This window comes from Amblyomma mixtum, chromosome 6, assembly GCF_055824585.1.
Source record: "Amblyomma mixtum isolate Tamu chromosome 6, ASM5582458v1, whole genome shotgun sequence".
NCBI lineage: Eukaryota > Metazoa > Arthropoda > Arachnida > Ixodida > Ixodidae > Amblyomma > Amblyomma mixtum.
The window spans coordinates 85,414,676-85,703,033 of NC_143017.1; the positions used below are offsets into that span (position 1 = coordinate 85,414,676).

At 45.3% G+C, this 288,358-nt stretch overlaps 1 protein-coding gene and 1 non-coding gene across 2 annotated transcripts; both read right to left on the reverse strand.

Annotated features, from left to right (window-relative positions):
- Positions 1-58,862: 58,862 nt before the first annotated feature.
- On the reverse strand, positions 58,863-215,493 carry LOC149339585 (neural cell adhesion molecule 2-like). Its single transcript, XM_089550952.1, has 17 exons — positions 215,346-215,493; positions 190,070-190,235; positions 189,630-189,681; positions 188,910-189,056; positions 145,963-146,101; positions 143,445-143,780; positions 109,882-109,992; positions 106,773-106,979; positions 97,911-98,207; positions 91,466-91,756; positions 87,040-87,333; positions 78,491-78,796; positions 68,111-68,239; positions 64,334-64,361; positions 61,927-62,017; positions 60,383-60,489; positions 58,863-58,953 (listed from the first exon to the last, which is right to left on the reverse strand). Exons 1-17 carry the CDS (start codon positions 215,491-215,493, stop codon positions 58,863-58,865), a joined length of 2,940 nt encoding a protein of 979 aa, XP_089407078.1.
- TRNAS-AGA (transfer RNA serine (anticodon AGA)) lies at positions 111,765-111,837 on the reverse strand. The gene has a single exon. It is a non-coding gene; the product is annotated as a tRNA-Ser (tRNA).
- Positions 215,494-288,358: the final 72,865 nt, after the last annotated feature.

The following is a 288,358-nucleotide window of genomic DNA, read 5'->3' on the forward strand; positions in this document are numbered from 1 at the left end:
TTGTGCCACGTGGTACCTACCTAGCTGCTTTGTAAATAGTTTTTTGTGTACTTGTCTGTACACGCACGCACGCACGCACGCACGCACGCACGCACGAACACACGCACGCACACACGCACGCACACACGCACGCACGCACGCACACACGCACGCACACACGCACGCACGCACGCACGCACACACACACGCACACACACACACACACACACACACACGCACACACGCACACGCACGCACACGTACGCACACGCACGCACACCGCCGCGGTGGCTCAGTGATTATGGTGCTCGGCTGCTGACCCGAAAGACGCGGGTTCGATCCCGGCCGCGGCGGTTGCATTTCTTTGGAGGAGAAATTCTAGAGGCCCGTGTACTGTGCGATGTCAGTGCACGTTAAAGAACCCCAGGTGGTCGAAATTTCCGGAGCCCTCCACTACGGCGTCTCTCATAGCCTTATTCGCTTTGGGACGTTAAACCCCTAACCAAACCACACACACACACACAGACACACACACGCACACACACGCACACACACGCACACACACGCACACACACGCACACACACGCACACACACGCACACACACGCGCACACACGCGCACACACGCGCACACACGCGCACACACGCACGCATGCGCACGCATGCGCACGCACACGCACACACACGCACGCACACACGCACACGCACGCGCACGCGCACGCGCACGCACACACGCACACGCACACGCACGCACACACACGCACGCACGCACACGCACGCACTTAGCCATGTAGAATAAATAGAATAACCATGTAGAATAAATACCATGAAAGAAAAAAAAACAAAGTGGAAGCGTTAATAAAACTTAAGACATGGAAAGTCACTTGAGGTTCTAGAGTGGATTTAGCGCAACGATTTAGAGTAAAGAAGCGTCGAATTAATGAACGAGCTTATTAATTAACGCACTTTTGATTAAAAAACACGCAGTAAATGAAAAAAATGAATTTCGACCGTTCGAGTATCTGATTCCCATCAAAGGTTCAGATAACATGCGTCCACCCGGACGCGTGGCAGAAGCCTTATGAAAGAATCCTGTACAATAGCTAAACTGAATCGGGCAAAGTTCACGATCAATGTTTCGCGAGGCGCCGATTCAATAAGCAGCATTCCTCGGACCCGAAGGAGGCAACCCGAGCGGCATTTCCTCGCTCGGCGACGCAGTGGAGAGAGGAGCGCTACCTCCTCTCTCACACTAAGGCTTCGCTGCAAAACGATCCAGACCTGGGGTTCTGTTCCTCTCGACGCCACTACTAGTTATACGCCCTGAGTTCTTCCTTTCCTCCTCATCCAGAAGGTAAAGTTCAAGCAGGCGTTCGGGGTTGGAACGAGGCGGAAATAGTGCGTAAGGCGGAAGGTAGGTGTGTAAGAGAGCGAGAGGAAGCAGGAAGCAATCGGACGCGAAATCGCTCCAGAATGGAGAGCCGCGGAATACAAGGCCCCTGTGGAGCTTGAATACAAATCGAATGATAAGGGAGCGGCCGCCTGGGACCAGGCGTGAGCAGCGAACGCAATGTGCCTGGCGCTGCAAATTAAATTTTGAGGAGACTCGGGACCCACCTGGAGAGAGAGGGAGGAGGTGTTTTGCGCGAGTGTTCCGCCCGTCCGCCGTTCGCATCCCCCTTCGTCCCGACGCATTGGAAGGGAGAAGATTAGAAGATAACTGAGAACAGCACGTGTCGTCGGGGTTGGAATCTGGAGGCCACGGAACCGAGAAGAGAAAAAAAATGAATAAAGAACAACGATTTCGGAAGCTCGGAGTAAAGACAGCTCCCCTCTGCAAGAGCTCAGGGCACGAACTTGTACATTCCATATTTTCTTGTCGCGCCCATTTGTTCTAGTTTTCTTTATTTACAACCAGCACCAAAGGTGTCAGCGGTAAGCGAGTTTGGCGCGAGATAGGAATAACATTTCCATTCACTGCGTTGGGTGCAGGGAAATGTAGGTTACAAATGTAAGCGGAAGGAAAAAGAAATACATTTAAGACCCGTACCACGAGAACGTCATGTATATACGATGAAAACAGAACGAAGGCTGGCTTCTGTAAGCTCACGCTGCGTGTGTTTCGTTTTGCTTCCCTTTTTTTTTCCGAGAGAAAATTGAGTCAGCCGCATTGAAAACCGACGAGGACGTGCTGAGTCAATTGAGCTGCAAGCTCCGAGACAAACACGAATATTCTAATGTAGAAACTGCCAGTAAGTTTTTCCAGTGCTCTTTGAAAAAAAAAATGCAGGGTATGCGGAGGCTGGTTTTTTCGGTAACTGTAACCGGAGCAATCAATTTTATTTATTTATTTATTTATTTATTTATTTTACCCTCAGGGCCTTGCAGGCATTACAGAGAGGAGTGGGCAGAAAATATAGAACAAAACAATGGAGAAAAGGGAAACGGGTACATCAAAGATTAGTCCTGTGTATACAATGTTAGCTAGACAAAATACATTAGTGCAGAACAAAATCGTCAGAGTTTACACAACACCAGCCAAAGCTTTGCGAAAGTTATTTACGTCAGTAATAGATACAATTTCACCAGGAAGATCGTTCCATTCCTTAGAAGTACGCGGGAGAAATGAGTGTAAGAAAGAAACTGTTTTACATAATGGGATGGCAACTTTGTGGGGATGATCAATGCGGCTAGATAAGTAGTAAGGTCTATGAAATAAATTATTGTGTAGGCTGGGGTGATAATATAACTTGTGAAAAAGGGTTAGCCGACAAATTTTTCGTCGCGAAGCCAATGACTGGAGACTAAGGTTAGCTTTCATTTCCGTTATGCTAGCTCCTCGGTTATAGTTAGACAGAATGAAGCGAGCGGAGTTATTTTGAACACGTTCAAGCGAAGTAATTAACTAGTCAAGGCCAGGATCCCAGACTGCTGGTGAGTATTCTAGCTTCGGACGTATTAATGCTTTATAAAGAACTGATTTCAAAGATGAAGGCGCGCGAGAAAAATTACGTCGCAGATAACCTAAAGTATTGTTAGCGTTATTGATTATGTAATCTATGTGAAGCCTCCAAGATAGGTTAGAAGTAATGTGAATGCCTAGGTATTTATAAGAATTGACGCTTTCAAGTGGAATGTCATTCAAGTAGAACACGGGAGACGGATTAGCAGAACGGGATACACGCAAGACCTTGCATTTGTTAAACTTTAGTTCCATTAGCCACTGATTGCACCAATTAACTATAGCCGCAAGGTCGCGCTGTAGGATGTTGATATCGTTATCGCTTTTAATCTCACGAAAAATCACACAGTCGTCAGCGAATAAATGTAAGTTAGAGGACACATGAGAAGGAAGATCATTGATATAAATTAAGAACAGTAATGGTCTAAGAACGGAACCCTGTGGAACACCAGAAAGTACATTAACAAAGGGTAAGTTGTAACCATTAGCAGCGACAAATTGGGAACCGTTAGTCAGAAAGCATTCAATCCATTTGAACAAGTTATTGTCAATATTTAGGTGACGTAATTTATGAAGAAGCAAGTAATGGCAGACCTTATCAAATGCTTTTGAAAAGTCTAAAAAAATGCAATCAGCGACTGATGACCTGTCAAGTATATGTTGCAAGCTGTTTGTGAAAGAAATTAGTTGAGTGTCACATGAATATGATTTTCGGAAACCATGTTGTACAGAGGAGAAAAATGAATTGCTTTCGAGAAAGTTCACAAGTGTAGTGAATATGATATGCTCGAGCAGTTTGCAACATGTGCTAGTGATAGATATGGGGCGATAATTAGCAGCAGATGTCTTGCTCCCCGATTTGTGAAGTGGAATGATCTTCCCGATTTTCCATTGTTCAGGTAGTGTGCCTGTGTCCACTGACTGTTGAAATATATGTGTTAAAATAACTGAACTATAGACACAAGTATTTTTTAGGAATTTAGCATTAACGAGGTCATATCCTGGACTGCAATGATCTTTCAGAGTATTAATTAGCCGAGCAACACCGGCTGGGTCAACAGTCAGCGGAGGGATGAACATTGGGATGAAAAATTATTCACAAAAGTATCGTTTAATACAGTAGCACAGATAGTATTGTCAATTGGATCACCACGCGAGTCTATCAAAGCAATAGGATTGCTGGCTGTGGGATTTATAACTCGCCAAAATTTTCTAGGATTTCTTTGTAGCATGTCCGGTAAGGTGTTAGATAAGAAATGGTCTTGGGCATTTTTTAGGGCGGTTATGTATGTTTTGGAGGCAGCTTTGTAAGCAGCCCAGCGCGAAGTAGCTGGTGAAAGTTTTGCGGTGCGATACAGCCGTTTTTTCTTGTTTGATAATCTTTTGATATGGGCGTTGTACCATGGCGCGAGCGAGTTCGAGACGATGTTTCGTACTGGAATATATTTGTTTGTTAGACGGTCAACCTCAGCTGCAAAGATATCCCAGTTTGATTGAATGCAACGATCATAGAAGTTTGAAAGAAAAGATTGCATGAAAACGCACAGTTCGTTATTTATTGCTGTGAAATCTGCTCTCTTATAGTCGCGTATTTTCTTTTTTGCCTGGGAAGGTTGGGGGGGTGCCGCGTTGAGATGAAAAGTAATTAATGAATGATCACTAATACCTGGTAACTGAGTGATGTCGGATACATAATCAGGCCTAGTAGACAGGATAAGATCAAGAATGTTTGAGGTATTCAATGAAACTCTAGTTGGTTCAGTAATTAGCTGTGTCAGTGAAAATAGAGAGCATAAGTTGATGAACTCATCGCCTTGCACCGAGAATGGAGACAATGTGGGCACGGAATTGGTGTTCCAAAAGATGTTTGGAAAATTAAAGTCACCGAGTAGAATTATAGGAGCCGAAGGGAATGTCGTGCTGATTTTGTTAAGACAGTCATGCATTTCGTTTATAAAGGAAGGTGGGGTAGATGGGGATCGATAGCATACACCAAGTATTAATTTACGATGGTCAAGAGTTAACGACACCCAGACTATTTCAAGGCTAGTAATAATATTGACGCTTGAGGATGGAATGTTATTAGATATAGCGACTAGAACGAGGTTTTGAGCGAGGTTGTCCAGATTTGCTTGACTCACTCGGAACCGGAGACAGCTGGTTTCGAATTCCACGTGTTCTCTGCAAATTCACTGGTGGTCAGCCAGACTTTCTATATACGCGACGTCGACAACTGGATATTGTGTGAAACAAACGAGTTCGAAATTGAGTTCCACGATGTTCGTTAATAAAACAAAGATAGAAATAGAAGTATTTTACAGTGAACATGCTGTGCATCTGTTTTGGCATATCATGACTTCGCATCACATTCCCTTAACTGAACAAAACGATGTCATGCACAAGCCGTTTACACATAACCACTCGCATTTAGAAAGAACCCACAAGCTGTAGACTAGGTTGCTGCCTACAGAAAAACATTCCTGAGTAGCTTTAAGTTAAAATATAATTTATCACTTCATGGAAGATGTAATAGAGATGACGAAATGTAGTGTAGCAACATGCTGAGTCTCAAGTGCCAGCCTTGCCGTAATTTGTCGTCTGTAGGTTAACGCTCTGACGGAATGCAGAATATCAGATCATTTTACCCCAGGGACTCTAGGACTTGGGTAAAAACCGTTAGCTTTCTCAACGGCACAGCACGAATAGACGAGAAATCTTGTGCCCTGCTTTGAAAGCGTATCCTCTCCACCTAAACTGAGTCGAGGCAGATAGAACTCGTGAATAATAAAATCAGTATGTCGCAGCTATTTACGAATTGTTTTGCAGTCACACGGGTCGCACTAATGGCCTAACACGCTTAATGTCAGTTTTGATGCTTCAACAAGAACTTTAGATGTAAACTGCTTGAATGTGGTTAGAAAAAATGAAAATAATTCCTTACACTTCCGTGCTGAAATAAGAGACGCGTATAAGAAAGCTCAACAGTTGAAAATCACATGATTGGTTATTTATTTCAAGCCCTTAATCTGTGATTCCCTCGAGACATCAATCACGGCTCTTCCTCGTGTTCCTTCGGCGGATCTCAACCACTCGATTCTGAGCCGTACAGGGTGCTGCGCTCGAGTTCTCGCTGATTGGATAAACCAACACAAAAGGCGTCGTGATTGAGTTAGCGTCGATTCGATTTCGAGCTGCACGTAGCCGGGTGAAGCGAGCGCAAGGCATAGCAAATCCTTGGCCCAGATATGAGGCTAGATTTGATCTTCACTTTCAGTGCAACGACATCAGAAGCCCCATGGGTCCAAAAATACTTCTTCGGTCATAATACACATCCACTGCCTAGAGAGAAGTCACGCTACTAAACTGGAAGTGAGCTCTCTTCCGCTAAAGGCATCAACAGCCACTCATGTTATCACATTGTCAACGCGCAATGGAATTAGGTTTCCCTGTTATTCTTTGATTTTACACTGTTCAGTACATTTATTGCTCATTAAGAGCAGCGTTCTGTTTGTTTGTTTTGTTTCCCTGACGGAATAAGTATAAAAGGAAAAAAAAAGACAAAGGTTTCATATTTTTGGGGCCCTGATTTCGAAACAGAAGACGAAGAAGAGGGTTGAGACTCTGAACGCAGCCCTTTTACATTAATTTCTCAAGCTTGGGGGGCATCAATTAATTATCCACCTTCGATAGATGAAAGATCCAAGCCTGCTTGGCGCGCTCCTCCAAGCACGACAACCCCTCCCCCTTTTCTACATTATCTTGCTCTCGGAGCTAGAAGACATCTCTTCGCGAAGTTGTCATGATTTTTCATGCTTCCGGCGGCATACGTGTTTCAGGGCTTGTTTATTTTGGTTATTTTCGCCTCCTTATTTTATGGACTGCTTGATGTGAAGCGAATTATGCGAGCAGAAAGAAAAACGTGGCTTTCAGCTTTTTGGGAGGAAAAAGAAAAGAAGCGACAGCCTTCGAAATTTTTGAACGGAGATCGGATTTGGCACAAAAGTTGTGCAGTGCTGTGTGGTAACTGCGAACATGATCATAAGAGGCAACGTCTTCAGGAAGCTGAAAGTACAGAATGCATGGTGCGTTTATATTCGTTTTGCTTCGAGAGAAAAACGTTTGTAATTTTAGGCCGCTTAAGCGTTCCCGCGATGCAAGCACTAAACTATGTAACGAGACTTGTCGAGACTTGTCGTTATGCTCGGTTCTGTCGTGATAAACTAATAATGCGCCGGTTAAACAAGCGCTCAGTGAGGGGAGAATGGGAACGAAAAACTAATAGACACCATAAAGCGCTCAGTCTGCAAAAGTTATTTGTCTCAGACCAAAATGTTTTCGTATTTCTTTCTCCTGTCCTCGGCGTAAAGAACACCTTTTTCGCGGTAAACAATAAAAAAAAAATGTCTTGAGGACACGCAGGGCAGCGAGGGTAAAGAAGGGCGGGTCAATATACCTAAACGAGTTGGGTTCCGTGTAAGGATATAGAACAATATTCCCAATGCGCTTAGACGCTGATCACATCGTCGATGGCTGGAACGACGGAATATAATCCTTTCGCCGGGACTTCAGGATCACCGGCGAAATCTCGTACTTCCTCTGCAGTCGCGTGTTTAGAACCGATAAGCCTCTCAAATTGTGATTTTTTGATGCCTTCAGGTGCCATCGTGATAAGCTGGTACTCAAACACGTCACGCATTACGTTTAAGGCTGTTGCATCCGTTGCTCACTAAAATCCTTCGTTATGATTTAGGTGCGAGATGGTGGTGCTGGTTGATTCCAGGAAAAATATAGATATAGGAAGAGGTGTCGGTTTCGCTAAGGGCTACCTAGCACCGGAATTACGACAGGCGGCACGAAAGGTGGACGGTAGTATAGACAAATGAGGATAACAAAGGGAGATAAAGAAGGAGGCGTTGAAATAGAACATATATTTCATTCGTTTGATCAGTTCTCGAGTGTGGCATTCTTTTTCGATATTGTTACAGAAAAGGTGGTAAAGTAGATGAAAATCAAAGAAAATAGAAAGATTCATACCGAGATACAAAGTCAAAGAAAACAGAAAGATCCATATGTAAGCAGTATCAACAAGGCTATTCACCCACAGAATTCTTGGTGGCTAAAATAAGCGGTGCGTGAAAATTTTGCGTCTGAGATTTGTTTATTCTCTTCTAGACGATTACATAAAAACCAACACTAATAAATTTAAATGATTCTATAGCTCGAGAAAGAGGCCGTTTTTTTTAATTTCTTCCAAAATATTTTTCTTTCATTCATTTCTTTTCATTGTTTATTTCCCTATCTCCTGGATGGAGGAAGCGGAGGTAAAAGCTGCATGCATGCAAACAGCTTGAGGAACCTTCGACTCGCCTACTAGCAACAGAAGCGGAAAGCAAACACACGCTTAATGTAACACTTTCACATGGTCATAGATCATAACTGGTATAGTACAATGAAAAAAAAAATGCATATAACGCAAGGATCAAAAGACGTGGTTGCTTTTAAGAAAGAGAAATAATAATGCAGCGTAAAATGTATAGCAAGAGGTGATATATTAATTAGACGCAACGTTTCGTGAGCAATTTGAATTCTGATGAAGTTTGGTTGTGAATTTCTATGCCTGTACTGTGAGAACCATTTAGAAGTTTGGGTAGGCGACACTGAAGCATTTGATCACCATAATTAGTAGAAGATCTGGGAACATTCCACACATCTGGACGACGAGTTAGTCGTGCTGGTCCAGACTGCTAGAATTTTGCTATTTTAGTGAATCGCATGCAAAATTTTCGAGTGCTGAAATAAAATTGTTTTAATACAGCTTGGTTCTATACTTGCTGAATTTCATGAAGATTATATTCTAATATTGTATTGCACAATGCCTGCGTTTCTGTTGCCGACAGACTACAATACGTTTGCAGTGCTTGCATTGCTCGCAAACATAAAAAGCCAGTATTGCCCTTCTGCCTGCACTCTTCTTTACGAATCCTGCTCTGCGCCTCTGTTGTGGTAATGACTCACGAGTGAGACTGTCAGCGCTATAAAACACAATAATTTGCAGTCTGCCGATATTAAAATTTTTGAATACGAATCGAAAATGATTAGTGGGTTTAAAACATCATATAAATAAGCAAACATACATTTGTTAAGTATGATTATTTTTTTCACGAGTGCGAAACGTTCGCTTTTGTGAAGAATGAATCTGTGACCCTCAAGGCCAACTGCATGTTTCGGATCACTGAGGCCGGAAGTTGGAGCATACAGTTCTTGTGTACGAGACCTCCATGACTATGCATTCTTTATTGCAAAAGGCCCAGATGCAGAGGAGAAAAATATTCTATCTAGGAGCGCAATATTTGTTCTTAAAAGGATACGCGTATGTAAACGTAAAATATTTTAGGGACAGCTGATTACTAGAATCGCTCGTAGTTATGTAAAAATGTCCTGTCGTGTGAGAAATATCGAACCACGAAACGTTTTTCTGCCTAGATCATAGTGCGTCGAGTAACCGCCTAAGTCATTGCCTGCAAAGATGGCATTCTCTTGCACTTGAACAATACAACTAATGTTTCTTTATGCACTCACAAATTTTCGAATTGACTAGAATACTCATCTCCTTTCGTATGACCTAAAAGCATAAATGTTAGAGCTTTTGAACCATATACAAATATCTTGTGTACAGTATTCGATTCGCATTCACAATTTTCGTTAAATCGCCCATCCGCAACAAAATATAAATATCACTGAAAAACGGAAAAGCTCGCATACGGCAACGAAGAGACGCGTCGCCAGCGCTGTTTGTTACCGCGTTGCTTGGTTATTTCGCAAGCATGGATTAAACATGCGAGAGTTTCTCTCTCTCTCATTTTACCAGTCATTCTGATCAAACGAGGAGAGAACCGCTTGCACTTTGGATAGACATTACAAGTTCAATATCTCTTGATGTTTTTGCGTGAAGCAGCGATCTCGCTAGGACGTAAATATTTCTGTCTTGGTCCTCTTTCTTTTCTTTCCATGTAGAAATACAACAAGTAAAAACAAACTAGGAGGACTACATCCTTTTTAAGAAATGCAATGCGTCCTTCTTGTCTCTCCAAGATTACCCTTAGCGAAAAAGAGGATGTGCTAAAAATGCATTTCAAACGTATTTTATTAGCTTCATATCTATTTCGCATTTTTTGTCCCTATGCTTAAACTGCAATATGCATGCTTTCTAAGTATACTAGGAATAATATTTTGAACGTTCTTAAAAATGCGTGAAACTTACATTTTTGCCGGCTTAATATTTTACAATGCTTTAAAGATATACTAAAATATACAGTAAATACAATAGATTACATTAGAAATAGATTAAAATTATACATTTAATACATTAAAAACTAAAAATATTCACTTCGGCTTAAAAAAGGTCTACTGGTCGGCTTCACAGAATGAGACGGGCTAATGCTTCGACTGCAGAACAAATTGACCCGGCTATAAGGATCAGCTTAAAGGATAAGTTTAAAAGGAGCTAATACATGAGTACATGCGTAGTTACCATCAATCAAGAGGTATATGGGAGGTCACGTGATCGAATGAGAACGGCAAAGATACCTACGCACAGCAAATCATGAAGAAAGTGACGCAGCAAACAAGAAGGGCTGCGACAAATGCCATACTTGGCTTGCCTTATATATACCCACCGAGAGACGACGCACTATCTTGCCCGGTGAGGCGCTTTTTGCGCTAAGACTGTGGGTCCCCAAAATATTGCAGAAGTCAGTACTGGTCGCGTTCGAATCTGAGGGCAATCTATAACCGAATTGCTTGTTGAAACTTTCGTCAGGCATAGTTTAGGAGTCGAGCTGTCAACCAACAGATACATGGGCGTCTAAGGGAGCCGATCCGCCCTGCCAGTCAGGGTCCTTTTCGCTGGCATATTCGGGCTCGGAAGTACCGAAGGCGCCTTTGCCGATATCATGCTATCACGTTCTCCGCACGTAGTGTAAATAAGTGGGGATTACCTTCCTGCTGGAAGTTACCATAAACGAAAGCTCGACAGGAAAGGGAGTGTTTTCACTGTTCCCTGAAACGTCATTTCGAGCCCTAGATTGTTCCACGGTAGCTTGAAGTATATTGCAAATATCTTTACGCGGACTGCCCATTTGTTAGAATTTAAGTACACTTTGGACGGATTAATTGTGTATTTACGAAAGCACACTTTGAATACACTGCCAACCCCAAATGCAATTTCATGAAACTCGATTTCGAATATTCGATTGTTCAACGACAGCTTGAAGTGTGCTGCAAATATGCTAATGCGGCCTGCCCATTTGCTAGAATTTAAGCCTTCTTTGGACGAATTAATTGCCTAAGTACACTTTAAATACATTGACAGCACGTAAATGCCACTGTTCAACGGCAGCTAGAAAAGTGTGCAAAGAAGTTTAAAAGTACTGCATGTTTGTTAGAATTGAAATATACTTCGGATGAATGAATTTCATATTTACCAAAGAACACTTGTAATACATTGACAAGATGCTAAAACTGCATAAATATATTTTCTTGTATTTGAAATGTGCTCTAAGAATGCTTTAAGGAGGTATTTTGGGCATATTTTAAGAATACATTTCGAATACCAAGCTTGAAATTTCAGGAACGTATTTCCTACATATTTTCAGTGTATTCATGATTACAAAATGTGCGGGCAGTGACCGACGTAACCTATGAGATCACACCGCTCCACCCAGCGTCCCCGTCCGCTCCAATGACATCCGAAGTCGTTCATGTGGCTCGCCTCAAGCCCTATCACCCACCCTCGACATCGCAAGCCTAACACGCTCCGGGACGTTGCCTTCAGCCGAGGGGAATAGTGTTACCGGTGAACTGGTTACTGAATAAGTGAACCCGACTCGTGCATGATTCGTGAACGACGAAGTGGCGGTGCGCTGGACGACGACGACGCTGGCGGTGTGAAGCTGGGCCCTTAGAGACTGAGCTGAGTTCTGGCCATCGCAGCGCAGCCGTCACTACAGACAACATCCCCGTAACGATATGTTTAAAATACAAATTAAATAGCCCACCGCATATTACAAACGTATTGGAACAGAAATTGCACGAGTCTGATGAGCTGCCCACCCAGAGAGTACTTATCAGAAGCTACGCAGTGTTTCAGCACTTATGATCACTGTCTAACGGTGCTGGCCAGTAGGCGAGATTAGTTTTGACCTCGCTTGGTGGCAGAGAAGCCAAGGCGTTCTTCATATGGATTTACGAAAAAGCTCAAGCTCGACTTACCTTTTTCCACGGTTGGCAAGTGGCAAAATGGAAAGATCGTACCCCCTCTCTACTTGTAGGAGAGAAGAGGGACAGGACGGAAGGAGGCTGTCACGGGAACTATCCCCCGCCCCCCCCCCCCCCCCCGCTCGTTTTGAGCAAAAAAATGTCATAAAAATGACTTCAATGAGCTACATTCGGAACTGTAGAAATAATAGCTGCAGTCAGAACTAAGTCTCCTCCTAGCCTCATGCTACTTTTTTGCAGGCTCACAATGTACTCCCCTGCAGCGCAACGGCCGAAAAAAATGGGGTAGAATTCCGACCAATAGGCAAAGTCCGCCGAGAAACTTCCAGCTACAAAAATTGCTTCATATTGTGCAAAGGCTGATAATGCTAACGCGTAATGCAACTAAGCTTTCCTTAAAATTTTTTTGGACAAGAAACCCCCGCACTTCCAACAACGCACCGCCCCTGCGGACTCAAAAGCTCAGATACCTGGTTTTCTTTCATAGTGCTGTGCACAATGCGGTAAATATGCAAGTTCAAGCATTACTTACGAAACACGCCCGTCCTGTCCACTTCTTCGTTTGTCCCTGGCTTTTCGCGCAGCATTCCTTAACTATGACCCAGGTTGGGACCCCAGTGGCGGTGGCCGCCACCCTGGCGCGCCAGACTAAGGCTTGTTTGGCCTGTAAGTCGTGGCAGCCGAGCAGGGGAGTAGGCGGGTTGGAGGGGCAGGCCCACACCTTGTGATAGGTGCCAGAAGACGCCGCACTACAGTGAATGCTTCAGTTCTTGTCTCAACGTTTTCTTCCTTTATTTGAGAAATACAGTGCTTTAAAGCGGAGAAATTCAAGGAAACTAATTGTCCACTGTAAGAAAAAGAAAGGTTTGTATGTATGACTCGAAAAAATGAACGAAATAAAATTGATGCACGTACGGACACAATAAAAACTGACGAAAAAAAGAGACACAAGGCAAAAACGAATAAAGAGGAGCCCCAGCGAAACGAAGAAACCTTCTCTCCGCTCAGTTCCTCGCCGTTCCGACGCTTCTTCTTAAAAGGAGAGCTGGGTGACGTGCTCCTTAGCGGCGTAGAGCCCTTTATGAAGCTTTCCCAACTATCTACAAAGAGCGCTGGCTCTTGAAAGATCACTCGGATTCCTTCGCTGTAGTCATTAATTTTCAGAACTCCCCACCCTTTTTATCACTCCTATTCGCCTTGATACCGGCAAGGAGTTTTCGTGGCCAAAGCAGGAGGTCCTGGTACAGCAGAGGAAGGGGTACAAGTCTGTATGCTTACAAATAAAAATGCTGAGAAGCAAACGGAAGGATAAGGACCCCGAAAATCATTAGCGATTGCCGCCACCGATAAGACCGCGGCACCCTTTTAGAAATGGCGATCGAACGAAAACGAAGAAAGGAATTCTTGTCACCCAGTCACGAAACTTTGACTCCGCATGACAGATCAGGTAAACTTTCAGCGTTAGCACTCTTTTCGTTCCGGGTACTAATGGTAGCTAACTAAGAGGCAAGCAGCGGATGTATCGCGCAGGTTGTCCTCATGTATAAAAATTGTGTGACGGAAGTGTCCGCGTAAAATGCTTTTCACCTGTCCACAGGTTCCTTGAGCTTGAACGCCAGATGTAGCTTACGGCTTAGGCTTAATGAAATTGATTATGACCGGCATTCGGAATCCCAAAGCAACAGAGTCTAAGGATACGAAATTTGGAAGGATGATTAGCTGTTGCAGTTTTCAAAAAACAGGACAAAATAAACCACTTGATGGAAAATTTTATTATGCAAGCGAGTATGGACCGTGCAAGATCTCAGGGCAACTCCACAGCCCTCCCATTACGTGCATATGCCCAGGCCACCTAGGCCCATGGCACTGGCACTCCGGTTCACACAGCGAAGTTGAGAGGGAGCTGCGTGCGATCAGGATGTTTAACGGATGACGGACATAAAGTGAAGCGTTCGACGCGTTTTGAAACAACCGTTTGAGGAATTCGTCTTTAGACCAGTGTCCTCCCCTCAGGCAACCCTGCTATGGTATAAGCAGGCGAGCAGGAAAGCTGTAGCACAAAAGCAATGCAGGAATTCATTTTTTGCTTGCGTTGGCTTGACCAGCGCTTTTGCCACTTCCAGTAGATCGCGAATGCGCCGCAACTGGCCCGAAGCCGGTGAACAAGGTTTCCTGTATCGCTACGACTCGTGGAATTCGTCATTCTGCAATGATGCGCGGATACACCTGACACGGCAGCCGCCCAGCAAGGGCTTTCAAGATTTTCAGTGCCTTCGAAGATGAAGAGGCTATAAGACTGGAAGTACATAATGCATTGCATTCATTTTCTTCTCTAAATGCCACTACTAACGTCTGTTTCGCGGTTTAGAACTTTTCATCGACCATCTGATTGATAACACTTATAAATGACTGTCTGACGGATTACTCGTTACATAAGATAGCACATGAATCTGTGCCTATGCTGTCGGCCATGGGTGGCAGAAACCAATGTCTCACGTCTGAAATCCCGGGGTCATCTTTTTTCCACAACTCGCAAGAAACGAAGTACACCACTGGATACAGTGAAGTCGCGAACCGGCGCCTGAAAATGAAGCTGCGCAAGACATTTATAAAGTGTGGGCGAGGAGCCATAGATGGTGCTAGCAATACCACTTTCACTCACGATACGTCGCGTGCCTCTCGCCGCAGCGAAGAGCTTTAACTAGTTTAATAGCCAGACTCCAATAGCTTGTCTTGAGCAGTTAGTTCCAGAGTAAGTTAGGAGATAGACTTAAATAGTAGAAGAAATATGCTCCGCATTGATGTGTTCAGTTGCTTCGGCGGGTTACGGGTGTGCACATTTTTGCAGGTGGCAAAGCAGCGTAGGGTATAGGATCTCCATCGCCCCCTTTGGAAATCATTAATGATGGTGATTTATCGTAGCGGCTGTTGTCTAGCGCAGATACAACAGACATTCATCGCCTTAGATAGTCGATGTGGGGAGCTGGAGCTTGAAACGAAGTCTGGTCATCAGGTGCAAAGTCTGGACTCGAGAGGCACCGTTTACGCCCATATCTGACACTCTTGTGCAGTGATCATGGAAGACAGTCGGGCTAGTTGGTGTGTATGAACCGTAGTGTTGAACCGTAGTGTATGAACCGTAGTGTATGAACCGTAGTGTATGAACCGATGTGTTGGTGTGTAGGAACCGACGGACTAGCGTGCTGTCCCGTCGGTTCCTTTTGTCGCTGTCCTTGTGCTTTCCACGCTAGTTGCAATGTCGCAGTCACTAACGAATCTTATGCAGTGATGCCACATAAGTTAGACACCGTGGTATATCAGATCTGCGTGCAGAAACACGTCTAGGTTGTGCATGCAGCCACGATGAACCTGCTTGCACAGTCGAGGCGCCAAAGCACGCGAGCCGCGGTGGAACACTTGAGGCAACCTACACGGAGAGACCAAAGTGTAATGTAAAAACTAAAATAAAAAGAAAACAACTGTGAGGGATCATTTCCTGCATAGATCGTCTGCTACAATTGCCCGTCGTCGTAGAAGATGTTGACGCAAACGGCGTAACGCCGTAATTTTGGTGGAGGCTAAATTCTAGAGGCCCGTGTACTGTGCGATGTGAGTGCATGTTAAAGAACCCCAGGTGGTCGAATTTCCGGAGCCCTTTTCAAAGGCATCCCTCATAGCCTGAGTCGCTTTGGGACGTTAAACCCTCATAAAGCATAAACCATTTCTTTGATCGCACTGTTCATCCCTTCCTCTATGGCATGGTGCGAGTGTACACAGATATATGTGAGACAGTTACTGCTTATTCGCTTTCTTTAAAAACCAGTTTTCAATTTTACGAAGAAACGCCATCGCCCGTTTGGCGCGACGCCTTGCCGGTGGTGCCACGGCTCAGCGCACAGGAGAGGGCTGAGTCGGGCTGGTTGGTTCATGTTGAATGGTACGGCAAAACAGCGCTGACGGATGGGACGGAATAAGATGAGACTCAGCGCACGCGTTTGTCTCATCTTCTTCCGTCCCGTCCGTCAGCGCTGTTTTGCCGTACCATTCAGCGCACAGCCACGCTGACCTCGCGAAGCGGCTGGCGTAGTTTAGATCTCGCTACAAAAGGCTAAGCGGACGGCCGAGATGCCCGAAGAACGAGAGAAACGTCTCGCGAAGAGACGCCGCCAAGCTGCTGAACGACAACGACGGCGTGTCGCTAACGAAATGTCAGTAGACGGAACTGATTTCGTTACTCATATCCTGGCCTAGCTTAGCTAAGCCACTGCGAATTTTTACTTTAGCTCGCCTATTTTTCCGTGCATTGCTTGTTTTGCTATGTCCTTGACTGGCTGAGCATGCCCCTGATATCTACTGTGACCCCCCCGTAACTGGGCGATTGGAGCATCAAGGGAGCATTTTCACTCGCTCTGGCTTGAAGCATATCACAGTACTGGGCATAAGAAACGTAACAGGAATGTCTGTAATACGGCAAACGCAAAGTGACAGAAAAAGGGGAGTAAGTAATAATACATACGGAAAGACAGGGCGAAATCGCGCATTAAAGCTTCGTAACTTTTAAACATTTCTTAGATATTAGTACAGAAAGTAGATTCTGTTGCAATGAAGAGACCGCTCATGTCACGTTTGCAATCTTGGCGCCGCTTGAAAACTTCTAGGAGTCTCGTCAATCAATCGAATAAGGCGCTATTTAAGCAGTCAGTGCTATTGAAAGAGTAGGAATAACACGGTTTAGCAAAGAATAGACTCAAAATTATCCTTTGAACAGTTTTTTTACAGGGAAGAACACATGCGAGGATCAGCAATTTTTTGCAGTCCCGCGACTTTATTTATTGACCTCCACTTACTATCAGTTCAAAATCCAAAATCCTAAGTAATGCTTTTAGCATTCCTTAGAATTTTTTATTGTAAGGATTAGGCTTAGGATTTTGAACATTATAAGCGTAATGTTGTGCCACCTCTTTCAGCAGTCCAAATCAAAAGGTGTACTTCAAAAAGATAGGAAAGTTCGTAAGGTAATTCCAGTCCCCAGAAAAGATTAACTTTTTTCATGCAACAATTACCGACCCATTTTCTTCACAAACGTCTGTTCGAAGCAAATGGAACATATTATTTATTCCCGCATAGGCAAATTCATTGTCTCCGTAAAACTTTTCCATATTAACCAACATGGCTTTTCCAATCGTCGATCATGTGAATCCCGAATAGAACTCTATATAATGACCTAATTAATTTACAATCTTGACCTAAACATTTCTACTGGCACTCTCTTGGTAACTTCCAAAACGTTTTCGATGAAGTACCACATAAAAGACTGCATCTAAAGCTATCATGCCTAAATCTCAATTCGCTAGTAATGGAAGGCTTTGATACTGTTTGACTAACAGAGATCAATTTGTCTATGCTAGCAATTATTCTTCCCAAAGGTCAGGTGCTCCCACAAAACCCTTGCTTTTCCTGAGCAACATTAACGATCTTCCTCCTGATATTTCCTCTACCACCCTTTTATTTTCTGACGATTGTGTAATTTACTGCCTCATCTCTAAGAGCATTGACGTTGACATTCTTCACCAAGATCTTAACCGAATCGAAACTTGGTGTGAACATCGATTGATGTGTTTTAATATTGCTCAAAAAATGTTTGATTTCGTTCCATCGTCGGCCGTTGCAGAGACATTTTAAATACAATCTTTTTGTTTCGGAAGTGTCGTCCGTTTCTTCCTCTAAGTACTTGAGTACTACAGTAACGCAAATCCTAACACGGTCATCTCATATATTAAGCATTGCTGACGAGGCTAATCGCACTACTTTATACGTCGCGATTCATGATTTTCCACCAATTCCATCAATTCAATAGCATACCTAAACATTCTTCTAACAAAATCAAGCTCTCCGCTTTATTTATTCTGATTATTCATACTACACTAGTGTGTAAGCTTTAATATCTAGAGCAAACTTACCCAACTTTGAAATGGGGCGAAAAATTTGTCGGTACTGCCTCTTTCATATGCTTTATCGTTCATGTCTAGTAGAATCAGTCAAATCACCTGATCATCACCTCTCCAGTTATATTAGTCACCATAGCGCCGTCAACGCCACCCCGCAAGAACTACTGCTCGATTCCGATCTTTTCTCGACATATCACCCCGGGACTGGAATGATCAACCACAAGACGCCGTTCATCATATTAGCAGCATCCATGTTAAGAAATTTATCAAGACATCAAGACCATTGCTGTTTAACTACCACGCCCATGCCTCATCTAATGCCCCATACCAAATGCTTTTGAGGTATCGAATAAAAAAAAATATACACGTGGTTCAAAAGCAGCCAGTTGCGCTTCTCGTTTCACAGCTTTCTTTCGTCCTTTAGCAATAGCCGTTTGCTAAACACTTGGCGAGACAAATATTATACCAGCCTCACCGTCGTTCATAATAATAAGGGTATAAAACAACGTCTAATTTCCGGTGACGTCTACATGTGTCCACCGCCACTCACAGAATGTCACAAAGCGCTCAGCACTTTCCCAGCAAGTCGCTGTATCTCTTCTATTTTTTTACACAAAGAAAAGCAATGCGCTCGCGATGAGAATGGGCTATCACCGGGGCACTCAATGGATTTACAATTTTAGTCATACCTCTGATTATCAATAATCTTATCTGAAGTGTTGTGTCTACTAAGTTACAAAATCTCTGCTGGTTGAAGACCTTGTGCACTTCGGAGGCACCTAACGGTGAAGCTAATTATGATATCCGAAAAACAAGGAACTCATTCGAGTGCGCAGTTTCACTCTACCCCCGCTGTATGCAGCCCACCCAGAGCGCTCCACGTTCAGGTTCAGCGCAGTGACCTAAACCACGCTCGGTCACAGTCGGAGCGTTGTCGCAAACAAAGGGTTAGTATGCGGGGGAGTTCAGTCAGCGGCCGCGCTCTGAAGGCGGGCCAGCCTCTCCACAACGCACGCCTAATAATCTAGGCTGCCAGCAAGGACCCGGGTGCACTACGCGTGTCATTTCAAAGCCGCCTCCACGGCGCGTAGCCGAGAGACCGCAGTAGCCGACGATGTACACTGGGCGGTTCCACGACATGCCTCACCTCACAAGCCCTCCTCCTAGCCTATTATTACGGAAGATGAGAAAACAACACCGGCAACTAGGGAGATGAATGGTCCTGCCTTTCTGTTACGACGACCGCCGGGCACCACGTTGTCTTGACGCCTCCGCGCTGAGCAAGCGCGCGAGGCTTTTGTATAGGGTGCTCTCTGCCCGGCCTCACTCATGCGATACGCAGGTCAGAGCTAGAAGACCAGCTTCACTCCGTCCTCGCTCGCGCGTGCCGATGACGCGTTATCATAGTACTGGAAGCCAAGCGGCGAACCGTTAACGCGCTATGTGTTCTTTATAGAGCCGTATCAAGCTGAGGATGGTGCATAGCATGCGCTTTAGCCACCCCTGTAGCCCTGTCTGTTCCGTGCGTTGTTCGGCGAAGTTTGCGACAGTGTATCGAGTGGCATTGCCTCCCCAGCTCTCTCTCTCTTGGCTTTTAATTTGGGTTCTATCAAGGCAAAGGCACACACATACGTACATACTGTTGTTCTACGTCTTCGTTTTCGCTGTTTTTTTTTTTCATAGAACATGAATAGCCATATCACCCTGAAACTCGCGCTTATCAATTTGAGGCCAACATGCCTCGCGCCTTCCAGTGATAAGCCGCACGGTTTTCGTCATCGCCTTTTCTGCTGTCATTAGCCACATTTTTCGTGGGGCTTCACACTGCGTGGATGCAGGAGAAGTGGTAGGTTCTACGTTCGCAGCCTTTGATGAGACGTTCGTAGCGACGCCAGGGAGGGTGTGTTAAAATGATAGTCAATTAACGAGCGGGATACCCTTATTAGGGCGCTTACTTTAGTAAGAGGTTCGCATTGCAGCACACAGATACCTTGCTGCTATTCCAATGTAATACGTATGCATCTTTACCTCATAGTTTTGTCATGAAGATGCTAAATAAGCAACCATTGCCTAAGTTTTTTTAAGAGCAGCCAATATTTTTCCACCTGCAGGCATAATGCTCAATGGGATAACAATTTCCATGCTGATGCTCATCCTTGAGTCGTTACCCTGAGCTTCATTTTAGTGTGAAAGCTGTTTCTAGGACATTTCAACACCGTAGCACACTTCGTCTTGTCCTGTTTAGTCTGTTTAGCAGGTGAAGGTGATAAAAATTCTTAACCTTGCCCTTCAATAGCAACTTGCACTAGAGTCCTGTACAGCGTCACTAAGACAGCACATGTATCCTTTTCCATTACCATGATTACTTTCAATGCATGACACATTAGAGCCCCATATATGAGAAGTCTCATCGTCCGTCTGTCTAAAGGCTAGCCTGGCAGGAGACAACGTAAGGGGAACGAAATCCAAGAAACACAAGTGTTGTCACTTGTTTGTCCTGAAAGATGCTTTCTGATGACCTGCTTTGCTGTTTTCACACATTAAAGATATGGGTGCCTCTTAATCTTTGACCAGAACAGCATCTTTGAGCAAGGCATCTAGTGTGTATTGTACACGATACCATCCATGAAACTGCTTGGCTGTAGTGAAGAAGTTGCGCCGAACCGGCCGCCACCTCAACTGACGTTGCCTCCTTTCTTCTTCGCCACTTCATTTTGAGGCATGGCGCCCCTCGTGAGCTTCTCAGCGATAGAGGCAAACCTTTCCTATCTCAAATTGTTGCAGCGCTCCTGCATGAATGTCACACAGTCCACCGGAGCACAAGCGCTTACCACCCGCAAACCAATGGCCTTACCGAACGCTTCAATCGCACACTCGGCGATATGCTGTCCATGTCCTATCAGCGTCAAATGAAATGCGAACAAAAGACCTGAAACGCGAGCACAAAAAATCAAGCATATCGGAAGCTGGAGATGAAATACAGGCGTGGCCTATTAACATTTCAGAAGAGCGGTCTTTTCCGCTTAGATGGGAAAATCAGCTGCTCATGTATTTTGCCTCCCTAGTATAACATCTGCCAGTTGTGCTGTTCACGTTTCAATTGGCTTTTCGCGTTTCAATTGACGCTCATAGTACATCGCCTCCGATCACTCCAATTGGGACCAGATTCTACCATTTGTTACATATGCGTATAACATCGCTTTCCAAGCAACCATTGGGTTCTCGCCATTATTTCTCATGTATGGTCGCAAGCCTTCGTCTCCGCTAGACACCATCCTGCCCTACCGACCGGATATTTCGGAGTACACGTCGGTTTCCGAAGCTGCCAGGCACGCTGAAGAGTGCCGCCAGCTGGCCCGCTCCCTGACATCAGAAGATCAGTGCCACAAGAAAGCCTGCGTCGACAATAATTCCTCCGCCCATACCTTCCTTCCTGGTGATCGCGTCTGGCTGTGGGTACCTTCATCACCAGCGGGCCTGTCCAGCAAGCTGGTTGCGAAATATCAAGGGCCCTATCGTGTCATCCAACAGACTTCCCCCGTCAACTATTTCGTTGAACCTTTAGCTCACTCCAGCGACCTTCGCCGCCGTGGCCGTGAGATCGTTCACGTCGACCGCTTGAAGCCATACTATGACCCCGCCATCATTTCGTCGCCCCGAGTGGCCAGGATGGCTTCCCCTTTCCTGGAGGGGCCGTGATTGCAGTGAAGAAGTTGCGTCGAACCCGTAGACGTAAAAGAAGACGAGGAGTGTAGCCGCCCGGCAGACTACGAGGCAATACCAACCTTTACCTCCCGATTCTTGGCCGATCCCCCAGAGTGGGTATGTGCCATTCTGTCATAGGCTACAACAACAACAAAAACAACTTCGAGCTTCGAAACCAGGACATCGGTTCTGCGTTTGTGACGGCTACCAGTGCTTTAAATCGCGCCGTACAGGGCACACTTATCTGTCTGCCTATGGTTGACGCATATTCTGTACATCCACGGAAAGGTGCGTTCCATATGAATATCCGTATTTACGTTCTGGCATCTCCTTCAGACTAAACATAATCAAAGCAGAAGAAATATATATACTCTGCGCTATTTCTTAACACACATAAAAACCAAATTTCCTTAGACTGAGGGCTCTTTTCGCTTATTTCAAATCAATTCTAAATTGTGGGTTTCAACACCCCGAACCGAAGCATGGGCTATGAGCGACAAGTAGTGATGAATTTCAATCATGAGATGTCCTTTACCTCTTAAGTGCTCGGTAAGAAAATAAAAATGGCGCAAAAATAGCCTTTATTGACAAGTATACAAAATGCACAATGCATCCATTATTCAATCAAAACTACTGGAGGCCAGCAAGTGTGTAGTAGCACTAAAAAACGGCACTCCGCGCAGGGTCTTCTAGCACCCCCTACACCATATCCTGGCTGCCATAGAGATGTTCCTGCCGCTGCAATCTGGTCACATCTATTTCACTTGAAAAAGGAAACTCGACGTTAACATTCTCAACGCTTGCGCTATAATCATCCAAAAGATAACACTCTTCTGCACTATATTGCTCCATGGATGATGCCGCGTTTGCTTGAAACCAGGGCCAAATCTGCCGCTAGCAGGGTGAGGCTCAACACACACACAGGCAACGTCTTCTCCACCTAGTGCAAAAAATCTAAATCAGTAATAGCCCGGATGAAAGTACGAGTACTTTCATCAATGTTTTAAATGTAAATCACATTTTGACGAGCACAGCTCCTTGAAAGCCGTCAGAAAAAAGTGAAACACCCAGGACGAGGAGAGGCCGTTATGAGCGAAAAAGGGGCCCATCGCTCGTGACGAGCTGAGATCGCACAGCACACGGGCGCCTTTTGCGTTAAGCTTCCATCTAAACGCGCCCTCCTGCGCCGGGATTCAACTCGGGTCCTCCAGCTCAGTACCCGAGTGTTCGAACCACTGAGCCACTGCTGCGAGCATTTCCAGTTATTTCAATTGACACATGCATTGCAGTCTTCAATTAAGCTATACACGCGCAGTCTTCGAGAACAGAATAGGATGAGGCGGGTTATTAGCTTGTTCTCTCAAAAGTGCAAGCTGATGTGGTACGTAGATCCATCCTCATTGCACGTTCGCGGTGCTAATGAAATCAAATACTTCCGATGCTCCCATCAGCGAATGAAAACGAGTGTCCAGTTAAGACGCTTAGCTCTGTTGCCTAATTAATGAGGAGTGTTAGTGCCGAATAACTACGCTCACGACTCCCGAGCTCAGCAAAGTGACGCGCGTCACTGGGCATCGCTGAACCAGCTACGAATACAGGGGAAAGTTGCTAAAATGGATTTGCAGCTTTTACTGCGCTCTGAAAAAAAAAATTGTCATCATAAACTAGGAACGCACGTGCTTTCAAGCTGAAACTGGTAAAAACTTCCAAGCAGTGAAGGAAGGTTAAGCAGCTTGCTCTCGAATACAAAGCCTTTCATGCGTGTTCTGCTCTCTGCACCGGTTTGTTTTTACTAGTTTTGCTTAAGAGGTTTTTTACGGCAGATCTATCAAAGTAGTATTTCATTTTAGTTCAGAAATAAGCGATATATCCTCGTACCCTAAATGCCTAAACCATAAAAGTAAGACATTAGGACTACCGGAGAATAGAGCATGGAGCATCAAATTTTTGTTAATTTTGTATGTTCTTTCAGAACTCAAGTGCAGAAAATTACAGCCTGTGAGATACTGCCATAGGTAGACATTTAGAGCGGCTCATCTGCAACAGAAATAGAGAGGAAAGATTTACATAGTCTAGTGCATGGAGAAGGGTACAAAATAAGTATCATATTCTTAGAAACTCTCTTGCTTCAGGAAAGCGAAACTTTGAAGGCAATGCGGACTTCAAAGAGGCGCTGAAGGCAGCCTAATCCATTTTTTTGTTGTTAAGGATTCAAGACTTACGGCTTTTAGACGCATTGTTGACGCAGTTTCGGCAGGAAAAGACGTATTTTTGGGGGGGTGCTTTTTGGGAAGACATTTTCTTCAGTGTGCTGTTTCTTACAAGGCTTCAGCTTCGTTTCTTTCTCTTCTTTGTTTGCCATCGGCCACAACACAACACCGCAGACATGCGTACGATGCTACGGTTTCGACGAAGCGGTTGTTATGCATCAGAAATATGTGTTCCGCTTTTAATATTTATAGCAAGAAACGGTCAAAACACGAGTAGTTTTGAGGTTTCAAGCTTAAAGGTTTAGATTCATGGCGACAACAGAACGTGAAGTGAATTAATTCTCTTTTTTTTTCACATCATGGACACCTTTTCATCCGGAGTGTGCGAGTTACTATGCCTATTTTCCTAAATAAAGTCTTCTCCACGCTCCCACAAAAATAACAGCCATTTAAGCAGACTGCTAACGGAGAAAATCCCGCAATTTCAATGGAGTGAGTTTGTGATGCTGTTTACAAGTGTCTGAAAAAGTTTCATTGCTTGGCACAGCTGTTGTTCATTAAGACAATTGTTAAGACCTAATACACTTCAACATAATGGCCGAAAAGAAGCCCATTGATGAATGTGTTTAATTCACGAGTAAATATAATATGAACTTGATGATGACAACTTCAATCACTCTGCATGTAATACGTGGTCATTAGGGTCGCCAGTACAGTACCGGTCGAAGCAAGAAATATCCTTTTGAACGCACGTAGCACATGCGTCGCCAGTGTTTTCGCGAGTAAAAGCTCTGTGCATTTGCGCTTTTCGCATAGCCGAATAAAAGAAACCCAACATGCACTATTTCACTATCCTCTTTTTGGTTGTGAGAACAACGACCAGTCCCTCATTCAGCCAGCGTACGGATGGGCATTACAGATGAATATATCCCGGAAAAAGAAAATCCCTGGCGGCTACATCATTTCCAAGGCGGATATGACTGTCAACTGGCGTCCCTCGTCACCCTATTTATCGCCCAACACTTCCCACCTCGGCTTTCCTTCCTGAGTGCCGCTACTCCTTTCACCCGATGAAGGGCGATCATAGCGAGAAGGAATGCGATGCGAACTCTACCGCTGCTCCAAGGGGCAGAACCCCTGTTTGAAGTAGCTCCCAAGTGTTGGTATACTCGTTGTTACTTGCATTTAAAGTGCACGTCTTATCCGTCTACGAATTGTGATCTCTAGGTAGGTCACGGCAGCCTTATTTTACCCGCTGCGTCAAAGACAGCTTCCTTTACCTCCCGCTGCGTCTTCATTAGGGGAGTCAAGCTTGGGTGCTCATCCGTTAGCCAATTAACGTCATTCCCGACTAGCCTTGCCGTATGTCACCGCTGGCAGCGTAACGCGGCTCGGGAAAACTTGTCATGTATGCCCTTAGGTAGAGACGAATTTATGCGCGATATGCTTTCAACGTGCTGCTTACTTTCAAAACAAAACTGTGGTTGCAGAAACTGCTAGAGTTTGTAAAGCTCTTCAACTACGTACGCTGGCTTTTCGGGCTGGCATCTAGAACCATATAGTAATGCAACGTCACCACATGGCTTTCATTCATAAGAACATTTTCTTGTTACAACTAGAGGATGTTATTCTTGCCATTATTTTGTCTTTACGCAGATATTTTAGAAAGTGGACATGACCATTCATAATTCTGTGCTGACCACACACTTTGGTTACCATATTTCTGCTAGTCCATCCACTGTTGTAAGATGTCCTCGTTGCATTTATTTTACAGTGAAAGCCTTCGCACGGAACACTCTTCGTTGGATTCACAGCGAAGATCGTCGGTACCCGGTCATATGACCTGTCTCGTCAGGTGCCTCCATGATGCTATTGCTAAAGGCAGGAAGGCAGCCCCACCACAGCATTCCCTGAGTGTACACAACCTGATGCAGTAGAGCGTAAACCGTAGTGATTTCGGCTTACTTTCTACTACAACGGAATACTTGAAAACAAGAACAAAGAACAAGTACGCAGGACCATGTTCTATAACCCGTTAAGTTGGCAGCCATGACATATCGTGAGGAGAGAGAGGTTATTAAATGGCTCACGGAAGAGTAGCCACTTACAGCTCGTAACAATGACAACGCGAAAGGTGAGTACACTGCCAGTAACTCAGGATTGTTATCGCTAAGATGATATTTCACCAACTAGCGAAAACTACCCTGATACTACACGCCCGCGTTGTTTAAGGCGAGTTTGTGAAAATAGTGCTGCCGCATCTCCTTACATGTGAAAATCTATCGGGGGTACTTAAGTCTCCGTACGTGCTATGAATGCGAAAGCTGGATCACTGCCGGTATTCGCAGAATTGATCGTTCTGTAACATTCATAGATGGTTGCAAGTCTTTCTACCACTTGCCAGCGCCGTGGCACAGTGGTTAAGCGATGCGCCTCTATCACGGACAACAGTAGAGATTTCGCGGCCTATGTTGCTGTTCCCGAGAAACTTCTTGCGCAACTTACCCGAGATTCCTCACATTGGCTGCTCGCGCTCGCGCGACGCTCCTCCGAACTTACCCGAGTTACTACCGAGCAACCGTGTTACTGGAGTGGGCAGGTACTCTGGACATTTCCAGTGGACATCAGTGGCTCACACGCATGCGCAAAGTAAAACTTTCGCATTAGTATATAGACTTTGCAATACGATCAATCCTGAAGCTGCAGTTCACAGCAGTGCTATTGTGCTTTAGTGTCGCTAACTATACATCTTTAGCGCAGTCATTATTCGAGGAAACTTTACTCCATCAGCAAAATGTTCAGGATTAGTGACACCGATAAAAAATGAAATCTCTATGCGTAGGCAATTGGAAGTGGAATGTAACATGGCATTTCTGAGGCACTATTATGGCTCGCTGCAGTAAATAAATTCTCAGTTCCGAGCCTATCTAACCCGCAACCAACAGTATACCTCGATGCAAGTATTCTCGCTTCCTATGTACCTGTTCTGGGTCATATAACTGCATTTTCTTATAAGTAGTTGTCGTGAAGAAAATTCAGATTCGCGTATTTCTCACATTTTTCGTCCTTTTACTAGACCGATTCCCAAGCCAGAGAAGGGGAATTCCAGAAACATTTCGTCGGAGAGTCGAAGCTTTTTCATAGGGTGAGCCGCCTGGAGTCATGTTTATCAGAAAAAGTAAGCTACAGTAGAGGGCGCATTACTTCCCGCTGAGAGACCGATGTGCTACTGGGGTGCCACCATTCCTATGGCCGCGTAAATTAAGCTTTTATTCAGGTCCCTCCCTCATTTTAAAGATCTTCCCGCTATGCTCGGTTCGTTAACCGCGTCGCTTGTGCGGCGGCGGCGTCTGGAGGGTGGTAATGGGTGGATGAATGGGTGGGTGATTGTGTGGGTGGGTAAGTGAGTGGGTGTACAGGTGGGCGGGCGGGCGGGCGGGCGGGCGGGCGGGAGGGAGGGTATGATTTTCTGGAGGTTGGAAGTTGGTGGAGGGCGGCAAGTTAAGCATCCAGAGGGTGAGGTCTGATTTTTTGGTGGCGAATAAAAATTTTGATGGGGGTGGAGATTAGGGGAATTGAAAGAAAGGCGAACAGTGAGCGGGGACCTCTTGTAGTTTGGCGGCGCCATCAAACAACAGGTGAATAGATTCTGCTTGAGTAACAGTAGGTATGTTGACGCATTAAAAGATTAAATGCCCACAACTTTTATTGGAGACACATATCATCACCGAATTTTCCAGCAGTCATATCACCTTGGCGCTGTGTAAAGCCAGGAAAGTAGCAAAGTTGTCCGATTTGTAGGCTTCCATTACCTCAACCAGCGGGCAATACGTGAATCAGAAATAGTGTGGACAAGGCAGCGTTGTCTTGCCCACTTCGTTTCTAGTTTGGTTTAGGTTTGGCTTATGGGGCTTAACGTCCCAAAGCGACTCAGGCTATGAGAAACGCCGTAGTGGAGGGCTCCAGAAATTTCGACCACCTGGGGTTCATTAACGTGCACTGACATCGCACAGTACACGGACCTCCAGAATTTCTCCTCCAAAGAAATTCTAGCCGCCACGGCCGGGATCGAACCCGCGTCTTTTGGGTTAGCAGTCGAGCACCATAACCACTCAGCCACCGCGGCGGCCACTTTGTTTCTGTTGCTTCGATTGCTTGCTGGTTGAAATTTGGAGGTACAGCCGCCATTGTTGTTTCAGCTTGTGCGCGCAGCCGTCACACCGATGACTACCGGTAGAACTTCAAGCCTTCCTGTCTACTTGCATTCCATGACTTCTACCTCGGGCATGTCATGAAAGAACGATCAGGTAGTTCCTTTCGAAAGCGACAATCAATTTCGTATCCACAAAACTACGAAAGGCCATCTTGTGTCTTTTTTTTTTCAAAAGCATCTCAACGACATTCATATAATTGAGAACGAAACAAATGTTGCTACCTGTCTTGATGAGTAAGAAAAAAATACACCCTGAAGAAATGGAACCTCTTCACAAGTATGGTAAACTGGGCGAGTTGGAAAATTTTCATTTTTCGAAGCGCAGCGCCAAAAAAACGAGGACACTGGAGAAGGCAGAAACGCGACACGAGGGTGTTGTGTCTCTGCCTTCTTCTGCGTCCTCATTTTTTCCCGCTATGTTTCAAAAAATGCATACAGCCTCTTATCTGCGGCTAATTTCTCATAGTGCCGAGAATAAAGAATTTAGAGAATTTAGAGAACAAGAAACAAAAACATAATAATTCTTCGCGCAGCGCACTATTAAGCTCAGCATATTCTATGGTACGGCACGTGTAGGACAGAGGCACAGAAACGCCGAACTCCTGGAAACTATATCCGCCTGTTTTCCAGACCTGGGGGCCTGCCGCTTTATTTATATGCAAATTTGAGCTTCGTGCCTAAAAAGTATCAGAAAAAGAATGAAGCAAAGCACACAGACTGAGGAGAGAAAACCCAGCTGGGGCGCTGCATATGGCTGTCGTCTTGGCTGCTCGGCAAATGGCGGACTAACTCGAACTTGACTAGCCTCAAACGAATACCAAGCACTAAAAAAGAGAACTCAAGAAGTGTAGGACCGCGGAGATTGTTGTGGAATAGTGGCAGACACGAGAAAGGAGAAATGCATAATAATTTAGGAGAAGACAAAGTGGACTTGATAAAAACAAAGAGAAGGCCGCTGTCACAAATGAAAGCGGCAGATGCGGATGTGAACTAGACGGGATTAGTGGTACGTAATGAAACAAAAATAAGAAAGAAAGAAAGAAAGAAAGCGCGGAGAATCGCTAGTGAGCAAAATAACTGCTTCTCGATGTACACCGGCAATAATGCACGAACAGATGGAACCACCAGAACTAGAAATTAGCATTGAATTACTACAAGACCGCTGCATTTCGTTTTTTGTTTTACACGGGCACTATTTTTTTTACGTTTTACCTGTTGGCAGCAGATCAGACATTTCGTGTATTACTTGTTTTCGACGTGCAATAAAATACCCTAACCAAAAAAATAAAAATGATTGAGCTCTTTCCGTCTAGCACACATCGGGATCAGCCAGTTCCATTTCTGACAGGGGCTTTCTATGTAATGTAAAGGCAAGGTAGCCGCTCGCCCTGAATGCTAACGGAGTGGATTCTAAGAGAAAGGAAGCTTAGCAGGGGGCGACAGAAAGTTAAGTGGCCTGATGAGGCGAAGAAATGCGCGGGGATACGGTGGCCGCAGGTGTCAAAGGAGAGGCTTAATTGGAGAGATATGGGAGAGGACTTTGCCCTGAAGTGGGCGTATTCAGGCTGACGATGATGAATGAAACGGAATTTGTATATGATATGTGGGAATAATGTTATGTTATGAGATTTTTGCCGATAATTATTTCAAGGAATTATTAATCAATCTACGCCAAAAATTCTCCCACGCCCAATCCAAACCTTGCAATTAAGCTTCCGAGGTATTCTTTTAGCATTTATGCCTCCTCTAGATGTAGTTAAAACAGTGCGAAGCTCTCGGTTGATATCAGCAGTCTCTTTCCCATGCGATGATGTTGTTGAAAAGGAGAACTGCTCTCTCTCTCTCGCATGCATGCTCTCTTTCTCCCTCTCTCTCTCTCACGCGCACACACACAGACACACGCGCGCGCACACGCACACGCATTCACAAGCGCTTTTTACCATTGCTATGGGACAGTTGAATGCCAGTAAAAGGGGTACAGGAAATAGTGCTCCTCTCGAACAGGATATTCACATTCCGAGTTCTTACGGAAAATGGAATGGATATCTTCGAACGCTCGGTAGAATAATTACAGGAATTCCTACAAGCTTTATCGGTAGCCCTTCCACGCTAGCATCCGGGGTGGGATGGCCGTGACTAGAGGTGTTTACGCCGGCTGAGGAGTTTACTGCCAGTTATTACGGAGCACTCAGCCCTGAATCACTCCACGATCTCGGCCAGGGAGCACCTGAAAAGAAAGGCTGAAAGACGCTTCTCCGGTGCCCGTAATGCTCCGAAAGAGCGTAAATCGTTCCAACGGGCAGCATCACCCCCACCTCCGTGGGAAGGAAAAGCGTTCGCGCCCTCCGGAGCCGCGTCAGGGATCGTTAGTCTCCGGACAAGGAGCCGGCACTCATGACAAGAAAGGGGCCTAACATGAGGAACTGACGCAAGCGTAACACCTTCTATGACCAGCCTTATATTTCTTGCCGACCTCTAGGACCACTCAGGACAACGGACATGCTGTCGAGCCACAGAAACATGAATTTCACGCAGTGCATTGAAGAAGTCAAACTTTGAGTAGATCGCTGCAATATACGTTATAGTTTTCCGATCCCTGCTTTTGAATTTTTTGCCGTCGCTGCTCCCAATGGATGAGGCGAAAGCTCCTTTTTGGACCGTATGACAGATTAGAGCCACCCTCGCCCTAGTTCAGTGAAGAAAACGCTGACAGAAAAAAAAAGCCATACTTTCCGGGAAAACTCGTCCTATAACCTAGCATCTTCGCATGTAAAAACGAGCTCCAATAAACCCATCAACGCTCTCATGGCATAAAAACACCGGGCTTGAGCATTTCTTCAAAGGCGTTTTGCTATCTTTACGATGAATGGATGAGCTCGACGAATGAGCCTAAAAAGTTCTACGAAGAGCTTCGCAAATATCGTGAATCGCACTGCGCAGTCGTCAGTCTCCTGCACGGTAACGTCCTCGCTATGAAATAGAAAGCCACAATTCAGCACATAAAATATTCTGGCGCGTTGTGCTTATCAGTAGCAGCAATAGTAAAAACAGCCGAGAAGTTTAAAAACCACACGCAAAAGATACTGGAGAACTCAAAAGAGACGAACCGAGAGAATTACTGGTATTTTGCTTTATATTAGGCGCGGCAGAGCCGAAGGCAGGCTTTTTGCTTTACTGCCTCCTCGTCGGATACTGAAAGTACTTTTATGCTTTCGGTATCCCACGGAGAGGCAAGCTCGTGCACAGAACTAATAAATCGAGAAAGGGGTGAAGCCTTGCAGGTTAGTGGCCGCACACTGTGACGCCGCTCTGTCGGTGAAACACGGCGATCCGTGACATGCTTCTACCGTCTCGCGGATTCGTTACTATCCGCGGCGTCTTCCGAGCGTCAGTTACGACACGGGTGGCAGCGGCCAGAGTTCCCATCCTTCACAGCGGTCTGCTGCTGTCGAGATAAATCTCCGGATTAGGGAGGTCGGCCCGCGACACGAATGATGCACTTCACTGATCGGAAGAGTAAACAGTACTGAAGGTCTGCCGAATTGCCTACGAGCCACCGAATAGGCAAAGATAGCAGTCTATGGACTCCCCAGGAGTTGCTCAACTTGCTGTGCTTGGCTCTGCGAGTGCGCGAGCGTTAGACCACCGAATCCTGTTACTCAACTCGAAACAGAGTTGCTCTAAAGCAATGCCAGTTTTCACTATACTCTTTAGGAGCGTGATTGATGACGTCACCTTCACGTTCTGAGTTCTTTCCTCGGGCACGACGCAAGCATGTGTTTAATGTTCCTTTTAATTCAGTTATTTTCGAATGATTTTCGAACGCGATAACTAATGGCATCTCAGCCCTGGGGTAGACATACTTTCGAACTCCCGGCGCCTGATCCCAATAGTAAACACTGTTCTGTTTCACAGCGATACCTGCTAAAGGCCCGTATAGTGGGTTTAGCGTCTTGGCAGTAGTAGTAGTCGGCTTAATCGGGGAGCTGAACCAGGGAAAAGAAGAAGGAAGGCGGTTAACATGAAAAGAGGAGGGTATGGAAAAGCTGGAGGAATACGCAGTCGGACGGTCATTTCCATGGGAACTATCCGGAGGATGTTTATGGTGGAAGCAGCATATGGCGATACCATAGAAGGACCAGGATACGGCGAGAGTGCTAGAATGAACAACCGGAGGGCGGTTGCCACGAGAAGAACGCTGAAGGTGATTTCCTTCAAAGGAGGCGAGAGAATGGTGACAGTCGAGGAACGTGGCACGCTCCATATACGGCTGCTCCCTAACACGCACTTGAAGAGAAGCTCAAATAGTGGTGGTGCTGCTCGCCAAGAGCGGCACACTGTAGAGGAGTGCTAGACGAAGAACCAGGATGTTAGAGAAACCGGACAGTGCTCAAACTAAACGTCCGTCACCACTGGTTTTATTATGCCGTAAAAAGCTTCTCTTTATCTAAAAATACCTATTTTTAATTGGTGACGGGTTTCCCTGAAACGCCTTTTTTGCCCGCGTGTTTCATGGAAGCCCGCCACTGATCTTTAAAAATAATGTTTTGCAGGTAAAGAGAAGATTTTGCGTCATGGTAATACTAATGTTGGCGAATGTCACCAAATAGGCGAATCATTTTAACTGGTAAAATGGGTGACTAAATTCCAATAGTTAACTTTTTCGGCATTACCCATAGGCGGCAGATGGCCATTATACCTATATGTATGACCTGCCGTAAGAACTAGGGAATATAAGATTCAATAATTTCGCAGACGTGATTACCGTCGCCGCTGCGGCGGACCAAATTCGCTTCATTTCTCGCTGCGTTGAAAAGGCGTACGCCGGTGGCCATCGCGCATATATATATATATATATATATATATATATATATATATATATATATATATATATATATATATATATATATATATATATATTGTACCTCCCAGCACCTCCACCAAAATATGTAACGGAAAACAGGGCGACAGGTCGCTAACCAGCAGAATGCAGCAGCCAGCCAGCCAGCGCGAGACACTTCAACGTCTTTGAAGACACTTCAGCGCCACCTGAGAACACCAGGTGGCATTATATATATATATATATAGCAGGCAAGGAAAGGGGAACAAGGGGCTCGTTATCTATATGAGAGAAGCCAACAGCCACAGAAACCAAGGAAACCCAGGGAATTTTTTTGTTCAATATTTATTTACTTTGTGGTGTTGATCAATGGAGAATATTACTGAATGTGTTATCGCTTCAAGATAATTGGTGAGAAAATCTAATTAATTATCGTTAAGCGATAACACATTCAGCACAAAGTAAATAAATACTGAACAAAAAAAGTCCCCTGTGTTCTCTTGGTTTCTGGGGCTGTTGGCTTCTCATATATATATATACATATATGAAGTGATTTCTTGACAGCTGATTGATCAATATAAGATAGTAAATAGAAATTGAAAGACATATCAGGATTTATTACACAACGTTACAGCTGGAGGACCAGCCTTTATCGAGTGTAGTGCAGTATTCGAAACACGCAGCTTTTATGGCACGCGTGAAGTGCAGGAAAAGCTTGAAGCACCAATTCCAAGGATAGCAAGGGGTTGGGGATGAAAAGATGAGAAAGGAAAAGGAGAATCGGTGACAACTTGCGATCCACTAACATGCAAGCAGGTGCTCGGAAGGAGTGAAGTACAGAATATAAAAAAGAAAAAATAAGGAAGGAGTGGAAGGAACATTTCTTTCCCCAGTTTTCTGGCGTTTTTTTTTCTATATGTGGTCGTCTTTTTTCGAAGTGCAGTTATGCCCAAGCTAGGCAACCAACTTGCCTAAATGCTAGTTTGACTAAAAGGTATTCTCTGTGCGATACATTGTATTAGGCCGCAGTGCGCGGGGTATATTCATAGTCTGTACTTGTTTATACAACTTGTAGTGTATATATTTCAGTGTAGATTGTATTTTGTTCTGTGCGTATCTTGCAAGCTGTATGCTGAACTTTGTACTGTTTTTTGTGCGGTACCATTTAATGTGTAGTAAAGTCTACAATAATAGACTACAGTGGACTTCTCAGCAGGTTACCATGTATCCTCACCACCGTTTAGATATTCTACTTGCAAGGGTAGAAGATTTAGCTAGCAGTACCTTCGAATTAAAGCACAGCTATGAGGCAAGAATTCGGAACACTTTCAAAGAAGGCTTTTCTCTGCTTAAGGTTTTGGTTGCAATCGCAAATGCGCGTGTTCTATATTGTTTCTCAGTGGGAGTCTCCTTGAGAGGGAGAACGTGCCTGAATATTGGGAATGCAAAGCAGCTACCTGAAAAAAAGTGATGTCAGAGTGCTTGTGTCGTGAAACAATTTTAAAACTTTGTTGTAGAACTGATGAACCAAAGACAAAAATGATTGCGTTGGCTCGTAAACCACAATTGCAAACTCCTGCATGTTAACCGCCTTTGTACGTGAGGTGAGTAGCCGCTGCAAAGAAAGGGATCCGATTTCGACATGCGTCACGTCCTTGCTTATTTAATAAAGCTACAAAAATACCTTTGCCCTAAACAAACAGCTGGTACAGGTGCAATGTGTACTCATGTAATAATGTCTGATATTTTTCAGAAGAAATCTTTTGAAGATGAAAACGCCCAAAGATTGTAAGATGCCATTCGGGCAGTTGCAGCAAATTACGAAGTAATAGCGGCTTAGAACGGTGAGATTTTACACGTGAAAAAACTTATGCATGGAAATCAGTGCAAGCAAACGTGAAACTGTTCCATAAAAGAAGAATCAGAAAGGCAATAGAGAGCATGTTCGTTTGGGAAGCATTACCAGCTGCTGCAAAGAAAGGTCGAAACGAAAAAGCCGATGACAACAGTGCCAAGCGGGAGCAACTTCGAGGCAACCACACTCCTTCTCGTTCTGCGAGCACAATCGGCCAACGAAGTCCCCAGGGCAAACGATGGTCGGGCGCCAAAAGCCGAGAGAGAGGCCCAGCGTAATCGACGAGTGAAAGAAGGAGAGGAGAAAAGAGGGAGACAAGAAACATACGCTGCGACCTTGCTTACCAATTAACGCCTGTTATTGATCAGAGCAAGCTTCTGAGCCGGAGACTCGCGCCTCCTTTTTGTTGATTTTTTCCGCTCTAACAATGTTTCTGCAAAGTTCGCTCTGATTGCATTTGTTCGTTCACTCGCCTCTTTTCGTCCCGACAACACCCCGTGTTCGTGAGCTCAGCGCTGTATCCATTTGTGACTAGCGTGCAACACTTCAGCTTCGGTGTTGCTTTGAGTACAGCTTCCCTTCTTCTGAATATATTAACCTTACCTAGGACCGATATTTATCTCTTGTTTTTCTTCGAGGGCGGGACGCAGGCGAGGCTACCTTTCCTTTCACCACCTTCCCCGCAGCCACTCACTCTGTCGCCCGTCCCTGTACAGAGCCATCTTCTACGAAGCGGACAAAGAGCAAGCAGCATACCGTCACTTCGGCTATTCTTTCTTTTGCTTAGTTTGTTAAGCTCGCTCCTCTTACTCTCGTTCAGGCGCGTTGTTTTTCGCCATTGTTTCTCCAACTCTTCCTGTTTGTGCCGTTCTTGTAGCAAGATTTGCGGCGGCTTTCAACGGCGTGGAACGGGAACCATCCCCCTGACCTGAGGGAAAAACACAGAAAAGTACAGAAGGGATAAAAGAGCTTCCCTTTAGACCATCGGCTCCTAGCCACCAGGAGAGACAGCTGCAGATCCTGTTGGATGGGAAGGGTTGGAAAGATTTAGTGTGATTACTTTAGCTTCCTCCCCAACGCCACCTTTGCCCTACGTCCGTTGCACCCTCAATTTTCCTGTCGTCACTACATGTGAGCTGTTCAGGGCCTTGGTTGACTTCTCGTTTGTCTTTGTAGCCCTTGTTGGCCTTATTGATCGCCGTGCACAGTTCTGCTTGTTTATCTATACGCGCTAGAGACGCCGCTCAGCGACAGACGAAATAAAAGGCACTGCTAAGCCTCGTCATCATTGCTACTCTTGTGGAGCATCGTTTACTTTCCTGGCTAAGTATTTCATTTATCACAACGCTTCACACGCTTTACTTTGTGCTAATAGATGGCAGGAAATAAAGGAGTTGAATTTCTCTGGAGAATCATTTTTCTCTAAAACTTTAGGAAATTTTAAATTATATCTTATAAGTTTTCAATGATGCTACAATCATAGAGTACACCGCGCCACAATCATAGAGTACACCGTGCTACACATGTGGTGCTATGGAGGGAATGAAACGCACTACAAAACTTCATTTTAAAACAATAGCAGCTTTCCAAACAAAATACAAAATCCCTGCGTAAACTTTTCAGTGTCATGGGCCTTTCAGGTGTTTTATCTATCTTCATTTTTGGTTCCTCAGTGACAGCCGCTTTAGTGAAGTTGTCTGGTGTTGGTGGCGCATTTTTCATTCTTCGTCGATGTTCTGGGTCATAATCAAGCCTATTTATGTTATTATGATCTAAATAATGAGGCAAGTAGCGTTCACTTGAGAACATGGGATTTCGCACCGATCTCCCCATACTACCTTATAGCGCCAGATTGGGGTCGGAAGTGCGTAAATCACTTCCCCCCAAATGACCTCACTGAAGTCGTTCCTGACAAATACTTGTTATCAAGGTCGACAGTTTCTCTAAACAGAACGCAGGACAATCAAAAGTGTGCTATCTGTGCTAATACTATCCAGCTTGTCCTCGACCTGTAGAACAGAAGAACGGACACTTGGAAGGCTGGCGCGGTGGTCAGTATACATTCACCTCCGTAGTCATGTGGCGGGCTGCGGCTGTCTGGATCCCGACACACGAAGACGGCGACAAGCACCAGCAGTTCCGCCAGAGCCGCCTGCTTGAAATCCTGTCTCAGAAGCTATGCTACGCTCCTGCGCTTGGGTACAGTAACAGGCATCTGCATTCCGCATGCAAGACTTTCTTTTGGAAAAGAAACAACTCCCATCATGAGATCTTTCTGAATTCCTACTTCTTTCTGCTCATGCACAAAAATTCATTCGTAATCTACCCACCCAATATTCTGCAGATACGCCACCGTGGTGGCTCAGTGGTTACGGTGCTCGGCTGCTGACCTGAACGACGCGGTCTAGATTTCGGCCGCAGAGGTCGAATTTCGATGAAGGCGATATTCCAGAGGCCCCTGTACTGTGCGATGTCAGTGCGCGTTAGAGAACCACAGGTGGTCGAATTTTCCGGAGCCCTTCACTACGGCGTCCGTCATAGCTTGAGTCGTTTGAGACGTTAAATACAATAAACTAAACTGATATGCAATTAAAACTCTCATCTAATATTGTAATCTCACAGAATCTGACTTTCAATTTGTGAACAACGCTTCTGGGCATCTCTCAGACGCCGCCCATGTCTTGGTCGATCCCCGCAGTGGGAATGCGCCATTTATCTCCCAAGCACAACAGCAGCATCTGCTCGGCGTGAGCAAATCAGATTCAGAACAAGCCGCCGCACAACAAACAGCTGCTGGCAGTTTAGGCTGGTCGACGGCTCCACGCTCTCTCCCGGCTGAGCGAGTCCTCCAAATATACATGACGGACACCAGGCACTGACCTCTCTCTGGGTCTTCCTTCTCCACAAATTGGAGACACCGGACTTGCGGGGACCCCAGACTTGCGCTTTATGCTTAACGCTAACCATTGGTCTTGCTTTGTCAACGCACTTCCCACACATCAGCTGTTGCGCAGCGCATCACGCAAGACAGCTCGCCACGCAGCGACTGAGACATCTCGTCTACCTCACGGCTTTTTTTTGTTAGAGGACTGGGGTCATGTATACCGTGCGGTGGCAAACTGGAGCACGACAGACGAAGGTGACGGCACGTGCCAGCACGCCCACTTAGTGCAAGTAGGTCCCAATACAGCGGCTACGTTGTCAGATGAGAGGTGGGCGCTTTCTAGGCTGGCCAAAGGCTCCTGTTCTCCAGGCTCAGCTAGAATACTTCTCGAAATATTCATTGTGAACAACAGACACCGACATCTTTCTGGGACTTTCTCCTCTATAGTCAAATCTTAGCTCCTTCAGAGAGCTAAGGACTTTGAAGTTTCTTATCCCAGTTTTTTATTTTGCTGCGTTATCAGTATAGTCTTTTTTCGCCAAAAATCCGCGGTTAGCGCGTGTGCTTGCACGTGCGTCGAGCTTGCATGAAGCCTCCACCGTCTGGAAGTCCCTCCGGACGAAGCACCTTCCTGTCGGTGCATGTTTAGGTACCCGATGTCAGAAATGCATCGCCGACCTGTCAGCCTCTACCAGCAGCCAGCAACCTCTAAAAGGGCAACCCACCAACTACCTCCACCCTTCAGAAAACTGTATCTACCGTCCCACCCATGTTTACCCTCCAAGACCTTCACTTACCACCCACCTCAGCGATCTTCGTTTATATCTAGCCTCAGAAGTTCCACCCCTGTTACTCACCCCCCTTCTCCCTCTAAACAGCATACCCCTCCCTCCCAGAAGCCTTCACCCATAAAAAGTCTGCGCAGCACCGCAACGAGATAGTGTTCTTTTTTCTGCTGAAAAATATCAGTAAAAGACGCTCCAACACACACATTCCGTTTAAGAAAACAAAAACCACGTGAGGTCATCGTCTCCTCAACCTGCCTTCCGTGTGAGATGCCTACCGAAACCAAAAACGCATGATCCATGAAGCCATCATTCGATATTCAGACTTTTTTCTCATAACTGGGAAAACCAGGTCCATATTTGATTTCCCCGGTATACTAAAGCAGCCATGTGGCGTCTCCAGAAGAATCACCGTAGCCTGTCTGCCCTCTAGCGCTTCCATAAACGAATAGTTCACTCTAGTCCAATGTTTCATAAAAAAACTAAGAGGACTAACTTTCCAATTGCAAAACTCGAATATCTTCCGGGTCTCGGGTAACACCGTCGGCAGCGTTTCTCTCCGCCCACTCAGAGTGTGTCGACGTCGGTGGCTGACAGAACGCCGCACAACAGCGCCGGCAGAGAGAGCGCTCTTCATTACGAATTTAGACCAAGACTGCATTAGAGAGGCACTAGTTATTGTTTACAAGCACACGGAAGTGAAAGGACTTACGTTTTGTCGCTCCATTTTTTCATTTTTATCTAGATGGGAGCCGCTCGAAGAAGTCTAAAAAGAAATATGTAGAAAGCAGTGTACGATATTGAAAGACAAAGGACGTTTTGACATTTTTGCTCCCTCTGACACACACAATCCCCAGGCGCGCAGTGTCTTTTCAGCTCTGAGTGATGTCGAACGGCATGTTTAGAAGGCAGGCAGGGCAGTGGGCGTGCACTGCGTGTAAGTAGTAAAACTCAGCTGCACGTCGTCTACGTAGTTCGGCAGCCGTTTCCTGGAACTAACTTTCAGTGTCTCTCCTTTTATACTCCCTTGCGACAAACAAGCTCCTGCTTTCTGTTTCGCCCACTTCTTGCATCCCTCAAAGCGGAAGCTCAGCTAAGCTGCATACTGTAGACACGCAGAGCTCACGAAACGCACTCGGTTTGCGTCGACGGAAGCACGCAGACAGAAACTTCCCTCGTTTTTTTTTTTTGTTCTCTAATCCTTTTTCAACTTCTTTTTTGGATGCACAAGTTCAGTTACGAGTGCAGGAGAACGGCTGGTGCGTGCGCGCTAGCTATAGCTCTGTTCTCGTTCTCTCGGGACCATATTACTGCGATTGTACACGCGGGGACTTTTTCCAGACAAGTGCTGAGATATTGGAGTCCTGCTCGTTCTAGCGTGCGAGATGAAGGTGCCTCTCCCGGATCGAAAATTCTGAGTAACGTGGAAATTAAAGCCGTAGACGCTTTAGTTAACAATACTTCCACTCGGTAAATTGTTAAGTTGATGTTAGTGTTAGTTGCGCTTAGATATACTCGTTCCAGAGCAAAAACGTCAACTGAAGTTAATTCTGAATTCTCTTCGTTTGCTGACAAGCGAGAAGCGAAACGAAACCGCAGGCTCTGTCCGATGTTCAAAGCAATGCAGAATCATTGACGCATTGAACGCTTCAGGAATCTGGCTCGATTACAACCCTGGAGGCTTCCTGTAAAAATAGTTTCAAAATTTTTGGCACAAAAAATCTATCTAAATACATATAATGCATCTGTGTTTTCAGTTATATAAACACTGTCTAAGAAAAGAAAATAATCGAAGTTTTTAGCATCAGCGCACCCTTGAACCTGTTGTAAATTTGTCGTATAATGAATATCAGTATAATTATTGCAATGCTTGCTGCCACTCCTTTCTGCCGTGTTGCTTGATGACAACCTCTGGTCCATACGTTTTAAAGTTTAGCATAGTGTACCTAAGTTTCCAAAATATGACGCTGAATATCAGGCTGAATTTTAGCAAGGCACAAAAGAAATGTAGTTTTTATGCTTGATGTGCAACTTCTCTGCATGCGCATTGTCCATTACCTTTCTTCTTTACTCAAAGTCAATTGCCATGCCAACAGCATTCAGATTGCAATAACTGTTCAACGGTAAAAACGGTCAGTGATAACCCTCTCAACCAGAACGCCCACCAGGCGCAGTGAATTTTTTTGGTGAATAAACTCTTCGCCACAGACTAGGTGCTGCCTGCGAACGGTAAACCGTCTCTGGAAGTTCTGAGAAGCTCACTGAGAATGCATATACTGCCTTTGTCAAAAGTAAAAATCCCCAATGGTTCCCTTGCTAGCCGTGTAGTGGGGTTCTTGCCGCATCCATTGAAGTCCTAAATTTAAGAGAAAAGTTCCACTCTCCTTCAAGGCATTAACAATTCTAGTGATACGTAACAAGTCACACTGCCCAACCCCAAGAAGCAAATCTCTCAGGATCGATACTTTTGACAAAGGGCACTGGTCGAATCTTGAAACTTTAACCCGTCAGCTTGCGCACATGAATTGAAAGCTTTCTACCCAGAAGCTATCAGATTCTAGTCTCTTTTCACGAGAAAGCCATACTTGCCTCATTTAGCGAAAATCCGCCTGTTTGTGTGATAATACTCGATGGTACCCATAAAAGATGGCGACTTGAAGCAGACGGTCTGCGCATCCGAATGCAACCTGATCCAGCATCTAGTAGGGGAGGGGGTGCGTGCCGAGTTAGGGCGGCGACTACGCGCATGAAGTTAGCAGGGCGTCGCGGCGACGACTTAGAGGTAGAATTGAAAGCTGCTTGGCATCTGGTTGCATCATGCCGCAGCGCGCGGAGCAGAAGGGGTGGAGCGGCGCCGCAGCAGCCGCTTCGAACAGCCATGTAGTTAGAGATAGGACGCTGCCGGCGGCATTGCAACTCGGTTCCCTCAGCCACATCAGTAGAAGACAAGTAGTCATAGCGGCTGGTTGTGTGTGATCGTGTGCTATAGACAGTACACGACTGCGGTACCGTAGTGAGCGGGCGGGCTTTCACTTTCTCACGCGGAAGCAGTCTTATGTCCCTGACGAATCTTTTACCGTCATGGCAGGTATTGCGAGCAGCTACAGCATTCCTCAGTCAGCTTCGATGCTGACATTGCGTAACTGTCCGACTAATCTCCGACTTTTAAATATATGCGAAGACATGGTTTATAGCTTCATATGCAAAGCGGCGTTAACTGACCTACACCTAAGGCGAGGCATTAGTGCGCACATAGTTCCGAACAATGTCAAAAAGTCACAGCGACGAGCATTAGCTTTGTACACCACACTTGATAAGGCAAGCAGCAATGTAAAAACAAGGCCAAAGTAAAAGTCTCCAACTTCTCCAAACGCTGGCACGCTTTGGTTTCCTCAATTTCCTTCTTCAGCATCACGAAAACCAAACGAATTGAAAACAAAATTGCCCTATTTTAGAGTTTGGTATATAGACTTTAAAAAGCGTTAGGCAAGCTTTCCGCGAAATAAATTCCGCCGTCTTGGGAAAGTTCGTCCGTATTATTTCCCGCGCGGACCATCAATAAAGGCTTCACAGACGCTGCCGGCAGAACACCCAGGCCATTTTAATCGATCATTCGATCACTCACCGTCAACAGGTTCCATTTTGAAGCACGAAAACTGCGATCCATCACGGAACTGGCCGCCGCTAACCCAAGCATGCCTCCGAAACAGCCGATAAAGCGGCCTTTAATAGAACCCTGACGGACGTATATCAGGAAGACGTGAAAATGTATATTTTAAATTAAGAAGTCAACAAGGCGCGAAGCATTCACGTCAATGAACAGTGCAAGTAACATGAACCTTTTCTTTACGCTTTCGTGCTCATCAAAATGTTTTATACATGGTTGACAATAAAGAAACATTTCATAGAACAGGGATAAAGCAGCGCCTATTAATCAATGTTATTAATTAAAGAATGCGTCAAGGAAGCAAAATACGGGGATATTTCTGCTGAAAAATTTCGTTTCATAGTGCAGCTCCAAAAGCGAAGGTTCCCAGCCCCCGCCAATCAGTAGTTGGGATTGGCTCATCCTGAATCGAGTGCCCCCATCAAGTGACAACCATCTGCACATAGCCAGTGCCTCGGCTATTGTCGTTGGCAAGGTTGTTGTGAAGTGGGGCAGTGGGGCGCGCAGCCTGTACAAGAAGGCTCAAAGTGCCTTGAAACACCACTCAGTATAGCTTCCTGAAATGACTGCATTGTGCTCTGAGCCCAGCAGGCAAGAGGCACTGATGTCAGGGGGTTTAAACAGAGATCGAATGATCACGGACTCTTCCCGTAAACGTGCTACCCGACAAGTTGCCGATGTATGTACAAACACAGTTCACACTTCTTAACGGACTGGTTTGGCCCTCCCAAAAAAGAAACACAACCAACAGAGTCATTCCTTTGACTAGGTCTAAGAAAAAGATACAAAAATAATAAGCCTCTGGTTGCACAAGATAAGCATATTAAGCTCGCCATATTCTTTCGAATATTTTCGTACATTTTTCCGGCGTGTATCCTTCCGGACAATTAAGCTTTCGCATACTCGAGTATTTAAACGTAAAGTTCTAAAATGGAAACTACTAAAGAATATAGCCTAAGGAGTGGGCCCAGGGCTACTCCCTTTATCTCCTCTGAAACTAGCGGATAAGGAGAGGATGTAGAGAAAAGAAATTGGAATGTAGAGAATGTTTAGTGGGAGTTTGAATAAGAATGGAGACAGCGAGGAATCAAGAAATCGTTCTTGATAGTGTTTCTCTTTTTTAGACCTACGTTAGATGGCGAGCACTCGTTGTTTACTGCACAAGCATGTCGCTGATGACGAATGGCCTTTTCGCAACTACCTTTTAGAACGCCCTCTGCAGCATCTCAATTCTCAGTCGCGGTTTTGCGTTGTGCCGGAACGGAAGGTCTCGTCATCCCTTCGGTCGCAGGCGCCAGTTTTCACAAGGACCGCCGAACATCCTGGTGAAAGTGCTTTGAGAGAAGGGCAAGAAGGCGAAGTAGCCGATCCTTTTTCCTCCTCAAGAGCATAGCTTTCCTTCTCATTTCGCCGCCTACTTCTGGTTGTTGTCCTGCAGTGGCAGGCACAGTAGCAGTGTATAAGTACGCGTCTCTGAGCTCCCTGACACTGCCGCATCGCTGCACCAAATCGAAGGGCCGCATCACAACGGCGCCGGCCTCAGGGAAGAGGAGGATAAGAGAGGAGGAGGAGAAAACCACTCCGCCACCGGCGCCCACGGTCCGTTATCAGGCAGCCCAGACGAGAGGCTTCTGGGGCCGTAAATAACTACCAGCGCCTGATCTCTCACTCAAGGTCAACGTTTGTCAAGGTGCACAATCCAGACGCTCGCCGCCATTGCTTTCTTCTACTCGAGTTGCTTCCGCTATGCATCCGTGCCATCCCTCTCCCTTCGCCGCCACGTCCGATTCTGGAGCTGCCTTTCCCTATCCAGGCAACCCATCCTATGTGTATTGCGGTCGCTACCACTGCCGCTGCTGTCTCCGCCCTGGCCCTGGCCCTCGCGAGCTCGCGGATGGGGCTACTTTGTTTAGTGTGCTCTGCAGTCAGCGCCGCGTCAGAGGAGCTGATATGGGCAGCTTTCGCTCCTACTCATAGCTCTTTTTATTTACATTTCTTTGTCTTCGTCGTGCTCGTACATCTGTTTTTCTTTATTCCCAATTCACGTTTCATATAGTCTCTATATTGTTCGCATCCACCCGTTGGCTTACAAAATCTTTCTGTACTTTCGTAAGAACAGGCGAGAGAGCGAAAAGGAGAGGGAAGAAAGGAAAAAAGCTAGAAAGGATAAAACTTTCTAAGCACTGGGGGAGGCTGCTATTCGCTAGGAGCCGGAAACAGCATCTAGCTTGCGTGATGCAGAGCGTTCCGTGCCGAGATAAACGGCCTCAACGTGGTCCCACGTAGCCAGACCGATGATCCCAGCGCTGCCAATACTTCGTTTATTCGCGCTTAGGAGCTTTCTAGTGTTCCTCTCCTAGTTGCGGCCTGGGGGAACCATTTCCTCCCAGAACTGAGGCGCCGCGGCTGCGCAGTTATTTCTCCGCTGTTAGTTAACCGTGAAGACAGAGTATTTCCACTTTCGCATGACTTGTAGAGCCGGCTCATCTGATTTTTCGGTCACGGAGTGATCGCGATATGGTAAAACACGAAATATCAAAGAAAAAAATGCTTGTAAAGGTACCCGAAAGAAAGGCATTTTTTGTTGCCATTATCTGAAGTCGCAAATTTTCTACATAATGATGTAGAAATGCATTTTCGCGCTGGCCCACCAAATCCTAGCTGGCCTAATTTAGCGTCATCGGGCTGAGTTTTGCTCGTTGCACTTTGGAGGCTGACTTCTGCATCATCAACACAGAGCTCGCCCGATTAATAACCGCCCATGCCGAAGCTCCCCGCGATGAAAATAATGACCTCCCTTCTGTTCATAGGTGTACACGGTATTAATGGCCTTGCGGCATTAATACCGTACTCTCCTTTTAACGTGAGGGCAACACCAGAACATAATTCCGATTTCTCAGACGGTTTCAACGAAGAGTACTACTCTCTGCTCCTAGTATATTCTCCTCTGGAGGCCCATAAGGTTTTTAATCTTTCGCCTTATTTGCAGGAGGCGGCTGAAAATGGAGCGTTGAACATTGTACGCAATAAATTGAAGGAATAGTCCTCCCTCCGCAAAACTAAAAGCATATTAGTTGCCGTAAAGATAATCTTGTCACACAGTTAATCTTCAGCTGAACGAAAATACTATCCATCTAGTTCATATAGAAGGAAAAAAACCCCTCTAACATCAATCAAAACGGGTTTCTGGGGAGCAAGAGAGAGCACCACGACGCTATCCTTCAGAAGGGCCTTCACGCCTGATCTGATTACGTTCATCAATAACGCCGCGAATGTCACCCTTGCGCTTTCGCGGGCTGTCGGCGATGCAGTGACGCGTGACAAGGAACGTCAAGGTTTCGAACACATCGCAAAGAGGGCGGAAAAGAATCCTCTGGGAGAATGACTGGGAGATAAGGCGGGCTTGTTTCGTGACGGCGGTTACAGGGTTGATTCGTCGGTCGAGGCTGAGGCAGTAGGTGGGGACAGTTTTTCACTGATCGTCGCAATAAGACAGGAGTGAATGCACAATAGCGATACAGTTCTGTTGCCAAAACAGAACAGATCGTCATTACTTCCGTCTGTTTAGTTTGTTAAGCAGCGTTATTGCCTCAGTGACAGAAGTCCGGTCGTCCTTTGAGCACTTCTATGATGAGCAGAACGTCCTCTTTGTTGCAAAATTCTGCGCATGCAGTATTCTCCAGCACCGCAGGAAATAAACAGAACATAAACATATCTCATTCAGGAGGGCGTAAAGCGACATCTCGTGTCCACAAAGCTTCGAGCTCAGACTCTTTACTGCCAATGTTGTCAACATTTCACTTCTGCTTCCGTCCAGCTTTGTGTATGGGTGCGTATTAATCCGGACTGAAAAATAGGGCGAAGAAGGCAAGTGTTTGCAATAAGCTTGCTTGTATTCAAGTAGCTTATTCTACTAATGGCGATTTTTTTTTACCGTCGTCAGCTCTCTGGTATTAAACTTTGAAGCATTATGAACGCGAAAGATTAAGTCTTGAATGATGAGTCCAATAGCTCGTAGTTGATCTGTAATAAAATACCTATACCCCCTCTCCACACACATACACATGCCCACAAGCATGAACACAGACGCACGCACACATACAGACTGCAGTGCGCGGAGGCGTATCCTGGTAATTATTAATCTTTCACTTAAAAAAGCGTTGCTTACTTTACATAATCTCATGTTTAACTGCATGGCGCCATAGTGCGCAGATCACAACGAGCAAGCGACCGACTGAACTCGTAAATGTGAAAAAGCGGCCCCCTCATGGCAAGATTGCTGCCGTCGCTTACGAAACTCCTTGTGTACAACAGTGTAATTCTATGTTCGCAGGATTGGTCATCAATGCATGTAGGGGAAACTCAAGATTTTGGAAACGCTTAACCAACGTCAGAACGGCGTGCGAAACGAGAACCTGACTACAAACTCAGCCACCGCACATGCGATTAGCGATTAGTGGTTTATTGGAAAGGAAACCACGCAGTAACTGTCTCACTTCTGCATGGACACCTTAATTGCGCCGTAAGGGAAGGGAGGAAGGTTGAAGTGAAACAAGACAGAAAAAATGAGGTGCCGTCGTGGAGGTCTCCGGAATAATTTCGACCACCTGGGAATCTTTAAAGTGCACTGATATCGCACAGCACACGGACACCTTTTGCGTTTCGCTTACATCGAAACGCAGCTTCCGAGGGCGGGTTCGAACTTGAGTACTTCGGCTCAGTAGCCGAACCGCCTGAACCACTGAGCCACCGCGGCGGGTAACTGAACATGCAAAGGTAAAGGAGCAATAGATGAACTAGGATGACAGAAAGTGTATATAACGAGACAGTATTCACCCTATCTCCCACGTTAAACAAGACCACCACGTTAAACACGTTAAACCACGTTAAACAAGACTGATGACAGCTTCCATCCTTTTCATTCCAAGTAACTGAAAACATTACCAAGTGGTAAAAATTCGGGTGCATTCAGACAGTTGCTCCATTGTGAACAAGTGAACCGTTATGCCCCAGAAATGTCATTATTTTTTTTCTTTTTATCTTTTAGCGCGTCAGTAACCTATGGATGCTTCCATTTTAAACACGTGTGGAGCTCCAGAGATTGAATGGTGAAAAAGGGAGCTCTGCTTTTTACTTTGGTGGCATTTCTAGCGTTCATTTTGATTCGCTGTTTAAAGGCAGCCCGAAACTTGCTCTCCGCTCTTGTACGAGATCCACTTCATTCCGACGAGCGTGCGGTTTAGTGTATATTGAGCAGCGAGTTTCAACTGAGAAGCGCTAGTTTCAGGCACGAAAACACTGTGTTTTGTCACTTAAGGTTACCCTGATCGGCTGGCGCTCTTTCTTCTGGGAGGGGAGAGAGAGAGAGATAACTTTTATTTTTCAGAAATCAATCACTGCTTTTTTTTCGAACCTAATTCGTTCTGTCTCTCTTCTTCATCTCCCTGCGTTCGAAAAATCTTCTTTCATGTATGTTTGTTCGAGATGAGACTTACCTAGTTTCTTTCATTAGAACCTCCTTTGGCACCCCTCTGCTTAAAAAAAAATTCCTCCTTCTGGGCGAGAGAAATCAATAGTCAGCGTTGGAAGCGCTTATGAGAAAACCCACGTACCGACATTGTACCTAATGTATAGACATTGTGCCTCCTCTTGTAGAGTAGATAAGTATGAATTACCGGATGCGATTTTTATTTTTGGCTTCAATCCTCAGCAGGTCTTCCCTTCTCCTCTCTCTCTCTCTTTCTCTCGTTCTTTTCATCTTTCTTTTAACAGGACAGTGTTAATGGTCTCGCCCGGCTGCAACTGCGTTGTTGTCGGCGTGTCGAAAAACCTGGTGGCCCACCTCCACTTAGGACACTGGACCTTGTGACCTGATCTCCACCTGCCAACCGTATTTGTGCATGTAGGCAGAACCAATGTGCTTGGCGTGGAAGGGATTTCTAACGCTACCGCATTGTGCTCCTAAGACTTGATTAAGCGTTAGGATATTGTGAAAGAAGGAACTGTGTCCGTGTCTGCAAGTGATACGCAAAAAGAATAGCGCAATTCCTGCCCTTAAACCGGGGCTTAAGCGTCAACTCCTTTGTTTTTTTGTTCAAGCTAATACACTTGTAGATTTTATTGCGCAGGAAGCAGCACATAGTAAGCTTACTCAGGCTTCCGCGCACTGTTTTCTTGAACCAATTTGGAATAGGAGGCGGGGCTGAAGTGAGGAAAACTTGTGAGGTTACGTATTTTTCCACCCCCGTGATTACCGAAACGTTTCTTGCACGCGTGGAAGAGAATGAACATTCCACAAACATTAGCAAGCTAGCAGCTATCTTTATAAAGTACTCAAAAACAAAACTCTCTGTCTGCACGCGCCAACAGAAAACCGAGTAGCAATGAGGAGCGGGCGTTTTTGAAGCGACATCCGCTTGAGTATTACGAAGATGTGCACCCAGCTCAGTACGTAATTCCAACAGTGCATGAAAGATAACATATTGAAAGCTTTGTGGGTGTACGTGCTTCTGGCATCTATTTCTTCTCTTATTTATGTACTCCCCTAACTGCGAATTTTGTACAACTATGTTTTATTCTTCTCTTTTATGGAGTCATTCCTTCCCTATACTCGTTTTACCCATCTCATGTTTGGCGCGGTTGGCACAAAACACCTTACAGCGCGCAAAGAATAACAGACTAAGACACGGTACCAAGCATATCCAGCCTTCTAAATACTCTCGGAGGGGCAGCATTTTGTTTCCAGAAGAATAACCTTGCGCAACAAAGACGGAAGCCATATATTGAGCGGCTAGCATTAACCTTGAATCATTATTTGGATGAAGAGAAATAATCGGGATGCGTTAAGAAGGGTGAAGAAAAGGGGCAAAGAAGTTTTCCGTAGAAAGAACGTGAATATGAGAAAGAAAAAGTGAAGATGAATTGCAGTAAAGGGTGTGTAGTCAGCCGCCTCGATGACGAAGTGCTTTTTTTTTTTTACACAGTGCCCCATGCGATGTTTCCGCAGCGACGTACGACCGCCGCCAGCGTCGGAAGGAAGAGGTAGCAACAGCCCACTGCGGAGCAGTTTTCACTTTTTCCTTCCTTTCCATGCTCTCCACCATAGATCATGTATTCTACCAGAAGACACTATGACGAAAACAAACAAAAACAATGAAATGTCGCGTCTTCTTGTGCAGCCACGGGCGTTCTCCCTCGCCACTTTCTTTGCGCCAGCGCCCTCATATCCTTTGTGCCCCGCATTTTCAGCCATATACATATAAACATTTCTCCATAACCTTCCTCTCAATATTCGCACAACGCAGAATATCTCCCGCTGACATGCCCTAGCATTTACCAGCTTCCTACAAGGCGTATTATTTATCTAATCTAAGCATCTCTACTTACGTGAAACGGAAGGCGCTATGAACGTGGCTGGCTGCGGTGGCAGCCGCCCTGTTGCGCCCGCGAGATTGTTCCTTGGCTACCCTCTTCTTCGCTCTTGTTCCTCCTCATGCGCCAGCTGTCTTGCTTTTCCGGGCTGGCGAAGAAGTCTGAGCTCCCAGCTCGCGTATGTGCTCTTCTTGGCGCTTCTTTTCTTGCTCCATTCCCTATTCTCCTCTCTGCTCTTCCGGCATTGCTCTTCGCCGCTGTGGCCCCACGGAACAACGTTTTAACCTCTTCCTTTCATCTTCCCCGCACCGGTTCCTCTTTCTTGTTTGCATCTCTTCGTCGCCGATCCCATTAGCAGAGGGGAGAAACAAAAACACAGCGTTCATGGCTACCGCGTGGAGCGTGCACGCGAAAGGAGACAGTTTTGTTTTCCGTCCATACATCACAAAGCTATCGCTAAGCAGCCGTCGGAAGCAGTAGTAGGAAAAGAAAGGAGCAAAGTGAATGCTTTTTTGCGAACGAACCAAGAGCAGGTGAGACCAGAGCGGCTTGCGGAGTCCCCGTTACGCACCGAGTCGCATATTTTTTTGCTCTTCTTACTTTCCATCGCTGCATAAGAACACTTAACCATAGGGACTGCTTGCGAACTCTACGCACTAATTCTTTGTCTTTCTGCAGCCACAGTTTTGTTTTCTGGGTTTTTTGCGCAAAAGACCCAGAATGCTTAGGCACCAACTAGCCTACTAAAACATACTCGACAGTTTTGTTGCCTTTATGTCTTTCACCCACTGATGAAACAGGATGCGCGCCGGGCGGCATTAATCAAGTCAGTAATAATTAAGTGCCACTTCGGCCTGCATTATCTTTTTCTTTTTTCATTGAGTAAATCAAGCGAATGTGTAACGATGACGGAACGCACGCGGAGCCATGAAAGAAACTCATTTTGATGTATGGTCATATTGTGAACAAATTTAGGGCCAGTATTTTTTTATTTTAGAGGGAGCCCATCGTTCATTTTAGGAAAGAATTTCATTTGCAGTATAATGCAGCCTGCAACACTGCTCATATCGATTCGTACTGACGAGAGATGAAAGGGAATTGAAGTGGTAGGCAGTAATAGGGTTGGCGAGGATTATTCAGGCACTTTTCTTTTCATATCTTGCTGTTAGGCGCAATAAAAAGAAGAGCGTGCTCGACTTCAAGAGGATGAATGTAACATTAAGCGAAATAATTATTAAGTACATTCTCCGTATTTCGTCTTGAAACGAAGGAAATGTAGCTAAATAGATCTGAAAGTGTCAGTATGTAATTTTCTTTGTTCCTTGATAACATATTTTTGCCCCACATCTCATTGAAAAGGGGCACCTACCTTTTATTTATTTGTATGCTCTGTATAGATATTAGTCCCGTGAATCAAAAGAAGCTGATTTACTCAAATTCGAATGATAAAGGATGTTGCTTCTTTGTTTATTAGTGTCTTCGGTAGTGTGGCGGTAATATGGTTATTATCGTCGGACTAAACAGAACCGAAACGCATAAATGAAAACATATGCAGTCGCAATTCGTTACACCGAAGTCGAAGGGACTCCGCGATTTCTTCGTCATAGCCGCTGCGTCGTTATAGCGGAACGCGACAGAGGTTGTCGAATGCCGAATTCCTACGGGCTTACCTGTCATTGTGTATACGGACGACAATTAATACTTTGCGCCGCATGAAATTTATTGCTCCGCTGATTTGCGTTGCGGCAGCCTTCAAAACGCGAACCGGAGGCCTACAAATTATCAAAGGCACGCTGCACTCCAGCACTAGGGCACTACACTGCTTCACCATTACTCGGTGCTGGTATCGGAAGTGTATCACGGCTAGCTGGGAACTGTACCAATAAGAGCACACCCCAAAGGGAGTGCACAAAAAGGAAGGCCTTGTGCTTGAGTGAGTGAGTGATTGCGTCAGTGGGTCAGTCAGTGATTGAGAGAATGAATGAATGAATGAATGAATGAATGAATGAATGAATGAATGAATGAATGAATGAATGAATGAATGAATGAATGAATGAATGAATGAATGAATGAATGAATGAATGAATGAATGAATGAATGAATGAATGAATGAATGAATGAATAAGCGAGTGAGCGAGAAAGCCAATGCGTCAGTGAGTAAGTCAGCGAGCGAGCTCTTCAGTGGGTGAAGTGGTCGGAATTGGTAAGCATCGCGACCGAGCTAGCGTTCCTCTGAAATGAAGCGAACAGGGAGGGCAACCCCTCTCCGCGTCGCCGGGACACCTTTCAACCATGTGCCTTCACGCATTTAAAACTACAGTGTGACACAAAGATAGGCGACAGTTAAGCTCACGTACGACTCCCAAGCGCACCACACGGCTTCTCCTTATGGGCCGGCCGCTGCTGTATCCGGTACCGCACTACCGCCTGACCCATCCAGACGCGCAAAACATTGGTGAAGAACATTATCCGTAGCGAAAGTCCGCTGCCCGGCTCATTCAGGCGCTTCCGTCACTGTCAATGACGTAGCACACCACACCAGCGAGTGACCTACACTCAGCCGCTGCAACCGCGAATGCGTCACAGTGAAGTACTTTGGTACGACACAAATACGCTCAGAAAACAAGATCGACGACGCACACACAAAACACTCCGGGGAACAACAACTACCCCGAGTAACGGACTTCGTAGAGACATTCCTAGGCTACTGACCTCCGTAGAGGATATTATTCGAGAGAGCCGGAGAGAACCATGCAGCTGTTGTCCCTGTGGTAGAACGAGCAGAAACATAGGGCTTAGAAGGATGGTGAATCGGCTTGAAGAGGTATCCTTTGTCCCGAAGAGGCGACGCTCAAAACAGTCCCGCGCGGCTAGCTTCCAAAACAGCGGAGACGTTGCGCCGGCAGTGGACGAAGGAAAAGTACGGGTGACAACAACGTGTGCCTCTTTTCGAACGAAATGCATCAAAAGCGCCGAAACCAACCAACCGTATGCCGGCGTTTCGGCGGCGAGAGCGGGTGGTGGTGGTGGTGGTGGAACTTTATTTCCAGCGGATATAGAGGAGCGACCCGAAGTCGCCCCCCGCTTAAACGGCGGCCGCTATCCCTTGGGCAGCGGCGGCGTCTTCAGCCAGCTGGAGGAGCTTGATCTGTGTCCCCGGGTCGGGGCTGACCAACAGAGCCTCCCAATGATCAGAGTCGGAGATGAAGCGACTCGCGGGTAGAGACTGCGGGCAGTTCCAGATCATATGATTTAGATCGGCTTTGGCATCACAATTTTGGAATTGGTCTGAGTACAGTCCATCCGAATAGAAGCTACACAATTGGGGATTTGGATAGGTTTTAGTTTGAAGTTTACGCCAGGCTTTCGCCTGTTGCTTGGAAAGCGTTTTATCTGCTGGGGGAAATCTGAGGGCGCCTTGCGGGGGCGCCAGCGGAATAGCGCGCGCTTGCACCCGCTATTCAGCACCGCTCGGCATCGATTCTCGCCAGAGCAGTAAGAACCGGCTCGAGGGATAGAGGCACCTCATCGCCGCTCCTCACCCGCTCTCGCCTGTAGTGCTGCAGGGTTGTTTTCTTACAGAGAAATCCTGCAGCACTACAGGCGAGAGCGGGTGAGGAGCGGCGATGAGGTGCCTCTATCCCTCGAGCCGGCTCTTGCTGCTCTGGCGAGAATCGATGCCACGCGGTGCTGAATATCGGGTGAGAGCGCGCGCTTTTCCGCTGGCGCCCCCGCAAGGCGATCCCTGGACAAGCATTTTGGGTGCCATAGGGGAAGGTATGCGCGCTTTCGTCTGAAGGAACTGTGCCTGGGAAGGCTTTTGAGGTTTTTTTTTTTTAATGCTCCAGCATTAGAACGCTTCATCAACAGCTTGAATACGCCGACTGCGTGATAAAGGCCTCTTTTAAGTGTGTAATAATGCCTGTCCTTCGCCAACTGCGACCCCCTTATCTCTGAAAACTTTTAATATCATACAGAAGCCTAACTTTCTGCTGCCCCGCTAAGATTGCCTTTCCCTGGCATCTTGGTTATGGCTGGAATACTTATGAGAACAAGAACCCGGCGGCTTTGCTGTGTGAAAGCGGAAAAAACTTGACATACTTAGAGTCTCGAGAAAACAAAGGAAAGATAGAATCATTACAACCACGACAGGCCGTTCCCTGGTCGTCATGCCGTACCAATTTAAATTTGTATAAGAAAAACATTTATTTATCAGTAGAAACATGTCCTTGAATACGATAGGGCAGAAGCGCGTCATATGAGTAAAGTAAAGCATTGTGATATTAAGCGAAACTTAAACGCTTTGAGGATTTTCATGCGTTTTAGTAATACACGTTTCAATACCTAATAACCGTCTCCTGTGGTAGTGCGACAGCATAAAAACTTTGTTGTCGGCATGCTATGCACACGTACCGTAGAAGAGGAAAGGGGGATTTCCTCTCTACACTGCCTCCTGCCAATTGTGGTAGGCGGCAGCTGGCTCTTCCGCTTACTAACTTTGGCAAGTGGCAGAGTTCTTCCCTTGAGAGGCATCGTCTGATCTCTCTCTCTCTCCTCTTACCTAAATAGGAGAGGGAGGTTTCCGTGTCTCCACTTTGCTTCCTGCCAACCATGCCAGGTGTCAGCTGGCTCTCCTGTATCCTCATGTGCCATTTGCCACCTTACCAGTGGATAAGTGTGGCGTGGGCTGTGGGTGCGGGTACATGTGATGCTATCGCAATAATACATTAATCAATTTTTTTGCCCGCAGGTTGCCAGGCACTGTTTCTACAGCAGTTCTAACTGAAGTAATTGTAACGAGACGTTGCTCTATGTTCTTTTGTCTTGTTTCAGCCATAACGTACTGCTATTCCCAGGCCACCATCTAATTGTTCATCATAGGTAGAAGCAATTATCTGCGTTCTCGCACCGTTAGTGGTTTGTGGAAGGCTCCACAGGCTTAGTTCGCTGCGTGTGACCCTCTGATTACGAAGACCCTGCCAGCATGCCTCCACAGCAAATACTCATAGTTATTTAGAAAATACTTCATGAAATGATTCTGGATTCAAGAAACGGCAATTCGCACGTATAGACACCCCATTCTTGAGGGTCAGGTCATAAGGGCATTCTTTTCTAAAGCTCTCAGTTTATAATTGGCTCATCGATTTTTTTCTGAAGCTGATATTTTTAATACAGCGACCTTCATTTTCGCAAGCTAGTTTGCTTGTTCGAGTTGTTTTGAAAGAAAACATTTGCGCAGCGCAATCTCCGAAACTTTATTCTTATTTTCCAAAGCGTAAACTGAGTTCATACCCGTTGACGCCAAAAAAAAAAAAAAAAATGGAAGTCCTGCCGCAAGAAGTGCTTGTGAATATTGATGATGACATACGCGGTTATCGCCCACAGACAGCGATATTTGGGCGTTTATTTTTCTTAATTATAAACTTGGTATTTTTTTGTCCACAAGTAGAAGGAGAACGAGAAGGAAAATCACGAAGAGCAGAAGAAACTAGTTAGCTACCGTGCACGGGGGGGGGGGGGGGGGAGGGAATGAGCCGATATTGAAGAAGAAAAGAGATTAACAACAACATGAAGTAAGTAAGAAAAAAGTTGGCGGTGAAGTTAGAGCCTATCGTGCAAGCATGAAGCTCTAAACAAACGGACTATTGCCTGGCTGGCACGCCTTCTGCGCTTTCCATCGCAGCGGCCATTGTCTTTCTTCTACGTTAGCGGGAGAGACTCAAGACGCTCCAGCGCACGAATACAGACTGCCTTTCGGCACTGTACGCTGGACATAGACAAATAATGTGTGCTATTGCCTTGTCACACCTGCAGATAGCACAGGCAGCATTATCAGGCCTACGATTACAATGAAGTAGTGGCTCGTCAATGCAACACTAAACTACTGGCGGTACAGCAAAGTTACCTCACGTCGTGGTAGGCCGGGTAGAAGCCCAAGCTTCAGATCAGTGTGCATAGACTGTATACGTGAGTTAAAATAATCAAGAAAACCACATTATAGAAGTCCTTGTGCAAGGAAGAACAAAGCGCATAACTGAAAAAGGCATACAACGCCAGATAAAATTTATTCTCGGTTCTCATTTTTTTTTATTTTCCAGCAGGCAAGAACTTTCCTGTACGAGGCAGCCTTTCGCCTGAAACACTGTTTGAATGAATGACCACTATGTCTTTCTTTATTACAATGCAAAGGAAAGCCCCTATTTTTCAAGTCTAGTAACTGATTTCTGTTTTCAAGAACGTCATAAAGGAGAGCTAAAGGGCTTGCAGTTTTTTTCGAGACAACAAAGCGAACTAAAACTGCCGGTAATAGAATCTCTAGTTCCGGCGTCTGCAACGACCGCTCGCGCTTTGGACCATTTTTTATTTCTTACGCTTCCCAAACAAAAAGGTTCTGCAACAACAGGCAATTATAGCTGAAACAATTCTTTCCTTTCAGGAGTAACATGGGGCTGTTATTTCTGCTGAACGAACTTTTCTACTAGTTAGCTTGTAGCAAGAGGGCTAGTTAGGTTGTAGCAAGACGGCTTTAGAATAACATGGCGCTTTTATCTCTGCCGAACTAACTCTTCTGCTAATTGGCTTGTAGCAAGAGGGCTAGTTAGGTTGTAGCAAGACGGCTTTAGAAAACGTGAAAGATATTTCCAGTTTTATATTTCTCGTATTTAAATGAATTCAGCCTCCTCCGCACTTGTAGGTGGGAACAGGGAGAGACCTGAAAATGGTTGCCCCTCAAAGAAACCTCCATGCCAGGACCCCCCCTCCCAGAAAAAAAAATGAAGGAATAAATGGCTATGCAAACCGAATAATGGCTGAGATTGACTCAGCAAAAATTGAAATCACCAGAATCAGTCTGCAAAAATCAATATGGCCGAGAGTGACTAAGAAAAATGAGTAAACAAAACCAAAGAATCACTACGAAGAAGAATGAAGAATGATTTCCGTAAAGTGATTCAACAACACGCTCCAAGTTATGCGAGGTTGTTGCATGTGAAAGCGGAGAACAAAATAATATGTACTCACTGGAGCTGCACATAAAGATGGTTTCGAAGCACAGGTGTATATATTTATTGCACAAAAAGGAAGGCAAATTCATCCTACTCACTGCCTGTACATAACTTCACTTCCTCCCTAAGTTCATCTGAAACCTAACCAATTTCAGAGGCTACATGCGCCTATCCTGAGCCTATTCTCTGACAACAAGTCGGCATTTGGAGAACCACCGTTAAAATAGTACGCCTTTGGGCGCAGGTTGCCGCAAGCACTCATAAAAAAACTAGTGATAATCTAATGCGTGGCTTACCTTGCATTTTATATAGTGAGAGCATGACTATTGCTAATTTGTCAACAGCAGGTTGAGATGCAGTTGTAAGAGGTCTGGTTGCAAAAGGTTGTTCTCGCTTCAGGTTACGCTGTGTTACGCTGTGGTTACGCACATGTTCATATTTCATTTTGAATTGGTAGTCTGATCCCGCAGGCGGTCAGCCTCACGTTCAGCCCCTTCCAAATTAGGGCACTCTTTGCGGTGTGCATTGATTATCGAAACCACGAGCTCCAACGCCTGCGCTTTTCTTTTAGTGATGTTGGCGGGGGGTAGTGGAGGTGTGAGTGTTATCACGCAACCAAATTGGTCTATCTGATTGGTTCGGGATATTATGACGTCGTTGGTCACGTGACCACACAGAGGCATCTAATTGGTCCTCGGGATTGAACGTCATCCCTCAGTCAACTCACCGACCTCTCAAATCGGTTTTTGGTGGAAGACAAGGGTTAAAAAAAACTAGGGTCGGGGGGCACTTAAGAGCTACACAGCAGCGTTCCTTGGCGGCTTAGAGTAGCGTGCTCGGCTCGCCACCTAAGGGAGAGAGACTAAGTACCAGCCGTTGATGAATCATTTTTTTTAAGCGCAGCTGCAGGGCTTTCACATGATGAACTCTCGAGCAATTAGGGTTTCCTGTCACAACGCTTATAAACGATGGATTTGCGCCGAACACGAAGCTTAACGCTGTAGCGATATAACTGCCTGCTCACGGCAGATGCGGTCGATGCTGTAGTAGTTACGGTCTGGGCTGAAGGTTCTAGCGCGAATCCCCTTCTATAGCAACGTATAAACAGCTATCACTGTAAAAAAAAAAATGTAGAAAACGAAGCGCACAGTACGGAGTCCAAAATTCCAGTCATTTTGATCATGTCGCATCTTTAATACGTAAAAAATTGCTGCATACAGAAAGACCCTTATTAGTCGACGCTAATGGCGACTGTTGGCTTATTTCACAGCCCTGGAAACGCCTGGGAGACACCCAACCGGACCGTTGCTTGTGAAACGACAAACCGGGCCCGCCACTCCAGACCACTTAGGCGCTAATTCCAATGAGTTTTCGCTGATTAATACGCTTAGCCAGCAAGCTAAACTCTACGAATTTTTCTCTCGCATTCTAGATCGGTCCTAACTGCAACCGGCAGCTAGAAATATTTCCCTCGAGTGCATAGCGCGAGTGCCACGCAGAACGCGTACGTCATCTCTTTTCGCCGTCTCCTCTCATCTGGTACACCGTGGCGCCGAAAGATTTTTGGACAGTGGAACTCTGCATTGCCACTGCCACCACACCTGAACTTCCGCGGCGGCAGAATTCGGAGACAAGCACCAAATGAATGCGCCATACGCCCAACTTTCGGCGAAGTTTTTATTTCGAAAATGTTCAGAAAAATATCATGTGGCGAATATACATTCACGGCGATGTGGATGATGAGCAATAGCAGGTTGTCAGTTGTGCTTCTGCCAAACTCTTGCAGTCTTCGAGAGTGATACGGAGCTCTTGATCCGACAGACTGGGGTTCGCACGCGCCCGGCACATTGCTCCCGCTGTGAACACTTATCTCTTGCTCTGCCTGCGCGTCCTTTCACATACGAACTCTGCACTCGCCTGCGTGCCGTGTCCTTTGCCCGAGTTCGTGCACGACATTGCTCCTCCAATTAACTGACGCCACCGCCACCCGCACATGTTAACTCCGGGAAGGGAAGTGAAATGTGGCGAATCCCCGGCAACCTGCAATGAAGTATCCAATAGTCGAGAACGGTGTTACGACGCCACAAAGCGTAGCATTGCTCGAGACACCAGAGTCATTGGTCTGCGGAGGCTGCGTTTGGTCGTCTAAAGCAACGAGGCACACTCAAGCCACGGAGTCCAACGTATGTGCCTGCTTTGCCAGGAATCCGGGACAAGAACTTCTAGTTTCCTTGATTGTCACCAGGTGGCGCATGCTGTAACAAAAAAGAAAAAAAAAACAGCGCGCTGATATCATGCGAAAAAAAAACCAATAAATTGCAGCAGCAGTTGAGATTACATCGCATGTCCTTGCGGTTGCGAATTAGAATCTCTAGACTACTTGGCTACAGAGCAACGACTACGCAACTGCGGACAGGTTGGCTTTTAACCCTACTGCGCGCGATAAGACAAGGACTGTGTTCACAAAATCTAAATTTTGAAACTTTTTTCTTCATCTGCAGACAATAAGGCTTGAGGAGCAGAAAGCGGAAATCATCCTCTGTTTCCTTTGGCAATAAGCAATCGAAGCAGTAGCATTTTAATAAATCAAGTTTTTGTCCCCCAAAACTCTTTAAAACTTCGGCTATATTCATAGACTCCCATTGCTAGAAATTTGAAAGGCGTGGGAACAAAATCTAGATTGGACGCCGGGGTCTCGCTGCCTTCAGATGCTCACAAGATCATGAAAAAGATCTCATCATTTCAGAAAATCCAGGTCAGTGTGAGTGCGATTAGTTATTGCAAAATATTTGTCGCCTCCCATTGAACTATCACTGCTCGGCCCTGTCCCGAAGTCCTGTTAAGGGGTTATTAGTAGTTATATGGAAAGAAAAAATTTTCTGTGGCTTAGCTTGGTTAAGCCCGGTAATTGCGAAAGCAATATCCGTACCTACGCCATGGTTCAGCTGGTACTGTAGCTGGTGGTGGTGCTTGTGGTTAGACTTGTGGTGATGCATCGGTTATACAATCCAATACAATCCAATGTAATGTAATCTAATCTAATGTAATCTAATCTCATCTAATCTAATCAAATATAGTCTAATCTAATGTAACGTAATGCAATCTAATCTAATGTAATCTAATCTAATCCAATCCAATCAAATCAAATCAAATCAAATCAAATCAAATCAAATCAAATCAAATCCAATTAAAACCAATCAACTCCAATTTAATCCAATTTAATCAAATGCAATCTAATGCAATGTAATCTAATCTAACCCAATCTAATCCAATGTAATCTAAGGCCGCCGGTGCTGGCAGACAGCACGAGATGGTCGCCCAGCTCTTCGGCGTGACGTCACACAGAGGTCATGCGAAAGGTCATTTCATGTGCACCGCCGTCGCGCGGCAAAGGCTTGAAAGTGCAAGTAGTAAAGCTTTCGCTTAAAAAATTGGTAGTCTAATTCGTACTGCGGCTAGATTACCACGCTGCAGGAATACACTCGTGCTGTTCAACGTTTTCATCTCATTCTTACACTAGCGAGAACACAGCGAACGTTGTCACTAAAGAAACCTTTATGAACTTGTTTCGCTATGCGACTTGTGACTCTGTTAGACTTGTTTAAGCATACAGCGATGACATAGTAAGTGCGATATTCCAGGGAACTAGCCGCAGTACCCACCTTATGTGTGCAGTGGCTTTGCCATGAAAGCTCAATGTGCCCAGCTTTTTCTTCAACGCAGGCGGAGTGTGGTAGTCTGTTCAGGTCCCCTTTGTGTAGGCAGTTTTTCACCACGATCTCAGCCATACGCTGCACAAAAAGAAGGCCCAAAAAGATTTGTGAACTGAGCCAAGTTTCACTCTTACTCAAGTGGGACCATAGCAGAAAACACAGACACTGAGAGGAGGGGAGGAGGAGGAGGTAGAAGAGGAAAGGCAGGGAGGTTAACCGGAAGAATAAAATAAAAAAAAAATGAGAGAATACAAACACAGCCCTATGCTAGTTGCTGTCTTCGGTACCGTGTTTTTCGCGCTGCTTTAACTTGAAAATGAACCCTTAGCAACTAGCCCATTTCATCATCCTAAGTACCTTTTACTGAGTTAGGGCTTACATATTTGCGGCTTACATAAGTTACTGAGTTGGGGCTTACATAAGAAAGGGGGGGAGGGAGAACAATAGTAATATTGAGTTTCCGAACATTGGATGACTCTTTAGTGGTACCCTAGCGCGTTGGACGCGTAAACCAATGAAAAAACTAATCTTCCTTGGCATTATGTTGTCAAGAGAGTCTATTTTTTTGTTTTTGTGCTATGAATAAACAGCATGCATTTCTCTTTATGGAAGTGCATCATTACCGCTAAGCTTACCTAGCTTCCATTCCGGATTGCGACCTTAGGAGTTGTAAAAAATGGTACAAGAGAGATAGCCAAAGAAGCCAAATGCTTTAATACTTTACCCAGATAGGTCATGTAATATGGTTTTTATCTTTCAAGTTTCGAGATGGCAGCTCTTACCTGGAGAAAAAAACTTCCGCTTCCGCCATAGCTAACTAGTGCTTGTTAGGAAACATCAGACGCTTACATTGCCCTGCGTCTGCCCTACGTATCTCTGAAAGGCGCATTTGATTACCTTTATGTTTCAAAACACATAACTGTGTTACGTAGCATACACTCAAGGTGCAATCAGGACGGTACTAAGTGCCGATCTTTTCTCGGCTTTACTATGACTTTTGTCCAGAAGCACTATTTACTGTCGGAGCTGCGAGTGCTGCTCGCGTTAGTAGAAAGTGCCGTAAAATGATTAACATGGCAGCACTACGCGAAGAAACTGTCGTTATATTAGAATATTTCTCATGCTGTGCGCCTTCATGTTTTCTTAAACTGCAGTATCTATCTAAGATTATAACAATATAAAACGACTCTTTTGTACCCGCACAGCATAAACAAGAATAACATATAAAATAATATATATAAAAACATCAAAACCATACTACATACTAAGAAGCTTAATAGCTGTCGAACATAAAGATCTGTAGATAGGGCAATATGCAACGATCCCTGGAAAAATTCAAATAACCAGGATCTATATGAAATGTATAATACCTTTTAGTTTATTTATTAGCAGTCATTAAATACAGACTGCAGAACACTCCTTATATTAAGTTTGTAGAATGGTGCAGCTTTATGTTTAGCCCAGATAAAACTTTTTCTCAAATAATAAGGAAAAGTACCTACATTTGTAAGTTACTAGGCACAAAGGCGTCGCCGGTAGTATGTCTGGTTCCGTCTCCTCAACGTCAGTAAAGTCGTCAGTGTCTTTCTGGAGAACGGTGTTACATCTGCAAAAGAGTGCAATTCAAATGGGAGAAAAAAAAGTTCGTCAATAATTCGGTAGTAGCAATTATGTAGTGTATAGCCAGTTTCTAACTACGCTTTCCGAATCATCTCCCTGGACGCTTTTATCGCCTTCTGCAATGTGTCAGTTACTGACAAGAACTAGAACCAGAAATTTTAAGCAAGCAACTTACAATATGGTGTAAGTGCCCTTTTTCCTGTATAGCAGAGGCTTCGACAAGAATACGCTTTGCATTTCAGCCGCTATGAAACTGAAAATTTTGCGCTGATTAAAACATGAGGCTTGGGAATTACCCTTAGATGTTAAGTACGGCAATATCGCTGAAGAGAGAGATAACTGTCGAGCGATAAAGAGGATTGCTTAATGTCTACCTCGTTCACAATGTCGCCTATCGTCTATATACTTCCTGAGAGAATCAGCAAATATCCTAGAGTTACTTTTTCAAATATGCATGCCGAGAAGAATACGTAACCTGCAGAGATGACAAAACATCGTTTATTGGTAACCGCGGGTTTTCATAGCAGTGCTGTCTCCATAAAGATATGTATGCATATAATTGTACCAGCTAAAAGGCTTCAAGATTTTAAGGCTAAAAAAACTATTGCTTTGTGGTCCTGACTGAAAACCATGAGTGGAGGCGTAATAACATAGCTGTCAGAAATTTGTATTCATTGCACTCAACAAACTATTTATCGATTGAAATGAATGAAGAATTGTGATTTGACGCCAGTCATCAAGAAAAACCCTGAGTGCCAAGGTACCCTATGGCCTCGTTTTGGAAGCACTCACTTGAAATATTTTCGATTATATAGCTTTCAGATCATTTTCTTTCTTTCATTCCACTCTCGTTATAACTGCTAAGCTCGAAACATTTTACAGGCTTATGTAGCTATGTGAGTAGCCTTAAAATGAATAACAAAAGCTTCTGTTATTTCTTCGCGTTCTCACGTGTTTTATAATAAGGGAGTAATTACTCATTGACATCCACACGAGCGCAGCCATACGGCTACAAAGGAAATTTATACAGCTTTTTCAGAAACTTTGTACTTAAAGAAAAATTTGACTTGGTCCGGGGCTCGAACCCGGGACCACCGCTTCCCCGGAGCAGTCGCTCTACCAGTTGAGCTAACCGGGATGGCAAGCTTATGGTAGGGCGAGAGCGACTTGATCAATAACTCGAATTGGGAACAGTGTTGGTCAAATGTTTAGGGGAATCCCCCAAGGTGGAGTAGATTTGTAGATTTGTTAGAAATCTACTCCACCTTAGGGATTCCAATAAACATTTGACCATCAGGTGTTTTATGTTTGCATCGGCTGCTACACGAACTCAGGATCTATGGTGTGGCAGCAACCTATATAGTGTACAGTCCATATAAACGAGCTGCCCCTGTGAACTCCTCCTCCGTTTGTTTTTATAAAAGGAAGGCTTCCACCTTGCCACCAAGACACTGAGACCAAGACTTGCGACTGTCAGAGCTCGGAGTTTGTAAGGGATGGCAGCTTCCACGTTAGCGCCGCGTGTTAAGCGAAGACATAAAAGCGACATAAAACGTAGAAGCTGTATTTTCGCAACTGAAATGTTTTTTCTTTCCCTAGAACCAGCCGTTCCTGCTGCACTAAGGTCTGCTTTCCGAAATACAGTGCAGATAGTGAAACAAACAAACGGCATCGGTCGCTAGGGCATTGATAACAGGACTGAGTGAAGACAACCCATGTTTCCCATTTCCTTTGCCCCTATATATTCGAGCAACAACAGGATTTGGGGCGGGACTCGGCGTTTGGTCGGTGCATTAAAATACGGTTATTTGGTTGCCAACAAAAACACGAACTTCCATGCGAGAAAATTCGTCAGAGATTAAAGTGACGGCGTTGTGCCGTTGACTGTTCTAAACTCTAGTGTTCACAACACATGCGCCGTAGTAAAAAAACCCGAAGGGGCGTAATATCGCCAAAACAGAGCACAGGACTAAAAAAAAAGTTCTCGTTTATGTTTTACATTCAAATTATCCCTTGTTGGACCTATGAGCTGTGGTAGTAATTCGTAGCTCAATTCAATAAAAGAGGAACTTTCAGTAGCAGCTGCAGTGAAATGTGGAAATACTGAGCGCGGCTTCACTGACACTGACAGATCTCTGCCTCGGCACAAGCGGAGCTTTAACTTGAAATTGCGATTGCAGTACACTGGCGAATCTGCAAACATTCGTGGCTTGAAGTCGATTCAAACACACATATCAAATACACCTGAGTATGTATACGGAAATGTCAAAGAAGAAAGAAAGCCGCTCAGCCATCAACTTACTTTTCACCGCCAGGTTTACTGTACGTGTCTGTTAAGGCAAAGCAAAGCGCATCAGTTAGTAAACTCGGTCCACTAGTACACAAACGTTTATCGCCAAAACACAGCTAATTTTTAAATTCAAAATGTACGCAGTCAATCACAAGCTTTCCAAACAGAGACTAATTTCTTTTTGATAAGTTCGTACCGGCGACACAGGGACACTGGAAGATGAGGATTAGGAAGAGAAAAAAACGGAAAGGAATATAGAGGAAGAAGATTGATAGTGTGAGAATAATTTTCATAAGCACAGGAAGAAGTTATAAGGCCCCGGAGAACAGCCAGAAAAACACAGAAGAAGCTCGTGCCTAAATCTTTTGCAGTTTCCGGCTGTTTCCGAGTAAAATGCACACTATTTATATGTAAACAGAAATAAAAAACATAATATCCGATGTCAAAAAAGAGGCGATAATATAACATAGTAAATTGATTTAATAATAACACTTAAATTGAACTTTGATGATAATTTGACGATAGGCACCTGCTTGCAGTTAGCGACTTATGGCGGGCAGTTATAGCCATATCAATTCTTAGAATTGATATGGCTATATCCTCGCCTCTTGCAATTCGAAAACCGCGCGCCTGCCAACAGCGCAAAACGAAGTCCATCAAAACGCATCAGTCCGTGATGCACGTACCACGGAGTGACGCAATTTGATTGACGCGGCTGTGCGCTCTCCTCAGGAGCGCGGTTTAAGAATGGCGCGAGAAAAGGCCCAAATTTGTTAAGCCACAGCGGTGTGCGTTATCGGGGTTGCGAAATTTGATAAACTGATATGACTATTACTAACAGCCGGTTGGAAATCTTTAATGGCAATCAGGCGCCTATCTATAATATAGCGTTAACAAATACAATCACGCTAATCACTTTACTAATTACTAAGATTTACCTGATGTGTGACGTCTGGCAGCACTGGCATATATATGTATATATATATATATATATATATATATATATATATATATATATATATATATATATATGCCAGTGCTGCCAGAAGTATATATATTTATTTATTTATTTATTTACCCTAAAGACCCACAAGAGGGCATTACATAGGGGGGGGGGGGAATGATTAAAAGAAAGCACACATAACAAATCAACTCATAACAAATGATGGTAAATATACAGAAGGCAGAGTTTGGGTAACATTTGGTTAAGTGCAGTATAACACATTGAAACCGCAAAATTCAACACGTTCAAACAAGTGAGTAATAATTAGGGCCAAATAAGTAACTAAAAATACAATGACACACAAAGGAGGCTCCGGAGCTGTTCAGCACACAAGAAATGGCAAAGCAGTATATATATATATATATATATATATATATATATATATATATTCCAGCAAGAAAAAAGTAATTTCGGAATGGTGTGTAGTAGCAAGAACGTAGACCAACGTTTGAAACGCTTGAAACAATTTATTGACGTTTCGACCGTGGACCGGCCTCGAGAATTAAGTTTCTCGAAATAAGCTAAACAACAATAAAGCCTGCATGATAATCCATGCGACGTCTGATTACTGTGGTGCCCGAAACTAAGTAGGAAGTTCTTTAGTACCTTAATGTCGTTTCTCGTTACGCTTCCCTTAATGAAGCGCTCATGGAGGCCAACGAACTCGTCGAGGCTGTCATCTACACTTGCAAATACACAGGTGAGCTTATACCTGTATTTCAGAGGTGCGCTCCACTGGAGCCCGTGCGATAAAGTGCTATCATTATTAGGGAGCGTTGGCCCGTTTCACGAAATCAGGATTGCGCACAAGTGCACAAGTGGAAAGCTGCACCAGAGGTAGATTGAGTGCTATGCAAGCGCACCTGAGCGACCGGACTGAGAGGAGTACAAAGCTTAGGGGACACCGACAGGGTGCGCAGCGGTACACGATACGGGCAACTGAAAATGTGTCCGTATAATCTATACTCCGTTTCATACATAGCTGTCAACGTTGCGAAAGGTACGAAAGTAGTCCGCTGCAAAAAACAAGCAAAATGTATCCGTCCGCCTCGCGTCGTGGCTGAGTGGTACGAAGCGCGCGCCTTTGTGTTTATTTTACAAAGGGCCTAGGTTTGACTCCCGGCTTGGCTGTTTTTTTTTTCATTTCTTTTTTATTTTTCGTATAGTTATCATTAGGTAGAAAGTCGAAACTGTCAAACTCTAATGCGTACTTTGAAAAACACTGCGCTATTTACTTGCGCTGCTTACTTGTTTCGAAGGGTAAAACCAGTGTAGTGTATTGGCGACGGACGTGATTGCGAGGTGCTGTTCTCGGGCGTTCAGTGACTCTTTTGCATGCGCCACACAATGAATAATTAATTGTGTGGTGATAGAATTCAGTGCGGCGTCGATTATTCCGAGCAGCCTCGGCTAGCGGCAACCCGGATCGGCGTACTCAGCGGCTTTAAAGTGAGCGGCGTCTGATTCGGGAAGTGTCCACTTTTGAGCTGTTGTCACAAAGAAAATTCTTTGAAGTGCTTCTGTTCGTAGTGATGCTTTGTATTAAATGTCGGATTCGGTGTGTTATGGGTGTGAGCTAGTGCGGTGAGATGGGGATTATTGAAAGCTGTGTATTTGGGCCGTGAGCAGAGATTCCGCTGCGCAGGTCATCGAGCGCAACAAGTGGTGTCGTATATTAGCGCACTTGCCGCTGCAGTTGACATTGTTATCGTGAGAAGCCGACGACGAAGTTCCGTGGTTCCTGAATAGGGCGCACAAAGTGGTTGACGAAGCTCGCTGTTCGTTCTCCACACAGTAGCTCGTCATCGTCCATCGTCCTATCGCGGTAACAATATAAACGAGTAAAAATTTGGGCTTCTTACACACCAATGATATGTAAGCGCAGCGTGAGTGAACGTTGTGGCTGGCATTTAGTTGTTTACATCCGCTCTCATATTTTTAATCTTTGTAAATATCATTTTTGTAACTAAAGTTGTCCATTTGCTCGATCGTAATCTACTATCGTTGTTTTTCACTGCTGCCACAACTCACAAGAGTGTAGAAACTGGTGCTGTAGGTTATGGAATGGTATATATAACATTTGCTACGCGTATCATTGAGTGGCCTACAGCGGTTGTACGGTCGGTGATTTTTACAGAAAAGAGAACTGCGCACCAGGTCTCGGAGGAAGGAAATGCTTCAGGTGAACCACTCAAGCAGACGACCTGACCGGCCGGCCTGCGCGGCCGGCCTAGCTGCGAAGACCTGATACAGGAGGGGCCGGAAAAAAAAACAAAGAAGAAACTAAGGCACTCTGTTTTGTAGAACATAAAAGAAAAAGCAATCTTTTTGCAAAATAAAACACCGTTATCATTATACTGCAATATCAACCAACATTTACTTTAATTTTGAGTTCATTACGATTTTTACTTTTGACGCACTACATTACGATGCGGACGAGGAGCGCGAACAGGCGCCGGAGCCTTGGCTGCGTTGACAGCTATGTATGAAACGGAGTATATTATAAAGTTGTCTTGTCCTATTGGAACAGACAAAAATGTGATGCAAGAATGAAGGGAGACGCAGCAGCTTCCGCAATACTTTCACGACGACAAATGCGCCGGAAAAAAAAAATTAAATTATTTTACTTGCAAAGCATTATTCACAGTTACGGTCCGACGTGCTGCGGACGAATACTCTCGAATGCTTCAGTAAAGGGATTTTATGTAATCTGGACGGCCATAGTGCAGCTGTTTGCATCGGTAGTGCTCGGAATCAACACAAAGGTTGCAAGTACACAAGCGCACCTCTTTTCCCCTTGAGGTACTTGAACTTCACGTAGACGACAACCATCACCGCAGCAACCAGCAGTGTCGCGATGAGTCCCAGCAGCCCTCCGATTAATGGCCAGTTGGCAATCATGCCACGACTTCCAGCTGTTGCAAGAAAACGACTATTAGAGTACATGCGACGCAGTAAAAAGACCATCTTTGAAATCCATTAGAACTATATCCTTACAGACCAACTGATGTATATTTACTGCCAAAATTTTATGCTCACATACCAAGAGAGTCAACAATTAAAAAAAACTAAGTTAATTTGTCCAAACTAGTTTTCAAAAAATACTGCATACCACTGGGCGACCATGCAGGTAAAATTGCGGTATAGGAAACTTAAAAACTGCCCACATTTTCACCAAGGAAGTCAATCAACATCGAAAGCTGTCTGTGTCACCTCAGGATAGAAAAATCTTGCCAAGAATTATTATAGCAGCGGATAAAAAAAATAGCATTCATTCTGGAGTTCATAGAAGAGGATCTAGCACTCCTCGTGTCGCCCCATTGTGGCCGGCCTCAGTGCGCTTCACGTAGGGCGTCCGTGAGTTAAGAAAAGATTGGCATGAGGCTTGGCACCGTGTGCAGCGCAATAAAAGAACAGAGACCAGACATTGTCAGAGCTTTGTTATCCCTGGTCTAACTCCTACAAGCTTTCATCGCTAAGCACAGCTTATACCCGAAAGCGGCAAGAACCTCATATTGTGGCGCCGTTTTTTGTTTCAGAAAAAAAAAAAAACGTTACCAATGATATATAAATTTTTGAGCACTGATTCGCTTAATGTACTGCCCGTGTCACGAGTGGTGATTGATAGCTAGCGTCCAATTTGAGCTCCGTACGAGAAAGAAAGTAAAAACAGAGAAACAAGCGAATGGGTTGTGTGCAGCTAAAAAATGTCAATATCGCATGCATGCGCAGGCATAGTAGCAAAAGTAAAAGAATAAGGATGAAGAAGACGTGCAGCCGTGTTGACAGTACACAGACATCAAAAACTGAGCAACTGACCATTTATTCTTTAATGTAAAAAGAGAGTCCTTGTCGCTTATTTTTTTTTTCTAGCTAGTTTTGCCTCCCCTTCTATCTTTCCTTTAAGAACATACAGAACGTCAGATGGTGCGGGAAGTTTAAAAATGCTGAGTGGAGGAATTCAAAACGAGCAATTCTGATGTAGTCGGGATACCCAAACACGGGAACTTGAGAAACATGTAATTTTGATCTCGTCAGAAAGGGCCTGCACGTCTGGCACGTTTGATCGGTGATGTAATGGAAAAAAGCTCTGAAGCTTTGTTCGTTATGGAATTTGTGTATTTTTTTACCTCCGATGGCTTTGTGCACTGATGCATATTTGACACGGTGCCTTAAAGGAAAATGAGTGTGGTAAGAGCGCGATGTTGTCCCACATTTCCACTTAATTTACATGAAAGGTTACAAGAGCTGCAAAAGGCCGAATTACGGGACAATCATCGAAGTCCACGTTTCTTGCACGTCACTGTTAATTGTGATGAAGTGGTGGAATACAGTCAGACACTTTCTATAAAAACATAGATGGGAATGGTCTAGTCTGCCAAAGCATAGCAAAATCTTGCTTTCAAAGTCTGTGAGGCGTCCGCACCGAGGAGATAGTATTGTGATAGAAAATCACTTGGATGCATTTTTCACAATATCAGAAAACAACAAGCCTCCCAAGGAGAGATCTGCTGGCGCCTTCTTACGATATAAGAAAAAAAAATGCGTTCACACACATCTTTTCGTTGAAAAAAGTTAGCCGACGAATACCCTTCTCGATAATGAGATTTTTGAGCTCAACTACTGCGCTAGTCGAACAATAGGCGATTGCAAGCGAAACGCTCAGTGCCGAACGAAGGCGGCTCATGGATTCAAATTGGACACTGATCACAGCGTTTATTTATTTTTATTTATTCAATACTGCCAGCCTTAGTAGGCCCAGCCAGGAGGGGCAATACAATGAGGTACAAGGCAAAGTAACATCTAGCACGCAAACTAAAAGATAAACAAAACAAAGACAACCCATGCATGATTCGAACAAAAAAAATAGGCAAATTGAACAGAATGCCTCCGCAGAATTCGAAGTATAACATACAAAAGTCGTTATAAAAAACTGGCAATGCTCTCAGTGCTTAACAGTGCAGTCAAAGAAAGCTGGTTCCACTCAGTTATTGTTCGGTGAAAAAAATATTTAAACGAGCTGGTTCTGGCACGATAAGGTGTTAAGGACTGGGCGCGAGGATGTCTCGTTAAACGCGTGTCTAGTGGTTTTATGTAAGGGTCCGGGCTCATTGATAACTTGTTATTTTTCAACAAAAGTCGTTCTGTCTCCGATGAGCCCCGCCTCGGGCGAACGACCAGCAAGCTACTATGCTCTACTCTTCACTCTTTAGACAATTCTTCACTCGGACATCCAGAAAAGTCTAGGTTGCGAATGTATAAATGTTCACTTTTACCAGCCGTGGTGGCTTAGTGGCTATGACGTTCAGTTGCAGAGCCGAAGCTCGCGGGATGGAATCACGTTAGCAGCTGCGGCATTAGAGTGGAGGGGAGACGCAAAAACTGCTATGTGCTGCGCGATATCATTATACTTTGAATCACGCCATTGGTCAAAATCAATTCTTAGAGCTCCATTACTGGTGCCTCACACAGCCCACGTGTCGCTTCAGGCCGTTAGACCATTCACACCACACATGCACTACTCATAAGCCTCGCAGAAAACCGGAGGCAAAGCGAAGAGCAGAAAAAAAGCTAAAAAATGTTTAAATGCATTTCATTCAAGTGATGAAGGAAATTACTCGTGGTGACAAACATGTAAAACTGCTCCCAAAACTGCAGCTCATGAAGGAAAGAGTGAGTAGGTTTGTTAGAGACAAAAGAAGCGAAATACACAAACATGATCAAAGTGATGCACACGTATCTCTAAACCGTGGTCCTTAGGCGCAAACAGCGACCTATTTAGCAAGCGTCCGAGCTTGTTGCTTGCACGCTTGGTCGTAAGCGGTGCAGCATGCGTTAGACATCTTGGCTGCATTACAGATTAGTCATTAGGCGGGAATGGTCGCGCGTTCACGGCGGTGGAGCGTGGCCAAGAAGAGGAGGGAAGAGATGTCGACGCCACTGGCGCGAATGACGACGACGTAGGGAGCGGTGAAAGGAGTCAAGAGGGAAATGGAGAGAATAGTAGAGGTAAGCGGGGTGTTGAAGCTCTCTCTGTGAGATGGGCTTCAACGCTCTGGCGGGAGCGCGCACGCGGTACGGGTGTTCGAGGAGAGGCGGCTGTAAGAAACATCTGCCACAGCTGTTCGCGTTTCAGCCGCCCGCACAAGGTGGTGCCGCACCGCCCAAGTAACAAAATTATACTGCTGCTGCAAAACACAGAAATGACTTCCGCGAGCCTTCCTCTCTCTCTTTTCCTTCAAAGGTGGTGTTTTCTAATCCTCCTCTTCACCTTACTCTACCCTTCGCGCCACAGCTTCCTCACTGCTCTCTTCTTTCGACGCCTTGGAAGGATGGAAGCCCGCTTGCGGAGGGAAAGCGAAGAAAGAGAGAGGAGATGAAAGGAGGGGAGTAAAAAGAAGAAAGAGAGAGGAGGTGAAAGGAGGGGAGTAATAAGAAGAGACGAAACTGAATGTATTTTCCGCCGTGAGCGCTCCTAAAAGTCGCTGCGGTTGCAATGGCGGCGGCCTGGGCAAGCGGCTTCAACACCAGCGGCAGCAGCAGCTCGCTCTAGCCGCCTGTTCCCTGGAGAGAACCGGCTTGTCTCGTGGGGCCATCATTGTCGCGTGCAGGCATCAGAGCGGTTTCTATGCCTGCGCATATTGTTTCCCCGCTTTATGCGGGCCCGCAAAGCGCCCCTTTGTCTCTCACTTTCTTTTCCTCGAAATCTTCGATCGTCGTGCTTCTTAGGAAGCCGTCGAGACAGTGAGGGGCGCTCGCTATGAACTTGGTTCCCTGCGTTCTCGCTCCTCTCCCGAGATCGCAAATGGGTAAAAAGGTGTATAAGGAAACAAGCTGCCCTATATATTTTTTTTCTTTCTTTTAGTCTTCACATTTGCCTCCCAGCTTCTTACCTGTTTGAATGACATGAAAATGATACCAAATGCGAAATGCGCTCGAAATTTCCTTCTAACTCATGATTTCCTCAAAGGAATAAGATAAAATGAAAAGGGATGAAAAAAGCTCCGGTGATCCTGAAAGGATAAAGAAGTTTCACCCGAAGCGGAAGATAACGCGAGGTTTTTGTTCTATATTTATGTCGTTTTCTAAATGTTGATGTATCTGTGAACCGTGTTTATACTTTAAAATACCTTTTCCGCCGACTCCTTTGTTGCTGGAGCTTCAAGCTTCAGCAACACCGGGCAAGAATTTTGCACACGGTGCGAATAATGTCAAGAAAGCTTCCAAAAGCAAAGGGACAAACGTCAACTGTTTTTCTGAAAGCTCGCTTCGCTCTTCGCCCAAGCCTTTTTATGTTTCTAAACGAGATAAAAGAAATAAACAGGACGCGAAGAGCCAGTTCAAGGTCCATTGTCAACAATTTTATTCCGCCATTGTGTACTCAAATAAATTTTATCCTTTCTCTCTTTCCTCTGGTACCTGGTTTAATGACCGAAATGCAGCTATCATCCTTATGAAACTTACTGCGTCTTTAAGAAAGTCTATTAAGTATCCGTATGCTCTGTCTCACTGTCATTCGCATCACGACGAATTGGGATGCAGTTCTGTGACCGAATAGAAGCTGCAAAGAACACAGATATAAGTTTTTAAGATCATTTTACTTTCTCTGCACAACAGAAGTGACTGAACTAGCGTGACTTACTTGCCACTTATCTGGCATTATGACATGAACTGTGAACCTTAATACATGAAATATTTTTGTTTGTGTCGTAATACATTAATATAGCATATACACTGTCAAACCACTTTTTTTTTGCTTATGATGTAGGCGAAGTGAACCTCACCTTAGATTTGTTCCATGCGCTTTTGTGTTTAGGCCTGGGGCGTTAATTATGGCTGGTTTAAAAATGTTAAGAGTGAAATATTCAGTTACAACAACTAGACATAAATTTGGTACACAGCTGCATTTTAATACACAATGACTCTCATAGCCATTTCTAAAAGAAAGGGCACCAACGGTCTAGAGAGTTTTTTTAATTATGCCGGGTGTTTCACCAAACACTTTAAAACACTCCAAGCGAGGAGCGTTTGAAACAGCAAGAAGTTTTTTTGAGGAAGTAACTGTGAGAAACGGCAGACGTTAGTTTATATATCAGGAATAATTAGGCTTGACATATAAGGATGTAACGAAGACGATAATACGTACTCTATACTTTGAATAGGTTTTTTATTGCACGTGCAGGTCTCTATACACTGCGAAAGCATGTAGAAAACACAACTAAAGAAGTGTATCACTCGGCTAGTCACTATACACTGCAGCTTTAAACTTTCAGTTTTTCTTTTCCAAGTCTAACTTTCATGATCCCAAGAGTTGTTTTCTACTTCTTACGAATTCGAATTCAATGAATATCGGACTCTCATCACCAGGCTTGTATTCTTCACAGTGTTCGGAAAGGTTTCCTTTAGCGTTTTCTAGTTTTGGGCTGGGCTCGCGCAGCCTGTCAATTAAGCACCTTGCGGTTTGGCTTACGTAGAATTTACCACATGTCAAAGGAAAAGAGTGCGCAACGCCTTCCTCAGAGTTAATAAATTTTACTTCTTCCTCTTCGTGCCTGTGCACTTCTTTAAAAGGAAATAAATTTGTCATCCTACAATGTTTCACTGTTTTATCAGGTACAGAAAAACACAACGCAATTATCTGCTCGCTGGCCAATTTTTAAAAGAATATGTGAAATACTGTGGATATATGGAACCGCAGCTACTTATTTATACTTCGCAGGTGTGCTTTCACCTATATAAAAATGATTTTTACAGATTATATGTTCATAGCATTACAATAGCCAGTCTCTTGTTACAGTTTGACTTGTTAATTGTAACTACTGTTAATAAAGTGCTCAAACGACTTTTCCAGCGACGCTTTCAAGCACGTTTTTACAATACTTCTTTTTGTCAGCTTAGAGCGTTAGTACTATATGCAAGTAAGTCTGTGTTAGTTTGAGACGCATAGCTCCAGAAAATGTGGTCTTGAGACTTGACGCAGAAGTAACAGCTCCAGCGGCGATCTGTCTCCACGATGAACCTCATACTGAGCGTCAGGACTTTCGCTACGTTATCAGTCAAGATAACTTGTTTTGGGGGCGTAGACTGATCATTTTTGTGCTGTAGGCCTGGTAGGATGATGCGATCGAAGGTGACTCAGCTAGTGGTGACACATGAACTCGGTGGTATGGTCAGCAAGGCGAAAGCAGTACTGAAGTTGGCGCCTGGCTGTATCGGGAGGTATACGTCTTCTTCTAGTGGTACTTCCACCTGCTTCAGGCAAAAGTGCGCTGGTCGATGAAATTCAACTCTTTCGATCTTGCATACCCTTTTGCCATGACCCGCAGAAGTTATGAAGGCCCCAAAGATGCGACCGGCGTCCTGAGGAAGAAAGTTCGAGCGTACGCAGAAGAAAATGGATCTTACTCTGCAAACTGCTCTGGCGATGAGCGACACGATGACAGTGTGTTGTCCTCGTTTAGTCCGTGTGTTTCTAGCACTGCAAGAGAAACGTAGTAGGGGGGCGGCAGAAAGTTAGATAGGCGGATGAGGCTAAGAAGTTTGCCAGGATAAGATGGCCACAACTGGCACAGGTCAGGGTTAATTGAAGAGATATAAGAGAGGCCTTTGTCCTACAGTGGGCGTATATTCAGGCTGATGATGATGATGAAGTTTCTCCTCGTGTTAGTTTTCTTTTTTTTCCTATACTTAACGAAAATACTCAGCTAAATTCTGCATCACAAGGATTTTTCTCAAGCTGCTCTTTGTGAGATTTCGTTTATGCCCTCAAAATATGTCTTTGATTTCGAAATCACCTATCGAAAATTCGTTTTCTTTGAAACTCATTTCTGAATGGTTTCACAGGAAACCTTGCCTAGCTAGAATAGCCGCTCTTAGGTATGTCGCCCTTTGTTCCACTTCTTTTACGTCGCTTTAAAAGGATGTACTGTCATTGACCGCTTCGCACGAAATCTATAAAGTGGTTTCAATAGTGCACTCGGGCCGTCTTGACAATGGCGAAGAATGTAAAAAAATTACTTCTGCAAACGCACTGCGCTAGAAAATTGATTTACTTTCACGGAAACCTTACGTGAACAACCTCTTATATTATCTGGAAGACTTCGCAATGTTCCGTGCGGACTTCTCCAGCAATAACCAGTAAACACCTCTGAAACCTTCCAGTTCAAACACCTGGGTTAGGAAATATAAAAAAAAAAGACGTGAAAGGAGGCGCTCGTCCGTGGCTTAGGCTTCATAGACTGCTCTTATGTCTTGCGACATTGCCGTCATAGACAGCATTGCAATAAGGCCTCCACGCTAAATATGCTGAGTTTTCCTCGATGGCAGGCAGTCTCGCATAACTAAAAAAATGTGAACTGTGCAGGTCTTCCAAGAGTGTGCACGCCTACGTATAGGAATTTAAGCTTAGTCCTTTGGTGCCCAGTGTCGCAAATTCATGACATGCCACATGCGCAAAGTACTGATTAGATCATGGAGTTTAGAGGCAAAGTTTGGTGTCAAAAAGTTTCCAGCAGGTAGCACTTTCCTGTATGAATGTTTGGTATCACTATCAGCAAGCTGTGTGAAAAAAAAATTTTATAGCTAAGCTTAAAGGCTTAGCGAGTCAGCTACCCAAAGCTCTTATTGCTTTGGTTTAGTCATATGTGCCTAGATTTTGCCGTGGAACCAGCATGAAGTTGCGCTTTACATCAACCTCACCGTCATCACCTCCTCCAACGGTAGCCACCTTCTGGGTTCTTTCCGTGACAGCCGCCTTCAGGTTGCGCATTCCTCCACTCTAGCCATGACTTCCCAACCCACTAGGCCAGCCAACTCTCTCCCTTTCTTCTCGCATTTACTGTTTTCTTCCTTTTCCTTGAAAAAGAAAACGGGGATTCTTCTTTCTTCGTTTTGCCATCTGCTGTTAGGTTGTTCGTAAGGGTAAATGAATTTGTTTAAATTAAGTTGTTTCAATTAAATAAAATGAATTCTTTTAATAATGTTAAATTAAGTAATCCAACTAGTAATTAATGTTTCCTGCTGTCGGTGTACATTCCACTGTAGAATACAGGACTCTGTGGTGAAACCAAAGCTATAACTGATTTCGCTGTAAAAGGGGGCGCGAATGCTCGATTTTCAGGCCGCGTCCAACAATTCCTCCCCTGTTATTTGCTGACAAGGTTTACGGGTGAAAAAGGGAGGCATTATGTTGGATAACAAATTGTCCTTTCTCTGGCCCTTCAATTTTATCTCTCACATAACTCGGACTTGCTGCACAAAATAAATCAGATACTGATTTACTAATTTACAATGTGCCGAAGTCTCGAATTTGGTCGGCGCTAAAAAAAATTTATGCTGGCTTTTTATTTAGGTATACATTAATTATAGCATATTGTGGAGGAGGTTATTTTAACAAAAATAAATGAGTAATAAAACAAATTAATACAGCGGGCAGAATGAGAGATTAACTGCAAACAAACCCAACGTCACTTGCTGGGGTGCGAGGATCAGAGAAGCGGAAAGAAAAATGACTATTTCCGAGATCCAATCCTTCACGGGATATCTGGGTGAGTCTTATATTATGTGTTTTCTTGTGCTTTGTGTGCCGTTATTATGTTTAGATTTTGTATGAGCACGTGTCGATGGAAGAAGTCGGGGCTGTACTTAGCTTTAAGAGTGCGCGTTTTTGGGCGAGTTGGCCTTACCGCCTTAAGCAAGGGAAATGCGCACAGAAAGATACGGACGTGAAGTGCCCATGCGCAGATGGGCCCATCCTTGTGCACTTCTCTTCCGCGTCTTTTTTTTGTGCATTTCCCTTGCATATGTTTGTGCTTACACGCCGCGTCTGCTCCGAGTCAACAAGCCCAGGTAAAAAACAACTAGCTTTCCTGTAAACTTGTAGTGCGCGTCGAGTCTTCTCGACCAACGCGTTGAGGGCCACAAAGACCGCGCCATTCAATTCGGAGTGATCTTACAGATGGAAGGAAATGCACTCTCTAGTGGCACTACTTCCAGCACTCTAAACGAGATCTTCACACTTATTTATGTGACCAAAGTCGCAAGGTGGTCAGACAGTTATCTATATAATGTTTTCCCTTTAGTTCGTGGAGTCAGGACCCCGGACTTTTCGATTAGGCGCGAAAACACTGGCCTTTTGTCTGCATTAATGTACCTCACACAGGTATTGATGGAAAAGTCACGATGGTTGTAGGTTCAGCAACACCTCATTTTCTATTTATCGGTGAAAGAAATAGAGAAGGTGTTTATTAACAAGGAGGTGTTAACACAAACTCCTTGTCACGCTATCCATATGTAGCGAAGGATGCTTTAGTCCTTTACGGGTAGTCATTTATGTTTGATGGGTGCGTTCTTTCCGTGAATGAAGCACCGTCGTGCACTGGTCGGAACCCCAAAGTGTTCCGTAATGTAGAATCTCTATATAAACAAACCACAAAACATTATATCAGCGCAGCGCCACAAGTACCGTTGTCGTTGACACTGCGGTAAGCACAATTGCTAGAAGTGTTTTTATGTGTGTGTAGAAAATTCACGAGACATTTATTATTGTGCAATGCGAATTTGAGCTATAGCTGGGGTGGTTAGAAATACTAATGCCACTCAGAATGTCTAGTAATTGAGGGGAGGGTGCGGGATGTCTGTTACGTTTACGCCACCAAATACTCAATTAAGATTACGGGGAAGCTGTAGTCCTTCTGCTGACGGTGCTGGAGTAACTAGGCTTTGTAAGCGGTCATGGGGTGTGGATGTGCTCACACGGGACGTGGGATTGTTGATTGGTTTATTGGTTTATTGGGGTTTAACGTCCCAAAGCGACTCAGGCTATGAGAGACACCGTAGTGAAGGGCTCCGGAAACTTCGTCTAGATGAGGTTCTTTAATGTGCACTGACATCGCACCGTACAAGGCCTTCTAGAATTTCGCCTTCATCGAAATTCAGCCGCAGCGCCCGGGATCGAACCCGCGTCTTTCAGGTCTGCAGCCGAGCACCGTAACCACTGAGCCACCGCGGTGGGGCCGTGGGATTGTTGAGGCGCAGCCTGTGCAGACGACGTCGCTGACAGCAACGATGCCGTTCGGCGAACTCCCCGAACGTGCATTTAAGAGATATCGCTTAAAACAATCACGACACTATCGACGCAACGGCGAACATTGTTTCGAGGTACGCACCGGTGAGCTTCTCGGCCGGTCGTAGCGTGCTGACGATGAAGTGCACAGGCGACCTGTGTCCCTTGGGGTTGGCCGAGTACAGGAACACGCGGAAGGTGGCACCACCTTCTAGGCCGCTGAAACTGAAAACCGGCCCCGAAGAGGACGAGGCGTTGGCCACCAGCCGGTCCGTGTCCGCCTCACGAAGCTCCGCGACGAACGTCACTGGCGCCACGCCGCCGTCCCAGAAGCCCTCGGAACACTCGAACGCCACCGAGTCCTCAGTACCGTTCACCTGGCTGCAGTTGTTCACGGGCTCTGGAGGACCTGCAGGTCGAGTGTTACTGCTCCTAAAGTAATTCCTGAAAATTTCCTTGTCCAGTCAAATCAAAGCATACAGAACTATTGTGCACGTGCAGAACAATGTCATCGGGAAGACAGGAAGAAGGCAGAAGCCTCTCAAAGAAAACTCATTAATGGCGAACTTTAGCTTGAAAACAGAAAGCACCTCGGTGGCGGCGATAGCAAAACTTGAACGCCTTGGGTGTTGTAGCAAAATGGCCATTACTCTTGGCTGCACTCAATTTAAAGGCGGCAGGGAACCTCGGTGATCAGGCGCCCAAAATACCGACAACTTTCCGGAATGTAGTAGAGCACGCTCAGGACGCTAATGTTGAGCTGAGCGTGTTTATGGTCGCGTCTCTCATGTCGGTTTCAAAACCTGTTGTCGTGCCTCGATAGGAGCGGGTTCCGGCGTTGATAATCAAAGCGGATAAAAACGAAAATATAGCTGAGAGGCAATTTTACATAGAATCTGGTCCCCTAACTAAAGAGCTCTACAAAGACCTCTGATTACTACTTAGCTACTTAGGACTGATTGCCAAATATTGGGGTTGAGAGCCCTGGTGGTCAAAGATCCAAACCCGCCAGATATGAATATTCGACGCTATAGCTTAGACCACTGTTTAAGGTCCCTGAACAGGAAAAGATAATTTGGCGCTTGCAGTGCAAACGCTGCTCCGAGCATTGTTTTTTTTTTTTTTGAAGCCCATTATGAATTGAGCACATAGAATTAGCCTAGTTGACCTCGCGTACTAGGTCGATGCTCACTTAGTTATCGCCTCGGCGTTTAATAAGGATTCATCGCGGGCTGCTTCTCAAATGACTTCTGTAATCAGTTCGCAATTCCTTGTTAGCAACAGTTGCACCCACGCAGCTGTAACTGTGAGTTTGAAGGTGATGTTTCCCCTGTGAAACATTTAATCATCCAGAACTAATCTTCTGCAGTAAAATCGGCGCGATATTTTTTTTTAAACGACTACACTGTCGACATCCAAGCAGGACCCGTAATTACAGCCGTGCTCACTCCGTTTTGGCATGGATGAATGCGACGCAATTATCAGAATTTATAAGCGGCTGCGTGAGACACGTGCACTGCTTGTGCACGACCGTACGGCGTAACTCAATATTTTATGCGAACTGTATCCTCTGTTTGGTGTCAGTTACCCACAGGTCAGAAGGGCCTGTATGCGTGGCGCGAAGTTCTCACTTTAGCACTTTTTTTTTTCTAATTAATACTGCACCCTGCGGTAGTATGCCTTCAATCAGCTGCTGTAATTAACGCCTTGCACAAAGTCGACATTCTTTGACATTTTGCTGATATGTACGACTAGTTTATTACTGTGCAATTACGTGCTCTTGCTAGTTTTGGCTGCGCTCTATAGCTCGGTGGTAGAAGCCGCACCGTGCTGGCGGATTGCAATGCCTACGCCTTGGAAAGACCTAGCTAAAATTTCTCCAATATTAATACTCACGCCAATATCTCTTTTATTTGTGTTCTCTTTTTGTGTTTCTGGCGCGAAAAAGACAAAGAAAGCAAAAGCAAATTTTCTTTCTTCAGGTCGCCCATGTCGATTTACGGTGGGAGGATGTACAGATTTTTCTCGTGCCACAATCTCGCACCCCACACATTTGACGATGTTACGTACCCTATGATGCGAAAACGGATGTTCAGGGGACGTCGAAACAATCCTCCACGAAGGCACAAACAGCATAGTGCACCACTTACAGAAAGCCGGACTTGAGCCGAAAAATCCGAAATCCTGCTGATGAATCGAACACAATACCGAAAGAAAATCAATGCCGTTTTACAACTTAGCCTATTAGGAAAACTGATACCAATAGTGACATGGTGCAGAATATTCGGATTCATCGCACAAGAAAATAACAATCCAAACTCTAACGTTGTACAATATTAGAAACACTGCCGAAATCTAACGCATCTAATCTAACCAATCCTTCGCAAAAAACACGGGCTTGGAGAAAAACAAGCCACGCAGCTAGTCACTTCACTCGTATGTACCATATTCCTCTCCATCACCCCGTACCTAACACTAATACAAACGCTAACTAGAAAGCACGAATATTCTCTAAACATCCTTCAGAAGATCGCTCAGGGTCTACCCATACACATATCAAACCAGCGACTGCAGCAAACTGGCTTCTTTCGCACTGTCGCCGAACAAACACAGCAACATAGGGACAGGCAAGCAGCGCTCTTATTTTGTACGGAGCAGGAATGCAACATCCTGAAACGAGCAGGCATCACCCCCGCCAGCCTGATACTAGTTAACCACCCTCAGCTACCGCCTAACACCGCATTTCCAAACTTGCCAAATGCTCGACGCCACACCTCCATGACGGCGGACGTCACACAAGCCGAACCATCACCCCAGAGATACGACATGTATAACGATATACACGGACGCCACAGGGTTTAATATGCAGTATATGTACCCTAACACAGAGCAGCGATCACCCACACTACTGGGCCATTTACAGTCACCCTGCGTTCGACACCTGGTCATGCTTGGATTGAGAGCGAAATGACTTGGTTCATCAACGGGCCCACAAAATTAACAACCGGCCCCCTCGATCCTCTGGCCAAATGCAACGTCAGCGGAAGACGCCTCAGCATACAAAGAGCGGATAGGTTAACATTACCGGAGCACCAGAAACACCACACAATATGACCGCGCCCTCACCCAGCACAGAACAAGCACACGTCCTTCGCAAAGTTAAAAGTAACACAGTCCTTACCCCAGTAATGCTCTGCCGCTTCGGATGGTGTGACAAAACTCAATGTTCGAACTGTACAGTCCAGGGCAGACAAGCAACACATTCTGTACTCACGTAGCACTGCAATTACCTCTCCTTATTTTTATCACCCTCCCCTTCCTTCCTGGATTGCTTGGCTTCACTCAGGCTCTACAGATGATCAGCGGGCCTTAACGAAGCGTCTGCTCTTTTCACTGGGCCTTACTGCTGACACTGAATACGTTTTTATGCGAAGCATAATAACGTAGGTTTCGGGCCTTCGCGCGACGCCCGGCGGTGGCCACCATTGACCTTCAAGTGACCTTCAAGTAGGTCACGTGACATGACGTCACGCGATGACGTCACACCGGCTGCAGATGGAGCCTCATATCGCGCCGCTGGTCGCCTCCCGGCGGTGACCACCATTGACCTTGAAGTGAGATCACATGATGTGACGTCAGGCGATGACGTCACACCGGCTGCAGGTGGGGCCTCATATCGCGCCGTCGGACGTCGCCCGGCGGAGGCCTCCACTATAGAGTTTCTTACTATTACCTAGAGGGAAAGCTGGCAGCCCGTCTATGGGAGTTTGCATGGCGACCCCTCGAGACCACTTCAGCCACCATGGGCGCTCAAAGCATCATGGGGCGGTGAGCTACTTGTTGCGGAACTGCAACTTTTGGCCAAAAAATAATAGCCAAATAAAGCTGTTTGATAACTACAAACGTCCTAATATTCAATACCTTGTCTAATGATTGCAACAAACGAGCAGAAAAGCATTTAAGTGCGAAGTTTGCCCAAAATAAGAGACGACTCGCTCTCCTATTGGCCAAGTAGTGAACACTATAAAAACTAATATTTCGTAATTAACAGGCGCACTTTTAAAAGCAAATATGTTTTCAAAAAAGATGTTGCTGCTTAAATACTATAGGAGGTTTTTTAATGGCATTTCGGAAAAGTTAAACCTTTTATTGGCGTCGTGTGTCGTAGCATTTTCACTACTATGGGTTTTGCCCACTGCGTTCGCGCGAAAGTCGTCTGCGCACACACGAACAGCGTTTTCGGAATGAAACGTCTTAGTAGTGCCACTCTGTGTTCCCAAAAAACTAAGACTGTCTCGCAACAAGTAGCTCACCACCCCATGATGCTTTGGGCGTCCATGGTGGCTGAAGTGCAGCGCCGCCAGCTTTCCCTCTAGGTAGTAGTAAGAAACTCTATGGCCTCCACGCTTCGGTTCGCGCCGTCGCGCGCGACGCGGCGGCGGCGCCACCATCGCTGCATCAGGTGATATGTGACGTCATGCCAGGGATGAGGCGGCGCGCGCCCGCCGTCGCGTCAGTCTCTGTGCCCGCAACCGCGCCAGCGTCTTTGCGCCGGGCATGTATGCGGTCAAGATGCCTCCAAACGCTAAGGACATGCTTCGCATCCACTGGGCTTAACCTTGATAAGCCTCCAATTTTTTTTCCTCCTTCAACTCCTTCTCTCCGCATTTCAGTGGCACCTTAATATACAACAGTAAATTAGCCACCGTTGCATTATTTGGTAGAGGGGTAAGCGGTGCATCGCTCGTTATTCTTCAACTTCAGTTCGCTTCATCATAGGCGTCCGTGACATCCTTTGTGCTAAGGGAGTGACTCTGTAGAATTCCTAATTTTGAAATGCTTGTCGTTGCTTGCAGGATAAGAGTTGTTATGTGTCTGAGTTTTTTATTTCAGACTGCAAAGTTGCGTAATTAGCCCTAGTGCCTTGCAAATTAACATCAATGTCCTGGAACACAGAAATTGAAAGAAAATACGCAACTAAGAAGAGCTTTCGTAGGTGCGACCTCTGGCAACAGTAAGTCATTGTTAAAGGACAGGAAAGCATACCTGGCGACTCCTATAAATTTTTCCAGCCAAAGACAGTCTCCAGAAAACAGAAAAAAGGGGGCACCAAGTCACTAAATTACGGCTTTTCTGTATTTTTCCACCATGGCATGGTGATAAAAAAGAAAAAAAACACGGTGCTCTATAACAACTTAGACAAAGCTTTGCTTGGATGCGTCCCAATACAGGCATGGTTAGAAAACTACCAAGCCAAGAAAGAACATCCACTGCATCTGTGAAAGGATGATGAGAACAGACAAAGGACGCAAACCCTTGCGCCAGCAAAAAAAAAAAAAACAATCACCGCAGCCTCGAAAACAGTCGAAAGAGACTGAGAAACGAAGTTGTATATTCGATGTATAGCCCCTCTATAACCGTCTAGTTTGTGCACTTCTGTGTCGCTCGGCAGTGTATAATTCGGCATATACTACCCATCCCTCAAGTACTTTTTCTTGTTTAGCCATCTTCGCTCTTCTGAGCGCATTCCTTGTATATAAATAATGCATTTCACGAAGACCAGCCCAGTGGCGCTTTTTTTCCCATCTGCATACTGTATCCAGGACGAACATTCCTCACTGGTTCCGTAATTACCTAGCATTTTACCTTCCTCATATTGCTGCATTGACATTGAAACCAGGGCGTATATGCGAACAACTTTTTAATGACCCATTAATTATTGCGCTCTTATCCGCAATGGCCCAAGGGCGTTAATTACAATGCTATTTGCATAGTTTACGGTCGCACGAGCAAGGCACCAGACCGCGCAGCGAAGCGACGGTTAGCATATTATCTGTTTACAAAGGCTTTCGAAAGCATGTAGTGGTAGAGAGGGTGCATGCTTCTCGCAAAAAGCAAACAATTCTGCTAATGAATTTAAGCACGAGCAGCTGGCAAGACCCTGGCCCCATTTCATTGCGTCTGTTCGTGAAAGTGCGCAGATACGGGTGCGGTTTCCAACTGATGAGAATAAACGGGAGCACAAGTAACGCCAGGCCTGCCATAATAAGTAATTAGTGCAGCCGAGGCCAAAAACATGGCACCGAATTCGATTAAAGTTAGGATTTCTTAAGCACGCGGCTTTTGGTACAGAACTTCCGGAATCTATATTGGAGATATAGGAAAAACGTAGGGTGAATTACGCGCAATACATATGCACGTTAAGGGTTCCAGACTAAGTTGCTTGTTTCCATACTAGCTACAAAATTTCCGTGTATAGCCTTTGTGAAAAACATAGAGTTAAGGCTGTTTGCTTATAAGCTGCATAGTATTGCTGTCTAGAATCTCTAACGGTCATGAGTTCCAGAGTGGTGACGACGAGAACCCTTATCTTCTAGAGTTTTTAGACGCTTACTACTAAAATGAAGACACACAGCAAGGTCCACGATAAATAGCTATGTAAGAAAGCTTCTTCGGGATAAGCGTTGTTACTTCAGAGGAGCTGCCCCATTTTTCGCAAGGGCGGAAGAAAAAATTGGCCGAGGAGCCTACATTGCCTCGGCTGAAAAGACAGACCAGATTCAGATTCACTTTGTTTGCTCCATTTTTGATGCGCGTACTACATCTTGGTGTTTTATGGTAGCGACTTTGGTGGCGCTCATCTTATGTTAAGAACGAAAGAACACTCAATAAAGAATCATTCTGCGCTCTCATTTTTCTATCAAAGCAGCTGCGAAGCAGAAAAGAAAAAGTAAAAATTCCGCCACAAAAACAAAAAGAAAGTTCTGAAAGTGCAAGCAGTAACATACAGCACATGGCGACTAAAACTGTTATCTGAGATGCCTGATAGCACGTTTTGCAAAGCGCCCCTTCGCTCCCCACCAAGAAATAAAAAGGAAATATAAAGGAAAATATAAACAGAAGACAAGATGAGGTGCAGTTCTGCTGAGATGGAAGCTGCTTGGAAACTCATGCTCTGCGTCATCCGAAGCCGTACGCCTTCTAAAATACCTCTTTGCAGGTAGCTGAATAGGAGGCTCGCAAATGCGCTTCCCTGGCGGATTATCCTTTTCACAGTGTCCATTCCTGGAGGCTGCGGCGCATCATGCAGGGTTGCGACACAAGACGAACAATGTGGTGCTTTGGCGTGAAAGCTTTTCTATTCTCTTGTAGTTGCCTGGTGACTGCTTTTAAAAGTGCCCTTAGGAAAGAAACAACAATACCTCACGCACGCCTTAAAAGCCGTGTGGGTGATGCCTCAAAGCTAGAGTGATGCGATCGAGCTGCTCTGAAACCCACGGCCTCGCATGGACTTGCATGTGCGCCCACGAAATATTGTTGAAACCTTATCGAGCCGAGCAGGCGTGTGCGATGTTACGCTGCAGTATCGCAACATAAATGGTGAGCTTAGAAGTACGTAGAAAACGAAACAAATGGTCTCTTCGCAAAGTGTAGCTGCATATGTGGTCATGTAGGGACCTTAACTCACCCGCTTCTATTCCTCTCCGCTACTTTTTCACATTTTTCTTCTTCTGTTTTTATGCCTAGTGAAGAATAAAAAGGTGCTTTCCTAAGGTCTGCTCATTGGACGAAAACAAAAATTGCCCACTCGCAACTGTGGATTAGATTTGAACTTTTGAAAGAAAGGTTAGGCTTAAGAAAGCGCACTTTTTCGATGTCTTTAATTTGTATGGAAAAGTAGAAAGAAAGGCTTTTAAGTGTAAAAGAGACATTTTCAGGGCATCTGAAGCACTCATGCCTGAGCATATTTCTTGTCACTGCCACTCGTATTTTGCTGTCAGTGAAAGAACACACGTGACGCAGTTTAGCACTCTCGAATACGGACGCGGAATAGCTCATACTACTATAATCGAACGTGCAGCCCCCCAAATATTCTTTGGGTACCTTTACTACATAGGTGTCAAACCTATGGAATCTGTCATATCTTCAGACATTACAAACAACAATTAACATTTTTTGCCGGAAGGAAGACAGTGCAACATTAATCTCAACAGGAATAAGCAATATAGATGTCTAAAAAATTTGTTATGGCTGGTCGTGTTGCTCTGCTACTCTGCCCCTCTGCAAGCCTGAAGATGGTGAACTCTGCTAAAGCAACTAGAGAACGCTATAAATAAAAAGAGAAAAACACAAACTGTAAAGGAAAACAAGAAGAAAGGAATAGCAGTGGTCAAGAAAATCTCAACATTCATTACTCTCCAACGTTTGACAGGATGTTGCTCTAAAACATTGAACAGCAAACTTCGCTCGTCCATTTCATGTATTTTCAAAGTGTATTTTCACACAGAGCTCTTTTCATCTGGTAATTGTGACCTGAGCTGTCACAATGTTACACTAACGTTAGACCTTTCGAATGGGCGGGAGAAAGCAGTGCGGGATGCACACGCTAAGCACGCAATCTAAGCGCTTCCTGCGTCCAAATCTGGTGGGCGCCGAAGTGGCCCTCACGGCTTGGTTTAAAGAACTCTCCCATTATAAAGAAAGAAAACAGCAAAGTATAAGCATTCGCCAAATCTCTTACAACCGCTGGGGGAAGTGGACGTCAGTTAGAGAAGGTGAAATGGGCGCAGCACAAAAGGGAGAGAGTGGTGAATGAGAGGACAGGGGGAGAACTCATTAGCATGTTGCGCGAGTCCGCGGGCGCGCACTCACCGGCGGGGACGATGGTGAAATTGCACGGCGTCTGCTGCTTGCCGATCTCGTTAGCGCCCCAGCAGAGCAGGAAGCCGAAGTCGTCTTCGTTGAGTGGCGAGTAGACGGCCATGCTTCGCGTCAGCGCGTGGCTGTAGCTGGCCAAGTCAATCCGCTTGCCGCTCGACGAGCTGTTGAAGCGCCAGTAGAAGGTGACGTCAGCCGGGTCCGCCTCCAGCTCACAGCGCACTGACACGGACTCGTGGCGAGAAACGCCGTAGATGTGCTTCTGGTCTGCCTTGCACACGGGGGCATCTGCGAGGGCGGGAAAGCGGCGGGGACGTTATGGGAGTAGCGCGTTTTGCTGTGTTCGGTGGCAGTTATAATGTTTCGTTGCAGAGTGAACGTTGCGGCTTTGCCAAAACTACGCGTTCCACCGAGAACGATCATGCGCTAAATTAAGAGAAGGCCTAGAAGGCGCATACTCGTCAGAACGCATCAAAACAAGTCAGCATGGGCAAGAATATTTCGGAGGTTGCATACTTGTGATATCATACCACTATACTCAAGTAGGAGCTTGGAGGAAATAAACAAAGACACTGAATGCGCCTTCAAAACACCCCTCCCCAGGATTTGTTTTGGACGGTTAGTTTTCGCTGCTACTCGAGCTGCTACACGCTGCTCCACGGGTAAGCTAAATGGGCAACGATTTGAATTGTTAGCCTTCACTGGGAGGTGTGGAGCGTCTTTATTTGTCCCTTTTTTTCTTTAAAGTTGCGTTATTTGAGCATTCTCTCCTTCCAGACATGCATAAAGAAAAGAAACTGGCGGGCCAAGGGAGGCACTAGTACAGTGCACAAGACATCGCTGTGATTGCGCGGCAGACACTACGCACTGGATCTCTTTTCCCCGCCACTGGAGAACGAAGCCGAGGCATTAGTGTCGTCCGCTCTTTAAAACGTGTTCGGATTAGTCTGCTTGGTCTGCAAACAAAAAAAAACAAGCAACTGCCGCAGCTCACGACACCACCGGGGCCACGCCGACAACCGCGCCCGTCGAAGTGGACATTCTAGTCCCCTGTAGCAGCGTTTTCAGTGATGCAGCAGGACCAATTGTAACTCAAGGTCCCTAAAATGAGCCAGAAGTTGAAAAAAAACATGCTTTCAGCTAGAAAAATGCGAGGAGCCTTTAGGTACCATTCGACTTTGAGCCATAAAGTATCTAGTTTTTTCGATCCCATTCATCCTATCATACACTTAGAAACACTGGTAATTTTCAACGGTACTGTTCGCTACCCGCCGCGGTGGCTCAGTGGTTAAGGCGCTCGGCTGCTGGCCGGAAAGACGCGGGTTCGATCCCGGCCGCGGCGGCTGAATTTCGATGGAGGCAAAATTCTAGAGGCCCGTGTACTGTGCGTTGTCAGTGTACGTTAAAGAACCCCAGGTGGTAGAAAGTTCCGGAGCCCTTCAATACAGCCTCCCTCATAGCCTGAGTTGTTTTGGGACGTTAAACTCCAACAAATCAAATCAACTGTTCGCCGGGATGCGAATAAAAATTGTTGGAACCAGTACGTCGTTCGCAGCTTTAGCGAGGGAGAGCATACTGCCAAAAGAGAAAATGGACACCAACATAGACTACGCGAAATCTCTGTCACCGCAGCGCAAATGGGAACTCAGATCAGACTACTCCCAGTAAAGTATTCGGTGCGCGATGTAATGAAAGTTTCAGGGCACAACCCATAACTGCTCCACCACGTGCTAAAACAGATGCTCATGTAGCCATGCCCGGAAATTCTGCACAAGCATACCTTACGACGGGAAGTTAATTATAAACGCCATTAATTTATATATCATAAGGTTCCACTGCTACAATAAATATATCCGCAGATCTCCCCTTGGAAGGCTTCCATTTTTTTTCCTGTTAAAATTTTTGTTCCCGTCAAAAATGTTCTCCTTGCTTTTCAGTGGCACTCTTAAGTACTCGTGATTGATGGACAAAATTTAAAAAAAAAAAAGGTTTTACTACGCACCGAAAGAATGGGCCATTACATTTTATGTGTTTCTAAAAAACAATATCCGAGAACCGTTTTTCATTTCATTACCTTTCATTATTTTTTTTTTTTACAGAATGCGTGCCCTGAAGACATCGCACATCGTCTGCGGTATACTTCCGTTTTATCCTGTTATAAAAGCACGAATAAACGAGTCCGAAAAATGCCGAACGGTTTGCGTCGTTAGACCAGGTGCTACCGAGGTGCTCTAGCATTTCGGTTTTCATTCTCTCGTTGGTCATTCTCTAAAGTACATTGATAGATCTCTGGTGGATGTCATACCACTCCTGACAGAGTGGTGGAGCTGCTAAGCGATGGGCCACTGCTCAGTGATGTCAGGTGCTGCCGCAGAAGGGGGTAGTGGTAATAAGGTTGCTCTTTACGAACTACCTCTCCCGATTAATCATTAACTGAACTGCCAACCTACCACAGTGAGCAGTTTGTTTGCAATCAAGGGGGCAGGTTGTTATGACTTCACAAGGTCAGGTGACCTAGGTGGCGCATTTGCCAATTAGACGGGTGCACCCAGCCACAAGCTCTTCAAGGTAACTCAGGGACCGACCAAAAATCGACCGAACCAGCGAGTGCATTCAGAACACGAATAAGTCTATATGGTAGTAAACAGGAAGCGAGCTGTCATCTAATGAACACCCTTTTATAAAAGGGAATGCCCTACTAGGCAGCTTACTCTCTTTATTGCTTCTTTCCGTTTAAAGTGCGGGAGTTCTATTGCTAGCGCACGAAAATTCCGAGAGAAGTAAACTAGATGGCAGGTGGGCCAGCTAGATAACGTGACTCTGTGACGTCAGCACAACCTGCCCACCCACAGTAACTACCGCAGACAACGACTAAGCGGCTGAGTTGAGCGCACTAAAAAGAATTGGTTTTCAGTGAGCAATAAACTAGAAAAATATTAGGCAAAAGAAAGTTTCAGTTTAGTCGTACACACGGAATGCCTCGCTAATAGCTTCGTGTGTTTTGAGTAGTAGCAATTGACCCAAATACGTCCAGCTTTAATTCGTGATTACACGCATGCAATCAGCGAAATAATCACTTTTTAATCATTCTAGCACAGCCCAAGAATACGGCGACATTATAACTCTGCAATGCGGGTTATGTAAAAGAAATAAGTGACCGTTTTAGCGATATACATCTGATTATTATTATGAAACTTTGTAGCTTGCAAAAAGAGTGCGCAAACACCAATTAAAGGAACAGTGACAAAGAAAGAAAACAAATGGAAAGAAAGGAGGAAACGCGAAGATCCAGCAAAGGGGGCGGAAAACGATAAAAAAAAATTATGATAAGCGCATTTGCTGTGAGCGCGTGACGCCTAGAGTGCTGTGCTGCTTTACTATGCTGTCGTTGGAGTCTGGGGGCACTCTACGCCCAAAGTGGCCCAAGAAAGCAGTTAGCTATGGCGACGACTCCGAAGGCGCTTTTACCGTGCCGTTTTACAAGGCAGAGGACGACGTTTATGTCCCTCCCAAAGACGCGCCACTCGGCTTCTTGCTTAGTTTTGGCTTTTATTTTATGGATCCTAAAAAATGCTGGTCGCTTGGCCACAGGCGTCTTAGTTTGATCCTTCGTATACAGGCTGACGAGTACCGGACTTGCGCTACACCCATTCCCTAGCGGCCTCTACCGCACGCGCTCGAGCACACTCTGCAATGGCAGTTGGAAAGGAGGCCGTCAGCCGTAATTATGGCCTGTTTTATATCTAACGCGGTTTAGGACAGCAGGTAATGGTCGCCGTTAGCGACTGAAAAAAAAGAAGTAATAGCATATACCAAATTTAGTACCAGAAGACTCAAATATAGATGAAGTGCAGCTCTTATGAACATCTAAGTCTCAACTGAATGCATTTAATATTAAGGTCCTGTTCTGTACAGTTCCTAAGCCATTTGTGTAAGTATCAAAGTGTGCTAACGGGCGAGGGGTCCGCCAGAAAAGGAAAGGCAGGAACGCAGTCAGTTCTGCAAGTCATCTACTCATTAAAGGGCTCGCAGTGTACGGTTCTACTGCACATTTGAGGCTTTTCGTTTTAATGAGCGGAAATAACTCCGAGCATAATCTGAGAATCGTGGTCGTTCACGCTAAAATTGCTTTTCGCCCTTTTCGGTGAACGTTTCTTGGGACAGCGAAGAACGTTCTTCAGATGCATACGTTCAAGAAAGTGATGTTGGTGCTTAGAGACAAAGTGCCATGCTCATTAACATCCGAGCCAAGCGCAAGTTTCACCCTCTGGCCAAGATTGAGCTGCGCCTTTGGCGTTAGGTACTATTCGCTCAAGTGTATTTATCTGAAGCTGAGCTATGCTATAACATAAATTCGAAGAACCCTCACACAGAAGTTTTGTTCACCATGCCCCAACACCAGCCTTCGAAAGTGACTCACACTTGATGCGCAGCATGAACACGTTGCTGGTGCCTTGGCCCTCCCTGTTCATGGCGATGCATTTGTACCGGCCGCGGCGCAGGCGGTGCACCTTCTGCAGCACCAGTGACTGGCTGCTCACGATGACGCCGGCACTGGTGTTTGTGGTGACCTCGTTACCCTCGAAGTACCATGTCACCTCGCTGGCCGGTGGGTTGGAGTCCACTTCGCAGTCAAGGTACACGTCGCGGCCCTCTCGAATGTCGTCCTCCCGCAGGTTCTGGCCTAGTCGCAGCGACACCAGTGGTTTGTCTGCGGACCGTAAATGCATACGAGGAGGCAGGTTTAATCTGAAGAGGTTTTAGAATTCGATGAGTTATGAGGGATCGAATGCGTGAAGCTCGAATATAAACTTGCGAAGTATTTTTGTGCTGGCATTTTCAATGCGCAACTTATTGCGGAATAAAGAGTCATTAGGGTTCAGTTATATCTGCAGCGCACCGCGAGGGCATGGGTTGCAATTATGACGTCACGAACTGCGGCGCTACGTTTCCAGCGAAGAAACGGTTGCTTGAAGGCAGAAAACCGGCATCGCCAAAGATGAAGTTCACGATGCATTGTTTGGTGACATCGAATGACGCAAGGCAGCATGTTGACAATAGCAACGTAAATCTGAAATTTCGGCAACAATGATGCCATCACTAGTTTCCCCGTACTTTTGCAGTGCAGTGAGGAGACGCCTGAACACTGTCGCGGTTTTCATCCCCGATTATGTGACCATTTTAAATGCTAGCACAAAAATACTTGGCATCCTTTTCTTAGAAGCTTCGTTCATTCGAATTCTTGAAGAAGTTTTATTTCTCAAAAAACAATTTCAGGTTCATTTTAACAACCATAGGGACACCGCGCTTTCTGTTACCTTTGGCTTTCTTGTTTCAAGTTTCAAGTTTCATGTTTGTTTTATTTACACCATAGATATGGGTAGGTTCGGGTAAAAAAGTAATCGCAGATCATTTGAGGGACCCCCGGACCCCCCTTTACATCGCATACAGCAGCAAACATCGGAAGATCGGTCCAACGCTATAGACAAAACTTTTTACACAGACACAGTTATACATACAAAATATTTTATACATCATCAAAAATATACTTAACAACGTTTTTCTGCTGATTTAAGGGCAGCTTTAATTTCGCGCCCGCTGCTTTTGGAAATATCGACATTCATGGACTGTCATTAGTTTAATAAGTCTGACATATTGTAACATAACATCTGATTCCCGTAGTTGGTGCGGCAAACAGGAATAAACCATTTTTCTGCATTGCGTACGGTATAAGCGGGTACAGTTTGAGTGAGGCAGGTCAAGTCTAGAAACGTTAGGTTATTATATTCTTGAGATTTCTTGTGTCTTAAGTAAGTAATATCGGTACAAGCTATAAACTTCTATAATCTAGTAGTGCGAAAATAAGTGATCGGTAGGGGCATGGTAGTCAACATTGGCAATATAACGGACAGCTTTCTTTTGCAGCATGTAAATTTTATGCATATTTGTTTCTGTTGTAGTGCCCCACACCACAAAACAGTAGTTTAGCAGTTAGCGATGGTATGAAGGGGTCAGTGCAGGAATTCCTTGAGAGCTTTCCCGTTTGTCACTCACTCACTCACTCACTCACTCACTCACTCACTCACTCACTCACTCACTCACTCACTCACTCACTCACTCACTCACTCACTCACTCACTCACTCACTCACTCACTCACTCACTCACTCACTCACTCACTCACTCACTCACTCACTCACTCACTCACTCACTCACTCACTCACTCACTCACTCACTCAAGGAATCAAACATTCAATCAGTCAATTATTGAGGCAATCAAAGAACATCATCGAGTCTATGCAAACTAAATTGCAAGGTTCTAAACTTTAATAATCCTTGCGTTGCGGCTGTATCGAAGACTTCTTTTTCTGTGTACGCGTCTTTGTTTCCGCTATTTAGCATTTCTAAAATTTTCTATTGAGGAGTGAGACAGACAGTTGCGCCCTTACATTTTTAGAAAAGTAATTTTTCCCTTAGCAGGCCCTCAATATATTTGCGAGGGGGAACGAAGCATTGAAATATGATGAAGGCGACGATATGCAAAGCACGTCGAGGGACGCTACCAATTAAACATGCGGCACGAAATGGTGTGAAAGGCAGGTGAGCAGGAAGCAAAACTGGTCACTGTGTCCTACCGATGGTTCGGATCCCACTCGCGCCTATAAGTACAGCAAGTTTTTTTACCTCCCTCTAACTCGTAAAAAATGTTCGGGGTACAAAGGAAAAGTTTGAGCATGTTCTGCGTGTAAGGGTGGTCAAACGGGCTGGTTGGACTGGGCTAGTCAACGGGCTATGTAGGACGACACAGCGCTGTGTCGTCCTATCTTGCTTAGTCCGTGTCTTATGGGTGCGCTCTTTTTTCCAAATTAACATTCTCCTTCAAGTTCTGCTTCCTCTTCTTGAGGTTCATCTTCAGTTTTGGATGATGTTCGCCTGAGTTTTATGACACAAGGAGCTAAAAGCCTGCCTTGTTTTAAAAAGCCGGCACATTGCAATTGCGTATCCCGTCTGTATAGTTTTTTCTTGTCTAGATTGTTTCGTGAGGGACTGTGAGCCGGCGGCAACTGCCTCCTAAACACGGTACCACCATGTAGAAATGTACAATGCAGCAGTGCCTTAGGGCTGCTGAACTAGTCTTATGTGCTAGGCGTTCTCAATATAAACGTTAAAAAGTTATCACAGCCTTCTCCTCAAGAAAAAAAAAAAGCATGACATGCACCCACGCTAGAGGTATGCTTCTCTGTTGCAATCGCGGAAGGAGATGGAGATCCCTGAAGAGAAGCATAAGATGTGCACAGGCTTTAAAAGGATATGTAGATGTCTACTGTTTGGCCTCAAAGCCCCTAAATATCACCGAATACAAAGCTCCCTCCGGCTCTGGGTTTACTCTAGGCCAGCAGAGAATAGCGTTAACGCGAATCGTAATCTAAGCACATCTGAGTTTTTGCATTTCCGGCCCTTAAAGATGCAGATTCCTTCGTAGTGAGCACACGAGCTTCAGGCCTTACTTTGCTTTTCTTCTTCGAGCTTTTACACCTGTTTCGCACCTAGCTGAGTGTCTCCGCCAGCACCGAGGACCAGGAAAACCTAATTTGCTCCCTGAATAGGATTGCGACGTTAGTAAATTAGAGAACCGGGACACGGAGCGGGAATTACCGGCACATCGGGCTTTGCTGAAATCCCAGCGGGGGCACGCAGGCTCTGTTCACTTACTGGGTTTACGCAAGTGAAGGGGATAGCCTTCAGGACCGTACCGGTGCCGTCCTCATTCATGCTCCAAAATGTTGCAAACACAAAGCAAATGCACGTAGCGCAATCACTGTGCCTTCTCTCGATCTATTGTGTAATTCAGCTGATGAAGGAAGGTGCAGGCGCAACATACAGCTGTGAAGATTGGCACAAAACTTCTACATATCATGAACGAAAACGACGTTCGCAAGATTGCGCGCAATGCAAATGTGATCAGATGTTCCCGCTTATATCAACGAGAAAGGAACCCTGGGAGAGAACTCATTTAGGGCCACTTTCTTCCGTTTCTGAAAAGGACAGTAAATTTCAGAGTAACTAAAGTTTTACCTAACTTCTCATTAGGCTGTGTGAATGCGCTCTCGAGGAGTGCAACTTTTTCAGTACATAGCAGCTGGTTATTGGCTTGCTGGGTACTACAGGCTTTACAGCTAAGGGTTCAAATACTCTACACTGTAATTAAGTTTTCAACCTTCAGGGTGCGTTTCCGTAGCTATAATTCGCACTCTTGCTCATCCTAAAATGGTGCAAAGTACGATAACAGCAGCGTCCTCAGATTGCGGTGTGAGAGCTTCACTTAAACCCTTTTCGCAGCTTTGCAGTTTCACCAGCTTTGATTGCTTCACAGGTTCCCGAGTACAGGCTGCTAAAAGGCGCCGATCACTTTTGGGCAGCCTGAGCTTCTAAACGGAAGCTAAACAGTCCCTATGAAAAGCTGCCGACGAGCTGTCGCAATATGCACTATAACTATGGAACCCCCGATAATACTGACGGTACCTAGATACATCTTTCACGGTGTGTCTGCACCTGTTAGCAATCGGGTTACATTCTTGGTGTGTGAACAATGTTCACGACATAACTTTTCGGAATGCATTCTAAAAAAGAAAAAAAAACTTCAAATGGGTGAATCGTCAGTACAACACGATAACACAGAAAGAAGACGCTATCGTGCGCTACGTAATTATGCCGGCGGAATAAATCCACCGTCAAAGTCCATTGGAATGAGTCAAACAAAGCTCCTCAGGAGATATAGATCAACAAACACTCCACGGGTCAAGCGAGTTAAATATACCCCTCGTAAAATGTGCGTGCGTGCACTAAAAGTGCTGCCCTGCCCAGTGCATCTTTTTTGAAAAAGAAAAATTAATGGTGTGGAAAGGCCCTTAAACACCCTTATGGCTGCAAACTTTGCACTGTGTACGTTGACAAAGATGCTTGCTGACGCGTATCGGACGCTTTTACTCCGGTGGGCTTTTCCGGCATGCTCCTGAAGCGGCCCTGAAACGATGCCTGATATTTTTACCGCATCGCCGACAGCCATTATGAATAAACCGGTGACGACAACATCAACGTCATTACTCCGATGACGTCCACTGCAGAATAAAGGTCTCTTCGTTTGATCTCCCCGTCCTGCGTGAGACGCGGCCGTCAAGTCCCAGAAAAATATCATAATCTAGTTCGCTGCCCAGCCTCGCTGTCCCTTTCAGCTACCATTACCGTACTTTGACATCGTTTCGTTACCCAAAGGGACTATCGGCCAACTTTCCTACTCATTACATGCCCCAGCCACCGCCATCTCCTCATGTTGTTATTCGACACTACATGATTAATGAAGGTATGATTTTTTATCACTGCTTCCTTGTTTTCTGTCTGTTAATATTACCCCAGATATTTTGCTTTCTGTGGATCACTTTCTATGTCCCCAATTTAGTCGCCAGCCTTCTCGTCAACTAACAAGTTTCTACCCATGTGGGGAGTAACTAAAAGATGAAACTTTCTCTAGTATGATTTTCTTTTGAATATGATTTTCATTGCGGCTGACAACATTCGGGTATTTGCTAAATGCGCTCTAACCATTCTCATCCTGATTAATTCTTCGCATGCTCAGTACCTTTGGTCACATTTGGAGTTAGATTTACCGCCGCGAACAATATGTCTTGTAACGCTTTGGAAGAAAATCAAATGACGTTTCTTGTTTACAGTGTTTATAGTAAATTATTGCTTTTCCGCACAAAGCACTCAACTTTCCCAAACATTCAGTGTAACTTCTTCGGTTTTTTTCACAGCTAGCAGCATGAGTTATCAGCTTCACTGTGCTCGCACTGGTTCGAGCCCTGAGCTCCTAGCACTACTTGGCGTTCAAGCTTCAATTGAACGAGATAGTTCCTTTTTGTATTTTCTAGTGTGTTACTAAATATCACAGATGACTGTCCCCTTCCCAGTCTAGGCGAAGTAGTGTATTCAGCCAGCCTTTAAAAGATCAAAAAATTGCAATTTGAATTCCGTATATGCCATCCATGTCTCTTAGAGAATCTTTATTTTCTAGTTTTAAGTCTGCTATAGTACTTTGTGAGTTCAGTTAAGGTACGGGCAATCACAGAAGGAATTAACGTTCTACCCGGCTGCGTTGCTTAAAATCTGACTTCAGAAGAGCAGTTACGAGGGCAGCCGCTTCCTCGTTGACGTAAACCAGACCACGCAGGTCTCAAAGAACGCATGACTAAAGACAGCAAAATCTCGATCATAATGAACTTGTGTCCCACCACCAAGGTAAGCGAGAGCACGTAGCAAGCGTCACCACGCGGCATCTCACCACCTTACCATGAGGAATCATACGTCAATAGAAAGCCCCGCTTGTCTTGCATAAAACTAAAATAAAGGATTGAAGAGGATGTGAGAGAATTACTCGTACCTCCTTTTACTATCTATGCTCATTTCCAGACAGCTTGCGCTTGCTGCCAGGCAGTGCAGTATTTCAGGTGAAAATATTTTTTTTTAGTGCTTAGATCCCACAAATGCGCTGCGCACATACGACCACCCCACAACCGCGCCCTTCAAGTGACATCCATATATCCGCCCCTGCTGTCAGTAGAGCCGCCATCAATTCTCCCTAGGCTCACCCATCTCATAACAATAGTGCTACACATGTGTATTTCTAAAGCGGATGGCGTTGCAAGCTATGCGCCAAAGTATAAATGTGCGGCCTGAGGTCATTGCATTCGTGAAATGCTGCAGAGCGAACATTTAACAAGGACGAGAAAAATGAAAAAAAAAAATGGACGCCACACGACAAGGACGTGCGCTGACTAAGACCATCGGTTCGACCTGAGTAAGCACTCACAGAAGACGTCAAGCTTCCAGCCTTCTTCGATGGCACTGCCCTGAATGAACTGGTTCTCGGCCCGGCACGAGAGCACGGCGCCGTTGTCCTCCCGCCGAGGGGTGAAGAGGAGCACGCTGGAACTGGTTCCCTCGTGGCCGCCCTGGTGTTCCTTGGCCGAGAGCAGCTGCTCATCCCCCTTCCACCAGGTGAGCAGCGCCGGGGGACGCGAGCCGCTCGAGGAGCACACCAGCTCCACTGGGCGACCGGCCGACAGCGGGTGCCGAGGAGGCTGGATGGCCACGTCCAGAGGAATCACTGCAAGTCAGAGAGGGAAAGGTTTAAAAAGGCATCCGCTTAATATCATTCCAGTTCCAGCATTACCCTTTAAAGAGATCATTTTGTGAAAGGGTAACTGGGACGATGTACATATAAAAGGTCCTGGGCCAATAACCTGGACGTGTCCACTTCATGCATAAGTGGAATTTATGCTGGCTTTAAACACAGTCTGTATCCTCTTGGACTAAAAATGCACAACAGCGCGGACGCCGTCTCGGATCGAGTGAATTGCATAGCAGCCCCCATCGCCTTATGCAGAAGATAATCACCTGTGCACCTTAATAAAAATCGCAATCTTTGCAGCGCCCAAGGTGCGATATTATTTTTCCCCCTAAAATTATTTTGCAATGGAAAGGATAGGTTCGGTTGAGATGACATTACAGTGCAGACGGATCCGCTGTCGTCGCACAGCCATCACCAGCGCATTTAGAGCTCCAACTTTTAATTGTCATCAATCAATGACAATCAATGAGTCAATCACAAATCAATCACTAGACCAAATATAATTGGTCATGCGACTGTCCTATGCAACGATGACAATTCTTGCAAATGACGACCACTAAACCGCGATGCGTAGTGATCTCCAGATACTCCACATTCTCCGCATGCAGAATTACAAAGACGGGAAGTCACTCTCATCAGAATAGTCGGAAAAAGAATTTTACACCTGTTTGCCTGCTGTATTTGGCAACTAAAAGCCGATACTATCTGACGTCACTTCTTACTGTGCGGTTTAAGGCATGAATCACATCACTGTAATCATCGAAGGAATTGATCTTCTTCTACAGGCAATACTGCTACAGGCAATACTGCAGGCAATACTGCTAACTCGGATTCGTCACATCACATTGAACGATCGCCTGTGCATTTTTCTATTTTTCGTTGACATTAATCTGAAAACAGAAAGAGCAAACATTCGAGCGAATATTGATTCCCATTCCAGCTTTTCTTGCCCGACGGCACCGTTTTCAGTTTCGAAAGCCGAGTCTAATGCCGAATAGAGGGGTCATGGACTTCTCTGTCGGGGCTCCTAGTCTCTGCACTCACTACTGTCTTAATTACTAACGAGACGAGCAAGCTCTAAAGCTGTACCATCGCGCGCAATTAAAAGCTGTCTCACTTAGAACACGTAGTTTAGAGTAAGCAAAAATAAATTTTCTTTCTGATTTTGTTGAAAGAAGCTGGAAAGACGGAGCTGTTCTCGTTTCCACGTACTTGCAATTTCCGCCGCTGAAGAGAAGAATATTTGCTTTCTTCCCTTTTTTACGAGGCTTAAGACTTTATGAAGCAAGAATAAATTGAGAGCGGGCGCATGTAGGAGCAGACAGTTGTGCCTTTTGGCGTCACTGATGATGATGAACGGAAATAAAATTTTAAATCCGCTGTTACCGGTGTTTCTGGCATTTTTAGGTCACGTCTCTGAAGAGTAAAGCCATCGCCATCCTCTAGGCATTACGAAAAGGCAAGAAATAATGACCTTTAGGCTTGTTTACGTCGCACGTGTCTCATTAAGCCCGCGGCTCTAGGCTTGGCAAAGACAACCCGTCTGAATCTAGTCTTAGGACGAGGCAGTTAGTTTTTTCCGTTCTTTTTTTTCCCTTCAGTGAACTTCAGTACTTGGTGCACAGTTAGGTTTCGACATAATTCTCGACGTACAGCGGCTGATGCGCATGTCGCTTCGTTCGGGGCATTTAACAGCAACACGATCAAAGCAGGCACCGTGCTTTTGAAGAGCGCAGTGATCGAGCAAATGTCACTCGTTAGCCGCATTTATTGACAATATTTTGTATCGACCGTCAGAGACAGACTGTTTGCTCGTATACACACAGACACCAACGGGTTGTCTTAGTAGTACAAGTATCAACAGTGCCTCCTTTTAATACAAAGAATCAAAATGGCTGCCAAAAACAACGCACCTCTCTCCAACCTATACGTGCCTGAAAGCAGTAGTCTTGGTCCCACGGAGATTTATTTGGCAGAAGGCAACCGGAAAGAGTTAATGAGGATAACTCATTCCATTTTGTGTGTCCCAATTCTTATCGATGTTTTCTGGTGAGAACTACTTCAGTGTTTTAACTACCTGACGCCTTTACTGCCTTACTTTGTTGATAGAGCTAGTGCAAACCGACTCTCTGAGCAAGTTAATTTTACTAAATCTGTATACAAAAACGCACAAAGGCATTCGAGTCACCTCTGAGTCTAACTTGCCTGCCACATCGTTTATCCCGCTCTCTCCTTTATGATGCGAAGAAATAGACCTATGCGGCAAAAAGCAGCTCAAGCTAACCTGTGTGAGTTTCAAGATGCTAACTTCGGCTGCTTCTTGCATTAGACTTGCAAAAGCGCTTGTTAGCGCTGAATACAAAATCTTAAAACTCCTCTTAAATTTTGTACTCTCCTATCTATTTTTTTTCCAGGAGCTGTCCCACATTCAAGTGGGAATTGCCATAGCATGGGGCGAGAACTACGCTGTAAATTTATTCAATTTTCTCGCTTAAGCTTCACCTAAATGTTCACATCAAAAACAATGACTAATGGCTGGGAAAATAAAAATGTCACCCACACATGCAGGGGGCACTCGACCTCAACTCGAGACTCTAATAAAACTCCTGAGCTCAAAATGTGAATCGACGCAGAATTCGGTAGCAAGTAGCACAGAACAGAGCCACCCAGCACAAGCAAAACGAAGCGGTGCAGGATAGATGGACGGGTGAGGAGGTGATGACTCGACAAGCTGGGTCGTTAAAGAAGCAATTAAATTAATGAGCGCAGCGTCCGAACGAAGTCGTCATTCCGTTCAGCAGGGGCCGGCTGCAGCTGCAAGCTCATTCCTGCCTAAAAGCACTCGTTGAAAGTGCAGTTCATTAAGTAAAATTCCCGTCGTTCGGTGGGTATCATTCCTCTGCGCACTGTGTTATCCTTGGGGCATTGTGAGGCGAAGGGGGTAAGAGAAAAAATGGACGGAGCAGTGTGCCTCGAAAAATGCGCAACCCGTGCATCTCCCTTCCTCTCGCTATATGTGCACAGGCGCTGGCTACAGCCCGAAAACACAGCACCAGTGGTGTTTATGCAATTCCACCAAAGTTTAGCGAAAGCGGATAAACGGCGGATGCCGAGGGTTTTGGGGTTGGCTGGTGCAAAAGGCGCGTCTTCGGTCGGCAGTATTCGCGGAAACAATGCCAGCTTGCGTGAACACGCTCAGTTGCTTTGCCGCTAATTGAAACCTGGCGGTTGCACGCGGACCAGTTTGCATTATGGGGTGGTTCGCGGCGTTCACCACAGCGGAGCTATCGAGAGGTTCGTATGCTCGTGTATAGTGATCTTTACGGTGAAGCGGCTTCCCACTTTCTGGAGTATCAGAAGAAGCAGCAACCGCTCTATTTTTGGAATGTTAGAAAACCGTTGTGGTCGACTGCTAAGAGCGAGGAGCTTTTGTGTTGGGATAAATTTATATTAGCTCTCGTTGCTTTGGAAATAATGATACCGATCGAGAGACCTCAAAACTTGGTTGCGTTCCGCAAACACGCCGGTTATTCCTCTGCCGTGCGCTGATTAACCCTTTGTGAATAGAGTGCCGTGAAGCGAAGTAAAACGACTAATTAGACAAGTTCGATAACACTGGTGTTCATCATAGACTCCCATGGAAAGACTAAGAGATGAGGGAGAGTTCAAGTATAAGTGAGATAGTAGTTAATTAATGTGATGCTTCGTTACGCTATCGTGCAGCCGAATGCGCCGCCTGCGTTTTCGTTCACGGCATTGCTCAGGCAACGCCTGTAGAAGTTGTACAGGTTCTCCCAATCGCCCGAGCATTCAGATTGCGTAATCGACACAGCTTGCGCGGCAGACTGCAAGAAATAAATGTACAGTGAGGAGGAATTCCGCTTTCCTGCTTGTGGACCTTTATACCCGCAGAGCACGTATGCGCAGAGTCTTCTTTCGCGAAGGAGCCGTGGTCGGGAGAGGCGGGAACAGGGTACGGATTTAAGTTTGAAACCTCCAGCCCTCTGCTTTTATCGCCTGCATAGCAAGGTCCCTTGTTTTTGTAAGCGGGCGTGAAAAAGGAATGGTTCGTACGGCGCTCGAGCTGGCTATTATCTTTTTTCCTTCGGCGAGTAGGTTCACTCCTAATAAAAGTTCGTATTTGTGAGAAGAAGGCACGCACGAAAGAGGAACACATGCGCTCTGTAGATGTTATATGAGTTCCTCGTTCGCACGTGTGCTCTCAGGCAAGTATGCCTTTTCTTTTTAAATTATGCCCCACTGCCTAACCCCCTCTAATGAAAAGCAGTGTCGTGGCTGCAACACTGCTAGAATGCCTTATCATGCACCCTCTTTACAACCTCTCCGCCGCATCATAGCTAAACCCTTTCTCATATTTCTCGGAGAAGACGGCGCAGGTTTGGCTTTGGGTCGAGCTTCGAAGAGTGCAAGTGCAAATATTTTCTGACATCACGTATTTTCTGACGCCGGTATCAACCATAACAGAAATCAAGAAGGGGTATAGTATTTTCATCTATGTAGATTGCCGTTCAATTCAGCGCACCCGGCGATGACATGCGAGCCACCGGTGCTACGGTGCAGCCGGGAACGTATCTTTGACGGTCTCACTACTTTTGCGCCTAGCCCAACTCAGCGGCGCTTTGTGTTAGTCGAACATTCGTTGGCATGAGCCGCCTGCAGTGGGTCACCAAACACTGGCGGGAACGATGGTAACGATCTCACTCCAGGAATATGGGAAACTGCAGCGTGTATTTTTATTCGCAGCCATCAGCAGTGTTGTTAGTGCCGGCCAAAATTACTAATCGAACACCCGGTGAAGAAACGCCGCATGCACAACCGGTCATCAGTTCTACAAAAGCTTGATCTGTTTAATGCATGGTCTAGTGTCGACTGTGGGCGTAAAGTAAAGAAAGATACATTCAGTCGCGACATGTGGCTTTGCAGTCCATTCGTTTCAACGATCCGCGTCGGCTCCGATCGATGCCGGCGGCGTTACCTGTGCTCTTACACTAGTTCCTGTATGGTAACAGGACCAGGTTACTATGACAGCCGCCAAGAGCGTGCCACAGTGTATAAAATTTCAGAGCGCCGCCCAGGTTTATTGACGCTAGCTGTTGCTGACGACGCACTCAAGATAAGTCTTTCTTCCTCGTATCAGCATTTAAAAAAGTGTAGTTGCATCGACAGAACATCCGGAACGATTTAAGAAACATTCCCTGCGTAGTAAATGCAGTGAGTGTGCCGTGGAAGAAGGCTGGCACCGCACTTCCTGTGTGAGTGAGTGAGTGAGTGAGTGAGTGAGTGAGTGAGTGAGTGAGTGAGTGAGTGAGTGAGTGAGTGAGTGAGTGAGTGAGTGAGTGAGTGAGTGAGTGAGTGAGTGAGTGAGTGAGTGAGTGAGTGAGTGAGTGAGTGAGTGAGTGAGTGAGTGAGTGAGTGAGTGAGTGAGTGAGTGAGTGAGTGAGTGAGTGAGTGAGTGAGTGAGTGAGTGAGTGAGTGAGTGAGTGAGTGAGTGAAAGGACGACGGTGGCTAGAGCGCATGTGGGTGAGCCGTCAGTCCATGGCTTCGGAGGCTTCTGCAGACCTGGCGATGAGAAGGAGCGCTGCCTGATCATGTTCCTCAGGCGTACGCTGTTCAGCTTCACGCTGCTTTAGATGGTGAGGTTTTGGCGACATGTTCAGTTATATGTTTTTGTTCGGGTCAGGGTGTCGCCGCACCATGGACATTTGTCTTCGTTAAGTGTTGTATGAAAGTGACGTAAATAGTGTAGGTCGAGATAGGTGTTTTGTTTCAAGACACCATGGGAGGCAGGAGTCTTCAGAGGAGAGGGAGAGGGTAGAGGCGTCTATGAAGGCGTTGGGTTTCAAGCGGGATGGCGAAGTAGTATGATAGGGAGTATAATGCAGGAGGGGATACCCCCGCTCAGTGAGTATATTGTCGAGCTAAGGAGTCGTCCCTGATGTCGCCATCAAGACCCTTTTGGTCGGAGACTTCGGTGATAACACTGACTTGATGGAGAGTGTGTCCTAGGATGCGTACCGCCTGTCGTCGGACACGCCGGCTGGTATACGCTCGACAGGCGGCTTGAAAGTGCTTGAATATCTGAGCGGTGTTAGACTGGATGTCACGCATTTTTATGGCGAGAGCGATGGCCTTCTTTTGAACCGTTCACATTTGAAACCGCTGCTGCTTTAATGTTCCAGGGTTTTCGCGCGACACTTATATTTAGCTTTAAGCTGGCTATCATCGCCACAGGCTTATTGAAATCTGCTTTCATGGGCCCTCAGTTGATGCGAAAAGTTTTCAAATATTCCCTCCTCTGGTTCTGTATGTGCAGGCTTACCTTATATTTCAAAATTTTCTAGATCAGCTCTTCCGCCTTCAAAAATGGCTCATGCTAATAATCGTCTTCTTAAATGGCAAATCCAAAGAGCTGGTGACACCAGTTATAGCGGGCAAAATTTTAGAGAATGCTAAAGGTTACATGAACAGCAAAACTTGCAGAAAACTTTACAAAGAGGAGTGATGACGGTCGTCTTCTTGGCAGAAGTGCTCACGAACTCTCGTTCACATTTTACATCGCCTAGTTTGCTACGTTGGAGGCCAGAAGCGCACGAAATCATGCCTACAAAGATTTCCTGAGCACTTCAAGATCGGGCACACTACCGACAACTTGCAGGTCATTTACGTTATGTACGATGGAATATGGCAAGTGTACCGATGGCCGATTTGAAACAACAGCAGTCATAGGAACAATCGTTCACATAAAGCATTACCGAAGATTCCTCGCAAACTAAGCGTTGTGTTCATGCGTTTCTGTTGTTTCTTTGGCTGTCTTTTGAGGTTACTGCCATTCGTTGATCACGGGTAACGCTTATTCCACTTGATTGCTATTCTTTTGAAGCATATCGACAATACTGTAATATATTTTACTACTGTTTAAAAAACATCCCCAGCAGGCTTTTCATTTGTTTTTTTTGGCGGCATAGCTGGTGATGCTTATTCCAGTTGGTTGCTTTTTTTCTGCAAGCTAGCTTTTATGAATGTAAAAGTGTGCACATTTTGCGCTTGTTTGTTGCTATATTGACCCTAGGTACGTTATTTTGTGCATTCATTGCATAGGCCCAAACCACCAACTTGCTAAGGGCCCCGATGCTTTTCTCACCGTCTTTTGTATGTGCATATCGCAAACTAAATAAGCTGAAATCGAAGAAAGCATGTTGGAAAAATTGTATTCAATCTTTTTAGCACGAGCTGCGCCGCTACAGCACAGTTCGAGTACCCTCATATATGCTTTGCCCTGCAGGAGCCGAACAATAACTGATGAATTTTACCTAGCAAGTCAGGTTAGGTCATATTTACGTCTCAGAAAGAATAATTACAGAGTATTTTATGTGGATTGTATCTAAGCGGTTCAGACACATATTTACTACTTGCAGCTCCTCTATCGCATGAAATACTGAAACCATGAGCTGTTGAAATTTCCTTCAACACAAAAAGATGACATGGAAGTAGCAAATGTACGCTTAGATTTAGTCTGTCTAGTGAACTATATATTAAAATGTCTGCCGAAAGTGCCGTACGTTTTTATATACAGTCCGCAGTAGTTAATTTTTAAATCAAAATGCTGCATAATTAGCCCTAATATTAAACATAATTCCATTGTGACTAAAAAGAAAAATGTGTCCAAGCCCGAGCTGTAATATACATAGATGACATCCGGACTAAAGAAAAGAAAGAAAAAATGTGTCCTAGCCCAACCTCTAATATAGAGATAGTAGATGAGTCTATTCGAGGAGGACTCGGTCCGCAATGGTAGAAATTTTACCTTTTATGGACGTTAAGCCAGCGGAGTGTCCGCTGAAATTTGCGGTGGTCTAAAAAAAACAAGATTAGCCTACAGTTAAGCTTCTCATAAATACTATTTTTGAGCGCAACTGCTGCGGTACTCCAACCATAGGCGACCCCGTATGGAACACTCAGTGCTGAACGGAACGGCGGCTCTGGGATCCGACACGGGCAGTGCGCACAAGGTTCCCCTGTCGATGAGACTCGCTTCGGCGGAACAACCAGCTTTTTGCTCTTTTGTTTACGCGGCCTCCATTACCTCCTACGTTTTCCTCATCGCGTTCTCTTCGCTACCGCCGTAATCGGAGAGAGCCGGCGGCACTCGGCAATGCTCCATAGTTGCCAGCTGTCTGACAGTGGCGCCATCTCTGGCGAGCGATGTAGATTGGACAAAACTGGTTCTTTGTTCGGAAAGGCGTCCGAGGTGAATCCTGCTCAAATCCGCGCCCTAAAATATCTTTATACACTTATGCGACAAAACTGTCATGTATTGGCAAGCAGAAATAATACGAATGCAACGTATGCATCTTCACAAATACGCCTCGTCTGCAAAAAAGCTGCTACCGATCAATGACCACCAACACTGTCGGCGGCTCACAAGTAGTGGCTCATATATGATAAGAGCATTTGCATTACATTGCACCAGACGTGCAAAGAACACGGCAAGGTTCTGTGCGGAGATTAATCACGCTTACGGTTCATGTCCAAGGTGATGGAGCGAGACACTGCCACGGTGCCGTTGTTGTTCGCCGCCTGGCATGTGAGTACGCTGAGGAAGTCCGAGCGCTTCAGCTCGCCGATCTCAAGCCAGTTTCGGGCCACGGTGCCGTCGCCCATGAAGCTGAAGTTGGAGTCCACGAGCCGCTTGTCGTGCCACCAGGTGACCACGGGCCGAGGCTTGCCTGGAACGGCCGCACAAAAATTACGAACAGATTGCATGAGTATACTGAGCTTGCATGGAATGCTACAAGGGATATTAAAAATCAGTTACATATATGTCAATCCTTGAAGGAAATCGAGAAATTACACGCTTAACTTCAAGGCACAAGAAGAGCGCGGCATGGTGTAAAAACAAACGTGGTTTGATGACGCCCTGTCAACAGTCAAAGGGAAGTGGGCTTGGGAGGCACGCATAATCTGCTGAACAAATAACCTCACATATTGCTAAGGTAATGGAGTGGATTTTAAGGGCATTCGGACCTCGATGTGAAGAAGGGCATGAAGGGAGTGGTGGGAGGGGGAAAACACGAGGACGCTGAAGTGGAAATCTAGGATTTACTTCCTTCCATCTGTGGTTATATGCCATTTTGAAAAAAATCAGCGCGAAAGTTATTTGTCGTCCACTGCCATTGCACAGCACACGGGTGTCTATCGATGGTAAAACGACTTTGTCCTACTCAACTGGGCTGGTGATGACGACTCCTTTCACCGTTCGATGCTTGCCGTCAGGTTTTTCGCTATTCTTAAAAAAAAAAGAAATAACAGCGCTGTCATTTCTTTTTGTGCCCTGCTATTATCCTGTTAAACTTGTACCATGACTGGCACTGCCATGATGCCAGGCCGGTCAGAGAGGAAGTCTCAGCATGCATCAATGAACGCACCGCTGTATGCAACGCATAACTTTAAGGTACACTCCTCACAATGAACTAGCAGATACCCGCGAAAAAAGTACCAAGATAATTTTGACTTAATGAGCACGGCCAATAGTGTGACATGGCTAACTGTGGAAATATTTGAAGAGATTATTTTAAGATGGCACAAAGAGAGGTTGATGATCAGATTGGAAATAGAGTAGTATTCATCCGACGGCTTCAATAAGACGAGCTTACTGCACCGGGTTTCTCTCAAAATCAAAGGCAAGGTAAGGAGGGCACTAAGTATGAAAGCCTTGGCTACGTGTAACAGCACATACTTCAGGAAGCTACAGCTCTAAATAATGAATTTGTTTTCTAGTATTTGGGACCGTAATCAAATCATGTTACTACGCAATTATAAATTTTTTTTCTTCGTTTCAGTGCGAAACCCAGTTTGCGAAATGAATTCTGTTGTACATCAAGTTCTAGGGCTGAAAAGGAACCTGATAAATAGCCAAGTATGAAAAACAATTTGCCCCAAAAAATCAAATATCTCAGTTAAAAAAAAGAGCCACAGTATTCCACTCATTTATGTCAGGCTTTTTAATACGACTTGAAGCATTTTCATCTAATATTTAATATTTTTTCTTCTGGATTTAGTTTCCTTAGTATGAAAACAAAGTACACGATTCACACCTACTTTCTCTTTCAGCGGTGAATAAAAAATAAATGGCGTGGAGTTTCAGCAACATATACACTTAGGCCGACATTTCAAACAGAGGTAACACTGTTACCCACACTAGGGATGGCTTGATCTCGAGAAGCTTCAGTGCATCAAGGACAGTAGTGAGCATTACTAACGCGAACAAAAGTTAGTGTAGAAGAAAGAGGAAGGTATATTTGCACGCAAGTTTTTATAAAAATGAAAACCAGAAATGCGGCTGCCACTGTGCATTGAAAAGGAAGATTTCTTGCAGATAGTGCAGAAGTTGTAGAAGTGAAGATAGTAATAGGTATTTTAGTCCAACATGCACTGTTTCAAGAGGCTAAGCAGCTCAGATGGGTCAGCCTAAACTCCGTGCATTCTGCGCATTAAAAGCGCTTGAAAAAGGTGATAAAGATGCTAGGGATTATTATCTGATCGTCATTTGCTGAAGGCGCTGCACAAAAAGAGCGACGGAGATTGCTGAGGATTCGTGCCGACTATTTTTTTTACTTGGAGCATTTCCTTCAAGACCCTGAAACACGCTGCTCGTAAAGAGCCTGTCTTCGTCATTACGTTACGATGAACAGCCAGTTTATATACATGATCGTTCTCAAGGTACAAAAATGCAAAATATGCGTTTGGGACCCTGTACGTTAGTATACTTTAGTGTTGCCTCATTATTGTTTCCCATTTTTCCTAGGGCTATATTGCATCACAAGAAAAAAATTGCCTCTTGTGAAGGTGCATTGAATGGGGTGAACGTGGAGTCACAGACAGGTTTAAAATAAATTTTTTTCGGTCGGATACTTGCGTCTGCGTCTATTCTCACATCTTTGCCTACTTTCTGGCTTGTAAAATTATTTCCTTTACCACTTGTAGCGTGTCACCGATCTCAGGAATTACGCGCCTAACAAATGACAATCGAATTTCATCCTCAGCTCTGTGCCAGTGCATCGATCACTGAGAATTCTGCCCGTTTCCTTTTCAGCGAAATAGCCAGCCGTGACTGCGACAAGAGCAATAAACAGTGAAGGCAAGAAACGTATCAACTATAAATTCTGCTTGAAAAGAAGGGCGGACAATTACTGACGGCCTGACTCCGGAACAATCTGCAAGAAAAAACAGACCCAGTCAGTCATACTGAGTGCTCGCTTCCCATCCTGAACGGGGAAGTATTTTTTATCCAACATATATCGCATCTCCAAGAGAAGCTGAAGACGAAAAAAAAATAAGCAGCGGAAACTATCAAGAAAGCAAGCGAAACCCACGCATGAGAGACTAATAATGCCTTTCCCCCAAGCAGGAGGTGCTTCTTTCCGCGAATGGCCGGTTACCTCGAGGGAACTGAGACAGAAATCGCCGCGTGATCATACAAAGAAACGAGTAAAATTGACGTGGACGAGTCGAAGACGAAGAGTGGGGAGGTGAACAGGAAACACGTGACAAAAGCAACAGAAATAGAGAGAGAAAAAGAGGGAGATAAAGAGAAAAAAGAGATGGTTCTTACGTGGCTCTTTCACCTACCTCCTTCAACCTCGCAGAGGAGCCTGAGTTTTCCTCCTTCACTGAAGCGACCCACGAGACCTTCCAGCCTGCGGCCGTCTTCATCCATAATAGCCGGATCGCCCGGAGGTACTGCACACAGAAGCGAGAGAAGACGCGGTTTAGACTTTCCGCACGTGCACACCTCGCTAGGAGAGATGTTCGGGGGAGTGCAGCATCACATGTTTGTGGGTGTACACGTGCACACTGAATAGAATTCTGCGAACCACCTGCCAAGCTTCCCAAAAAACGGCGCGGTTTTAATGCACGCCGAAACTGGGTTCCACTCCTGTTAATGTAAAGACCGGCAGCGTTTACGTAATAAAGACGCCGGGGATCGTCAGGCGAGTCCCGACTAAGTGTAGTATGGGTGTGTCTATACATCTTTCTGTCCGCCACCCCCCCCCCCCCCCCCCCCCCCCCCCCCTCCCTTTCTTTTATTGTAATGAGAGGATGTCCCATGCAGCTTGCTATATTTATGTACATACATGAATCTCAATGTAATACGATTATTTCAGGTAGTTACTGAAAGCGATGTGTGGTTGAGAAACAGGCAAAGAATGAGCCAGGAGAGTGCATTACAGTTCGTACAGAGTCCAAAAGGCCCATGAAAGTTACTTTATATGGTGATTACGATTGCCGCTAATAATGTTACAGTCGTTTACGACAGCTTCGTTTATGTGCGAGTTAACGTTAAAATAACAGTACTTTCTTTTTCGGAGAACACAGACATAAGAAGAATCCTAACATTTCTGACAGCGATAGTAGGTCGCTCTTATTTTTTAATTTCGAGGGAAAAAATATTTAGCGATGACGCCACAGAAAACTTTGTTTTCTATCGGCATACTATAACGGTATTTTTCTCTTTTGGAAAATTTCAAAATTCAAAATTTCTTTTCTTTAGTATAACCAGATGCCTAGGTGTCCCTTGTCACGCAGTAAAAAATCACAATGATTAGTCTTTTTTCTTCATTCTTGGATTGTGGAAGCCCAGTAGTCAGAGAATAAAAAGAATGTCTACATAAAGTAAGCCCTACAAAGCCGCGTTTAACGTAGCCGGCGTAGCATATTCCGTTTCTAGTGCTAAGCTCCGTGGTGACATGCCGCTGGAGGACAGTAGCGCCCAATCATGTATTTAGACATTCAGTGCGCAATCACTAAGCTCAGTGTCAGGAAGCAGGAAAAAACGGAAGCAGGCCTTCTCGCACCTTTTGACTCCTCCCTCTTATCTAACCTTGGGCACCACCGGAGCCCATACCATACACTGAACTCGCGTGGGATGCATTTACTTAACAACGCGTATGACGTCAATCTAAATACGCTAGCCCGCAATGTAATTGCGGAGGTTATTGTGACCAACAGCCATAGAGGGAGTTGCACCACTGCCTGTTCACTGTTTTTTCTTCCCCTCATACTATGATTGTGTTCTAATTCAGAGGTGTGTTCAGTTCGCCTTTGATTTTATGCGATGCCTGATCGCTTCTGAAAGATGCGCCATCTGTCGGGCTTTTTCCTACGTAGCCCTGTGTCCCTGCCTCCTGCCTTGAAGCGGTAAATAAATGAACAAATAAAGTAGAGATTGTTATTTAGACTTTAATGCGATTTGCTCTCCGGTAGTACACGCACCTTGTGTGATCTGGCGACTGTCTCTTCGCAAGGCTATGCCCAAACAAGAATTTATAAGCTTTGAGCGGACAAGGGGAGGGTGAAGAACGACACGTTATGAATACATGACGGAAACCAAGTCTCCGAAACCAAAGAACATAGCGGGTGTTTTTTTTTATGTGGTGTTCATCAATAGGAAACTAATAGCGCAATTATTTTATAGATAATTCATTAAAAAAGCGAGAGAAATAACAACCACATGCCACCGGTGGGATCCGAACCCACGACCTCCGAATTTCTCGTCTGGGGCTCTACCAACTGAGCTACGGCGACGGCTGTCCAATCTTCTTCTTTCGTAGGTATTTATGTATAGTGTGACCGAACCTTTAGTGCGTTGAAGGGGGTGGGACATTTGTGTGGAGACGACTTATTGCAGCATGCGGTTTCCAGCTCGAAAATAGGAGGCACAACATGGGCTCCAGATTCCGTTACAGCGAGGTGGTGTCTCCTCTTTCCTTTCCCCTTGTCGTAAGTTGCACTGTGGTGTGTTGCTATTGTTCCTCTATACATCGTCTCTTTAAGCGAACGAAGCTGAAGCTTCTTGAAAGCTTCCGCATGCGGTCCTTCACTTTTGAATGGCACTTCTACTTTTGTAAGCTGGGTAAGGAGTTAGCGGATGCTTGGAAAGCTTGCGTCTGTAATGCTAACATAATCCCTGCAGAAATCGGCCAATAACGGCTGCCGTAAAAAAATGTTTAGTATTTGTGTATATGCGTGAAAGCAAACCAGTATCACGCAATGGGCTTCAATGTCCATGCTATAATACATGCGACACCAATAAAATTAAGTTCATGCAGTTGCATAATCGGTTCCCACTATGATGTGCCGACTCTTCTGCGTACCAAACCGGGTCACTGCTTCGTCAACTGCAGTGACTAAATCCCAGTTCATGATCCACGGCGCCGAAATGAGCGGTAGCTACCAAGAAATGAGCTCAGGTAATGGTTCCCGTCGTATTCGTGCGGGCCTCGCTGCACTATTCGCAATTTCGAAGATAACGAGCACAAAACACAACACCACCGTTGCTGTTGCAGCACCTACATCCCTAACAAATGAAGAAACACGACTCCAAAGCGTCTGTAACTGGCGCCGCAAAGCTGGCGACAGTGGAACAGATAACGCGACGGACGGAGTTAGCTAAACACGCAAAGGATCAGCGGCGGGACGGGGGTTGCAACGGCCACGTGGGTCTGATATTCAGAAGGGACAGAGTGTGAGGAAGAAAACGAGTACCTTTTCTGCTCTCAGAACCTTTTGCTGTTAGACCTTGTTCTTTATAAAGATGCCAGTGCGAATTCCTCCTTCAGTTATGTTCACAACAGATGGTGTACGGAGTTAGGCCTCAGCGGAGGTTTCTCCAATTAGCCGGCACGGAAGTATATCGCGCTTTCCTACTCCTTGGTACTGCGTTCAGCCTCTGCTGGTGTTCGTCGAAGTTGGTCACAAAGACTATGACATCGTTTAGATACACGAGACAGGTTTGCCACTTTAGGCCTACCAACACCGTTTCGATATGTTACTCGTTGAAACGTTGCAGGTGCAGAAAAAAAACTCGAATCGCACTACTTTGCGCTGCGTATAACCCGTCCATCACGATAACACTCATGTCCAAAAATTTCAGTCAAAAATTTTGATAATTCAAAAAGTATAATTTACTTTTACGGAAATATTCTTCTGATATGTAGCAAAATGCTTCTTTTAAAGTGTTTCCATCGATCGCATTGAAGAGTTAAGAATACCTTAGAAAACCAATGAGGAACGCTTTTGTCGATTGCAAAAACGTTAATACCAAAAAAAATTCGACTCCGCCGATATATCGATTATCTTACATCACATGACAAAACTGTTATCATAAAAGGGTTCCCGCTGAAAATGCTGTTGTCCAGAATTATTGGATATGTTTTCAATCAGAAGTGGCTGCTCCTTTTATCCATGGACAAGAAGTACTTGGGGAGGCAGAGTTGTCTAGCGTACCGTCGACTATGGGTGAGGGGTAGACGTTTTTCTTTGTTATGCTTTTCAGTTACCGATAATGATAAAGAACCACGGTGCGCTGTCTTCCTTTCTCAGCAGAACAACCTGCGCTGACCAGAAGCTCTTAGACGGCTGGATGACGTCGTTGCGAAGTATTTCTTACACTTCATCGCAGCTCGGTTGACGTTCTCGTGGTGACACATGGTAGAGGCTTTGGTGAAAGGTCGGGAGTGCTCGTCGGTCATAATTCGATGTTTGGATATTGCTGTCATCGAACCAATGAGGACAATGAGAAGCACTCGCTGTAACTTCGGAGAAGATCGAGTGTGGATGTGATCTTGCCTTTGCCGAGGCGGGGCTGGGTTTATGTTGTAGGCGGACATATAGTATTCCTAAGGCGAATCTTGTGGAGATCGACTGGAAAGTGCGAACACGTCTCAAACGTCGGATTGTTCGTCCAAAAAAGCAGTGATCGTGCTTGTGCGATGTGTCGGTATTCTTCACTGAAGTTTGTCAGCAGCACATCAGCCTGTCCATTCCGAAAGCGGCCGATTCCTCTGGCGATGCCAGTACAGCGGTTTACGACTAACTGCGTGTTCCCCTCTATGTACTTAGATGTTCGTGGCATCCCTGACTCCTGCTGAGACTATGACGCTTGACCTGAGTAGGACCCTCCTGAAGTACAGTGAGGGTTGTTTTACCTTCAGAAGACATAGTCGGAGGTAGGGTCTCATCCCTCGAAGCATTAAGGGCTTAGGCTCAGGGTGGATGATCGCTCGTGGTTCAGTCCAAGAAAAGTCTATGCCTAATATTTTGTGTCGGAAACACAGCTGGAGCACTGCGAAGAGTAAAGAATAGGCAAGTCCGTTGACAGTTACTCGTGCGGCGCATCGTCCTCATGGCATAATAAGGTTCCCTCCAGCGCTGCGGATCTGCGGGCCGTACCATGTGGTCGTCCACTACCTTAGCTGCGCAGCGAACGTTCAGGTCATCGAAAAAGCAGTCCGCTTCCTTCTCAACTAGGGCAGTAACATTAATGCTGTCGATAGACACTTCAAAAGTGGTCGCTGGTGTTTTCGCATTGCAGGCTGGCCATGGAGTTTGATTTCTAATTTCCCGGGTACTCATTATTCTGGGTGGCTGCGTCATGAGTCGTAGCCATTGGAGAGTACTCGTTGTTTCGTCGGCAAGCACCCTCAAACCCAAATTCTGCATTCTTTTTTTCACCCTCCGCAGGCTGGGGGTCTTTTTTAGCACTGCCGCTGCGTTGCAACAGCTTGCCGATGCGAAGCGCTAGGCTTACGATGATGGGGTGCGATAATGGGGATTCAGCCCATTAACCATCTCGATGCAGGTCATTCTCATTATCGGCCTGACTATGTCCACTGCAGGACAGACGCCTCCCCCATATCTCTCCAAGTAATTCTGTCCTGCGCCATCTGCGGCGACCCTACCCCGACGAACTTCTTGATTACATCTCCCTAACTCTCTGCCGCCCCCTGCTATGCTTGACTTTTGGAATCCAGTACGTTACTTTTAAGGCACAGCGGTTACCTCGCCTCCTCATTTCATGCCCTGACCAGTCCATTTCTGCAGCTTAATTTTGACTAGGATATCATTAGTCAGTGTTTGATCGCTGTCCCACTCTGCCCTTTTACTGTTTCTTAACGTTGCATCTACCATTTTTCTTTCCATAGTTTGCTGCGTTGTCCATAACATATGTTGAACCCTTTTTGTTAGCCTCCACATTTTTGCCGCATAGGTAAACACCGGTAAGATATCTTCAAATATTTGCACATAACACTCTTCTACACCCTGATTCCGCAATGCCTGCATTGCGAATCGTGCTTAGAGTGTACAATACACAGCTACCTGCTCAAGAAAGCATTATTTCTTTTTTCAGAGCAATTTTCATGTCGTTTTATTTCAGTTTTTACCTTCATTTCATACCCTTTAAAGAGAGTTGAAACCATCTAAATTCCATTCAATCTAATTTATATTTACGTACGTTAGTGCCTATTTTGTAGGCTAAGGTTTATTTCAACCAGTATTCTATGCCGGGCACTTGAGAAGGCTTTTTAAATACCAGAATTATTTTGCTGCTGTCCTGTATTTGTTTACATTAGCTGGAAGCCTTAAATAATTCTCCCTACTGCTGAATTTTCTGGTTTTCGTACTCTGCGACAAATAAGATCTTTGAAATTGTGAAACGAGGGTGAAGTCGAGTTCCCAACTCAATTACCATGTTCGACTGCTATAATCTCTCTTCTGCGTATATCCAAATTTCGCTTTGTAAAACTAGTGCACAGAAATTTTGAGTCACATGTCAAAGACCTGAAGATTAAAAGATGGGAGAAACTTTGAATTAATTGCAAGTTTGTAATTAGAAGTCACAAGTGGGATACGAACGTAGCTCACTTCGGAATAGGGTATTTGCACAACGCATTGAAAACCCATAGCGGAATTTTTGTGGGAATAAAACGATTGGATAGAAAACATTTCACTGTTGCTCATAACAGAATTATCTCCGGGATGAGGCGGCATTTCGGCATTATTAGTCATTTTTCCTTCAAGTAAATTGCTTTTAGAGCACACGCGGGAATATTTAGTATTTTAGATAAGTCGCCCCGAGTACCTTGCTAGCCTTGTTTCAAAAAATGTTGCCCATTAATAGACGAGAAATAGGAATAACAGACAAATATGAAATAGAAAACCTTACTCTTTCGTCGCTAAAACCAGACGTGTTTTTGATATTGCTCAGTACGTTCATAAAAAAATATTATAAAAACTTTGGGGATATTCAAATATCGCCAGATTGGTTAAAGGTTCGTTACTTAATAAAACTCGCATAAGTCATTCGTCCTGCTCGTACGGGATCCCACTTCTGAAAAGATAATACTCGGCCATATTAAAAAGTGCATGGCAGCTTTTCCTTCGAACACCATCGCGCAGAGAAAATGGAAAACGCTGTAAAAGACAAGAAATAAGACGATGAGAATTCTCGCTCAACGTACGTGCATTAAGGCAGGTAATTTCATTTTCCGTAACGAGCTGACTTTGGTATTAACAAAATAACCGAAACGCGCAACTCGAGAGAATAATGAATGCAATCCTCCTCCGCGGCGTAGTTATTAATGAACGCGCTTCCCAGATCGTTTTCTTGACCTGTTTCCTCAGCTTGTACTCACGGTGAAGGCGTGCATTTGCCTGCCTAATAAAGAACCGACAATGAAAAATGAAAAAAAAACGCTCATATTTTAGTAAAGGTACAGGAGATAGGAAGCCTTGTCACCATGCTTCTATTTCAGAACATACTCGGAAGATGAAATACCTCTGCTCCACTTAATCAAACCAATGGCCGCTATTTCTACCTGTGGCGCCGGCGTTCAGCTAGTAAGGTAAAATTAATGGCAGAAGGGGGGATAGAGAGACAGCTTTGCTGAAATATAAATAACTGAAATTTGCGCAAACTCGAGGGATGCGCCATCAATTTTTAAATGCATGGAAGTGAAGGTTCGTGGATGGGACTAGAAGTCAAAAACATTTTAATGTCTTTCTTTTTCCCCGACTTAAAAAATAAAATTGCAATAATTGCAAGCATGTGATTATCGAAGAAAAAAAAAAGTCTATGTTTATGCTTACTGCGTTAGACCAGCACAGTAGATGCATGTGGTCCCTCATTGCACCCGTTGCACCACACGACACTCTTTCCATTCGTATTCACTGCTTCTTCTTTCATCAGTTGTGTCAACTTGAGCACAAATAGCCGACTCAGTCACATCCCTCTAATAGTCATGTTCTTTTACAAGACGAGAATGCGCTCGTACACAGCAGTTGCGCCCCAGGAAACTATTCTCGCCTCTTCTCACTTTCTCTCTACCCTTGTTCGAAGCGCTTTCATTATCTCGAGGCCTATCTCCTCTGAATTTCCTCCTCATCATCTTACAGATGATGCCGATGCCGTTGACGAGGGCTACAAAGCTGCGCTGGAATAGGGAAACATAACAAGAAGACTTTGGGCTTCCTGCTAGGGCAAATAGCTGATAACTGCATCTCCACGTTCTCCTTTCCCATAGAACGCTCACCTGTGAGCTCACATAAACTAAGACATCTGGAATGGCGTGAGAAAATAAGGTGCAGTTTTTAGCACGAACACCTCCCTACCCGGTTCGCTCACCTTCATGTCATCCAGCACGTGACGACTGGATTTTATTGTGACGTCACACGAGACACCAAAGCAATTTACTTCAATGAAAGACTTCTCCATAGACAGTGCTGTAGATTCAAGCATGAAGATAAGATGAAAACATTTCTTATCTTCACTGGTAGAGCAGTAATTGTGTTCCCTGAAAACCTTCAGCACAAAATTGTTTCCGATGGAAGTCACAACCCTTACACCTCTTCCGTTTGCAAAAGGAAGCTCTACAAGGATAGTAGCATCTAGAATATGGAGCGAAGCCTGCACAAAATAAAACGTTTTGCGCCAACTTAAACTCTTTTGTAATGATTTACGGCCTTACCTGCACTTAGCAGCACGGAAAAGCATGCCGTCTTAGGCCACGGCAATTTGACGTTAGCAGATTTTTCTTCCCTTACGAAGCCCAGCCTGTGTTGAAATATACCTATATGGCATCATCTAAAGGTATCCTTTCCTTGTGTTTGCATTCTATGTTCCTTACAGGCAAATACGCTCCTAGCTTCCGTGTTTTTAGCATACACTAGAGCAATAAATATTTTTCTTGTCCACAAGAACATCATTGGAATATTGCCTATGCCAACATTTATGTATGCCACCGTAGGCATCGAATATATTGATTAACCATATTTACGTCTTTGTTTTTTCGTTGGTCTGTACATTTTTCTTACTCCTCGCCTTCAGACAGGACGTGGCTTTGATGATTGCTGAGCATCGTAATGTCATCGACGACATTGCATTTGTACTTCGTCTCCGTCATGATAGTCACCCAACGTACATAAAACATCATTGAAACCCAAAATAGTTCATCAAAGCACATCTTCAATGCTTTGATGACACCTGGGTATTCACCGCTTTTGCCCCAGCAGCATTTATTGATTGCCACTTGTTAAAGGTACGAAAACGTTTGCCAAAAGGTGCATGTATTTCCGCCGCTACATGAACCCGGGAGATTGTAGCGAATCCTGTGCAACAATAAGCTTTTTTCCTACCTATTCTTGAACCGAAGAAACCAGCAACTATAATTTATTACACTTGGCATGTATGCAGTCCTGGTGCACAACGCTCGGAGTAACCAGCTTTCCCTCCTCGATGAAGTCCTTTTAGGACCGCACTGAATGTGCTCTTACTCGCGCCTCAGTATGCAGGATGGTATTGCACCTGAGGGAAGCACTGACCCTCGCGTATCCTGGCGGAACGAATGCCTTCTGGTTTTCGTCCGGGACACTGGGCTGAACATTATCCTGGAGATAACACTGAGTGCGCAACCGTGTCCGCGTGAGCTGTGCACGTCCGGTTTGCGGGCGTCGGCCAATTCATCTTTCTCCTTTATTGTAGGGAGTGGACTGCAAGCTGGGTGACCAGGAAAAGGTTTCTAGACTTAGTTAAACAACGCGCTTTTTCTGCTTTTGTTCCTTACGCGATACATCGGCATCAGAGTATGTCAAGCGAGGAACGTCTGAAAATCCCTAGGCTGCAGGTTAGGTTGTTGCCAAAAGCGAGTTACTAGCATGCATCTCTGGCTTTTACGAGCTTGGTTAGCGAAAAGAAGGAGCGTTCTAGAAGAGTATGTATATATGTGGAATAGTAACCAATGTGCACATTGGTAGGCACTTTACGGATATTTGCTGCCGTTGCGTAGGTTACGAGATCTAAAATAATTTCTTGCTTAACGAACTGAACCGGAAAAAAAATGCGGAATCGTCTGCATGCGAGGTACCGAAAAATAAAACAGGGTCCGAAGAAAGGAAAAAAATAACACACTAGCGTAAATACGAAATAAAGACATTTAGCAGACTACCATTAACAAAAAACATAGACATTTGGTAAATGTTTTTCATGGCGGCACTATCACTCCGGAACTGTTCTCTGGCTTTCTTCTTTTCCTTCTTTTTCTTCAGTGGACAGCTGAGTGTATAAGGAAGGGTTTACGGTGCTGCGCTACGGTACTAACTCCCGTCAATAATTGTCCTTTGGTTTAACCTTGTTGGCGAACGTAATTGACACCACCGGTATTTACTTTCAGCCGAGAAAGTAAATAAACCACGTAATTCGATTTAACATTTAATTGCAATAACTTGACGTTGCATTCAAAAGTTTTCAAACAATTTTAAAATCGCTTCCATGGTCTATTTACATTTTCCTTCCGGTAGTTCAATAATAATTCTGGTCAATTAGGAGACGTCATTCTTGGTAAGGATTCAGGCTCTTTGTTAAGCTGAAGAGCCAGGGAATTACATCGGTACAGAAAAGGCCGCTGCATCTTCAGTAGAAAAAGAAAAGAACGCGAAAAAGTTTTAAAGCTTTCTTATTTTTAATTTCTGATCATTTACAAGGCCAGCAATCATCGTCTTGCTATCTAGTGTTCCTTGTCCGACATCCGCTGTAGCCAGAATACAGTGCAAAGGATGTCGACCTTGACGAGGTAGGAGGAAGGAAGAATCGTGAAGTAATACTAACAGAGAAGAGGACGAGTCTTCGGGAAGAGAACAGCAGGCAAGAGGATGAAGACTGTGAATCAGGCTGAATGATGATGACATTGAACAAGGAATAAAAACGAGCGGTTAGCTTGTGAGTGAAAGAATACACGAGTTCTTTTCGTAAGTTGAACCTCTGGATTTACGCTCTCTTGTTCAGTGCAAGTTCTGCCGCATGGCGCAGCATCTGGGTTTATACGTTCCTTGGGCTCGTCAATGCCGAGCTTGCAGTTTTACCACAGGTGCAGGTGCAGACCAGGTGGGCCTACAAAAATTATACATTGATGATGCCTTTCAGGTATATCAATAGACGAACCTTTTCCTTCCTAATTTTACTTGAATGAAGCTCACTATAAGGTAAGCTGGTATACCCGAATTTTCATCGGCTGGCGGCATATTTTCGATGTCCTTTAGGTAACTTTCTTTGTTCGGACCCCATACCACAGGAAATGTGCTGGAATGTCATTGCTAGTCATTGACTTTGATGATCGTTTCTTTTTTTCTTGGCGCATAAAAGTGAGTGTCCGGTCAGGTGAATACGTAGAGTGTCGCAACTTACTAAGCCAGAATAGTGAGATGGAGATGGCTGGGCTTTTATCATAGATGAGTGGATATTCGTGTTACATACACTTCTATCTCTGTTACTGCCTGGTTAGTTTGCCCAACCGCTCATTATTAATGGCGTTACCCGACCGCCGATTGGTGCCGCGTACGTGACGTTGTTTGTCGTGGGACCAGGTAGTAGCCAACCCGTAATTACGACGTGCTGTGGGCACACAGTGTATTTACCTGCTGATTTCAAATTCTGTGACGGCGCTCGTAGACGCCACAACGTCATTAAACACCACTGACGTCACCCAGGGTCACGTAGACAATAAAAATTACTAAGAAACGGCTTTCGGCCGTTGGTTACTGGGCCTCATAGGCCGCTACATCACCATGGCCGAACACTCTTAAATAATAAAAGAAAAGTTGTGTACGCGCTGTGCACATGCTACGAGGTGAAATCAGTTTGTGGTGTAAAGTTTTTAAATGAGGGAGGCACAGTGGTCTATCCATGAACTTAGAAGTAAAGGGTAACTGAGCTTATATTGGAATTTAAATAACATTTACACACACCACCGCTAAAGACCTATAATATATATTTTCTTCAGGGCTCAAATGCAACATGGACACTCTCAAACTTGGTCATGATAGTCCGTCCAGTACTGAAACGTCGCGGAGGGGCAGCTTTCGGCCACTTAACAAAATTTGGTAGCCTTGTACGTTGACAGAAGTTGTCAATAGACTGCTCTTGTCTCTTTTTTTTTCCTCGAGTTTTCTCGTTTGTCACGCTATAGTTTTTTTTTTTTCACGAAGTTTCAGCTCTCTACATTTCTTAGGTGTGGCTGCAAAAGATTTGTTTTTTCTACGATTTTCCTGAGTTGCTTTAGACCGGACGTGATCCAAAGCAAATGTGTGGATTGCCAGCTAATGATATGAGGTGCCTTTGTTCACTGACGTCGAGCTAGTCGCTGTTGGAAACAGCCAGACACTAGGGCTTCTTAGAATAGCAGGTAGGCCATGTGTGCAATGCTCTCGCGGGAGACGTCGAAACTACGCTGCTTTGTAACGCATGAGTCGCTCGCATTCGGAAAGACACGTTTTGCGCCGAGGAACGCTTTATAGTTGACTGGCAAGTTTTTCCAGAAAGATGACTATGTTCCATACAGGAAAAGTAGTATCAAATATCAATGTCGCAGATCTACGTGAATCGCTACACCGCCGTCTGAAAACCTTCGCTATCAGCTGCATTGGCTCAGTGGATACGGCGTTTCGCCACTCAGCATGAGGGCGGGGGATAATCGCCACCGTGGCTAGCGCATTTCGACGGAGGCGTCATGCAATTTCAAGAGGGAGCGATGAGGGGCTAGTCGGTATGACATGATTACAAAACATAAAACTGAGCTGAGGACAGGGCACAGGAGAGGAGCAAACAGGACGAGCTTAGACTAACAACTCGTAATGAAAAATAGACTCGTGTTCTGTGCGATTTTGGTTGTGGGTTAACGAACCCCAGGTTGTTTAAAATTATATTGAGCCCTCCACTACGACGTACATTAAGCACACGTACATCTTCAGGACGTTAAATGTCAGGCAAATTTTACCCTAGTAAACTTTGCTTTTGGGCATCTGAGCATAGAATGGCTCAAACGACAACTTTAAATACTCTTGAGCCATTGGTCAAAAGGCAAAGCCTATCTCAACAAATCTGTCATGCGTAGGCCCTAGCAAAGCCACGGTCTCAAGAGAGCCTGCTAGAAGTACCTCAGAACTGATCACCATCTTGCCTTTGCCACAAATATAAGACAATTTGTTCCTCATCAAATTAGGATCCCAGTGTATGAGCTCCGTTAAAAATGGATAGGGAACGAATATTGTGTGGGCGGCGCACTACGTGATACTCGGACCGACCCAGGTAATGTCTAAAAGACACCTAGCTCCCTCCCTTACCCATGCCCTATCGTCGGCCTGTTTTCCCATAGCGTGGGCGGACTGGAAAAGCGTAATCCCACACCTCGCTTCTCGGGCCGCCTCTTAAGTTTCAGACAGGAACTCCGAATTTTAGGCGCTGTCTTCAACCGCCACCTCACTTTTTTACCGCATGCTAACTTCCTCCGCGACAAGTCAGAGATCCTCACTTGGCGTGTTGTCTCATTTCTATCGTTTCACCGTTCTCTCCCTCCCTCTTTTCTACGTAGGCTTTATTTCCAGGTGATACAACCTGCTCTTACTTCCGCCGTGCTCGCTTGGCTGTCTCCCAACGTTAATTCCCGCATTCGGGAGAAGGTTGCTTCTCTGCAGCGCATCCCTCTTCTTGCTATCACAGGGGCATTCCGCACAACGCGTAGGGCTGCGCATCAGGTATTCATCTGGGTACCCCCTCTTCCCTTAAAACTGCACCACCTCTGTGTGGAGTACAATCTTTTAAACGGTGTAGATCCCGTCACTTGTCTACCTTTTGATATCTTGCCCCGCTTTGATCAACGGTGTGACCATTCCTCACTGGCCTCCTTGTTCTCATTCACCCGTCTGCTCTTGTCTCACTTTCCCTCTCAGCCTTCCCTTCCCGGCCTTCATATATTCACAAATGGTTCCTGTTTATCCCACTCTGCGGGTGCTGCTTATGTCGCATTCTCCTCTGGCGCGCTGCGGAACGTAGGCCGGTTTCGTCTCTTGACAGCCTCTTGTACCTTCTGCGCAGAGGCTGTTGCGTTCCACGAAGCTTGTTGTTATGCTCGGCACGCACCCTCTCCTTTACCCTTGCGTGTCTACTCTGATTGCCTTTGTCTCCTTCAGGCTCTTTACTCTCTTTGCACGGACTACCTGCGCGTACCGAGACACGAAATGCACCCTTGCCGTCATTTCTCTTCACCGTCCTGTCTTCCTGTATCACAATTCCGGTTTCACATTGCGTCTTTAAATTTGATTTTCTTGGGTGATGCCATCAGTTTGTAAAAAGTATCGAGCCCGTCAATTTACCTTCACGTTCTGAAGGAAATACGCCTCCTCAGTTATGACAGATTTAATTATTCCTCGAAATATTGCTGCCCAGGAGCCACGAAGAATAAGAATGAATTTCATCACGAAATTTTTCAAAACTGCATAATGTCCTCAAGCATAAGCAGAAGAGCTTTCAATACCGCCGAAAACACTAACATTTATTTTTAATATAATTTTACCCATCCTCGTAATCATACAGTGTAAGCCAAGATAAAGACAAATGCATACAGTAGAGACGAATCAGGAATCGAAACGAAGGCGCCATACTGGTACTCAACGGCCCTCAAAGGAGAGGGAATGCCTCGCATGGTACCGAAAACAATTCCATGTTGCCGCATAGTCGCAACTTACTCTGAAGATACGGCAAAACGGTTATACAGACAGAATTTACTATGAAGAAATGAAACAGTAAATTACACGGCACTTTTGACGGCGTTCTCACACGAAGCACAAATCATCTGCCTCTCAGGGTGAACAGGTGACCAAGCTGGATAACTGTGGGACGACCTGATGCTCAAACTCTTCTCAAGTCACGGCTTTCTGCTGGTCACGCATAGCCAAAATAAAAATATTGAAAAAATTTTCTTCCCCTCCACAGCAGCCCGAACAAGAGCCGGTCCAGCAGGAGTCGCACGTCATGTTTGAAAAATTCCTCGCCCTATCTTATGGCCCCGAAGACAGGACGAGCGGAGGGGGATATACCACCCGAGCATCGTCATCGTTTGACGAGGAAACCCATATCTCTACACACGACCTACCCGCGGCGACGCTTGACGACAAGTTATGTCACCCGAGATCCCCAGCGCGAGGTGCGGGCGGGAGCTTGCGCTGCACATGATGTCCTGCGGGCTCTCTCGGAGAAGTCGACTCAGTGTGATGAAAAATTCGTGCGCTGTGGTTGCTCGTACTGCTTTGCTCAAGGACTGAGCTTCCCCGTTCAAAAAATAGAAGAGCCGGACGGAAAACCTATAGCGACTGGCGACGTGTACGCACAGAAATGCCATTCGTGCTGATTACCTCGAGTCACGCTGCCTGCTGTAAAGTGGTGGTAGCTCCTATTTTCAAACATCGCCACGCACTTTGCGCGATACCGAACGCTGGAAATGGAATTTATTGTAAATTTGCTGCGCGAAGTAGCGCCCGAAAGTGCCTCAAACTTTCTCAGCCGGCCGTGTTTTTCGACATCCTGCGTTGTGCAACAAGCCATGCATTGAATAGAGTACAGCCTTTTGAGAAGTTTAGAGCACAGGGCATTTCCATCTAAGCCTTACAGTGAGGCTACTTTAGCATTCATGGTATTCTTACCAATTCCAGAGGGCAGAACCAGAAATCCTTTTGCCTTCAGGATATTTGGAACGCTGGGAACGCATAAGGAGCCACATGGTGTGCCCCAGAAGGAATCCCCCTGGCTTTTAAACTTTCGACAAAGGGCGTACATTTGCAGTGCTGTGTGTAGAGACTTGTGGACGCATGCTCTGCAGAGAAGCAGAAAGACAGGCATCTTTTGAACTCTGTGCTGGACACGAATTGCGAAACATGGTAGCCGAGACAAAAGTCCGTCAGAGTAATGTCGATCGCAAGCCAGGTGATCACGCCGTCTTTGTTAAGAATCTGCAGACACATACCTACATAAACCTACAATTTTTTTTTGGCGAATTTATGATAATAATTATTTTAGTTTCGCGAAACCTACTCAAATAAATACTCTCTAGTTTGCACAGTTTATTCCTTCCAGGTCGAAATCAAGCGCTAACACAGCTTATGAAGGGAGCATGATGTTCGAACCTATCGCGCTCAGCTATTTCAAGCAGTTACCGTGATTCGCGCGGGACTTTCTCGGGCATACCAGCTGTGTGCTCGCCAACGGCTTACAAATTGATGTTACGATACCCTGACGAGGAATAATGCATTTAAGTGCTTGCTCTTTTATAGTGCTTTGTAGTACATACGAACGTTAGGCGCAATAGTGCAAATAAAATTAGGACAAAAGGCTCTCTAAGCGTCGATGGCGTATGGTTTGCCAGCGAACCACCTACCCGAAGAATAAAACACCTCTCTGCGGATCAATTCATTTCAAAGGGGCAGGCGAAGACAATTCATCATCTGGGTCAATGGACCGAATTGTGTTTCCAGGCAGGAAATTGTATACGGAAGTGGACAGGCGTACTTGTGGTCGGGTGAAGGTCTGCAGGGGCACGAGTGTGGAAATCAGCATCGATGGTACTTTTCATAAGAACTTTCCTGGACATCAGTCCTGGACATGGAACTTTCCTGGACATCAGTTCTTGCGCCACTAGTTGGCCGCGGGGACCTAAATTTGCGCAAATTTTTGTCGTTTCTTCGTTAACAAGGTTGATTATCATGGCCGGCTCTTCCTCCTCGGTGCAAGTTCTGACCCACAAAATACTTCTTGTGTACACACGATTTGAGAGAGCCGTAAAAAATCAATGGAGTGTATAGAAGATTCGATGTTTCCGCAGCCACATTTAGAACTACTATAAAGGCTCCCCATGGGAATCAAACTTTAGCGTTTATTTTCTCTGCGCCGCTCACACCTATACTGTTCAAACTCAATCACATAGTTTCAAAACATCTATGCACCGAGGAGAAGCCAACTCCTTCGCCTTATTTAGCACTAGAGTGCTGGTGAAAGTACGTTAGTTAACCTACTCTCATCATGCTTCGCGCAATTCCGTTTCTTCCCGGTGTGGACATGCTCATTGAAAATATGTTTTCGTCAGAAGAAAACAGAGGTTTAAGTCAAGTTCTCTTTGTTAAATGGAAAGCGCGTGTCACGTATGACATTGACACAGATGGCGTCACCCATCCACGTTCCAAGAATTTTGATCGTAACTGTTGGAAATAGTTCTTGGTTAGCCGACGGATAACTAGCAAGCTAGTTATCCGTCTGTTGAAAAAAAAATATTATATAAAGGTTGTAAGAAAAATATATTTATAGCCGGTATACATCGCGACATGTCAGAATCCGCATATTAAAAAAGATTTTCGGAGTATAAGGGAGTTAAGCCTACGCAGTATGCGGTGACTCCCTGCGTCCCTTTTTAGTCATATTGAGCTTAAAGCACTAACTGTCTGATTGCACGTAGGAGACCCTTCAGCAGAAATTAATAAGCGCGAGCTTCATGAAATCTTAGAAAATGCACGCATGCGACGAGAGCCTAGAAGTATTAAGACAGCCTCCATCCCCTTGGTTAAACTTTTCACATGATTACAAGAGCAGTCCAACTCCCTTGACCCTGAATCATGCTGATGCTGTCAAGGCCTGTACAGTTAAAAATGACATCTTCGCAAAACTCTCGCCTTGCCTACTGCTTATTGGAATCCGCCGATAACTGTATAGTTAAAATCATTAGTTTTTTTTTTCCTGCATACGAAAAGCTTAGCTAAGGAAGCAACTGAAGATTCACTTTCCTTCTCTGCAGCAACTTCTGTCGGCTATGTCGCAGAGAGAGAGAGATTCCTTTTATTAATAAACCCAGATCAAGCACCCGGTATATGTAGCGCCTGGTTGGCCACAGAGGGCTGATATCGCAGACGCGCCGAAGGCAGCTAGGCATGCGAAAAAAAATATCTTCATGCACAGCTCCAGATTAAGTAAGGACAAATCTGGATGTTTTCAAAGAGCGGGCAAGCGCCCGGCATGCCGTTGGCCGAAAGAGCAAACTTTGGGAGGAAGAAAACATGGAGTCTGAGTCCATCAATGGGAAAATACAGCGCTCAGTGCGTCTGGTCGACAGAGTTCTGCTCTTAGCATTTCTTTTCATCAGCAACGACAGAAGGCAGCGACGAAAGGAAACCTTAAGGACGAGGTGAAGCCGCGTGCAAATTGGAAAACACGGATTCCCTTCCATGTTCGAGGACATGCTCCTGAATGCGCTCCCCCCCCCCCCCCCCCCAAAAAAAAAAAAGAAATCTGAATTGCCCCCAACATTTTTTCTTCATTTTCTCCTTTCGCATTGGAACGCTATTTGTCAACTTCGAACGTGTGTCCCCCTGCTCTATAAAAGGGCACCGGGGCAGGGAGGCACACTTTCCCCTCTAAAAGTAGCAGGAAACTGAAAACTGCACCTACATACCAAAATTTTGCGTGCTGAATACTACCGACTTATCAAACAAGCGATATTGCGTGTGTTTTTATCTTTCGTTAACAAGCTTTCTTGGTGCCCTCTGTGTTCATACAATCCCGGGTGAAGAGTTCGATAAGACACATCCTGGCAGGAAAGTAAATTTTTTTAACTTGTTCAGGTTTGTGTCTTTCCCATCAGTCATCAGCATCGTAATACTTCTTCAAGGAATTTCCAGTTTAGTGCAAGTGGCCTTATTTAAGCAAAAGACTGCCTTACGGAAACGTGCCATTTGGAGGTCTCTTCGCGAACTCATTGCCTCACCTATGTAATCCTTATTTCTAGACACCCAGTGGGGGAAACGATTTCAAAAAGATATCATTCAATACCTGGGGACATTCCGAGTGCTATTTTGCGATTGTATGCCTGTGAGACGTACCCACAGCTTGCGCCTTACAAAAGGTAAAAAAGTTAAGGAACGCTTCGCGTAGCTGTGAGTTGATCGATCTGAGTTTTACGCTGCATCGGATGGGGACCGGCATTAAATATCTCACAAAGCAATGCTTTGCAGACGAAGGTGAAGAGTCTGCTAAACAAGTAAACTGTAAGGCTGGATGAAGACCTTGCAAGTTTATCGGACGGGGTCTGTAGAGGCAGGACATCGACGCGCAATCGAACGTAAGTAATGGTTTTGTTTATTTGTATTAAACAGCGAGATGACATTGAATGCGGTGGCGGAGATGGAAGGCATCGCCTGCAGTACAGCTCAGCGGTCTATAAGTCTTTTAGCACAAGCAACGCTACGGCTGTGCCTGAGCCACCGGCGACTAAATTTTGTGGCAGAACCAAATTGATCCAAGAAGCGCTTTCGAACGCAAAACAGTCACTGCTTGCTATTTCATAACCTGCTATTTTGCTGTAAAATAAAGTACACAAAACAGAGACAGTTGTTAGTTTGTTTTTAAATGGGTAGTCTTGTACCTGACGCACATTGAAACGCCAGCTGTAGGTATTGGGTATGCAGACCCGAAAGTTGTGTGAGCTGGTGTACGTTCATGATAAAAAATAGCACGAAGCAAACACGAAGGACGCAGAGGACCGAATGCTTTTTTACGTTACCTCGTACATTGACAGGCAGTATACAAAAAGTAGTACTACAGGGCCTAAACTCGACGCTCGACAAAATAAAATAGAGAAAAAGGCCGAGAAATTTTTGCCAAACGGTATTGCTCATAGTTTCCAGCCGCTCTAGAAAATCAGGGCAATTGAAATAAGCGCCGATTACTCTGATATTGGAAAAAAAAGATGTTCTCCTGATGCCAATAGTGGTGCTCCTACGGTTCAGTCAGTACACAAAGGCTGCCCTAAAGCCTTTATTGACATTAGAGGTTAATTTTTATACTGTCACTGTACGCAAGTATTGCTTAAATTGCAATTCTTGTGCTTCGATTTACACGATCTTCCGGATCATATGCACAGCTTAAGGATAAGAGACTTTCTCTTTAAATTCAAGAAATAGCATACGACTCCAACTGCCTCATTAACCAGTACTAGTATCATACCCGGAAATGATCAAGAACCTGTATGTAAACTCTAACCTTTGCTACTGCTTCCTATAAGAATAGTTTCACGAAAACGAATTTTACCAAGGAAAAAAAAAATGCTCACGACGTTCGCGGAAGAATCTAAAACTTTGAATTTCCCTTTTGCCGCATAATCCTTAATTTCTCACTTGTTCCATTCTTCAGAAAGGAGCGGGAAAAATACGAGAATATAGATTAAAGAACAGTTCACATGAGTAATGAGCAAGTACTTTCCAAATTTTTTGGAGTGCATGTAACCTCAACGATTGATCCTTTGTTACTGTTATGCGCGTGTTGTTCATTTATCACAGGGAGGCATTGAGTGACACTCTGCACATGAAACCTCAAAGACCTTGCTGCTGAGTTAGTTTGTACTGCTGCATAATTTGCCAAGTTCCACATTACCAAAGGTAGCGAACACATGCGCGCCAGCTTTGAGAACAACCTTCTGCTTCGGGAGGCGCAAAAAAATACCAGACGTGAATTAACACAATGGGTACAGCGCACTAAAAAAAAAAAAATCACATGGGTATGTGATTTTTACCTTCTCTCGTGCGATGCTTCGCAAGTTATGGTAATTTTTACCCGTTCTTTGAGATATGCGAGTAATGTATACGCCCAAGTGCACAAGAATCTAAACGGAGAACAAGGATTTATTCTAACGAAATTGTAATCAAATACTTACATAAACCCTGCAAAATTCAGCTATATGTTTCCAAATTCGTACGATTCCCATTGCGCCTTTTGCGGTGAAGTGGCTAACCATACCGCACGGTATGGGTATCACGGAAGAATCAGGCATTCCAAGAATCGTTATTCCAGTAACTAAGAACTTGCAGGCGGCGCTGCCCAGCTCACATTCGGAAGACCAGCTTTAGCTGGTGAACCAGGCAAGAGCGGCGGCAAATGCCAATGGGCTCTTGAAATCAGTGCTCACCCAACTTACCGCGATTTCTTGTAATAGTTAAACGTGTTTCTCTTTTTTTTTGCACAGCACTGCTGCTGATTCCACGAAATATTTTTGGCCTATGTGCTCCCAGGCTGTTTGCTAAGCGATGCCACTTTTTCAGGGCTCTGGAAGCTAATGCTAACGCAGCATAGCAATTTATATACTCGTACGTTCGCTTTTGTGCCTCGTGCTACAAGTATTCTCAAAGGCAGGGACCATGACTTCAGCTTACGTAATAGCTTGCAGGCTTCGCTAATGTAGCTTAACGCATTGCACCGGAATTTTCTTGGGCTGCCGCCCGGGCGTTTTTATTTCAGTCTACACCACCCTTATTAACGTGTGAGGCGCAGGAATAAAGGCGCTGTTCTCGCCTTTCCGGTGTTCAACATTGCTCCAATAACCGGACTGAAACTGAAAAGAACAACAATAAATACAACACGAATCACAGATAGTGGAATCCAGCACGGCAGTGAAGCAGCAAACAACGATAAGGGAGACGTAGCCTGAAAGCTTCATTCCTTGCATTCACATCAGTTTTTTCCCTCTTAACCTCTTCGTACTCCCAACCTTTAATTCGTGTTCTCACCAAGGACAAACAACGCAAGACGCGATGGGATAAGAATAAGAGCACAAAGACGCAAAGGAAATGAAAACAGCGAGAATCGGTTACCCGGGCGGAGGGAAAATGAAACACGATGTCAGGGCAAACATAAGACGAGCCTAAATCATGGCATCCGAGCAGCGGCAAGCAAAGACCCGAGCTACGGTGTGTTTGTGTGTATACGTGTCTGGAGGGGGAGGGCGGGAGAATCGAATTTACAGGAGCCGCCGCTGTCACCGAGGGCGAGCTCGAGACATACATCGTCTTCGTGGTGACCTCCACGAGCCGTTCATCCGCTCACAGCGCCCCTTGCGGACGGGGGAAGAAGATTGAAGCCGAGAGCTCCCTCGGCCAACCAAACCGCTGCTGCCGCCGCGAAGCTTCGGACGGGAGATGGTGCTTCTTGCTTCTAGCAACACAGAGCCGACGGTCTCAGCGTGCGTAGTGGGACAGCCAATGCTCGAAAAAGAAATACCTTAATGTCTGCCGCCTTTGTTACCCTCTTCCTTTCTTCATTGACTCCTTGTTTTGTGCGAATCACACAGAGTGAAGGAGGAGTGAGCCCTGAGAACTGCAGACTTGTTGAACGCTGCATGGCGCAAGAATGAGAGCGCAGAAGCATTGTATTCGAGCGCGGAAAGACAACCTTCTAGGGACTTCCCGGCGAGTCTCCCTCTGCTAGGATATTTGATTGCGCACTCGAATGTGTTTGCGTGCCCTGCGAAAATAGGGTGAAGGCGGCATGCCTGTATTCTTAAGTGCTTCGAAGACTCCCAAATGACTTACAGCTCATCTCAATTGATTTCTAAGCGGTATTCCCGGTCTTCCATATGTGCGCTGCAAGGAGGTAAGGTTCAAGATGGAGCGACATTTTTAGTAACATAAGTACTGCTTTTTCTCAACGGCATTGCATGAACCATCTAGCGCTCGTAATGTCTGCGGAGGGCATGAGTAAGCGTAAAGGTCTGCATACTGGCTAATAGAAAGAAATTTAGGCTGATCAATAATCAATACAGCAGGAATATGGCTGTGATCGGAAGTTGATTCTAGGCCTTACTATCTGATCTCTCGTAATCCTGGACACCACAGTTTGGGCCGCCTTGCTTTAAGGCTGGACTTTCATTTGCATGACAAGCCTTACAGGCTTCTTGCTGCAGCCCAAGAGAATACTGGAAAAACAGGAGTGAATCACTTTTATCGTTTCTGGCCAGAGACTGTGAATGTCAGTTTTTCTTCAGGCTTGGTTTTTAATTCCCAAATGAACCCTCCTGGTAAAAGGAACACTTCATTTTCTTTCATATATTATGAGGGCCTTTAAGTGCCTATCACCGAATTTTTATGCAAGGGACAGTGGTGTCCACAGCACGAGGACGATTCAGAGCATTGTGATGCGTGATTCGCCCTAGGTATTTTTTGAAGTTGCAGTTACTATGCGCATGCGTTGCTCCTCTGGCAAGTTCCCAGGACAAAAACACTAGAGCGAGCCGCCGTTCAGCTTATACTCAATTAATTTTCTCACTCCCTGACTAATCGCACGGTGAAGTAGTTTGCGTCTAACTAGAGGCACTAATTCAGAGCTTGTTATTCTTTACGAAGAGACACTTGCTGTGCGCATGCCCCTCAGAGCGGGTAAGTTTTCTGATACGCAGAGCATCAGTCGCTCTACTTGGTTGTCAGGAATCAACAGCGCAGGTGGGCCTCACTTAGATGAAAGTATAGAGAACGAAGCGATGACTAACAGCTCAGAGTTTTATTGTCTGTACAGCTGCTTCTGTATGCGCCTATATATCGCCGTTATGGACGAAGAGAGAGAGTAAATGCTACAATCAACATTCCTACGACACAACACCACTCATTTCCCTCCCTGCTATTTCAGCAGTCCTCTTTTGTTATTATCTCTTAGTTCGAGTTCACGCTTCCTTAAATGGAGTTCTGATGACGACCTCGAGGTAGCAAATTTTATTTTTGACTACAAGACGCAACTCCTGATGTCCGCCTGCGGTGGGTACATTCTCTGTTCCTAGGCATAAATGACGCAGCATTAACAGCTAGCGCAAATGTTAGGAAGCTATGTTTTTCAATCCGGAGGGATTCTACGACAGAACACGGATCCTTTGTTGCGCTGCTCCCCCTTTTCCCCCCGTGTAGGGTAGCAAACCGATTATTCTTTCGGTTAACCTCCCTGCCTTTCCTCTTCTACATCCTCCTCCTCGAAATGAACTTCAACTTCACGAGTCTGGGCACTGCATGCCTGATTTTTTATTCTGTAGACAATAAACTCGATACTGACCGAAATCTTTCGTTCAGCAGTCATGTGTGATAACCTAGATATGACCAGCTATATTTTGTAAATAACTCCTTACGGTTCTATGTTGAACTTTCTTGGACAAAAATTTGTATTATTGGAAAACTGCTAGATTCTCTTAATGAAACACTGATGGTAACAATCAATTCTGTAGGTCTGTAGTACGATCTTTCTTTTATATTGTCTCCATAGCTCGCATTGAGCAATGAAGGCTTAAAAAACAAAAGAGGAACGTTTTTGACAACATCCAAAACGCTAATAGCAAACAAAAAATGCAAGCTTGCCGACGGTAGATACATTTATTGTTATTGTGAAATCTTACAATATATTAAAAACGTTTGTTCATAAACTGATTCCTGTTAAAAAATGATGTCGTCCAGAATTGATGTGTCTGCGTCATTACAAATAGCAAACCATAAGTTTCCTCTAGCTTTATGCCCCTTTGATCACTGCTCCGGTGTCAGTTCCATCAATAAAAGATCAACTCGCACACTTGTCTGGGTTCATTTTCGGAGTTAAGCGCCCCAGATGGTCGTTGTTATTCGATCCCCTTCACTCATAGTCCCTCATAGCCCGAATCACTTTGGGTCGTTAACCCCCAAAAACAGGGCCAAACCAATACTTCCGTACACTCCCTTTGCCCACAGAGATAAACTGTAACCTCCGTTACTAACAGCGAAAAAAGAGAAACAATTGCGCAGTTACGACAAATAACTAAAGGAACCGTCTCAGGGGGAAGAAATAAAGAAGGAAAAATTAGGGTTAATATATGGGAAATTTTTGTTAGTCATGAAAAGAAAGGTGATAAGAAGTGACGCTCTCAAAAACAAAAAAGTTCAGCACTTTCTCGTGAAAAAACAGGTTGAAAATACAGCGAGGCTAATGTTCGCGCTCCTCAAAGAGCTTCGAGATGGGCACAAAATAATCGGCCACTTACTGCGCCACGCCAATTCATCACCGCCAGTTCATAACCAATTCATCACGCATAACAAGAACGTGCGGTGCGCCCCTAAACATGCCCCTCCATTCACACAGGGGACGGACAGACGGAGGAACGGACACGCATTAATGGAGAACCAATGTGCCTTTTCCTGCACCGTGTGCTTGGCTCGATTGCCAAAAGCAGCCATCCACTCACTAGGCGAAGTCGCCCGCAGAATGGAACGAGAAACTTGGATATATATAGAGAGGGGGGGGGGGGGGGGGGGGGGCGATTGTGCTGGCCTAAACTTTTGATTCATCGCAAGATGGCGTCGTATTGGCTGCGACTGTTAACAAGAAGGACCATCTCCGTCCCTATTACATGAAGAAGGAGGCACCTTCTCGCAAAACAAAAACAATGCTTCGAAAACAATGTGCTCAATCATGCTGCTGAGAAAGTGAGTGATTCCAAGAGGCGAAAATAAAAAAAAAACAGCAGCTTAAAGTTTTACGAAACAAAAGTTGAATTGCCGTCTGCTGAGCTCGAAGAAAGCAATGAAAAAGCTAGAAGCGTAGAACCGCGTAGCAGGGGGGGGTTGTCAACAGACACTTCAATGCACATTTTTTTTCTTTTTTTTTCACTAATGAGAAGAGTGGGTGTTTCGAGAGGGGCCCGCACGTACTCCGTCCTGTTCGGCGATGACAGCGCTCTCCACTTATTAATCACTTCGCGAACAAAAGGGCCTTTCATTTTATATTCTTGCAGTCACTAACAAGGCTTTCGAGGCTAGAGCGTCACGCTGTGTGCTTAACGAACTCCGAGAAAGACGATATATTTAGCCTAGCATCTGTTGACGGCGTAACACGACCTAAGGATTATTTCGAGAGAGGAAATCAGGCGAGAAAATATAGCAGCAACTGGATCAAGGACTGTAGTGTCGTGAACGCTGTAATATAAACGACAGCCCTGCTTAGAGGAGCTTTAAAACTCAATAAAGATCACGAAACGGGCTATATATGTGTTGCTAGGAATTTTGCGCAGAATTTTTTGAAGCCTGAAAAAAGAATCTGTGAAGTGTGCGCACTTGAATAAGACATTTCAAATAGAATAATAGCAAAGTTACTCTAAAGATATGCGTGCACATTTGGGCAGATCCCATGAAAATGAAGCTTTGTGCAATACCAATTCTCGCGAAATCATATACGCGCTGTCATAAAGCCGGACCGTTTATAAACCTGTCGACAGTCCCGGCCCAACGCGTCATCCGTCTGGAAACTCGAGGGGTGGAACAGCTCATCCGGACATCTAGTGTCTTTTTCTCGGCTAGTTTCATTTGACAGCACCGATCACGGAACGATAGAAATTCTATTTCGTCGCATCAAAACACAATGCTGTATGCTGTATTATGCAGCGCAGAAGGGTGCTAGACTGGGCCAGAAATTTCCTCGTTTACTTCAAGTATGGTTTGGTTTGGTTTATCGGGTTTAACGTCCCAAAGCAACTCAGGCCATGAGGGACGCCGTAGTGGAGGGCTCCGGAAATTTTGACCACCTTCGAAATTTCGACCAAGAGAGATTGAGAGAGAGAGAAAAATTTTTTTCCCTGCAATCAAATGTATCCGGCGTTCTTAACGGTCGTGTGCCTTGTCAAGCGCTCCACGGCCCAGGGTGGTCTTATATGCTTTCTTGGGAATGGCCTCGGCCTGCACACCTTCCTGTTGGTTTGGGTGTTTATAGAAAATACTACAGGTTGTTCTATAGGTCAGAAAGGCATTGACGAACTTGATCGCGTCCTCCTGCCCTATCTCCTACCTCCAGCTGGCAGCTTTTTCACACAATGAGATCCACTAGCGAGTATTGGTACTTGTGGGTTTTTTCTCGATGTTTTGCACTGCACAAGAATAGCAACAACTAAAACAATACGAAGTGCAAGCCAGTACCTCCTAGATGCTATGCGCAGCAATAGCTTCAAGGGGGACATAGTTTTGCGCTACTGCTTTTCTATACAACTAATTAGCTGCTCTAGAGTTAGGCACATTTAGGCACAATATGGCACATTTTGGGACACTAGTGTTATAATTTCATTCAGGTTACGTGCTGCAGGCTCACCAAATGAGAGAAGAACTTCGAGGGGAGATTTAAGTTTTGCCTTAAGTGTATGGTGCGCTATAACTTTAATGAATTAACGCCCATATTGATATCTTCCTTTTGCAGCAGCCTTTCCCTCTGGGGGAAAAAGCTTCTTGTCCGAACGACAAAATTTGCCGCCAGTGGCCCAGCAACGCAGCGTTCGCCTGGCCAAGGCTTTTTGTCAAAGAACCCTTTTTCCCACGGACAAAGGAAGAGTCTTCCTTTGTTGACGCAGCCGGCGTGGCGAGGCTGAGGATGATGGCTCCACGTTGGCACCTCTTTCAAGTGCGTCTGCTGAGAGCTTACTTGAAATTACTCACAGGCTGGAAGCCTTCGTTCTTAATAGGTTCCTTCGGCTTCCGCGATCGACCACTTGCAACGGATAGGGATTTCATCAACGCTTACTCCATCGTCAACCCATTGTACCCAGAGGTTCCTCCGACGTCGAGGTCTACGCCGACGGCAGTACCTTGCGACATCCAGTGGTTCCTGCCACGCCGACGCCTTCAATCCTGGTGACGCACTGCGCATCTGTCAACGCGCACCGCGAGCATTTTCAAGCTTTTCAACGCACACCCACAACTTCGAACGCCGTAAGCAAAGAGCTCTAGTTTTTTTCGCACTAACTGTATTGCATTTTGTTTCACTAGATGTTTCCTTAATTGTTTGTGCTAGCATTTCGTGCATTACTACATTAATTAAGTTTTTGCTACGATTTCGCTCATAGGTTTTCTGTCGTAATGTTTTTTGTTGTCTAGCGTGTATTAAATGTGTGTTTTTGTAGTTACTGCGCTTGACATATCCCTTTAATCTGACCGAGCATTCCTCTTTGATATCTGGGACAGTATTAGGCTAGGAGCTGCCTACGAAATGTTCAAGTGGCACATATCAAAACACGAGCTGTCAGACCTAAGAGCAAAAGCTTTTCCTTTAAGGCTTCAGGCGGCGTACCCTAGGTCCGACGGGAAAAAACCAAGCATTAGTGATGGTGCAAGCCCCTTACGACGGCACGGTCCCTCTACGACTTAACTCATTACCTTCGACCTTTAAACGTTGATTAAATAACCTAATAAAAGTCTGGCACTTAGAACCGGGAAGAAGAAATAAAAAAAGATAGGATGACAGATAATCATCAACTAAATGTTTACTTCGACAAATGCACATAAATAAAACTGAGTGGAGCACGCGCACACGGCCCTGGAACTAAAAAGAACACGTCACTGTTCCACATGTGCCAGAATGTCCCAAACTTGGAATAAAAAAGCACGCATCAAGAACGGCCTTAGGGCCTGTCGTCGTCCTCCCCTCCTACTCCCCCCCCCCCTCCCCCCCTCTCTTCCATACGTGGGAGGCTGTTTGTAATTTCTAACGCACATCAGTATTTTCTGTAACAAGGCACGAGAAGGGGTCCTGACGCTATTATCACCTTTCCTGCTAATGTACCTTAGAAAGGTGCCTGCAAACAATAGACATAGTTATTCATACTTCGCTTCCTTACTGCACACTAGCTTTATTGTAATGCACCTACTAACAATTACAAAGCGAAAACAACGGCGTCACTCAGAAACTCCAGTAAGACAGCTAAGTGCGTCGGGGTGTACTAAAAGGTGATCAGGTGGGTGCTACGAAACTGTTGCATGCCCATTTTAGTCACTGTACAGATGTGTTTTCAAAGCCACGGGACAGGCACATGTCTGTTTCGGCATAAAGCAGCGTAAAACATAGTATAAGAGGCACAGTTCACCGTATTTGGTCCGGCCTTGAATTCTAGCCCAGTAATAGCCTTCACATCGTTCGCTCAGGGCTCGGCCGGTCTTGCATTTTTAGAGAGCAGATCTTAAGGCGCACGTGGATGGGTTGAGCGGCATGCCTCGCGGATGATGGCATAACCGACCGCGGAGCTCAGCGGAGCATTAAAGACGGCGATAGCGAAGAGAACGCGAGAGTTGGAGGAGATATGACGCGATTATTATATGATGATGGATGTGATATGACGCGGTTAATATATATGCGGAATTGGCAATTAATTGGTAATTCTATACGTTTCTTCATAGATACCGAGAAGTAGTTCTCATACAACTCCTGGCGCAGTGGTGCAGCGGTTAAGCGACGCGCCACTGCCCTGCGATGGCAGATGCTGCCACTGGTGTGGCTTGTGCGACCCAGGTCGCTCTTCCGGAGCAACCTCTCGCGCTCGCGACCAATCGTTACCAAGCCATGGTGGTCAGCTTGTACCGAATCCCATGGGCTGGTTGTGACGGCATCAGGTCACGTGACCTAGGTGGCCAACTTAGGTTGCCCCTCCGGAGATTTTTCGCTCGCAACGCCGACGACGACACCGACGACGCCGGATTTTCTGCTGAACGGCGGCCTAAACGTTATCGCGTTAAAAAGCAGAGCAGGAGGTAACAGCGGCAGCGTGAAGGCAGGTCGTTGGGCGGTAACCCGTGTCACCAGCGTAGCGTGCGTCGTAGTTTCCTCGCCGATGACACCATTGGTAAGTTATGGGTCGGTCGCCAGAGACGGCGCCAGGAAGAAAGACGATGAAAGCATGCTGGTCATTCATCCTAGGCGAGGCTCTTCTATGGCGGAACGCTCTGCGCGCTGCTCAAGTTGAAATTCAGAGAAGTATCCGTTCGGTACTGCCTGTTCCGTATGCGGTCGAGTACGGTCCGAGAACAGGAGCAGCTGCGCTCAAAAACTGCCGTACCGAGAAGCGTTGTCGTCAGCTACTTATTTTGTTTGTTTTCACCGCAAAGTTTCTTTCAAGATTGCGAAGTGGGACATGTGGCTGTGGTGAGACCCAGTCCTCGTTTTACCTACGCCCTGCCAAATTTGTCTTTGCCCCTCCTTCTGCGTGGGTTTCACAAGGCACACAACACGAGGTGCGCTGTACTCAATTATATCGTCCTCCAATTTCAAGAGGACAGACCTGTTTGACAGCGACTTGTGTACAGAGCGATATCGACCAAGTACGTCCTTAAAAATAGTCATAAGAAGGAAAACTTGCGGCCTGTATACGCTCTGGCATTAGAGACTGCGACAGAAGGTTGGAAAAACCGAGCAGTTATTTGCTCATCGGGGCGGCAGAGAGAGAAGGGAAAACATAAGGGTGGAGAGCTGAAGAAAGGAAGGCACTGTCAGGGATTGTTGAGATAAGTAGGATAAACATCAGAGAAGTATTCTAGGTAGGCAAACAATTTTTCATATCACGACGTATCTCGAGAAAGCAGTACACACAACGCTCTCTCTCCTGCCGCAAACATCTCTCCACGGCCTACTTTCTTGCATGCGCTGCTCTTTTTCCTGTGAGATTAAAATATTTTTCCTATTTAATTCAAGGAGCATTTCAAGCATGGAACAGAAGTGGGGTTGAGAAGGGACCTCTTCTTGAGAGTACCGTACTCAAGCCGCAGTCGCCACGTCCTTGCGCAGACGGACGACAAGAAGACCTTGAGTATTTCTTCTTTCCTAAAATCCACAAATCCAATATACAGCCTTCAGGTGATATTTTCACCACTCCAGTTGTTCACCTCCACTTCAGCGCTTAAATTTACACCAATTCCTGCCTAACTTTTCCTGGTAGACGGTAAACACCACTCAAAGCTTTTAAGTGTATACATTGTATGTGAATTCTGTTAGAGCTTGCAATGCCTGCATGGCTGCTCTGGTGATATGAAGAGTTATCCTTGTTTCGTAGAGGCTTAGAAGAAGAGGAGTACGGGAAATACTCAGAAAGCTTTGCTAAAACACTTGAACTTTTCTGGTACCTACAGTGATAATAAGAGCAAAAAAAAAAAGTTGGTATGTGCAAAGTGGGTTAGTACAAGCAATTGCTAAATTGGCTTGACTGCTGACTCAAGTCTGCTGAACGTCCAAACCAACGAGCACAAATTTACCAAGCAACCAAATGAGTCAGTGCGTTTCAGGCACAGTTTTCTAAAGAGGGTGATGGAATTCTTCTTTTGTCTTTCTTTTTTTATATTCACCGCCTGCCGTCTGACCAAAAATAGATATCAAAAGAAGGCCCCTGTCTAAGTGCTATAGCAAACAAATTAAAATCTTCCCATCCTTGGGTTAACAGCGATCGAGCAAAGAAAAAGAACGACACAAGAGAAGAAAAACCGCGCCAGGCAGCGGACAGGCAGTTGCCGTGCCAATTACGGCAACGCCAGTCTCGGGAGAAACGGTGTACGCAGAGGAGGGGGATCGGGTAAGTACAGCCTCTAACAACGCCGCCACACAAAGCAGGGCAAGCCACAAAACAGCCGTCCATGTCCACGCCTCGCCGCAGCGTTCGAGACAGCAGGATTTGGCACACGTGCTCTGATGCATTTCCTGTGCCACATGGGCTTTCATTCCCCGAATCACCGCCGTCTTTCTCTTCCATATTCTTATTTTTCTTGGTATTTCGTCCTCTGCATTTTATTCTGGCTTGCGTGCGCTCGGCCTCACCGGCTTAATTCACTTGTCCCGCATAAAGCTATCCGTGCACTCACACAGGGAGACCACCACGGATGAGACAGCCACCCGACAACGCCCAGATATGTCTCTCGAAGCATGCACGTCGTAAGTTGTACGCTCTTCCTGGTGTTAATAAAAGATGGCGTCCGCCACGTACGGGTTCCCATTCGATCCCTTGCCTAGCTGTCGTGGTTCCCATTCCGTTTTGCACTCCGCACGCCACCCTTAGCGGATTCTGCGATAAATGATCACCGAGGTGGTCGTTTAGACACACAAATCCGACAGGTCGGTTCTCTGAGCGCCGCAGAGTGAACTCGTATATGTTGTCTCATCCTGAGAACGGGCTTTCAACATGTATGTCCGGGTCGATGCCCGTTTTCATCAGTAACATAGAGCATCCGCAAATACGGGCTCCGCGATTGAAAATTAGCTCAGGCGTGCATCAAATATGTCTACGCCGTCAAATGATCTCACGAGTGCGTGCCATTTGGAAGCATGAGGAGAACTGGGCTTAATCCTTCAAACGAACGTTGCTCCTACTGATGGGTATTTATATTTGGCTCAAAGGGTAACTTAAAGAGTCACAGAAAAAAAAATCGAATAGAGTGTCGAGGTGCTCGCTGTTGCAGCTGTATAATACTATCGGTCAATGTGAGCCCGCGGTTTCTATCTGAACAGTACTGAGTTATTCGCTTGACGTGAAAAAAATTGCCGCGTAGGGAAAGGAAATGAGTAAGCGAAAAGAGTGTAATAGCCTCCCCAACTAAGCGGTATGGGCCACGCCAGGAAGTGAGCTACTATGATGACAAACCAAAAAGGCGGCCTTTCTATGTTGCGGAACATTAGCAGGTTGTATAGGCATGGACGCAGGGTTTTGTGCAGTGGTGCAGCAGTAGTACACTCGCTCCTCTGGAAGTATGTATCGTGACGAACCTTTCGTGCGTCAGACAGCGAAATTAAAAGTTGCGGGAAAGAGCAGATAATACCATACCTATTTTGTCTTCGCATATTAGAAACTGCATGAATGCCGCATTATGGGCAAACATAAAACAGCTTCTCTTGCGCTATCCTCCTCGCTGATAGTATCAAACCGTCCTTTGTGGCCACTAAAGCCATGCACAAAGGTGGACAAGGGGGGCAGTGGCAACTCCCTTCCCAAGTCAGTCTTCTTAAACGTTAATCGCGGTCACGTACAAAGATCAAGAAGACGTACACTTTTTACGCATTTTTATCTTTAAACGCTTTCAAAACCGATCTAGTGCACCTTGGTGAAGAGAGGCCCTTCTATAGCCTGCTACTTTCTGCACTTCAAGTTTTCCCCATAGTGCATTTAGTATTTTGCTCTAGCTTACTTCGTTGCCCTCTTACCACTACAGTGTAGGGCACGACCACGCAGCCACACAAGAAGGGTAGAATGTACACGTGACGGGCGGCGACAGCTATATTAGGACGTTTGGTGAGTCTTCAGCGTCAGGAGCGGAAAAAAATAGAAGCTGTTCAGGTAATTGATCTGTACAGTATGGCCAGTTAGCCACCGCCTCAAGGACTCCGGCACGTGCTCAGGTTTTGAACAGGTTGTTATGCCTTTCTTCGTCGAAATTTTAATTCTGCATGAAGAAGAGGGTGACTAAAGTTTAAAAAACTGAAGACCCAAGCTTCTTCCTTCATCTAGAGCCCTCATACAACACTGACAGCCATCCTTAACGCTAATATAAGTTTCAGCCATGTTTATGTTTTTGAACTCCGGAAGAGGCACAGCAATAACCTAGGTGAGATCTTGTGGCAAAATAAATCAGGCGCGAAGCGGGCTTTGCGTCAGAACTAGCGTTATGGCTTTGATCAACATTTCGCGCAATGACCCAAAATGAGTTCAGTTTGCAACGTTGGTTGAATGACAGATTGCTTTGCTGCAATGACGAACTTCTGGTCACTTGTGAATCATGTGAACCTTTGGTCATCTTAGTGGTACATGAGACTTTCTGTCATGTCACACGTTCGTTCACGTTAGGTAATGTGACACTGACCATTACGATCCTGATCTTAACCACGACCATGTGACCCTGACTATGAACAGGTCAGCCCCCCCTTGCTTATATACGACAATATTCGCCGCTGATGTTCAGATCCTTGTAACGTAATATGAACACTTCTGATGTTTTCAGTTTTATGTTGTTTCGTGAAGAACAGTTTGCCACCGACAAACGCAGCACAAAGAAATAACCGCTTACTCGGACCTGCCTCGAAGAACAGTAGCGCACGACCGAGAGGAAGACGATGCTAGCCCACGCGCTAGGCGAAACATTTCGGCTATACATGGTGGTGCCGGTAGGGTGTTAGCAGTCTGGCAATATATAGGTTTGGTTTGGTTTATTGGGATATAACGTCCCAAAGAAACTCAGGCGATGAGGGAGGCCGTAGTGGAGGCCTCCGAAATAATTTCGACCACCTGGGGTTTTTTAACGTGCACTGACATCGCACAGCACACGGGCCTCTAGAATTTCGCCTACATCGAAATTCAACCGCCGCGGCCGGGATCGAACCCGCGTCTTTTGGGTCAGCACCCGAGCGCCATAACCACTCAGCCACCACGGCGGGGCAACCTGGCAATATATACCCTAAACGGCACGCCACACCAGTTCGAGGCGTAACTTACCTATCACTTTAAGTTTGATGACGGTGTTGATGGAGCGCGCCTTGCGGAAGTCCACTCGGCAACGGTACTCGCCAGCGTCGCCGTCCCGCACTGGGTCGATCTGTAGGTGCGCCGGCGAGTGGCCCATTTCGAAGAGTAGACGCCGTTCGAGCCCCGGCGCCGACGACTGGAGCGCCTGGTCCACGTGGGCCCGCCGCGAGTCCAGCGTGAAGATGGGCGCCAGGCTCTCGTCCTTATACCACAGCACCAGCGTCACCGAGTCGTCCGGAGACGGAGGGCTGATGTCGCACGGCAGCGCCACCTTGCCACCGGCAACGGCCGTGTACACTATCGAGGCTGCAGACAGAATGGAGACGAAAATATTTGCTCAGACATACGTAATTACGTGAAAAATTAATAACACCGCGTTGCAAGCTAGTACCCCCAATATTTTGATGGCTACCTGGGCGAGTGCTTTTACTTTCGGGAACTGTGTATTCGCGCGCAATCTTGTGCGCTTGTACTTTCGTGTACTCTGCACGGTGCGCTCGCTTTGGGTAGAGCTGTGCTTTTGTATACTCAGCCTTCTTTCTGGACACTTGTACTCCTGTGTACGGCTGTGTACTGTGGGCTCGCGTTGAATACACTTGTCTTCTTGTACGAGGTTTTCTAGACACCATCCTTGCTGCAGATACCATTTCTAGCATTCGCGGCGTGCTTGCGCTACTGTGCACTGCTGCGCACCGAGGTCTTTGATCGCGTTTACCTATATATCGTTTACAGATAGCAGTTCGCTTGGTCCATGACAGATGGCGCTACTAGGATAATCGCCATTCCTGGCCTTCATAGCATTCGTTCACATCATCGGTGTGCAGTGCGAACCGCTGCTGCGTAGTTTGTGTACGAATGTCAAGTGACTCTTAAAATAACCCGCCTGTGGTAGGGATGTCTTGGGCATGTTTGAATTAAATTTTAAAGCTAATATCCCTAATAAAACTATCCCAATAAAGCTAATAAAACTAAAAATTATCAACTGCTCATATTTCAATCCCGAATTCAATAAAACCAAATGGTAGGAACATACCGCGAGCTCACAGCAGGAATGCCTCGTCGTTTTGTTATACGCTTAATACACTTTGAAACCTAAGCGAAAAATGTAGAAGGCAAAGTTATGAACACCCCTAAAGAAGATGTTAGGCAAACACGAATTTAAGAAGAAATTTTTTCATACAAGTTTTCATTATTCTCTCGAGCCCATACAGTTGTTTCCGTTGTACCCCTTTACTCTTCTTTTGATCGTGATTTCAAACTGACAGTGGTCAATGCTGCCGCTTTGAAAGGAAGCATCTCAAGAAAAACATCGCTTTGAAATCAGCCCTTTAAGACCACTTTTAGTAAATTTATTAGCTCGTTTGTCTCATATATTCGCAAAAGAGATACAAATAATGAATCGCATCTCGTACACGCGCAGATACTTGACAGTTTCATCTCACTATCTAATAGCTCAGCTTGTTTTATTGCCTTCCTTTCTACAGTGAATAAAAAAGAAAGGAAGAATATAATGAAAATAAGGTAAAGATGAAACAAACTAGCGCGAAAAACCTCTTCCGGTTTGAACCATATCCTTTGCTCGTCGGGGAGGATCAGCTCCTTGCGTCGCGATTAAAAGGCCATAACCTCTGGTCGCAGAAAGCAAGACGAGTGTTCGCCACTTAATAATAAGCGAGTGTTCGCCACTTAATAACAACAAATGAAGAAGAGTGCTTTCTGCCCAGTTTCGTTCGCAAATTGACCTTAATATGAGACAAGCAAACTGCGCACAATGCACAATTTTGGAGGGATTTTGGCCTTGGCAGAAAATTTTATACATGCTTGAAGTGTAGCCTCAGGTGCAATTGTGCAAACCAGCTTTTTATCGCGGCGTGTATCTTTAGCCCGTATCGTCTCTCTAAACTAATTAAAATTTGATGCATTTTTGTTAGTTAGATCTTTGCCCGTTTCATGTATGCATATTAAATTTAAGCAAGAGGTGGTGCACCGGATGAGAACTGCACTTTACCTACGGCAACAAAGTGAAGCAATATATTGTTATGTGTGCAGCCAGCCGTAGAATGAAAGGAGACGACTGATTGCTAGGAGAAGATTTAATGGCCGATTGCTTAGCGCGAACGTTCGGTCTCGCGCCCCTCAGCTTCGTCTTCTTCATCACACTACCCGGGGCCACCGAGTGATCGTCCCGAACGTTGACAAAGACACGTGCGAAATAGTGTTGGGCTTGAGAGGAGAGTTGAACAGTAAGGATAAAATGGTGAAGTGCTGGCCACCATGATGAGAGAGGTGAGAGAATGAGTCCCGGTCCACGAAGCTTCCGGGCCGCAGGTTGCCAGGAGCCCACGGCCGAGACCCCAGGACGCGCCGAACGGCCTGGGCAGGCGAACGATGTCGTAACATGTGGGCAGCGTCTCGGGTCGGCCGGTTCACAGCTTCTGGAAGCGGCGATGTTATCATTACTTCGCATCTTAAGGTCGGGATGAGGGACGGGGCTTGCGCGAGCGGCGAAGCTCCTTCAGGTCTGAAAGGCTCGGGCACAGCCGAGTGGCGCAGCCCAAGAGCTCACGGTCGACGACGATGGCTGACGCAGGACGCCGATGCTGCAGGACCAGGATGCCGATGATTCCCTAGCATCACCATCATCAGCCTCACTGAAACCACTGCAGGGCAAAGGCCTCTCCCCTGTCTCTCCAAATAACCTTCTCCTATGCCGGTTACGGCCACGGTATCCCCGCAATCTTCTTAATCTCATCCGCCTACCTAACTTTCTGCCGCCCCCTGCTACGCTTGCCTAATCTAGGCATCCACTCCGTTACACTTAAGGACCAGCGGTTATCTTGCCTTCGTATTATATGCCCTGCCCAAGCCCATATCTTCCTTTGTACTTCGACCAGGATGTCATTAACCCGTATTTGTTCCCTCACTCACTCTGCCCGCTTTCGATCTCTTAAAGTTACAGCTATAATTTTCTTTCCATAACTCGCTGCGTTGTCCTTAAACTAAACTCTCCTTGTTAGCCTCCACGTTTCTGCTCTATAGGTGGTACCGGTAAGCTACAGCTGTTGTAGACTTTGCTCTTGAGGGACATTGGCAAACTGCTATTCATGATCTGAGAGAACCTGCCATATGCGCTCCACCCCATTCTTATTCTTCTATTTATTTCCCTCTCATGATCGGGATCAGCGGTCACTACCTGCCCTAAGTAGACCTATTCTCTTCCTACTTCCAGCAGCTCGCTACCAACTGCGAACTGTCTTTCCTTGCTAGACAGTTGAACATTACTTTGGTTATCTGCATGTTAATTTTAACCTCACCGTTCTGCTCTGCCTGTCTAACTCATTGATCATGCTTTACAGTTCATGTCCTGAGTGACCCAAGAAGGCAATGTCATCAGCGAATCACAGATTACTTATGTAGTCTCTATTAACTCTTATCCCCAAATGTTCCCATTTCAGTCCCCAGAATACCTCCTGTGAACAGTCGGTGAATAGCATTGGCGAGATTGTGTCTCCCTGCCTGACATCTTTCCTTACCGGAATTTTATTGCTGTCTTTATGGAAGGCTTTGGTATCCCTTCACATTAAATGTTACGTGACGGCTACCCGAACACTAACACGTGATGATTAATGACTATGAGATGATTCAAGGGGCGCTGGCCTCAAGCGAGTGCTCCGTCCCGCGCCACTGCCAGCCTCGTCTTCTTTATCACAGTATATTATTCGTGACGCTTATGTAGCAGAAACGCCTTCTGGCCCCTAAAATTCGTTTGTCTGCAAGGTGCGCTCAAAGAAAGAATAGAAGCTCTGAAGAAACACTCAGATTAGTCTGCTGGTTGAGAAGCATCCGAAGAGTGTTTGAAAAGATCTTTTTATGTAGTTCGATAGATATGGCTTGTAAAATGTATCTCCCTGAACATTTTTTGCATTGGTTTATATGAGAAGGTTTTTATTTTTTAGGGGGGTAAGATGCACGCGGAATTTTAGGAATACCTTCTCACTTTATTTTTTTTTTTCACCGTGGTCTCTTTTCGGTGAACTGCCCTCATTCAGTGCGCCTTTAAAAAAAAAAAAAGGAAGCGAGAGAAAGCGTTTGATTTTGTCTTATAAAGTTTTAAGGACCTTTTCTTACAGCACATTGCAGTAGAAGTATCAACGCTTGGGTAGTTGTAAAAAACAAAATTACTTTTTAGTTATTGCTTGTCATAAGAGGTTAAACCACTGTCACAGATAATATGAGGAAAACAACAACAAAACAATACTTTAGAGCTGTACTGGCAGGAATTATTGGTACACTCGTAAATTGTAAATTCTGGACTTTAGCGTCCCGAACCGAAACAATGGTCACGGTTTACCACCTGCGTTACCCTGTGCAAAGCGCTGGAGAGGAGTGCCTACAGTAATAAAAACTGAAATTTTAAAGTTGTCCATGGCTTCTGGGCGAAGTGCTCCTGTCCACATTGTTTTGAGGTCTATTAGCCTCAACGTCCGCGTAAGCGTTGCTTCTGAAAGCTACAAACTGTCACGTGGCGCCTATTTTTATGCAGAGAAGTGCGCCGCTCGAGCGCGTCACACATGGGTGACACGGACTACACTGTAGTGGAGGGCTCCAGAGATCCCTCCGCATCCTTTCACTACAGTGTACTACAGCATAGGCTACCAGGGGTTCTGGAGGCTCAGGGTTCCGCTTCATGAGCAGAAAACACAATGGCTACTCGGCAAGATTTCGACATTACTCCTGTTTCTACGATAATTGGCTTATCCCGGAAAATATTTTAGCAGGAGTCAGCGTGTCTACTGCAGAAGCTATAAATTAAAGAAAATTTAGTCAGTAGCTCCTTTGCCTGTGTTCTGTTGACTGTCAAAAGAACGACATTACTTGCGACTAATAAATTCGAGCGGTAAGAAAACCTTGCTTCCATATCGTCCTCTTCTCTTTTGGTCTTTTTGTAGATAGAGCTTTACATGGGGGCAGAAAAAGTCGAAAGTCACCAGTATTAAACAACAATCGTGATTTTTCCGCCTTTGTATTACACATTAAAGTATAAGAGGGGGTCCCTTTAGCCAGAGATGGAAAATTGCTTGCTCAACTGGACAATAAAACACAAGCATGGTAGAGGAGGTACAGAAGACAAGCTAAGAAGAGCAGAGTTCCTTTATCATAATCGCGTCCCTCTTCATGCAGCAGCTTTGATGCTAAATTCGACACATGTCCAGAGTCCACCATAAGCATTCCAAATTTTTTACATATATTGAGATGCTCTGTGTTCGAGATGTACGATATACTGAATCATATGCTAATTTTGATAGCTAAATATAACAAAATCAATCACTTTTAACAAAGTAAGCCTTAGTTTAGGCCGATGTTTGCTTTCTTTTGACAGACATACTTGCTGAAAATGAACACTTACAGTATGCCCCCCTTGTGCAAGTGAATTCCCACAATTTTTTTTTTTACTGGAATTCCGATTGTCCTATGCTCGTCACGTATGGGACCGAAAAATTTATTCAAAATCACTAGTTCAGCACGTCTGAATGGTTAAGGGACCTGAGGAACTGCTTTGTACTCTTTAAACAATATTGTTTTGGCAAAGGGGCAATCTTTCAGCATGTGTTGTGTTCAAACTTTCGAAAACTTCAAGTCCCCTGATAAAACCAGCAAAAAACTCACTGGAACATTAGGATCGGCCAAAAGAAGAAAGTATAGAATACCCTCGAAAACGATCCTGGCGGCCGCGCTGTTCCCGTGGAAAAAAGGGTAGCCTAGCGTGACCTGCCCCGGCTCTATCTGCACGAAAGCATCTGGAACAAGTGTCTCGCTTGTTTGCCGGGCTGTTTCTTTGAAAACCGCTTTTGACTGCCTGCATTTCTCTGCCGCTGCCCCGCTTTCCCGGGAAGAATGTTCTGAAAATTTAAAAGCCTCTGAAGAAACAACAAAACACATGGTACGAAGTTCGCACAAAGTTTGCTCTGACCCTTAAGAGAAGCTTTACAGCAAGTTTGCAAAAAATGAAACGAAGTTGAAGTGAACGCGAGAATAACAAGAGAAATTTCGACAAAGGTACATACATATGCGGTTGGTGGCTGAGGCGATTTGCCCAAAGTAGCCCCAAATGCGTGATGGGGGCTCGGGCCTTTCTACCGACATAACAGCCGAGAATAAATATTAGGGAAACTTGTAGATACAACTCCAATGACCGGGCTTGTTCTTCACCGGGGAGCAAGATGAAAGAGGAAAGAAATAAGGTATTGTAGAGTTCCTTTGTTCTTCAGTGTCTTTATTTCACTTCGCGTCAGGCCCACACTGTGCACAGTCCACGGTACGAGTCGCTGTGTTCAGCTCATGCGCATGGCTGCGCATTTTGTTTTGCTAGCGTCGTGTTCGAATCCGCTGTAGCGGGGAGCGAAATAAAGATTCAGACTAGGCGGGATGCAGCAGAACCCAACGAGCCGTATTGAAGTGAACAAAAGGAAAGAATCATTGCAGACGTCAAAGATCAAAGGTTGGAAAAAAGTAATCAGCAGCAAACTGTCGAACCAAAATGTCGCGGGGACGTGAGCCTAGAAAACTTTCATTTCGTGTAATTTTTTTGTTCTTTTATCGCGCCTGCTACCCTCGTTTCACGCCAGAAAGATAAAAGCACTTCTTAAGGTCCGTTTAATCAGGAATAAAGTGCAACGAAAAAATCTGGAGGGGATCTTTACGTTTGGGTCACAAATGAAAACCTAAAGGGAAGACATGGGACGCAGACGCCTTTCGAGATGCAGACTCGGTGTTTTATTCCTTGAAGGGTTCGTGGCAGAATTTATTCGCGAGGGCGACTGACAAAACCGCAGCGGGCGTCCTTTTTTATCGTCCCACGCCGTGCTCGATGTCAAAGATTCAGTCAGTTGCACGTAATCTCAGACCGGTGTTTATAACGTTATTTGATATCTGAACGGCTGCTCGTATGCTAAGAACGTCAGGACTTATAGCAAAACAGAGAAAGAAATAAATAACCGATAAAGGGCATATCCATAAGTTTGAACCTTCGCGACACTGACACCAACGCCTGATATCGACTTTGCATATTTTTTCTTTGTTACACTTATGCAGGTCGTACAACATATATATGTTCGAATTCAAAATGTGTTTACTTTTTTTTTGTTATTGTCTCCGACACCAAACATAAGAACCTTGCGATTTAACGCTGTTGCGAAATTCCATAGACCCCAACGCACGCAAAGCCAGGAGCCGTAAACCACTAGCTGGGTTTTTAAAAATCATAACTACCAGTATAAATTAGGCAAATGTCCTTTTAACCGCTTCTCGCTCCTTTTAAATTATATCTGCCCAGAGGTTTAGTGTTTTCAAGCTCACAGTGTTTAAAAAATCTTTCCTTCCAGCGCGAAACCTAAAATCAACTACTAAAAGTTTTCAGGAGAATTTTCGTATCGGTTCTGTTCTTTACGAGAGAAGATTTGGGATTCAGCTTAAGTGTAGCCTAATAGCTTGATGTGCACTTAAAGGCAAGCACAAAGAATTTGTTTTTTTTTTTCTGTTGTTTCCGGAACATGAACTCACGACGGCAGACGAAAAGCAAAGCCACCGAACTTTTTGCATCTGAGAAAGTAAGGCAAAGCTCCGGCTTAAGGCTTGCACGATGGTTATATAATCCCCAAAAGCACACGTGAAATAGCGACGACTTACATAAGAACAATGGCAAGGTACATGGCTCAAATGAAATGCTGGCTCAAATGCAAAGTATGGCACATAATGACTTTTTGCTAAGAATTAACCAAGAGAAAACTTTTTTTGTAATCAGAGCTATAATATAAAGATACACTAAAAAGACCACGGTGAACCGAATTAAGAAACGAATAAAGATAAACGGCTTGTCTTAGTGTAGAGCCGCAATGACACCAACGCATGGCCCTTTGTGACGTATGAAATTATGGCATTTTCTCTAACGATTTAGAGATATCTACTGCAAGGACATGGTGATGTGCGAAGAAACAATTATGGCTACCGGTTTATATCTTGCTTCTACTCAAATGTTCCTTCAAGCTGCGCGGTAATTCAATACTTCCCTTTGCTACACTGCCTACTTGTGTACGCAATTTAATCGAGCACTGAAGAAAATGATTACTCTAGAGGGGAGTAGGAACTTTTAGAAAGGCTTTGCTTATTTCCCACGAAATTCTTTCGCTTAATTTTTGTGTCCTTTCAGCGCAACAGTGCAGAGTTTCTAGGTGGCTGCTATGTATACACCAATTTAAACATCGGTTTTGTAATTATAGCTTAGGAATCGCATCTGCTTTGGTGCAAGAGGGGGAGCTGCTAAGGCAAGTGCCTAAAGAATGTTTATTCAGATTCCACCCATGATTTCAATTTGCTGCTTATGTTCCTTTTTCAGTGAGCTAATCAGAAATGTTTGTAAATTAGCTACCAACAGCATTCGGATATAACGCTCATCTGCTTACGCATAATGTGATGCTATAACAATCCCCACAGGTTTAGTACTGTATGCAAAGGAGACGTATACTACGCCGAAGCTAATGTCCTGTGCTTTTGAACGAGATGGCGCGCAGAAATGCAGTGGTGCTGCGCCGGAAGAAGTCTCAGACATTGATAAACGCTTCGTGCGATATTATTGCCTACAAACCTGCGCTCTTTGCGGTAAGAATATGTCCAAAACCTGCTCTTTGTTGTGGAGAGCCTCTGGCCCACCGCGTGGTGCTTGATATTGAGTGTCCATGCTCAAATGCTCGCCTAGTACACTGATGTGTGCTTTACTTGAAACGATGACCGCGGCCTTGAGGAAACAAGGGGCTTGAGGAAGGGTGATGTTGATCTGGAGTTGTCATTTCCTGCTGCGAAGCGCAGAAGAATCATTTTTTGACTGTACTGTCGTTCTTGAAGGAGGTCAAGTCTTGGTAGACGATGATTGCGTTGTCTTTCCTATAACGCGGTCTGATGAGTTTAGAGGTAGAACACCGCATACCTCATCATGATCATGACCACGCCCATTGCACGACAGATGAATCTCCCATTCAATATTTTTTTCTCTTTAGCTTTTGAAGTTTGTTTTGTGTGTTCATTGTGCGCGCGTTTTTTATGCTTCTCTTATATCAAATGTAGCCCCTCCTCATGTAATGCCCTCGGGCCTTTAAGGATCAAATAAATGAAATGAAATTAAGATTTAATACTGTCCTTCGCCAGCTGCGAAATACTTATTCCTTCAAGCGTTCATATCTCATCCACTCACACGACTATTTCCACATCCCTTCTGCTTTGCTTTTGCCTTCTCTTGGAACCCACTCGGTTTCTTCAAAGGGTTATCGGTTATTTTCCTTTTCGCAGCAGGCGTTAGCCGCCATTGTACACTCGCACAGGAATGGCTAATGTGTTAGTAGGCATAGGTCTTTTAGTCCCACATTCGGGGCACCTGGGTACTTGACCTTTTTAGAGGGCGACACCAGGATGTAACTCCCACAAGAAGGCAACTGCTTTCCGGTAGCCTGGCCGAGAAATCAAATTCGCTAAGCAGGTTTCTTTGAAATAAGCACGACATTTATTGTGCGTGCTCAAAAATAGCTGCCCAATGTGCGACATTAATAAATTTCATTTGTAGCGTTATTCAGAATATTGTTGATGTCTACATTACCCTCATACAGGGTCTGGCTTCTATAGCAACCTATATACTTACAATTTAGCCTCTGCACCACCTTTGTATGTAGACTCTGTACTGACAATCTGTGTTTGCTTACTGCTAAACGCCGGCTGTCTATACCTGCACCCCTTTCTGTGATGCTTAAGACATTTAACTATCGACACATCTTCCTAGGCAGAAAATATTCGCATTTCAAGTTCCGCCCTCAAAAACACCTCTTACATGGCACATGGCAGGGAATCAGGTTGACAATTATACCACCACGCTTACACGAGACATGAGGTCAAAACATACAAGTTTGCAATATGATGTAGCAAACTAAACCTTTTGCACCATATTCATGGGCTCGGGGTTGTTTTGACGGCGGTGCATTCTTAAAATATTTGTACGATCAATAACGCGTGAGATAAGGCGCTAACAGGTGAGTCTTGGGTGTTTTTAGTCCCCAGCGAAGGTCCAAAGCAAAACACACAGAGCGGTCTTTGCGCGGACTTGATTGCTCGGGCTCTCTCAGGAACGGCAGCCGGCGACGTGAAGTGGTCGGTCACGTGACGACCTCCTCTCTCTCGTCAGAGGCAGATTTCCCTCTTGGCCCGGGGAACTTCCAATCGGTCTCCTCTGAGAAATCGGTGAGTTCAAGGCAAACAGGAGGAACCCTATCCTCCGCTTCCTTCCGCAAACAAGTTCTTATCTAGGGTGCAGCACAAAAGGACACCCCCCACACCCCCTACCTGCCACTACGAGCAGGGGTAGGTGTAGATGTTTTTCTGCATATATCTCGATGGCCCTGCGTACACTGCGTGACTGTGAGCCTGCCTCTCTCTGCATCGTAGGGATCGTATTCTCGAGGAGTCCCAGCGCTTCATGTGGAAACGGAGTGACTTCAGCCTTCTTGAACAAAAGTCTTGGCAACGCATTTATAAATATTTAGGAGCGCACGTAGCAAATTCGGCCCTGTGATTGCTTCTGAATACACACTGTCAGACTGGATACTCTTCTGTTCTTTATTTCAGCGGGACGTGGCTAGGTAATTACTCTTGCATGGTAAGCTATAAAGGTGTGCGCGATGGCATGGAAGCAGCAGACTGAAAGCGGCAAAGCAGTCCATTATCTCTTCGCGGCACCCAAAGATAAGTCGCACAATGAAACACCAAAAAACCCAAAAAATCACACCAATTATTCGGAAGTGCTCGTGAGGAAAAAGAAAAAAATTAGAAGGTCTGGTTCAAGCCGATAAAAGCAGACTGTTTTGCAGTGTTTGTTTCCAGGGGCACTTAGTATAAAACCTGGCCGCAGGAAGAAAAACATTGTTTCACCGTTTTCCGCTTCTTGCTTAACCGGCACAGTAACTGCTCTTTGTCAAGGTGGGCAGAATTTTTTTCTATTTGCGATATTTTGTAGAAACAATTCGTCTTTTGTACCATTAAGTCATGTTTAATCACTCCGGAGTACTCTGTGCATCCTCTTCAGGCTTACTAGAGAGGACCTTGAAATTATAACAACTTTATGCTTGCTGGTTGTTACTGGGTAGCTGCCGTGGTTATCAGACACCGAATAGCGCCAGATAAAACTCTGTGAAGCACGTGACTGTAAAAAAAAACTGGCGTCAATAACGAAGCTTTAAAATCGAATATTCAAAATGGGCGCGAAGGAAGAGGACAAAGACAAACAAGAATCAAGCAAATGAAGGATCACGCGATTGAATAAGCCAGCATGATGATGCTCGCCAGCAGTGATGTAGCAGCTGTGATGTTGTTGCTGTTGCGTCTCTAGGAAGGATGAAAGGGAAAGTGCACGGGCCTACCCACTGGTTGGGGCAAGCCACACTCCCTGCCACGTGCAGACAGAAGAGAGTTGAAAGATGTAAGAAGAAGTATTGGAAGAAAAGACGCGCGTCGCCACAAGCGCGCCCAGTGATGCTCGCCACAGCCCTTTTATATCTCATATCACAATAAATTTGATTAAGAAAAACTCAGTGCGAGTTTAACTCAGAGAGACGGAAATCAGGAAACCTTCAATAAGCAGTGAACTCCTGCTTGTTGATTACTTTTTTTTGTTTGGTAACCACTCCCCTCTGTACTGCCGTAATGGCCCTGAGGGTATAATAAATAAATAAATAAATAAATAAATAAATAAATAAATAAATAAATAAATAAATAAATAAATAAATAAATAAATAAATAAATAAATAAATAAATAAATAAATAAATAAATAAATAAATAAATAAATAAATAAATAAATAAATAAATAAATAAATAAATAAATAAATAAATAAATAAACTGATCAGCCGTATAAAAGTTTGTAAACTGACTTTTGAGGAAAGTAAATGCCGCAGTATCTGTCTTGCATATCTCGGTGGACACCTGAACGGCGTCGTAAAGGAAGGGAGGAAGGTGGGAGATAAAGAAGGAAGAGAGAACGAGGCGCCATAGTGGAATAATTTCGACTCCCTGGGGCCTCTTTAACGTGCACTGACATCGCACAGCACACGGGCGCCTCTTGCGTTTCGCTTCCATCGAAACGTGGCCGCCGCGGTCGGGTTCGAACCAGGGTACTCCGGCTCTGTAGACGAGTGCCTTAACCACTGAGCTACCGCGGCGGATTTAGCCGTATAGCATATGCAGTGGATGCGTGCGTGAGTTATTAATGCGGGCGCACATAAGTAGTGGGATCATGTAAAGACTAACAAAAATGACCGATGATGACGTTTGCCAAAAAAGCAGTGCACAAATTCAGGCAACGATGAAGCTCTCCATGAATTATCATATTGATCAGCACGCACATTATCTCATATACGCAGCGAGTACACCACCACTGATTACCATTGCCGCACTTAGAGGCAACACTGGCGTACGTCATAGGATAACTTTATTTGGCTCTAGCACAAGTGCTTTTTTTTTATGTGGTCAGATGAGTCCATCTGCAACGGTCGGTTGCCCCTATTCCAGGGCTCCGCTGGATGCTGCCGTCAGCTGAGCTCGCCGTATCAAACCGATCTGGTCATCGCGGCAGTCGCTGGAGAGCAGACCCTTCCATTGCTCCACTCTTGGGTTTTGTATAACTGGGACGATGTCGACTTTTTGACATGCCCATGTGATGTGATACAGTGTAGGTTTTTCATGGCACCACGGACAATTGTGTGCGTAAAGTGTGGGGTGAATTTTACTTAGTGTGTTTAGATTTGGATATGACCCCGTTTGAAGTTGTCTCCATGTGACAGCCTCTTTGTTTAAAGATTTGTGCGGTGGTGGGTACCGCATCCTGCTGCCTTTGTAGTTGTTGAGTAAGGCCGAGTATTCCTGAGGTACTGGCAGGGATTCCTCAAGGTCGTTGACGTTGGATGCTCGGTAGTTAGTATATCCTCGAGCTATCCTGCCTGCCTCTTGGTTTCCTGCCACCCCCATGTGCCCCGGTACCCAGATGATCTTATGTTTGATCGGCTTGTGGGGTTTTGCATGTGTTTGTTGCGTCTTGCAGTCTACAGAGCGGAGTATGCGGAGCGCTATGTGACCGACTCTGCCGCAAAGATAGTTGCGGCAGGCCGCTTGTGAATCAGTAAGAATTGTCAGTGACCGCCCAGTCCGATAGCCCTCCGCTGCCGCTAGAGCGACGGCCGCTTCTTCAGCCTCAGCTATAGTGCAGTCTTGCAGGGAGGCGCTGGTAATCTCGTGTAATTCCGAGTTGACTACAGTTGCCACTGCGTTGTTGGTGCCTTGTCCCCTAGTCATGGCATATGTGGCAGCGTCGACATACACTGTTGTATCCTGGGATGCGTGTGTTTTCTGTAAGCGGTCGGTCCTTGCCTCTCTTCGGTCTTTGTGGAGGTTCGGGTCCATGTTTCTTGGTATTGGTGCCACCCTGAGCGTGCTGCGGTACTCATCGGGGATCGTTTTAGTTCTCAATATTTCTCGAATTTGTTCGGTGTAGCCCAGTTTCTTTAAAAGAACTCTGCCTGTGGGGGTCTGCTGTAGTCTGCGCATTTGGGCAACATGCTGCGCTTCCCGTAATTCCTCGAACGTGTTGTGCAGTCCCAAGGCTAAGAGCTTTTCAGTTGAGGTGTTGTGGGGTAGTCGAAGCGCGGTTTTATACGCTTTGCGTAAAATCGCGTCCGCCTGTTGTATTTCACTTTTGATATGATTGTAGTACGGGAGACTGTATGTCGCCCGGCCGACCACTAGGCTCCTGACCAGCTTGAGTGTGTCTTCTTCTCGCATGCCATGACGTCGGTGTGAGATGCGCGTAATCATGCGGGCCACTTGGAGTGTAGATGCCTTTAATAGCGCAAGGGTGTGAGTACAGCGTTGATTTGACTGTATCCACATCCCTAGTACCCGTATGAGTGTCTTCTCTGGTATTGGTTCTCCTTCGAGGTAAACTTGTAGTCGAAGTTCTTTACTGGTAGGGACTGTTCGGTTCCGTTTTCCTCTCCAAACCCGTAAGAGCTCAGATTTTTCGGTCAAGCATGCTAGCCCTCTTGCTTTGACATAGTTTTCAACGCAGGTGGCCGCTTCTTGTAGCCTCTCCTCTTTCTCGCCGAGTGAGCCAGTGTTAGTCCATATTGTGATGTCGTCGGCATAAATGGCATGGTGGATGTCGTCAATTCTTTTAGTTGCTTCGCCAGTCCGATCATGGCCACGTTGAATAGCGTGGGTGAAATGACCGACCCTTGAGGTGTTCCCTTGTTAGGCGTTCGAAACTTCTCGGACCGAAGTTCTCCTATACCGATGGTTGCAGTTCTGTTGGATAGAAATGCTTAGAAATTTCTTCGGGGGCTGCTCTCCTCTCATAATTATATAAGTTCCGAAAGAGAGCGCCAACGAAAAAGGAAGAATGAGGGGCTAATGGACAAAGTAAAAGTGATTTGTTTCTATTCTAACTTTCCTTTTCCCCTTTAGAAGAACTAATTTCGTGCACGTGACTGAGATGTTATCTCATTCTGGAGCTGGAGGCTGAAGCTAATTCAAGCTGAGATCACCCGCGCTCAGGGCGAGTTACGGAGAGCTGTAGAAAAGGACACAAAATAATTATAAAGCCTGTGGGGCGTCTATGCTGATGAGATGCATAGTCCGAATAGTGCGTCCCTCCCAACACACTTGCACACGCCCCCGTCCTACCGCCGCCTGCCGTTCCGGAGAGAATACATGCGCGTAAAAAACTCTGCGCGTACGTGATCAATGGCTTCGCTCGCGTTTCTCCCATGGGCCAAGGCCCGTTCCTGCGCTGGCGGTCACGAAAGTGTCGCCGCCGTAAAGCCACTCCCTCCTTCCGACCCCGGCCATTAGCCGTCGGAGGAAGCAAGTTTCATGGCTCGGGACTACGACGACGGTGCTGGGCTTCGCAGTGGCCTTTCCCCGTGTATGCCTCCTTCGTCCGGGGTGCCCGAGAATGTCGCACCACTGTGACAACCTGCACCACACGGTGTTTATTCATGTACCCCGCAAGGGACGACTAAGACCCCAATGAAAGTTATTGCAGTGAGAGCAGACGGAAGAGCTTAAGGGTAAACACCGCGAAATATGAAGACGGAAGGCAGAGGAAACAGAGCACAAGCGCTGACTCACAACTGCAGGTTTAATCACAGAAACCAAGACAACATAACGGAAACACGGCGAAACAAGAAAATAATATCCAAACGCATGTGTTGATACGTGGTGTCAAGGTATAGAACCTCCCTCCCAGTCACACAGGGATACAGACATCTCGATGACACACAACCTTTTTTTTTTCATATAAAATTCTATCATAATCTCTCGTTTAAATGGGTCGGGTTTCTCAACAATACATCAGTATAATGCAACGATGGCCAGCAAGAATTGCACTGTCTGCGGTGATCAACTTGATTAGTAAAATTATTTACATCCAAAGCGTTTGCTAGTTCTTTTAGACGCGTGTTAAAGCAACGCCCCTTCTGTCCAATGTGATAGACACAGAACACTGCCCGGCTCAGCCGCAACGATGGATCTTGCCTATCTGAATTATGTGTCTCCATCTATTTACAGAGGACGTTGTGCGTGGATCCGCCTGGTAGTGTAAGAACAACTCTTTGCCGTTTGCGAAAGTGGTCATCGAGAGTTGTTTCGGTAGGTTGGCAACAGGAACTGCAGTTTCAGGGAAATTCTATCCCTGTTTGTTTTCAAACAAATCGGATGTGGTATTAAAAGAGAGAGGCCTCTTTTTCGAAAACAGAGCTGTGCAGGCCTGAACGCGTCAAAGGCACGAGAACTGACAACGCAGCTCTCCTCAGAAAATTCTGGTTTTGAGGGAACAGCAGTTATAACTACGATGGAAATTGCGATAACGAGGCACCTGATACTGGGCAACCCAGCAATGAGGTTCACTAACCCAGGAACGAAGCGGCCTTTTTGAATGGCCTTGTGCCGCCAGTGTTAAGTAATTTCGCTCCCAAATGGGAGCAGAGAACAGCTAACTACTGTGCAGGGGAAGAACCCAACCATTCAGGAGATTAGAGAGCGCCACAGCATGAGTAAGGCTGTGAAGGAGACCATTTCTTTTCACAAGCGAAGCTGTGTGCTCAATCGCTTATGCGAAGGGAAGCGGGACATTTACAGCCTTTTTTTACAGGAGAAAGGAAAAGAAGAAAGGAAAAAAATTGTGTATGTTTCATGAAGCGTAATACATTAACATGTTTCCCGTGGGAGCACCAAGCCAACCAGAGAATGAATAGCAGGCAAGTTAGGCACCGCATCCGCCATCTGGTCACAACCAGTCATGCCATTCATTGATGAAAGTGCAACATGGGGAAGAAAAAATACCTCTTTATGAGAAGCATCTAGCATAAGTCAAAGTGTACCTAGGCATTTTTATGGAGACTTGGACACAACACACGCTGTTGTCCCTCTGAGAATTTCCAAGTCAGCAAGCATTGACCGACGCATGCAAGTTCCTTGTTCCTACTCCTCTCTCATAACTAAGCCTTCGTGCAAGCGCCATATAAAAAATGCTACTGAGTGAATTTAAACCTTTAGCTTTCAGGCTCTTTAATGAGTGGACAGCGGGTCGTTCTGCGCGAATAGCCCTTTTTTTGATGCGCTATTAATACAACCCAAATATTGAAAATAATCTCTCCATTTCTTCCTCTGACTAGATCTAAAGCATCGGTCGGCACGTGGCAAAGTGGAAAAAGCGAAGTCTCTTTCTCTGCAGGATGAGGGAGGGAGAGGCAAAGTGGGATAAGAAAGATATACAGGGGGTGGTAGGCGAGGTGTGAGAGAATGGAGAATTGCGCCACCTCCCATGATGATTGCTCTATCAGGTGGGTAGAGTGGAGTGACTGTACAGCGTGTCATGCGGCGGTTGACGGATTGGATCACGCCAACCGCTCGCATGGTCTGCGCCTGTCAGCAGCAGCGGCTGCGTCATCCGGTAGGAACCGTGCATCTTCACAGTCTGTGCTTATAATGACATTGACCGCCTATATCACTCTCCAGTCGAGCTTCAATCGGCAGCAGATGAAGAACACCCTAATCTGCAGAATTTTTGAAAAGAAAGAATACGGATATTCTTTTTTTTTCTTTCAAACTAGAGCATTCGACAAAATGCTGCCAGCGCTCTTTGGCAGACATTCTGCTGAAGGGTGGCGTGCTCGTCTGTTTCATATCGACGTTTTCAGCGCCACAGGCGCTCCAGGAGGGAAGGACCTTCAGGGACTATTTAAAAGAAAGTTTTATTGAAGAACTTCAAAGCTCACTATGATGTCACTTTCCCTCAAAGCAAACGACTTACGACGACTAAAGAAAAAGAAAATAATAAAAGATGAAAGAGCACACTGCTAGGCTCTAAATCTTTCTCGACACCGGTTCGTGACAGTGACAATAGGTATCACTAGCAATCATATTATAGTATAAGAAAGACTGGAGGACAGCAACTAAACTGGTCTTGGCCAACAAAGGTCACCAATCAAGAAAACGCAAAGCGAACACGAAGATATATGCTCTCCCTATGGCTTCTGTCTGCCGCAAATGGCGGTTTACTCTATTTTTCTCTTCGTAACGTCGACTTGACGGACACTCATTTTTTTTTTCCATGCCCCCTCCCCTTGTCTCTAAAACAACCCGAATGCTGAATTACTTTTACGTATGTATTTTTCGTCGCAGACAGCGCCCAAAGCACATCGGCGTGTCCCTCGTCTCTAAGCTACGCACTACTCCCAAATGCGTGCACGATTCGACTGCACGACCAGTTTTGAAAGGGGAGGAGGGTGAAACGAGCAGACAAGGAAAGTTATCGCGAACCGTGCCATATAGTGCGTACTCACTGAATTGCAGCTGGAAAGTCGGGACAGTTTGGGTCGGCGTGTGGGCGATACCACGGAGGACACGCTGGCCAAAAACAGAAAATACATCAAGAAACTTGGACGGCTACCGGCTGAACTTCCCTGCCGACTTTTCTCTTAGGCGTCCTCTATTCATCACTCACCCTGGGACCGGAACCACGCCCAAAAAACTTCGTGTTCGAGAGAATCTAAGGGGGAAGGCACGCCTGTCACAGGCGTGGGGAGGAAGAAGAAAAAAGGGTGAAAAGGGAGGATGGGTAGAGAGAGAGAAAATCGAGAGCAAAGGGGAAGATGAAAGCGCTAAACCGCGCTATCGAATACGCAAGCAACAGTCCGACCGAACCAGATGGCTTCGCGGGGCGCTATATAACGCGGAAACAGAGGAAGTGCAATTCACGCCCTGTTGGCGCCTGCCGAGTCGTAGGTTTTTATTGCTTTCTGTCCCGCCCTTTTTCACTTTTATCTCTTTTGCTGTTTCTCATTCCATTTTCCTCGTAGGTCGTCGGGTATTGATCCGTGAATCCTAGAAAACTGCCGGGTCGGATTTTTTAAACGAGGCCCAAGTTGGGTCGTCCGTGCTTCAGTTTTCTTCAAACACTGGTCGCCCTTGTCGCTGCTTTTGACGTTACCCTATTTTCTATGAACGGGTCTCCCCAGCTGTGGTCAGCGAGATATGTTGGAAGGAAAAATGGACTGAAAAAACGAAAGGAGGAGTGTTTACGACCTCCTTTCTTGGTAAGAGTCCAAGGGAAAAGAAGGAAAAGAAAAATAACAAGACAAACATCATGGATATTTGCAGTCTGGTAACCGGGATTAGAATAAATTTGTCTTGTTATGCTGGCAACAACCTCGAACTTTCGACATCAAGCAGCTTTACTGATGATTTCGAGAGCGGCGGAGCGGGAAGCACAGGCTAACAAGACCACTCAAAGACTAGAACGCCTGAAAGGGCTAAAATCAAACGGTGAAAAAACCGCGGGCTTGTCTTGTTAAGTGTTTCTGCGTTTGTGCCCTGTTATTAATTACTTTGGATGTCTGGTTTTCGTGGTGTCTTTTTTTTGTTATTGTATTTTTCACCTTTCCCTTTGCGGTATTTTGCATCGGTGGCCACTATCCATCCATTTAAGGAAGCAGGTGGAGGAAATGTACAGGAAAATATTATTTCAGCCAACATTTGCATCACATTATCCGGCCCGAGGTTTTATTATGCAAGCACACATGGATCAGGGAGCAACTAACATTTTTGGGCATCGAAAGGTTACAGGCACTTGCTTCCCGCAGCTCTACTATTCCATTCCGAGAAAGAAAAATCTCGCCTTATTACTCTTTTGAGGCCCTGTGGCTCTCAGCCCTTTTCCTTGTTTGAAAGAATTAACGTCCCCACTAGTTCGATGCTCACTACAAGAAGGCGCCACAAAAACTAGTGACTTGCAAGCCAGGCGTCGCAAGTTGCCATACTGTCAAGAGACAGCACTTAAGACAAGCAAGTTTGCTTGTGTTATCAAAATCATCAAGGCAACTGATCCAAAATATAGTGAATTGGAAGAAGACCAGTCCCTGGTCGAAACGTTGAATAAATCTGGTAAGTTTGTCTTTGTCACTTCCCCAATTTACTATATATATATATATATATATATATATATATATATATATATATATATAACCTTTTTATTACAATATACATTATTTTTTTGCTCTTGTGCAGTAGCAAAGCCGGCTCCATCAGAACCGCAGTTACGAAGAAGTTCGGAAGATTAAAAAAGACGAAATCTGAATAATTTCCCTTCGCTAGGATATCCAGACCGCACACTTAACTTTCGCGCACAAAAACTGCCTCCAACGACAGTGTAGTCTTACAAGCTTGTGGCTTGCCTAGCGAAGGTACACTCAAATGCAGCTCACAAAAGCGTCTTCCTGATTGGAAATGCCTCACCCAAGTACTGAAACAAAGGTAACCCTTGAGGGAACACCATCTTTCCATGCGCCCACATAGACATATGAGAAAAAGCGGTAGGCAGGAAAAGGAGACTGCATGCGGACAGGACGTCGCAAGGGCCCACTTCGGGACGACCCTTGACGCTCGCTCCCTACGTCTCTTCGAGTGGCGGGTGATGAGGAGAAAGCGGGAAGGCGAATAGAGAGCGAACGAACCGGGATGCATGGCAAAAGGGAAGAAGGAGCCTGTGTTGGCTTGGAAAGCGAAACGAAAATAAAGAAACAATTGGGGAGGGAAGGGAAGAAGAGGGAGTCTTTCAGTCGTTTGGAGAGCAGCACAACCGTATAGTGCCATCCGCGAAGGTAGCCCCCGTAGCTCTCTGCTCCTACTGCCTGCCTGCAACAGTCACTTTTCCCCACTTGCCCTTTTTTTCCTCCCCTGCCGCCGTAGGGAGGAACGAGAAGCAGCAGTGTTTGCTCTCGCCGTGCGCTGCTCGCCTTCCATTTAGGGCTGGCTGAGCTTTACGACTGCCAACAATCTAATTCGCGACACCTTGCTGCTGCGCACATCAGAGAGGGCACAAAAATGAAAATAGGAAGACGGGCTCTGCAGCAAGGAAGAGAGCGATGGAGGGAGACAGTGGCAGACAAGAGGATCGTGCAGGGCTTTCAGCGGCGCAACCTTTTGAGTAGACGAGCCGACGGGAACGGCGCTAGAACGGCGCAGCCCACATTTGTTGGCGCCAGTACGCGTGCTGCCGACTGGAAGAGACGACGGCACAATCCGCAGCCATTTCGCGCTCTCTGCTTCGTGAGCCTCATCCTCAGCGAGCGCGTAAAACCAGCCGGCCACGCTCTCTGGTACACCCCGTCCGCTTATTACGCCAGACTTACTCCCCACATCCACCGTGAATAAGGGAGGAAGAGTGACAACTCTCGCTGACTCATTCCACCAAGAGGAGGCCAGCTGTGATCGTCACTTGCGCCTACAACTATGGCACCGTGGCGGTGTAAGCAACCTGGCGTTTGTTTGAGGGTGTTCTCGAACCAGCCCTACCACCGTCAGCCTCACTTTAGCGCCTAATGTTTTTTCCCATTTTCATCCTTTTCGGGTGTTCGCTTTAGCTCGAGGAGTGTGTACGCCCGTTTGGATGGCCCCTCGCTCTGACGGAACTGATTTATTTTGCTTTGTCTGGTATGTGGAAACGGATGATATTTCAGTGCCTAGAAAAGAAAATGTTCGCAGAAGAAATGTAGCAAAAGGTCAGAAAAGTCTGAATAAACGAGAAGAAGAAAAATAATAGCAGCTCTCTAAAACGACGAAAGAACATCCCGAGAACGGGCTGAGAGAGCAGGCAGATTCAATTTTGAGCGCACCGCTTTTTGTGAATCAAAACGATTTCGCAGCGCCCTCTAGCATGTTTTGTATGGCGCCTTTTTCTCACAAAACTGCATGCGTATTCCAAAGTAACCGGCTGCAGATGAAATACATAGATACATTTTGGGTTTCTCAAAATTCAAGCGGCACCTCTTTTGCGCCATCTCTTGTAATCTCTTGTGTAGCTTAATTCGGATTTAGTCATGTTGTTCTTGAATCAATTCAACTGCAAGTGGAAGAGAAAATAAAGCTCATAGTGGAGGAAAAATTTGCACGCTCCGTTTGTCTTCCTACAAGCCCCCATAGCATGCACCTTTAAATCGTATTTCTGAGACGCGCGCAAGTATTCGCGAGATAATGTACGCGGCACGCATTCTTCAAACGCCTGACGTTTGCGCAAGGTGATTTGAAGCCTGTCACAGCAGTTTGTACAGCGTCAGTTTGTCTATTATTCTCTCCACCGCAGCAAGCGTCAACTGTTGGCAGTCATCGTTATGCCGTGCTTCTGGCAATGTTAGGAGGATCCGAAATTTTCTAGAACGGCCTCTTTAACTTCGTGGAAAGTTCGCACGTGAAAAGAATTGTGGAATTTATGGTGCAAAAGAATAAAAGTAAGGTGGGACTGGCAAATAAAAATAATGCAAGAAGAACGGCGGAAATTTTGATGTCCGTGTACGTTGGAGCCAAAATGCGTTTTAGCTTCCTACGGAGGGTAGAAGGCATCTGCAGTCTATTTGATTTCAAAAGAGGTGCTCTTTCGCTTGAAACGGGTTGCCCAGTTTTGGAACTCAATTTTTCCCATTTCTTAAAGATGGCGCGGGCGCTCTAGAAAAGTTGAGGAGAAGGCAATGAAGCCCCGAACTCTGCTGCAAAATGTATTTTTCAACCTCTACGCCAGATTCCAAGCAATATGTAAGGGGAAAAGTATAGAATTGATAAAAAAAAAGTTGGAAGGGAAGAAACTACAACCCGAACCAAAAGATAAATGGGCTTGGAAATTTATGTGGACGCTTCAAGAAGGCCCTCGATTTTTAAACGTTCTCATCGTGGACAGTGGGTAATGGTACACGGGCTCGTGGAGTGTATGGGTGCATGCATTTTACAAGAGTCTAACTGCCTTGCGCATTCCATTTACGTTGCTCGTAATGATGATGACGAGCGTGTGTGAGAACTGACCTCCATTTCAATTGGCGAAAAAGGTGACAGCATCTATGCGAAAAATGGGTCTCGCGCAAAAAACGTCGCTTGAAGTTAATAAGTAAACAAACAAGAAATGACTTGCGATCCCAAAAAGAGAGTTCACAGGGCGAATTTTTTTCGAATCATAGTAAAGAACAAGGTTATTTAAAGACGATGAAGGTTCAGTTCAGCGCTTTTTTGAGCCTTCAAACTATAGCGCAGTGGACTGGCATCTCAGTTCACATCGACTTGCATCGAGTAATGCTCTAGCGACTATGGGTTTTTTTTGTTTATCTCCAAACATTATGCTCAGTTGCTCCTCGTGCGACAAAAGCTACAATAGGCACGCGCTATTTGGGAAACACATCAATTATTCCGTTATAAAGCCCACGAATCTGTACAGAATAACGCTGACTGGATTATTTACTCCGAGGACAAAAAAAATCATTCTCTGGCGTAATGTTCTAATACATTCTCTTTTTTTAAATTTTATTGTCGTAATGATGCTATCTAACTTCATTATAACTGTCTTCCACTAGCCTTCACAACCTTAAATCACACTGAAACTGTTTATCTCTCGCACGGCAATAGTAGCGCACATTTGTTCTCGTTTCTCATCCAGATAACGAAAGAGCGGAATGGACTTCCCATCGAAACCATCACCTACGGGAACCTTCAGAATTTCAAGACGTGCATCAACAAAACTATCTACTGATGCATTACGCATTGCCTCTTGTATTGCCGCGTAAGAGGTACTTTTGAGAAGCATTTTGAAATACTCGTCAAAGGAATCGATTATATGTGCAGAATTAGTACAACAGACACCTTTAGAGTGACTGATTTTTGTTTTCTTTTATATTTATAGACTTGGCATGCTTCTACATGTTTAACATTGGCGAAAGTGTTTCCTGCAAATACAGTATAGGCATTTAATTAGGGCATGATGATTTAATGCGGTGGCATGAATGCATTTTTTTTTATTTTATTCTTGACTAAAGATGAAGAACCTAAAGAGCCACTTGCTTTTTTGCACGGATACAAAATTGCGCATCCACGACAGGCGTCCGAGTTTAGCTTTTTCCGAATGCCAATCGAAGTCCCATACTTAGGTTAGAATAACGAAGCTTTAATGCATGTCGTCAATTAGTTTTCGTGCTTCCACGTGCTGTTTCTCATCGCAGTCTCGTTTAGTGACGACATGAGCTGTATTTTAAGACGCCTCAGCATTTGTCTTCACTGAAGGGTGCATCGTAAGTCTTACCACCAAAAACGTCGCAAGTGATCAATGCGATTCATAGGGCATATTAAGCCTAAGCGTTAGTATTCCTCCGTTATGGTGGCAGAGTGGCGTGGTCCAGTGCATCAATCACCTCGCGATACGCTGTACCCCCTTCCCACTTGCCCAGTCCGCTCCAGGAATTCAAGTACGCCACGCTGTACCACCCCGCCACTCTCCCAACGTCTGGGCTCGTCTTGGCGGCCGCAATTTCCCACACACCGCGCGTTGTGTCCCAACGACTCACCCTTCTTCCTCCCTCTCTCTCCCGTCCTGTCTCTTTCCCTCTCCCTCTCACCTCTCTCTCTCTCTCTCTACTTTGTCTCTTCCTAGAGGCTTTACACGCCGGAAGCCAACGCCGGACATTTTCTTCTGCTATTGATGGTTCAAATCCCAACGCATAGAAACATTCCTCATATTGTCTAAAACATAAACCCTATTTAGAACAAAGTAGCCGCGGTGGCTCAGTGGTTATGGTGCTCGGCTGCTGACCCGAAAGACGCGGGTTCGATTCCGGCCGCGGCAGTCACATTTCGATGGAGGCGAAATGCTTGAAGTCCGTGCACTCTGCGATGTCAGTACAGGTTGAAGAATTCCAGGTGGTAGAAATTACCCGGAGCTCTCCACTACGGCGTCCCATATTGCCTTAGTCGCTCTGGAACGTTAAACTCTATAATACCAAAACTAACGCTGTTTAGAGCAGTGCAACAATTATCTTGTGACAGTAAACGTTCTCGGTGCAGTGCTGAAGAAACAATGCAGGGTAGAGCAAGATAGCTCATAAGTAGTTCTAACCTGTCCTATGACAAGTGAATCAATATAACCATTTCTATCATATAAAATTATAATGTCATACAAAAATATATTTCATGTGAACATCACAGGACAATGCACGGTAGCCGCCAGGTCGTTATATCCGCATGCAAGAAGAAAAGTTCTGCCGTGAATAACATGACTAGTGCTTGTGCACGCACACCGAATTCATTGTCTTGTATCGGTTATTGATGTCCTTTCGACAATTCAATATACATGCTTTCCTCACCTTTCAAACCGAATACAAATATTACAAGTATAATGTTCTAGTAAGATGCGATAATATTTAAAACTCGTAAACGTCAAGTACCTATATCTTATTTTATGTTTTTTTTTCTGAGAAAAGCTTTTATGCAAGTAGTTTAAGAGCATTTCTTTCCATGCTACGTAAAATATATGTTTCCACTGGCAGCACTGAGTAATCGAGTCCCCACGGCTTGTGTTGTGCAACCGACTGTTCGTAACATGCAGAGAATGGACAGAGATAACAATTTAAGTAAAAACATTCCAATTACGAATCAATGAAAAATAATCAGTCAGGCAGTCAGTCCGTATGTCGGCTAGTCCGCCGATACAGCTTAAGTATTTAATTACACTTAGTTTAAATAAACAATTACTCTTACTCATCGCTCAGTTTGCCTATTTACGCTAGATCCTTGCTTCTCAAATAAATGTACTCTGTTTTAACAGCTGAAAGCGCCTTCAAACGGAAGGCTGCTTCATAAGCCTGGTTCAAGTTTAATTTATCGAACGAAGCAATGTACTGGGTCTCCAGCAGAGGAGGAGGAAAACCGAACACAAATAAAACTTGGGAGTAATGGACCCTAACATTTATTTGGGCCCACCAGGCCCTTTGAAATGCTTCACTTCTCGGCAGGAAGCAGTATTGATCATCGAAACGCAATCTGTCAACCTTTTCGGGCACGCTTCTCCTATTGGGAATTTCAGTGCAGTCCCTTTGTCCAGTTCAGGTTTCACGGAACTGAAAAAAAAAAAAGAAAGCATTAAAAGACGCCTTTCAATCCTTGGCCTATTTACTCGAGTTCCGTCAATGCAGTCCCATTCTTCAGTTCAGATTTCACTAAACCGTCAAAAAGAATGTATTAAAAGACGCCTTTCTATCCTTGGCGTATTTACTCGAGTTCCCTCGTATTGCTTATAGTGTTTGGAGAAAAAATAAAGCTACTGGTTTCCTTGTATTCATTCCCTAGCGCTCCTCTTCTCACCTGAAAAAAGCAAGGGGAAATAGAAAGCGATAGGAGCTCCATTCAGTCGGAGTCCTATCCTTTCCAAGGAAGCGCGACTGCTTTGCGTCCACGGCGAGATAAGAGAGCACGCGCCAGTAAGTTGGACCGGACGGCCTCGAGGCGAAGAGCACCCCGCGCTCTTCAATCGGACGCGCCACCGAAGTGGGCCAGATATTCTAGGGAAAAGAAAGAGACAAAAACGGCAGAAATTAATCCGCGCGGTCTTGGCTTCCGCGTTCGCTCGCAGCAACCACGGAGGGCGCATGAAGCGAGGGAGTATGCCGATGAGACTCCACGCCGCTCCCTGCAACAATGTATGTGTCTGAACACTGATCGTGCTTATCATATCTACGCAGCCAGCCTCTCCACTCTCATGACAATTGGCAGCCACCCACGGCATAATCGCGGCTCTCAAAGCGGTGCTTATTGTATCAAGCTCGCAAAAGCAAAACGCTTTCTAATCCATTTTTTAGCGTTTGTGAGCCGTTCTATTCTTCTTATCTTCCTGGTAAGATGGATCCTTTGAATGCCAAATTAAAACGAATGGCTACATCTTTCCTGGTCTCATTGGATGTCCACTCTTTGATGGGTGTCCCCTGCCGTTTGAAAAATTTTAAACTTTTGGTACTAAAAACAAAATTGCGTTTTTTATCAACAGACACTGCGTGAGACTCTTCCTTCCATCGATTTTATTTCTGGGCTAGTCTGTGTTGCAAAATGTAAATATATCGGAATATACATTACACAAAAGAGAGCGATACGTGATCATAACACGAAGATCTACTTCGAATTATTTTCATACAGGAATCAGAGCCAGCATCAGTGCGACGTAAGCACGGTAATCTGAGCCAGTTTGACTTGCATGGCATCTGAAGAAAATATACATGTAAAAGTCTTGACCGTGTAGCCACAAGCTTACTGGAAATGCAAGGCCTTCAAAGAACCTCCGGCTGAATTAGATCTCACAGGGTCTCTGTACTCTTCTGCAGCGCATAGATTTCTCCGTTTCAAAATCGTGCATCGGACTTCAAGATGCGAAAGTTGCGAAAACCGGACCAGTTCACGCTTGCAGATATTCGTGGGTATAATGCCCCCCCCCCCCCCCCCCCCCCTTCCCCAAAGCCGACGGCGGCGATAAGCAGAGCATTAATCTGCCGTTCCGGCGGGTTGCCTATACTGGATCCGAAACGGCAGCCCCCGGGGAAGTGATAGGATAAAGTCAACCGAAGGTTCAACCCAAACGCCTCAAGCTTCTTACAGTCGACGGATAATACAAAAGAAAGCAGGTGTAAAACAGAACACGCATCGCGAAGAAAACGAAATCAAAAGAACCGACCACGTGTATGAGCTGAGGAATAAAAGGAAAACGGGAGATTTCACCCCCACCGACAACCTGTGGGTCCTTTTGATACTCTTTTCTACATCGCCGTACTCGCCACAGCTTCCTTTCCTCTCCTGTCAGAGAACTCATAGACAACAGATAAAGGGCGAAGAAAAAAAACACCTAGAGGTATAACCAGTCGAAAGTGGTAGAACTGACTAAAGAGTGGGGGGGGTGACTGCGGAAAGGAGGCAAAAAAGAGTTTTCTCCGCTGAACAGCACTCTCGTCATTCTTTTCACACCACTTCCTTTCTAACCGAACTCCCCACAATTTCTAGCTCGCACTGCGGGAGGGCAAGCCGCGCTTCCCTCGGAACCAGACTGGGTCCATTATTGCAGTGTGGATACCGAAGACAGGCGGCGGGGCCCAGCGCGAGATGAATCAACTCGCTGTCTCTCCGCGACATACGTGATCCGAGTGTGTATGATCACCTTCTACTTGGAAGCCATCCCTCGAGAAACACCGATCACGACTATGACGCCAGCGTTTTGAGCGCGGTCGGCCCGTAGACGCGCGCATACTCCCCCCTCCTCCCTTATATTTCTCCACAAGTTCATCCAATCTTCCCGCAATGTGGTCGTTCGCAGTGGAAGAACGATAATACGCGTAAGTCGGCCCACGGACCTGCTTCTCTTTCAAGTGAGCCCAGACCATGTGCAACCCGCATATGCTTTCATTTCATTTCTCTTGTCTGAATCACCGAAGCCATATTCTTTGCCGGTAGCAGGAAGGGTTAGTTGTCTGTGCTGTAATAGTATTACGCCTCTCGTACAAGGAGGTGCCAGAAGAGCTGGCAGTGTCTGGAGATAGGGTAATGTCCTGAGATTCGGAAGTCCTTCATCATTCTTCTAACACACGCAGCCACACCACTAAGACTGCTCGCATTAAGGTGGGGTCTCAATTCGCCTCGGTTCTATAGAGATAAGGATGACTGGGCAGCGAGCGTAATTTGACTCTGTTTTGCGTGCGACACCTGCTATTAGCTTGCTTCTTTAACTCAGTTGCACACAGCAGCTGCTGTTTTGAGCCATAGTGACACGTTTGTGACCGGTAAAAGAAATTCGCGAGCTGAATTATCTATGAATAGTCCTCTTTTCATTTGGTACAAGCGTCAGCAGATGTGCACGTTTCCGCAAATAACCGCATTAATACATGCAATTCTGCATTAATTTATATGCCGGAGACTACACACGCCAGTTTTTCCCTATAATAACAAGTTTAGCGTAGTCACTAATAATTACCCATCTATCGAGTCCGAAACGTTCCTGCTCGCATCTACGACGGACATAGCTTTCATCTGGTCAGATGGTACGCATACTGAAGTTATTCTTTCAATACCATTCAGGAGGTTCTTCAAAGCATGCTGGATAATTTGCGCGCGCTGAGCAGAGTTATCAAAGCTGAAGTATAACTTTTATTCAGGCTGTAACTTTTCGCTATGCTCGGACGCACTCCAAACACCGGGATATCAGCAAACCATTCCTCATGTCTGAAGAGTTTAGTAACGCTATTACTTACTGCAGCCCCGTATACACCTTCGTACGTGATAAATGGTGTGTTTCAGATTATTCAATGGAAATACTACTTTGAAAAGTCAAAATATACGTTGTTATGGTCTTGCAGTAGGATTCTGCGCTAAATGAGAAGTCAAAAGTGTGCGATAGCTTGCAAGAAATGTGTAAATATAGCTAATCAACTAATGAATTTTAGCTTCTAGGCACAAGATTATTATTTGAAATGTAGGACGCTCAACAAAGGAGGCGAAACCCGTTGATAAAAGTTCTCAATCAGCATTGTGGCCTTTCGCCTCGGCTCTTCTACAGGGTGGAAAAATCCAATTTATATGTGCATAGACACCTTACCTGATTCTGTCGAAAATAAATGAATGAATGAAAATGTCGAATGTAAAAGAAGTTGCAGGGTTTCAACGAAGTTAAAGTGAATAGATGTGCAAAAAGCATATGTTTATGTTGCTGTTTGACGGATCGTCGCCACATTAGGCGACAATATTAGGCAGATGTTAAGCTCTGATCGAGGTGAATCAATCGGATCTGTTCGCGCTGCAGATGGAATTTGATGAGGACGAAAATGTGCAATGCACAGGGCGAGAGTGTGTTGCAGTTAAACACGAGGGGTGGTCGCGTGCGCCCAAAACGCATCTCGAAAACAATCCGATTTTCTCTAGAGCGATGTCACCGACGGGGCTTTGGGTGTGCGTTGGGATGGAGACATGCGCCAGCAGATGTCATGTGCGAGCTTTATTTTAAAGGCGGTATATACAGCGCCGTGCATGGTACCTTGTCCCAAAAATTATGGTGAGATCATTTTCCAGGCAATATTCACAATGCATTGTTCTTCTGCATTGTTACTCTTTTTCTTAATAAAATATTTAAAATGATAGCTAAGTAGTATTTGCAATGAATAAACATTGGAGAACGAAAACAGTACTCCGGACTGGGCAATGAGTATCTCAAGAGCCCAGACTTGGTTTCACTAGGCTTGTACACCCCGTGTTTTTAAAAGCTAGGTAAGTTTAGCTGATACGCCCTGTATAAAACGCCTACACAAGCTTGTTTTCCTCTATTCGCGAGAGTCGTGAGGTAAATTGCGCGACTTGCTCTTTTTCGCAGGGCCATTTTTTTTACATTGCTCTCACGAGGTCAACACAATTCGATCTTTTTGGGCGATACCAAACCTGATGTACAGCTTTTCACATACGATTTATTCGCTAGCGATTTTTCGTGTTCTCATAGGGCCCATTTTTAAGAATGTGTTGGCATTTTCTGCTCGCTCTTTTTCTTCTGTGCTTAATGACACTCATGTCAGAATCCGCACGGCAGCTTTCCCGCAAAACTCTTTTGAACAAAACAACATGCCAAAGGTATCGCTTGATGGGATATGAACGCTTAGACACGAAACTCACACGCGAGTACCGCAAGCATGAAACGCACACTGGAAGGACCAACATGAAATCTGGTGCCTTCCAGATTAGGATCACAAAAAACCTGTATTCGCCCATCCTGGTTTTGAACGAGCCTGGTGAAAAAAAAAATGGTAGGGTTTCACCGAAGTTAAACAGAACAGGATATGCGAGAGATTTTCCTCACAAATGAAATATAATGGAGACAACGATGTGCAACGCAGAACGCGAGAGTGTGTTGTAGTTTAACAGGAGGTGTGATTGGATGCGCCGATAGCATAGTGCTCTCGTGCAGTGGCCAACGAAGCTGGTCTGTTCGTTCCAGCGCTTGTTCGAAACGCTGTCGCGGCCGTATTTGCTTTATTTGAGCAGGTTGGCCAATATGAACTTCCAGGTCATGTAAGGCAGAAAATTATTGGTTGGGTTTGACCATGTTAAATATTGCTTACGCGCTAGAAGCCAGCTTGCAGAATTCCTTGTAATGTACTCCAGTCCAACGTTTATAGATACTTTTTTTTAAAAAGTATCTATAAACGTTGCTCCAGTCAGCGGAGTCGCCTGTTGGAGCAACAAGATGAACTAGATAACACAACCAGGTGACTTCAATTGCACTTGCAAGTCGCAAAATTCATACCTTCATTAGCTTTTCTATCCCTAATTTGTGCCGTGGAGACAAGCTTATTCTGATGACTACAGAGAAACTATTCCAAATGCGGCTGTGATAAAGGCTTTGCTGCTTTTAATATTCTCGATTTTCAAGTGTTCAAAGAATTTTATGATATAGAATGTTTAAAGGAACAATTATTGTGTCCAAGGCTTATCCTCGGACAGTATCTCGCCATTCCATGTAGTTTCGCAAATCTCATCCAATGACGTCTCGCTAGAAATCGACAGTTGCTAAAGAAAAAAATAGAAGCACCGCTGGCCGTAGCCAAGAGTAGTACCGTACAACCCTTGGGTCCAATACGAACCCTGTATGAACCGAGCCCACTACGCGTTGCTAAGCTTGGAGCATTCAACTGCTGGTTCTCGAGGAGCGTATCGAAGGATGAATACAGTTCTCATGATTTGTCTTGAGAACGACATACACGATGCCTTGTTTGTATGTCTTCGCACGGGCGCATGACTTGAAGGAATGAGTACGAACTGTGTGTGTGTGTGTGTGCGTGTGGCGTGTGTGCGTGTGTGCGTGCGTGCGTGCGTGTGTGCGTGTGTGCGTGTGTGTGCGCGCGTGTGTGTGTGTGTGTGTGTGTGTGTGTGTGTGCGTGCGTGTGGCGTGCGTGCGTGTGTGCGTGCGTGCGTGCGTGTGTGCGTGTGTGTGCGCGCGCGCGCGCGCGTGTGTGTGTGTGTGTGTGTGTGTGTGTGTGTGTGTGTGTGTGTGTGTGTGTGTGTGTGTGTGTGTGTGTGTGTGTGTGTGTGTGTGTGTGTGTGTGTGTGTGTGTGTGTGTGTGTGTGAAGCAGGAGGAAGGCTGTTTGAAACGGAAGCAGTCCCCGTCGCTTCCAATATCGGCAGATCTGCGCTCGGCGCGTGAAATATTGCACCTCCATTGCCGTCATCTGTACCCCCGCAGCGCTTCCTTCGTCTCAGCAGGCGTGCATAGTTGATGGCTTCTAAAATTCGGTCGCGCGTGATATGTGTATTCGCGCGCTTTCAGTCCGCTCTTAAAGAAGAGGAGCCGTGGGCCTGTTCACTAGGCGGCGCCGTATTTTTCATGGCTTCTGACGGTGAACGCAATCATTGTTTGATGGCGCGCGTTTGGCAGCGTCGGGAGCCGTATAAGTTCGATACGGCGGCGCCGATGCCGGTGCGGAAGGATCTGCACAAATGTGATAAAAGGGAAGTGAGCGAAGGAAGAATGGACGACTCGGTGAAACTGCTGACATTCTTTCACAAAGTGAAAAAGAGAGTAAGAAAAATAAGCAGTGAAGGAGAGCGCAAGAACTTGAAAACTCAGAAAAAGTAGTGTGTACGATCGAAGTAGGAAGAAGCGGTATTCTTCCTGTTACGAGGGACGAGGAAAAGTGTCAGCTAGAGAGCAAAAGAGAGGGTAGAAAGGAAGGAAGGGGAGAGTAAAGCGCCGCGGAACCGATCTGAGCTTGATACCCGGTCGTGCATTTAGAGGTGCGTGAAGCTGGTACAACAACATATCTCTTGGATGTAAAGCCGGTTAAAAAAAAAAAACTATTCCCCCTCCCCCCATCCGGCTTCATGTTGTTTCTTTTTTTTCTTTCGCTTTGTGAGGGAATATACATGGGGGCATGCGGCTAGATTTCGGGAAAACTCAGCGGCAGTACACCATTTGTGATCTCAGCGAAGCAACGCCACTGATGGCTCGGCATCGCCATAGACGGTGAAGGGGGGCGGGGAGGGAGGTCTTCTGGAAGGCAGCTATACTGAGAGAAAAAAATATATATATATGGCATTCGTTCGCGCATTACCCACGGCTGCAACAAATTTCGAGATCTAATTTTGGTCCCCTCAAGACTGTGAGAAAAAAAAATCCACTTGTAGTACCTAGACGCTTAACTGCCTAGATTATCTGAGGTTAAGGGTAGCGCTGGAAAACACTCTCAATGATCCAGTTGCACCCAACGAAACTACACTTGGAGGTATAGCGTTGGACAGCCGCTGTTGTAGCTCGCCTCATAGAGCATCGCCGCCGCGATGGCTCAGTGGTTACGGCGCTCAGCTGCTGACCCGAAAGACGCGGTTTCTTTCCCGGCCGTTTCGGTCGATGGAGGCGAAAGCCCCAAGTGGTCGAAATTTTTGGAGCCGTTCCCTACGGCGTCCCTTATTGCCCGAGCAGCATTGGGGTGTTAAACCCCCATAAAATAACTAAACTTACCGCGGCTGCGAAACTAAAAGATGCGAAGTTTACTTTAGAGATTTCTCAAATCAAATCAGAATTGCTCATAAAAAGTCACTTGACTTCGATCGAGGGGGCAGTGGTACCTTTATTTTGGATTTTAATCCAGTTAGGCCAGCCAATGAAGCCTTCATATAAGACAGTACAAATCCGACAATATACAGAACGAGCCAACAACCATTACAGAATGCTTCAAAAGCAGGCTCCAGCCGGAAAAAGATCTGAACCTTACCCTAACAACTTGCCCTATCTTTAACACAAACAGAAAGAATTTGCTTCACTCTTAGATCTGGTTAATCCACATGTGGTAACTGATGCATAACCATAGCTGACCGGCCCTATCAGCAAAAACTAAATATTCCCATTTAAATAGACTTCAGCGTGTATCGGATAGCCGTACCGTACAAGGCGGCAGTGTTTTGATCATGGTGCATAGTAACCTGAATAGCATACATATTAATGTAGACAGTAAGTCATGTCAGATGGTCTGGTGTAATGTCGTCGGAACTAATGGTTGTTAGATAGTAATTGAGTTCTATTACTGGCCACCACGTTCTACCATTCCCCAACTCTTGTTCCAGAAAGAAATATAAATACTATCCTTATATACAACGTGAATTGTTCGCGGAAATTATTTTAACCTACCGAACATAAATTGGGACTGCCTTCAGGCGAATATATAAGAGGGTTTACTTTGATTTTCATGAAAACGTCAATACATAATCTCTGTTTCCGTTCATAAAAGCGCCACCACAATACCTTCCAATAGCGCCAATCTTTTGATTTACGGGTTTGTTTCGGTCGCGCACTCATTTCTCGCGTCGATTGCATACCCAAAGTAAGTGACCGTGATATCATTGTTGCACAAGTACCATACCCTGCAACCCTTCGCAGGAACCAATCACCGTGATTTTTAGTCCAGAGTGATCGAGCGCGATTGCGCTTCACAATAACGCGAACTTCACGCATTCTTGCGTAATTTTACGCAACGTCCCTGTACCTTCAATGTGGACTTTCCATGGCATCTCTTGAAAACTAAGTTTTAATCATCCTAACGCAGTCATATATCTGACCCGTGTCATATCTTTTAAACGTCAAACCGATAAGCCATAGATGAGCACAAAACTTCAGGCATTGAGCAACAGATGGCACCGCATATATTACCGGAATCGAAAACAGCAGGAAGCTCAAGTTCACTGCAAGATGAATGTAAATAATAACGAGATAGAAAAGCAAATAAGCAAGGAAGAAACCACTGATCTGGGTGTTTCAGAAGAAAAATTAAAAAAAGAACCCAAAAGTTGCATGCATGTAAGCCAGAACAAAGCAAAGCGAAGATGCATTGTATTCGAGAAGTTTGAGATGACAATAACTTTGACCCAGACCTGACTGCAGAGTTTAACTGCCACTTTTAATATTTATTCTTAAAGTCCAAGCAATGTGTTTGTGGCATACAGATTAGGCTGTCAAGTATTTTTCAGAAATTAGCGAGATGTCCCTTTCAAGTAAAACTCTACTTTGGGCGAGTTGGTTCATGTTGAAAGAAAAAACTGGTAATGGCGCAAGAAACGGGGACACAGAAGGCACACAAAAGGCACACATTGGCGTCAGTCCTATCTTTTGTGTGCCTTCTGTGTCCCCGTTTCTTGTGCCATTCCCCGTTTTTCTTTCAACATGTCCCTTTCAACACAGGATACAGTAACACTACTGCAGAAAGTTAATAAAAACTAAGCACCAGGTTCAGATTGTACCTATAATTACATAGAAAAGAAAGCATGGTGCGTGAATCGCCCAATTTCTGGCGACATTGTTTACAAAACCAGCTGACCTCGGCGTCTTACCTAATGATTAGAAAAATGGAAATGATATTTCTGCTTATAATAGAGATGACTGAACAAAAACCTATAAAAAAGAACTACAGACCTATACCTTTGAGGAGTGTTCTATGTAGGGCACAAAGCACATTATTTACTCGAACTTTACGCTCCACCTCCAAGAAAACTATTTTTTCTTGCCGAAACAGTGTGGTTTTAGAAGGGGAATTTCTTGCAACATACTATGAGTCGAGTTTATTCATGTCATGAGTGCGTCAATTAATAACGGTAAACAGGTTGATAGCATATTTTTTTCAGTGTTTGACTCTGTAGCACATAATTTCTTACTTAAAAATTTGATTACATTCATTATCACAGCTCTACTTTTATGCTAGATTGAGGCTTACCTTGCTGACAGAAAACAGTGTGTTGTGTTTACCGGAACTAGCGAACATTAAATAATTCCTTAAATGATGGTTGTCATTTACAAAATAACCTTCACTCTATGTTAATCTCGTGAGGAACATGGGGCAGCATACTAAATTTTCCAAATGTATGGTTGTCCAGTACAGAAACAAACTTCGCATTAATGATACTACATACTGTCTCAATGGTGAAAATCTATTGATAGTTTCAACTTTCCAGTACGTTGGTAGTCTGTACAAAACGACGTTTCCTGGAATGTCCACGCTCACTAAATTGGAGCTAAGGCTGGCCGAGACCTTAGAGCCCTGAAACAAAATTCTACGCAAGCTCCAGCCCAAAAAAAGAAAATTGCTAGTTTTCCGACGTGCCTACTGCGTCGGCATAGGATGCTGCTTTTCGGACCATAAAAAAAAATGTGTACTGCCGAATAAAAGTGCATTCAAAAGCGTGCAGCACGATTTGAATCCTCAAGTTTTAACTTCATGCAAAGCATCTTTCGCATAATAATAAATCTAGGATGGCCTCTTGTGCAAGAAAGGTCGTAAATACCTAAACCAATTACATAATATTTTTACTGGTACAATTGGTTTAAGGAATCTGACTGATCCTACTTAGACAGTTGCCCAAGTTGATCACTTCTCAAATGTCCCCGAACACAAGTGTCGAAACAATACACGCATTAGGCATTAATTTTTTCGAAAAACCATCCATCACCGGAACGATTTACCAGAAGAGATTGTCTCCGCTTTCCCAGCCAGTTTTGAAATGCTCAAGTTAAGTTTTTGTTAATTATTAGTCTTGTAACTTTTTTCCACCTATTTAGTCGACACGTTGAGCCAAATGTAGGGCTTTTAATACCTTCTTGCGAGTACGTCGCCAATGGTTTATTCTTTTTATTAGTTACACGTATTACATTCTTGTGTTCGCGGTTTGTCTGGTGCTGCGAATACGGAAATAAATGAATAAAAATATTCTGATGGGGATGGAGAACGGTCCAACGAAAGGTTCGAACTGCCATGAAGCGAATCTTCTCGGCGAATTTCGGACATAACCGGCATCATCACATGTTGTTCTTTTTCTATCTTCACAGAAGCAAAAATACGGCATCATATCAAGTAAACTGAGGTTTTATTGCTTATTTTGTCTAATCAAGTTCATATCTGCTGAGAATATGGTGGCAGAGAAGAAATGTTTACCAAATGTTTCGCCCACTTCTTGTGTGTTAAGGAATCACATGCCAGTGAGGAAGAATGAGGTAACAAAGTATCAGTACATCGGACAGATAATTCTTTGATTTATAACTTATGAGGTCCATCAAACAACACTGTATGCCACTAAATATGCTCACAGAGGTAAAAATATTTGGAAGAGGAAAACGGAACCTCGAATCTATAAAACTTGAAAAATTGAATGAGGACCGATGAGTTTCATGGTAGCGTTTTCAAGCCGCCTTGCATTCAGAGCTTTCTTTGCAATTTTTGAACAATTCTTGGCCGGCTCTCAAAAATGCAACTGCTTTCACGCGCTGAAAATTTCATACCGGGAAACGCAATAACACAGCTAGGGTCCGTCCGGCGGCGAAGTTCGACTCAGCCCCTGGTACAGGCACCGAGAGAGGAGGGTTTTCGGGCAGCACAGATCACCAAAATGGACGAGCAAGTAAAAATGCGCCAACTGATCTGACTGAACAAACAGTGACAAAACGATGGCCCCAGCGCTTTTAATCCTATTCCCACGACTTGTTCAGTGGAGGAGATTTCTTTGGGTCCCGGCACCACCGAACGTATCAATTGAGATGCTGCGAGAACTGCTGAGGTCCATTGATTTTTATTGCTCGTTCACCATCCCCTTTCATTTCTTCACTTCTTTCTTCCCTTTCTTCTTTCCGTTTTACCTTTATTTATTTCCTTTTTCTTTCTTTTTTTTTGGCATACACATTCTTAACCCTCCACGACTACACTTTGCAAGCGTTTTGAAATCTTACGGCTTCGTGCCGAAGGTTTCGTTCGTTTGCCGTTTTGCATATAATCCACTCCATCTCCCCTTTGCCCAGGACAGAACGCCCACGGCAGACAGAACAATGTACAGAGATGTGAAAACGGGTCTTTTACAAAAGCACAGGGCACGACCAATTTAAGATTAAAAAGTTTCCGGGCCAGAAAAAGGCGCATGTACGATCAGATCCTGCTGCGTTCACGCATTTTTAACTACGGTTTTTCTATATTCCAACATTTTATTCTTTTCATTTACCGACAGGGAACGGAAATGAGACGTCACGGTGAAAGCTGACTCCACTCTTCCCAGGTTTCGAGCCTCGAGGCGAGGCTGCCGATGACCGAATCGCGCGTACCGGGATCGGACTCTTTCATTAGGCAGGGATGTCCGACGTGAGATTCGTACCCGATAGAGAGAAGAAGGAGGACAACGGTGAGAGAGGCCAGCAGAAGATGGAGAAAGGAGAAATGAGGATGTAATTGACTGAAGCACGGCTCTGATTTTCCTTAGAGGATAGCCGGAAAGGCAAAACATCCGTGCAGTGTGTGTAGTAATTGCACAATCGCGGCTGTAGTACTTCTTTCTGCTTCTTATTTTTTTATTATTGCCAAAAATACGCAATAAGATTGCATGACTTGACTCCTCCACAGTCGATGCGCCAGGAAAAAAAATGAAAGGGCAACAATACCATCCGCTCCTCCACACGAGGCTGGGCGTTCAAACGTTATCGCCCATGCCGCCTCAAAGAAACAAAGTCGAAATAAACAAGAAGAAAGGGCAAGCGCGTACTAAGTGCGAAACTGCTGGAACTTGCCCAATAGAGTGTGCCGGATGCAAGATTGGAGGTTCTAACATTGTCTAAGGGGTGCCTCCAGATTCCCGCAGGGTATAATGAAAGGGGGCGCACCGAAAGTTTGTACCCTTGCCACGCTGGTGAAGAAACAGTCCCGCAATCCTCGGTCACGTCGGATCGTATCATGAATATTTTACTATTCAACGCGTGCTGCTAAGTTCGCGAGCCATCTTTGCTCTCAGAGTTCATGCACACACAAAGTATTGAAGTTACGCCGCATGCACGTACAGGTAGGTTCAACAAGTACCTTTGCTCACCAGATTGCGCATGCAGACCTCCCGCAGGTACAGTCCGAGAGGCAGGCACGCGCCGTGAGATGTGCACGTGAACGAGTCGGTGCAATCGGAAAAGGAAGCAATGCACAAACCTCTGCACAGGAGCAATCGTGCGCTCGATACAAAAAGAGTACAAGAACGAGGGGAGCGCTCTAAGCTTGCGAGATAGCTAAAGTCCAGAGAGGGACCACATTTTCATACGTCTTAATAATGGTTATGTTGCAGTCCTTCGTTCAAAAGTAACTGGGGATACATGGAAAAGTTACCAAAAAAAAGACTACTTTCTGGGTAGAAATGATCACCTGCGCGAGCATGCCTCTTTATAAAGAACCACACATTGCCATTCAGTTCCTTTTAGTGAGGAGGGCCCTGCATTTCAATGTGTTCAAGTTAAAAAACAGAAAAAAAAGATATCATCCTTTACAAGGACGTTCATTATACCAAAAACAGGCGATTAATGGCTAAAATAAGAAGCGGTTTAAAGTTAAATACAAGTATTCGGACCGCAACAAGGCATCGAAGACATTACGGTACAGTACGAAAGAGAATGAAAACACGTTTTTAAAGGTACAAGAAAAGGCAAGCAATCTATGCAATACGTGCGGCTGAGCGCAAAGTAGAATAAAAGGCGGAGGGGAGGGGGGAGGGGGGGAGGGTGCGGAAAACAGTATCATAAAAGCAATGTTAGCTGCACTGATAACAAAGTTTGGACGAAGTATTGAAATCAAAGATGAAAATTAGTCGAATTCCGCGAAATCGTATTGGTGAAAAGAGACGGTGTGGACATAACAATAAGCTTAATATCCCGGACTAACAGACTTCGGCTGCAAGACGCCGATGAAAAGAATTTTGTAATATCTTTTCGTGGACCCAGGAAGACCACAACAAAATGAAAGGAAAGAAAGAAAGAACAAAGGAGAAGTGACAAACAACACTATATAAGATACGCGCTGAAGAGGAAAAGGGTTCTCTTGCTCTTAAGGTTTTCTCTCATTAGAGACCATGATGATAGCAATCAGTATAACACGCACGAAACATGAGTGGTATATATCGATGGAATAAACCAGACGATATGTGAAAAAAGACAGACCCTGTAGAAGCCGAGAGCGGAGGACATGTCGTCAAGTTTTCTTTTTGTTTGGTGAAAATTGATAATTGCCCAGCAAAAAACGTAAAATGAAACTTTTTTCGGCTAAAGAAGAAGCTTTTGGTGGAGTTACAAATACCGATTTCCAGTCAAGCCCTGTTAACCTAGATTCCTCGAATGATGGGCAGCATTTTCAGCAACGAACCTTTTACACCATACCTGAGCCTCCTTAGTGTGAAAACTTGTTGCGGAGACAATCTACAAGTTGAAACAACAATCAACAAGGTGGAGCCCATTGGTTATAGCCCTGTTTATATTGTCACCGGACGCCGGTAGAACGTTGTCCCTGGCAGAACAGTACCTGGCGAGCACACTGGGCAGAGCGCAGCCGGCCGACCCTAGCACCGAGCAGAAGAGGACGAAGTCCGGCGCGCGACAAAGGTCGAAGACAGACCGCACGGGGGCGCCGGTAGAGTGGTGTCTAAAATAAGTGTGGCAATATGGACACCGATGCGAACAAAGAACTTCGACTGTATGAACCGAATCTTTCAGTTATCGTACAGTAAAGGGCACCAATTGAAGGCAGTGCAAAAGCGCGAATACCTTAGTCGGTGCTTTTGCTTTGCTGTGGGGTTTCATGATTTACACGCAAGTTGCCTGGTTGATGAACTTTTTCATTTGAAATATTGTATCAATGATTGTGAACAAAACTTTCTCAGCTTGCGCTACGTTGAAAACCGAGTTCTGCAGTTGTCAACCGACTGTGTATGGAAGAGGCTTGCTGTTCACTTGGTGTGAACAGTCGCAGTTGGGGCCATGTCATCACGCCATACCACTAGACGCTTCCAAAATGATGCCCACCAGAACAATGCAGTTGAAGTTCCGAATGTTTTTTTCCCGTAATTTAAACTTCATGGCTTATTGCCATATGCAGAAGCAGGCCTTATCAAAAATTAAGACTTTTTATTATTATTTTTATTTCTATTCACGATTCGTTATTACGGACTGCTCGATTTATAGACCGGTTCGTTAGAGAAGAAAGGTGTCTGCCGAGTCACGTCTGTCCTTTAAGCCAGAAAGAAAAAAAGTTGTACAGGATTTAGTTTTTGGAAGCCATGTGTGCTGCCACAGCATCATACCTTGAAAATCGAGCATTGCTTCTTCAGAGGCAAAATTCAAAGGAACCTCAGCCTCGGTTAATGTTCCTGCCGATTAATAATGCAGGAAAAGAAAGAAGTACATAAAGTTCAATTCGGCAATATTGGACATAAAATGTACAAAGTTCCCTGTTGCCGTCCGATGGCGCACACACGCCAAGGCTAGTGACTAACAGCTACTGTTCGTGTACCGCAGTTTGATGCGAGAGCGAAGTTTACACTCAGCTGATTGAAGCACCGCTAATAGACTTGAGCCAACCATGTACAAAAAATCCTAGAATCACAGCGCTGGGGCCCAAGCAGCAAGTGAATCCTTTCAAAAATTTATATAACACTGCAACATTAAGAGTGAGCATGATATCAAAAATATTGGTGCTTATCAGAAAATGAGTAACTGGCTCCGGCGTGGGGCAGGAACGGGGGGGGGGGGGGGGGTAACGAAAAAGGCAAGGACAACGCAGAAAGCTATGGAAAGAAAAATAATAGGTGCAGAATGAGCCAGGAAAGGAAAGCGGGTTAGTACATCCTAGTCGAAATTAAGATGAAGAAATGGGCTTGGGCAGGGCATGTAATGTGAAGGCAATATAACCGCTGGTAATTTATGGTAACGGAGTGGATTCGAAGAGAAGGCAAGCGTATCGTGGGTTTGCGGAAAGCAATGTGGGCGGATGAGGTTAAGAAGTTTGCGGGGCTGTATTGGCCGCAGCTGGCAAAGGTCAGGGTTAATTTGAGGGGCATGGGAGAGGAATTTTCCCAGCAGTGGGCGTAGTCAGGCTGCTGCTGCTACTGCTGCTGCTGCTGATGATGATGATGCAGCGTACTGCCCATGCTGGCAGCTATAGCCGTTGAAGTATGCCCTTCCATGAGGCCGATGCATCGCAGGAGTTACGACATGCAAATGACGACTTTACTGCATGGGCGAGGGTTCATTTACGCACACTGTCTCCCTCTTGTTTAGTCAGGGCAGCGGAAAGAAGTCAGTACTGAAAAACTGTGTATGATAACTGTGGCGTGAGGCTTCCCTTTGAAGAAATGCTTCTTGGATTTTTTTTAGAGTTCTGCCGCACTATGCAGCACATTCGCTGCCGTTATGCGCTTGGACCAACTACCAGGGGCCTCACAGATTATAAGTGTAAAATTGTTCCTTTCACTTCGCACTACCCTGTGCGAGTGTCTGCTCGCAAACCGTGGTTCAATGCTCCTTATTTCCCTTCCTCCATGTTTCTTGCGCGAAATATGGGGTGCGAACTGTCTCGGTATAGTTGATTGTGTTAAAACTGCAGGAGGAGGTGTTCCTTTTTTCACAGCCTCTTCGCAGAAAACCTGATATATCCCGACAAGAGCTAGAGAAAGTGTGAGCACAACAATTGTTTCCAACGTAGGTATTACCGGCGCGCAGCTTACAGTTGCATCGAGGAAAAAATTGCCATTCAATGACATGAAAACCGCTGATTGATTGAGAAGAGCCACATGACCTTGTGACGTCATTATAACCTGTCGACCCTGGTAAGTGGCACTTCGCCACCTGTTTGTGTGCTCAAAGCAGCGTGGCAGGTGGTTATAAATTAATAGATTGGTCGAGACAGGTCATGTCACCTTGTGACGTGTACAAGTAGGTTGGGATTGGTTATATCAACCAAAATTGAAGACTGCACGAATTGTTACCAACTGCTCTAAGACAAAGTTGGTCCGGAGTTGGCCACACCTAAGAATGCCATCTCGCTAGTCGCCACACCTGTCGCAGCGCTCCAAAAAGAAGAAGTGGTGCCACAACGACTGCAATGAATGTAACTTCGATATCGAACAGGAATGAAGGTTCAGAAGGAGACTACTGGAAAGGAATGGAATTAGATGAATTAAGCTGTTTATGGTTTATGAGTTTTACGTTCCAAAGCGACTCAGGCTATATGGCACTCCGTACAGGAGGACCCCAGGTAATTTTGAACACCTAGGGTTCCTTAGGATACCGCCTAGTACAAGGGTCTCTAGCATTACCCGCGTCTTTCGGGTCAGCGCCCCGGAACAATAACCACCGTACCACCGCGGCGTCTCGATGACTGAAGTGCTTGAGTTCAACAAAGAATATTAAAAAAAATGAATAAAAATTTCAAAAAACAATCGCATATAAGCAAATTTCCGCACAGTCACAGAATAGCCGACACCCGCTACTGCAGCCAGCACTCAGAATATGGGGATTGATGGGCTGATAAAAGCTAAATGAATGATGGAAATACAGAGGGAGCTTGCAAAAGAACTTGCGGTAAATTGGAAATGTGTTCCTTTTGCAAACCACTCTTAAAGTGATATGAGAGACCCCATAGCTTTTATTTTTTCACCGAGGCTGTACATGCACGGGGCATCAGAGACTCAGGTGGGCGGATGAGATTCGGAACTTCGCTGGGGTAAGGTGGCCACTGCTGGCACTGGACAGGGTTGATTGGAGGATTCGGGAGAGGTCTTTCTCCTGCAGTGAACCGTAGGTAGTTATAATTATGGTGACCTCGGCAACACGTTGCTTTCGTGCTTAAAATTTTAGTTACTTTAAAGCACCAACTAGTGCCCCTTAGCACGTGCGTGGTTTACAGGTGTTTTTGGAGACATAAGCTGTGATAGGCGTTTTGTACAAGGAATTGCCTACTCTTCTCCTCCTCCAACCGCAAAACACAAGTGGTAGTGGAAACGCGTAAATAACCCGAAATAAAAACAGCTCAGTCCTTTATTTGTTTTCATTCGGTTAAAGAGCGTCAGTGTAGAGGAAGTTAAACAGAATACTTTTAAAATAGGAGAGCAGACGAAAAATAAGCCACTGAGCAGCAGTTGAACAAAAACTAGAAGCAAGTGCATTTCAGAGCATAGGTGTCGTGACGTGGTGTAAACAAATCAGGAACAACAGAAAGCTCTGTAAAAGAAATACACACCTAAATGCCTGCACTGCTTACAACATGCGCAGTCTTAGCACCCGATATTCGCTTGTTCCGTGAGCATAAAGCGCAGAAGCATCGAGAACGTTCCTTATGCATGGATGGGCGAATTCAACATCAGCGCTTCCTCTTAAAGAGGGTCGGCGCAAAGCTTGACGACACTAAAAAAAAAAACAAAAAAAAAGCACAGCCAACGAGTTCTGAATTCTGCGCGCGCTAAGGCTTCGTCAGCGCGTTCTGTTCGCTTTTTTTTGTGTTCCTGGGTCCCAAGCGTAAGAAGGTCGTCGTAAGAAGATCGTTGCGTCAAAGAAAATTGCAGTGCTTGCGCCGACCAACGCGCGCCGCACAGCTCACCTACCTACTTCCTCTTTTTCTATACGAATAACGCTAGGCATAGCTGAAGCGTCCGAGGTTGCTGAAAAACAAGAAAAAAAATGAAATTAAACTATGGCCCCCTTGTGTTTTCTCTTCCTTGCTCCATAACACGTGAAGGTGGCCTTCTCGAGGCTCAAAATTGACTTTGGATGAAGAGTAACGGTTTCGAATGAAGCCCTCTTACGGTGCGCTCTCGGGGACTAAATAGATGCTTTCCCGCGCACTCCGTTGTTCGAGCCGGGTGCAGAGCCATTTTGTGCCAAAGTAGCGCTACCAATATCGCTGCTACCACATAAGTTTTCATTTGGCTGTCGCCTACGCCTCGGTAGCTACAGACTTCGCCGCGAGGGAACGCGGATGGAGGTTGCTCCGTAGGAACTCCTTAGCAGAGCTTTAACCTCGCTCATTGATGGTTATATAAGGACCTTTCCATACACGCCGCGTGCGCGCGCCTATAGCTCGGCGCACTTTGCGAAACTCGGTATCCGACAGCAATTCGCGCGCGACTTTCGAAGCTGCGAGAAGTTTCTACATCTTGGCCACGCGGAGGGTGTCGTATACATTGCGGGAGCCGATAAGATCGGTCTTCGAGCGCCTTTTATGCCTCTTGCTAGAGTTCCTTAGCAGGTTGTAAAAAAGAACGGGTAGACTTTCATAATAAACTCGAAAGCCTGCGAACTTTCATTTTAAGGCAGAACCTGTGGTTCATTACTGGAAATATTTAGTTTTTCCCTTGTTATCTTCGCTGAAAGAAAGAGCCTCTTACATATGTCTTTGAATCTGTGTTTAACGAGGGATGGCAGTTGATTTCGCCGCGATCATTATAACATGCGACTATAATGATGCGGCAGAACAGAGAGTCGTCATTGGAGTAGAACTGCTTTTTCGGCTGACTTTTCGTCGCTTAATCGTATTGGTCACCATTTAGCTCAGAATGAATTTTTTTGGTTGGTTGGCAATAACTTTATTAGACTAACTTTAATGGATCAGGTGAGGGTGGATAAAGGGGGAGGGGGATGAGCAGGACGGTGACGGGCCCTGGGGCTGCTCTAGATGACCGGGCACTTTTGGGCTCCGCCGCCCTTCAAGGCCCAGTACACGTTGCGAATCTGTAGCTCCGCCTGTAAACTGCGCAGAGCAACTTCCCATCGTTCCTGTGATTCCATCCCTCGGAGAGGACTCAATGCAATCAAGGCGGAAAGCTGGGCTAGTTGGTTTGACATAGTTAATTAAAAGACTAGCGCATAAAACTAGGACAAAGACCTCTGTCTTCCTTCTCTGTCTTTGTCCTAGTTTTATGCGCTAGTCTTTTAATTAACTCGGAGAGGAGTTTTATAGGTGTTTTAAAATCCGCTCTGGCACTGGGGCATAAGTGACAGGTTGGAGATTTTTCCCTGCTATGTATGAGGGAGAGCACGAAAGACGACGGCATGGTGGTGGTTTGTAATCGACGCCACACCACCTGCTCGCGTTTGGTCAGGGAAGGGTGAGGAGGGGTGTAGATTTGGCTGGTGTTTCTATATTATGTAGTGATGTCGTGATAGGTGATGTAGCGGTTCGTCGCAGTTCAGAACGAGTGCATGCTGCGCACTGCCCGGTTGACGAGAGCTCGGGCTTGCTCGTGGGCGGCCGCGCTGCCCGGCTGTCCACAATGTGCGGAAACCCGGATGAGGATGATGTGGCGATTGGGAAGGGGAGCAGACTGGAGGATGTTAGCGGCTGGGTCGTCGAGTTTTTGCTGTGGAAAATTGCAGATGGCTGTCCTTGAGTCACAGAAAATGTATACTGAGGAGGAGTCGGGAAATAAAAGGGTTATTGCCGCCTCTTTAGCTTCGATGAACTGTGTCGGGTTCCAAATGGTGGCACAGGTAACTAATTTATGAGCACTGCCAGTCGCTGGAATAGCAAATGCTGACTGCTGAGATTATTCTGCGGCGTCCACATAGACGGCAGATGTGAATGGGAGGTAACGGTTGCGAAGAGCCTTAGCTCTATGGCTCTGGCAATGCGTCACTCGTGACTGTACTCCGGGTGAGTGTTTTTCTGGAGTGGTGGGATGTAAATATACGCGCTGATGGTTTCGGGAGTGGAATACAGCACTGTAATTTGACCACGGAGGTAAATTCTTAGTCGATTTAAGACTTGTGGTCCGCTTAATGTACGAGAGAGGCGGTAGTATTGGCCCCCTCAAGTTTGTTTCGAGATGTTCTTGTAAGGTATTGTGTACCCCTAGCTGAAGAAGTTTGACAGGGGATGTGGTTTTGGGGACGAGAAGGGCCGTTTTGTAGGCCGTTCTGAGTAGACTGCTCACCTTCTCGGTCTCCGAGGGGGAGAGGTTCAGGTGGAGGAGGGAATAGGTTGTTCTGCATAGGCAGAAGGCCTTAATGAGGTGGCGCATGTACACCTCTCTCATGCCTTGGTGGCGGTTGGTATGCTTTTAATTAGTGTGGCGAGGTTCTGCACAGATTTGCGAATAGATTTTAAGGCATTGGTGTCGGTGCCATTGCTGAAAAGGTAGAAGAAAAGGTAGAAGTGATGTTTCCGACTTGTGGTGGGGTTCCATCCGAGATGATGTGAATTGAAAGCGGATGATATTCTTTAAGATTTATTACTAAGGCTTCGGATTTGCATGCTGCATATAGGATTCTATATCACTTCATTACCTGTATTAGTTCACATTGTGAGGCTTGGGTTTGGGCCGTCCCTAGTTGCAGGCAGGCGGTCGTTTCATGCAAGAAAGCAGCTATGTACCGATGCGTACGAGAGCCCACATTTAGTATGTCCAGGATGGAGGTGTGATAGACACTACCAAAGGCTTTCATGAGGTCCAGAGCCAGGATCGCTCTGGTAAGATGAGAGAAATCAGGGTTGAGTGCTTCCTCCTTTAGCTGGAGGATGACGTCCTGTGTCGAAAGCCCTGCTCGAAAGCCGAACGTGGCGGGGGAAACAAGGATTCTTTTCCCATGTAACGGTTGAGGCAATTCAGGACCACATGCTCCGTAAGCTTCCCCGCGAACGATGTCAGGGAGATGTGGCGCATGTTTTCCAGGTCAAGAGGTTTATTTGGCTTAGGCATCAACGTGTCTTTGGCAGAATTCCATTCTTGGGGTAGGGTGCCACTCTCCCAATGCTCGTTCACAAATTTGACGAAGGATGCTATTCATCCTGCATGCAAATTGCGGAGTGCCTTATTGGTGATCCCCTCCAGGCCAGGGACAGAAGTGGTGCACAGCTGCTGTAGTGCATTTCATACCTCTGCCTCCGTTACAGGGGCATCCAAGACTGGATTTTGAGTTCCGGTATATAATGGTAGAGACTCTTGCTTTTAATTTGCGAAGTAGGTGATTAAAGTAAACCTTGAAAACTAAACTATGTCACTTTTCCTAACAACCTCCCCAGGCCCCACAGAGTTGACTAAAACAAAGAAAAAACGCACTCTCACGTCTTCCGAATCATAACTGAACAAGCCCCACAGAAGCAGCGCACAGGGCGGTGCTACCTTACACTGACCAATTAGTTGAACTGTTATCGATCAGACAGACGTGGTGCAGATTACTTCCCGGTGCAAGCACCTCTCCTTAGCCCTTAATCTTCGTGAAAGGTGCTCCATTACGTTGCCTTGCTCTCCCTGACGTCCTCTTTACCCACGCGCACCGCATAGCGAAAGGCGCTCTGATAGAAGACTCTGCCCGGACAGACTAGCAGAATCTATGCTGGGCCTCTAATAGAGCACAAGCAGTAGCCGAGATGAAGTGTGGCAGCCGCATCTCAGCAGTTTTCTGCAGCACGCAGGAAACTGTGGTCACGGTTTTTTTTTAATCAAAAGAAAATACGATTGAATTGAAGTGGGGCATTAGTTTGCGGCGTATCAACGCCGCCTCACAAGCAGTTTGTTGGTTTCTGCGTGAAGGAAAAAGAACAGAAAAATCAATAAATCCAGGCTAGTTTGGGGCCTGAAAAAGAAAGCAAGTTTATGAGCACTAACCTCTGTTTACTCCCCCGAGTCACGCAAGACACCCATCTGAGTGCTGCTCTTGGGAACTCCCGGAAGCGAAGTTTACATGGGGAGGGTGGAAGGGAATCCGGGATGCTTGCTTGTCTCTCCAGTTCTCGCGTTCGCGTGCGCCGCTCACTCTTTCAGCCCGGTGCTGAGTTTATTATTGGGGAATAGCCTCATTCCTCAACCGCGTTCTGCGTGAGTGACGGCCATTCTTTCGGGTTTCAGGACATATATTTCGCAAAAGCTCTTGCCCGTATGTGTCATAAACCCTGCACTAGGCTCAGTTAAAAGCTACGATTTAACCGCATTCATTGAAGGCGCCTGAAAAGGCAGAAAAACAGGTTACAACTTCGCATGTGACAGTTCTCTACAGATTAACTGCTGAATCTTCCATAGTTTACCGACGTCGCAGCCCTCCTTTCAACCTGGATTTTCAGGAAAAAGACCACGTACTTTACTGTCTAACTTTGGTCAGCTCCCATAAGGTAAAACTGCTGAAACAAAACCCGAAGGGAAGAGGGTCTAAACGCTTTGGCGGAAAGATGGAGAGTGATGTCATTCTCAGCGCTGCAGTCATGAGGCTTTGCAAGGACGCATTTGCTTGCATTGACACGCGCGCGATCTCGAGCTACGCTTGGAGAACTGCGAAGCCCATGAGCCGCAACACGCACTCGAGTTGTTCGGGCAGAATGTTTCCCAGAAGAGAAGCAGAGACGTTGACGCGAGGGGGGAGAGAGGGGAGGGGTGAAGGTTTGTGAAGGGGATGCGGGACTGACAAAGAAGGATCGCTCTGTACTCGCACGGCGCACAAGCACCATTCGGCATAAACCATGGGGCCGCCTCCCTAGAGCGCTCAGCGCCGTGCTCGTAAAAAATAATATGCATTGCGCTTGATAGAGCGGGGGTCGACGATGCGTCTTTGGGGACAGAAAGACGAATTGGTGCCGGAACGGTGATATTCCAGCCCGGTCCGTCTATATTTGTCTTCCTTTCATTTCTTGTCCGCTGCTTATTTGGTTTTGCTTGCACTTCGACCTGTTTATGACCCACAGCGAGCCAGGATCAGAAAGCGTTGGTGACCTACCTGACTTGAATGCGTGTTTATCAAGTAGCAAGTGCAATGGCAGTCCATACAGGGATTCAGAGTTACATGGCCAAGAATATGCGAAAGTAAGAGTAAAAGACTGAAAAAAAGGAAGGAAGGAAGGAAGGAAGGAAGGAAGGAAGGAAGGAAGGAAGGAAGGAAGGAAGGAAGGAAGGAAGGAAGGAAGGAAGGAAGGAAGGAAGGAAGGAAGGAAGGAAGGAAGGAAGGAAGGAAGGAAGGAAGGAAGGAAGGAAGGAAGGAAGGAAGGAAGGAAGGAAGGAAGGAAGGAAGGAAGGAAGGAAGGAAGGAAGGAAGGAAGGAAGGAAGGAAGGAAGGAAGGAAGGAAGGAAGGAAGGAAGGAAGGAAGGAAGGAAGGAAATGTCTTCCCTCTGGCTTGTATTTCGACTCTCAGGGGTTATGGTGCTCGGATGTTGACCGAAAGACGCGGGTTCGATCCCGGCCACGGCGTTGAATTTCGATGGAGGCGAAATTCTAGAGGCCCGTGTACAGGCGCGGCCATAAGTAAACGGAGCACGTTATTGCGTTCGAAGTGCAATCACGCTTTCTCCATTGGCAATGAAGAAGCGCTGTTTGTCTAAAACAAAGTTCACCAACCTCCGCTATCAGCATGCGCGTACCACTGCTGGAAATTTCGATTAGGTGACGCGTGAAAAATGTTCGAAGACAGTTGAGTGCTCCGTTTACTTTTGTCCGCGCCTGTACTGTGCGATGTCAGTGCATGTTAAAGAACCCCAGGTGGTCGAAATTTCCGGAGCCCTTCACTATGACGTCTCTCATAGCCTGAGTCGCTTTTTACGTTAAACCCTATAAACCAAACCAAACCAACCTTTAATCCTTCATCTTTCTATCCCCTCACCCCATTCCCCCCATGCAGGGTAGCAGTTCGATTTATTCTACCGGTTACCTCTGCCTTTCCTACTCTTCCTCCTCGTCCTGCTTTAGAAAAAAGAAATGAAAGCGAAATTGACAGCTTTCGAAGCTAATACAGCCACTACTGCGCCTCGAAGAAAACTAATTCTACCCAACGACAAGTTCGCTGTGATGTTTTCCAGCCATTTGTTACGAAAGATCTAAGTCCACATGGTCGTTTCGCTGGAAACATAATGGAAAAACAAATATAAGCTTTTGGTTTGCTTTGTTTTTCCGGGCCTCAGAGATATAACCTTGAATAAATTTTTGTCCATTCGTTCAAGTCATTCATTCAAGCCCCGGTTCTGAGTTTTCTAGGTGTTCTTTGTGTAGCAGCAGTGGTTGATTACCAGAGTCACAAAACCTTGGCAGGTTTGAAAAGGTCTTATTTCACTGAATGGATAACGTTGACACACAGATAAATGACCTAATTTAATAAAAACAGACGAATAAAGAATGCGGGTGCGAGAATTCATTGGTAGCATCTTTAAACAAAGACAGCAGCGATCGGGTGAAGACGCGCTGTGCACGGTGGTGTGCCGCGTATTTTGTGGCTTAATAATGAGAACGTTAAGCAAGGCAGACGCGGGTCAACCACACCTGTTTGCACCGTGATGACCAGTAAAATGCAGCGCACAGCCATAGCCCTCTCATCCTCTTTGACCTGTCCGGAAAAGACGAGGTGCGGAGGCAGCTTTATTGCGAGGCTTCATTTTTTTGCCTAAGCATCCAATATGAGAGATGAAGTTAGAGGGAGGGGGTGGGAATGAATTCTGTGAGCTGCTTTCATCAATCATTCACTGCGGGTGGTCGGTCCAGCCTTGAAGTGCGAATTGTGCCATCCATCACTGCCTCGTAGCATACGAGGACAAGAGACGGGCTACGGCGGCCCTGGGGAGCTCGGCGGGTGACGTGAGGTCGCGTCTAGAACAAGATGGCTACTATACATGTAAGGTGTCGTTAGCAGGTTGGTATACGTAGCCGGAGGGATGAGAATTCTGCATAGGCGCGATGTCATTCGAAGTGTAAAATAGTAAAATTCTGGGACCTTCGGGTACAAAGCCGGCTCAGCACTAAATACTGTGCTGCCAAAAGCCCAGTTAGGTGATTTGTATGTCACCTTTTGCCTCGGTTGCGCGGCGAAACTTTTTTTGCCGAAAATTTCAATAAATTTTACCAAACCAAACAAAAAATTGGGAGACCTGGAAGTCACACTGTAGAAACTATCTGTGTAATTTTGTTCATCCGGGCTACCTCTTAGATGTGATAGGACTGAATGTGACCTTGAATAGCTAGTAGTTCTTTCACTTCGTTAATATTGCTTTCTTGGCACTAGGTTCCACTTATAGGGGCTGTGTTCTACCAAGGTATTTGTTTACGATAACACTGTTGGCTCTGGATGCAAGGATATAAGGGAAAGCCTAAACTCAGGATCAGCTGAATTTTTTTGAAGCTTGTAATAGCGAAATAAACCAACAATATTAGCAAGCATATCTGCGCACGCATCAAACGTGCACGATACACGCGGATCTAGGAAAACGTGCAAATTCACAATGACGGCATTCTTGATTTGGGATATCACCGATAATGTCTGTTTTTTTGCAAAATCGCGCAAGTGTTCCCTTAAAGCTGTACGGGCGCTATACCAAGGCATGTTCAAATTTTAGGCCTCTGTTCTAAAAGCAGTGGTGGTTAGCTTAATTGAATAAACTTGTTTTTATGCTGCTTTTTTTACTTAAAGGTGCGGGCTTGTTGCTTTTGCAAGTGCAAAATAATTGGTGAGTATTCTAGCGGTGCAAGTGCTTGACGCCAGATTATTGGGCACCTTCACTGCAATCGAGTTTTTTTTATTGACAGTGGCGAAGATCCTTTCAGTTACAAATTGAGGACGCGAAAAGCGTGAACGTGACTATCAATAGAAAATGCTTCGGTATAATGGTTGTAAGAACGAAAAGCATCGCACCTGCAAGCAACCTTACGTTTCGAAGAGTAGCTTACCGATATAAGTAGAATTCAGACGAAGTATAACACACTATTGCGCTCGGTTAGTACTCAGATGAGCGCCCGAAATTTGGAGGCAAATCGAACGTCTTGAAATCAAAACGACGACATGAAAAGGTTGAAGACACGAGCAACAGCAAGAAAAACTTTCTGGTCATTCAAGCGTTCCATGATGCGGGTACTCCATCGCCCTTTCACAACAGACTTAACTGATATGCTGCCTAGAAAAAAGCTTGTTTCGATCACATATCAGAAGAAATTAAGAACAGAATAAATACAGTGGCATTCTTAACGCAGAAATTACTAAAATTTAGTGCTCGCCTCTCGTAAAAAATTTCTGTCAGCACAGAAAATATAACGCTCCATTACTTGACCGCATTACAGAGTCGTGTCTTTCATTGGACTGTGCAGTGGGAAGCAAATCGTGCGAGCAGCAAAGCCTGCCAGCACACAGAAGAATCGAAAGATTTCGCGCTGAACTATTAGAGTTAGTGAAGAATACAGCGTTTGTGGTAATTTTTAGAATGCTAACGAAGCTTTACCTGTAGCGCGTTACTAAATAGATATCAGCTTTGAAGTCTCGATGGTAGAACAGCGATTCCAACGAAAGTTAACAGAGTGTCCATCTGCAGACCCCCCTCGTATCGAAAACAGCGCTCGGTGTTTATTATTTCAATCCCTTTAGCAGCAGAACAATTTTCGTTAAAGATACAGCAGCAAGATCCATCAACACTCTTTCATTTACTGCGGAAACAAAGAAGGAAGAGTCATTTTCACTCAATGTATAGCGTTTAGTCGCGAACAGACGCGCCCGCGGGATGACGGGGAAAATGCATAGCGAATCGAGCACGTCAATTCCCTCTTTTGTTTTAAACTTTGCTTTCTTTCTTTCCTTCTCTCTTCCTTTCTTTATTTATTTATTTATTTATTTATTTATTTATTTATTTATTTCCTCCTTTCTTTCTCTTCCTTTCTTCCTTCCTTTCCTTCTTTCCTTCTTTCTCCCTTTCCTTCTTTCTTTCTTTCTTTCTCTCTTTCTTTCTTCCTTCCTTCCTTCCTTCCTTCCTTCCTTCCTTCCTTCCTTCCTTCCTTCCTTCCTTCCTTCCTTCCTCTTCTTCCTTTCTTTCTTTTTTCTCTATTTATGTCTTTCTTTCCCTCTTTCTCTCCTCCTCTTTTTCTTTCTTTCTTAATTTAGTGCAGTTTGTGTCCCGAGACGCATTCATCGAGACTATCTCCCGCGGCGCCACGCGACGCGAACGAGATGAAATAACGCGCATTCACAAGAATCTAGCGCAAGCGAGTGCCGCTGGCCCTTCATTACTGAGCACTTGTTCTCTCTTTTTTCTTTCTGACGTCCCGTGGGCTTTTGGCTTTGTTTCTGCTTCTATGTGCGGCGAAACCCGATAAGAAGCATTAATTAGGCCGAGTGCCGAGCTGATAGCGGGTTTCGCTTGTCAAAAAAGGCGGTTTCATATTTCGGCCGTTATTTATCGTGCCGCGAAACTTTTGCGGCAGTAGCAAATTGCTCTCGCAGCACCGACGAGTTAACAGCGATGAAATGTGTCTTACCTGAGGGGAGGCAGTGGAGGGAGAGGGTTGTTGAGTGGAAGGAGAGGTTAGAGGGGGAGTGAGGAACCGGTGGAACGACGGCTCGATTGTGCATAATGAATGCCGTGATAGACTGCCTGTTATGGCAGCAGGACACGCCAGTCCTGCGCGTGTACGCGAATGTTCTGCAGCCGCCGGTATTCAGCAGGTACATTACGAGACAAGCGTTTCGTACGCGTCTGTGATAAGCTGTTCCAATATTAAACGACTTTTTACTCTTCAGGTTTTGCGCAAGGAAAGCTTCTATCACTCACTGGGCCCTACCTTGTCGCTAAGCAAAGCAGCAACCTTTTGTGTAAGCCGCTGCTTTATTAATATTCCCCTCTTGAGGGGTACTTATCTGCAAGACCAACGCGAATGAGACCCAAAGCTTTTGCGCAGTTTTTTTTATTTTTCAGAGCAGTGAATATTTATCACTGTCGGTGATCATTGATCTAAAAAACCGTTACAAACGTTGGTGGTTGCGACAAGTTTGTACAATGATGCTTTTCGTGCTGACCACATTATGAGATAGCACTGTTTGGACATGAGTAATGGCAATCTTTTATTAAATACGGCTCTATTTTCTGCGCATAATAGGTGCATTTATCAGGCTCATTGCCCTTTTACATTAAGGTACTACGCTATAGGCTACAATGACATTGCGGTGGCCTGAATATGTATGAAGGAGTATGCCACTTTTAAAAAAGTGCGCTTATCTATTAGACTATTATAGGACCACAAATCAGATGCGAACCGGATACTTTGTGAACACTATTTAGGTAAGGCGCAACTGTTTGCATTGCTAAAAAGTTTCGTTAATCCATACAATGTTCTGGTAGTACGGAACGTCGTTAATATGCATGTTACTGCCCACGACTGAGACAAAATCTTGTTTTAAAACGATGGTAGTGAATAAAGAAAGTAGAGTATGTCTGATGTGTGGACTGAAATTGAGAGATAAATAGCGCATTGGTTACAAAGCCATGTGGTGGCCGTAGCCTTAGACTCTAGGCGGCTTGAATATAAAGTCTCGTTGTGTTCAGGGGCCTTCCACGCGAAATCATTCACAACCGACTTTATATGCAGTTTGAAATATAAAGGCCCTGTTACTGAAATATTTGATGACTGCAACAACATGTAGTGATCAAATTTCATTTTATATTGGTTTGCCTATGCAGTGAGGAATTGAGGGCAATAGTTCACTGCACCAGGACACGTCGTCGGACCTGGGAAAGACGCGGCGAAAACAGTAGCTCGAGGACACACTAACGGAGCTGTGGAGGAACCGCTAGAATCGAGACCAGCGGTTGCAGTGCATTGTGGTATCTTGGAACGATATCGAGGATTGGGGACGACCCCTTTCCCACCCCCCTACACAGCCAGCTCAGAAAATAACAGGCAGCCGCTTGGTGGCTCCGGACAAGCACTTACCATAGTTTATACACACTAAGCAAACCTGACTCAATAGCTAATAGGGTCGCCTGTCCGGTCTGCAGGGAGTTGGCCAGAATATATCACTTCTCTTGGCGCTGTCCTCGCAGCACAGCAGTCCCCAATATACAAAACCCATCAAAGGGGCAGTGTAAGGAGACTTTCCTATCTCAAAGCTGGAAGACTAGTGACACCTGGTGGACCGGGCAAGAGCTACTGCAGTCTCCATATGTTCTCTGGAGTAGGGTTCCATCGCATCACCAGATAAAGCTTCGCTCGACCAAATAAACGTTGTCTACTCACTCGCTTCATGCAAAAAAAAACGAATTCGTTTGCATCAATCATGGTTCTGAATTTCCATCCCCGCTGATTTGTATATGATTAATTCACTTACAAGACATACGTGGAATTTCAAGACGTACGTCGAAGTTCAGTTTCATGACTTAGCCTATACTAATTGCCTAAGCAGTACGCCAAAGAAGAAGACGAAAGGTGGAGATGGGCAAGACGATGTACTCGGGGCAACCTGCCCGTACACTTATTGTGTTGAAACAATACTGATTTTCATTTCGTGACATGTAGGTTTCGAGAATTCGCTAATATTGTAAGACAACACTCGGAGAACTTAAGATGTAAATGGTGATAACTGGCATGGAAAACAGGAGAAATTTTTCCTCTCGATATCTTGTTTTCAGCGACACATCCAAATGCGGTCGAAGAATATTTGTGGTTACAGTCGCCTTAAATGCATATGGCTGTGTCTTTATTTTTCGGAAGCCAATTGGTCGCGAGCACAGCAGCTTCAGTACCATCCGTGCATTCCGTATTTAGCTAACATAAAATAACTTTAACAAATTAAAATTCAACCCTGAAGGGTTGAATTTTAACGACACAGCCAAACGACACAGCCAAATGGCAGAAAGCGCAACCCGTTTATTTCGATCCACGAAATATTGTTCGAAGTGCCTTTTCTGAACGGACACAAGCAACTGCGTCAATATATTGGAAGCGATAACAAAGCGCCTGCAAGTACTCTTGGTTCATCGCTTCTAGAGTTTCAATGCGATCTGCGCTTTTCTTTTTTTTTTTTTGTTTATGAAGTCCTCCCATGAGTCGATAAATTAGCAGGCGGCCTGCAGCAAAGCTCGATTTTCAGACTCCGGGTTTCTTTATCGCTTTCTGTTTGCGCCGATACTGAAAACAAACGAGAAATGATTGCGCGTTCCGCACCGCGTCGACCGCGTCGACCGCAAACTAACGCAGCCGCATCCGCTGCGCCGACGTGTTTTTGAAAGTTTACCCCTCGAGCGCTACATGCCCTGACGTAAAATCGTTCCGTTATTAACTGCGCTTGGAGTCGCGCAGTGCGCGCAAAGCGTGGTGGCGCTTTCATCGATTGCTCGGAATGATTGCTGAACACAACGACTTCGAATCTCTGGCGCACTCTACGGCCAGTTTCGCTTCAGTGGCGAAAGTACAACACCGTTGTGCTCTTGCTTTCAGTGGGCTTGCTGCCAGCCTGTTCAAGCCAGAGAGTAGCTTTAAGATGGATACTTTGTATCGAGTGAATGACGATAAAAGTTTGGCTTTACGGTACATAGTATCATTATGGTTCCAGCAATCGCCCGGACACTGCAATGAACGAAAATGGCCCAAGACTTCAAAAGTTCTGTGTCGGGGTTAGTGCAGCCAGATATTCGCGCTCTTAGGCTTCGAATTCACTGATTAAAAGGAAACAGATGTTTTGTACATGTAGTTTGAATGTCTGCCATTTCTTTTGTGAGTATCTTCTATTTGAACCCTTTCACTAGCTGAGCTGGCTATGGCTCTAATCAAGTTTTGATGTATTGGTTTCACAATATAAAATGATGATGATGATGATCATAATAATGATGATAATGAGAAAAATGCGCAAATTTTGAACAGTTATGACAGTACTGCAAATAACGACTATATTTAAGGATGCATAAATAAAGAAAGAATCATCTCAGGTTAGTTTTTGCAATTTTTATTGGCGGTTTGAAAAATGTAGCTTTTTGAAGTAGTTTGTGCACAGTTATTTGTAAGCATGACAAGCAGACAATAGGAAACAGGGTTAAGCGTATTTCTTGTTTGTTTATGCTTGTTTATAGTTACAGTGTTCGTACGGCAACTGATGCGACAAGGTGCTGTAAACAAACCTACAAGAATGAAAGCTGCTTCAATTTCAAACTAACAACAATCAGAGATATATGCATTTTAAGCCATGCAAAGAAACGCTCGAATAGTATAACTAACGTAATATACAACAGAGACGGCCACATATTTCTTTTTATGCATATGTCATATTAGCCGTACCAATCGCCAAGTCATGCAAATTGCCTCGGGGAACCGAGCTCTATTCATGCATATTTGATGGAAACAATGTCAGCAGGAATATTTGCCACAACGCAGAAATTACCTGCCAGTTGCAGCGGGTCACAGAACTTTCTGCATTTCTTGTGTTTGTTTGCATCATGGGCGCAACCGTCCATGCGTAACTTGTCAGCAAGCGGACCGCCTGTCCGCCTAAGTGAACACCGTTTTTACTCGCGCCATCCTCCTTCGGCCGCCTATTTCTACCTTCGAAAAAATTGCCCGCTGAATAAACATCGAATTTTCGAAGTACAAACATCCGAATGGGGAGTCGCGTAGGTCGAACGTCTGGCCTACGATCAACAGAGCAGCAGAAGGTTCTGGCATTCACAAAACATTTTCTGGCAAGGTCGTCGCACGCGACCACAACGGCGCCCAACGCACACTGCGTCGTTCTAACTCCAGCGAGTGAAAAAGGGGAGAAACCGCGCAGAGCGGGCCGTGCAAGGCGGGCGTTATCGCTCAGCCGTGAAGCTGCCAGCCAGCCTCTGTCACCGCCGCCGTCGCCGCCATGTGGGTCCCTTCCGACCACAAGTGCGCAACAAAATCGATACACCGCCACCACGTACTGCGCGCTTTCCATTAGGGAACAGGAAACACGTCGGCGCGTGGCTGGTTTCAGGCCCCCACCAAGCGAACGACAGGGAAACCGAGGCAGGATAGCACGCGCCTCTCCCTGTGTAAACTTGAAATCCCTTAAATGCAAACGCCCGCGTAATATATACGTGAATGTGTGCATATGTTTGCTGTGTATGCAGAAACGCAGTGTTTGTTGACGCCTCTGCGCTTGTTTTCCCTCCCTTGCTTGCTTGAGCAGATTTCCACCACAGATATTACGCTACCAGCATTAGCGGTCATAATTTTGGTTGTTTTTCCCCATGCGCTTGCGGGAGAAATGTTCATGGAAAAGAAAAAGTCGCGGCTAGCAACACGCAATGCTGTTGTTTTGACGGCAATGGCTACTCTGGGAGCAAAAGTCAATATTCATTAAAAAGAAAACTCTCTGATTATTATTCTTATCCAAACAAGGAAAGTTGTACCCAAAGTACCCACCTTATCCTTGGGCACTTGTACCCCCGCTTCCCCATGTGCATCGATGTGGAGGTAGATTGAGCAGCTCTAAGGCATGGAAGTGCAAGAAATAACATTTGTCAGGTTTGCGCTTACCGTTCGCCTTCGCGTATCATCATGCTTCCTTGCTAGCATTACTCATCAAATTGTGCTTCAGAAACAGCATAATGGCTAAAAACGTGTCGAACAAGGTCGTAGTTTTATGGCCGTCGATCCTCTTTCTTTATGAAACATCCGGTCTCAATTCACACTTATTACTATAAAAAAAATTAAAGTAACCCACACAATTGCGTTTTTGGAACTAAAAAAACCCCACCGATCCGACAAATTCAGCGAAAATTCTGAAATTAACACGCCGAGGAACATCAGCTTTATTCACTCTGATATTCTAACAATCTCTGTATAGCAGAAACCTTCAGGACGACTTTAAGCTAGCACACGTTACTCCGAAACTTATTTTTATTTATTTTATTTATAAATACTGCGGTTTTGAGCAACAAGACCATCGCAGGTGGGTACATAATTTCTATAATACCAAAGGACAAAAAGAACAAAAATACAGCAGACAAGGCGTCCCCGCAGCGAAATCACTACATCACACAGTATCGGTTCACAACATTAGAATACATACACAATAGTCATCGAGCCACTGGTAGTAACTTAAATCTGGTAGTAACGCTGATCCAAAAAACACATCTATCTTGCTTTCCCATATTATGGACCATGTGAACTTAAATAACTTACTTCTCGAGAATCAGCTTGAATTCCGATATAACTGCTGATGCAAGTCAAAATTTTTCGAGCTATTAACTGACCATAGCCATTGTCTACACTTGTCGCCCTACAAAACTATCATTTTCAGCCACCTTTCAAAGCCTTTTGATTGCGTCGCTCACAAAGGCTTTCTAATGAAGACCCGTAAGCTCGGGTTTGACGATAAAACCACTGCATTGGTTGGGCAGTTTCTAAGCGATGGTTACTAGTCAGTCAAAATTGAAAGCTGCTCATCGAAAGCAACTAGCACAATCTCTGCCGTGCAACAAGAATCCATGTCAGGGCCTGTGCTTTTTTTTTTAGTTTAATTAAGTAATCGAAACAAGCATTAGCATCACTTCATCTGTACGCTTTTTCGCGGATGAGTGCGTAATTTACAAGAAAATAGCTACGCCGACTATGTATTAGATTTCAGTTTGTAATTCTAACAGAATGGTGTTGAACACGGCAAATGGAAATTAATCTGAGGAAAACTAAACGCGTAAGATTCCTTCTGTCAAAAAAAAAATCGCAAAATAATAACAGAAAAAATAACTCAATCGAATCTGTGTCAGGCATCAAATATCTAGGAGCATTTTTCAGTCACAGAGCGACTCGGGCTACGAGGGACTGTAGCGGAGGGCTATGAATAATTTAGACCATTTTGGGTTCTTTACTTGCATTGACGCTGCAGAATGCATGGGATCTAACCCCATGTACTCTACCCGCATCTTTTGAGCCGCGTAACTACAGAGCCACGGTGACAGCTCCGATAGGATACATAACAAGACATTTTTTTTTTAATTGATGTTTCAAAACGACGTTTACTACTCGCTAATCAAGAAACAGCGCACAGCGCTTACGCTAAGCTGATCAGGTAATCTCCTTAGTACGCCTCATTATATGGCACTCTTCGGGCGCAAATATCCCAAAAGCTCTCGAAGCAGTACAAATTAAACAGCCAGATTCATAGCGTCATTGTACTCACGCTATCAAAAAATACCCGCAATGAACCACAGCTTGAATCTACAGCCTCTTGTCACGCGTACAAAGTGCCCCTGGCTATCATTCCTTCATACCTTACACCATAGCGCTCAGCAACTCTCCCGGAATCATCTTCTCTGGGCTTCGTTCCTCAGCTCGTCTGGTTCATGTGCATAAAGCCCGCCCAATTTTGACTGGAACTGTAAAACTTTCCAACTCGTTGATGGTGTTGGTAGTAAATGAATGCTACCAATTACCGCCAAGCATCATCAGCCATACTGAACCATCGTATCTTTGAACACCTTCGTTACCGTTTTTGAAGACAGCGAACGCGTCGTAGTGCTTAATTCCTGGCTGATTGAAGAAAGCCTCTGCTTATTTTCCGGCAGGGTTTTTTGCTTAGTATATGTTCTGTTGCTTATGATCTGTTGAACGATGCCAGAGCTAGCTTTATGTACTGGCCTGTTTTCACTGTTTTAGAATCTTCGCGTCTTCAACTGTTAAGCGTTGTGACCTCAAATGCAATATTAACCTCGACGAACTTAAAAAAATATGGTGTAAATTCAATTTTTTAATGCCGAAATAGAAAGAAAAACAATGAATTCATCCAGGCGAAAGATTTTATAAATCAGAGAAGCACTTGCTCTTTGACAGTGGAATTAAATCCCCTCGTCAACGTCATGATGTAACAATCCCTTCAGAAAATTTTTGTTTTCACAGTTCTCTAAAGCATAGTTCTTCACAAGACTTTACATAGCTGAAGTGTTTTGGGGAAAGTTGGTTGGTTGGTTTATGGGGTTTATCGTCCCAAAGCGACTAAGGCTATGAGAGACGCCGTAGTGGAGGGCTCCGGAAATTTCGACCACCTGGGGTTCTTTAACGTGCACTGACATCGCACAATACACGGGCCTCTAGAATTTCTCCTCCAAAGAAATTCAACCACCGCGGCCGGGATCGAACCCGCGTCTTTCGGGTCAGCAGCCAAGCACCATAACCACTGAGCCACCGCGGCGGCCTGGGGAAAGTTGATCGTAACACAGTTCTGTTCAAACATTTTTTTGTTGAAGCAGAAAAAAATGTAGGGTAAACGAGCATTGATCGCGGTGGACCGTACAAAGCAAACGTGCTTACTGCGTTCCTTCAAGCACATGTATGTAAGACTTGCACAGTTCTCGTCAAAAAAAAAAAGAACCAGAGTAGAAAAACAAAACGAGAGAGGAGACTGAGAGCAAAAGCAAGCACCGTAATGCATGATGCGCACCAGAGAGTGTCACGCCAAGAAAGTTTGTCCAGCAATCGCAGTCTATCCTTCAGCTTAACTTCACATCAGCTCATGCCCCCCCCCCCCCCCCGCGCAGGGAAACACTACCCCTTGACCTCCGAGAGGGTGGGCCATTTGCTTCCCACAAAACCATTAATAGAATGGCCTCGTCGGTGCTCTCTCCGTTCCTGGCGTGATGCTGCAAACGGCCGGTCATTCTAATGACCCTGTCCCTATACGCATCCCGGATGGTTTTAGGGTGGTTGGGAGAGAGAGAGGTGAAAGGAAGGAAGCATCGGCGTGATAAAACATTTTGGCGTCCGCTCAGAGCTTATATGTTGACGCAGCCCCAACTGATAACCCTCGACGTTGGGGGCACTTAAAGTGAGGAAAAAATGAAGGAGGATGAGGTGGGCGGGCACATTGTGGGAGATCGTGTCCAATCTCGTAAAAGGAATGAATCGCCCTTGTAATTGGTTGGTTGGTTTATGGGGTTTAACGTCCCAATGCGACTAAGGGACTAAGGCTATGAGAGACGCCGTAGTGGAGGGCTCCGGAAATTTCGACCACCTGGGGTTCTTTAACGTGCACTGACATCGCACAGTACACGGGCCTCTAGAATTTCTCCTCCAAAGAAATTCCAGCCGCCGCGGCCGGGATCGAACCCGCGTCTTTTGGCGTGTAATTTCGCCTGGCAAAGAGTATCCGCCAGAGCCTGCGCGTGTGCCCCAATGGGTGCGTGCGTTATGCACCCATCGCATACAGTTCCTCGTTTCCTTTTACTGTGTTTGTAGTACAGTCGTCTATCGGCGAAAAACCCGTGGCATGGATGTTTGTGCGTGTGTGTGAAGCCCCTCCTCCAGCGTCTATAGCGAATCAAAGCAGATCAGGGCACTTTTCGGACACCCTTTAAGTCTGCAAGACGCCTCCTCCAGAGCATTCGCCGGTTTGAGGGCACTTACTGGTAAAAATGCGTACCCCACCTACGAGCAACAACCCTCTCTCTCTGACTCTCTCCACCCTCTCGAAATGCTCCGTCCACCATGCGCCCACCACCGCACGTCTCCACCAACAAGAAACCCGAAAAAGGGTGGCGAAATTTTATTCGAATAAGCATTGGGAAGGTCATCAGTAAAGAAGCGAAATGTGCAACCAATACTAGTGAATGAAATTTTTCGCATCTCGTCGTATAACCGCCAGTGCACCTGTTTTTCCTTTGGAAGTTCGCCACGCTGATAACGCTACTTAGATACTCGTCAATGACGTCATATCAAAATGCGCATGGTCTTTGTTAGAGCTAGCTGCCCAGCCCAGTGCAGATTACAAGGCAGGGAAATTACTCTTAAGCCTTTGAAATATAAAAAAGTGGATAGAAAGAATGGCCTGGTTGTCTGCGCATTCTTTTTCGTAGTAATCACCTGCAGCGCATATGACCGCAGTTCTGCGTACAAAAGGGGTCTAATGTTTCGAATAGTGATGAATAGGAAGTCAACACGCACTTCGAAAATAATGCACACTTGATTCGAAGACGTGGTCGCAAGCCATCGCAGGTAGATCTAAGACCTCAAAAATTCACTTTTAAAATGGTATTGCAATTAACGGCATAAATCACTATCCGTGCATCACCCCACAACATGCAGTATCGTGCGTCCAAGAATGCACCCTCACGATGCGGGAGTGGCACCCTTAACGTTCGCGGTATATGCTTTTTTTTTTGCAAGTATCTATAGCGTTAACGCCCTGCCTCCCGCATATGCTCCTACATCCTACGTCGCCGACACGCTACCACATGCGTTCGAGCGGTTCACAGCCGCAGTAGCTGGAGCAGCCATCCACTAGAGCAAATGAGCTCGCTATCACCGATAATGGGCGCCAGCCAGCCAGCGAACGGGCCGGACGACAGGACGGAGGAAACACGACTGCTAATCGCAGTGACTCATTTCTTCATGACGCCCCGGTGATTTTGTCTTCTCCGCCCGAACACATGCACGCGAAAACGCTCGCACGCACGTACGCACGCACGTACGTACGCACGCACGTACGCACGCACGTACGCACGTACGCACGCGCGTACGCACCCACGCACGCGAGCTGCATGGCACCTAAGAGTAGCACGCACGCGTTCCAACATAAATATCGATTGTTGGGCGTCGAGTACCCCGGCTGTTTGAAAGCGTAATAACCTGAGACAACTTCTCGAGAAGTAAAGTGAGTGTTACGAATGCAAGGAGTGTTGGGGATGTGCGGGAGAGGGGCGACGGAGAGAATAGGGACACGAAGACGAGGAGGAACTGCTTGGTACCGGTTCATCTGCTAAGCTGGTCACGTGGTGCCTTCTTTCCTGCGTGAGCAGCAGCCGAAGTGCTGCTGTCAAGGAAGTTATAGCCTCCCTTGCTGCCATTTCAAGCGTACCCTCGCAGCTGGCTTCCAGGGCTCTTAAGGAAAAAGTCCGCTCAGCGTGCGTCCCTTCTTATCCGCTTTTCCTCCGGCAGCTTGCAACGCAGTAGAGCGGACTTAAGCATGCATATTGCGCCCCGCCCTCATACCTCCTTTCTCTCTTGCATAACGGAAAGCAAATCGAAGAGTGGCGTGGCGTATGCGTCGATATAATTTTTATTTGCCCGAAAAAGTGCACCCTTAATGTCACCTGAGCGCATACTCAAGTTTATTATTTTAGCCAGTAATACTGACTGCAAATGCTGCAGTTGACTGGGTAACATTTTCTTTCTTTTTGTGCACTTGGACATTATAGCTAAGCGCTGAACGCAATTTCTTTCATGTCTAAGCCAGCGAAGATGGCTTTTTATTATTTAAAAACACTTCGCCTTATTCTCTCCTAGCAAAATCAAGCGTGATTTTGATGTTCTCGGCTGAACTCGGTTTGGCGTCGAATTCGTCAAAACATATACGCAATGGTACTCTGCAAAATGCCAAAAAAACCTGGATTAATTTAAGTTGGACAGAAAAATATTCGTACTAAATGCAGCGTCTGACTGCAATGAGGTGATATATCTTTCTAGTTTACAGTTAGTTTCTTTCTTTGTTACCTTATTACACAGCTCGAAGTGGATTCTGCAAATTAACGTCATCGCTGGCACACACATGTTGGAGATCGTCTTACTCCGCCTAAAGCACCAAATATTGAAATCAGTATTACCAAGATTGTTTAGAAGACAGTACACGGAATGAAATAGAATAAATAACGGTGATATATACGGTTGAACTGAAAGGGATGACCCTCGCTGCATGTTTTTATTTCTGCTATTTTACGGACCTAGTTTGAACGTGATTAGGCGAGAGGTTGTTTAGAGGCTTCAATACTATGCAACATCTTCACAACTCCGCGATAGCTTGCACTGCGCCTGGTAGATTGTATGCATAAGTGTTGTATGGCCATCAGTGGCCATGCAAAAACAAATTACTTTTTCGATATACTTCTGGTGAAATCTTTCAAAATTATCCGGAGCCTGCATTTTAGTCTTACTAAAGCTGTAGCACCGCTTCATTTGCCTTTGCGAGAAAAATATTTACCCCAACATAAAATTTTTAGCAGAATACATTGGCTGAGACGAATGCGACATTGACTTGCTTAAAGGTGCACTGAAGAGGAATCTGAGCTCGTTTTTTTGCCGCGGGAACTCGATCTACACGTTCCGAGCATTCTTAGAAACTTCGATTTATTGCCCTGTGTGGCCGATTTCCCTACTTAAATCGGATTAACGTCCGGCTCCCGCCTTTATTTTTTGAATTCTCCCCGTACGGTGGGCGGAGTCGACCTACGCGTGGAGTGCCTTTCAGCCAGCTCCGTGGAGGCTTTGCTTTCGCTTTATTTTTGTTTTTTTAGGCTTCCGTGAATAAATAGTTGCATTCACATATAATACAGCCGCAAAATAAGCCCGCAGAAATAAAAATACGCCCGGACTATTTGTTTCTACGGATTACTACGTATTACTCCGCCGATGGGAGAGCGGCAAGCCGCCACGGGACTGGGTGAAAGGCACTCCACGTGTTGGTCGACTCTGCCCACCGTACGAGGAGAATTAAAAAAAAAAAGGCGGGAACCAAAAGTTAATTCGATTTAATTAGGGAAATCGGCCACACAGGGCAGTAAGTCGAAGTTTCTATGAATGCTCGGAACGTGTAGATCGAGTTCCTGCCGCAAAAAGACTTCTTCAGATTCCTCTTCACTGCACCTTTAAGATACCTGAAGCACTGACCTCGACACCGACAAGGAGCGGATTCGGATGCCGCTGTAATGAAAAATTTCTCACACGCTGTGCACTAGTGGCACGCAAGGGCGGAGGCGCATGCGCACTGCGGCTCATGTTGAGCCGTCAAGTTTGCGTAGTATTTAACTAAGACACGCGCTATACTGGGAAAGTTGGTTGGTGTTCATCCGGACGACAAAAATACGCCTGAAAGCTTGTGGTAAGTTAGTAGCAGGTTAGAATGCACAGCACTGCAGGCGACGAGCAGAGGTCAATGGTCTAGAATCCAAGTGCGGCTTCGGTTGGGTTTTTTGTTTCTTCTACGTAAATATCTGCTATCTAAATTGATCATAAAAATAATAATTGAAGCAAAAGGAAGGACACGAGCATAAAAAATTTCTCTGGGATTTCTTTGAGTTCATTGTTGGTCGGTCACTCTTTCGTATGTGAAAAAGTACAAGTGATTGATGAAAAAGCAACTCCTGAATAATTCTGCGTGCGTTCGTTACCAGAGTAGACTTGAAATTGCGAATGGTGATGGGCACACATCTCCTGTTTACAGGATGTTTAATTTTTGATTTCTTCATTCTGTGCGCCGTTTTTACAGCGGTTACGTTCAACTATTTCTCATCGCCTATTCTGCAAGGCGCAAGTTCTTCTGCATACGAATCCGTACTGATTCTTGTTTATATAGTTCGTTCTTTTCTGTGTATTTCTTCCTTTATGCAGGATTATGCAGCGCTCCACTAGGCATAGTAGTCCGACTGGATGTACTGTGCGCTCCGAAATGGCGTGGCTGTGTCTAAAAAAACCTAGAAAACTGCTCGCACTCCTCTCGCGAAGTTCGTTCTCGAATTTTTTTACCACATCAAAGACCTTCAGTGCAAGCGCGGACAACAAGAGTTTACTGGGACCATAATGTAGTGTTGGAGGAAAGTATAAAAATTTGAGAAGTAGTCAATCTGCAGAAGCGTTATTTCATTTTATTCACACTTCAGCTTTCACAGCAACTTCGTAGAGGAAGAAAGAAATCTGTGATTGGCGGCTTGAAACATTCCGTGGACCATGACAAATTTTGGAATTAGTAGGTAATATGTCAAAACTGCGCAGCTTCTTTTCCAGCCTTACGACAGCGCTTTAGAGGACGCTAAAGGCTACTTCCTTGTTACGAGTCTGCGCTGCAGCCTTTTTTGAGTTCATGATCTCATGCCAAACTCGACGTGAAAGACTCGGCACAGCCGCGTTTAGTAGCGTTGTGTAGTGAAGTTCGTCCCTTTCCCGGAACGCGCGAATGCAACACAGGAAAATTCTCCGCAACGCACTTGGTACACAAATGAACTTTCAATCTCTTTCTGGCGCATAGGCAGAGTCAGAGCACACGTGTTATAAGTTACAGCAGCTTTTCGATAAAGATACTACCTGTAACACAAATAAGGGGTCATAGCAAACTGCTTTACGGGGAAAAAAAAAACGTTTCCTTCGTTAATTCAGGCCACCATTTTAACAAGTCCTAAAAAAATCATGTTCAGAGAAAGGATTATTATTTTTTTAATAGGCACATCGGTTTTTTTCTCTTACCTCATGTAACGATGGTAGAAACTACTTTCGAGACATTAGCCATCTGCATGATTTATTTTTTTTTGTTCCTTCAGTGGTTTCTGTTTTAAACCAACGCCACTGGCTGGAAAAAAACCAATGTTGTGGCGTGCAGTACAATTGATTTCTAACCTAACAAACAACTATAATAAACTGGTAGATAATGTTACCACATTAAGCGTATATTATTAAATATTGTAAAAATGCAGTAAAAGAAGTTGAAGTAAATCACTTGACACGTGATATACGTACGAAAGCTTTTCTAAAAACACTTACTCCCTCCCTTACCCTGCCCATGCCACCCTTTTTCATTCCAAGATACGCCAATTTAAAGAAAAAGACACAGTCACCTTATTGCGGCATTGAATAGCTCATTAATGTCATATCTCTGCGGGTCTGTAATGTTGGTAGAGATGTTTCTTTGATAAAAACCGGACTCCGAAATTCAAGAAAATACAAGCTTGACATGCGATGCAACAAGTGTACGTGCTTTTAATCCCTTATTTTGTCTATCGTCTCTTATTTCTCCTGTTACCCTCTCCACCATCTCATACGCAATATTCTCATCACATTCGTTTCTTTATGTTGTTCTTTCACACAGCAGAGACCTTCCAAGGCCTCCGTGCGAAAGCAAGCGTCTGAAACACCTGTGATGTCGTGTACTACGCTTCCTTCCCATGGTTAGTTATACAGGGGAGCAAAAAAAAAAAAATCTTGCACTCCTGCGTTCTGCTCCGCTCGCTCTCTCCATCGTTTTCCACTGCTCTTTGGCTGTCAGGGCGGAAGTTTTGGCTCACATGCTAGTAAAACAAAAAGCGGTAATGTTCAGCTCGCAGAAAGACGAATATCTTGAAACATTTCTTTCCCAAAATGCAAAACAGCGCTTCTTTTTTTTCTAGATGGCGACCCGGGCAGGAACACGAAAATGTCTTGGCATGTGTGGCATGCAAGAATTATCAAAGGGTTCTTCGCAAACCTAACTAGCCCCGGCAGTTTTGATATCCTCGTCGCTCTTTTTGCATTAAGCCTAGTATGCATATGGGTGAGTTAACCGCTCCGCGCTTAAGTTTGCGGGTGCGGGGGGAGTGGGGAGGGGGGGGGGGGGGGGGGGGGGAGGTTGAGCGGCGTTTCAATATTGGACGAGAAATGTTAGCTGCTTTTTTTTACCTGACAAATGGTCCGCTACTGTTTACTCAATTTCGATCTCTGCGAATGACATCCCAGCCACTTCCAACTTATTGCGATGAAATTCTAGAAAGCAGATCCATTTGACTGCCGCAGATTTTTCGCTCGCCGCAAACAAAACTGAATCGATATAGGGAATTTGGAATTCAAATTTCTCGCACCTTCCAGCGAAAGCTCCAGGATGGCGTAGTGCCGTTCTCTCGGCCTAGGTGTATGTTTTTGTTTAAAATGCTTGGCGCCGGTCGATGAACATACAACCTTGTGAGTGAGTCCAGTAGAGTCACTCACAAAGCTCTTACGATATTATATACTATATAGTCGTCCATCGGAGCCAACCAGACGACATGTGCGAAACAAAACTGTGCACCGGTGGTGTAGCAAGAAGTCGAACCCTCGACGTGTTGATCTGAATGCTGGTGGCGCACGGCGTCCAACGTCAGCGTGCGCTGACAGTAGCTTCTCGCGAAACTGGGTCGGGATTTCAGAGAAGATATAAAACACGCGGATATTTAGGTAATTATATCATAGAGCGTGTCACCCTACTTTCGTGGTACGTTGATATTTATCTTATACCGAATTTACTTATCCCTCAGGGGCAGTGGCTTAAGTTGTTTTGAAGAAGATCCTTATGCCATAAAAAGTGTAGGAAGAAGAAAGAAAGAACCTGGCTGTATCATGCTTTCAAGCCAATGAGAGACATTACCGCTTCTCAAGCTAGTCTTTTTTTAGCATGACGCTTTGCCATTGACCCAATTCATTGCCAAAGTACTCGATGCCCGCTTTGCTGGTTATACTTCGCAGAGATGTACAGAAGTGCGGATAGAATAGGATAAAGTATTTGCCAGCATCTTTAATTTTTTGTTAATTTACCCATTAAAATATTTCGAGCAGTATCGGCAAGCACCGCAATGCTTGGAGCTACGGTCGCCCTTTTGCTCTCACGCAAAAAGAATGAACCAACGTCGAAGTGAAAGAATGAGATAACAGCTCCGCCAGAAATGAGACAACGGATTAGAGATGACGACAGGAATTAACGCTTTTGAGGATGTTTGTTTCACTTACAAAAGAAAAAAGATGGATAGTCTTGTTCACAGCGCAGTAAAAGAAGCCTAGGTTGGCATGAAATATAAACTCTCGATCCAGTGCCGGAAAAATATAGAGGAGAGCGAAATACTTGAACCTATCATCCGAAATGAAAAAGCGATGTTTATTGGTGGGACGTGCACAGGTATCCTAGTGAACGGAATGCGATTTTCTTACAATAGCATTGGATAAACCTGCGACAGTGCAAGCAAAGCACAAGCCACCGAACCCGACTTTCTCGGTGCCCGTTATGTGATTCATACTTATGAAAAAACAATAAACTATAACTGCCAGCCTCCAGAATAGAAATTCCTGTCGTAGCTGGCAAGCCGCTCTAAATATATTTATTCTTTTTCTTCCCTTTAGCACGTCTACCTTTCGATGCTTTGAGTTTAGGGAACAGTGGGGCAGGCAACACCCGACACAAATCTGCAAACCGTCGCCAATAATCGTATTCCTAAACACCAAACCAAATACGGCCGAATCATTACCTACTGTCCTGTCATCACGTTCCTCTAATATAAAAAACAATTTTAAATAGAAACACAGCAAAATTCAACAAAATTTAAAACTTCTAAATGGTGTATTTTTCTCCATGTGGTAGGGCTAAATGAGATAAAGTAAGGCAAAAATGTGACGCCCTTCGAATGTCCCCATATTACTCATCTTTGCAATAAATGCACAAGAAGTTGGCTCCATGGATGTGTAGAAAATCTTAGCGAGCTTATTCGAATTACAGACAGTGTAATAAGAGCGAACCCGGCGCTGTTTTGTTCCATGGCCCACGAAAGTCAACGCCGTTTTACCGCTGAGCTCGGCGTGCAGCCGGGCTACGCGGTGTTTTTGAATTTCGTACTGTCATCGAAACTTTTATTTGTGTTTTAATATGGCAGTTTCTGCCATTTTGCTCAGCCGTGTTCAATCGACATGCGATTTGGTTCCATTCGTAGCGCGTGAACACAAGGTTTTCAATGTGATTCGAGGTGAGACAGAACAATGCTTGCTCCAATTTCAGTACGGGTTGCTGTTCATGCCCGCCGAACGTAATCCGACGCTGACGTTTTGAAGACTTTTTATACAGTCTCTGCTTTTAATACTGTCTAATTTTCTTTACTGTTGTGTGATCGGCGCGTTTGGGAACACAAAAACGATGCATGCGCCTCTCCAGAGTTTTATTCATGTTTTCTGTGCCGTAATCAGCATTCACTGTTTTCATTTTGTGGATTCCGATAACCCCAACACATGACTAGACCATCAAAGCAAGCAATAAAACCATTGCATATATTTCACTCTCTCTGGAACATCACAACGTTGTGTTCTGCAGCACATGTAGCCGGCTGATAAAATATTCGCATCTTAATTACACGAAGCGAAAAATAATTCTTAAAATTTGAACGACATATAAGACCAATAACAAACGGCAATAACTAAATACATAAGTCAATCTATTACTCCAGGTTGATTGAGCTGGCGTTCAGAATTTTGCCCCTTCTTGCGTGTTCTCTTTCACCGAGGCTCAATTCACAATTTTATCTCAGTTTGAGAGCCGCCAATCGAGAAATCCTTGAGCTCAGTTGTAGGGAACATATCTGGAGTCATGGCATGTAAATATCAAGGTAATAGTTACAGAATATTAGGTAAGTTGTCGCGTCTCGTCGCATGCCGCGTTTTGCATCTGAATCCTTTATAATTAAAGCACAGCAAAATATTCCCCCTTACATAACGCTTCGAACGCCTGCAACTTTCTACCTCTTCTAACCTTCATAAACGACCAGCAACACCTCTCCCATACCCAGAAATTATGAACGAGTGCATTTTAAAAACCGAAATAGATTATGAACGGAATTTTTCTATATATATTTATATTCCACGAAAAAAAAATTTGCTTTCAAAAACGCGCTTGTCCAGAACTTCTGGGTATGAAATGGGTGTTTCTGGTGGCGTATGAAGATTAGAACAGGTAGAAAGTTGCAGGCGTTCGAAGCTCTATTTAAGGGGGAATATTTTATCGTAAAAATGTACGATATATAAAAGATTTCGTTCATAAACTGTGAATATACCTGCAGATCTCCCCTCGGAAGCCTCGAATATATTTGCTATGAACGTTTTTGCTATCGTCAAAAACGTTCCCCTTTGCTTTTCTATCGCAGTCTAACTACCCGATGCTACCAATAGACAAACATTAAAAGAAATATTTTGCTACGCATCTCAAGAATTGGCTACAACCTTCAATATTTTCATAACGGCACCCTACAATATTCCATAGATGCCTCTATGTTAAAACTGAGGTCGCAGAATCGTTGACATGCGTACCTTGCAACTTTCAGAGCGCTTCTCTTTACGCTGCCCCTTTCGTACGATAACAAGAACGCGTTTGGGAACACATCACAGAAACTGAGAATTGAAAGACGAACAAATAAATGGTGGAGCGCAGTGCAGCGTCTCCCAAAACGCACCGTACGGCTGCTCCTTGTTGGCCGGCCGCTGCTGTATCCGACACTGCACCACCACCGCACAGATCCAGACACGCACCGCAAAGGCGACGAACATCCCTCGCAGCGTCCGACCGCGGCCAGGCTCCACGCCGACACCGGGCCGCCTCATGTCGCCACCGCCGTGACCATGAACGACGTCTCACACAGCATCAGCGAGCGACCCACATTCGGCTGCGGCTCAGCGGACGAGTCAGTCAAGTGTCTCGGTACGGCGCGAAGAACCGCAGCATACAAGATTGACGACGCACATACAGACGCACACGTAAGCACACACACAACACTTGGAGGATGGCGGCCACCACGACTTCCCTAAGCCATTTGCCCCTCCAAGGTGATAGTATTTTACAGGACCAGAGAGAATCCCTGAGTCAGTCAACCGACAGCACACCTCGCAAGAACACGGGGGCAAGAAGTACTGCGATTAGGCACGAGGGGGATCCTCTGACTTCACGAGCTGATTCTCTAAAAAAATGAGCTCGGCCACCGGCTTCGAAAAGAGCGCGAACGAAGGGTCGGCCGTGGACGACGGAGAAGGACACGTGTCGAGAGCGCTCGCCTCTCTAGCGACGAGAAGCCGTCAAAAACGTGCGAAGCCAACCGTTCGTCTCGTATTCGGCGCCGAAAGAGCACCGGCGGCGGCGAAAGCAGGCGCGGAGCAGCGAAGAGGTGCCTCTATCCTCCGAGCCGGCTCTCGCTTCTCTGGCGGGGATCGATGCAGAGCGCTGCTGAATATCGGGCAGGAGCGCGCGCTTTTCCGCGGGCGCCCCCGCAAGGTTACTTTTGTACAAGCATATCGGCGCCACCGGATAGGTGCGCCCGCTGTCCAGTTAAGTAACGGCGCGTGGGAAGGCGAAGGACACGTTTTTTCTTTTCATTTGTTCGCTGCCTCTTCTTCGAGCTCCTGGACAGTTTTCTCACTCCTGGGGTGCCAAGCTTCCTCGTGAGATTGTATTCATGACCAAGCGTTACAATGGAAGATGGTGCGCACGCTTTTCAACATCAATTTTGCTTTATACGAGTTCTTATTTTGTGTGTGTGTGTGTGTGCGTGTGTGCGTGTGTGTGTGTGTGTGTGTGTGTGTGTGTGTGTGTGCGCGCGTGTGTGTGTGTGTGTGTGTGTGTGTGTGTGTGTGTGTGTGTGTGTGTGTGTGTGTGTGTGTGTGTGCGTATGCGTGTGCGTGTGTGTCTCTGTGTGTGAGAGAGAGAGAGAGAGAAATTGAGTGAGCAAGTGAGTGGATGGGCAAACAACAAAAAACATAATAAAATATCTGTTAGTAACGGAAAGCTGTGCAGTAAGTGCTTCCCTGACACTCAGTGGACACAACCGCTTCACGAAGGCTGGGATATAGGAGGGTATGAAAGGAGGAAGAGAGGCAGAGTTTTCACAGGGGGAGGTTCTGTCATAATTTTTTTGACTGCCTGTGGTTCATTAACGTGCGCTGGCATCGTACAGCCAACGGGCCTCTTAGAGTGAGTAGGTGAGTGAGCGAACCAGCCTTCGGACTCCCGCTGGATATCTCGTGAAAAGGAGTTGGGAATGACTTCTCCCGGAATATCGCTGGGGACTTTCGGTAGACGGATCGGTTCAGCCATATTTTCGCATTTTTCGTATTCATAATTTCGCAACTCGCACCAGCACCAAGCTCTGTCCTAGAAAGACGCTTCTGCAAAGTCGCCTCGGCGCTAACCCTAACAGCTCTAAATTCTCTGGTACCTCGACGCCGGCAGGAAACGACAGCTCACGACGCGACGTATCCAATTTGACGTACTGGGTAAGAAGTTTAAGAATAATGAGGCTATGAAACTGACTGAAAGCGTAGGAGACTTCTTCTAAAAAATAGAATTATCATCTTACGCCTGGACATCACCCAAAAATTACCAGGAAATTATCAAAGGCTTTTTTTATTGACGACCCAGCTACAACGAGTCCAGATTTCGACCGCTAAAAGCTAGCAAGCTGTTCTTATAAGGAATTAAAAAAATTGCATATGCATGACGATTCTATTTAGACGACATTTGTTTGTTATCACAGCATAACGGGCCTGTGAAAGATGGAAAGAAATGGGGAACGTGTTTTCTCTTTGAGCATTGGATTTTCTCGCATGAGCTTATGTGTTAGAATCAACGCATTAAATCTAACAAAAAAAAAATCTGCTTGCGATCACTGTTTAGGGCAACTACAGCGCTACGTAATGTAATTGCTCTCATCGAGTACAGAGGTGGCGTATTGGGCTGAAATTTCCCGGTTATCATGTGGGCTGCGCGAGACGTCGGCGATCCCCTGTATGCCTCGGAACGACAACAACCTTTGAGTCAAGCGCGTGCCAATAAAAGTTAAGCCTAGATGTAAGGACATGCTCAGAGTAGGTTTAGACCATGCGCAGGCTACACTGAACGGCTCAACATGTTGTGTAAGTGGCATACAGTAAGGATCAAATTTTTTCGACCCCTTAACCATGTTGTAGCTTCTGCAGCTATTCAAGAGGCGGTTAAAAGGGGCAATAGCATGGATTAGTACTAAAGCTTGTTAAGCATATGTATTGTTTCACACATGTCAGTCTTGAGGGTATCTTCAGTGCTTAACCATAGACCAGCAGGTGGTCCTAGTATTGCGTAGTGAATCTTGCAGCCCTGATTATTTCTTTAATTAGCCTAATACCTTTTTCGTAGGATCCTAGTCTGCGGGTAAGAGTCTGCAGTGAGGCGGTAGAGGGGCTGATGGTAGATGGTAGGAAAGCCTTAGACTAGCTCTAGGCTGATCTGTTTCGTTGAGAATGGTCTTTGGGCAGCGAAGGGCAGTAACGAACTGTATGGTGAAGAGATGTTCGGATTCCAGCAAGGACAGAACACAAGTGCGAATGACAGCAATTAATGTTTCGACGGTTAGCTATACAGCATGACCCGGAAAGACGCGCAAAGGAGACAGTAGATATCTGGCTGTTTCCACATATGCGAAAACTTCAAGAGGTAACATGACAGCGCTTGACATTCCGAGGTGACCTTGAGGTCGCCACGCCGTAAGCAGGCGCTCTCAGAAAGCTTGTTAAGGCGGAAGGTCGTACATCACAAAGGGTTTTGTTATCTTACACATAAGTTTCGAAAGCAGAGGATTTAGCCGCTTTTTCGAAGGACAAAACTTTCTGAGGGAATAAATCAAAATCCATTTATTGAAAGCATCAGGCGAACTGGCAACATCAAGACTCGGCTGGTATTACAGCTTTTTTACAGAATAACCGGGAAACCGCACTCTTATAGTGCCTAAAGAGAGTGCTCAAATCGAAGCTGGAATGTTAGCGACGAGCATGAATCCACAAGTGATGAGAAAAGTTCTTGAACATGGATATCACGAATAAGCTTAGCTGCTTCACACTCTATAAAGCAGTTAGGAACGGAGGAATTAAAGTAGCGCCGCCAAAAAGCGAAGAAATTCAACTTTTTCATGTGTGGCGCGTTTCAAGAACTTCCAACGGGTTAGTAAACAAATAATTCCTTCCAATAAATTAATAAATAACGTGCAAATACATTTTAGGTTCAGAGAAACATAGGGCGCAGGGTGAACTATGACAAGGGCTTTCACGATGTTTTTTTGGCCTGTACCAGGCATAGCTATGGATAGGTTTTCTTCATCTGCTCGCATGATCCAGCAAATAAAATTATGCCGAAATAAAATTTGGAAAATATGAGGCATGAAGAAGCAAGATTAGTGAGCCGGACACTTTTCTGTCACATTCATTACAAAAGTGAGTTGTCCGCTTTCTATATGCTTTGCATTTGACACCAACGGCGATGCTACAGTGGTATCGACCGCTAATGCTCCGGTCAATGTTTGTCAGTGAAATTCAACGAAGAAAAGAAGCTATTGGTGTTTTCTAAAACAACTGTGAAATGAGACTTCCATTCATATTGAAGCACCGACCTGGTCTAAGTTGAACCATTAATGCCTAAATTGTAAAGGAATCTAAGAAAACAAATTATTACTTTCACATCATGTTAAGTTATGTACTCTCATTCAAAAGCCGTTATCAAAGTTTTATTACCTTACCTAAATTTTGAGAAATACGTATACTGCCAGTTACCAAACATTAATAGTTAGTCCATTTTGAGCAGCTATTTCGAATTGTGCAAAAGACCAAATCGAAGGTCTTGACCCAAATGGAGGGCGCAAACGAAATAAACATTTTTTTTCTTTCAAATGTGTTTTCATTTTCTCCACATTTATCGCAAATTCAAAGACGAGGTATTTATTTTACGCCGGCTTGAACTCGCACATTCGCACAACTTCTTTCCTCACGCAGCTTGCTCACAGTGACGTCAAGCATTTTGACCCGAAAGCGCAGGTACTTCAGAACATGTTGACATCAATCTTTATATCGCAGCATACAGGTATATCGGAATGAACACACAGCGTGTCAACGGTATATCTCAAAGTCCTAAGACTGGTAGTAAAGAGGCCAATCACTCTGTGAATTTGTGCACCGGACTTACTTCGACTGCTTCCTATCACATTAGGTCCTGAGTTTCGATTCTTGACTTAAAGCCTATGCGACTTAGCAAACACTTCGAAGAAGAAACCAAAACAATTTGTGCAGCACCTCATCAATGCATGCTCACGGCCGGTCTGGCAAGCAAAAATCTTTTGCTTGAAAAAGTAATCGTCTTTCCTCTTGCCATAATGTTTTCAACAACGCGACAGTCTCCTTCAAGGTGATCCACGAAGCCAGTACATAACATATGCAATAAGAAAGACCCTCTGAGCAGGAAACGAGCAGGCCACGGAAACGGCCGCAGTCTGCTCTGAGCATGCGATCAGCGCATACTTTTTTTTTAAAGCTATGCGAAGGTTATTCGAAAGAAGTGGGTTGTACAAACGCGCAGGCGGGCACGTGGAGGCCATTACAAGTAAATCAACGAGACGAGTAAAGCAAAAAATTCTTCTTGAGTGCTTTGGCAATAAAGCTTGTTATCAAAAAAAGTAATAGAAAGCAGCCTTCGTGGAGTTCAGTAATTTTAAAAGGATCGATATTTTCTCCAGGTGCAACGCGACTGCTTAAATACAAGGGCAGTCGAAACTGCATTCACCAGCCAGAAGGTCAGGGTTTTAAAAGAAAAGAGGTTTACTCGCGTTGCCAATAATAGGACAGCATACCCGGTCCCGCACCCTCAGGACACGTGGCAACGAGTGCGCCTAAACTAACATTTGTTAGCGTGTTTTATCGACGTGCACTCGTCAACTGCGAAATGCACTCAGTACTTGTGTGCTCAAAGGTCTGGAGTTTTCCTTAGACAGTTTCTATGCTCCGACATGGACTATGCAGCAACTTCCCTTGACTGTGTAAGTGTGATCCTAGTAAACAATTGCAGCCGAATCTATAAAGTCGCACGGTGACAGCGTCAACATGGAATGACGTCGTAAGTACCACATTTTAGTGACTCGAAAAAAACTTAGCCAAACAGAAAGTAAAGCGCAGTCTTTAATTTAGGGCAGGAAGGACGTAATTTTGAGAAATAATGTATTGTGCCAGCCACTGAAAGCAATCTCACGGAGCCAAGTTGTGCATCCACCTAACACTCCATCTCGATTTGTGTTTCCGCGTTCTCTACGGAAAAAAACAATAATAAAGCTTAGCGTCATATGACGGGAATGATTCCCAGCTCTTCTCAGTACTCGAGACCGAGAGCAAGTACGACCGACCTTGGTAGTGGGCGCCGTTAAGCCTCTTTATCTCTTAATTTTTTAATTCTTGTTTACTGTGCCGTGTAAAGGAAGTGGTGTGGTTCTTTATAGGCAGAGCCTTCATACCGGCGTATGTCTCCTGGGCATAGTATATGGCAGCGATAATCTTGCTCGCGCAATAAACACCGCGTGAGTGGTGCGTCACCCTTAACGACCCATCAACAGACCGTGGATGGTTATTGGTCTCGTTAGGTGGTTGCTTGAGTCAGCGTGCATACTGCACAATCTCTTCCCTCTTCTTTCCCCTCCCCTCACCTTCCTAGCCGCCATACACCATCCGTTCCTACCACTTTCTTCATACCCTTTCCCTGAGCAGGCTCTGAGCTGAATTCTGAATCTATACAGGCGTGGTACTGTTTTCAAAAGACGTTTTTTCCATCTATAGACAGCATATTCGTGTGGAACCGGTTGTTGTCAATCTCGCCGCCTTTCCTTAGTCCTATGACGAATCATGCATTAGAGAGCCACATCTGCGTTTTGGCACAGCTGAACTCAAATGTCGATGAGGGATGCTATCCGGCTTTGGTTCGCTCTTGCGTTTGGGTCTCCCTGCCCTAAACATTGGGCAGTGAGATTAAGTGTCTCCAAGACCCTTTATATTTTAGCCATGGGCCGTTACAGTCCCTGCAATTGCATGAGACATCACCCAGAAATGTGTTATAAAATCATGCACTACTCTTACAGCAATGAGGGTGAAGTATCTATTGTCTAACTCTGTCTGTCGCGAAACATGACATTTTCTCCCGTGTTCAAGCAAAACACCCAGATAAGCGGTTCAGCTTAAATAAATTATGTGCTGTCGCACTAACTCTTAATACGTTTTTCTTGCGTCTGCCATAATGCTGACCCGTTATGTCCATGACTGGGTCACTTAGCAGAGAAGCGATATAATTCACTTTGCAAGCCCGCTAGCTTAATTTTGCTTCATGTCATCCGCATGGTTTCCTTCCCTGCCCTAAACAAGAAATAGCCATAACAAGAAACTACCTGCCCAACAAAACTCTGCGCCCATCTGAAAGAACAGCAAGGGAACGAGAATGTTCAACAACACGAACAGATGTGATTCGCGTGTACAAAAGGCTGCCTCGTTCAGCACAGAAAGGGAGCCGAACAAATACACAAAGCCAACATTGGAGCGGATAAACTTGATAAACGCAAGGTACTCGAACCATTGCCATTGCTCTTTATTAAGCACTCCTACAAGTCCATCTCCTTCGTTTCGTCTTATCCGCAGAAAAAAAGGCGTCCAGAATCGGATATTCCGTGCTCATTAGTGTTTACTCAGTCATGATGCAAATTCGTCACAGGTATTCTACTCCATTAGGAAAAAAAGCATGAACTTATTTGAGAAGAAATCGGAGAGCTAGAGGTTAGGTTGCATCTTCAGCATAAAAGTAGTAGTTCGCGTTTTTTCTTAACGGCTGGAATCTAAAGTGAGGCTGAAAATTGTGATTTCCGGTATTAAATCCGCGGAGTATACATGGTTCAAAGTCAGTATTTTGTGTTTTGCGGACAAACTGCCGGTAAGAAAGTAATTATTAGTTGGCGTGCACCGAAACGCAGCACTTCAGCTACAAATGAAAGCTTCGTTTTAGAAGAAAAATGGCAGTGGCTTAGCTGAGCGAGGCCAAGATATACGTAGCGAAAGCAGTGTTGTCGACTGACATCTCGGTAGCGACACGCCGTCCATGTCGTCTCTTCGTGACACTTTCCTCTCGGTCTTCGGCCGTCTCAGGCGTCCGCCTAGCCTTTTTTGCCTCGTCTTCTCGCTGTCGGCCGGCCTTGTGCCTTGCGACGACTTCTGGATCGGACGACTCAATTTCACGCAGCCTGTACTGCTGCCGTGACGAGCACAGCCGCTCTCCTTTTTCCATGGTGCGCGTCTGAGGGGCGAGCGCATCACTTCCAGTTTATATCCCAGCTGCGTGGTGCGACTCTCCGCATGCGCACAGCTGCGCAGCGGCTGAGACGTCATGGTTGCTATGGTACTGGTTGCCAATGTAATGGCGCATGCGCAGTAGTGGCCTTTGGCAGGCACCGCGAATTGCGCGGTTGCTAGCCTAGTGTAACTTTCACTGCAAAAATCCATCCGGATTCGGAGATCGAACCATAGACCACCACCTATCCAGGGAATCCCCCAAAGTGGAGTAGACTGTAAATCAACTCCAACTTGGGACATTCGCCCTAAAATATTACACTGCGACAGTTCCCACAACGAGTTCTTGATCAGTTCATTCTCTCCTACAATCTACTAGATGTCCTGCTTAGCTTGGTTAGCAGAGTGACTGCCCCGGATTGGCGGCGGTCCTGGATCGTTTTATGAACCAGGACAATTTTTTCTTCAACTACGAATTTTCTGTGAAATCTGCACAGCTTTCCTTCGTAGCCGCATGTTTGCGCTAGCGTGGATGCTACAAGTAATTTCTCCTTTACAATCTGATCTGCGTTGAGGTACTCCAATAAAAAGTAGCACTGATATCTACAGGTAAGGTCCCATTCAGCATCGTTCGAACGATGATAACAAACTTTGCGATGCAAAGGCAGCCTATCCAACATGCGCCATGGCACAGTGTGATCTCGTAGCACAAGGTGAAGTGAAAGACCTATTTCCCAAACATTTCACGCCAGATAATTCGGGCTCCAGGCAAGGAAAGCTTGTACCTATCGCGTCACGGGTGGATACCCGGCGGCACTGAAGATCGAATCGCGCACTTATCACTTGCGTGGCGGACGCTCAAACCAGACCACCACTCCGGTCCCACCATTATCCTCCCTATCAGTTTTTTTTTTGTATGCGGTAAATTTTCACTGCCCTTTCGTCGCCATTGCGCATATGAATGGTTTTACGCGTCCATATTGGCACTTGGAACCTTTAGTTCAAATTATGTTTTTCATCTAAGTGTATTTAGAATTTAAATAATGTGGTTGGCGAATGTAGACTCCTGACTTTCAGTTTTGTCGATACTATGAGTTTGCAGGCAACTGTTATTTTTCTCAAAACACTTAGCACCGTTGTAAGCCTGCTCCTGGTCTTGTCAAATGCTAATTTAAGACTGAATAAAGAGTGTTCATAAACTCTTTCTCTGAACACTGTTACAAAGATGTCTACCCTCAATGGAAATAAACGGCTGTTAGTTGACATGTAATTCTGATGTATATAAACTATACTTGGTAAAGCAGATTATTCTCACGCTAAAAACTCTAGCCCCAACTTTCAAGAAGCGCTTCTCAGGAGAAAAAAAAATGATAATCGATGTGCGTACCTAGGCGGAATGAGAATTAGGCGCGCTAGCTGTTTGGCGTCGTACATACTGAATGACCAGCGTGCTCTGGTGTTCCATGACCAGGATATTTTAAGCGTGTGATGCATCGCTCTTTAATACGGTACCTGTCTCTCCTTTTCTCATATGCATAGGAAGCCAACGGTCAGTGAAAGCAAGCAGAGCACACGTTAGTATTCATTTTATCTTTTCTGTGCGTTCGAGGGGAATTTATGTTATTTCTTGGTGCTGCATTAGAAACATCACAGATGAACAAGAGCAAAGAGTTTACTGACCATACACATAGATGCCCTAGAAGTAGCAAATTTCATTGCGGAGCAGAAAGCATCGAGCCTAAAGCTTACCGGTACAACGTCAACATCCGCATATGTACACACTCTGCTCGTGTCACTTTAAGGTTCTTCGTATTGTCTTAAAGGCAACAGTTTTTAGGCATCATGAATACTTGCGAGTTTGTATTGGCCGGTAGTCCTTGGCAGCACTGTAAAGCCCTTGAACTGCGCACATTGGTGGACGACTCTCTAAATGCACTAAAAGTTTTTTACACCGAAGACAGCAGCGTGCACAAATGTCGTGAGATCCCGTGAAGATGAGAAAATGTTTTCGCAAACTCTCACCAGCGTTGCTTCAACTAGAACTAGTGCTAAATGGAGTCCTTTAAGAGTTGCCTACATCAAAGCCGCTCTTTATTCCGTAGCCGCAGATTTCATGCGTTGAATACCTTATCCATAACGCCATCAACGTGCCATTTCCAATGTGTTGCTCAGCGCGCCTCTAGGATGTTAATTTTTTTCGGAAAATGTCACGCTTGTGGGTACTGATTTTCGGGCATCCCAAAATTATGTTGCACGTAGAAGCGAAGTAAGGCTACGCTGTCCAGTCCGAGAGGAAACAGTTCAATACTTAACGATGCAATGGCGTGCGTCAAGGAAGTCCAACAGCTGCCTCAAAGTGCACAAAAAGGAATTCGGCTGCCAGACATGGAGAGAGGAAAAATAACACGCGTGATGCTTCGCATGCACGGTTTTGCAGACGCAGCTTGTCATTTGAAACACAGCGCATGCCAAGGCGTGAGCAAGTTGGAAGTTAAGGCCGGACGCAATGCAAGGTGGTCAATGAAAGACAAATTCTAAATAAAATTTATATGTTGCCTTCGAGTCAAAGGCGCATGCAAGGGTCTCTTGAGTGCAATACGTTGGCGTGTCCGCTCGGAAAATGCACTTGATTAAACACTGCAATCCAGATTTTAGTAATTAGATTGTGGCGCATGCTACATGAGGAGCAACAATACTGTGGAAAGAAAAAAAAGTGAACATCAAAGATCCTCATAAATTTACGAGAATTCTCCTTGGCAAAATACTGTTTGGAGTTTTTCGAATCATTATCAATGATACTAATAAAACAGTGCGATTTTTTTTTCTTCAATAGATGCAGTACACGAAGCAAGCACAAAAAAAGACAAACAAGCGCTGAGCTGTAATTTTTCGGAACCACTTATTTTGCCGATAATCCGCAGAGTTGTGTCTTGGAAATTACCGACTTGTTCTGTTCGACCTTAGATAAGCTGTTCCTTCTTTCGAAATTTATTGCACCGCTAACTTCCCCCAGCTGGACCGTTCATCCCTAGCAGTGGCGATTTTCAAGCGGAAAGCAAGTAAGCAGCGCCTACTATGATCACTACATAGCTCAGAACATTCCGGTTTTTGCCCAGACCTATGCCGCTGTGCGACAGAAGAAAAAAATTACGGATGAGTTAGCATGATTAGGCCAAATGCGAAATAGGCGCCAGCACTTTGGTCTTCATTTCAGTTTCCTTTACAGTACGAGCCGCGATCTTATGAGCCAAGCAGGCTCCCGACAAAAATCGAAGCAAAAGAAAATCGAATTAAGATTTATGCTACCAAAACCACAGCAATAATTTTTCGCGCTAGGAATAAGAAAGTTTCGGCTCTCAATTCAGTTTGATTACTACGAAATAGACATAATTAGTAGTAAGTAAATGGATGAACAGAAAACGGAAAGGAAAATGCACGGGCCGGTGACTGGCGAGTTGTCACCACCACCTTTGCCGGCATGTCGATAGGGAGAAGGAGAATAGGTAGAGGAGGAAAAGAAGAGTGGAAAAACAGATACACATGTCTGCGCAAGCGGAGTCGTAGACATGAGGTGCTTTGGACTACAAGTAGCTGTCCAGGCCTGTGTCCTCCTGGCAGGTGAGGAGGGTCTAAAGGGCCTTGAGAGTGTTGGGGCCGGTAGGGAAGAGGAGGGAACTTGCCGAATGTGCATGTTGCTCTGCCACAGCAAACCGTGTCGCCAGACAGACTGTGGCGATGTTGGTGAATGGGGTGCTAGACAAATAAAAACAGACGTTAGTTTTTTGACCTATCAGACTTGCAGGAACAAGCTGCTACTGAGTGACCTCAGGCGGCACTTCAAAAAGGGCAAGTCGTGCCGTTGGGTGGCGCATCAACGTTCATTACGAGCAAAGTTAAATGCTGAAATGGGCAATATTTTTTTATTTTTCGTTTTCAGCATTGCACTTAATTCAGAGCAGCAGAGTGTTGTCTTTGTCTTCTACTCACAAATCTCTATCTGTTAGGATAATAATAGAAAAGCTCTGCAATCGATTTATCAATTTGCCTCAATCAGTGCTTCAAGATTCCAAGTTTTTGGGTGACCGAGCTGCATATAATTTTTGTTATTTTAGAAATCACTCTAACTGCGAGAAATATTGCCCATTCCAAAAATATACAGGGCTCCCCCACCATCGAGGTGTCCTGCTCGGGGAACAAATCTCGCACTTGTAACGATAAATAAGTTGCATGTACAATTTGAGTTCTTGCTGAACAAGTTCATCAAGGTGCTAACTTTTTGTCTGCGAAGCTGCAAGTAGGTCACGTTATTTTTTCTGATCAAGTTGTTTTGTTTCTAACCTCTTTTTTCTCAGTAGATAACCAAGTTTTCTGAATATAGCGGAACGACAACTTAATACCGCTTTGGCTTACGGCATGACCTAAGCACCATTTCGCACGCTGGAAACGTCCTCCAGAATGTTGAGAATAGTAGATGCTTGGGTTTTTTGGCACTTAGCTTCAGATTAAGGAACGTTAGAAGAACCAATCACGGGCGTATTCTGTTCTCTTCGACGTGCCAATCCTTCTGAATGCAGAATTTTCAGCGCCTACGTAGACATGATATCTTGTTGCGTGTTCAACATAAAAGATGCATTTGCAGTTTTAAAATTACTTGTTTGTCTACTGCAGTTTTATAAGACGTTCCTACAAGGAGACAAACGTCAGCTACAAGCTTTCGCTGTATGATAACCATACCAGCAATGTTATCATTTTCAATCCCTTTTTATCTGGAAGCAATGAAGACCAGCCGGTTTCTATTGTGCGCAATTTTGGCGTAACCGAAAGAACGTTTCTCAGAGTACTGCGACACTCTTGAAATGCGCGCCCTCCTTGGAGTGATTATCTTGCGAGACAGTTGAATCAGGTAAGTAACGCCAAAATGAGTACAGACTTTCGGCCTTACCTATAAGCAAATTCTCTGACTGCAGCAGCTCGAGTCGTTGTACGCGGTGCCTTAGAGAACAAAGAGTGTGTCAATAAAACATTTTTCCACAAGTGATCCTAGATTTCACAGAATCAGAAACGTTAGGGAGACTTGCCGGATTGTTTTTTTGCTTCTTTCGTGCGTCTAAATGAAACTAAACAATGAAAATAGGTGAAAAAGCTGTACGCTAAAATATGCCCTAGGAGATTCGCTCCGCGTCACGGTGCACGCGCGGCGGACCTTGCTCTTTCGCAATGGGAGCAGCGCACTCCGCGGCAGCTCCGAGACAAGCGGAATCTAATGCAACGCTGACGTGCAAAGGGCGGCCGATAAGCGGGGCGGCGCCAGCGGGGCTTTCTGCAACAGTGCCCATGACCCGGGGCTTGGCCGCTCGGCGACTACAGCGCTTGGGCCGCCGCCGAGGTACGCCGCGAGACCCGGCTCCGACGCTGAAAGCCCCGCGAGGCACCGTTGCCTGCGACACCGGTCCCCTTGGGGGCAGTAAAAGTGCCGTGATTACTTTCAGCGGAAGGTTCTCTTTTCACCTTTTGCCTGTGCCGCACGCGCATGTTCATCGCACGATAAAGCGGCCGCCACCGCCGCTGACGCCGGAGCTCCCTGAAAAGAACGGCTCCCTCTGTATGCGTAACCCCTCGCTTGCTTGCGCGTCCCTAACTTTTCCTCCTTTACCGGCTCCCTCCCATGTACTCTTTCGTCTTTTTCTCACGAACGGCATTTTTTCTATTTCCCGAACACGGGTGACACTGTAGGTGGTGGTGGTGAAGTTGCCCCAATAAACGCATAGCTGCAGAAAAAAAAACAAAGTTGCGCCTGGCTAACCGGGCACGTCAGTGCAAGGCCCCGGGAAATCAGGGGGGAAACCCCTCGCAGTAGTTGCCAGCGCGTGAGCATGCGCCTTTTTCTTCTCCTTTTTTTCCTTCAAGCCTTTCTTGTCTTCCCTCTTCTCTGCCTTGGGATCTACGACACCATAAAAATTTTCCCACTCACCTAACCTGCCATCCTTTAACCAGATCTTTCCATCCGCAGCACCCTCTACGGGTCAGCAACGCTGCTGTCTTAAATTCGGTTTCTCTGAATCAAGCTCCACATTCAGCCTCGTGTATCGGTTTTCGGCAAAGGTATGGTGGCTAGAACAGAGGACTCACCGCCACCTTCATGTAAGCGTGATCCTAAGCCGGAATACCAGCCAGGTTCAATCAAAGCCAAGCCAAGCCATGCCACTGTCCCTATAGATTCCGAGCCAGTGAGAAACGCCCACGAGGATATGTTGCCGCTAGTCCCGGCAGTCGTATACGCCCACCAGAACTCTAACCAGCAGCAGGTGCACTGAAACGTCCTTTGCTCTGTCAACAGTGAGCCTAGAGGATGAACTCCTCCTCCCGCCCGTAGCGTGATTCACAGACAGACCTCAGTTAGGAAATGTCTGGTTTGCTTTACCTCCTCTTGTTTTCGGTTTTCGGCGCAAGCGGCGAAAAAAAAGAAGCTTCCTAGCTGTTCACTCTGTAGGAGTGGTTCAGGACCCTTTAGTGCCAACTCGCAGCAAGTGAACTGAGAGCAAGGTAATTTACCATGCAGCCAGATAGCTATTGCGCCTACCTGGAGAAAGCAACATTGCAGCATTTCCACGCGCACGCGATGGGTATGCAGGGTAGTTATCCACCGTTCCAGCATCAGAGAACGTTTGTAAATGGAAATGTCAAGCCTTACTTGTTCGTCTGGCCACCTCTTTAGTATTTGGAATAAATTGAACGTCAGCGGTACGACTGAACCACGAACGGCAGAAGGAGGTACTATTTTTAAGGTTTATACAAAGTCTGTGTGGTTGACACCGATGCCGAAAGTGCGATAACCACCTTGGAGAAGTAATAGTAGAAAATGCTTGTACATCTCTTTTAGTTGAAAGCAGGAGGAGTTAAAAATTTTTACTTCCATTTATTTCAGATTAGCTAAAAACTATTCAATCATCTGTCAACGCCGGCCCAATGCAGGAGCTGCAGTGTTTCATTATTGCTTCGATTCCACAAAAAGTTTTAATTTAGGTTAAGTACCGATGCTTTCACCTAACTGTGTTTAGGGAACTTCGTCTGCGAATGTTGCCTCACAAATTTTAAACTTGCCGTGCAGCTCCCAAAGCTGCGGAACGGAAAGATGTTCAGAGATCGCTCCTATCTTGAAATATGAGTTGAGTTTGCACACCAATCAGTTAAAAAGCATATACCTACACACTACTCTTTTCTCGTACGTTTCATCGAGGAAGTTACCGCCTTCTATAAATTTCTGTACCAAGAGCGCAGCCATCTGAGAAAGGTGGCGCCATCTAGTGCCTAGATTGGTGAGCTCCATGCTGGCATGCACGATCGCTTCCGCCTTACGCACACCAAATGGGACGCAAGTGGCACATATCGTTTCAGAGCTTCCGCATTCATTTTTTTTCGGCGTTCTAAGATTCATGAGTGAGCGGAAGAGGTTTCAACCTGCAGTGAAGTCATTTACTCAAGAGATGGCCGGGAATTCAGCAGATTATGACGCCGCTGACGCTTCCACCGACGAAGAAATGGAGCTAATAGCAGCAGTCGTTGAGGAAAAAATGCTGAAGCACCCCGTGGAGAACTGGAGTGGTAATCAGAGTTGTTCATACGAATGAAATAGGAAAAGTGGCAAAACGCTGCAAAAGGAAAAAGCAAGCCACGAGGTTTGTGGAATAAGGAAGTTAAGGCGGCCGTAGAACAACGACGGGTGGCTTCGAGAGAACACAGTAAGGCAAAGAAAGCGCAGGTTTCTAAGATGAAATGGACCAAAAGCGAAAATCTTATCCGCAAAAGAATCTGGAAGTAAAAATCCTGGTCCAGAGTAAAATAAAGCAAGGATGTTCTGATGTTCTGGTGGTTGCGATACCATAAATGTGGGCCTAGAAAATTTTGGTACCGTATCAGTTGTTAGGGTAAAAAGAATGAAAGAAAGCAGGAACTCATTCAAAATGCTGACGGCAGCTGTTTAGAAGGAAACGAGGCCGCGAGCGGCGGATTGTAGAGGAGATGTAATAAAAGCAACGCGATGAACGAGGACAAAAGTAGAGCACAAACGACGGGACCAGTATTGTCCTGTCGTTTGTGTTCTACTTTTCTCGCCGTTCGTCGCGTCGTTTTCATTAGAATATTACATCTTCAAGCATCAATCTACTAACCCAAGCAAGAGTTTTACTGGACAGGACAGCTGGTCAGGAAAATAATATGAGTGGTATAGTAAAAGGTAAGCTCTAGATCAAATTACGCAAATATCAGATTTCACTCATATTCTTTACTTCGAAATATCGTGAAGTATAAATACCTTAACTGCTATTGGTGAATCTCTCTTTACACAGTTCCCACCCTCATGCAACTTTGAAATGGTTATTTTTCATTCTCCGTCGTATTTTCATGTTCATGGGATAGCCACGAATTCTGCCTTCGGAAAAGTTTTTTGTACCTACGGGTATAGTCTCAAAAATGAACATGAATGAGAGCGCACAAATATTACACACACCCGCTTTGATGCGAGGCCATTTCTATATCCGCTATAAAAATGCCCCTACACTCTGAAGAAAACATGTACTTAGGACGACAAACTCTTAAGCACTGCGTACGCCACTGCAAGGGTGAACCAAGGAATAAATAAGTGCGCTTCTCTTTAAATAATTATTGCACTCATTGCCGGCTTGCTCGACATAGCAGCTTCATTCTACGGCTGCTTCTCACATGTACAGCAAGATAAATATTACTCGGACGAATGTTACTCGCACAGCGCAGTGAAGGCAATGTTTCCAGACAAAAAGAGCGAACTGAGCGAGCGATACGAGCTGGCATCGTCGTACCCTTAGTGGCTATTAGACGTACGGGGTCTGGCGGCGGGGGTGGGTGGCCGTTAAGTACACAAGAGACTATGCGGAATGAAAGTACAAGGTTCGAAGGGCAGTCTTCTGAGAAGAGAGGAAAGAACTGCTGACAAAAAGATTTTTAAAAAGCTCGACAGAAAGGAATAAAGTGACCACTAGTGTTGCACTCTACTAAATCTTTTGAGTGTCCCTAAGCAAGCAAAGTCGCGGGACGCATAGGCTCGGCGCGCGAGAAATCACCGCCGTCTCGCGTTAGCATGCTGTCTTAAGCGAGCTCCGAGCAAAGTTTGCACACTCTTCTCTGCCGGCGGCAATCATGATGCATGGAGGCCTGCCCACGTTCGGCCGCGCGGCATCGCATCGCTCATTTTGACAAGCACTCGCCCTAGCCATATCTTCTATCTCTCTCTCTTTCCTTCTTTTTCCCATGATGCTATCAGTATTATTCAGCTGTCTGCTTAGAGATGAAACGAATACAAGAAAGAACGAGAGGCACAAAAATAGAAAATTAAACTGAGATATGCGCAAGGAGGAAACAAGATAAGATCGATATTTTATCAATAGACATGAAAGGACCAAGCGCTTGGGCCAACTCGTGAGGGGCACGCGTACGATCCTGTGGTCTGGTGCACGCATTTCTGCGTACATCCTTGTTCGCTTCTAAGCGGGCACTCAAATAAACGAGACCCCCTTAAACGATGTTTCGGTGGGTTCCGTTTTCGGGTGTATTCTTCCGCGCTATGTAGCGTCAGGCTGGCCGGTAGTTATACTGTGGGCCACAAACTGTGGCTCGGCTAACTACCTTTCCTCACTGTCCCCACGAACGCTCGACGGTGCAATACGGTGTTGAAGTCAGGTTGTCATGCTTGACATCCATGACCTTGGCGGCGTAGGTTACATTACTAAGAGCGATAAGCCCGTAAACGCGGTCTTTTCAAACCAGCACGGGCTATCGATCAGCGAAAGACGAAAAGTGCGCATGCGAATACACTAATCGTTAACAAAACGTGTACGTAGTTTCGCGAGAACACAACAATGTAGCCATCGTTCAACAGCGCACCAGCTAGACATAAACACGTCGCTGTGCGCGGTACACACAGAAAATCGATTTTATTCCGCAAGGCTTAAATCTATCACTTCGTGTTCACCGCCCCCTTCGCCCCGCCCCCACGTCCATGTATACCGTCAGGAACATTATGATTCGACAGATATCTTCTTCGGCCTGGTTTGCGTGGCACACTGAGCCGAAAGGGGAAATAAAGGTATGAAGATTCGATGATCGAGGTAAACGAATTCACGTCCGTACTAAGATACCGCCCGGGGAGAAGGAGGAAAAGACCGGTGCGAGCCGAAAGAAGTAAATACAGAAGGAAGAAGAAACAGCTGAGGTGCTTAAAAATCGATTCCTGGTAAAAAAGGAGTGAGCAAAGGTATCGCAGATGTTTCATTTAGACATACTGAAACCGGCTACAACTTCAACTCCTCGTCCAATTCCTTTCCCCCCCCCCCTCCTTTACCGAAACCTCTGCTCTTCTTTATAAGCATCGCAAGCGGGCACCACCTTTTGTGCATACATTAGTAAACTATAAAAAAAAAAGATAGCTCTTTTCTCGCTCCTCTCTCCAAACGGCTTGCACTAATGAGATATGGCTCAGCTACAAATTTGTTTTGTGTCCCAATCCGTAATTCGCCGCAAAATAGCGAATAAAGTCAATTTATAAAGGATACAGAAAATTAATTAGTAAGAATATATTGCTGACGTTCAACACGACCCGAATCTTTGTCTCGCGACACGCACGGTCGAAAACGGATGGCGTAAACAAAACAGGAGGCCAATATTACCTGCCCTTCCCCCATCCCCCCATCCTCCATCTTCCGGAAAATGAACCTCATAAAAAGAGCGAAATGAGAGAAACAGACACGCGCTCTTCTAGGACACCAACAAAGCCTTTGCAGAGCAGCTCCGTAAGACACTAATCATATAGGAAGCCCAGGCCAGCTGAAAATTAACAAAGAATGGCTTGGTATAGGAACGCGCGTGTTAGGAAAATTGCCAATCGGCTCGTGGTCTTCGCGTTCCAGTCAAGCCAATTACTTAGTTCACGTAAACATCGAGTTTTCCCTTCGTTTGGGAGGCGGCTACATACGCACAAGTCGGAGATTGGCACACGTGGCACCCATGCAAAGTATATATATGCGGCCCTGGCTGAAAGAGAAATAAGGAGGAGAAGAATAATAATGAGAAATGAATATAATGCGCTAGATGTACGAAACTTGGTGCAAGCAAGCAACTTGGCGTTCACATGGCCGCACCATTCCCCTACCCGCATCTCCCTCACGCTCACATACTCATGGCACGCTCCTCTGCCTCCGCCCTTCCACATACTTCAGGCGCTGACACCCTCGTCCGCCATATTTAATAAGGTGAAAGCAACGCTCCGTAACGCATTCGAGTAAGGCAACCGTGCGCCACGCCTGTTTCCCTTGCCGCCCTTTCTGATTATTTCGAGGAGCTCGCACGAATGAGTGGAAACAGCTCGCTCGCGCTATGGCGCGCATGGGAAGCTTCATGGTATGCTTCAGCTGTCGAAAGAGGGCACGTAGGCGGCGCGAGCGGCAGAAAGACGAAGAAGGAGGAGGCCCTGTTTGGCTGACTGCATGCAGAATGAACGAGCGAATAGAAATATTGAGACAAGATTATGCAAAGAAAGGAAGAAGGGAGTATCTGTCCTCGCTTCGGCGAGCGCGGCTTCGGCCGCTTATCTGTTTTTTGAGCAGCGTCCGCTCTGGCGGACGCAGTTGTTGCTGCGACGCGCGTCTTTTTCCTTTTTTTCTTTCCTCTGCTCTTCTAACTCTCCTCTATCTGCACGTGGCAGCGGTGGTGGCTTGGCTCGAACAGTAGCAGGCCCGTGCAATTTCCTTTTGATCCTTCTCTCAGTCACAACAACAACAACAACATACACTGCGGCCTCAATGTCCACTCGCAAAGGGACGAGGCAGTGACGGTATCCGTCCGCGTCTCCACGTTCCTGTGTATAGCGGGCACGCTGCTTAGCATAAAGGACAGGTCTGGTGCCGTCTAATTGCGCGGCCGATCTCTGAAAGTCTCTGTGCTAGACGCCGGCGACAACGCGCGCTAATTTAAACATGCCTGGAAAAGGTTACGGCGCCTACCACAGCGACATACGAGCGAAGTTGGGATTGTAAAGTAAACAAAAGAGCGAAGAATGTGAAAGACAGCGAAGAAGAGGATAAAAAGGAAAGAAAGGGAGAAGGCGATGGAGTGCGCCCGTGTGTGAGCACGCGATAAAGGTTGTTCAATGTTACGAGGTTAGAATAGAAAGCGGGGCGTTAAGCTGCTTGACCGTCCGTTGACAATTGCTAACAGGCCCTGCCTTTATGCGGGAGACACCTTTTTTTTCGCTTCAAATGAAGCGAAAGGAGGAAGAGAAAATGCGGGTTGGTGGGGACAGTTCATTTCCGGTCATTGCAAGAGAAGCGCCATAGTTGCGAACGTGCTTAAGCTATCCTTCTTTCGGCAACCGCCGGTGCCGCTTCTGAAATAATTGAGTGCGTTGGGGACACGAAGACGGTGGAACGAAATAAAAGCGGAAAAGTAAGAAAAGAACAACGAACCAAGTAAAAATGGGCTGACATAGACTTCTCATGTAGCCCTCTCCCCGTAGCATGTCGCTTGCTTGGGGCTTTTCTTCCAGTTTTTACTTTCATTGAATTGAGAGAAAAAGGATTACTAGGGCTGTTTCGACAACTTGCGCTGACTTGTTAACGCTCTCTTGCTTCAGGCGCAAACATTTTCCTCTTCATGCTTACTCTCGATGTTCCCGAGAAAGTGCATTATCTGTTGTTTTCTTTAGCGACCAATGTACGGAGGCGAATGCACCACTCAGTACAGCAAGTAAAAGCAGCTGTTGCACGAACGTGGATTAAAAGCGGTCGCAGTTTCAAAACAAGTCGCGGTCATAACAAGCTGTGCGTGAACGGGACACAAGACAGCAATTAGTCAGCCTTCAAGTTTCGTGCTGGTGAGCTCAACGCTTCACATTTTCAAGACTTGCTTTCGAGTGATGCAAAAGGGAAGCAGGATAGGAGCGCTTCCTAACGCTTATCTGCTAAAAGGCTTTTTGTTAAGGCGGAAGCCTTTAATGCCTCATCGTTGTAAGCAGCAGTTGTCGACAGAAATATCACGCTTTTCAATTGGTCGAAACGGTCGTGACGTCGCAGTGCGCGAATTTCAAACGGGGCCAATTGTACTTTGCCTACTAACCATGCAACCAATTAAAGGGATCGTATAGTGTTGCTCCAAGTAACTTTGACTGAGTTTAGTTAATTGCTTAATTAACAAATTAGCCTAATTAACCATTCTAATTAGGTCATATAAATGAATAAAACCGAGTAGGAAATTGACCGAGCTTGGGAATCCAACCCCGGTCTCCGGAGGCGAGTCGAGCACGCTACCACTCCGCCATGCCAGCTCGATGGTTTGGAATGAACAAAGGTGCGTCTAGTGAATACGCTATCTTCATTCACTCCCCTCTTCCTCTCTTCCCTTCCGGCGAGGTTTAGGTGTCCACCGAGATATGAGAGACAGATACATTTCCTTTCCTCAACAACCAATTTACCGATGAGCAAGGCGTATTTGTCCGCGTTCCAGATTGGTCCAAGTTGTCGTGACCTCACCGCGCGCGAATTTTGACGGGTGTACACCGAAATATGTGAGGCACTTACTGCGCAACTTCCTTTCCTCAAATACAATTTTCGACTAGTGTCTACTGAGATATGTGAGACAGCCAATGCGTAATTTCCTTTCCTCAAATACAATTTTCATTTTCTTCATTACGGCCCCTCTTTCTTCTTTCACTCCCACTTCCTCCCTTCCTGTACGGTGCGACTCAGGTGACCACCGAGATGGCGGTGAATTACAGGCTTATTTCCTTTCCTCAAAAAGCGTTGCGTTCAAAGGGCAACGCACATCGCCGAACGGGTGGTGGCGTTCCGTGGACCCCCTGGCAGCGCTACAACACGCTGTCGCGTTCCACTCCTAAAGGCGAAGCTTAAGCGTCATTAATTGGCAGTTAATTAATGCACCAACAAAATGGGCAGTGAAGAATCGCGTAGCAGAATGCAGCACTCGGGCTTTCGCCTTTCATCACTTTAGCCGATAAAGTTCCTCGTAATTTTCTTTATGTAAAAGTTGCGCCCGATGCTTTATTTAACGATGCTCCTAAAAATATGGCTTCCCACATGAAAGTTACAAATACAGGGCTTTAAGGAAAAAGATAAGTTTGAAGTGGTCGCTAACGGAGTGACAGTGTGTGTTTCCCACTGTGTGTCGATTCCAGCCGTTGATTAGTTTGTCTTTTTTTTTTTTTTGCTGTTACTCGCGAAGGTAAATGCATAAACACTTGGTTATTTCTGCAGCTTAAGCATATCAGGGCTTCGTTTTAATGCACGTTGAATTACAAGCTTTCAGTCAGCGCGGATGTTTAAACACTGGACATCCGCTGGGGCGTAGTTCAGCAAACGTACTTGGGTAGCACATTCGAACGAACACAAGTTTCATGATTAAGGGAGCATTGAGAGTGCTTCAGACCAATGTTAAATTGCGGTGGTTTCAGTATGTCGTCGCCGTAGTCGCGACTGTGCACTTCTCAGACTGCATGCGAGAAAAGATGCGTGTCAACTGAACGTGGCGGAAGGGCTGGTGTTTACGCAGTTAAGACGTGGTGATCCCACTCTGTCTGAAGACACCATTCATTTTTAATTAATGTTCTTTTCGAGAGAAGTAATTAAGGGCGTCAAATAATTTGCATTTTTCGGACATCTGCAATTCATAGCGAGATTTTTCGCTGTAGTCTACCACACTCATAATGCCAACGAAACCGTGGGCTTGGCGTCTGCGTTCAGAATCGCAAGGCGTGTGGAATCCTAGGCTTTACACTTGTCTCATGCACATGGGCGCAGTAGGAGCACATTGAGATGAATTTCCTCGGGAAGAAAAAGAAAGAAATACTAGTTTTTTACTATAAAGAAACGGGCCCACAGTAAACAAGACAAGTTGGGCAAGAACCGGAAAACGCCAGGCCTTATCATAGCAGAGGGATACCCGCCATTCTTTTCTCAAGTATGTTAAAGGAATCACTAGTACAAAAATAATAAATTTACAGAAGGTAAGAAATAGAAAATGTACATTAATGAAAATCATTATAAAAGACAGCAAAGACCAAAGAAAAAAAAGGGATAATTAAAATATTGCTCAATATTTGCCTCTCTTTAATGTCAGTTTTCGTCACGAGGCATAAAAGTGGATTCTAACGAAAAACTAAACATGAAACACGCCCGGACAGTAAGTTATCACTGCGGCTGCTAAAGTCGTTTTTCTTTGTTCGCAAAACGCGTGGTGTGCAACGTCCGAAGTCTCGTCACAAGTTGACAAAAATGATATCAGCGCTGTCGCAACTTTTCTTTTCACTGCCGCGAACACGGCGTATGCCGGAAGGTCGCGCAGACAAATGGCGCATCCGGGCAGGGTGTGTCAAGGCCGGAACACTTCCTGAATCCAAGCAACTCTCATTGAGTGAGTGTGAACGTGGCATGAATGCAATCGCTTTCTTTTTTTTCTTTGCCCTGCTTGAAACAAAACTCTCCCTCATTTCTTATTCCCTACAGCTTCTAGGTCGTAAAATGTTAGGTCGTGTTAGGTTCAATGTCGAAACAGCTGATTCCGTCTCTGCTGCATGTCGCAGCGAGCGTGTAGTTATCGCAAATAACAGTTTACACTCATTTAGGGATAAGCGTTGCGAGTACCTTATAGAAGCTAGGAATTCGTTTCCCTTGCTGTCCCTTCAATCATTCATAGTTAACCTACGCAACATAGATGGTGCAATTATTACTTCTCTGTGCGCCCCAAGCCCCCTGCTGCTGCCCCCGTGGGTCGCGAGAAAAGTCAATCTTTAGTTCATACAATGAGAGACGCGCACCTGATTTTTTTCTGTGTTTACCGCACGCTTTGTATTCCAATCACTCAGCCATCTAAGCAGAGCGCGAATGCTCGTGCTTAAATGGGCTGTGAAATAACTTCTGTGGAATGCACATAAACTCGCTCAATCGCTACATCGTGTTGTCATGAGCACCTGAGCAAAATAATACACTTCAACACGTAGCAGACAACTCAACGTTGCGCGTGAATGAAGGCGAGCCCTTTCCAGTGACTTTTTCATGCTCGCGCTGTAGAGAGATAGCAAGCACTATGCGTATTTAGCCCCACAAAGCGGTTGGCCACAAAGGGCTCTGGGCTACGGTCAGAGGTTATGAATCTTCGGCTATGCCGAGTAGGGGCCTCCCTTACTGTTAGCCAGTTCCACATTGTGCTCTCTGCTCAACTTGTTGTAAATATATAAATTCATGTACATAAAGCATCAGTTTATCTCCTCTGCAAGTCGTGTGTTGTTGCCGAATATTGTCTGCTAGACCGTCTGTGGCGGGGCAGCCCTGGTACAAGGAAGAAAGAGAGAACCTGAACTTTACTCGCGCTATCCTCCATTTCGAGCTCCTGCGTATCTCTTTTACGAGATGGCTATTGGTCAAATTCTTTCAGGCGTCACATCGTGGCGTAGAAGCGGCCAGTCAGCTGCTTTGTTGCGGCTGGTTCGGAAGCTCCGCCCCTCAGGGAATTCACCGCACGCGTTGGCAGCCGGCGGAGGAATGCCGATTTTTGAGCGTGCAAGGAATCACTAGAGAAAAGGGAAAAGAGCGAACACGCTGAAGTTCACACTTTTACTGCAGATAAATCTTCAACAAAGCACATAAAAAAATTCTTGCTGATTTTGCATAGCGTCTTCCGTGGATTTGGAATGAGGTCTGGCGTAACGGAACCCCCCTGACGAAGGCGGTTCGCCTCCTTTCCATTTCCGCCATGAGGGCCAGTTGAACTGAGCTTTGGAAATACGATAGATTCATCCTCATAGCAGCCATGTTAAAATAGAAAAGGTTGTAGAAGCAATGTTAAGGCACACTGCGTCTGGTTACCGAAGATAAGGAACGCGTTGCTCCCTACCTACGCACCTTCCTCGATTATTGCACTAAACCCTTAAGTCCATTCTTAAAGTAGTGCTCAAATTCATCAGTGATGATGCGTACGTCTGGTATCCAGCAACTTCGATTGCGTTCTCGTAAACGAAGCTAATGTGCCCTGTGCCCTCGTTTCTAAACACGGCAACCAGCTACGCAGTGTTCGGTATCTCCGGTCTTTAAACGTGCAAAGCAGGGCTCATGCCTCCTTGAGTGAGACACAGCAGGTGACCATTAGGCCGCCTCGTTTGTAGTTGGAAATCGGTAGATGGACTAAGCGCCTAGCTTCGAAGGAGTGATAGGGCAAGATAAGGGTGTCGCATCGAAATCCGCAGAGCTTCGAGCAGAGGATTCTCGGAAGGGAAATATGACTTCCAAGCGGACATGATAGCGCAAAGAAAAGACCCCAAGTAAAAAAAAAAACATGAATTCGGCTCCACCGGCACTAAGCCTCGCTTTTGAGAGCTATTAGCAGTAATCAGCGAGTAATTAAAGTCACTCCTTTAATGAGCCGGTCGACGGAAGATTGCTGCCAGCGGGAAAAGGTGGTGACTGAAATCATTTACGCGATGTACCCGGACAACTGAGCTCGGCTTTATTAAGTCGTACACCGAAGAGTTAAGTGATAGAGAGTGACAAAAAATATATATTATACCCCTATGTTACAAGCCTGTAGGTCATTCTTCACCGGTCATGCGGGATTAGAGTTGTGCTTCAACCACTGGTTGTATGCGTCCTTCAGTTCTTCAGGAGAAGAGCCAACATCACATAACATCAATGGGAAACGTTGTAATTTATGCATTTTAGAAAGTAGTAATTTTGCTTCAATGGAAATAAAAACGGCATCGAAAGGCTACGAAGTTAAACCCCTTTTGCACAACGAGGCCAACAGGCCACCCAGCATAACCGCTTCCAGCTCTTCAACCACTCCAAATACTGCGGCTTAATACGAGGGCAGAGAAAGAGGCTAGTTGATTGTTTATATCCTAAAAAATTGCTAAGGATGCAGACAAAGACAGAGGTTGACGCATACAGCGTTGACTTTTAACAGCGTTTATTGCTGAAATTTACAAATTTATATGTATCGCTTAATATTCGAGATGGGAAAAATCAGATGTAATGCGCAAGAAGGAATTAAAACTGACTCTAATTCTATTTTATGCGCCATGCCAAACACGTCATTTCCTTGCCTATTAATGCAAGGGAAAGAGTGCCGACGCTCACCCAGAGTGATGATCCTTTGTGCTGCAGCGATTCACCTCTCGGTATGGCCCTTGCTTTTTCTGCAAGATCTGCATCTACCGAAAATTTGTTAGCACTATTTCTTGCGCTTATTTGTGCACTTTGATCAATAGAGCGTCAAGTTGCGCTCTTTGAAACTAACCCTATATTTATGTCTTCCCTGAATCGATAATTCAGGCAACGTACTGTGTTTCCCGCATACATTTTTGAACAAGATAGTGGAAGCTCGTAACCAAGTCCTTAAGTGCAATCTGCAAACCAATCTTCTGCAAACCAATCTTCGTGTTTATGCATCACTTGGCTTCGAGACCATACCTGCAATGATGCAGAAAACATTTTAATTGAACCTAAACTTGGTGATCGGTCCTCTTACTAAGGTAGTTCATTGGATCTTGCAGCCACTCCCGCCCATTCGGTGAGCTCCTGCTGAGCTTTCGGGGCTACTAATATGCCTAAGCACGGAAAGCTTGTATCGGGCGAAAAAATCTACTTGAACCTAGGAACGTCGCGCTGTCTCCTTCGGATTGTGGGACAATGTATGCTTGCAGGCAGTGACGGTGCCATCTTAAAACCATCTAAATTACGCAACAGAAGAGAAAAGGAAAACACAAGGCAACACAGTACCATGTCACCCAGTCTTCAGCCTTGTTGAGTGACTGTGTCTTCTTCTGCTTCTTTGAGTGGTTCTAAGTCATCGGCATGTTCCTGTTCCGTTCCTGCTTTAACAAATACTGGGTGATACCCGCTGTAAAAGAAAAAAAGAACATTATACACAGGAGAACCCAGAGAAGCGCTGACAATCAGATGAAAATTTTCTAGAAACAGTACAAAAAAAAAACGGTCGTTCTGTGGAAAATAAATTTGATACACTCAGACATCTGGCGTTTGCCTTGTATTAAGGGTGGCAAGCGCTCTGGCCAATATTTTTCTAAGCTCAGTTCACAGGGCCATAGACAGGATATTGAATGGGCTATTACTCCGCATATTTCGCTACGAGAAGGATTACTTGGTTTTTACTCGCATGGATAGCTTTCCCGAAAAGCTTAGTTATGTTTTAAAGCGGAAGTGAATGTTGTCGCGGCCCTGTCTTTACAACAGAGGTTTTCAGTGAAAAGCGACTTTAATTATTAGAGTTGTTGTTGTCCCAAAAAGAAAGGCATGCGTTGCCATCCTAGATTAGCCAAACCGTTGCTAAGCTCCTCATCAGTTCAAAATAAGCTTATTAAGGAAGGTTTGTCTGTCTAGTGATTGGAATTGTCTCTCAGAAAGTCACACCCCGTGAAAGAGTTAGAGTGCGCTTCTTCACAGATCTGTAGGATACACGTCAAAACCTCCTTAGATGCCCGGAAACTAGCAATCGACCCGTTAAGAAATAGAAGAAGCAGAAGAATAAGAAATAGATGATAGGCAGTGGTTCCATACATGCATGGAATGTTACCTGGGTTTAAAGTGTAACATTGCTTCTGAGTACAAAGACAAGTCCACTTGCGAAAAAAATGTCTTTTCGCATTCAGAATAACAACGTCCGCTGCATTAACGATTAATATGTCACTTTGTGGCACAAAGAACTGTGCTGTCTTCCCACGAAGTCATCATAATCGTAATATATTGGGATTACTACCTTTACTCTATCGACCCACATCTCGAATCAATACTTCCAACCAGAATTCTTCGCCATCTGGAAACACTTTATCATCGACTTCGCCTGAACGCTGCATTTACAAACGGCTTGCGATTCCGTTTTGGTCAAATGCCGCGAAACGCAGAAACGGGCACCCCTAAGAGCTGCGCTCTAAGATGTTTATTATCAAAAAAGCGTTCTTCTCGTGCCCGTGGTGACGAATGTGCCCGTGTCGCCATTTCCCATTATGCAACAGAAACAGGTCATTTCACTCTCCTTCCGCCTTTAATGGGTCCGCCTCAAATTCATAATGGCTCGCGACACAGCCTTGTTTACGTGCGCAAATCCTTGGGGTGCAGCGCGGGTATTGAAGACTTAGACGCACCATTCAGCCCGCAGCATTGTGCAAGGACGGGTTATTCAATGCACTATTTGACTGCGTCAAGCGATTCCATCAGCCTAGAAGGTACTCTTGCACTCATCCCACGGGGGGGAAAAAAGGGGGTACTGGGATAAAAAATTTCAAAAGAAAAGCCGAAAGCAGTGAGCAAATGGTGGAGTAGCGGAATGTTAAGAGATGGCTTTGATCCAAGAAAAACATTGATTCCAGATTTTGACTCTCGTTTGGCTGCTCTGTTCAGATCAATACCGCCTGCGGGGTGTCATTCTCTCGGCTCCTGCTTCTCTGAAGGCAAAAGCTTCTTTCATGTTCTAATTCCTTCGTCCTTTCCTTTCTCTTTCTTTATTTCTTTGTTTCTATCTACCTTTCTTTCTTTGTTCCTTTCTTGCTTTCTCTCTTTCTTTTTCTTTCTTTCTTTGTTTCTATCTTTCTTCCTTTCTTTATTCCTCATTCTTCTTTCCTTCTTCCCTTATTTCTTTATTTATTTCATTCTTTTTCTTTCTCTCCTTCTGTTTCGTTTCTTTCTTTTTTCTTCCTTTCCTTCTTTCTTTGTTTCTAGGCTATTTGCTTCTCTGTGTCCAATCTCAATGAACTCGAGTGCTAGCCCAGGCAAAGCGATCAAGCACAGTCATTCGATTGCACCCGATGAAAATGAAGAAGCCATCTCTGCCTTCGGGGGTCATTTGTTACACCGGTGAACGTGACCAGGACTCTCGCGCCGCTTGCATAACACCCTATAAAGAAAAACACCACACACGCTGACGAATCCAGGGTTGAAATCCTGCGGCACGTTAACGCACGGCCAGCACAAAAGGGTCTCTAAATAAATTAACGAAGGATACAGTTATACAAATCAAACCAAGGACATAAACCAACTGGGCGAACGAACAACTAACAAAGCTTACCAGATATGCTCCAGTGTGTACGCTATCTGAATAAAAGGCGTGATTGCGCTTTGAAAGACAGCTTCTTCCTCTCCTTTCTCTCCGTCTTTCTCCAATCTCCATGGCACCTAGCGCCAGCGGTAAGAGGGCGCGGATGTCGTTTGTGGCAACAGAAACACCGCGAGCATGCTTGTGGTAGATAACGCCCGCTCGCTTTTCTGGGCACAGAGCGGCAGCCTGCCGCGCTCCCGTGTAAAACGCAAGCTGTAGCATTCTTCGTGCTTATAGCGTTTAAAGAGAGAGAGCGCTTCACCTCCACTATGCGCAAAAACGCACGTTTTGCAAACATCGCCTTTCCGCGGGCTTCCTCCACCTGACCGCTATGTTCAGGAGGCAATGTGATCGCCGAGACGACAAAGGTTGGAAACGATTTGCAAATTACTCCAAACGACACACCTAGCATTCCACTCCATTCCTCTTATTCTTTTTCTCTGTTTACTAAAGTGTAAAAGATCGGGGCGACGTAATGTCTCCCACGCCAGCGCTATTATGCCCCCTTATACACACTGCCTGTTGAATTATGATTATGAGTTATGAGTTATGATCTGACAGTAACGCGGAGCGCCAATAACAGATTTCGTTGTTTCGATTGACGTAAGTGATACATGTATGCGATCGTGTGGAGTGCGGGTACGTGCCTTGTGGCGGCCGTAGGGATGCCTTTGTCAGTTTCGCGAGTTTAAGTGCGGCGCTGGTGGAGGGTTTAGCCCTTGACTGTCTTTCTGGAACGAATTTTGAACAGTGAATAAAAATTAGTTTCGAACCGCGCACTTACGGATGGAAGGACCTGGAAGAAGGAAACCTAAGTCACATTTTTACCCACTGTCCTTTCTTTACTATTCGCGGAACGTTTTCCACCCGGGGCAAAGCTAGGACACGAATGTCTGTTAATCAGTTTCTTAGCCGGACGAGCGGCTAATTCCCGGACCCCTGTCATCGAAGCCTTCATTTCTGAGATCAAAGTTTATTTCGCAGCACGGGTGCTACGAACAACTAAACTTAAGCCTACACTAGAAGGCTGTCGAACAATATGAGCTTGTCATGCAACATTCGCGTGTTTTAATAATGTGTAGAATGTAAGAAAAGAGGCTAGATTTAAAGCAAATAATTTGACTTAGAGAACTGAAATTCATAACTTGTGCTAAAAGTTTTTATTCGCTTTCTTTACACTACCACACTTTTCTACACAGCTGCGGATCGTGAACCGCAAGAAATGCCAAAATAAACTCCGGAGCTTTTCTTTATATGGTTATACACAAGGTATAATGATTTGGCAAAAAGCTTGGCAACCGTGCTGACGACGAGATCGGATAGCAGTTCATGTTAGCTTAGTCGAAAAATATACAACTACGCATTGTGCTTGTGCCTAGAAGCACACAGAGTAAAAAGAGACTTTTGCAGTTTGCAAGAGCCCGGCAACACGGAAACATCTATATCTAGTGCATCACAGCCATGTGAAACCGAAAAGCAGCACTAAGTATTGAAGATTAAAACTAAAGCAAGCGCCCAACTCTGATGTATAAGAGTGGACCGTGCGCGGCACATTATCAAAAAATATCGGCAGGTGCGCTGAGAGGTGGCATACATATTTGTCAACACTAACAAAAAGATTGCTCTTTCCGCAGGAGTTTTAAGTCTTGGGATCCGGAAAGCCGACAGGTTTTTGTTCTGCAGGTTCACTCCATTAAGAGCAGAAAGGTTTCTTTCGAAGTTCGTCAAAGCATAACCGCTGATGTGTCGTTGCGCTCTCTTTGTGGATCACTAGCAAAAAAATGTTGTGCGACTCTATTAGTCTTCCAGGAATGTGAGCAAGAGTTTTAGATAAAGCATTTCAGGTGCCGCTGAGGACGGGTAACTGGAATCTCGCTTAGGTATGGGTGGCTGAAAGCGTATATGTGCAGTTGAAAAGCTTCTACTGCACAGGGTAGAAGAAGGAAGCGAAGAATGGTGGCTTCAGGTAGCGTTACTGATGAACGTGCGAGATTATTTTTATGTTTATTTATTATTCGCGAAAGGCTGAAATCATTAAAGTTAAGCAGAAGGGGATATATAGGAGAAATAACAATGAAATGTATTACAATGCATTACCAGAAGAAAATATTCATTTCCAAAAAGAGGAAAATTAGAATTCAAGCTCATGAAACTGAGAAAAAATAAATTGAAAAGGTGCGATTGGTATACATTCTGCAAGAAATGCTATGTCACATGCGGAAAAGCATACCACATGGCACTAAAAATAACGCGTTCTTGAAGACCTTAGTACAGGTCAGATAAGGTAGTGAAGTTGCGTGGATGAGTCTGTCAAGGTGATTGAACTGCACCCGAATGATTTAACAGTTTTGTGTTGATATTGAGCTGGCGAGTGCAAAGCACGAACATAAACTTCAGTGTGGTAAGCGATTTTCTTGTTTCTAATCTGGAACGTCGTTAAGAAAGATAAGAGGAGATAGTGAATCTCTTCTCAGGCAAAAATATAAAACAAAGGCGACTGCATTTCTCTGAAACACTGCTAGCACGTCACTCCTCTTTTTCGGAAAGTGATTACGGGGTGGTTACTTATGCTGCGAGAGTTGGTATGCCACCCCACGTATCGTTTTCGTATCTTTTTTCACAGATTATAATGTAACCGGTGTATACGGCATAATATTAAAAAGTGTAATCTTATGCGTTTATCTAATTTTTTTTATTGGTCGAACAAAAATATACACAAGAAATGAAATGACTGTCCCCTGCACTCCGTGTACGGCGTGTGCTGTCAAGACTCAGGGCAACAAGAATGTGCGAGCGCATTTTGGGCGAGCCCTAGTGCATTTTATGTGGGGAGTCTGCTTCATTCTCTGGAAAAGTGCAAAGTACCTACTTAAACTGATCTGACACTTGCGTCTCCCTGCGCTGAGGGAGAGTTGGAGATCTTTGGCGACTGTAAAGTTAGAGGGGTGGGCCAGAGGATATAGTGCCGCAGTCCCGAATGACACACTTGGGGAAAAAGGAAGGAAAAGATGAGGTAAAGGATAGACGGGAGGGGATGAGTTGGTAATATTATGAGTTGCATACAGTGCTCTGGACGATGCACTTGGCCGCGCATACATAAGGCAGCACACAACATGGGCTCTTTGCCTGCGAACAGCAAAGCGCAGAACAAAGTACTCTTTACAGGAGACGCACAAGTTGAAGAGGGAAAATGAATGCGCACTAAATGCACGTACGAGATGGATAGGATGCATCAAAAAGTACGTTTTTTCCTTCTCTAAAAGTGTAATTAACGGAATTGTTGTTCTAGTGAATAAATAGTGGCAAGACTGCTTCTGGTATGGCAGTATATTTTAACTGTTCGTTTCGCTTGAATATGACAGAGCACGGGTGCCGCCGGTACATTTTCTAAAACAAATGTGAAGTTACCCCCCATGTTCAGCGGTCGATATGAGCGCTAGCTGAAGCAAGGGCTCTCACAACAGCGCCTTGTCAGGTCTTGCTCATTAGCCTGACGTCACACAGAACTGGCTATGTCATTGCAACAAAAACTAAGCAGTGCTCTCCTATCCTCCTCAATTACTGAGCACTCGACTTCAGGTGTGAAGATGGCCTGCTGCGTTTCTTCGCTACAAATGTTCGCACCTTCGATTTTGAGCCAGAAGTTCCAAGCGCTTGAACGCTTATTGCGAAAACGTGTCGCAGAGAAACGATCCTATTCTGCCTATTATTATTTTTACCTCTGATGAAAAAGCAAACGCTTGATACTATCCACTGCCCCATCTACCGGAGCCCCATTTGCGACGCGATAACTGTGGTCACCCAGGGCCATCCTAGACAGAGCAGCTGCTCACCGATTGCAATTTTTTGCCACCGTAGAGTAATAATTTGGGTCGTTGTCATCCTGGAACACTTACCCACGGCAAGAATTCTTGATTTGCTGTGCAAACAAAACCACTTGAAGTATGCCGTCGTAAACGTTCGTGGCCGTGGTCCTTATAATTCAGGGAAGACATTTGCACGAGTGGAGAAACCTTCCCATACAGTTGCTTTCCCGCCCACTTGCTTTAATAAAATAAGTTGTTAACATAGACCATATCTCCTGCGTTTGTTGTGAAGTAATTAGTCGATAGCAGTGTTTCCTACCAGAAACTATTAAAAGTACGTTGAAACAAATCATTCAAAGCAGTAGATTGAAAAAACTAGATATGGCACTTTAATTGTGTTTTTCGCTCTATTAGCATATTTTTCTTCGGCGAATAAATTTGCTTTACTAAACGTTCATCCACTAATCGCCTGTGAAATAGCGGCAGTGCTATTTCATTTCGGGCACACTTGAATTCCTGATAATCTCAATAATTTTTCCGCAAACAAAAATCATGTCCTGCGGCTATAACTGGCTGATTCAGCTTGCTTTCAGCTTATTTGAGCTTTAGTATACAACTCTTCCCGCTGAGGTGGCTCAGTGGGTATGGAACTCGGCTGCTGACACGAGAGACGTGGGTTCGATCCCGGCCGCGGTGGTACGATTTCTATGGAGGCGAAATTCTAGATGCCCGTGTACTGTGCGATGTCAGTGCACGTTAAAGAGCTCCAGGTGGTCGAAATTTCTGGAGTCCTTCACTATGGCGCCCCTCTTAGCCTGAGTCACTTTTGGACGTTAAACCCTATAAACCAAACCAAAGCAGCATATAAATGCAGAAGGGATGAAATGCGGGCCAGTTGGTACATTGTAAACGAAAAAAAAAACCAGTCACGCAAGACCAAGGACAAGAAGAGTGTACACACCACAACGACTGGACTAACAACTGAAGTTTATTAGAAAATACATAGTCCGAGCAAGGCCAGCAGTGCATGGGCAACAGCATCATCACAAATCACTGAGCATAAGACACAAGAGACAAGAAATCTCATCTATCGTGAATGACCTAAAAAGGCAAATTCTTTGTGCTAACACAATCATGGTCTGACAAACCGATATGATATGCTTCCAAGATTTCCCGCTCCTGTTTTGCCTTGCCTCTACCAAGAATCGTGACATTGCTGAACAAAGGATAGCAGCCACATTCATTGCTCTTCTTGTCCTTCGTCTTGTGTGACTGGTTTTTTTTCCGTTTGCAGCATATAACTTAACTTACACAACAACAGAGTTCTTCTGCGGGTCGTCTTTTTCAAACATATTTGTCAACAGCAACGAGAGTTGTAGAAACTGTCACATGCCATAATTACGTAGTTACTCGAGAGCCAAAGTTTTCTCAAAATCTCAGAAAAGTGCGCGGCTCTTCTCTACAGGATGAGGCATGAAAGTAGGAGAGAAAGTTTCCGAAGAAAACCCTCTGTAAATTGTTATCGTTGGCCGAAGCGGCCGACATGTCTTCACAAATTGTCAGCTCGCTTCCGATTCCGCTGCGTCGCCTGCCTTCAGCTCTCCCGGTCTCTCTCCACTTGCGCTGATAGCGCCCGAGCAAAATGTTGGCCTTTGTCGGGGCCACACCGCCGCAGACTGAAGACATTGAAAGAAGCAGGTTCCGGACAACAGCTTTTTAAAAGCAAAGAAAGAATATCAGGTGTCTTTTGCTCGATTTCTCCTCAAAAGAATCTTTGAAGTGCGGGAAGCCGTGAGAGACCGAGAGAGACAGCAGCGGCGGGAAAAGGTACAAACGCGTTCGAACAAAGAAAGACACGGTTGAAGATTGTGCGAAAAACGTCGAAGTCGAAGCAGTGCCTTCTTTTCTTTGAAACTGTTCTCGAAAGAGGAAAAGAGTGAAGAAGGGGAGAAGGTGATTTGGAAGTGGGAGACGAGGCGTGGAGAGAAGACGAAAAGAAAGCGGAAAGAAATCCTTGTCTGGACATTTTCGCACGCTTTGATGATAAATTGCGGAACCGCACTCGAAGAGTTATTCCCAGTTTGGCTTGCCTGGCTTGATTTTCTTGCGTTTCTTGTTCGTGGCGTCATTTAAAGTTATGTGCGTGTTCCCCTTGTAATCTTAGCCCTATGTGGCTGGTCCGCATTTAATTTCTTTTGCTCACGTCTTGCCGACCGCAGAGAGTAAGGAAAATATGGATACGGAAAGTACGGGTCGTTCCAAGAGCCCGGGATTTGCTTGGCCGCATAGCTAAACCCCTTAACCTTTTTCTTCTTCCTGTTCCTCGTTCATCAAACTGGTGCGCAATCCATTAAGTTGAAAGGTGGCTGCAGACTAAATTCCTAAAGCATGTATTTCTTATCACATTACCTACATTTTAAATGCATGATTTATTTCAACTTTAAATCTTCTCTTAATCTACTGCATGCCCATTCTAACGAGTTCTTGGGCTCCTTTTGAAATCTCCTGTTTTCGGGTGTTTTACTGGATGATATTCCTCCTGCAAAAACTGAGTGCATTTGAAATGCGTGCCTTACCACGAGTTTGTAGAAGTAATGTTCATGCAGTCAGTATTCCGGGCTTTAGGATGACATGAGTAAGAATTATGGGTGCCTATATGGTGTCTGCACGGTCTGCAGCCAACGCAAGGATGTCTTCGCTTTCTTTTTTTTTTTTCAATTTAGGAAAAGGTTCGTCTTTTTAGAAGCGAGGATTTTATTAAAGATATCATTTATCTTAGCAAAATTTTCTTCATATCTTGTAAAAACTAACTTAAAGTTTCGTCTAAATTATCTCCTCCTCGGAGCGAAGGCCCTATTTAATCCCTGCCAATGGTGAACGCTTTGCCCAGACGAAGACAAGTCCTCTTGTCGAAACGTTGGCTCAAGCAACCTGAGGTTTTCCCCTCCCTTGTTCATTTTGTGATCGCCAAGGACCATCTACCACACCCTCTCTCTACCATGGACTCACATATAGTTATAATATATTACAAGGCCTATGAAAGAAGTCTGTCTGCTTTTTTAGTGAAGTCTATACTGCTCTGGAAGATATAAACTAAGACTACTCACGTAAGCTAGTTAACTAGCGATACTTACGCTGAGAAAACTGCGTATTCAAAGTGTTCGATTTACCTAGTGATCAGTGGTGAGCCTGTGCTTGAGGCATTAAAGAAAACGTAGCCGCAGGAGCAACAAAAAAAAAAGTCTGGAAAGCAGCATAACCTGCAAGCACACACACGTAAAAAAAGGAAGTGCATAGATGAGAAGAACTAAGATTACTCCTTTCCTTCCACCTACCTCAGGCTCACCTGTCTGCATGTGCAGTTGGAGATCTGCAGGTTATGCGGATTATGAGGACTCACAAGAAGCCTCCCTTCCCTCGGGGCTAATGTAACACTCACTGTGCACTCAGCGCGCAACAAACACTTACCGTCTTAATCACCAGCAACGGAATGAACTACTCTATATCTTGTAAACATAGCCAAGGCAGAAACTATTGATCAGCCAGCTAGTGCATGCACTGACCGATCCTTCCCGGGGATTCCGTCCACTGCTTTGCTCCGGGTCCAATCGCATCCCCCCGTATCACGGGCGCCGCGCCGAAGGACCACTGTCCGCTCGCCGGGCGCCAGCGGCTATTACCGCGACGGCCGCCGCCCAGAAGCACTCCCTCTACGGCCAGGCAAAGGGCTCACTGTGACAAACACTTGCGAAACGCTCGTCTCTATCTTCTTCTCCTAATCCTCTCTCTGCTTTCTCCGTCATCGACGCCTGTCTTACTCCCACGCGTGACAGTGAGCATTGTTGGAAGCCGTGCACGCGAGATGTGTGGACGCACCGAGCTGGAACTGCATTGACTAGACTAAGAATGATTGCATCCTGTGGTTGATGTGGCGCGACCACTGGAGGTGCCGGTTAACGAAGTCGGCAGCTAAACAAATGGACAAGCGAACTTCAGCGTAAGGTCGTTACGGTGTCTTCCTTTCTTTGGAGCTACTAGAACGTGCACTCAGACCACGTCATTAGAGCAGACCAGGCAGTGCGAGTGAAAATCAGCGGAAGCCGAAGTGCTTTAGTTGTCCCCGGGAACAAAACGCTGATGGCGAAGTTATTGATAAAAGGGGACGCACCCCACCGCCTAGTAGCGCATCAGTTATTCTTATGCTTGGCATTCGCAATGAAAGCAGGGTTCGAAAGCAGATGCGGCGCTTTTTTTACTTTTTTTCTTTGAGCGAATGCTGTCAGCAGCGGTGAAGTCTCTAGGTTGTCCAGCAATGTTACACAGACTTAGGAGAGTCATTTAACTTTAGCATCCAAATCTGTTTTGCACCAAATTCAAGAGCGGCCGATCTTCTCATTTAGTTTGTCTTTCTCAAACAGACCTCGATTGTTTACAACCTTGCGCTAATAGAAGCGAACTCGTTGGTTGTATCCGAAGCTCTGAGTTTTATATATGACGGCGTACCTGTATTCCCCTTTGATTTATATATTGCTGAGGTTGTCAGTAAGTTAAGTTTAAACGGTAGAACGTACAACATACAATGGTCGAAATCATATATCTCGAAGTCTGTCAAGACTCGGAAATATAAGGTCATTTAAATAAAAAGAAGTCTTTCATTCTTGTGATTGTTTTTTTTTGTGTTGCTCTAACTTTTTCCAGAAACTATGCACCAACTCGCCCAGCAACAAGTTTTACTTGAGTACCAAATTACACAATCCGTTCGTGAGCTGTGCACAGTTTACCCATGTCCTGTGCACACACACTGAATTAGAGGTCATGCTACGAATCCGCATAATATTCACGTGGATACTATGACACATCTTGACACATCATAAGACTCATCACCTTCTTCTCTTCCCTCAAATCTGTTCCTGCCCATGTCCCTCGCTCCCAAGTCCTGAGCCAGGGGACATGCGCTCTAATGCCTTGGTGGTGGTGGTAAAACTTTATTTCCCACAGTAGGGGTCCTGAAGGACACTCGGCTAGGCGCCAGGTGTAGAGGGCAGCTCCCACGTAGGCACAGAGAGCCCGAAGCTCTCCGCCGCCGCGCGGGCCTCCTGGAAGCTGTTCGTGAAGTGAAGCACTCTTTAGTACTTTGTCCCAATGTTCCTTGTTCTGGGCGTAGGCGTCACTTGATGCACAACCACACAGCATATGGGTCAAGTCTACACGTTCACTGCACTGGTCACACACATGTTGTCCGTCGTATTCTGGGTCGATGTGCTTCATGCGCCAGGGGTTGGGGTATGCGTTCGTTTGGAGCAAGCGTAACGTGACCGACTGGCTGCGGGTTAATTTCTTATCCGGGAGGGGAAACGCTCGTCTGCCTAGATAATAGTGTTTAGTGAGCTCGTTGTACGTGAATAACTGATCCCTGAACTCGATATGTGGAGTAGCGGGGGAAACCGGAGGGACGCGGCCGATGAGCCCTCGCGCCGCCTCGTGTGCGATCTCGTTGAGATTCCGCAGGCCACCCCCTAAGCTGCCCATGTGTGCCGGGAACCATACGATGGAGTGATCGGTGATGTTACTTCCGCCTAAGATTCGTAGCGTCGTCTTGTCTATTCCGCCCTTGGCGAAAGCTCGAGTGGCTGCTCTAGAGTCGCTGTACACAGTTGTGAAGCTCGAGTCTTTGAGAGCTAGTGCTATCGCTGCTAATGCCTTCTTATTCGCACTTTTTTCCTCGCGGTCTTGCTTGAGAGGAGGAAATATCCGTGCTCCGTATTTGGGCAAGGGAAGCTTTGACCCTTGGGCTTTGAAGCTGAGAAGTGCCCTCAATTTATGCTTGACTGGACGTTTGTCATGTGCGTCATTTATGGGCATGTCCAGCGAACGCGTCTGTGCGCAAACGCGTTCTCTCTGCAATAACAAAAATTGGACCACTGAAAATCGCTACTCCGGCAACATTAGGGGCCACTTAAGCAAAACTGTTCTTCATTGCGCCTTGCTTTCCAGTTCATTCCCTTCCCCATTTCAAGACCAGAGCGTTAGGGGCAACCCCCCCCCCCCCCCCCTCCCCCACTACCCATACCCAACCACCACCACCCGCACGCCCAGACGCAAACTCAAGCTTAGAGCCTCAGCGACGGCGGCTCTCCTCAGGGAGCCGCTGATCGCCCTGACATTGGGAGTACTTTACGGTCCTTGGTGTGCGTCAACTGTGCTACGAAACGTGACTTGCTTGCCTTCGGCACCGACGCGAAGGGAGACGATAGAAAGAAGAACGAAGTGCGAGGCTCAGTACCGCTGCAGCCGGGAGAATTCGGCATTCGCCTCGAGTCTCCCGGACCCCCTCGCGGGATATCTGCCCCATGGCATCTCCTGAAAGTAAAGAGTGTGTGCCGAGCCCTGCTTGATTCGATCATAGCTCGGAGATTGCGCTAGCATGCTCTTGCGCGAGAACTACATTGAGACCACGGTTGGTTTGGGCAACTCTGTCGGGACAACCAACCAGAAATTGGCTCGATGCTCGCAATGTGAAACATTTGTGGCGAAAGCGAGGGTCAAGGATTTGGTGCGCGATTGGGGCATGCATTGCACTGTGTACGTTCTGCTGAGCTGCTTCTTTTGTGATGATGTGTACAGTGTTGAGAAACCTAACCACTGCTTGCTTTACCGTGACAATGAACTGTCAGATGACACAACAGAGTTGTGCGCTGCGGGCTTGAGCGAACGTAATATGGTAAGGTGGTTCTCGAGATGAGGCATGATTGTAAGAATTTAAAGACTATTTCTTCACTCTGACCCGACTACCTTTAATTACAGTATATAACTGAACGTTTATGCTGCTTAAACTTCTCGCCAACCTAATGACGCCTCATCACGACTCTCTACGTGTAGGCGCATTTACCTATGCTCCAGCGCCCAGCTACTACTCTGCATTTACCAGCATACAGAAAATAAGTCTTTCGCTGTTACGTATTGACGAACTGTTCTGTCCTGTTCACGTGCTTTGAATTCTTTCTATGGGGGACACTGACTACGAAAATGTCAAGGCTTGTAAACATGGCTTTTAGCCTTGTTTTCCATTCCACGTGGAAATAATGCAAGCTAAGATGATTAAGAAGCCCACAGAACGAACATACGACGAACATGCAGAGACGTCCAAGCAACAATCGTTATATGCATAGCACGATTAAAACAGGTCCCGGCGCGGAAGGTCAGCAAATTCTATTGGCATGGAAGCATATTTGTCATCTGCGGGTCATGCACCGAGGGCACATCCCCCATCGAATCAAGAGTTGTAGCACGTGTTTTTTAATAAGAATAAAAATTGTTTATTTGAAAAATTACATTGTACAAATACAAGCCTGCCCAATCCAACAATGGGCTTGTGGGGCAGTGCTCGGCAGAATGGAGCAAGCCAGAGAACAGCACAGTCAATCAATACGGCGCAAATTTAGAATAAAACTAAGGAAAGGCAGTGAGAAAGGACAGGGGAAAAAAAGAAAAAAAAGAAAAGAAACAAAATTACACATACAAATCAAAGATATCAGATTTCGCTTCTTTCCGAGTGCTGAAAGCCGCCGCGGTGGCTCAGTGTCTATGGTGCTCGGCTGCTGACCCAAAAGACGCGGGTTCGATCCCGGCCGCGGCGGCTGGAATTTCTTTGGAGGAGAAATTCTAGAGGCCCGTGTACTGTGCGATGTCAGTGCACGTTAAAGAACCCCAGGTGGTCGAAATTTCCGGAGCCCTCCACTACGGCGTCTCTCATAGCCTTAGTCGCTTTGGGACGTTAAACCCCATAAACCAAACCAAACCGAGTGCTGAAAGTTAAACATTATCTGGCAGGTCGTTCAACACATCTGGTACATAAAAGGCACGGACACGTTTACCATATCTTATCCGTACTCTGGGCAAGGTAAAGCGGTCGCGTGGACGTAATGCTCTGTCGGGGACGTACGGGAGGCAGAACTCATTGTTCCATATATACATAAGGATTACAGTTTCTTTGAATAACAGCCTGAACGAAGGCATGTGCGAGCATGAAAAAAGATTGGAATTATTAGTAATGTGCACGAATTCACCTTGTTGCGCCAAAACACTGAACAAAAATAAAAAGAACAGATTCCATATCGCAGCACACTGTACGCCAATGCATGTGCTATTGTTTTCCTTATGTAAATTGGAACGTTGAGACGTTGTTTAACAGCGGTTGGAAACTTTTCAGAATGGTAAAAACATCTGCCAGTGCGAACGTCGACTCAATTGCACACTCAAACACCATGTTCTTTTTTTTATATAACTACGTTTGGTTACTGCATCCTGAACTGAAAATTGTTTAGCTCGATAAATCTAAGATCAATTCGAGTGAGAGCTAGACAAATCGACCTGGCCGGTATTGCAGGCAACTTATGTGATATGCCTAAGCATTCTACGAGCAGCGTTAGGACTATTTCGCCAGAACTCTCGAGAGAAACGTTTGCTATCACCGCGCATACCTTAGGCACGTCTGGATGACCATACTTTTAAGCGGGGGGGGGGGGGGGGTGCGGTGACGGGGAGCGACAGATAGTATTCGAAATCATGTTATAGTTAAAACTTGTGCCTACAGTGCTAAGATGTGAACCTGCTCGATGTGTTTCAGTGCCTGTTCTTATCCTCACAAAGACAACGACCCTGGTCTGAACACTGTCCATTCAATCACGATTTGGATCAATGTGACAAAAGCAGGGCACTCCAGCTGTCGGTTTGCAGATATTCTAGTGCTCCTAGGCCTTTTCCTTCGGGCAAGAGAACCTATAGAGCAGGCTTTATGGCAGCTTTTTGCATTCTGTGAAAACCTATGCGTTTTGTTTTGCTTAAGAAAGTCAGGCAACATCTCCTCGTCCGAGAAACCGATGGCTTGCACAAAGCAAGCGGAACCATGCGTTTCGTAATACGCTCAAAGTTGAACAGCCCGAATCTTCCCTTTGCTCACATCTGCCAGACAAGTGAAAACTGAACTGTAGTGCAATGACTGCACTGCAGCCCTCCGCTTCCCTCTCTCTATTCAGAAATAAAAAGAAAATTACTTGGACAGGGCTACGTGGTGAAACCCATATGGGGCTTTGATTAAAGCTTACGTAGTACAGCCCGAGGGCACTATATATGGGTAAACAAAGCTTAAAGCACATTTCGCAACACACAGCCAGCTTTCTGGGCGAATATTATTGGTTCCATGCCACAGCTGCCATTGATGATTGCAAAATACATTTATCCGAAGTCGATCACTGATGGCTTGCATGACCGCAGTATTGGGTAAGCTGCCGGAACCCGCAAACTAGGATTGCCCTGCGGCAACAGAAGGGAAACAGGGGCTCACAAAAAGTTACAAAGAAATGGATCGCGGTTGTTGCGTAACGATTTCCATCAAGGCAAGGATGGCTCTTACAAAGAAGGCAACGTTTTAACTTTTGGCTCTGGCTCTGACAACCACAGGGAAGGACAAGACACAAAAGAACTCTTGAAGAATAACGAACAAAGAAGAAAGAAATAAGAAATTAGAAAGAAATAAGAAGAAAGAAAGAATAACCAGCTAGCCGAGCACTATGTTTTATTGAAACTCTTTCCTTTGCTCTGGCTGCTTATGAGAAGTTACTTTCTATAGAATTTTTGACATTCATTCTACCAAGGTTTGGTTTCCTTTATAACTGTTGTCATTGTTTTGTAAAATTGACTCTGTGATGACATCGGGGTCGTCTTGTTCTTCATGTGAAAAGAAAGAGAAAATCTTACGATATCTGAATAATCGTAATTTGACGTTTTAAAAAAAACAGAGAGAGAGATGAAGCTGTTATTTCATGAGGGGTAGAGGGGTTTGCGGAATAATGTGTGTGGTCTGCTACTCCAGACCAATGGTTTTTCATGACATAACATAGAATTCTCGCAGTTCCCCGTAAAAATTCCTATAATTCGCACTTTTCTGAGAAAGTGCTTGCATTCTTGTCACTGTTATTTCGTATAACTTTTTGCGCTTTTTTTCTGGTCATTGGCCTCGCCACGGTGGCTCAGTGGTAATGGTGCTCGGCTGCTGACCCGAAAGACGCGGGTTCGATCCCGGCCGCGGCGGCTAGAATTTCTTAGGAGGAGAAATTCTAAAGGCCCGTGTACTGTGCGATGTCAGTGCACGTTAAAGAACCCCAGGTGGTCGAATTCAACTGGCGCTCTGCTACGGGCACCCTATTAGCCTGAATCTCTTTGGGACATTAAAAAATGAAAATTAGAAAATTGAAAATTAGTTTTTCAGGAAAACAAATGGCGCAGTAATTGTCTGTAATCTAGGTGGACACCCGAACCACGCTGTAATGGAAAGGAGGAATGTGCGAGCGAAAGAAGAAAGGAAGAAAGAGGTGCCGTAGTGGCGGGTCCGGAATTGTTTTGACCACGTGGTGATCTTTAACGTGCACTGACTTCGCACAGCACACGGGCGCCTTTGCATTTCGCATACACTACTTTCTGGTTATTCAGAATAAATGAAGCTGGATGGTAAGAAACTGATCAAATACTATTCGTTGCACGTTTGTGTTCTTTTTTTCGCACTTTGTCGTGCATTTCAACCGGAGACCAGTAGAATAAGCTGGAAACAGTCAATGTCTAAGTCTACTTGTTGATAAAAATAGCTAAGCGTCCAGCTTGAAGGTTTATTCAGTTAATGCACACTTTTTAAGGGTCACTAAGGAAAGGTAAGTGTAATTATTCTGGTCACGCTGATATATCTGCGGCAGGAAAAGACGAATTTGACCATGCAAATATCATTTGATCGATTTCCCGCCCTGGATTGAAATTTGTGACGCCTACGCCGCCAAAGACCTCGTAGTCACAGTTTTTATGTGAATGCTGATGTAACATAGCCACTGTGGACCTCGTTAAAGCTGCGTCGACACCTGCAGTTTCCTTACGAAATCGGCCGCTAAAGGCCACGATTCGCACGTCATTCTTTCTTCTTTTCTTGCGTATAAAAGCTCCGTTTTCAGTCACAGTTGCGCCGGAGGGAAGAAAAATTTCATGAAAACAGCATCAATACTCCACACGACGTAAAATAAAAGGGAAGAAAGAAGTTTAGTGGCAATATCAGGGCTGCTGATGTCATTACAGAATGAGCTACATGACATCCGCATAAAATATTCAGCACACGTCCAAGGGCACAAAAGCTATACCACCTTGCTCGTAAAGACGTGATTATGTAATTTTTATGTCACCAGAAAGTCAGTCTAGATTGCGCACCTACCTCACCATAATCTTATCAAGGTCATGTTCTCTTTACATATTGTAGCACGTGTCCCGTAAGTACGGTCATAGAGCTGGATTTCACCTATCTGCTCGAAAATCATACACGGCATTGTTCGTGCTGGTCGCGTTACACATGAGCCGTTTGAGTTTGCGTCAAAAGCATTGCAATATTAGAAGAAATATGCGAATATTTTTAATGAATGTTATCACTGCAACGATTTTTAAATTTAAAGTTTTGAAAAGACAGAGATGTAACAGGATCTGAGAACGGAGTGCTTTTAAAAATGCATGGTTTCCGAGGCTTTATCGTCCCAAACCGACTCAGGCTATGAGAGAGGCCACATGGAAGGGCTCCGGAAATTTAGACCACCTGGGGTTCTTTAACGTGCTCTGACATTGCACAGTACACGGACGTCTAAAATTTCTCCCCCATCTAAATTCGACCACCGTGGCCGGGATAAAACCCGCGTCTTTTGCGTCAGCTGCCGAGTGCCATAACCACTAAGCCATAGTGTAGACTTTTAAGAAAGGTTCTCGTTTCGCTTAATTCATACTGAATTACTTTATAAACAAACAAGGCTTCATTCTGTATTGGCAAATTTTGTTAGTATTTTTATTTATTAATGTTTAATTATGAAATCTTAACTCATTAGTTGATATTATTCGTGCTACATCAAGCGTGAGCTGAGCATTTCGAGACCGCGAGATTACGGCTATTTTTCTTGAGGCTCACTGACCACTGAGATAGATAATATCAATAAAATAAGCGCAGATTTAAATAGAATTGGAACTTCTCCCGTTTTTGCTCACCATTTTACAAGAAAAAGAAAAGCTCTTGCTCGACTACGACTCAGGCTTGGTGTTATATGTAATACGTAATTCGTTCTCCGGCAATAGCACGTATGAAACGACACCGGCACGAACAGTAGCAGTAAACATGTTCCTCTTCATAGAATAGGAAGCGGTTGGCATCCACCGGAATAAAAATGCCTATTTTGCTACGATATAGTGACTGCTCCAATTGAGTGATCATAAATGAAAATATGGAAGAACGCTGAGCGCACCGGTGTCGTGATGTCTCCAGATTTTCAGGGAAGGTATAGTAGTAAGAGGGAAGCAACGGGAAGCATGCATTATTCTGCGTCCAAGACAGGAGCGCGCGTCGGAACTGAAAAAAAAATGGTTGGTTTTTAACGTAGATAAACCGAGTAGACGTGAGTGAGCATGTGTTTAGACTGGCCGGCTAACCGTTTTCCTTTACTGGGCAGAGGGCACATCTGGCGGCGGTACTAGACTAAGGTTAAGCTCTGATCGAGGTTAAGCTTATCTGATCTGTTTGCGTCGCAGATGAAAGAAGATGATGTGCATTGCACAGTGCCAGATGTGTTGCGGTTTAACAGTAAGCATGACCGTCTGCGGCGGAAGGCTAGTGCTCTCGCGCAGCGGCCTGCAAAGCTGATATGTTCGCTCCACCGCGGGTTTAACTCCCACGCATGGATATTCATTGGATGTATTTTTTTATAAGTACGAACTTTGACGGTGGAAAGAAACGCGAGCAGAGCGGAGCCTAGGCGCTCGGCTGTTCGCACTTCTTTTGAACACGTTTTTACTTCGGTGGTAGTAAAAAGATGCTGGAGTTGTCCGTGATGCATTCTAGGGCGACTGTAACGTCTTTTTTTTTACCACCCCAGTAAAAGCGCTATCAGAAGAAATTCGAACAGAGGAGCACGTAGGCTCCATTCTGTTTGCGTTTTTTTCTATCGTGGTAGTACGTGTACATACAGTCTTTCTCAAAGTAACCAGTCTCCAATGTTTCCTTCTCATTCATATAACAGAGCCCTCATGGCTTCCTTAAAGATAAAAAAGTTATTTGAAGGAAAGAACAGTGGTTTTTCTACCATACCGAGATTTAGAGCTTGAAGGCCGGCATAATAGCTTTCATACACGACTGAGAAGAAAAACGTGCAGCCTGGTTACTTTTGACAAAGACTCTACGTACGTACGCAGGTGACAAGATTCTTGGTGAATGTCGGTAAAGATATAAGTGCTTTCCCACCAAAATTAAGACTACCGCAAAGCCAAAACCCATGCAGAATCCAGCAGTGAATATACTGCTCTTCGGAATGCTCACTCAGAAGTGCGTGCGGCACCCCTCCATATACATTTTTGGCCACTGAAAGGCATTGACATTCTCAAAAATTTTCTTGGAGCTCGGTGGTTGCAGAACTGCACAAGAGGATCTGTGGAGAACCCTAATTTTCGCTGTACAGCCCGCACCCGGCACACAGTCCGCAGGGGTTTGGTGTGCAATGCGCGCATTAATATGATTTTGTGTGGGGTGATTAGAATAATCCCGGATGCCGGAGCAAAAAAAAAAGTTCGTAGTCTCTGCGTTGAAAGAAGACTTGTAATTGCATTCGCCATGTTCGCTGTTCCTCCGTAACAACTCCAAGAACAACAATACGATTCTTTCAATATCAGTTACGCCAGTGTTACTAGTCCCAATTTTTAGTGTTCAGTTATGATAATGTAGTCCATGCTGGAAGATACACTAATTTGTAAGACAAATCAAGAAAATTAAAATCTGAAGTGTAGGCACTGATCATGATTAACAAACCAGTCTAGGCGTGTTATTTCTAGGCGTCTTTGGAGTGATCAGCGGCGTAAAGTTAACTCCGGATGTCTCCGTTCTCCTTAAAGGATAATCTAATTCTGTTCCGTCAAACGTGTTGTTAGGTGCGCTAATGTCAACGCCTGCAGAACAGCTCTTAACTTTCTTCCAGCTCAAACAGGCTTTTCAGTTTCCCTTGCCTCTCGCCGGACACCTTTGGTTGTCCCGCAGTCCTCGAAAAGCGCGAGCGTTCGTTGTTAGCGAAACACGCTTGCATGCTAGGCACGTTGTTCATGAAAGCACTCAGAAGAAACAAAGAGAGTTTTTTGAGGTCCCAGGCAACTTCTTAGAGACGTAATGAAATTACCAAAAGTTCTTGTTTTGTCATGAAGGTAGCGCTTCTCACATTTCAGAAAGGAAACTGTGTTACAAGTTTCCGCGTGCCTTGGATTAGGTGAGTGCTCACGGAGTCTCTTTTGCCTTTTACTTGTGCGAACGGAAATTGAAAACCATGAGTGCTTTGAAGAAACATGTTATTAAAGCAAGGAAGCGTTCGGTGGCGTTCAACTGCATGGTACCGGAGGAACATTCGTAGCCTTATTTTTACAACCTACCGTCTCAGAATGGGAGCGCGAAAAGTAAAGCTAGGCCTGCGTGATGACAGTATAAGGCAAATTCTTCAGCGGGTAATCACATTTGAGAGTTGCTAAAAGTTCCAATCTTTGCGAGGAGCCTGAAGAGTGGGGTAGTGCTTGGAGCTTCAAACAGAGCAAGGGACCTTGCGATTGTGGCAAGGTAAATATTAAGTTCTGTCCAGTGTAGAAAGACAAGCGGCTGAGCGTGGCGACTCTAAAAACCAGAACCACAAAGCAGCTCTTGCTCTACCTGGCGTCAGAGTACAGCATTCTAGGGTGAACGAACTAGCGTCTCCAGAAGGTTATCTGGAGAGATCGTCGACATTTGCACAATTATCCCTGGTTCATAGCTAACCGTCCTATTCAGTGGCAACGAGAACATACTGTGGGGGTCAATGGTGCAGAGACAAAAGCGGCGCTTCTGCGTTTGCAGAAACGAGTCGTGCCTATGATAAGTACATCGGTGCGAATTAACCCTGAACTCGCAGCCGATGCACGGCTAGCCACTGTCGGCACCAATCCCTACCTGCGAGTAATTTCCGATGCCAACACTGAGATCTGAATCTATAGACATCTGTGGCTTCTACGAGTACATCGCCTCGCTCAAAGCGTCCAAATTTTGCCTGGGGTGGTGTCAGAAGCCGACGCGTTGACACGACGCCGTGCGAACGGTGCTTAATGGTCGGGCCTTAAAGTAACTGTAGCGATCCGCGCGAGAGGCGCTGTCACGTACAGAAGAGGAGGAAGTGCCAGCACTCGCGTCGGGTCCCCGCATTCTATGTAGCTCGGGCTGGTGCCCCCTTCTTTTCTGTGCGTTTTCGTCGCTAGTCACGTGGGTGGCGACACAACACGACTGGCGAAGCACGCCGAGCCCTCGCTCCAGCTGAGCGGCCGATGACAGAGGCTCCATAAGGTTCGAGTGTGGTTACCACCATCTATGAGCCGTCCAGGAATGCGCTACGCATTTACTGCAGTCCAGTTCATTCTTAATTATACTGCAGGTTTAACAGCTAGAGCTGTTAATGTGATTCTTTCCTTGCTGGCTTGTCCCTATAGCCACTGACAGGCGATAATCTCCAGCGTGGGCATGTTACTAGCTTAGTTACTGCGGTTCCCGGTTGAACTGTACTCTCTGGAGGTCCATCCGAGCAGGCTCTGTCCGGGTGGTGAGGGGGCCGTCCTAGCGGTTCCAGTTCCTTCGATGACCCATTTGGGTGATATGGGCAGTACAACGCACAGTTTAACAGCACACGGTGAATAATGTGCTTTAGCAGCTGGATTAGAGCTGATAATATTTATTTGTACATATTTGATGAGGAGTGTAAAAATCTCAACAATTTTCTTTTTTTCTGTGTGGATTTGTAAGAAACGCTCTTTACACACCTATTTATAAAATCGAGACGCCACTGTCAATGGCCAGAGACGCGACAGGTCTCCTGAAAGTTAAATTCAAGCAAAAAGTAAACCTTAAACAATATTTAATCGCGCTGCACAACTTCTCGTTTATGAATAACTAGCTCTTACCCATATGCATTCCTGTGCATTATCACCCAATTTATCATCCTTATACAATTTCTCCAATGCTTACAATGAAAGGACATTAGATATTTAATTACACAACGTCAGAGAGAACGCATGTTCTGTACACCCTGAAAAAGAAAACTCTAGGGTTGGTTATAACTTATCAGCTGGCAAAATGTGTCAATAGCAGCGTTCATGAAGTTGCTTAGCTACTGCGAAACCTGTGCCGCTGTATGTAGTGCTATCAAATGATAATTTTTCACAGGGAGGTTAATTCCTCAAGGTTAATCTCTTTAGAAGCTATCAGATGATAATTTTTCATAGGGAGATTAATCCCTTTGTCAGCTTAACAAGAAAATAAAAGAGCGCGGAATGTGTTCCGACGCTCAAATTGATATACGGAGAGTGCTCTCCAACATTGAGCTAATATGGCGTAACTCCTTAGCAAAACTACGTAACTTCAAACGGAACAAAAAGATTTTTATGACATTATATCCTTCATTTATGCATTTTATATTTTCCTATTTTTTCCTTTCGCAATCATAAACGCATGTGAACGTGCCAATAACCGAGAGATGGCGTGTCCCACATTAGGCCGAAAATGCTTATAGTTTTCTCTTATGCGTGGTAAATGGACTCCTCTTCGCAAAGAAAAAAATATCTGCGAGCAGCAGAAAGATATACATCCAGAAATAATGGAAAAAGAAATGCCGTGCTCGAATGCAGTGATTTCCCCAGCAGAGAAATGTGGATGTTTCGAGTAACGAAGTTCCCTGCTAATATCATGCTGCACGTAGAGCCTAAAAGCAAGCGAAATTATGTTAAGCTCGTGTGTCTGCTTTTTGGCGAAAGCTGGGGTTGTGCTCCTGTGGGAGTGCCTCGCTTCTTGGAACCATTTTCCTCGGCTTTCCGTTTTAGCCTCGTAATGTGATTTCGTACATGCTTCACGATCGTAATCAAATTTCAGTTTCTGGGCGCTTTTTACTCCGATGGAAAGAAATTCTACATTTCTTTCATGAACTCATTCCACATCTTCATTCTACCAATATAAATAAATTAAACATAAAGAGGCTTTTAATGCACAGGTAAGATTATCCGGCCCTATCTTTTCCACAACTTTGTGGGCGCCATCAGACGCCAGATTCGTAATGGTGTTATGATAGCGTAGCTGTGTTCCTACTTCCAACTGATATGTATGCTTGTGATTTTTTTTAAATAGATTAAACCACCACATACGATTCTTTGACTAGCAAACTACTGTAGAGACAACTAGTTCTGAAGACCAGGTAGTAAGTGGAGAGTAGTTGGTATTAATGCTTGAAAAAGATTGAATAAAAGACCAGGTAATATCTCTTAACGCTCAACGCTCACCGCGGTTATGTTAACGCTCACCGCTAATTACACTACGTAGTTTTAGGGCACACCTCTTTCTGAGTCTTCTATTTAATTCCAGCACCAGAGCGAAGAGCATTATACTTAAAAAAGCAAGGGTCGCTAAGTCTAGGCTTTGCTCAACGTAAACTATACGTGAAACGTGACTCATAAAAACGTGACGCATAAAACTACCTTAACATAATGGAAACCTAAACTCAAAACATGTAACGAGGGGTGACTGAGGCGTGCATTTGCGTCTGAATGGTGTCAAACGCGGAGGGGGGCCACATCATTTTTTCTTCGACCTTCGAAGTCACACCGAGAAATGGGCGAAAAAAAAAAGAGGCAGAAAAGGAAGAAGAATAAAAGAAAGCAATATTTTCATAAGCGATAAACGCCATCCAACCAGCGAAATTTTTGCACCGCGTTGCTGTTTTCCCCAAAAAAATTCGTAAATCACTTTATCTCTCCATAGTCAGGCGTGTAGTGAAAGGCGTAGAGTCATTTTCTTGGCTCTAGAGGGGATTTGGAAAGCTTTGAATGCACCATAGGGGTGTTTTCATATGAGGCGTGTTGCCTTTTTTTTTTTTTACTTTTTCGAAGTTCTTTTCAGGCCCACAGGGAAAATAAATGCCCTATTTCTTCCGTGTCACTCAATGAGTGTGACCCTGCAGCAATGCCAGACTACGATTAGCTGCAAAAACAGCCGAGACGCTCGAATTCTTCCTGCATACTGTGCATACTAACAATGACTGCTCTAAGAAACCATAAGTCTCTCATACAAGTTTACAAATAAAGCTTTTGCAGAGTAGCCTTTATGTGTACTCGTAATGCTTTTCAGCTACCCAATACTACGTTTTCTGAAAATATTTTTGTCGCTTCATTTTTTGTTTCCTTCAGTCGCTTGCTGTAGCCAGGCGTAACATCATGACTAATGGCGAGCGAGCAATACGCTTCGCCGGCTTTTGCATCGTAACCTTCGGTGATAAATGGCAAGGAAGGAATAAGGAGGCACAAAGGAAAGTTTTATAAAAAAAAATGCCCAGCCATCGCTTTTCAGTACTTCTCGGAAGATATGTTCTCTTTGCTTGTTAGAAATTTTTCAATAAGAAAACATGGCATGTCCTTGCTGCCAGCAGTACTGGGGCTATCTTTGTAGGTGTCGAACAGGTGCACAGCGACATCTGTTAAAGGCATGTTTCTCGAGTACAGCTGCACGGCGTCGCTGCATCAACATCCCGCAACACTCAGTGGTCAACATGCAGTGGCATCATGCATCAGTTCTATGCGCCACGCTCAATGGTCCGAAGACAGTGACCTTAAGAATGACTGCTTAGCAGCGTCTCTTGCACCCAGGGAGACAGGTAATGATGAATAAAGGCAAGCGTGGACCTCGAATTCGTTAAACGAGCCGGGAGAACGATCTAAACGGAGAACGCAAGCGTAAGAACTCCGAGTATGCACTTGAGCGTATAGACGTCGAAACGAGACTTTGAGACGCCGAAACGGGACTGTGAGACGCCCAACAGGGCCGTCTTCACTTCAGACCTGTCACTTCAGACCTGTCGTCAGTTCATGCCAATCAGCTTTCGCTGAATAATGCGCTAAGCCGGTAAGCTTAGGTCTAATATTTTATTTCTTTTTGTTTGCTAACTAACTTCCAGTATCTTCGTTAAACTTTTACTGAAAAGAATAAGCCATTTCTAAGTATTATTGTTTTCCTTTTTTCCTGCAGTTACGTAAACAGTTAGGGGTCCTATTCAGGGCAAGTATTAATGACAGTAAGGACAGGTAGAGACACTGTCCAACCAAAAACCAAAAACCACTTCTACTCTAGTTGCTTTCTACTGAATTTCGCAGCAGTTTTGAAGAACCTTGCAATTAAGCTAACCGTAAATAACAACAATCGTGGCATGAGACGAGATTGCTTTTTTTGCTAATGCGATTCGCCGTTCGCATATAAGCAGCTTTCCGAAGCATGCTACGCGCCGTCTGAATTGAAAATGTTCTGCAGACCCGGTGCAGCATAGCACAGAAAAAAAAAAAAAAGCGGGAGACAGCGAAGCGATCGAGAGGAGAGGAAAAATTGTAAAAAATAAAGCAAGAAAGAACGCGAAGGCAAGGTAGAAATAAGTGCAGCCGTCGCACGTTGAACAATAATCGCAGTTAATCATGCAAGCTATGCTCCCTTATTCGGACTAACTACGCGAGGAGTTCGAGAAAAGGCCATTTTGACCGACTTCGCTCCTATCTCGAGCTATTATCTACACCGTGGGGAAGAAGAAAGGAAGGAACCAGGATAGAACGAGAGAGAGAGACAATAGAGGAAAATAAAAAATGCAAGAAAGTAGGCATCAACCAGCACAGAAAGAAAGGTGGGGAGACAAAGACAATAGTTGGGAAGGAGAGTTCGGTAAGGATGGAGGGCGGAGGCAGGAGGCAGAAGCGGCCGTGAATGTTCCAGTCGTATTCCTATACTGGAATTTAGCGCAGCGCCCGGAACAAAAGCTTGTGGGTTGGAAGCATAATGACTCTGACCCAAATTGCTTTGTTCTTAATGGGACTTGGCGCGCATTCGATACCATCAAAGCAGCGTATGCAACGGCTAGCTCGCTGATGCTACTCGTCACCAGCAGAAGTAACAGTAAAGAAAGGAAGAAAGGAAGAGAGAAGGAAACAAAGGAAGAAAGAAAGAGAGAAAGGAAGAAATAAATAAAGCAAAAAAGAAAGAAAGCAGGAAAGAAAGAAAAAGAAAGAAAGAAAGGAAGGAAGGAATGAAGGAAGGAAGGAAGGAAGGAAGGAAGGAAGGTAGAAAGAAAGAGAGAAAGAGAGAAAGCAAAAAAGAAAGAAAGGAAGAAAGAAGGAAGGAAAGAAGGAAGGAAAGAAACAAAGAAAGAAAGGAAGAAAGAAAGAAAGAAAGAAAGAAAGAAAGAAAGAAAGGAAGGAAGAAAGAGAGAAGGAAAGAATGAAAGAAAGAAAGAAAGAAAGAAGGAAAGAACAGAAGAAAGAAAGAAGAGAAGAAAGAAAGAAAGAAAGAAAAAAGAAGGAAAGGAAGAAAGAAAGAAAGGAAGGAAGAAAGAAAGAAAGGAAGGAAGGAAGGAAGGAAGGAAGGAAGGAAGGAAAGAAAGAAGGAAGGAAGGTAAGAAAGAAAGAGAGAAAGAAAGCAAGAAAGAAAGAAAGGAAGAAAGAGAGAAGGAAAGAATGAAAGAAAGAAAGAAAGAAAGAAGGAAAGAACGGAAGAAAGAAAGAAGGGAAGAAAGAAAGAAAGAAAGAAAGAAAAAAGAAGGAAAGGAAGAAAGAAAGAAAGGAAGGAAGTAAGAAAGAAAGAAAGAGAAAGAAAGAAAGGAAGAAAGAAAAACAGAGTAAGAAAGAAAGAAAGGAAGAGAGAAAGACACAAAGAGGAAAGAAAGAAAGAAACAAAGAAGGAAAGAAAGGAAGAAAGGCAGAAAGAAAGGAAGAGAGAAAGAAGGAAAGAAAGAAAGGCAGAAAGAAAGAAAGAAAGAAGGAAAGAAAGAAAGGCAGAAAGAAAGAAAAGGAAAGAAAGGCAGAAAGAAAGAAAGAGAGAGAAAGAAATGAAGAAAGAAAGAAAGAAGGAAAGAAAGAAAGAAAGAAAGAAGGAAAGAAATAAAGGAAGAAAGAAAGGAAGGAAGGAAGGAAGAAAGAAAGAAAGAAAGAAAGAAGGAAATAAAGAAAGAAAGAATGAAAGAAAGGAAGAAAGAAAGAAAGAAAGAAAGAAGGAAGGAAGGAAAGGAAGAAAGAAAGAAAGAAAGAAAGAAGGAAAGAAGGAAAGAAAGGAAGAAAGAAAGAAAGAAAGAAGGAAAGGAAGAAAGGTCGAGGGCGCTTGTCTGCCCTATGCAAATGCGAAAACGGGCGGGGGAGCGCTCGTTCTCCCACATGTGCGCGCGAAGCGTCTGTAATTGCCTGCTACCCTGCGGGGATAGGCAGCACCGAGCTATAGTCGATGGGGCCGTACGAGTGGGCACGACGTGCATGAGTGCATGACCGCACCATCATCACCCAGTCAGCGAAAAGTCGTGCGGCTTACCAATGGGCAGATCCGTGTTAGCATAGCTAACTCGCCTGTTCGCCGTTGCTCATGCTGTGCTAACTGGATGCAATCCTCTGGGGCCGGAATTCGCTGGCTTTCACGAACAAAGAACTTTAGGAGCCATAAAGTATGAAGTGGGATTTGCGCCCCTGTAAAGGTTGAGCCTTCAGTATAGCAGAACAAACGGTTGACAATTTGAATTGGGTGGGGACAATAATTTTTTTTCTACTTGCGCTGACTTGGAACTGAGAGCAGCCTTTTTATGAATGTTATGTTTACCACTCTAAACCACCTTTTCTCATCAACGAGAAGTTTAAATTAGTCGAAATCGCATCTAAGACACTTAGCTGTAACTCATCGTATTCTCTGAGAGCATTCTAAGACTGGTGTTAGCGGGAACAAAATCATTATATGATGGCATTTTATCATTCAAGCAAGCACTGTTTACCACTGTGTATGTCGATTATAAAAAAAAAACATATCTGCCATTCTCTTTGAGAAGTATTTTTGAGCACAGAAAAGGTTCTAACAAACATTCGTTTCCAATTTCCCAGGCATCAAAATGGTCGTCTGGGGAAGCTAAAAAAGCGCACAAATCTCTGGTTAAAATATTCATGTTTATTTCTAGAGAGTCGCAGTTTCTGCGGAAGCAAAGCTGGTTTCGTCTGCATGTCGAAAAGTCAGATAAAACGGCTCGTACCATTTACTTGTTCGCGTATACTTAAGGTCTCAATTTATGTCATTTATTATATTTTTCCGCATCTACGCCGATACTAAGGTCTCTGGTACAAATGTTATGATGATTACTTGGTACAAAAAAAAGATTATCTCGGTTTATGTCAACTCGCAAGAATATAAAACGCACAGGCCGCCTACACATAAATAACAGCGGTAATCCAGCTTTCACCAAGTACATTGACAGGGATACCTAAGTCAAGTAGTGCTGTATCTACGGGCATCTTAATCAAAAGCAATGCTAATGGTATGCATTGATGTGACTCTGATTGTTCTTATTTCGTTCTTTGCTAGAGCACCATTTTAAGAGGCCAGCAATCGAGAAAATCCCCCCGAATGCCAGCACGGCGTCCTGTGGACTCACTCACATGAATTTCTGGTTCCGGGAATAAATTTTGCAAGCAGCGTTACAAAAACTTTTTTTTAGAGTGGTAGGGCTAATGTAACAAGCAAACACAACACAGACGCTTTTAGCTCTGGTACAGTTTTTCCCGCGCTAGTTTATGCAGCGAAATTGATGCTGGTGAATTACTAATTTGGGATATTAACGCTGTCTGATCATGCCGCAGTCTTTTGCTAGCATTGAACTTGATTTGTTGTTTTGTAAACTGAATTTCGCGGGAAATATGAAATATGCAACTCAGGAAAGGCTTGAATGTTTCGAAAGCATTCAGACTTCAGGAAAAATGAAGAAACTCAAAAAATCTGCCGTAAAGTTAGTACCCCAACAGGCACAGGAAGGCCACAGAAAACTTAGCACTCGCCCAAGCGTGCCCACTGTGCTTATCGTTGCAATATCCTCCCTGCTCTAATTGGTGCACATAAGGTAGACACTTGAGCAGCCAACCGGAATCCTTTCCGGTTAACATCCCTGCCTTTCCACTCTCTATCTATCTATTAATCTAAGGTAGACACTAACTATTATAGAGGCACAACGCTATCTTTACTGCTTGCTAAAATAAAAACAGGATATGTTTAAACTGAAGTAAAAATATAAAGCATGAGACAGTGTTTCTGCGATATTGTTAAATTATTTGTCGTCTTTAGTGTAAACCTAAGGAAACTGCTTTTTTTAGGTTAGGTTACCATCTACAACGTATATATTATTACTGAACCATACTGTCTGAAACAAATGCTCTCGCATGAGCCGGAAGTGATTAGCTTTCAATTAGGCCGCCCTCTTTCAAAGCAGGCCAGAAAGCAACTCTTACTTGCGTAATTAATGGGCAGTGCCATTAAAAGAGGGCCTTTGTGCGCGTCGTCACTTTGTGATTATCCTTTATATGGAAGAGACCATGCCTTTATCTGAAAGGTAAAATAAGCAAGTGACATGAAACATTTTCCCTTGAGCGCTGAAGCTGTTTGCAACGTTCGGCCTGCCTGTTCTCTTCAATTTTTTGTTCCACTCAAGAGTCCTTGCTTTTAACTCTCAGCAGCGTACAAACTGCCGCCAGATTCCGAAAGGCGGTAAAGAATGTGCCACACTGATTTTATCAGTTATATGAGTCGAATGGAGAGAACGGAGCAGAAAAGGAGTGACGGAAGCAGAGATGTGCCGCGCTAGGCGGACGAATTGACGCGTCTGGAAAAAAGGAAGGGAGAAAGGAAAAGGAAGACAAAGTAGAATAGGTAACGAGAAAGCGGCGTGGAGCTTCTAAGCATCATGCTGACGAGAAGAGCCGCGCTAAAGCTAGAAGGAAAGATGAAACGAGAAATAGAATGAAGAATGAAAGAAGGAAGAACTAAGAAGTGTAGAGATGAGAAAGACTATCTGTACAGTGCAGCAACGAGAAGGACAAGAGGGAAAAAAAGAAGGCAGAGGAAAAGAGAGACACGCCGCTGCATGTTATGCTCAGCGCGAAACAGTGATAGATTGCAGTGTAAGCAGCGACGGCCATGCCTTTCTTTCTAACTGTGGTTTGTTTTCTGCTTCACTTATTCTTTCTTCGCGGGCGGTTGCAACGTCTCCCGTCGCCAGTCGTCTCGTTCGTACGTTGGGCGACTTCTTCCGGCTTCCTGTCGACACGCTGCCTCACGTATTTCGCTTAGAGCAAGCGGCGGAGTTCCCTTGCACCCCCAGCCCACCCAATCTCTTTTCCTTCATTCAACAACTACGTTTCTTTATATCATGGGATGCGAAGTTAATGCGTCCCCTCACTTTGTTTCCGTCACAATGTAAAGCTTAAAGAAAGTCGGAGAAGAATAAAATGGCCGCATATAGAACATGTGGAAGGAGTTTAGTGGAAAGGCACGGAGGAGGAAAGAGGGAATTGGCCTGGACGTCGTAAGCGCCGCGTGTGACACACGCTCAAAATGCGCTTCAAGCGTTGCAGAGGCTCTGCATGGCTCCTCATTATGCCATCGGCAAACCTGCTTCCTTTGTATGCCTTTGTTCCCTGTCTTCCCAATCTCTTCCGCGTCTAGAGGCATTATACCGGGAAGAGGAAGTTGCGACGCCTCGCATGGCGCGTATTCATATTAATCTCCTCTTAGGGCGGCTTCCTCGCACGTCTTTGTAGTGAGGTCCTTTCATGTTGGCAGCCGCTTTTTTTGTTCAGAATTCAACAAACAAGTCGAGATCGGTTATTCTAAGCCTTAGCTGGAGCAAGCAGCCGTTGAATGCAATGTCACAATTCAAAACGCAGGCTTTTTTTTTATTAATGGCGATTCACTGCGGGCCTATGAACTTCCTGTCACTACGCGTCAACTAAGGCGGCACCCGGATTTAGGTGCAGTCATAACCTCAGCAGCACAAAGGCAGTATGCTACGCATTCAGTGCATCTGAAAGATAGACGCCATGTTGCATGTATGCACCTACGAGAATTCTTCGTGCAAGGGAAACGCGATGACAGCGAGTTAATTTAGAGTAGCCTAAAAAAAAGTTCCTTTTTCTTGCATTAAAAAAAAATCCTGCAGTGCGGAGGCTCTGTCTTGTAACCGGAACCAAAAGAAAGAATGGTGAAAGAACGTCACCACGCAACACAGACCTCCATATTTTGTATGCATATGGGAAAGAAATGTCGACGCAGCACGTTTTGAAACTCAAGACGTTGCACAAAGAATACCGCTGTCGCATTGTTTCACATTCAGAACTTGATTTCAAAAGAGTTCAAAGTATTTTCTTCTCCGGTACATGCGCCCATCAATCGCGTTTCATCGTCTTGCATTAGATCCGATACGAGTCAGTGTTTTGCTTCAGGAGTTACGAGCAGTAGTTGCCAAAGTCAAGTTCATCAGCAAAGAGAAGTAAACACCGCCCAGAGGAGGCCATTGAGCAAAGTGCACGTCGCTGGAGGCCAGGCTCTTGCGAGACGCGAAGTGAATAGGCTTGCTGTGGTCGTAATGCCAGTGTAAACAGGGTGATCTTATTCCCGGACTGTTCTAGCAGAAGTTCCGGTGGATGAGAACCCCGCTGTGCTGCGAAGTGCTGTCCATTGTTTACGCCGTGTTGGCGGCACAACTAAGCTAGGCACAATGCGGGCGCCTTCGTTACTCTGGTCACGTAAAGCAACTGCCTTCCACTACCGCCGCTGTTACGGCTGCCACGAATACTTCTACCACCGTTTGTTAGTGCGCGCCCTCTCTTGCTAACTACCGCAGGCCGTACCGTATGGCGAAATGGCGTCGTTTCTCATAAAGAGATCGTATCTGCGCTTGAATCCCGCCAACAGTGCTCTCTTTTTCGCCATTAATTAAGAGAATAAGTGTTTTTACTTTCGCTGCTTCTAGAAAGTAATGCAGTAGTACGAGAACATAAGAATTTGTTTTTCGCATATTCACATCGAGGCTAGCGTTTATAATAACCGCAAATAATGGCAATATCAAAACTTTTGGCGAGGGTGGAAACGTAAAGTAGTGAACAAGACATGAAATCTTAAATTTTTTTTAAGTAAAATAAAATGCCACGGTTATAAAAAAACTTATTTGCTCTTTCTGAACATATTGAGACACAATAATGTCCTCTTCTTCGGTCAAAAGTTGATAGCGGCGTAACTGTTTGCCTCCAGTTCGTTTACTTTTGTCTTTCATGGGCACTTCCTATTGAGTTCATTCTCCGTCTGGTTGTAAATTATTATTAACTTGCTCTAATTTTCAGGCGACATATTCGGCGCATACGTATATTACTTCACATTTTAAAGCAGTGGCCGGAGTTCGAGGTTAATATAACGCAATCAGTACAGCTCAAACGGCAATTATTTGAAGCCACAACTATCAGATAAAACATGATCACTTTCAATACATTTCAGCGTAGCGCAGTCGGCTACTCTTGAATGTTTTATTTCGGAATATTTTATTCAGGAATCTGGCTATTTGCAATGTTTTATTCCGGTAAAAAGAAAGTTAACTTAGAGAAATTCGAATATATATTTTTTCTTCCCTACTGCTCAAAAACTTCAATGTCATGAACGGAATGATAAGAGTTTTGTTTACACTACTTTGCTAGTGCTCCGTGATATGACAAGCAATTCTTTATTTCTGGGGCTAAAAAAATGGAATAAGCGTTGTACACTTAAGCAAGTGCTACGATAAATATATATTTAATGAGTAATCGTTGTGCCCGCAAATAATAATTTATTCAGTTCCACAACGTTAGCATATCTAAAGCGCTATTGCGCAACCAACGACTAGTTCAAGCTTGTTCACTCGGCCATTATCCAAGTGAACCAACGACCTTTCACGTCCAGCTCGTTAGTGCGGCCGGCGTAGCCTAGAAGACATTCTTTAGGCTCGGCAATAAAACAATCAAAGAAATTAATGTCCTGCCCGCCCCACCACAAATAGACAGGCGAAAACTAGCGTTAGTATTTGTTTGCTTCTTTTTTACGAGTAGGCAGGTGGAAATTCGATGGATAAAGAAGCAAACAAAAATAATAGGCCTCTCCTGCTCCGCAAAAAGTAGTAGACAGAGGAAAGTTGACGTACACCAACGTGACTTTGATGAAAACATGAAAAATTGCATTGTTCCTCCAGGCGCACGTCCTTAGTCGCAGCCAGTCTCTAGAACATAACCAAAGAGTGGGAGGTAACAACGAAGAATGACAAGGACGTTAACTTGCCCATTATGCGCTTGCAGAATAAGACTAAAATAAAAAGTTAATTAGCATTGCCAAGGGTAGGCACGTCAGCGTAACGTGCAGTGAAGAACAGCTACAGAAGGCTGGTTTCGAAAGCCCTGTCAGGTATATTGCACAACAAAATATTACGGCGTGAGAGTGCGTGAGAGGAGTAGGTGTATAGAGTGGCTAGTGCAGCCAGGGGCGCTACAGCGCAACTACTAGCGGCCCCGTGTGAGCGAGAAAACAAGCAGCAGCGAGGGTTGTTCTGCGCTCAGTCCATGGAAGAAAAAAAACTGAGGATGGAGCGTCCGGCGACTGCCTTTAAGTCTAGTCTTAACAAGTAAAGATATAGTAAAAAAAAGAGATATTGTCCCCCCGTGATCATGCCACGTGATAGCGTGCGGTAAAATCTAACCCCGCTGCGCGCGCATGCGCGGATTACCGCGACTAACCTCCTTGCTGTAGATGCCCCGCGCCACAAGCCGTGCATACGCGCGCACTAAAACATACCAGAACCAAAACATAGGGGACTGACTAGGAGAACGAAAAACAGGGACAAAACGGCTTCATAAACACTCCGCTTGCGGACGCAGGCCGCTTGTCGTCACGCTCCCTCCTTAGTTTTTTTTTTCCTCAATGTTTCAGTCCCAGCGCCAAGCACTTCAGAGAAACAAAGGTGCGCTGCTTTTATTCATCGCTTTCTCGCTTGGCAGTAGTTGTCTCGCCATTCGCGGCTCCAATAACAACGGACTGCCCCCTGACCGGTGCCAGACATCCACGGCCGTGTACGAGAGCAGGAACTTTCATAAGGAAGGGTAGCCAGCGTACAGGCCGGCCAGCGCACGCTTTATTGACACAGTCCGGAAGGACACTTTATTGGACCGCAGCTCTGACAAGCTGTTTCGTCTGCCTAAGACGATAAGCAACCCTGGCCACTTACTTGTGGAACGCATGCTTTTTTATTTCTTCATAAACTCTTTTATAGGCTCGCTCCTGGAAGATCTTTTTTCTTCTTTTTCAGCTCCGAAGGCTACGTGACGTATTTCTTCACTCGCTGAAACGTGACAGTCCGGTGGGCGTCTACTTGCCAGCGGTGACATCCACCGCAACGGATGCGGCCAGCGGTGCACTGGCCTTGGTCGGGCTTCATCTTGCTTTTCGACTTGTATTTTTTCTTGCCCAAAAGAAAGATTGCCCTCTCTGCGCAACTTTCTCCTCTACACTTCTGCTCCATGGTGCAATTTCTTTTCTGTTACGGCCAGAAATTCGCGCTGTCGACAGCAATATTCTATTCGTGAGAGCCGAAGTTCCAGGACAAATATGACAGCCGTTTTTATACGACCAAAGCTGCTACATGAGGCCTTCATATACTTACGCTTTCTAAAAACTGGATGAAGCTCGGCCAAAGTAAAGGAGCTGCTTTACTTCTCCTCTTTTTTTCTTGCCTGTTAAATGATATCTTCATATCTGTACTGTTGTATGTAGAACAGCCTGCTCTCTCTTCATACGGAACAGGCATTTGGATCATGCTTATAGTTCCTTCACTTGGGAAAGGTACCAGCGCTGCTGTTGTTTTTTGCTCCCATTTCTCGACAAATTATTCAATCGCTCACCACCGTTACTCTAAATAACCAGACCTAGCTCCCAATGACCATCATGAAGTTGTGCACAATTGTGAGCAATATGGCAGGAAACAAAATTTCAGCATTTCTTTATTGATTACCGCATGTTTATGTGTTACAAGCACAAAAGTTTCTTTTTTCTAACTTGTTTTTTTCTTGGCGCATTACGTCCCAGTCATCCTCAAGTTTATTTCTGAAATAAACAGAAAATTCTTTTTTTGTGCAAATCATTTCTTCACTCTCCTGTCGCTAATGACTTCTGTCAGCAACCGCAGCACGCAGCAATCTCCCTTAGACGAAAGTATTGATGAGAAGGTATTGATGAGAGGTATTGATGAAGGTATTAATCAGAGGTTGATGAGAATTGTGTGCTAGTTGCTGTATTTTCTTCGAAACAGGTTTGCTAACGTCGGAAAGATAACTATTTGTTTTCGTCAGTTGGCCCTTCGGTAGTGTCATTTACATTTTCTGATGCCATTTTCGAAGCAGCCACATTAGGAGGAAAAAAGGGGTGATCAGCACCGTTGTTGAACATGTTTTTATGAGTTCCCGCGAAACGATACCACGAATATTTCACAGGGAAAGGCTATTCGGATGTGAATCTGTGATGTAATTGTGAGTGGTGTGGCATCAATCACGATTAAAAAAATTATTTTACAGAGACAAAAAAAAAGGAACTAATGATCACAGAAGGAAGGCATACACAATTCGGCTGATGAAAGCTCTGTTTTTAGTGAGGGCGACTGGCCTCTATAATATTAAAACGTGGAAATATATGGATACAGGCCAACTTTCTCCAATGTGCCGCTTGTGTCGCGCCATTCCTTCTTCTGCATCTACTTTAACGAGGTAAGCGTACAACATCCAGTTATGCAGAAAATCTGGCGTCTTCGCCGTCGACATTGTGGTGATGGTAAAAACGTTGATTTCCTCTGAAAAGAGTAGGTTACATGGAAGTTGCTCTAGGGTCAAGCATAATGCCCTTCCCCTCACAAACACTAAGTGGAGTCCCTAGTACGCGACCCCAGTGGCTTCCGCTGGCGCCAAATTTAAGTTTTCAGCATGACTGAAGGAACCTTATGACTTCCTCGAGGTTCAGAAGAGCCGTGAGTAACTTTTTACATTCTTGTTTTACTTAACCTTGCAGTAGAGAGTGTAATTTATTTACCAAAAAGGCGTACGAAATGGTAACATTATTTCCGGAGTGCGGACGGAGTGTGCAAAAATATTCGCAGCCGAGTGAAACCCTTAAATACTATAAGACATGTGGAGTCGATTTCCTTCTCTAAGCCAGATACTCAAGATCTCTTCACGCCATGAATCATATGACGGTTTCACTCAAAAGACATTCTCCACACGCCTCTATATCTACACGTGTTCGAGAAGCAAAACATATTAGGGTTTCCCGGAACATCTATAAAAAATTCAGTGATAAATTTGTCCATGTTGTCAGCAAAAAATAAAAAGATAGGCTTTGGCCCCATTTCGGTCGTCGCCGGATGAACCTGAAGTCGGAACTACGTAGGGCAAACATCTTGGAAACACCGAGTCGTATTTCTTCGCAGCGCAGGATGGGCACAGAGCCCATGAGGCCGCCGTTATTTCCATTTCGAACCCTTCTAGCCAGATGCCCTCATTTCGCCCAACAAACCATAACACTCCCGTCGTAACGGGAGCCTTCCGCTGCCATTACGTTTCTTTTCTGGTCTTCAAAAGCTTCCGTTTCTCGATCAATAAACCCCATCCGAGTCGGCACAACCGCTACAGACGCCGCGGAAGCACGTTTGTTGACGGAAGTTGGGCACGTGGCGATCCAGCATGGTGCCGTGTGCAGCGTATACGCGGTTGTTAGCGCCCCCCGCCTCTCCTTCCCTTATTTTGATTGTCGATTTGTCAATGTATATTAGGACACAGGGTGAGTAAAACAAAACAAAGCTCTGCATACATATCTGCAATTAAGATATGCAGCCACAAAACACAAAGTGAGAGGAAAATTGTAGCTATCAGTAGTGTAATTCATTATTATATATAAATGAACTGTTTAGTCACTTCGGCTAACATGAATGTTCATGTTAGAAAATTAGAGACCACCGCATTTCTGCACTACTCCATTTGATAGAATTCTTCTAGAGCAGTCGTGTTCATAGATATTCGCCATCAAGGTTTTGGCTGATTTCGCGTAATTACACGTTCAAGATGGTAGACGTCGACGTGAAACTCGCCCGTATTATGACTCAGCTCCTGTGTGGACACTTCTTGCATTTCGATAATCAGAAGTGAAATGGAAATATCACCTTCAACGATCGCCTTACTCCGTTGGCGTACGACACGCCATGCCATGCCGGAAGGAGTTTCCCGCTGATCAATGCCTGGCATGAAAACTCGCGCGGATCATGCCAAAAATTTTAAGCAAATATCTCGAAAACAACTTGCGCTCTGAGAATTCAACCAAATGGATTGTGTAGGGTTATGACTGCCTCTACATTTCCAATATAAACGCTATCCTCTCCTACACTTCCTTAGTTCCGCGAACCTTTTTTTTTCATTTATTTAAGCATCTTTGTCATCCATCATTGCATACACTGTTATGCCCTGCGGCAATAAACATCGGTTTAAGAGAAATTAATAAACATGCCCGCTTACTCCTTCGATTGGAATGTTCATTACCTGATTTTAAATAATTAGGTGCCTGATTGCTAGAATAATAATCTAAATTTGTGTCCTCCTAGCTGGTCGACTTAAGTGCACAGGGCGATATCCTGTAGCTCTCAGCGGTTAATATTCCGAGATCTGTAAAGCTTAGTTTTGATCTCCCTGTATACGGCAAATGAAACGGGAGCCGGAAAACGAGGTTTCTGTTCAAGAAGACAGAACATGAGACAACATGATTTTCACATCGATGGCCAGAAGACCGCTACGTGGAAGCGTTTCTGACGGTTATTGTACAGCGTATTGTCAATCAAAGAATTCATGGCGTATTCATAGATACCTTATATGAGTTAATATGACCACAATGTTTTAAAGTTACTTTCTTGAGAATAATACTGAAAGAGCTATTCAGCTGTCGCCAACCTCATTTTCATGTGTTTTCCTTTACTCGACCGAACAGCGATCAATCTGGCCATACGTGGCAGGTCCCCTGTGAGAAATTGCAGATAATTTCGAAATAAATTCTAAACAGTGACAGTTTTGTGCCAGGAACTTTATTTACTTAGTTTACAATTTTGTAGTACTTGGAATCTTAGAAAAAATTGCGTAAAATAGTTAAAAAATTCTGGCATGAGCGCCTGTTTTGGAAATCCTACACCCGGAGGTGATTGCTTACTGGCTCCTTACACTCAGCACACAAGGTTACATGGGGAACCGGGTCATGTATATGCTAAGGAATCCAAGAGTCACTGAAATCAAGGAAAGCGCAGAGTAATGTTTATTTCTTTTCATGGTGTCGTTGCATACACCGCCAGAGATGAGATTTCATGGTCGAGTTTCTGCAACCTCAGTCGTTGAGAGCACCCGGCAGCGGCCACTTCATGTTCATGACTTCATGGCTACATGGCGCACGAAGCCTTCATGACTTCGCGCCTTCATGGCACGAAGCCTTCATAGGTTCCTGCACTTGGTTCATGCACAGATAAGAGAAAAATATAAGATTAATGCCACTTCACTTCTTTTCAAACAATCGCGTTGATCAATGCATTCTAGTCTTGTTCCATGCACTATCATATGTAAAACATTTGCACTATCTAAAATGGTTGAAAATTCAACGGTTCAGTATTTACTCATAAAAAAAGTTATTTGCTATTGGCTTTGTTAGGCGACGCAGAACAGCGCAGCTTTCATTTCAAAGCCGCCTGCTTTCTTGCATCTAATAATGGGATTTACGTCACAGAACATTTAGCGAATAATGTGTCACTGTAGCTGTCTGCCTCACATTTCTTGACTTCTTTCTTTGCTAATCGCCGATCTACCGCGATATCGAGTCGCTTTCTCGATTCGTAACGCCAAAAGAGCACCGTTTTTTATGATTTTTTATGTGTAAAATTTTGCAGGGATGGAATTATGCCCCTTTTTGACATTGATGAGCTCTGGAATAAAATGGTTAACTTTAATAAGGGATTGGAAGTCACAGGGAGGTGAACATAATTCAATGAAATGCGCGGAAAGGAACGTGATGGGTATGCTTTTTCAAGCAGGAATTATTGTGGCGGCCAAGAACAGCGTGCACGGTAAAACATGAAAAGGGTTTCAGGCAGAAAACCTGGAAGGACACGAATATTATGAGCACAAACGTCATTTCTCTCGTAAGTTATCACTTTCGCATCCGGAAAGCAGTAATCTTTAAAACAACGTGATGAATCCTGCTGCAGAAAGATGATACGGAAGTTTGAAAACCTAACACTTGAACAATACGTACGAAGTGAGCGAGCAACGTCTTCAGTTTCAAAGCAACAGAAACTAAAATGCGCCTACAGAATCCGCGAAGATGAGAATGCCGGCTACACTTTTCGTCCGAATAAACGAACGGAAAATCTCTCAAAGGATTCTTTGGTAATAAACAACACTGGGCCCGAGTATACGTGACGTCTGGCAATCTGTCTTCATTCCTCCTTAAACAAGATGTTTTCAGGAGGCCTTCTTTCCAGATTTGTACCGTCTAAAAAGCGAAGACATGTTCGAAGTCACTAGAACATCGCGTATATGCTCATGTCGTGTGGCAGGAAGAAATTTTTTTAGAGCCGAACTCAACGAAGACTAGTTTATTCCCCGTTTGCGTCAGTATACTTCAGTTTTAAAACGGGGAGAAATAGTTATACGCATGAATGGATGAAAACGAGCTCATTTAGCAAATAGCTCCGTGACTGAAAGACTAAGAAGGAATCTCTTATTTGCCTCCTTTAAATGTTTCCTAATACATCCCTCTTTCCCTCTCTCCTGTACCCCTTCCTCCTTTTTAATTAACGGAGCAAACCACTCTATAACCGACGATGGCGAAAATACATTCTATGAACATGAACAGAGAAAGAAGAGTTGTCGATAAAATCTGCTATAGTTTAAATGTCAATAAAGGAAATTCTAATGGTGAACAGAAAATGGTGGTCACGAAGCACAAAAATAATTCGAAACCGACACACACACACACACACACACACACACACACACACACACACACACACACACACACACGCACGCACGCACGCACGCACGCACGCACGCACGCGCACACACACACACACACACACACACACACACACGCACGCACGCACTCGCACACGCGCACGCACACGCGCACGCACGCACGCACGCACGCACGAAGAAAAGAATTATCAAGTGCAATAATTTCACATAAAAAATATTATACGTTTTGAGGTGAATGGGAAACAATGGATACTGCATTCGTGAAATTGCAGACATTCCAAACAGTATCTGTTAGTAATTTCCAATATTTTTTTTTTGCTTCGTAAGAACGGGCAGCTGTTCTTCGCTTAGCCGGTACTTGTTTAATGCACTTGGAAGGCTATTTTTCAGCATTTTTCAGTTTTTACGCCTTCGTGGAACGTGGCATTGTTCATGACGGCGAGTAGAACGAGATGACATGTTTATCTGTAAGTTGTCAGCAGCCCGTAATGTTGTTCTGTTTTTCTGGATGATTACGGTACCACTATGTCCGGAAATGTTTGGCTATTTAGAATTGTAACTTGCACTGGAGGGGTTCCTTTATCTCATAGCTTCTCGAGAGCGCATGCATTGTGGTTCGATGTAGGAAAATGTTTCTGCCACAGCGCCGACGGCAACTGTATTTCCGAAATTTTAAAAACTGATATGTATATTACTTACGGTGGGCTACACGCCTCTCATTAAATACGGAGACTGAGAGTATTAAACAAAAAGGTAACTATTCAAAATTAGTTAACCAACCTAGTGGTTTGCGCGTTCTAGCTGTATACTGATGCCCTGCACCGCTGATAATGCAATGCTGAAAAAAGCGCTCTTGTAACTCAAAAAGGCTGTTATTCAAGAAGTGAACAATTTAGGTGAAGCACCCGGTACAGTCGTATTATATTGTCACGTTGTTGTGACGGCAGTCCAGCGGTCAGGAAGACACCAACCAGTCTTTGAAACGAAGCTCTTTATTTGGGCTGACTTGCGCCCGCAAGATAACTGAATCACTCGGCGGCGGCGTAAGCAACAAGCGTGCTCGTCGGTCGTCGAACTACGAATGTCCGCTGCTCGCGGCATCGCTCAATTTAAAGCCGGCAAGGAAACTTCCAGATAGCAGGACAAGATCATCTACAGTAATCTGGAAAAAGCTAGATGCAGCCTTTCATGGCTGCGATCAATCGAGGTTAGTTTGGTCGCTTCTCGCGTCACGAACAAAAGAGAGAACAACCCTTTCCTGCAGCCTTGAGCGTGAACGAACAAACACTACAATGATACGTGGCATTACACCCCTTCCAAAGAAGCATCGTCTCGATGCTTTAAAATGAAAATAAACGCTGAGAATGCTTCGAGAACTTAGAGTCCTTTAGCGTTCCTAGTAAGGTGTAAGGGCAGCGGTAAAAGCTTCAAGTCTGGCCGTGTCGTCGTCGTCGGTGTCATCGTAGTTTTCGTCGTCGTCGTAGTTGTCGTCGTCGTCGTCGTAGTTGTCGTCGTCGTCGTCGTAGGGTCGTCGTCGTCGTCGTAGGGTAGTCGTCGTAGTTCTCGTCGTAATTCTCGTCGTAGTTCTCGTCGTAGTTCTCGTCGTAGTTCTCGTCGTAGTTGAAGCATAGTCTTGTGTTTTCGTCGATGGAGGACCTTAGTTCTTGCGCTCAGGCGGCTCGGCGATGAGCATTCTTCCCGACGCAAAAATTCTTCTGTTTCGGCTGGTCGCTGGCCGGGTCGGGGTCGTGGGGCGCCGTAAGAGAACCCTCGGATGCCCATTCTCCTGTATGGGCAGTACCGGAGAATGTGACCGGCTTCGCCGCAGTGGAAGCATAGTGGGCGGCACTGGTCGGGTGTTCTCCACTCGTCGCATTTCCTCGGCCGTGTGCGACGCTCGTAGGACGGGCGAGTTGGGGCGAAAAGGCGGCGCTCCACCGCAGCTGGCTAAGGGCGATAGGGGCTTGGGCCCCGTCGTCGAGGTGCAGGACGGCGCACTGCTGCGGCGTAAGTCATGGCTGGAGGCTCCAGAGGCTGCGTGGTAGACTGGAGTCAGTTCCTCCGGTGAATAACTCAAAGGGCTGGCATCACGACTTGCAGGGGTTGTCCGGTACCTGGAAGGCTACCCCGCACCTCCACCAGATGTCACGTTGTTGTGACGGCAGTCCAGCGGTCAGGAAGACACCAACCAGTCTTTGAAACGAAGCTCTTTATTTGGGCTGACTTGCGCCCGCAAGATAACTGAATCACTCGGCGGCGGCGTAGAAAGAGAAGTTTATTTTATCTGTCATAGCATAGAAAATACAACAAAACAGATGAACTTAATTCTCTGATCATTGAAGCACATGCGCAGTGACGCAGCACTGAGCATGTCAGTAATGCAGTAAAAATGCCGATACTCGACCGCCGCGCAGGACGATAAAGTATGTCGACCATTTGCGCAATAACTCAGCCTCGCTCATTGACAGAGCGTCCATGCATGCTTGTTCAAAGAGGCGCGTGCGCAGGCGCTGCAACATTGGGAACATTGTTCTTTGCGGACGCCCATTTAAGGATGCCACTCCACGCTGCCGCCACAAAACGAACATGCCGACACACAAGAGCATATTTTGAAACACTTCGGGAGAACTAGTGCGCGCTTCCAGGCGGGTTAAAAACATGCGTGACACTAATGTCCAAAAAGTGCGCGCCACTACACACTCAAACATTGCGTGCTGCAAAGTTCCAAGCAGACCGCACTGCGGGCATCGGGCGGAGGGCGCCACGCCCCACGCCGCAAGGCGGTCTCTTGTGGGCAGGACCCGCCAGCCTCGCAGCCAGCCGAAGTCCCTGACATCTGCAGGAAGCGTAGCTGAGGTCAGTTGGCGCCAGCGTGCCCGTCTCGTTTTCTGGAGTTGTTCGCGGGTCAGCGCAGCGACCGTTAGTGCTTCACACATTCTGGAAGATGGGGTTTCATCAACATCCAGATCGGGCACGCTGGCAGTCAACGACGTCAGTGTGCGACGCACATTAACGAAAAATGCCGGCGGCTGCTCGGCTGTAGGGCCAACCACGTGTTGTGAAAAAAACACGTTACGCGCTGTACCCAGAAAATATGTGAGGAGTGTTCTCCCGGGATAGTCTGGGTTGCGTACAAGATCTCGTACTCCTCGCAAGGCGAGCACATTGCACATGGTGCGGATACAAGGTATACCAAACCCACCCATGTACGATGGAAGGCGCATGAACATTCGTGACACAAGTTCGGTTTTGCCCGCCCAAATGAAAGAGCCACAGGCCGAGGTTAGCCTGCGCGCAAACGTGCGCGGTGGGTTTGCGACGCGGGCGACAAAAAAACATGCGGCTAGGATTGTGGACTTAACTATATAGCAGCGCTCTGCCATTGAAAGGCGGAAAGTTGACGCAACCGAGAGGCGTTTCTCAGCGTTCGTGCGGAGGTTAGTCCAGGTTTCGCGGGCTACTTCTCCGCTGGCGAGGAATACTACTCCCAGGACTTTCACTCCCTGCACCCACTCCACCTCGCCCGCAAGGTTCGGTGTGAAGGTGCCAAACCTTAGTGCCTTGCTTTTTCCCCTGTTCAATAGGGCCCCAGATATCTCGCTGTACTCGAGAAACAGCCGCGAAAAAGCGGCGTAGCTATCCTCGTCCTTGAGAAAAAGCGACACGTCATCGGCGTAGGCCGATACCTTGATTTGGCCCTGGCCAGGCAGAGGGAAGCCGCGTATGGATGGGCTGTCGTTAATGCGCCGGATGAGTGGATCCAGGCACAACACGAAGAATGTTGGGGAGAGAGGGCATCCTTGCCTTATGCCCCTGGTGACTGAGAAGGGAGCGCTCTGGTGGCCGTTTACGGAGAGACGAGCATTCAGGTCTGCGTAAAGTAAGCGCAGCCTGCTGACAATTTGCGGAGGGAATCCGAAGGCTTCAAGGACTCCGAACAGATACGAGTGTTCCACCCGATCGAATGCTTTCGCCTGGTCTAGTGAAACAAAGCACCCGCTGAAGCCCGTCCTGCTGGCAAATGTGAACAGGTCTCTAGTGAGTGCCAATGCATCAAACACAGAGCGGTCAGGCACGCTGCTGGTTTGAGCCCGGTGGATTAGGTGAGGTAGGATCGTCCGCATTCTTGTGTTCAGTAAAGATGTGACTATTTTGTAATCTGCGTTTAAGAGGCTTATGGGCCGCCATGCTTGCGGGTCGGAGGGGTCACCGCCCGCTTTCGGAATGAGTATGATGCGACATTCGCGGAAAGAGTTTGGACGTAACCCATCCGCGAGGAAGCCGTTGACCATCGTCAGGAGTGCTCCTTGGATCTCGTAAAAAAAGTTTGAATAAAAACTTGTTGGAATGCCGTCTGGACCGGGGGGGGCAGAGGCTGCATTCATACTCTGCAGGATGGCGTGCAGCTCTTGGCTTGTGGCTGGTGCGCAAAGGTTTTCATGCAACTCTTCAGCTACTCGTGGCAAGTTTCCAAAAAAACTTTGTAGAAGCCCGTCATAACCATCTTGAAGATGTAGCCAACTGTCCGTAGAGAACAGGTTCGAAAAGTGGCTTGCGAAGATCGTGCAGATATCGGCCGTGGTTTTGCTTTGGGTGCCGTCTGGGAGTGTCACGAAAGGCACAGTAGCGGGAGCGAATTCCTCTGCCATGCCTGCGCGTACGTGTCGTAGCACAGCCGGGTCTGATATCGGCCGCCCGAGCTGGTGTGCACGACTAGCTGCCCGTGATGACTGGCAGAGCAACACGTGGTAACGTGCTTTAAGTAGACTCAGGTAATCGCTCATGGCAAAGGTTAAGGGTGCTCCCCTTTGCACTATACGGATGCGCTTGAGGGTGTCATTCAGTGCATGAGTTACCCGGCGTCTGCGGTCTTGACCGGCCGCCACCAGGGTTGCTTGCCAACGAGCCTTGAGTGTGTCCCATGAATCAGTCGCAACGAAGCTCCTGCACGATGCTGCCAACGCCGTACGCAGCGACGCCACGCTTTCCGGGTCCGCCAGTAGGCCCGTGTACATGCGCCACGTAACAGTACGTGGGGTGTCCTCACCAAAGTCGAGCCTGACTGACAAGGGGTGGTGATCGGAAATCACCGGCGTGCCTGCAGGGAACGCGAGAACTTCGCAGCTAACGACAAAAGAAGCGAGCTCTGGTGGAAAATAGAATTTGTCTATCCGACTCGCTGACTGTGCTCTCTCAAACGTCGCTCCAAAGGCATCCCCGTGAAGCTGCACCCACGCGTCAGACAAGCGGAACTGAGTCACGAGATCGCGGAGCGCGGGGGCACCGCAATAACGGCGACCGTGACCCTGTCCGCGGACGTCACGGTCGATGTTAAGTACACAATTGAAGTCACCGACGATGAAAGTGGGGTAGGGATCAAGGAGGAATGAGTCGAGGCGCTCAAAAAAATCAGAACTATTAGTCTGCCGTGCTGGCGCATATACAACCAACGCACGTACCCGCCGCTGGTTTAGTGTGAAGTCGACCGCAAGAGTGCGGCCGTTCAGCCCGAAAGTGCAATGATCGAGCACCCGCGCGCAGGCAGGGGTGTACAAAAACGACACCAACACCGCACATATGAAAATCAGTCAACGAAAAATAAGCAAAAACAGAAAACCGGGTGGTGAAATTCAGCACATCAAGTGAAGTACGGAAGTTGCATTCCTGTAAAAACAGGATGTCGACGCCCCTAGCCCTGGCAAAGTGCATCACCTCTCTGTCTGTCTACGGATTGAAATCCCCGAACATTCAGGGAGAGGAGATGCACAACCGCCATGACTGCCAAGAGCACCGACGGCATAGCATACAACCTAAAGAGCGCTGCCATGGGCGGCGCTTGGCGCGCGCGGCACTTTTTTGCTAGAACGTTCGTTAACAGTCCCTTCGGATTCCGATGATTGGGGGTGGGCACGTTTGAAGTCTGGTCGGGAAAAGTCCATGTTTTCGGGGCCGTCGGCGCTTGTGGCCTCGCTCACCGGTTGCTGCGTGGTCTTGGCGACGCTCGCAGCTGAAGCCGATGCCGACGCCAGGGTCGCCGATGGGAGGGTGTGGCTGGCTGGTGACGGGAAGCGCGCGTCGTCCGCACCTCCAGGAGTCGTCGTTCCTGACACCTGGCCGCACGTCAAGTCGCCTGTCAGGCGAAGCGGCGTGACTTTGTCCGGTACGTCCACCAGGTCGCCCGACGCCACGCTCGACTCATCGCCGCTGCTGCTCTCGGTGTTGAAGGAAGCTGTGCGGGGTAGCGGCGGCAAGGGTTCCGCGAAAACAGCACCGAACGGCTCCACCTCGTTTGAAGGCGTCCCCTCGAGCTGCTCTTTCACGGGCACCTCCGTCGCGGGGGCGGGTTCGGGCTCCCTCGGGCGGCTGGTCGTTGGGTGCTCGTCGGCAACAGGCGTCCGGACGGTTGGTGGGCTCCGCGTTTCTGCGGC

Excerpts from the sequence above, each read along its gene's own strand:
- LOC149339585 (XM_089550952.1), bottom strand. The coding sequence starts at position 215,493 with ATGAGGCGGCCCGGTGTCGGCGTGGAGCCTGGCCGCGGTCGGACGCTG. Across the intron at positions 109,993-143,444 it reads CATCAAACTTAAAGTGATAG|TACCTCCGGGCGATCCGGCT; the intron begins GTAAGTTACGCC and ends TTCTGTGTGCAG. Across the intron at positions 68,240-78,490 it reads ACCGGCCGAGAAGCTCACCG|CTGGAAGTCGTGGCATGATT; the intron begins GTGCGTACCTCG and ends TTCTTGCAACAG.